We start from the raw sequence: 288,358 nt of genomic DNA on the forward strand, positions 1-288,358 counted from the left end.
TGCAGCGCTACCTGGTTGACACACTGGCAGAGACCGGGTTTCAGTTAACATGAGGAGAAGACTAGCAGCATCACAGTGTGATCTAAACGATGTCCTGCTATTATCACTCTACCTGTTTAAGGACAAATAGATTGTCCCACCCCTGACTTGGTGACAATTTAGCTAAGCTGGGACTACAGAACTACATTTTCCAGAATTCCTTTTCCTGCGTGGTTCTGGGTTAGCTTTGACCACCAGAAAAATTTTGCACAAGATTTGGAAGACAGGAGCAAAGCAGCAGACATAATTTTTATGCTCCGAAGGTCGGAGCAGGTCACTAGGAACAGCAGGTGCTTACGCACGTTGTTGCTGATCTGCTAGCTTGCCTTGTTCTGGGCCAAGTACTTATTTATGCAACTCCAAGGGGAAGGGCACCATCTCCCCCTGGAAGTCACCCATAGCATCAAGGTTGGGTTGAAGGTGGTGAGAGACAGATGTAGGTTCCAGTTTGTATTTTCTCTTGTTCACACCAAGCTTTCTTTTTCAACTACCAGTTCGGCTGCCCTATAGCTACTTCAGGCTCAACTTCAGATGCAGGGATAACAGCGTTGCCTTAAGGCCACCACTCATTCCACAACCATGGAAAGTTTAATCCTTACAACAAATATTTTCTATCACTTATGGTTCCTCTTCTCTGGATTGGACTCTGACACATATGGCTGAGTCCATTGTTGTCTTAACCTCTAAATTCAGGCAAATTCCCCAGACCATAATCATAGGGCATTTCTGATGGAGCAAGAAATATGTAAGATTAAATTATTGTTCATTGAGCCCTTACTATGTGCAAGCACTCTTCTGCTTTAATGTATTATCTCATTCAGTCTCATTAAATGGTCCAGTTCCCCATCCAGGCTGGTTCACTCTTGTCATCATTACCAACTGGTAGTTCAGAAATACCTGCTAGCTACAGTAATATTCTAAGTTCTTCCATTTGAGATTGTAGATTTGGACCCAATGTCCTCTGGGGTGACTCTGGGTGGCCTGTTCTGCCCTCACATAAAGGCAACCAATCAATGTGTCTCTCATATTGATGTTTCTTTCTCTTCCCCTCCCTCCCTCCCTTCTACTCTTTCTAAAAATCAATGGGGGAAAAAATATCCTCGGGTAAGGATTAACAACACCAACAAGAGCTTGAATCACAGATGGTGCCCATTAGGGACTTGTTCTCCCCTCTTCCCCAATCTTGGTATTAATCTTTGTCCAAAGGTACACCCATGACCCTACCCAAGAACTCAGTTCCCCTCTAAGACTGAAGTCTGGCCCTAAATCTTTGCCTAGTGACTGGGTCCTGCTGCCATGGTCAAGTCTCAGACAGGAACTGCTTGTCGGCCTCAGTCCCACGTGTTGACCCTCGCGGACTGAGCAGTGCCACCTAATGAGATGCTTAACCCCTTTCTAGACATTCACCCCTAATTGAGAGCCACTTCATATTAAGCCCCTTGCCCCATCCAATGCCCTTCACTTGCCATCTAGGACCAATGTAGCTGCCCTCTTTGGCTCTAACCCAATGGGCTCACCTGTGCCTCTGTACTCTGCACTGGTGGCCAGGTCGGTCAGTTTCCCAGCACTTGTCCTTGTCTCAGGAAGCGGGTGTTATAACAAGATTTGCCAGGTTGTACAAAGATTAAATTTGCTGGGGCTTCTAACCAAAATCCTCAGGTGGACTTGGAGGTTTTTCAATATCAAAAACTCTGATAGTTTTGTGCTGCATCAGCTTAGCTAAGATGGAACAGTGCTTCCTTACTGGTTCTGGGTTACAGTTGGCTAAAAAAGAGAGATTTATATAAAATTTGGAAGGCAGAAAGGAAGCGGCAGCTGTGACTCATTGAGGTTAGAGGTGGTGAGACAGATGTGGTGGTGCCAGTGGCTAACTTGCCCTCTCTCTTTCCTGCTGCAAGTCAGCTCTTCTTCCTGTCTGCCAGCTCTACTGACCAGCGGCAACCCCCAGCTTATCACCAAATGCTTGGCTGTGAACTCGGAGGTAACAGCAACACAGAGGCAATGACCTTCCCGGACTTCCCCAGCCCCTCCATGGTTTCCATTCCAGCAACTGGATGTGCCTAACTCAGCTTTCCCTGCCAGCTCAGACTTGTCCAACCAGCGCCAGGGCTGGGGGAAGATTGCTTAGTGACTTTTCTTCCCTAATTTTAGGGGTGACCAATTTTCTTTTGAAAAATGCTAACATGCTTTCCTAGAATTAGACCAATACTAATTCAGAATTCTACCAGGAATTGTGTGTTGTTTTTTCTGACTTCTAGGGCTCTTCTGCAAGTCTGTAGAGAAAGGTGGAGATTCCGCTGCATCTCTCTCCCCACCCCCCCCATTTTAAGCATTTTGTGAGTTGGGGATAGTATTTTTAACTGATTTCTTTTTCATATATCCTTTGTTTTAAACCCTAACAAAGGCACAGTTTGGGAAATGGTTTCCCAGTCAAATATATAATCATGAGCAATTTGTTTTATAGGAAGTAGGGAATGGCAGGCATCCTCAAATGGAGTTTAAGAAATCCTAATTACACCTGCGGAAGCTGCCACTTTTGGAAGGTGTGTAATTAGCAGCCAGTGTGCTGGGAAAGTGATTGCCTGGGGGTGCAGCCCAGAGGCTGTGCATATTGGGGCTCTCCCACTGTGTTCATTATCCCCGCCGGGGCTCTCCGGTCACTTTAAGGCCGACTGCATGACTGAACACGTGTGTGGCCAACTGAGCCCACAGTTCCCCATGCAAAGCAGGTGTGACCACTTAACAAAAATTGAGTCCTTTTTACTTTGTGATTATGAATTTTCTGCTTTTCTAGCCCAGTGGTTCTCAACTTTGGCTGCACATTAGAATCACCAGGGAGTTTCTTTTAAAATCCCGGTGCCCAAGCTGCACCCAGGCCAATTAGACTCTCTCTGGGGTACCTGCCAAGTTTGCACACCAGTTATAGACCAGTAGTTCTCAAACCATAGCTGCACCAGAATCACCTGGAGGGCTTAAACGCACCCCCAGAGATACTCAGTAAGGTGCGGGGGCTGTTCAATACTTCACACTTCTCACACTTACTTTAAGAATGCTGTCCATGCTCAAAACAATGTTGAGTTCCTTTTGAAATTAGAATCTTTTTCTGCATGTATGACAGGCACTGTGCTGTTTTTTGCAGTCCTTACCTCATTTAATTATTTTCACAAAGCTTTCAATCTCATCCTTCAGGTCTCAGAGAAAGTGCCAGCCTGAGACACCTTCTGTCTGCCCTTCACAAAGGCACCTGCCGCAGTTACCGTCGCGTCATCTGGTTTGTTCCCTACCGGGCCCTAACCGGTCTGCAATCTTGTTTATTTCCTCTCTTCTAGCTGCAGGTAAGCTCCGTTGAGGGCAGAAACTCTGCTTGTCTTCACCTCATGCCTAGCAGCCAAAAGGCACTCCACAAACACTTGCTGAATGAATGAATCTACAGAGCAACCCCAGGAAAGAGGTACCTAGTATTTCACAGACAAGGACATAGAAATACAGAAAGATTGAGTAACTTGTTGAAGATCTTAGTGGAGGAACTGAGGTTCAAACTGACCAGGCCTGAGCTTTCAAACCACTGCAAGAACTGATCATCAGCCTTAAGTGAAAGATAAGCCTTCTTCCCAGCAATAAACTGACTCACTAAGAATACCATCTTGCCCTTACTGCCACTTGATTCAAAACTATGTTGTAGTTTTTTTTCAAATTAACAGTAAAGTTCTTGAGCCCAAACCCACATAGCCAAACTGTAGAAAGTGTCAATTTCTTTCCTATTTAAAAATTTTGGTTCTAGCCGGTTTGTAGAATGGTTAGAGCATTGCCCTGCAGACTGAAGGGTCCTTGGTTCAATTCTGGCCAAGGGCACATACCTCTGCTGCAGACTCCATCCCCAGCCCTGGTAAGGGTGCAAGTGGGAGGCAACCAATTGATGTGTCTCTCTAACATCTATGTGTTTTTTTTTTTCTCCCTCCCTTCCATTCTCTCTGAAAAGCAATGGAAAAAGTGTCCTCAGGTGAGGATAACAAAAAACACCCAACTCTGCTGTTCATACCAGAAACCGACTTCAATGCCCCAAAGCAGGTTAAAAATTTCCACCATATAACATTACATCAAAACCTTTTAATAAAAATGTTGATATTAAGTGGAAGAAAACCACATGAAAACAAATGGATTTAAATTATCTGACTTTATTGAGCATGCCAATACAATTATTCTGGTAATAAATTACTATATAGTTACACAAATGTTGAGTGCTTTCTAAGAAAATGCTTTGGAATGTGTAAAGGATATGCAGAATCATTTACACAGTGACGTTATAATTTTCATTCAGAAGTGCGGTAACATCAAGTTACTGCATGAGAAGAGTCTCTCTCTCTTATAACTCATGATTTAAATAGTTTTCAGTTCATAAGGGTTTCAGTGACCATTTTAGCTCCTGCAAGAAGGCTGAACTGACTACTTTAAAAGCCACCTGATCCAGTCACCTAGTCTACAGATGAAGAATCCATTGGTCTGGCCAAAGATTACAAAGCTGGTAAAAGATGGAGACTGAATTACAAATCAGGTTTCGGAGGTGCTCCAGAAATGTCTGTTGAGTTAAATAAGGCACATACATCACACAGAACTCTAGTCATATCTGAAAGACCCTGGTTTTAGTTCCTGCTTAACAGAAATTTAAATTAAATCCTGATGTGTTTTTTTGTAGTTAACAAATTTAGTGATTCGGTTGCTTTGGAAACAAAACTGTTCCCATGATTGCAGCCTATCACTGATCACTGATTGCCATTTATGCTTCTTTTCTCCTGCAACGTTTGGACTTGGGCCACTTTTCTTCCGGCTCTTCAGTGCTCATAGACCTGTATCAAGGTTCTCTGTTCTTATTTGAAATTCATCATTAACGCAGGGAGCTAACATCATTATCTACAAAACCATCAATATTTGCATACGGGAGTTTCTCTTCGAAGCTCATTTCTAACCGAGTCAGCGCCTGCTCTGTTCATCTGAATCATCAATGATGCCACAGCAAGTGAGGATGACTTCTGGGGCATCAGTGTCCCAAATAGCAATGAGATTTCTCATCACATCAAGAATATGCCATATGATCCTTCATGTAATGTACCAAATACTTCTTCTAGCACACATTCTTGGTGATTTATTTTGTCTCTATGCTGCTGGCAGGCAAAAAAAAAAAAAGGCCACTCACTATTTTAATTTAAATCCCGATGATGTGTTGTGCAGGTTTATCAATAAGTAACAGAATGTTCACATTCTGGCAGGGATTTTCCTCTTAACTTGTAGGAGCCATTCCCAAAACAACCTGCCAGACATCAGTGTTACTTTTAAACTTTACACACACAGCAAAACTGTGCATATAAAGGGAATTTTTGAATTTGCACGTAAGTGATTCTAATTTCTTGCTACTCTCCGCACTGCAGCAAAGGAAGACTGATAGCCTATCTTTATGTATTTCTTCTTCTCCAGGGCAACATTTCTCTGTAAGAGTGAATATTTGGTTTGGTTGCAACTTATAGAGGCTTATGAGATGTGCTCTTGGGGGCATATTTATTTAGAACAGGCACCTCATTTTCAAGTTCTTCCTCAGCAAACACAAGAGTTATAAAGCCCTCCAGCTATGAACATCTGACATTAACCCCTATCTAGAATGCAGTTTCATTAGCCATGTCTAAAGTTATAGACAAACAAGAACCCTGATACAGAAATATTTGCTCTGACCTGGAAACAACATTCAAGCATTTAATTTACTGAGCTGGCATGGCTTTCTCCTGTCATTCTGTTGCCAATTTCACTTCCTTGGGCTGTTTTTCTTTTTGTCTTGTCCCAATTTTCAAGGAACATGGAGAATATTGATAAGGGAACTCCATACCCTCTGACCATTTCACTTTTTGACTTTTCTTTCTTTCTCACTTTTAGCTCTGGAAAAAAATGTGAGCACAGTATATTTTCTCTCTAATTCCATGACCAGAACTCAAAGCATGAAGTGTGATAGAAAAAGACATACTTAACAGAACAGGAACATTCTAATGGCCAGACTGAGAAGACTGGCTGGGAGTAGAAACTGACAGTGGAGTACTGGCAGGTAAATTAATTTTCTTAAGTTTAGAATAGCAAAGCTGACGGCTAATTTTAATAATTTTAATAGCCAATTAAAAAAATAAAATATTTTTTAAATTAAGGAATCCTAATGACTTTGAGGTAGATAATGCTATTAACAAATAATAAATTAGGTATAAGATATAAAAATAACAAAACTGAGGGAAAGCAAGCACTGACTTGAAATTATCTTCCTTTAAATTCATGTGGAAAATTAAGAACACTTTTTCCAATTCAAAGTTCTAAGCACAAAACGCAGGTATGTCATGTCATGGACTTGCTTCTTTAATTGGAGGTGAATTCTGAGCCAATGGAAAGAACTCAGAGCAGCAAACTACAAATTGTTGTCCCCACGAGGAAGCCAGTAACTTTGTCTTTGATTTTCCCAGCTTGGCTCATTCCCAAATGTTCAGGATTTGGATTCTGAAAATCGTTTTTAGCACTTAACTAATTCTTTGTTGGTGGAAGGAGCTGGGACAGTTTCTCCACACATAAACTGCTCCTAAGAAAAAAGAAAAAATTACATTTACCACTGAGTATGTCACAAATGCATCAACATTCAATTTTCATCTTGTTCCAGAATCAATTCAGCTCTGTGAGTTTTTCCATTGAAATCATCCCTGACTCCTCTCATATCCTATGTCCAATCAGTAAGGAATTCTTAGCCTTTAAAGTATATCCAGAATCCAACCATTTCTTACTGCCTCCATTGCTGCAGCTTGGCCCAAGCTACCCATCCCCTCCTTCGATTAGTCTAACAGCCTCTCACCTGGTTTTCCTGTCTCTATCCTTGCTCCTTCGTAGTCTATTCTGAACACAGAAGCTAGAATCCCTCTTCTAAAACTTGAGTTGGATCATGGCACCCCTTTGTTCTAGAATCCTCCATTGGTTCTCTATATCATTCACAGAAAAAGCCAAAGTACTTAGAGGAGCCCACAGACATCTCTGTGATCTGCCCCACTCCACTAATTTATCTTGGATGATTCTCACTGCCATTTACTCCGCTTTGGTCACACTGGCCTCCTTGCTGTTCCTCAATAAAACCGAGCCTTAGGACTTCTGCACTGAAGGTCCCCTTTTCCAGATTGCTCTTACCCATAATATGTACAGGCCTCACTCCCTCACCTCATTCAATCTTTGCTCAATAAGGCCTGCCATGATCACCCTATTTAAAATAGCAACCCCTTCTCATACCAGCACTCCTGATCTTCCTTACCCTGTTCTCTTTTTGTTCCAGAACACACTTTGATACAAGAATAATCAGCAAATTTCTAAATTATAGTCTAAATTATAGCCTGCTTCTCTCATGAGGTTAAGTGCCTTTTTCCCATCTTCCCTACAATCATGTTACAGATCATCCTTAAGAATGTCAAGCTCTTTTATGTCAATTATTCCTCAAAGAAAAGAGAATGTTAAGCTTCTTACTTAAGACTTTATTCAAAATACTGACCAAAAGTTGGGGTGGATAGTAATAACATTTATTTAGTTTTCTATTTTTAATATCCTTGAAGGAAAAATAACAGGACAACTAAAGTCTAAAATGAAATTGTAAAGTTGCACCTACGATTATATCTTAAATAAAATAATGCAGAGTTCTATGTATAAGCCAGGTAAAAAATGCTATACAAGCGTTCCCTTCAAAATACATCTAGGTGCTCCGTACAATTTTAATTACTTATTAAATAAAGGAGAAATAAAGACTGTCAACTAAATAGCCTTTATAATTATTTCTTTTATTTAATAAGTAATTAATAATTTTGATTAGTTCTCTTTATTGCCCTGTCTAAAGCTAAAATCATTTAATTTGAGCTTTTAAAATTTTAATTTACGATAACAGCTGTTCATTAATGGTTTTTAAAATTGTTTTTTTAAAACACAGCATTTACCTAACACACTGTTAGAAAACATTCTCCAGCACTTACATATATCATAGACAGACTGCTCTAGATTCTTGCACCAAGACCCTCCTCCCACCTTTAAAAGTTTGACCCCTTACTTTGTCATAAATCACTTTTATAATGAGAGAGCAGCTGGGACACGTTGCCACGTCTTCCCCATTCTCCAAGTCCTCCTATAACAAAACCAAACGCCGGATAATCAGCATTACCTTCCCTTTGCAAACTCCTCCTCCAAACCCTCCCACCCCTATGGGCAAGCTCCTCTATGGCTCGCCTCCCCACAGGGTGTGTGAGGGCCAAAGGGGCCTTCCGAGAGACATGCCAACCCCAATTTTCCCTGGAAGCGTCACTTGGGGGAAATACCCTGGAAGGTTAGTTAAGGTTCAGTCGCCTCTAAACCTCTGGAAAGACAAAAACGCGTCCCTTCCTCCAAAGAAATATCCCGGGAAGGTGGACCGGAAAGGGGAGGCTACGGGGGGAGGACGGCGAGACGTCTGCTGCTCCCCGCCATCCATTCCCTCCAAGCCCGCCCTCCCCGACAGGCCTGACTGGAGGCCAGAACGGAATGCCCACTGACACCTGAGAATATCAAATGTGGGGGGATTCACAAACAGGGCAAAAAGGGCGTGGATAACAGGAGCCGCGTGGGCTACGGAGCGGCAGAAGGAACACCGCAGAGCGAAAACGCGCCAGCTCAGGGGAGCAGCCGGGCGGGACCCCGAGGTTACCTTGGTGATGCAGAAGTTATCGCCACAAGGGCAGGGGTAGAAATACGTCTCCAGGTCCTCGTCGTATTGGAAGTCCTCGATTTCCACCTCGTCGTGAAACACCGCCATTGTACTGGGGCCCGATGAGGGCCCCGACACACCGAAGCCCACCCGCGTCGGTCTAACTTCGCGGATTCCGGCCCTAGCCGAGGGTTGGCTCCACGGACCGGCGCAGGAACTACCGCTTCCGGCGCCTAGCGATGACGCACAAAACGGCTTGGGGGCCAACTGGGTGACCCGACGGTGGTCACCATGGAGATAGCTGAGCTGGGGTCGGTCGAGACTAGGCAGAGCTTCCTCGCTGCTCAGTGGTGTCGGGTACCGCTCCGCCCATTGGGCAGAAGTGACCAATAGAATGTGAGGATCGGCAGCGCTGCTTTACGTCACGTCGGGGACACCGGAAGCTCTCAGGGACCGGCGGCGGAGTTCGGCTCAGTTCTGCGAAGTAGGTAGCCGCGGTGTCGGCGGCGCGGAGCCACCTTGCTGCCGGGCTGTGCGGGCCCGGCCTCAGGTCCGTGGCCCTTAGAGAGGCCCTAAGCGGACCCGCTGAAGGCCGCAGCAGGCCTGGGTGGCATATCTGGGCCCTCGGCGCCCCTGAGGGGAGGACCGCAGCCTTGCTTGCTCTTCGGCGTCAAGAGCCTTCCCGATCTCCGCCTTCCCGGCGGCCGACGAAAAGCTCCCCTGGAATTTCGATTCATCGGGTCACCTTGAGCTCAGGGCGCCGTCTAGCTTGTAGTTCCTGGCTGCACTCGGCTGTTCAGGTATAGCCCCCCCGCTTCGTCACCCCAGATTATCTTCAGATGCCCTAAATTGCGTTGCGGAAAGGAGCAAGACCTGGGAGGCAGATGGAGTTCTAGTCCTGTGTTTGCCAAGCGTATGACATTATTTACTAGGATGATCTGTAATAACAGTAGTAACCTTTTATATAGGGAGTTTGCTGTGGGCCCGGTATTGCGCCATGTACAGTTCTTCCATCAACCTTGGGAGTTTAGATGTTATCCCCATATTATTAATCTTCAACCTGAGATACAGAGAGTTGGGTATCTTGACCAAAATACCACACCTAGGAAATGAAGAGCCTGTGTGTCTCCAAAGCCCGGGAACACATGACTTATGTGAATCACAGTTTCTTCGTTGTAAAAGGAATGGCATCAGCGGGCATATCTAACATTCTTCTGTGTGGGAATTATGAGTTTTACTTGGACGTGTACCACCCTTAGTTTATATTCACAAACTACATAGACATAATACTCATGTATACATCCCTATGCTTATTTATGTACCCACATTCAAATGCTTGCGTGAAGTTACCAGTTTTGTGCCCACTGAAGTGAAGTGAAACTTTAGCTCTTTTAAGGCTTGAAAATCTAGAGGCAGAGGAGCCTTTGGGAGAAAATCCAGAAGTTACATTAAAGGAGTTTATAGAAGATTATTTAAAAGGCCTCACAAACAGTCCACTTTGCGTGAATGGAGATCTACCCAGAAGTTAAGAAACATTTTTAAACCTTTTGAGGATTAACTTAGATGATTCTGCTCTGTCTGAGCAAAGGAGAAATTCCAGCAAAGCCCACTTAGTCCAGTGGCTGCTCCCTGTATCTACTCTGTAGACACACATACTTCCCAGGTAGCCTCTTGGAGACAGGAGGCCAGGTGAGAATCTCCAGTGACTAGTCTCAGTGAGCACTTTGAGGTTGGGAACCATCATTAGTTCTTCAGTACTTCTGAGAATACCTAAAAATTAAAGATGAACCATTTTTGAATGTACAGAAATGGGTGCAGTCATACTTGTTTCATGGAAGTATAAATTAGTAGACCTTTTAGAAAACAATTTGTACCTATCAAGAACAATTCTGTGGGGAATCTTAAAATCTGAGGTTAGTAGTCCTAAAGGTTACAGTGGTTTGGGGTTATTAAAAAAAAATAATTTCTTTGTAATTTTCCAACTTTTCTTTGAGTATGTATTACCTAAAATGGAAGAAGAAAAACTAATAAGACACTTAGTACTATGTTCCAGGCACTGTACCAAATGGTTTACATGCATTATGTCATAACAGCCCAGTGAGGTATAGGTATCATTAATCCTGTCTTCAGCATTGGGAAACTTGAGGTTTAGGGGCTAAGGAGACTTGCCTAAGTAGACAAAGCTGGTAAGTGGCAGTAGCTATGGTGAGAACTCAGTCAGACCTGTCTGACCCCAGAACCTTTCCATAGCTTCAGTGTCATCTGTGATGTGATGGTGTTGAAGCAGAACTAGATTAAACAAATAGCCCTGGAGCTCTGCACACTGCTGAGATTTTCCCTGGAGCGGTGCTGGTTCCTTTGAGACCTAGATTTTGGTGTCTCCTTGGCCTTTAATCCCGCCATCTGTTGGCCAGACCCCTTGTCTGGCCGTAGGTGATTCCCTGTATCGTTCTGCCCAGTTTTGAGTACATACTGTGCTGAAGAAAATAAAATGATAGCCAAGCATGTGATGCAGTTTTTTTTAGACCCCCCCAGCTTTTTTACATAAAACATTACAATTACTATTAAATTTTATATTTATTCTTAAAAGGTAATGGAAACATTCTGTTATGAGACATTTTTAGACTCCAAAGGCGTGACAAAAGCAGACTTACTAGTTGCTATAGAATCACTTGGGATCACAAATTTGCGGTTGAAAAAAATTTTTTTTAAATCATAAAATGTTAACACTACTGATCTGGAAGATAACAGTGACCAAAATTCTTAACATAAGATCGAATTTAGAAATAAGTCACAGTTATATAATAGAAACTATTTTATGAGTGCCGTTGTATATCAGGCTAAAGGGAATTGTTTTTTAGTAATCTCAAACCACTACCTCTTGAGATTGTTTGGCAGGGAGCTGGGGGTTAATGCAGTTGGTTTGGTTTTTTTGTAACACGCTTGCTAGCCAGGTGCTTCCATAGACATTTATTTCTCTCAGTAATCCAGTGAAGTGGTGCTGGCATTCCCATTTAAAAATGATAAGAGGTGACTGGCCCAAGATCAAAAAGCAGGGAGGAGTCAGATCTGAGCCCAGTTCCATGGATTCCAAGTCAAGCACTCTTGAAATAACTTGTATGCCACTAGGGTTCACTTACCAAATGCCAAACACCAGGAATCCCTTTGCTTCTTCTTATTGGCACCTGGGAGTCTAAATCAACAGGGGCCATGATATTTCTGTGATTTTACTTTATTTCAGGGCATTAATGATCTTTGGGCCATTCTTGGTTTGTCTCTTTCTCTCACTGACCTCTCACACTTATTCCAATCTATCAACAAGTCTTAGGGCTTTGATTCCGAAGTATATTTTATGCTTATCTACTTCTGCCATCTCTGTAGCTTAATCCTACTCTAAACTTAGACTAGAGCCTTCTAACTGGACTTCCTGCTTCGACTCTTGCCCCTCTGCGATCAATTTTTTACCTAGCAGCCTTAGCGATCCTTTAATGTAAATTTGGTCATGTCCATCACCTGGTTTATTCAAACCATTCAGTTTCTTCCCATTGCTCTTAGAATAAAGTCCATACCCTTACTATGGCCTAATGTGATCTGGCACGTCTGCCTGCTTGACTTCATCTCACATCATGCTCACCTAGCTCACTGCTCTCCAGTCACACTGGCTGTGGTTTCTTAACACATCAGTGTGACTGTGATTGGGCCTCTGCCCACATGCTCTGCTCTTAACGTCTGCTTGGCTGCCTCTTCCTCGTAGCTCATGTCTCTTGAGAGAGACCTTTCCTGATATTCCTCACCCACCCCACTACTCTTATTATATTTTTATTATTGATTTGAGAGAGAGAGAGGAAGGGAGAAAGAGAAAGAAAACAAAGACATTGGTTTGTTGTTCCATTTATTGATGCTTTCATTGCTTGCTTCTTGTATGTGCCCTGACCAGAGATTGAACCTGCCACCTTGTCATATTGGGATAATGCTCTAACCTAACTGAGCTACCCAGCCAGGGCTCTACTCTTATTTCTTTTATCTCACTCATTGTAATCAGTAATTGTCTCGTCAATTATCTGTTTACTATTATCTGTCACACACATTATAATAAAAGATTCATAACGGCGAGGACCTTGTGTTTGGTTCTTTATTGTGTCTCCATGCCTAACATAGTGCCTGGCACCCCAGTAATTATTTAATAAATTGAGTGTACTTATTGAACAGAAACCAGTATAGGTCATTTTAAATCTTAAAGTTAATTTGTTGCTTGCAGTATTTTTTTACTGCTTAAATGGATGTAAGTATTATTTAGCATTTATGATAATTTTGTTTCAGAAATAGAGTTAATTAAGATTTTTTTTGGTGAGGTAAGACCTATGGGGATACAAACATTTATGGAATATTCTTGTTTGTATGGTTTTAGAAATTATTTAATATATATTAAAGTTATATCGTTAAAGTGAATATATGAAACCATTGGAAATATTTTTAAAAATAAGTAGTTTGTCTTTTTTAAATACCTATTGCTTTGGAAATGACTTTGAACACAATTTGATAAAAGTACCCTTTATTTACCAGTAGGTGGCACTCTTGGTCATGGTTATTACAAATCAAGATTTTAAAGAGAACAGCTTTTAAAAATTAACATTTCTTTGTTTTCCAGTTCAGTTGAGCAGTGGACCATTCAGACAGCATAATCACTAAAAGCTGTATCTCATGTGAGGACTATTTTAGCAATAGTGGTCTAAAACATTGAGCAGAACAATGTTTTTGTATTAAACTGTTTATCAGTTAAATTCTGTTAGGAAAGTTGACCTTAAATGACATTAACTGTCTCATTCCAGCCATTGGTCTGGTCTTTCATAGGGTGGAATCAGAAAAGTGAAAAAAAAAAAAAATCAGAAAAAAGAGAAGAGGGAGACTTGATGGAAGGGGGGGAAACTGAGAGTAGTTTTGCTGTGAGGCGATGTCTGCTGATTATAATGAGCCTTTTCTTATGCATCTAGGAGATAGTAGTTCTTTTTAACAATTTTCCAAAACATTGTTCTTCTTTTCTCTGCCATTGCAGGAACTTTGTGAGAATTTCACTACATGGAAACACTGTCCGGGTTCCAACCATTGTATATCTGAAGTCTCAGTATAATATCAGGACCAAAATACTGCAAATCAGTCAGCCAGCCATATACTTAATGACTCCTAAAAATCTCATGGACTTCTAAAGTAAGTTGCTTTCTTTCAATGATTAATGCACCATTTTTGGTTTAGCATATTTAAAGGAGAGAAACTACATTTAGTAATCTTGCATGAGGTAAAGAGCCATTATACTTTTTTCACTCAAGAGAAAAACAGTGAATAGCATTTATCCACAGTGATGCTACATCATACTATGGCAAGAAATAGATCTTTTACCTTGTCTAAAGGTTAGTTAGGAAGCAGTGGCTTTTGATATAATTTGATTAGAACTGAATAAATTACACATGACTTATATCACCCCCTGATTTATTTACTTTTATTTATTTTCTGTCTCTACCTTCCAAAATACAAGCTTCCTAAGAAGGTCTTTGTTTTGTTAATGTCTGTATTCCCAGTGCCTGCCACATATTGGGCTCTTAATAAATATTTGTCAAATGAAGGGCTGAATTAATGAGTATGGAGTAGGAACATAAGCACATCTCGCTTGAATATTTTTCTAACACTAAATTTATAACAATTAATTTATGTAGTACCTGTCAGTGAGCTTAGGAGAAAAGAGTGTTCACACGCATCTTTATTTATTCTCAAGCTGACTAAGATAGGCAGTATAACATGTTAAAAGTGGCCATCTTGGGCAAAGAAATATTTAAAAATTGGCTGAGGAAAACAGAATGGTAGGAACCAAAAAAATGTATCATCTGACTTCCAATCAGTACTTTTTCTGATAGGTCAGTAGTTTTTAGACATGGAAATGTTGGGAACCTTCCTGAGTTTTTGTTTTTTAAACTTTTTATTAAAGTATAGCTTACAAACAGAGAAGTACATAAATCCTAAGAGGACAGCTTGATTAATTTTTTTTTTATTAGGACAACTTTTTATAGCAGTTTTAGGTTCACAGCAAAATTGAGAGAAAAGTACAGAGATTTCCCATATACGCCCTGCCCTTAGACATGCATAGCTCCCCATTATCAACATCTCCCACTAGAGTGGTATAGGAGTTACAATTGATGAACCTACATTGACACATCCTTATCACTCAGAGTCCATAGTTTACATTATGGTTCACTCTTGGTGTTCTGTGGATTTGGACAAATGTGTAATGATACGCATTCATCATTATGGTATACAGAGTGCTTTTACTGCCCTAAAAGTCCTCTGTGGTTTGATGAATTTTTAATGAGAATACCCATGCCATCAGCATTTAGATTAAGAAACGACATTGTCACTACTACTTCCCTATGGCAACCTTGCTAACTTGCTTCCAGCTCTGTGGATTAATTTTGTCTGTTTCTGTCCTGTATGTTACTGGACCCATAGACTGTGTGCCCTTTTGAGCGGCTGCTTTCATTCTTTTCAGTCACTGTGATATTGTAATACTCACCTGTTACCCCATGTCATTGCAGTTCTCATTGCTGTGAACCTCAGTTTGTTTTTCCCTTGCACTGTATCTAACAAGAAATATTAAGGACTTATGTGGTGCTCTTTCGTTGGAGGACAATTACCAGGCAATTAGAAAATCTACTCTCCTGTTATAGTATAAGATTAGTCATGTGAACTTCGTCAGCAATTTTGGAAACTAATAGAGAACATGAATATTTGGTGACACCAATAATTACACCTGTATGTACTGTGGAGATCAGTTGAATCAACTCTAAATAGTGGCAGAAATTTTGTCAGGGTGAATTAGGCCCTTAATTGCTTTGCCGTTAGATCAGCTCATAACAGTACCAACAAAAATCTAAACGCTTTTTCGTTCGCCCCTGAAATAGTCTAATATTCCCCTACTTTTTTTTTAACATATTTGAATTTTTGTTTTTCTGTTTGCCCAGGAGGCACCATGGCCTGTGCTGCTGTCTTGATTCCTGGGTTGTTGCGGGGCTCTGTTGGAGCCATCTGCTCCCAGGCTGCTTTGTCGAAATCTACACCAGGCGCTTTGCGCCACCTTACTTTAACCAGGTGAGCATCGACCTTCAGTGTTCACTTGAGGTTGATTTTCAAAGAGACCTGACCTGCTGATGGGCATGGGAGGTGTATCAAACTCCTGAAGGCATAACATAACATACTGCTTAAATGTACATGGCATAAGTAAATCGTTAAACTTTAGTTAGATGTGCAAATTTCATTGACCATTTTCTGGGATATGTAATGTGTTGCATTTTGGATAGTCATTGTTATTAGAGGGGAAACTAATTTAACTCTTTCTTAATGAGGATAATACTTAGTAACCTAATTTTACTCTCTTTTACAGTATAATGAAATCCAAAAGGAAAACTGATCACTTGGAGAGGACTGCAAATGTTGTTCGACAGGAGGTTTGTATCTTTGGGCAATGGCAGGTTTTCTAGGAGGGACAGTTTGCACACAGTTATGACTGGCTTATGGGGAAGGCACTAGATGAGCTTTAGCCCTTTGAAGGACAGTCAGGGAAAGTTTGTTATTTTTCTGTTTAGAACGTTTCTAAACAGGACACGTGACAACTGATTTGAAAAGATGATAGTGAAATACTCAAATTTTTGTCTTTAAACTTGAAATGAATAGATTAACTTTTTGATGAAAGAAGTATAGCAGCAGTCGAGGGAAGTTCTCCCAGGTATGGTGTGTAGGGTTACATTTTAGCACTAGAACTTCTTTTAGAGCCCACATTTTATGAATAACTTTCCTTTTTCTTATTTATTTTTTTGACACCATTTCTCAAAGTCCTTGTTCTTATCCCTACTGTAGAACAACTTATTTCATCAAGGGAAAAAACACTAACATCTGGGAAAGGAAGGTGGATGAGCTCTTACTACCCTTCCCATGTGCTGACTTTCCCCACCATATTCAAACTAGAGAAAGCTAACCCACCACCTGGAGGGGTCAAGGGCTGGGAAATAAGGATCCTCACCCTTTACCTCAGTGAGTAACTACATTTTCTTTAAAAACTTAAGTTGGATATTTGTTTTGCTTTTTTACTGATTCTTTATGTACTTGGATATACTTAGCTTAGTGTCGTAAGTTAAAAATCTGTTTCATATAAGGAAGATTTATACACTTCTATGAGCATGGTCAGAAACTGTATTGTTACAGCATTTTAATTTTTAGTAGTAATAGTAGGATGCTCTTTAACGTAATAGAGTATTGTTTAGATCCCACTTTTCAAGCTAGTTCTATTTTTACAAAATTGCTTTGGGCCTGAGGGTAGTGTGCTTGTGGATTCAGCTTTAAGCCAACGTTTCTTTTGAGAAGTCTGTGTAAAATTAGTTCAGCGCAATAGATTTATGGATGTGTGGGAAAATACACTTTTCCCACTGATGATAAATCTGAAAATACGTTTTTTGGGCGTTTTTTTTTTTGGTTTGTTCAACACACAAAAATGCTGATTCTGTAAATGTGAGATTTGTTAGAATTTCTTTTTTAAAAAGCGAAACCTTGCCAGTTTTGAAGAAAAAGTGATTTAACAGTCTTGGACTATATATACTTTTTTTTCTGTTATATTTTGAGGCAGGTAGAACTAGAGCAGAATTTGGCAGATTTTCTGAAAGGGCCAGATAGTCTTAAGTATTTTTGGCTTCATGGGCCAGTCTTAGCCCCAACTATAAAACTCTGCCTTTACAGTGTGAAAACAGTCATAGACAACACGTAAACAAATTGGTGTATGGCTGGGTTCCAATAAAATGCTCTTTATCAGCACACCCAGGTATGGTCTGTGGGTCATAGTTTGCCAATCTCTGAATTAGAATAGTCATTTCAAAATTTTACAGGACAAAATTATTGAGACTTTTGGGGGGACATATTTTGAGCCAAGTTTAAGAAAGCTACACAGAAAGTTAATATAAACTCTAATAATGTGGTTGGAAAGTTGAGAATTTAATGCCCAGAAGTCAGAAAATTATAGGGCTAATTTCAACCGTGATATATTACTTTGGTGGAAGAATTTTCCAGTTGCAACTCTTCCCGTTCTGTCTCTAATTTCCACTTCTTTCCCAAACAGAATAAGATCTGGGAGCTGGGAGGAGCTGGATAAAGCTAGACGATGTCCTACCTCAGCAGTATGAGGTCATCAGGGGCTCACCCCAGCCTGACCTTAGACTTGTTGAAATGGACAGCACCTCATGGTGGGCCATAATAGAACTGGCCCACCATGTGGTCTTGTCTGCCACTCTTGTCTTTTATTTGTATTGCAAGTATACTTTACAGAAGTCCCCATGTGCCATTTGCTCTTCAGTTTAAGTCTGTGAGGTCGCCTAAAAGTAGGACGTCACCTGCATTTTACAAAAGAGGAAGCAGAGGCTAGGAAATAACTAGTAGCTTCTCCCAGGACCAGAGGGAAGCTCCAGCCCAAGTCTGTGATCCTTAAGCCAAAGGACCCTGCTGCCTCTCCAGGGTGGGTTAGAAATGGAGTACTCACCCACCCAGAAATATCCTTTCCTTTTTAGCTGTTGGGTTCCCTATAGAGAACTTACTGAACGAGCATATTATGGTGGTGATGCTTCTTACTTGAGGTGAAAAGTAACTAGTCTGGAGTCATGCTGATGCAGGAAACTGAGCTCTTGAGTTGAATGACATTTGACTGTTTGTGTTGAGTTCACAATTTTTTGTTAGGGGTCAAAAGAATAAGCAGTCTGGGTAACTTTAGAAATGTCAAGGAAATAAGAGTAGAAATACCATAATACATAAGGATTGTTCAAGCAAGACTAAATTTTCACTGAAGGGGTCACTTTGTGCTGGCCCACTGAGCAAGATACACTCTGTTCATCAATTTGATGGGAGAGTTTGGTAATGAAAGAATTTTTTAAATTACTGATTTTTATGCAAACATTTGGAAATATGCTAAACAGTAGGCGAGGTCCTGGGCTAGCATTGAAAATGATAGATCAGGTCCCTGACCTCAGATTCTAGTGGGATTCTGGTCAGAAGAAACTGATTTAGTGCACGTAATTGATTTTGGAAAAACCACTAATTTTTTGTTTTGTTTTAAATGTTTGTATTAATTTCAGAGAGAGGAAGGGAGAGGGAGAGAGAGATAGAAACATCTCTGTTCCAAAATCTGAGTAATACAATGGAAGATAAATTTCACATAGCCTCCTCTCTGTTCCATATCAAAATTTCACTTAAGTGTGATTGGGCATAAGAAAGGGGGCAGTTAGTAGTTAGTGTGGTAGTTAGCTAATAAAGTCAAATTGCTGGGCACCTGTGGCAGAGATGTTGGGTATTGTATGGGTCCCAGGGCTGATTACAGAGTGCTGATAATTTGCTTGATTTACGGTTTTGCTAAGGCCTGGGTTTGAGTAGGATGGGCTGCTTAGCTGAAAAGCTGGCCCCTGTCCCCAGTTTAACCGTTACCATTCTCTTAGTCATCACCTGCACATTTTGGCAAGATGGTATGCTGGACTGGCCTTCGTCAGCTTGGTGGGGAAGAGGGCATCTCTTTAATATTGAGTGTTTCCCAATAGTGGGACACCAAATTTGTTCTCTGTGGTCAGAGAGCCCTTTAGAGTTTTTCCAGCCTGGGGCGAGCAGTGCTAGGCATCCAGTCTCATGACACTGTCAGCTCTGTCAGAGCAGAGAGTGGGAAGAAAGCTCAGGCACCTACCACCTAGAGGTGGCTGTCAAGCTTGCAGAGGGCCTGGCCCAGTCTCTTGTAGAAACTCCTGAGGAGGTGTAGTCTGATGGTCCTGGAAGCTGGTCTCTGGCTCCTCAGGGTGCACAGCTCACCCTGCTATGAGTGGAAGCCTATGAAGAGGGAGCCTCCTTGGGAGAAGGCTCAGCTTATCAGTGCTGTAGCCCAGTATTCAGCACAGTGCTGACCTAGCATAGGCACTCAGGACGTGTTTCACTGAGTAGAATAAACAGTGTTAATCCCACCGCTGTGGCTGATTACCGGAACTGTCTTGGATGAGTCACTTTTTAGAGTAGCGGGGTGACAGTGAGGTGATGATACAAGTGTATTCTACCCTTCTAAACAGCTACAAGCTGTGGAAAGAGGACTTTCTTATACTGCTGCTTCTTAAGTATGCCTGGGACTTAACCTGTTTGTGCTTTTCACTGACACACTTCTGGTCAGTAATTTAAGTGATCTAGGAGGCAAGGTTGTTTTCCCCCATTCCCCCCAGGGGATCCATCAAAGGAAGTGTTTTATTTTAAATTCAGGGGATATGTGTCGAGTGCCTGCTGTGTGCCCAGCCCTGTTGTAAGTGCAGGGGATTCAGCAGTGCGTAAGGCAGGGGAAGCCCCTGTTGTATGTGGAGCTTCTTTCTGGTGCAGATAAACCGGAGAATGTCAGATGTTGTATACACTATGAAGGAAGTAAAACAGGGTAATGACTGGGGTGGGGGTGCTATTTTAAATGGGTGTGTAACATTTGAGCTGAGACTTGAATATGGAAAAGAGTCAGACAGGTTCACAGCATTCCTGGCAGAGGGACTGGCAAGAGCCAAGCGTTGACGCAGAGATGAGTTTGATGTGTTCAGAGGAAGGTGGTAGGATGAGAGGTGGGCAGGGCCCAGGTTGTATAAACAGCTGTGGCTCTGGATAAGGAGTTGGGATTTTATTCTAAGGGTGAGGGAAATGAGATGTGATTTACATTTTAATGGCTCACCTATTTGCTTGGTAGAGCACTGGATTTTTGTTGTGCTTTGACACCAGGTTGGAGGCAACTGACATAGGCCCTGGAGAGGTGATGGTGGCTTGGAGTAGGGTAGTAGTGGTGGGGATGGAGAGCAGTGGGTGGATCAGGGACAGAGGTAGGGCTGATGGGACTCACAGATTGAGGTGAGGGTACAGCTAGTGAGAGAAGGAGAGGAAACCAAGAGATTTCTGGCTTTGGGATTTGAACACTGGGTAGGTGATGATGGTGGCATATATTTGCTAACGTGGAGAAGACCAAATTTGAAGGAGGAGAAATAAAGAGTTCAGCTTTGGAATAATCTGGGGTGGAAGGGTGGGAATCGGATGGAGTTTCAGATGAACCAAAATTAGCTATGAGTTTTTTCAACTCATACCAACTGTTGAATCTGGGGCATGGGTTCATGGAAGTTCATTATACTATTTTTACTAGTTTTGTGTATGTTTGAAATTTTCCATAATAATAAAAAGGAAGAAACTTTGGAAGATAAAAGCATTCTGTGTTAGATGTGTTGTTTGAAATGGAAATTCAGATCAGCAGTTGGATGTATGAGTTTGAAGTTCATTGCTGGAAATAAAAAGTTTAAGCTGTGTAAAGAGTGAGGGAGAGGGCCCAGGCCTCAGCCGTGGGGTGTGTCTACATTTAGAGGTGAAGCAGAAGGGCCAGGAGAGGAGAGGGAGGGGGAGGGGGAGAGAGAGGAGCTGGAGTAGGAGTGGAGAATCAGCAGGGTGCTGGTAAAGCCAGGAGAAAAAGTGTTTCTAGGAGGTCAGAGCCACCTCTGCTGGATCCTGCTGAGAGGTCATCATTGGGTTTAGTGAAGTGAGTAGTGGGTGACCAGAATGACTGGCTTTAGTCCATTGCTGAGAGTGAGAGCCTGTGACTGTATTGTGTTGGAGAGAGGGTGGGAGATAAGAAAGTGGAGCCAGAAACATTTTTATGTGAATGTGAGCAGAGAAATGGGTCATAGCTGGGTTGAGAGAGAGGCTTGTGTTGTATGTTGTATTTTGAGAAGCACCAAAGCATGGTGGTCAAGTGCCTGGATTCCAGTTATCGGCTTTGCCACTTACTAGCTGTAAGACTTCGAGTGTTCTCATGTAAAATGGGGTAGTACTAACCTTTGCCTTCTACAGTTTTTGTGAAGATTGAATGAATTAATGTATGTGAAGTGCCTGGCACATGGAAAGCTCTGTATATAGGTGTTTGCTTCTGATGTTATTTGAGGTGGAAGGTCCGAGTGCTCACATGTGTTCTCGTAGAGAGGGGGAGAAAGGGATGGTGAGTGAGAGAGGGTGCTTGCTCAAGTGAAGGCTTGAGAAGGCAGCGAGATCAGCCCAGGTGGACAGGTTAGCCTTTGGTACGAGCAAGGAGAATTCATTTGCTAGGATGTAGTGTTGATGGGCATAAACCACTTGTACAGGTGACAGCATTTTATGCTCTTTCCTTGTCAGTAAATCACTTCAGTAAAACCAGTATCTTTTCATCAGGTTCCCATTCATCAGATTGGGATTCTGCCATAGTTGAACTAATGTCTCTGGGCCTTATGTGTAAATGACATACTATTTTTTGATGATAACTACATTTTTCTTTAACTCTGAAATTCTCTGTGCCCTCTTTTGTTTCAGGTCATCGCTAATCTTGGTTTTGTCTAAATGTTTAAGCCAACAAAAGAATGGATGGGAATGAACAGAGGAAGCCAGTTAGGTTCCCCAAAGAAAGACCCATTTCCTGTGCAGAGACTGTTGTAGCAGCAGTAACATCGAGATATCCTATATAAAACCAGCTTTTTAAGTCAGTGTGATGGAATTTCCTTTTAGATGCTGACTTAGTCAAAGCCTTAAAAGTGCGTGCTAGTAAAAGTTGGCAAATGTATTGTTATTTTATTGAACAGTAGAAGAGTCTAAATGTTATTTTATGGAAAACTTCATTTCCTGCCATGTGTTTTAACTTAGGGCATGGCTAGTTGAGGTTTCAGTTGCGAAATCTTTTGATCCGTTAAGTATGAGAACAAGTACAAATGTTAAAACATAAAGTTTCTCCATCATGTTTTACTTATTCAATCAAAGTAACGAAGAAAATGGCATCCAACAAGGGCCATGATTGCAGATCTTAATCATGTGAAACTAGCTTCAGAGTAAAAAAAGATATGTCCTTCAAATAGATTTTGCTAGTGTTTTTGGCTAGGAATCTTTATATAGTGTGCAATATTTGTATTAACTGAATAAAATAAAGTGTTAAAAATCATGAATTGTGCAAGATATTTTGTGTGACCAGTTCCAGCAGTTTTGCCCAGATTACGAGAACTAAAAGCAACAGGTATATTACTGTGTGAATTACTACCAATAGACATAAAGCAACAGATAACATTGTTGGTCATAGAGACTATCCAAATGAAAATACGACTTTTTTGATAGAAACTGTAGCTTCTTTCCCTTCTTCATTGAATTTTGTATTTGGACATTGGCAAATGATTGGTGATTCCATTTCACATAGACTAGCATCTGACTGTGAACCACTCTCACGTGCTTTAGTTGGAATTCTGTCTCCCTCTTCCTCCTCCCTGCCAGTGATTATGAATGTTGGTTTTTCTGCCACTGGGTGACCCTTTGGGATGTGTTCAAAGCTTAGACGTATCTAGTTTTGTTCACGAATCTGACACATGCCAGTTAAGCTGTTATAAATGAAGTAATCTAGCTCTTGGCTTTGTTTCTAAAGATTATTATATTGAAAGAAAATAATGGATGTTTACAAAATAAACATTTCCTTTTTGTAAACCTAAGAAAAATGAGAGTAATGTAAGGGAAAGCCCTTTGATGATTTTATTACTTGTCTTTGTAGTAAGATATTTAAAATCGACTGTGTGGCAAACAAAGAAGATCCCTGTTCTACTGAGGAGTTGCCTGCCCTCCGTGACCTCTCCCACAGTTCTGAACATGAATCTAGATTTTCTGTAGTGGTTTCTTCCCCCTGCGCAACTTTCTTTTTAAGCAACAAAAGGCTCCCAAACTTCTTCTAACTTTTGTTCTAGAAACCAATTTTAAGTGACTTTAAGTTAGAGTTTTCATTTATTCTGCAAATATTTACTGAATCTTACTGTGTGTTAGGCCTAGGAGTTGATAGAGATGTCAGTTCTATCCAATAATTGCTCTCAGGAGGCTTGTGGTCTGTGTGGTCAAAAAGACATGTGTATGAGTATTTATATTTACATTAATGTGTGCTAAGTATTATAGTAAAGGCAGAAGCATTGTGTGGGTAGAATTGAGAGGGTGGAGAGAAGTAGAAGACTCAGGGTGAGTGGTTAGTACCTGAGCAGGGCCTGGAAGGGTGGCCGGGAGGTTGCTAGACAGGACCAAGAGAATGTACCGCATACTGAATGACCTATGCAGGGTTTGGGGAGGTAGTCAAGTGTCAGGGGCCTTGAGGACCAGCAAGTTGTCCAGTTTGGCTGGTAAACCAGTAGCAGAGGGATCCAGGAGGAGCATAGCTGGTACAAGTTATAAAGGTGTTTTTGCATTTCTTTATATTTGTAGTTGATTATTAGAGAGCCCTTGAAGGTTTTTGAGCTGGAGAGTAACTCAGTGAGGTCAGAACATGAGGAGTAGTCATCTCTTGGCTTCTTTGAGTCACACAAGAAAGATAAGGTATGGGCGGTTCAGGTGTAAAGAAAGAAATCCTTGGCTTAGGATGGTGGTAGGTGCACAGAGAGAGGAAAAGACATGAGCTGAATTCATGGAACTTGGCCATATTATCAAAATAATGCTGGAAAGAGTGAAAGATTCTGAGTGTGTGTATGTGTGTGCAGGCGCGAGTTACAAGTGGGCCAGCAGCATTACAAGTGCTTTGCATATAATATCTCATTTAATCTTCCCAGCAACTCTGTGAGATATAGGTGTTGTTATTCTCATTTTACAGCTGAGGGGGGCTGGGTGACATGCTCAGAGTCACACAGCTGGTAAGTAAGTGGTGGAGCCAGGATTAAATAACAGGAAGTCTAGCTATAGAGCCCAGGCTGTTCACAGCCAAACTATGCTGCTTCCTTTGATTTTGTTGCTGAATTGTTTAGGATGAGCAAATGGCATTAGATACCATGTCTGATTAAACAAGGTCTAAAAGAGAAAAATTGAACAGGAAGGAACAGGCAGGAGCTGATGAAGCAGTGTTTCGGAGTAGGTGGGTGGGACAAGCACCAAAAGTGGAGGTAGAGGGTCACGAGTGGAAAGTCACCCCATCTGCCCTCAGGGAGGAGGAAGAGAGGACTGGTAAATATAGAGAAAGAGGGACAGAATTTTACAGGAGCAAGAGAAAGGTAGAACATTTTATTTTGAGGTGATGAGGGAAACCACCATCCAACCCCAGAATTTTCCAGGATGGTTAAGAATTGTCTCCCACTGATAGTTTGATTAGACCTAGCCCTGTTGGAGAAAAGGGGTTGAATGAGCTAGCATCAGGGTGGGAGGTTCACTCACCTTGAACAGATTCCCGGGGCATCTTTTGCTGGAGCTGTGAAGGTAACACCATCGAAAGAGAAGGGCTTTGTTTTGGTCGCCTGCTACTGATTTGATTTGCTGCTGGAAGTGGAGTTGGACAGCAACAGGATGTTGAAGAAAGAGTCATCCTGTCTTTTCCCCCTGTTGTGAGGGTGCCCCAGGTCTAGGGAGGAAGAGAAACCCAAAGGCCCAGACACAAAGAGTGAAGGGAGTAGAAGCAGTTTGAGAGATGGTTGACATGGATGGTGCTTAACTGAGGAGTGCCCAGCTCGGACTGTTTTAGGATTTGCTAGAAACCAGAGACGTCATTTAGAATAGTGCTTCCCAAACTATCTGTTGTGAAGGGCTTTTGTTTAAAGGTTGTATTTAAACACTTTATATTTTGTAAAATATAATAAAAATGAATTAAAAAACAAAGACAGGAGTACAAATCCAACCTGTTTACTGTTACTAGATTCAACAGATAATTTTCTCTGAAATTGCTAACATAAAATTTCTAAGTGCTTGCTTTTAGTTTCGGAAATTGGCTTGTCATGGACTTCTTGTAGGTTCAGAACAAACACAGGCTCACAGTGAACAGTGGATCTCACTTTGTGTAGGTCGTACTCACAGAGAATCTAGACGCCAGGCAGGTGGCTTACAGGGCTCCACTTTACTGCACAATTCTCAGGGTGCCCAGCCTGGTAGATCACACACACTTGCCACACAGCAAATAAATGGTTGTTAGTCCCTTCAAGAGATGATTTTTGTATGCAGAATAAAATTCAATTAGTATTTTAGCAAGTCTCTCAAAAAGAAGATAATTAAAATTTGTTCACCTGGTGGTAGGCAGCTCTACCTTGTTTTGCAATTTTTAAAAACCACATCTTTGTAGATTTTGAAAAAACCTGAGTTACCAGAAAGCCACAATTTGTTCCTCGAGTTGTGTACACACTAACCTCAGCCACAGTTCATCTTTTGACTCAAGGTCGTGTCGGCAGCTAAGGTGTGTGGAGCAGCCCATGAGTCACCCTCCGTGAAGAGGCTCCACCTGCTTGTTGCTGATCAAGACTTTTCCTTTAAAGCTGGCCAGTGGTAAGTGGCTTTTCTGTTTGTAAGTGTTGTGTGTGCTCAGGAAGCTGTCATCAAATAGAAGGGCTTGTTTTTCTTTCTGGAAAAGACTTCTGTGACTTTCTGTTTCTCCTGAGGGGTAGGAATCCTAGACCATCTCCATTCAGGGTGAGCCTTCTTTGGCATGGAGATTCAGATTTCTTTCCTAGCTTCAGAGCTTATCTCAGTTTTGAGCCCGTGACTCTCTGTCATACATGAAAATTTCTGCCTTGACTTTTATTTTTTAAGTATGTTTTTATTGATTTTATAGAGACAGGAAGAGAGAGGGAGAGAGAGAAACATCGGTGAGAGAGAATTATCAATTGGCTGCCTCCTGCACGCCCCCTACTGGGGATCGAGTCCACAACCTGGGCATGTGCCCTGACTGGGAATCAAACTGACAACCTCTTGGTGCATGGAATGATGCTAAATCAACTGAGACACACCGGCCTGGTGCTACCTTGACTTTTTCCAGTTGAAACAAAGCAGCTAGTTCTGGTCCATGGACCTGCAACTCTGATAATTCCATTCTGTAGGATGGGTGCTAATAAAATGCACTGCAGTAATCTAATCTTGAGTTACGCGCTGCCGGGGATTCATAACATTTTCAAACATTAGTGTTCCTTATGTCAAATACAGAGGAAACAGCAGTCTGAAAAGAAGAATATCCGGTATGTCACAGAGCTGACCACCCTCTCAACCGAATTCTTACATCAGTCATATCTCTTCTGGGTTGAGTTTATTATCAGTGCTGAATTTATTATCAGGAGCCCCAGTCAGGACTAGCACACACCACACTCATGAGTGGGCCTAGTCAGTATGCTGACAGGGTAACAGCCCAGCTGTCCCTTCCCACTCCCTGCAAATGGCTTCACAGAACTGCAATTCACGTTGAATTGTAAATAAAGCAACTTGTATTTCCTTAGGAAAGGTGTGTTTGGGTGTATGTTTCCTTTATTTAAATAAAGTATTCACTTCTAAATGGATTTCTGGCATGTCAGTCTTAGTCGTATTTCTTAGGAGTCACTTGACTAATTTTGGCAGTCCATCTGGAAATGCGGTTTTGTTAGAAGGAGGATGTGTGATAATAGCAAGTGTGATAATAGCAAGAGTTAGCAGTCTTGTGTTAATAGTTTGCCTTTGAATTTAGAACTAGAAAACAAGATGCTGATTGCAATAATTTGCGTTGGTGAAGCAATTTACTGCAATCTTTGCACATGTTCAGTGATACATATTAAATGCATTTGGGCTCTTTTAGGGGGGAGGTGGGCAACGTTTTTACCCTTCAAAAATAGTTTAGCAGTTATTACATTGGAAAATGGAAACTTTAATTGTAATGATCTTTCTTTTCATATTTCCCTTCTGGGGAAATGTTTGTCCTGTGCACAGCATTGTCTTTGTGCCTTCAGCTCTGAATTGTACCAAGACTGTCCCCAGTCCCTAGTCTCCCGATTAAAAAAGCCTGTGCGTTGGTTTATAGCGCTGCTACCATGGGGTGCCTGTACCTGTATTAGCACTTGCAAACTGTGGTTACCTGATGAAGAATATGTCAACATTCTCTAGTGATAAATATAGAAATAGGGTTCCATTGTGATCTCAAGATAAAATTATTCAGGGTTGGTGTTATATATCCCAAATCTGTGAATGGATTTAGTCATGTCACTGATGTTAAGACTGGTTTTAGTATGTGGCTGACAGATTTTGGCTTCAGAGAACAGATTTGAGGGTGGTGATCTCTGGCTGGTTAGTGATGACCCTTTCCCTGCCAGGTGTCCCTCAGCACTCATTCCTGGCACCTGGGTCCTCGTTTAAAAGAATATTCCCTTAGCACTGGCTGCATGGCTCTAGGGTCTGTGAATCCCTTCGTGTATTTGACTTCATGGTGACAGAATGGCCATTCGCTTCAGTTGGTGGTGTCCACTCCTTCAGTGCTGTCGCTCTCTTAGAGCATCAGCTCGGTGGTAACCTCCATGTGGTACTTTGGAGAAGGGGGCAGGGTTAGGGAATGGGGTTGTGAATGTTGCTGCCGTGCAGTTTGTGTAGTTAGGGTTATCAGAGTGGAGTGCCACTTAGACAGAAAGGAGAGGATTGTTTTTGGGCTTATCTTTAGGGTGGGAGATTGGGCCCATGATCTTACATCTCTGAATTCTTGACCTCCTCTGATACCTGTCCTATGGGGAGGCTCCCGACCTGCCCCAGTGCTCTGGAGCTTTGGGCGCAGATCCCAGATAGACACCTGCACCATAGACCAGAGGTTGGCCTCCAGGGCTCTTTCGTGCTGCACTGTGTTCTTAATCCAGTCCAGAGAGAAAGGCCCGAAGAGGAAACTGCCTCAAAACCATTTTTCACATGAGCAGGGCTAAACCTTTTAGGTTCTCTCACTAGTAGGTCCACCACTTAGCACCTAATCGCCCCCCCAAAACAGATATTTAAAAAACAGTGGCTTTATCATAAGTATTTTCCTGATAAAATCAGGATCACATATACTGTAGCTAGAAAGAAGTCTATACTAAGTACAGTACTTCCAGACAGATCTCACATGATGAGCATTTTCTCTCTCTCTGCCAAGCAGATTTTGTCATAGCCCATTTAATTGTATTTATTTGCTAATTTTCCTCTCATTAGGATGAGTTTATTGAGGGCATGAATCAAAACATACTTGCATCTTGATTTCCAGTGTGAACCAAGTGCCTATACAGAGTTGGCAGGTGCCATCTGTAGTGTTTGTACAAGGAATGGGTGAGGGGCGCTGAGGACTAGAGTTTTGGGACCTCATAGTAAAGCATCGTCATCTGGCCATGGTTTGTGTGCCTGCTGTGTGCTGGGCACAGGATTCATCTGGGCAGGACAGGGCTGCCTGGTGTGTCACAGTTGGATATGGATATGTGTGGTTTGCTAGACTTGGGCTCTTTCTCTCAGTTCTTCATGTACTCACGCATCTGGAGGTGCAGTAGGTGCTTCAACTCCTGGCTCCAGGAGTTCTAATCATGCAAAGGGATTAATATGTGTGTATGTGTGTTAAAAGTTCTTTGTTGGACAGATTTTTTTTGACTGTATTGTGCATATTTTTTTAAGTCCATTCAGATGAGGTTTTTATGTCATTTGGATTCTTCTGTAGTGTTTAATGGAGTCCTTTTCTTCTAAAGGTGTCTGTCTTTCCAAAGTTTCTGGAGAAGAGGGATTTCCTCTCACGTACCTGAGAATGGTCTTTAGCAACGTCAAACAGCAGAGGGCGCTATAATTCAGGAGATGAAGCCACAAAAGTAGCTCATTGATGTATTTATTTTAAACATGGAAGCTGTGGAGATGCTATATACCTCCTCTGTGAAAGCATATAGTGTATGTGTTAATAAATATTAACTGTAGTCTTTTAAAAGTTGTATCTTGTCTGAAATGAGAGGGAAATTAAGTATTCGTGGGAAATAGTCAATTAAATATAAGAGAAAGTAGCTAGTGACCTTTTCTGGAGTACTTCCAGTCCAGGACTGGTTTTTTAAGACTATAAAAAATGACCGGATATTTAAGGTCATAGAGCAGAAGAGAACATCTTTTAAGGTCAGAGATCAAATCAGTAGAGAACATTGTGTGCTTTTCATGTAAGTCTGCTGGTAGGAAAACAACTGGGGGAAAATGATACTATTGCTCTTTGATGGCTGAGAAACATCAAGATTGGATGTTTACATTTCTTAGACGTTGAGATGAGAATGTTTTGTGGTCCCAGGTTCCAATAAATTTTTCCTCCCTTGGTATGTGACTAGGTTTGTTGCATTTCCTAGGACCCTACCCAAAAAGGGTTTCTATGGCATAGAATTATTGAAGGCTTGAAACTTCCAGGAGATCTGGACTGTAGGAGTGTGGTCAGAAGAAAAGAAAGAAACACGAGACTTCCGTAACTTAGAAGGCACATCAGCCTATTGATTTGTCAAATGCCAGTGAAAGAGTTTTCATTGCTTTTTTTTCACCTTTTAAAACTGTTTTATTGAGATACACTTTATATACCATAAAATTTACCCATTAAAGTGTAAAATTTACCCACTTAAAATGGCTTTTAGTGTATTCACAGAACTGCACAACCATCAGCACAATCAAATTTAGAACATTCTCATCGTACCAAAGAAAACCTCTCTACCAGTTATCAACTCCCCGTCCTCACCCCTTTAGACAACCACTGTTCTACTTTCTGTGTTTATGGATTTGCCTATTCTGGACATTTATATCAGTGGAATTATACAATATGTGGTCTTTTCTATGACTGGCTTCTTACACTAAGCATAATTTCAGTGTTTATCTATCTCATAGCATGTGTCAGTACGTCATTCCATTGTATGGATACACCATATTTTGTTTATACATTCATCAGTTGATGGACACTTAGATTATTTTCACATTTAGGCTCTTATCAATATGCTATTATGAACATTCATGTACATGTTTTTAAGTGGATATATATTTTCATTTCTCTTAGGTATATACATAGGAGTGGAATTTTTGGTCATATGAAAACTCTGTTTAACATTTTCGGGCACTGCCAAACTGTATTTCCAAAGTGGTTGTGCCATTTTTCAGCCCGACCACAATGTATAAGGGTTCCAGTTTATCCAGATTCTCACTAACACTTGCTGTCTTTTTGATTAGCCATCTATCCTAGTGAGTGTGAAGTGATAGCTCACTGTGATTTTGATTTGCATTTCCCTAATAACTTATGATGTTGAGCATCTTTTCATGTGTTTATGTTACTGTTATATACCTTCTTTGGAGAAATGTTTATAAAAATCCTTTGCTCGTTTGTCTTTTTATTACTGCATTGTTAGAGTTCTTTACATAATCTGTATACAAGCCCCTTACCAGATATATGATTTGGTCAGTTGTCTGTCAGTTGTCTTTAATTTTCTTCCCCCCCAACACAAGAAGTTATAAGAAAGTCACAGAGGTGGAAGAAGTGAGCCAGTTGGGCTGCATGGACTCAGGAAACAAGTTACTGATGCAAAATAAGGGCCCTTGGAGCCTAGGAGAAAGAAAGCAAAATACATGCCTAAGGAAAGAAGTGGGGAAAGGTGTGGGCAGGCTCGAGAGAGAGAGGGAGAGAGAGAGTGTGCTCTTTTAATTTTCTTGATGGGATCATTTATAGCACAAAGTTTTATATTTTGATGGAGTTTAGTTTCCTTATTTTTTCTTTTAACTATGTGTTTTGGTGTCTAAGTAACATTACCATGAAGAGTTACTCCTATGTAAGTCTTCTAAGAGTTTATAATTTTAGCTCTTACATTTAAGTCTGTGAGCCATTTTGAGTTAATTTTTGTATATGGTGTGAGATAGGGGTCAAACTTTGTTCTTTTTATATGTGGATATTCAGTTGTCCCAGCACCATTTGTTGAAAAGTCTGTTCTTTTGCCACTGAATTGTCTTGGTACTCTTGTTGAAAATCAACTGACCATATAGTTAAATGTTTATTTCTGTACTCTCAATTCTTTTTCATTGATCTATATGCCTGTTCTTAAGCCAGTATCACAATGTCTTTCTTCATTACTATAGCTTTCTAGTAAGTTTTGATGATCCTGTGTTCCTTGAATTTCCATATTAATTTTATGATCAACTTGTCAATTTCTGCAAAGGAACCAGCTGGATTTTGATAGATATTGCATTGAATCTGGATGTCATTTTGGGGAGTATTGCTATCTTTACATATAAAGTCTCCCAATCCATGAACATGAGATGTCTTTCCATTTATGTAGATCTTTGATCTTTTTCAACAGTGTTTTGTGGTTTTTCACTATACAACTCATATGCTACTTTTGTTAAATTTATTCCTAATTATTTTATTCTTTTTTATGCTATTAGAAATATAATTTTTCTTAATTTCACATTTAGATTGTTTGTTGTATAGAAATTCAGTTGATCTTTATTATTGATCTTGTATCCTGCAAACTTATTTGACTTGTTAGTTTTATTATCTTCATAGTAAATTCCTTAGGATTTTCTATATACAACATCATGTCATCTGCAACTTCTTTCTCATTCTCTCCAATCTGGGTGCCTTTTATTTCATTTTCTTGCTTAATTGCCTTCGTTAGAACATCTAGTACAATGTTGAATAGAAGTGGTGGGAGCAGATATCCTGTCTTGTTTCTGTTCTCGGGGGAACTTTCAGTCTTTCACCATTAAACATGGTATTAGCTGTACATATTTTGTAGATGCCCTTTATTTGGTCACATAAGTTCCCATTTATTCCTAGTTTGTTGAGTATTTTTATTATGTAAGGATGTTGAATTTTTTCACATGCCTTTTCTGCATCTATTGAGATGATCATGTGGGCTTTGTTCTTTATTTCATTGATTGATTTTCAGATGTTAAACCAACATTGTATTCCTTGGATTTTTGCATCTATATTCACAAGGGATATTGATCTCTAGTTTCTTTCCTTGTGATATTTTTCTCTGGTTTTGGTATCAGGGTAATAGTAATACTGGCCTCAAAAAATGAGTTGGGAAGAGTTCTTTTCTAATTTTTTGGAAGAATTTGTGAAAGATAGTATTAATTATTCTTTAATTGTTTGGTGGAATTCACAAGCGATACCACCCAAACCTATCCCTATCTTTGTAGGAAGTTTTAAAATTAGTAATTCAATTAATTTGTTATGGGTCTGCTCAGATTTTCTCTTTCTTTTTTAGTCTAATTTGGTAGTTTTGTGTCTTTCTGGGAATGCGTCCATTTCTTCTAAGTTGTTTAACTCTAGGTCAAATAGTTGTTCATAGAATTCCTTTATAATCACTTGTTTTTGTAAGGTTGGCAATGATGTCCCATCTTTCATTCTTGATTTTAGTAATTTTATATATTTTTTTTCTTAGTCTAGCTCAAAGTTTGTCAGTTTTGTTTATCTTGCTGCCCACTTTTAAAATTGCTTCAAGAGTAATAATTTATTTGCCTTTCCTTTTAGGATTGATTTCTTTATCCCAGGAGTCTCTGTGGTTGGTGGGTTCTCAATATGCTCCAGCCCCCGACTGCTAGAGCAAGAGAGAATGATAGAATTGGCAGTGAAATATACGAACCACCCTCCTGCTCTCTGGATTCACAATCAGGTGAGCAAGTCTCTGTTTAAACCTGCAGGTTAGGGCATCTCTGCCTCCCACAAAATTTTTATTCAGCTCACTTAATTTAAGAAACCTAGGCTTGAGTGAGGAAGGTACGTGCTCACAAAGAGCCAACCTTGCATCCAGAATTCAGACTCCAAAAGGCTGAAGAAGCAGAATCTTTTTGGTGCATTAAAGGTGACTCCAAGATACTTTGGGATCTGGAAATACCTTCTGGGTTACCAAACAGTATTTAGTTGAATACTACTGTAGGAGTAAAACATTTTACTTTTTATGTAAGGTTTTGAATATTGGCTCTTTGTATGTCTCGTAAATGGTAAACCTACAAATCACGTTCTTTTGTCCTTATCATCCTAAATAAAGGGAATTAAACTGTCATTCTGTCGTTATTTGGAGGGACCACAGTCCCTGAGTACATCGCTCATACCCAGAGCTAAGCACCGCTAAATCTGTGGTGCCATTGCCTCTCCACTCAGGCCCTAGAGAGCTCATCTCACGGGATTCTGAGGGAATCCACGTTTGCTGCTACCCACTCGCGCTTCCTCATGGGACTCAACTACAGTCCTGCATAAGCTGCGTGTTCATTCCCTACTAGAACTCTGATAACAGAGAGGGAGCTCAGAGCACATCAGTTATTTGTCTTCTTAGTTTTTGACCCTCATGTGTTGTTTTTTTACTGCATTCCCTTCACTTCTCGAGTGTGCCTACTTTATTTACCAACAACCCATCCCATCCCAGGCATTTTCTTATCCCCTTTACCAAAAAGGAATGTACCTGTACAAATTTGTAGGTATAGATAAACTGATTTTAAGATTTATATCAAAGAGCAAAGGAACTTGAATAGCTAAAACAGTTTTGAAAAAGTAGACTAAAATGGGAGGAATCATATTACTCAAATTTAAGATTAAAATAAAGCTATAGTAATCAAAACAGTGTGGTACCGGTATAGGGATAGACTTACAGATCATGGAACAGAGAAGAGAGTTCAGAAATAGACTGACATACATATGGCCATCTGATTTTTGACAGAGGTGTTAAAGAAATTCAGTGGAGAAAGGATAACCTTTTCAACAAATAGTGTTGGAACAATTGTTTATTCATATACAGAAAAGAACCTCTCATACTTTGTATTCAAGGCTAGATCAGAATAGGTTGTAGATCCAAGTATAAAACATGTAACTATACAAGTTTTAATAGAAAGCGTAGGAAATATTCTGAACTTGAGGGTGGGCAAAGATTTCGTAGACATGACACCAAAAGCAAGATCCATAAGTTTGATAGACTTAATCAAAATTTTAAACTTTTTTAAAAAAATATCTTTATTGATTTCAGAGAGAGGAAAGAAGGGGAAGAGAGAGCGAGAGAAACACCAATGATGAGAGAGTCATTGATCGGCTGCCCAGCCCGCAACCTGAGCTTGTGCCCTGACTGGGAATCGAACCCCGATCGCCTGGATCCTAGGTTGATGCTCAACTGCTGAGCCACGCCCGGCTGGGCAAAATTTTAAACTTTTTAATGCAAAAGACACTATTAACAATTAAAAACAAACAAGCTGCAAACTAGGAGAAAGTATTTGCAATTTAGATATTCAGCAAAGGACTTGTATCCAGAATACGTAAAGAACTCTCAAAAAATCAGCAAAAACAACAAACATGATTTAAAAATGGTCGGAGGATTGAAGAGACACTTTACTAAAAAGGATATAAAGATGGCAAATAAGCAATGAAAAAATGCTTAACATCTTTTAACATTCATTATTAGGGAAATGCAGAGTAAAACCATATATAGTGGGGTAGCTGTACAGACTTATTAGAATGACTAAAATTGAAAATATTGATAATGCCAAGTGCTGAAAATATTGATAATGCCAGGGAACAAGTGTAACTGTAATATTGCTAATAGGGATGCAAAGTACTATAGCCATTCTGGAAAACATTTTGGCAGTTTCGTATGAAATTAAATACACACTTACCATAGGACCCAGCAGTACCAACCCTGGGTATTTATACAGATATGAAAGTTCGGTTCACATAAAAGCCTGTATATGAGTGTTTATAGCAGTTCTGTTCGTAATTGTCAAAACTGGAAACACCCCGAATTTCCCTCAATAGGTGAATGGATAAACAAACTGATACTTTCAAACACTGTACTGTTACTCAACAGTTAAACTGCTTATTGTTGGCACACAACAACTAGGGTGAATCTCAGAGGCATTATGGTGAGTGAAAGAAGCCAGTCTCAAAGGTTATATACTGTATAATCCCATTTATGTCACATTCTGGAAAACAGAAATATAACGACAGAAAACAGATCCATGGTTGACAGGGGTGAGGGGTAGGGAAGGGTGTGCGCATAAAGGGATAGCACAAGGGAGTTTTTTGGGGAGTGACAGAACTTTTATATCTTGATTCTGGTGGTAGTTACACACATCTGTGTATGTGTTAAAATTCATAGAACTGGGCACCAGCAGCAGTTTTGCTGTAAAATAATTTAAACAATAAGGGATTTTTGAATCTGTGGGGACATAAAATATATGCTCTCCCTGTGGTTTGTGTGTCCAGTTGTGGGTGCAGAGCAGCCCCTAACTGCCTGCCTCAGCGTGTCCCTTTTAAGCGTATCCTGCCGCGTTTTTATCCCCTGGCCTGAGTATGTCCTTCAGCATGACCTCAGCGGCATCATTGCTTTTTAGATTCTCTTTGGATTTTCATCCATTACAGTCTCTAGGCTGCATCCTGAGTCTCTAAACTATGCTGCAGGGCTGGGGCCAGCAGGGTGTCGCCATGCCCAGAGCTCACTGTTAAAATGAGCTTAGCTGCCCTAGCGGGTTTGGCTCAGTGGCAGAGCCTTGGCCTTTGGACTGGAGGGTCCCTGGTTTGATTCTGGCCAAGGGCACGTATTGCAGACTCCATCCCCGGCCCTGGCCAGGGTGTGTTCAGGAGGCAACCAGTCATGTGTCTGTCACATTGATGTCGTGTCCCGTCCCCCCCCCACACACACACACACCGTGCTCTCTCTGAAAAGCAACGGAAAAAATATCCTCAGATGAGGACTTAAAAAAAAAAATGAGCTTAGCCATCCTGGCTCCTAGTGCCACAAGCCCCTCCGGTTGTCAGCCTCCCACGTGACCTGACCTGGTCCTGGTCCATAGCTCCCCGCTTGGTTTCATGCCTCATTGGCATTTCAATGAAGAAACTTATTCTTAGAGGCTGTAGAAAATCTCTGAGTGGCGTTGCTTGAATGCACATCCTAATTGTAGTGCTTGCTCCACTCTGCCCAGTGGGAGTTGCAAACAGCCTTTATGAAGTCAGATTTTTCTTGGAACCATTCTCAGGTGGTTATATCCCTCCTGAGAATTTGTCTTATTAAGCTATTAGAGTGGACAATGGAGGCACGTGAGTGTCTGGGTGGCAGCAGGCTGTTCTCTTGGGACATGGGATAAAGTGCCATAAATATCTTCCTTTATTTTATCTGCTTTGGCTCAAACTCCTGGCAGGGTAAAGGGTTCTAGACAGCTATTGTGTGCCTGCTCCCGTTGCTGTAGAAGTTGTTTGTTTCACAAGTAGAAAATCTATACCCAAATTAGATACATTGCTGTGTAATTGAAGGTAATATCCTTTTACTCACTTCCATATTGTGCTGTACAGACTGTGAGCCTTGTGTTGATGCTACCCTGGCAGTTTTTATTGATCAGCAAAAGACAAAAATGCCTTTTGATTCTTTCCAGATGCTGGCAAATTAGAAGATAGATCTCCCAAAGATTATTTTGTCACTAAGGAGACAACAGGCTTCTTGAGTATTATCTTTCCCTTGGGCATGTTTTCTTGCCAACTTTAGGGTTGAAAATACTGTGGTTTCTAAAAACAATAACCTGAAGGCTTTGTTTATTATCATTACTAAGCATGCCGAAGATGACCATTGGAGAAAATTCTTTCTCTCTCATTTCTTAGTCTCTTTTAGAGTCGTAGAGATAAAAAGATAAGTGTACAGGCAAACAGGAGGGGGAGGCAGGGTATAGAGAGATTAAATCCATTGTCATTGTTAGGCAGAGACTGTTGTATCATAATTCTGTTTTCAAGACTTGAAAGGAAGGAGTATTTTAAAGCACTTTGGTAGCCAGTTTAGTGATTCCTACATTTGAGTTGTTATTAACAGAATGCTCCCAGTTGCTAATTCCTTTTGTCAAAAATGAAAACCACTTATAGTCCTCAGGTAAAAAGTCTCCTACATATTTAAAATAGTTAAGTTCAGATGTGGCTTTTTTCCTCTCAGAGAAAGGATTTCCATTCACTCAACAGTTCTTTACCAAAAAGGACCTGTTTTGTGAATTCAAATAATTTTTCATTTTTTTCTTAGGTTTTCTCTAAGATTAACTCTTCTTTAAGTTGTAGAGCCCTAAATGAAATTCATGTCAAAAGTACTGCCTGCCTGCCTGGCTGGTATGGCTCAGTGGTTGAGTCTTGACCCAGGAACTAAGAGATCAAGGTTCCATTTTCAGTCAGGGCACATGCCTGGGTTGTGGGCCCAATCCCCAGTAGGGGCAAGAGGCAGCCAATTGATGATGTTTCGCTCTCATTGATATTTGTCTATCCCTTACCCTTCCTTTCTCTAAAAATCAATAAAAACTTTTTTTTTTTTTTTAAAGTAATGCCTACCTGCCTGCCATGCACAGTGCCAAGGCGTGAATGCTAAAGGTTTGATCTTCAGAAAGCACGTGGTACATTATTTCTTCTTAGGAGGGATTTCATTTGGCTAATTTATGTCAGGGACATGTAATGGAACAAACCTATTCTCTTAATATAAATTTGTTTGTAGATTCTGTTTTTTAGTGACAGGGAAGAAGGAAGCAGGTACCCCAGTGCTTTTTCTCAGATAGCTACAATGACCCCAGGATCCTCTTCCATGTAGCTTAATTCCAGCGGGGAGATTCCCCCAGTGTGTCATGTAATGCCCACCATGGTCCTAATGGGGTGATCAGGACCGCTGCTGGGACCCATTTTTCAGATGCGGCTGCAGAGGCTCAGAGACATGAAGGGACCTGCCGGATTTCATAGGGGCTGTGATTAAAATTCAGTCTTCTGACTCCTAGATTACTGCATTTTCCTTCAGACTAGGTGTTCTCAACCCTGTCAGATATAATGGCCTTTTTCTAAAACTACCCTGAAATGAAATCCAAAGGTAATGTAATCAACACATAGATTTTTTAAAAAATAGCATAATTCTCCAAGTGTGATACAAAGGAGAAATTAAAGGGAAGTGATTCATAACCGAAGACTATGTATTTCAGTGTATAAATGTTTGGACATATCTAAGCTAGAAGATAGAATGAAGTAGTCACACAGCTGTTCCTCGGCGTAGACTCACCATGAGTACACTGTCTGCAAAGGCAGGTGGTGCAGGTTGTATGTTGACAGAAGGACCACACGTATGTTACCAACTGGGATGTGGTTTTCTAGAACAGCAAACATGCGTGGTAACATTTTGAGCACAACAAAGTGCAGTCCACATGGTGGTTACATTCTCGAAAATTCAGTTTGTGTTAGATCCATGCAAAAAACCCCCAAAAAACAAAACTCTGAGTTTTTTCTGTAAAATGAGTTAGAACCTAGTCTCAGATCACTACAAACCAGTTTTCACCTATACACATATGTCCCATGGGTCACTCAGAAGTCTGCTGGACAGCCCTGTGCGTTGTAGATAATGGTGTGCCACTAACCCAGCTCTCTGAGTGAAAAAAGCTCTGGTTTGTAGCATTTGCTGATTACTGTGGTGTAAACACTCCCACAATGGCTGATTTCAGACTACCAGTAGGTACTGACTCAGTATTCCTACACATTCAACCATCAGCTCAGGAGGAGCCAGCTCCAGGACACTGCTACCTGCATGGGACATCTGGCATCTCTCACCCTGCCCTCTACATGCCAATTGGTTTCTCCATATCATTGTGACAATATAAAAGTGTCACTACAAGTTTCCAAAACACCCCCCTCGGGCGGTCTTTTCCCTATGGAGAACTGGGACATTCAGCTCTGATCAAATTTCTGGTGTAAGTGACTTCAGGGAGCAGTAGGTGCTTTACGGGGGTGGGTGTATGTAATACCCCTCCCCCTTCCTCCTGCAGTGGGAAGCCTCAGGCTTCCTCTTCCCACTGCTTCTGGGAGAAAGGAACACTGAACAGTGCTGAGGTGCTGGCCACTGGCCTCAGTCTGTGCAGCAGGTCTGGCTGTGCCTGCTGGTCACTAGGAGGAAGCCCTGGTACCCACACTCCTCAGCTCTGATGAATCCAGGGTCAGTGACACTTGCCCTGTCTCGCCTTTCTCAGCTCCATGGCTGTGATCAGAACAGGAGCGCCACTCAGAAAAGGAAACTCATGCTTTAGAGCTGTCCCCTGTGCCTCTTTTCACGTCCCAGTTCCTCACCTCCATAGTTAACAAATGGCAAACTTATTCAAGCGAGTCTCCTTTTCTCAATAGTGGAGCTGACTGTGCAGTATAGATCCCAAAGGCAGAGTAGCAAATGGCCTATGTAATGGACAAGTGGCATCAATTCACAGGGCCCTGGGAAACTTGAGAGCAAGCTGTAAAAATAGTCCTAAATACTGATCAAAATGCTGGGGGTAGACGCAGTCAGTTTTACTAAAAAAGAACATTTGGTTTAAGACCCTATACTACAAAGGATTCAGGGATCTTTTCTTTCCTGCCTCAGTGCGCACTTGACTCTGAAGTGGCCGTGAGAGTGGGTGGAGAGTTCTTCTTTGACCCGCAGCCTGCAGACGCCTCTAGGAACCTCGTGTTGATTGCAGGAGGCGTCGGAATTAACCCTCTGCTTTCCATCCTGCGGCATGCGGCCGATCTCCACAGAGACCGGGCAAACAAAGGAAGTGGCTATGAGATAGGGACAGTGAAACTCTTCTACAGTGCAAAAAGTACCAGCGAACTCCTGTTTAAGGTAAGGGAGAAATGTATGTTTCACAGCTTGCTGGCAGCAAACGTGTCACAGTATCAACTTCCATGGGACTTTCATCTCAGTTCTGTCTCCTCTGCAACAGTTCAAACAAAAGGCCTGACAAGTCTTAATCTGATCATGCTCAAATGCGAATTAGCCTGGGTATCTTACCAGGACACTTAAAACAGCTGATGTGGAGGAGGCTCCCAGGGGTGACAGGATAGGGCAGGTCTTGAATTTAGAGGTGGATGGACAGAAAAGTCGCCATGGCCCTGAGACTCTGTAAAGAGTCAGGAGACACGCAAGTGCGTTCATCTGTTACAAGAGTAGGTGAGACTGTGGTGGGGACCCAGCTGGGTAAATGAAACCCCCGTCAGTTGCATCTGTTGAAACTAAGTACATTTGATGGAGAAAGCTTTCACTGGGCTGCTTTGCAGCTGCAAGGATGAACAAAAGATCAGAAACAGTTAAAAAGACAGAACTGTGGTCAGTGAAACTGCTGCTTAATTGCCAAGGCTTGAGAAAAAGGAAAAAGAAAAAACTCCCGGAGAGTTAGTAATATGCTTGTTAGCATATTCAGATTTCAATTAAAGTCAAATAGCCCTCTGTACTCTGAAAGCTCTGGCCTGCCGGGCTGCAAACAATATCTCGGTAAGTAGAGCGGGAGCGCAGACGTGTGCAGAATGGGAGGCGAGGTTCGGCGTCAGTGGTTGTGCACATCTGTTTTGATTTTTTTAAATTGTAGTGTGACCAAATATGTTTGACATTCCAGAAAAATATCCTCGATTTAGTAAATGAATTTCCCGAGAAGATTGCATGCAGTTTGCATGTTACAAAGCAGACTACACCAATCAGTGCCGAACTCAAACCATACATCACGGGTGAGTCCCCTAAAGATGTTTTGACTGTCTCCACGTAGTTTATTTGATGGGCATGCCAGTTGGTTGAGTGTAGATGGTTTATTGTGTGGAGTTGCTGGCTGGGAATGTCACTACCTGGGGAACTGAGAGGTGATTCATCATGGAAAAATAAGGAGAGATTACTTTGGATTTATTTATTATATACAATGTTCCTACTGCCCATATTAAAAATTTATTTTCCACATTTTTTAGGGGACCTTTGCATCATCACTGTAGTATGCATGCAAAGAATTTATATTCCAGCCCTGGTGGAATCGATGCCATTTGCCATTAATGGTAATTTAAATTACTTGTGGTTTCCCCTGCCTGGAAGGATTTTTCACAAAACAGCTTCGTTACTTTGCTGAAGGCAGTTTTTAATCTCTCCCAAAGTGCAGCAAGCTTGCTGCCCACCTGAGAGGGCATTGCGGTTGGCTCCCCTCTTACTCGCCATAAGTTAGGAAACCCAGGTGCCAGCTGGAGCCATTGTGGGAGTGGCTCAAGACTAGACTCACTAAGCCCGAGTTACTGAAGGTGAACACTGTCGCCGAGTCGTGGTTCGTCGTTCCTCGTTCCAGTACAAACATGTCTGGCCTAACTTGGTGTCTATTCTGTTTCTTGGTAGAAGGAAGAATAACAGAGGAGGACCTAAGAGAGCACCTTTCGAAAGAGACTTTGTTCTATCTCTGTGGCCCCCCTCCGATGACAGACTTTTTCTCCAAGCAGCTAGAAAGCAGCCATGTTCCCAGAGAAAACATCTGCTTTGAGAAGTGGTGGTAGGGAGCCAGCGACGGTAGAAAGGAGAAGGCTGTGGGATTTACTGGGGACAGTGAAGGCATTGTGTTACGTGATTTGTGGCAAGATGAAGTCACCTCTACTCGGCCTTCTCTGATGAAGTCTGTGGACAGAGTGACCTGCAGGAGGAGAAAAGAAAAATCACCGGACAAGTCTTACCTGATCAACTTTTTGCAAAGACTTCATTGATTGAACCATTTTTTACTGTATTGACTTTCTTTTATTAGTAAGTGTTTGACTATCTCATGATGTACCTTGAATTGGTCAATATAGATTTTCTTTCCCCTAAGGGAAGAAAAAGACATATACTTAACATTTAATCATAGGAAAATGGGGTTGTGTGTGTGAAATGTAGGCTATCGTTAAATTATTTGACAGCAGCCTAGATATCTTATATTCAATAAACTTATTATTTAAACACATTCTTAATAGTGTTACTGTGAAAATTCTTTATACTTAAAGTCTTAGTTGACCGCACCATGGCCTGCAGCCTGGCCTCTTCAGACCAGCAAAATTGGGTTTGGAAACTGAAAATTGTTAGGAAAACTGCTTTAGGGAATTGAATACCAGCATATTTGCTTAATGTTAATGGGTATCCTAAGTATATATCCTGACTGATTGTTAGTTTCTTCTCAAATGAAACCCTTCCTGTGTTCGGTGTCCTGGCTGCCTGCCTCGCGCTACGTGTAGGGGCGGCTTCTTGGGGACAAAGGCGTTGGGGACTGCTGTGTTTCATGTGGAATCTGCCTTCAATGGCCAGGCTGGCTGGCTGTAGAAATGTGCTTAGGATTGATTAGGGGGTACAGAGCAGTTTCCAAATCCTGCTTCTCTGCCTTTTACTTCATTCCTTTGCCAGGGTCATTTCTGGCAGCAGCAGCAGCTCCTCAACACACACTTGTTGAATGACTGAAAGAAAGCAACTAATGTCTAACTCCTTGCTGAGCCCGGGATGGGGAGGCAGTCCCCAGGACGGGGGAGAGCATGGTACAGCCTCGTTCCAAGGCCTCTCTGGTGAAACTGCTAGAAAGCAGACTGTAGATCTTAGTCTTGTTCAGATTTTTAAAAATCCAGAAGAAATCCATGGGCTGAGGCCAGACCATCCTTTCTGTGACTAGCAGCCTTGGGCTGAAGCTGCCTGCTCGTAGAACACAGAGGACACACGGAGTCTGGGAAGATTGACACATTAGTGCTGGAGACCCAGGAGCTCCAGTCCACAGATCCCGTTCTTGAGCTGATGAGAAGACAGGTGGCCCCTCTCATCTCTGGCTGCAGGCCTCACAGGAACTTAGGGCTGAAACAAAGTGTTGATTCACAGACCTGATGATGGCATCACCATTCTGGCCTCTACCCTGTTTTGAATTTTGTCAGGTTTTAAGCAGAGATCATTTGTCAACCATTTTCTTTTTTTCCAATTACAGTTGACATTCAATATTATTTTTTATGTTAGTTTCAGGAGTACAACACAGTGGTTAGACATTTATGTAATTTATGAAGTAATCCCTCCAGTAAGTCTAGTACACACCTGGCACCATACATGGTTATTACAATACTATTGACTGTATTCTCTACGCTGTGCTTTATATCCCATGACTCTTTTGTAACTGTCAATTTCCACTTAATCCCCCTCACCTTTCCCCCCAGACCCCCTCCCATTTGGCAACCATCAGTTTGTTCTCTGTATCTATGAGTGTGTTTCTGTTTTGTTTGTTTGTTTTTTAGATTCCACATATAAGTGAAACATATGGTATTTGTCTTTCTCTGTCTGACTTATTTCACTTAGCATAATACCCTCTAGGTTCAATGCCAGATAGGAATTCAGTGGGAGGAAAGGAGCTATTAGCCTGATGGGAATATGAACATCCATTCAAGGCAGTGATCATCAGCGTTTCGGGGGTGAGGGGAATGTGAGACGCTCTGGCCACTATAAGGAGCCAATTCATCGGCTGTCCCCCAAGTGTCCAGGCTGAGGGCTGGGCTTTAGGGCTGAGTACTCGAGAGCATAGCACAATGAGAATCAGGGATGTGGGGGCAGAAAGGGGTTCTGCCAGCTGGTTGGCAGGGTGGGAGACACAGGTGTGGAGGCAGTGGCTCCCCCAGGCCTTTCTGTGTTGGGAGTGGAGGTGCAGAGTGAGCGTCACCAGTGTAGCGTGGAAGGAGTGCCGCCCACTCTCTCCACCCACCCACCACCACAACTGTGCGCCTGCTGTTGTCACAGAGCGAGGGCCGCCTGACCTGGAGATCCCCGCTCTGCCTGTCACCATGCCGGTGACTCACTGCCACCCTCTGTAAACCACTGGGATGGGCCAGGTCGTGACCTCCGCATGGACTGTAGTTCCTTCCAGCTCTGTCGTTTCTGGAGCTGAGTGCTGAACATTGGAGTGGGTTTAATAACAACCTAGAGGAAATAAATGGTGATGAGTGACTATAGGTAATAGTTTCAAGTGATTTTACTATAAAGAGGAGGAGAAAAATGGGATGGTAGCTGGAAAGAGAAGTGGTAATAAGAGCATTCCATTTTTTCACTCCATTTAAAAAAAAATTGTTTTCAAAACTTTTTATTGTGAAGTAATTTTAGATCTATAGAAGACTTGCAAAGAGAGGACAGGGTTCCCCATATACTCTTTACCCAACTTCCTTAAATGTTAACATCTTACATATCCATGGCATATGAATGAAAACCAAGAAATTAACAGTACAGTTAAAATTGCTACAATACTATTAACTAAACCACCGTTGTTTTTAAAGATGGGAGAGATACTGGACTGACTGTATGAAAAACTATGAAAGAAGCATTCCGTGAGACTCCAGTGGGGGAGGAGATGACTTTTTCTAGAGGATGATAAACTTGTTAACTGTCATTTATTGAGCATCTGCGATGTGCAGCCACTGTGCTAGAAATTGAAGATAGGAAAGGATAAGACAAAGGTTATCTTGAGGAGCAAGTTAAATACTTCGGGGAACTATTTTTCATGAAGCTAAAAAGTGATAAAAGCTATCTTCTACAACGAAGTATATTGAATACCGAGAACATCTCAACATGATTGAAAGTAAAAACGCTCTGGGGAAAAGAACATTTTTTAGCAACTATCACTGGTTGAAAGGGAGGCTGTGGAAGATGGATGTCTGGGTGAGTCATTGGAGTGCTGGTGTCCTGAGAGTAGCAGGTGGGCAGGGCAGTGGGAAAGGTGGTTCCCATGCTCCGGAGACAGTGCTTGGGAGAATTATTATGGGATGCAGAGCTGCAGGTGCATGTACGTGCACGTGGGTGAGTATGAATATATGTGTGTGCATGCAGTGACTGTCGAACAGTACCAATTCATGGACCTCCGCCTGACATCATTTTTTTCTTTTTGAATGGAAAACAGCAATTTCCTTTATTCCCGGGTATTGCAGATGATCATATGCTGATAATTTAACCTGAGAGCTGTTATTTCATTTTCTTTTAAATGAAACTCAAAGAAGTATGCTGTTCTCATCTTCGAGGAATAGTGAGATGTTCCATCTTTAATATTATTACTCTTTCCTAATATGCGCATACACAGCAAGCGTGGTGATGACATATAAAGATACCTACTAACCCACCACATCAAGGCATGCATTTTAAAATGATTTGTGCTCAGGAGCGCAGACTTCCCTAGTTGTTGAGAGACATCCCGATCATTCTGTTCTGAGTTATTAAAAACCCCTGCTGGTGACCACTAGGCCTGACCTAGTCTCTCCCATCTGATCCCCAAGTCCCATTTTGCTACGCTTGAGCCTACCAAAATTTTATCTGCTCCTTTGTTCTTTTTTAATTACCTGATAAATAGGATTGTAAAAAGTCAAATCATAGAAAAATATGTACACTAAATTCTGAAGTCCTGAGTCGCCGCGCCCCACGCCCTCACCTAGGATGGAATTCTGTATAAAGAGCTCGCTAGGCATCCTAGACATTTTACAGTGTGTTAGTCCTGTACACATGGACAGGTATGTGTCCATACCTTTTCATTTTTATTCTTTTAACACTCCAAACAATGTACTTCACCGTATCTCTGTGATGGACATTTAGATTGTTCCCAGTTTGGGGCTATTACAAACAATATTGCAGCAGACACACTTGTTCATGTAATGTTTGTGTTGTAGTCCTGTAGACTTTCTAGAAGTATCATTTCTGGATCAAAAATTGACTATTATTTTCAAATTACCCTATAAAATGCCTATTCGATTTATATTCAGATAGAATATGAAAGTACTCATTTCCCTACCTTCTGGCAACTAGAAAGTCTAAGTTCATAAACTGTTTTTCCTAATCTGTTGGGTGAAAAGATGATTTAAAAAAATTAATTTCCTGATTTCTCCCTAGCATGTTTTTCCCCAAAGCGCTTTAGCCATTTCTCTTTTTTCTTTTGAGAATGGTGTGTTTGTGCATTTTTATGTCCACTTTGATGTCTGGCTGATTTGTAACTCTCTATAAAATAGAATGAATGCTAATCCTTTGTTATGCGTGTTGCAAATATTTTTTTCCCATTCTGTTACTTGTCACTGAGTTCTGTTTGTTCTAACTTATACCAGAGTTTAAATTTATATGTAATCAATTATGCCCATCTTTTCCCATAGCTTTTGGATATATTTTCTTTTGATATTTTTACAGGCCTTTTATCCCTCTGGGGATTTATTTTTGTGCTTGATGGGGAATAGGGATCTGGCTTTTTCCATATGGCTCTGCAGTTGCCCGACACCATTTATCAAATACTCTACACTTTCCCCAGTGGTTTGAAATGCCTCCCTTATCACATACTAAATTCCCACCTACTAGTGGATTTCCCCCCTTAGGCTCTCTACTCTGTTCCATAGTTCTCATTTGTTGCGGTTCTGATATCACATGGTTTTAATTACTCTAGCTTTTTAGTATATTCTATATCCCCCGCCCCAACCACACACACTTTTTTTTTTCATTTCCAGATTATTTAAACACAAACAGATCTTCCGCATAGTGATATAACCGCACTTTCACAGAGAAAGTTAGAAAGGAAAAGTGATAGAAAATAGTTACTCTGGGATAATCTGAATTCATTGGTGGTCTAGATTTTGGTTGGAATATTACCATCAATTGAAGATTACAGCATTACTTGGCACTTGACAAGAACTTTGTTTTATCGCATTAAATTATTCCCAACAGTTATGCGCAGTAGGCAGGGTGAGTGCTGCCCCATTTTACCAGTAAGGGAGCTGAGACAGAGTGGTTAGATGCCCGCCCGGCCTCACGGACCTCCCGACTGGTCTCCTTCCCTCCCGGACGATTTTCCTTTCCACAGACTCAGCCTCGGGCTTGTTCCCAAACCCTCCCCATCACTGAAGAGGTGGGCTTGCCTCCCTTCTTTTTTCAATCCTCACCCGAGGATATTTTTTTCCATTGCTTTTCGGAGAGAGTGGAAGGGAGGGAAAGAGAAACATCAATGTGAAAGAGACACATCAATTGGTTGCCTCCCTCATGTGCCCCGACCAGAGCTGGGGATCGAACCTGTAATCGAGGTATGTGCCTCCGGGACCCTTCGGTCCGCAGGCCGACACTCTGACCACTGAGCCAAACCGGCCAGGGCTTCTGTTGTCTTTTTAAAGAGAGATTCAGTTAACCGAACATCCCATCGCCAGAGCATTCCAGTTAGAAGGTTTTTAAAATCCAATGAGGCCTCTCTGTTCTCAGAGACTGCAGGAGCCTAGAGAGAAGAGACAAAGAATGAGACAGTCTGCGTGTGTGATGGGAAGAGCTCGGTGCCGGGGCTCAAGAGACCGAAGTCATCCCTGTTCTACAGCTTGCTTCCTGCATGACTCAGTCCACCTCTCCCTCTAACCGCCTTTCCTGGCCTGTCCAGTGGGTAGGACTGTGCAATTTAAAATCCCTTTTAGTTTCTCCAACAATTTCATGATGGAAAAACGGGCCTTAGAGATCAAGGGGAGCTGAGGTTGACCATTCTCACCATTCTCATGAGAGATGACTAAGAAGGGTCTCAACTGTCTTCAAACATTCGATTAATTGTTGTAGTGACTGTTGTTTGCATCTCCAACACTGACACAGTAAGAAGAAATGGCCTTGAACTGAAGCAAGGGAAAAGTTAGGTTTGATGTAAAGGACTTTTGGACTATGCTTCTGATTAAATCCTGGAGTTGGGGCCCAAGAGAAATGGTGGATACACCATTAATAAGAAAAAAACCTGACAACATTTGCCTCTGGGGCCTTCAGGTGGGCTGGACTGAAACAGGTCGGCTGAATTGATAGCTCCCAGCCTCATGAAAAGGAGGAGTTTTTAGACAGTTATTAGGGATTTTATGGGTCCAGAAACTGGAGAGTTTGTTGGTTGGCTGGTTGTCCTTCCTCCAGAGATGATTTTCTTGTTATTTTCATTAAAGAATCAACAAGATATGAGGTACCCAGGCCTGAAGGTTCACAAACACAGAGGTCTGTTATAGGAAGCATTTTAACGTTTACCCTGATAAATTTCTTATCAGCATTAAGCCTTTATATTATTTAGAGGCAGAAGAAAAATCCAGACCCATACTGAACTTAATGACTAGTGAGTAGCACATTTGAATATTAGTATAAATTTTACTGCATTAATTATAGGGTGAAAAACTTTTTTCTTCTATCACCAGTCAACCCCAATAGGATCTGTGTTTTTAAACCATCTTTGGAGTGAATGAATCCCTTTAGCTCGTTTTTGAGACAGGGTCCCCACAGTTGACAGCCATAGCTGCGATGGCCAGCATCACCATTAAAAATTGCTTTGAGGGCAGACCTGGGTTCTGTTCCTCAGACCCAAGACAGGTGGTTTCCTTTGTATAACCACAGGCCTTTCCCCTGGCATCTCCCCACCAGCTGCTTGTTTCCCAGCAACTCCCTCCAAAAATTAAAGACATAGTTCTTTGAGTCTTAAGGATGGTTTCAGTGATTTTGTAAAATAATGTTGAATTATCATTCAAGTCCTGAAAAATAATCCATGAGACTTGTTCTAGAAAAGTTCCAAACATTGGTGGTATCAGTGGAGCATATATTACTCTGAGGAAACGCCTTTGATAAGGACAGTACTCACTTGTTTCTGGTATGGCTGATGGATTCACTCACTCTCTAATCAACTGTAAAATTCAGTCAATATTTGCTCCTGAATGACTATCAAATCTGTCCCCTTCTCTCCCTCTCCGCCGAGGTGCAAACCACCAGCACTCCCACCTGGGCTGAAGCCCTGGCTGCCTAACTTGCACCTCTGCGCCCTCCGTGGGCCCCTACACACCAACTTTCTCCTTCAGCAACGGAGGTCTTCTACAAAATACTTATCTTAGGTCATTTCCCTTTTCAAAACTAATCAATGGCCTCCCATTACTTTTACCAGGAGGACTAGAATCCTTACCATGGTCCACAGGCCCTGCTGAATCTGGCCCCGTCCATCTCTACCTGCTCCCTGCTGCTTTGCCCCTCCCGACACACACGCTCTGCAAAGCGGCCCACATGGGCGTCTTCCAGGTCCTTGGACATTACACACTTCTTTCTTCTCACCACCAGCACTAACATAGCTTTTCCTGTATACTAGCCATTCTTTAAGCATCTTATATATATATAACTCATTTAATTCTCACAACTATTATCCCCATTTTACAGGTGAGGCAACTGAGGCACAGAAGGGATAAGCAACTTGCCCAGAGCCACCCGGTAAGCAGTGGAGCCTGGATTCTAGCTGGGAGGCCGGCTCTGCAGTCTGTGCGCCCAGCTGCTAGGCACACTGCCTCCCTGCGGCCCGCCCACCTGGTGCCCATCTCTCAGGGCTCAGCCTACCTCTGACTCCCTCCACAGCGCCTCCGGTAAGCAGCTTACACCTCCCTGTTCTGTGCCTTCACGCATCCTGCACTTCTCCACAGCTCTTATCACAGTGTAACTGCTGGGGCAACAAGTCAGTGTCTTTTTTTAAGCTCCAAAGGAGCCAGGATTGGGTCTGTCTCTTCATTGCTGTCTTCCCAGCACCCAGCACAGTGGTGCAGGCATTAAAAACTAATATCTGTTGCCTTTTTCTGCCACGTGAGGAGACAGCGAGGAAATGGCCATCTATGAAACAGGAAGCAGGTTCTCACCAGACACCCAGTCTGCCAGTGCCTTGATCTTGGGCTTCCTAGAGACATAAACATTTGTTGTTAAAAAAAAAAAAATTAAAACTATGTATCTATACAGTGGATGGTCCAGTCCCCATAGTGGCCTGGCTGCCTCTGCTAGAGGGAGATGCCCCCCACCCCACTGTCCTGCAGGGGCTGGGGAAGCAGGCACCTGCCAGGTCCAGAGCGCCAGCTGTCTGTGCCCAGAGTGAGCTTTCTTAGCCTGGCTACAGAAATGATCATTATCAGCAGGAACCTGTGATGAACATTGCTTTGCTTCCTTCTCTGGCGACAGCCACCTCAGAAATCCCAGCCAAAGGTTTGTCAGGTCTTGCACTTAGAGCTAAAGTTCACATGCTTCCTTGTTCCAAACTCCAGGAGCCAGGTACCGGAAACCCAGGCCCTCCTGGGAAGCTGCATCAGGCTTTTGGCAGGTCACCGAGCGGGCAGAGCGCTCAGGGCCAGGGGCACACCCTGCGCTGCTCACGCAGTCGGCTCCCAGCGCTCTCAGGAGGGCTGCTGGAAACGGGGCCTGCTGAAATAAGTGGGGAGCCGGCGCTGAGCTGCCTCCAGGCAAGGACTGTTACTTATAAACCACTAATAGATTTTATAAACATTACAGTATGTCTATTAATCAGGATGAGATATGCTATCCTGTCCCCTGTCCCCCTCGCACCAACCCTTCCAGAGCTTCATCTTTAGTCCCAGCTGCTACTCTCGGCCTGTACAGGGCTGGGAACCCCAGCAGCACAGAGCCAGGCTCTGCTGCTCCCTGCAGTCCCAAATGTGTTCCATGTCTGATGAATTTGGGGTCAACATATTCCTACTAATAAGCACTGCACATCATCTGAGAGCTATTCTTGAAAGAAGGTTTGTGGTTTAGAAAAGGCCATAATTAATCTGTTTAGAGTTCTGATAAAACGTGCTTCATAAGAAATGAATTAGAATGTCTCTTAACATTTTGTTTCCTTCTTCTTGAAGCTGGTCCCATCACACATAATTCCAGTGAAGTGTGATCAGTTGGGAGCTTTAAAAAAATTGAGGCAAGGATTGTTACTTATAAACCACTAATAGATTTTATGAACATTACAGAATGTCTGTTAATCAGGATGGGATATGCTCTGCTTCAGTAATAGGTAAACCTCAAAATTCCAGTGGCTTAGCACAGTGAAGGTTTACTTATCCCGCATGCCACTGTCCATCCTGAACTATGCCAAGGGTGCTGGAGATGAAGAGAGGGCTGGAGTTCCATGGGGTATCTTTTTTCAAATGTTTTTTTAAATTGATTTCTGAGAGAGAAAGGGAGAGGGAGAGTTAGAAACATCAATGATGAGAGAGTCATCTATTGCCTGCCTCCTGCATGCCCCCTACTGGGGATCCAGCTGACAACTCAGGCATGTTCTCTGACCGGGAAATGAACGGTGACCTCATGGTTCATGGGTTGACGCTAAACCACTGAGCTATACCAGCTGGGCTCATGGTATTTTTACAGGTCAGGCTCAGAACTGGCTTGCATCACCTATGCTCATGTCCCATGGGCCAGAACCCAGTCACATGGCCCTAAACTATAAGAGGGGCCCGGCAGGACAGGAGCCCATGGGTATTGGGTGAGCACTGACCTTCTTCTCTGACCCTATTTATTACCTATCGGCATTATGATTAACTGCTACCCAGAGAATGCTTTCCACGGACCAAGCTCTTTACCACACCTTATTAATTCTCACAAAAATCCGATGAGGTGGGTGTCATTAGCCCCATTTCACACATGAGGAGACCGGTGCTTGCAGGTGTGAAGAAATGAACTTGAGGTGACATGCGTAGGTTGTGTGTGGCGAGCATTAGAACCAGCTCTGTCTGACCCCAAAGCCTGGCTGGGCTTTTCCACTGAATGAGCCCGATATAGAACAGCCTTCCCGCTTCATTAACACAGGTGTCCGCAGGCTCTCCACACCTCACTACTTTGACCCTGTGGCCATGTGCACTGGAGAGCAATACAGCTGCATTTCTTGAAGCAGATGTGATAAGAATTCCTCCCACTCCCCCCGCTGCCCTGTGAGTGATGCTAACCTCCACCCACTGTCCTCTCCTAAACTTCTGAAGAGGAAGGTCCTGAAAACACTTCCTAGCAAAAGGCTTCAAATTCAGCTAGTTTCATAGGAACATCTCTTTTCCTGGTAGGTTTTATCTCCCATCCCCCTAGAAACCTCCTTCCACAGACAAACGACTGGGCCTAAGAGCTACCAAAACCCCGCCACAGCAGTCTCTGTTCCCTCCTTGAGGCTGGCCTTGGCCTCTCCGAATCTTGGGGCCTTGAACAACCTGGAATGCCCCGTCGGGCTGCCAAATGGTGGCAGCAAGGCTGATCAGAGTCACTTAGGCTCCCACTTCAGTCACCTGACCACCCCTGTAGAACTTCCTGTTCCTTCAAGACCCTCTGTGACACCTGCAGCCCCCAAAACTAACCGCCGCGTGCACAAGCCTCCTCTTTCAAACACTACATACAAGTCTTTGCAACTTTTACTAGTCCCTGGGGCCTTGTCAGCGCCACCGATGACCTGCACAACTGACACCGATCACAGGAAAGTACAATTTCCTTCAGGAGTTTGCAATGCACTTGCAATGCCCATACAGGGTGTTGGGACTGGGTGTTAGGGGCCTGGTTATTTACCTTGCATAGGAAGGGTTGCATTTCCCAAGGAACAAGCTCTGACTCGATTCATAGCAGCCCTGTGGCCAGTCTCACATTTGGCTGCACCTTAGAATCTGTGTGTCAGGGGAAGGTTTAGGAGTCGCGAGGCCCAGCCCAGAGCAGCTACTCCAAGTCTGGGGTGAGGCCCAGGGATTGGGTTTTTAAAGCTCCCCCAGTGGTCCTAAGGTGCTGCCAATTTGAGAACCACCTGCGGTAGATTGGTGTTTTGCCAGATATCAGCAGGGGTGGGTGTGAAGTGAGGGGAAAAACAAGACCTTTAGGAATGATTTGTTACTCTGGTTCTAGGGCCCAACTTCCTGAGGAATTCAAATTAGCTACAGTCATCTTTAATTTTTCCCCATGACACATTTAGCCGACATAAATGTCGTTTATTGAAAAACATACCCAACGCTGAGTGGAGTAAGGCCATCCGTCCGCCTGGGGGAAGCAGCCTGGGATCATGTGCTTTTCAAAGTTGTGAAAGACGAGTCGTTTTTGTCCCAGGCTGCTGCTCACTAGCATAGTTTTTAAAAAGCTGCGATCCTCTAAGATATGGGCAAAGAGATAATGTTTTTATTAAATCAAGATGCCGTGTAGATATTCCTGAGTATAATTATGGAAAACGTCTTTTGAACATATGGAAAACGTTCTCTTTGGACAGAGCCTTCAACCCTTCTAGGTGAGCTCTGGGGGTGGGGTGGGGGGAGTCAGCTTCCGCATCAATAGGAAAACGGCTCTGCAATGTGGCTGTACAAGGAGCTTCAATTCTGCTCTACACAAATGTATTACAAATGTGTTTTATTTTAGCAAATTTGCAAAGAAGGAAAAAACTAGCCTCATTAAATAATTCACTTAAAACATGCTTAGAAACTGGTGCAGGGCTATTTGTTTGTTTTCCAAAGGTATTTGTCTCCATCACCCTGGGCAGTGGGAGGTGGCTCTGCCCTAACTTACCTGGTGGCCCCTGAATCCCACTTCCTGCCTTCTTTCTACAAATGACCAGAAAGCAATGTGTTCAGCCACCTCCTTTGTTTCCCACAGGGGCTTCCTTTTCTCTAAGCTCATCACGCTACTGGGAGTTAGTCACAGGAAAGGTAGGTGAGGGGTGTGGGATTGAGTCCTTGGGACATCAGGCCAGGACTTTTTCGTTGTAACACAATAAATACTCAGTAGTCACAGTGCTCTAACTCATAGATGATTTATTGCTTTAAGTAACTAAACAAGAAAGAGATAGGCTGTTGTTTTGGTCAAGACACCAGTCGCATCTACTTAAAGCCATACTTTCTGGACAATATAAACACGTGAGAGCATACACAGGAAACAACTTGGCCAATGATACACAGATTAAAGTAGCACATGACGGGGGCAGCCAATCTGTCGGGCTGCCCTGAAATGACAGAAAGAACATGAGTTCACACGATGTGCTGAATACAAAACCTTTAAAAAATTTTTGGCATTAATACTAACACAGAATACTTTCTTGGACACTCTGCACAAGCAGGTGCACACACAGAATTACCTTTTCATTTCCAGATTACCAGCATCTACGGGAACATTTTGAGGAAAGCCAGGAGGTGGAGCACCTCCCCTCCCCTAATGTCCTTTTCTTTGCCAAAGCAGCAGGGGCCTGGGCTTTAGGTGAAGAGCAGCTGACAGGGTTCCAGGGGTTGTTACAGTCACCAGGGAGCTGCAGAGGACAGAAGAGGATGGACACCGCCCGGCAGGGTGTGGGAATGAACAACACACAGCCCTAAATGCTCCCTGGAGGCCCTGGGGGCGGACACAGGCACTGGACGGTCCAGACCCTCCCGCTAAGGAGTGGTAGAGCCAGGGCTGGGCCTTCGGCCCTGAGGTTTAGAAGAAATGACCTGACCTCTTGCATTCTAACACTGGGGCATTATGACATGTTTCAAACGGATGTGCATAAACCAACACTGTCAGGAAGCCAGCCCTTGGAGGGCCTGGGCGAGCTCACAAGGAGAGGTCAAGTCAAGCCAAAGGGTAACACAGGACACCAGGGCCAACCAGCCCTGACCCGGCTGCTGGCGCTGTGCCTGGGGTTGGCCGACTCGTCCCGCTGCAGCACCGACTGCTGAGACTCAGTTGTCTTCTGCCGTCTCTGCACCCACTTCCTCAGCACCTCCCTCCCTGGCATCCTCCCCAGGATCCGAGGGCCCCTCGCAGCCCCCGGCCGGGGCCCCACAGCGGCCCGCGGGCCCATTCTGCACGGCCCCGGCCTCCACGCGGAGCCGGCCGTCGGGACACAGCTGTTCCATGGCGAACTCTTGGACGGGGAGCTTGGCCTCCTCCGCGGCTCCTTCCTCCTGCTGCCGGCTCGGCACACAGTTTCCCACGTCTCCGGCCTTGGAAAACTGGTCCTCTAGGTTCTTGTCGTTTTCTTCTGCTTGTCGCTTGTCCCTGGAGCCGAGTTTACCTTTGGATTTCCTCGTCTGCCTGCTGTGCATGTCTTCTCGGGAGAATCGCCACTGAAACTGAACACGGGAGAGGATGTTAATAAATAAATGCCGTCTGAGAGGACCCCGGGCCACCTGAGCCCGCCTGCGTTCACACCCATGTCATTTCTCTGCAGCAGGAAGCAATTCCCAGCGTCCCCGGGGCAGGGCCAACTGCAGTCACAGCCCGAAACACATCACGCCCGCCACTAGAGCCTGCTCGATGCTGTCCACGGCGTGTACTTCAGAGGTGGATTTCTGGGTGTTGTGGGGGCTGAGGGGTACTTCTTTCAGCTGGCCCCAAACCAAAGGCCTGGAAAAGTAGGCCTCGAAATCCTACCATTTGAACCAGCAGGATGGGGAGGGGACGTGAGGCTTGCCCTTCCTAAGTGTCAGCGCTCTGAGTGGGCTGCGGATTACCAAGCACTGGGCTGGCAGCCCCTTACCTGAGCAGGAGGCACAGAACGTGGGGCGCCTGGGTCCCCCTTGCAGGACTGGCAGGCTTACTGCCCCAGCTGCCCAGCTGCGGGGACTGCTGTCTGCTAGCAACACCCACCGCCTCACTGAAGGTCACACTCCCTTCCTGGGGCGACCTACAACCAAGGACTGGTCCAGGCAGGGTATAATGGCCCATCCCTCCTTGTCACAACTAGGGGCCCCTCTAAAAGGCCATCCCAGCTCCAGAGCCACCTGGAGGGTTGGCTGGCCGAGGCCACTGCTGACGCAGCACCACAGCTCAATCTCCAGCCCACTCCGAGCCTGCTTTCCCCATGGGTGTTCCTGAGGGCACGCCCCTTGAAAACCTTTCTCTGTCCTCAGGTGGGTTTGTGGTGGCATCACTGAGTCCCCGTGCTGCCTGGGCCCGTGATCCCACCACAGCTGTCCCCAGCACTGCAGCCAGGTACCCAGGAGGCTCTGACTCGAGTCCTCCCTCTTCCTCTTCTTCTCCTTTGTGGGACATTCTCATGAAGCAGGGAAGTAGCAGTGGCCGAAACTCAGGGTCTGTGTAGTCTAAAAGCTAAATGTTCTGAGTTGCAAAGGCAGGTCGCCTGCAGAATACCTGCCTAGGAAAGAACAAACACATACCAAGGTGCCTACTATGTGTCTCACACAGTGACAGGGTTTCCCATTTCCCTGAATCCCCAAAGCAATACTCTCAATAGGCATTGTTAGAGTCATTTTATAGGTGAGCCCGTAGAGGTTCAGAGAGGTTAAGTAACTTGCCTAAAGTCACACAGCTAGAAAGTAGCAGAGCTAGAATTCAAACACAGCTGCTTCTGGCTCCACACTGCCCTCCCAGCCTCTCGTTCTGGGTGGGTGAAAGGCTTTAGGCTCTTGCCCTAGAGCGAAGGGAGGAGGCAACACACCTTTGTTGCCCTCCTAGGTTGGGATGGCTCAGCCCAATGTAGAAGAGTCTCAACTTTCAGACTTTACCATGTTCAGATGCATCTGCTCGATCAGGCACTTGACTCATTAAGCCAGGTGGTCAGCTAATGGAAGTCCAGATTTATGGCCATTAAAGATTCTTTGGTTCGGTTTATTAAAAACAGATATCTACACTGAAGGCTCCCTGACAGGTCCATTTTTAAAAAAATCAATAATGATAAAATTTGGATGGAGGTCCACGGGTAAGGCTGGAAAGGGGCCTAAATCATTCAATTAAGACGCTGGCTCTCAGACTGGAGTGGGCATCAGAATCACTGGAGGGCTCCTGCAACCAGATCACCCACCCCACGTGACTCCATGGGCCTGGGGAGGGGAGGGAGACTTTGCATTTCTAACAAGCTCCCAGCTGAGGCTGATACTGCTGGTCTAGGGTCCATAATCTAAGAACCAACAAGCTAAGCACCTGGGCAGAGTTTAGCTGTCGGAGAAACAGCTGTGAAAGAACCTCCCCCAGGCCTCCCCAGTCTCCAAGCCTCTGCCAGCCCCCAGGCCTCTGCCAGCCCCAGGTCTCCCCCAGCCCTCAGCCCCCAGCCCCCCAGGCCTCCCCCAGCTCCCAGCCCTGCTATCCATGGAAGGGCTTCCTCTGTCTCCCTCCCGTCCACCTGTTCACCTTCACACCTGGCTCCCTTCACCACCCGGGCTTCTCTTCCTCCTCTAAGCTGGGGACAGTCACAGTCTCTAACAAACAACAAAAACTGCTCCAGATTTCAAGGCTCAAAAAGATGGTATCTCAGAAAGCAAGAAGAGGAGAGGCAGGGGTGTGGCAGCCCCAGGGACAGTGACCACTTTTGGGGCTGCGGCCCTGAGGGCAGGTCGGTAACATCCACACTTAAAGGCAGGCAGTGCAGCCTGGGGGACGTTTCCATATCTTGAGCAGAACCAGGGAGTCTCTGAACTCGACACTCAGCTGCTAGTTGGACAGGCTGAGTATGTGGATGCCGGCCTTCCCAAACTGGGTGTCTGTGGCCCTTGGGTGTGTCGGTGGTGCCTAAACTAGGAAAGATTCCAAATAGCTGTCCATGTCAGAAATAACTGCAGGAAAGAAAAAAATCCACTTTACAGCAGCGTGTGTCCAGAGCTCCGTGTCAGCAGGGGCTAATGGATTTAATTCACACATTTTAACAACTGTCTGTTATCTGCCTCAGCTTCAGCTAGGCTAGCCAGAAAGAAGGCTTCTCCGGAGTCGTGGAGACCACCCATCACCTTCGAAGGAGCTTCATATCTGCCTTGAAAGCCACACTCGCACAAAGAGGTTTCTTTCAAATGCTGAAAAGTCTTGATTAGACCATTCTGTCCACTTTGCTGATTAAAACAGGGCTAAATACGCTTCGTCCTCGGTGTGTCAATCTTGGGATTTCTTTTCTTAAATTTCAATGCTGGACATGATAGGCATGTCCGGGGCTCAGAATTTTGATTACTGATTCACTAATTCAACAAATATTTGTTGAGTACCCAAAAGCCAGGTATCGGGCACACAATAGTCAGAGAAAAAGGTCTGTGCTCTCGTGGACCGAATCTGCCAGGAGAGGAAAAACAAATGAGCACAACTAGCGAGCTCTGGAAGAGAGGACCGTGGGTAGCACGTTCCCAGGGCAGCACACCATCCTGAGAAATCCAAAGGGGGAGAGAGCCCTAGGCAGAGGGAACAGCCGAAGCAACGGCCCTGAGGCGGGAGAGGCGCAAAGAACATGCAGGGCCACACAGCTGGAATGCAGAACAGGGACGCTGAGCACACAGGGCCCTGGGGACCCCATTACAGATTCTCATCCTATCTTACTTAACACAAAGCTTTAGAACCGTTTAAAGCAGTGGGGTGACATGGTTTAATTGGCTTTTTCGAAAGATCACTTTGGCCCTGAGTAGAGAACATTTGAAGGGAGGCCTGTCATCAGGAGACTGGAGTAGCGGAGGCAAGTGAGGGTGAAGGGAAGTGGAGGATTCTGGAGATTCTAGGACCTAAAAGAGACACGTCTTAAGGCCTGACCGGATGGGGGGAGGAGATGGGGAGGGCCAAGGATGACCCGCAGGCGGGCCGCTGCCTCTGGGTTGGTGGTGGTCCCTTCCTCTAGGTAAGGGGAGGTGGCACGGGGAGGGGAGGGGCAAAGTCCTGAGATGCTCTGGGATTGTTGAGCATCGAAGGGATAGGTGAGCCGGGCCTCAGGGGAGCAGCGAGGGCAGATGTGAGAGTCACGACACAGAGGTGGGGAGAGATTTTCTCACTCTGAGGATGAAAGAGACTTACCTCTAAGGGTGAGGTAAGAGAGTGAGAGAAGCAGGGCTGGTCTGACCCGAGGGACCTGGTGGGGAACCAGGAGCCAAGGGAAAAAGGTGCTTCGAGAGGTAGAGGGCAGCCGACAGCGTCGGTGCCGTGAGGACTCGGAGGGGTTACCAGAAGTCATGGGGGCCCACAGACCTCGTGGGAGCAGAATGCCCACCTGAGTCAGCTGAGGAGCGAATGACAGGGACAGGGAGATGGAGACAGAGGTGTGCTGGGAAGTCCCCTCTCTGGGACTCCACTAGCGAGGTGATCTCTCTAGGTTACACTGAGAACAAATGCTCAGCACCAGCCGATCTTTGGGATGAGTGGGGGATAAATAAATACTTAAAGGACAAAGAACTGACCTATATTTGTATAGCTGATTGGGGCTGGGAGTTTCTACTGACCAGAAAATAAAAGACTCCCACCCTCCTGGATTCCCCCTGGGAAAGTCACTCTACCTTCTTACACCCGCCTTAAAACTCGACCTCTAGAATCTCCCCACCCGCTCAGGTTTCCACTGGCCGCCCCCCGAGATGCACCAAAATCAAACCACTGTCTGCTTTGGGAGCCGCCAGCACCACAACCAGGAGAGCGGCTGGGAAAAGGCAGCCCCCCGCCCTCTCTGCAAGTTGGAAGCGGGTATCTTTTGGTGGCTAATGGAGACCTCGCCTGCGTCGTTGCTGAATGTCACTCTGTGAATGGGCACAGTCCCCCGGAGCCTATGGCTAAGCCGCCGCTGAAAGCGGCCACGGCTGATCCATCTTCTAGCTGGCGGCTGACTGCTCCTGGTGGTTAATGGTGGATTTGGCAGTTGCCTTCTGGTTCTCTGCTGCTATCACCTGTCACATTAGTGCTTCAGAGCTTGGAGAGACGGTCTCTGCACTCCACCCCATCTGGCTTCAAGGCGCCGTTTCCTTGGTATTTGTCCCACGAATGGGTTCCCCCTGGGTTTGTTGGCTGGTGAGGGGCTGCTCCAATCTGTTCACTTGCTTGGTGCTCCTGTCCAGGCTCCATGTCCAAACAACACAAGGAAGCAAGACTGGGGAGCACGCGATGGTGCCACATGTGAGGAGCAAGCAGGCCCAGCAGGCTCTACGAGGGAGCATGGCCTTGGCCATTGAAGGTGGAGGGAGCTGGCTCCAGGTGACTCCTGACTTAGGCTTGGGCAGGTTCCCTCCATTCACCTGCCTTTTCCTGAGCAACTGGTGAAACACCCACAGGAAAAGCACCCACCAGCTGCAAAGCATGGGGTGTGGAACATCAGAATCATCTGACACAAGGGGAGGACTTGGGCTGGACTCCATCAAACACAGGAGATATTCTGAGAATGGCCACAGTCTCACAGTGGGACTGTGTTTCCCGACGGTTCATGCAACGACCAGTGAGGGGAGACGGACTCTGGCGATCGCAGGGCATCCTGACCTGAGGACTCACTGCCACGGGCTATGGCTGACCTCTGTCTAGACCAGCTGCTGTCACTCAAGATGCTTTCAGATGGGGCCAGTCAAAAAGGGCCTCCAGTAGGGTCTGTCTGCCAAGATCACCAAACTGATGTCCCGAGGGATTCAGCGGGCAGGCCAGAGCTCCAGCCAGCTTGTAATGAGATGAAGATGCAGAGACACTGAGCTCAAGCCACCCCCCCACTGGCATCCCGTCAGACTGCAGCTGACTTCATGCCCCTATTTTTAGCCCAGTGGGAATATCTGGCAGGCTGGAGTGTCTGAAAGAACCTCTCTTCTCCACTCTGACCAGCAGGACACTGGCAGGCGAGGCCCTCCAGTGCCCTCGCCTGTCCCATTTTGGCAGCTTCAGGCCTGAATCAGTTTGCCAAGGGGCTCAGGTGTCCTTGGGCTCAGAGCCGCTGGAAGTTGGAGCAGGATGCCCACCCAACTGCTGTAGAAAAATCCCCTTGAAGATGAAGCCCCACTAAAGAAACCCGAGGAAGGCAATCAAGGCCACTCACCTTGGATTCCTTCTTCTTGATTTTCTGAGGTAGACACGGTCTCTGAAGAAAGACAATCTGCTTGGTGGACACGTTTCCCTCCCTGTAACACACAGGGAGCTGAGAATGAGCAGGTTATCCTTAGGGGAGCCCCAAACCTCACAGACGCTGCGGTCCCTGACTTCACCAAGGCTGACCACCCTCAGAAAGGAAAGCTGCCACCAAATAGGAAGAAGTCAGAATCAAGAAGCCCCCCACTCTCCCACCCCGGCCATCCACCCTTGCTTCTGGGGGGCTATCTCAGGGGCCCAACAAAAGCCTGTGGGCGTCCCTGCAAAGTCAGCTTCACAGCTAGAAGCTCCCTCCCGTTGATGTGAAATAACAGGTAGCATCTTGGCCAGATGATGATAAACTGGCTTCTTTACTGAATCTCAGAGTGGGTGCAGGCCTCTTCCAAGTCTGTCTTTGGTGGTAAGGCCATGGAGGGGTCGGGCTGGCCCAGCATGGGCAGGAAGATGAGACTTGGATGAAGAGCTCTGCCCATCAGCCGTCACAGGGACAGCTGGTGGAGGGCTGGCTACACACAGGTCCTGGCCGTGCCTGATTCGCCCTCACTGAGCAGCAGGGCCACAGAGCTCCTGAAGGCACACAGATGAAGGCACCAGCAAGGCAGGGAGTGACAGTAACAAAGCCAGCGGGGGGATGCTCAGGAGTGCGGCTCATTTTTATGGCCCAGTGCGTTCGTTTTTCCCCCAGGAAGGCAGGACCTCAGGCAGCTTCTTTTAAAGATGATAGAAATATTGTGAAGGGGATCCCTGTTTTCTCCCCTGCCTCCACCTTTCTGATCACTTTCTTAAACCTCTATTTTGCAAACATTTTCTCTGCTGAGGCAACGTGTCACTACACGAAGCATCAGAGTAAGGAGGGAGAAAACCCAAATTTCCTATTTTATTCTGGGGCTGGGCTGGGTGATCCCACATATAATGTCTCATTTAGGCATCCACAGTGTTTCCAAGGACTGGGACAGACACCTTTGTAGATGGGAAATGAAAGCTCATTAAAGGAGCAGGCTCGAGAGCACATGGCCAAGATTCAGGCTCGGGTCTGCCTGGTTCAGTGCGTTCTCTCACTCCACCATGAGGGGTCTAAGGCACAGGGAAGTAGAGGGTTGGGAAGAATTGTTCAGCAGGTGTGACTATCCTGAACAGAGACCTGTTTGCACCCTCTGGGCTCAGCTCAGAACCAGCTGGGGCTTCACATTCAAGGACATTCTCATTGTGACTCTTGTCCTCTGGCTTTTAGACCAATGGTGGGCAGGCATTCTTCCATCTCTGGGCTGGGAAACAAACTCAAAGAAGCGACGTGACTTGACCAAGGTGGCAGACTCAGGACTTGGGTTCAAGTCTGCAGGCCACAAACCCAGGGTCCTTTTCTCTCTGCTGCATCACCCTGTGCCCATCGAAGTCTTGGCTCCCAGTGGCCAAGAGGCCCAAAGGTGGCTGCAGACTGGCCCCTGCAGATACACAGGCCCACCGTATCCTAGTGTCGGGAGGGAGACATGTTGAGGGCCCAGATGGGCTTGCAGAGGGACCCAGGAAAGGCACTGATTGTCACCAGCATTCTCTACCCTCAGTCTGGGCCCTAGAGCTGCACACCCCTGCCACCTACCCAGATCACCAGCCTTACCCCACGCTGTTCATCACCCTGCAGTGGTGGGTGCGCGGCAGGACTCAGGGCAGGTAGAGCACTGAGGGCCACAGGCAGGGGCATCCCTAGAGGTGGGCAAAGAGGCAGCCTGGTGCAGAAGGAGTCCTTGATTCTCCAACTGAGGTTCTAGACCCAGGTTCTGCCCCTTAGTGGTTGTGTGGCCTCAGGTATGTGACTGAGCCTCTCTGAGCCTCAGTTTCATCATCTATAAAACAGGAATCATATCTATGCTTACAGGATAATTAGCAGGACTAGTTTAGATAGCAAACCCAGATGGAAGACCTCTTAGTGCTGGGATGACTCGGACAAGCTCATGGCTCAAAGGACAGTGGGCAGAGCTGAGGGTGGACAAACCACCATGAATGTGAGGTCAGAAGGAGGGCCACAAGCAAGAGCCCTGACTCCAGGTCCTCACATCTTCATACGGCTACTGACCAGCACCATGACATGATCATGGGTGGGCCTTTCCACCTTCCTGGGCACACTTTCCTTAGCTGAAAAATGAGTTCAACTTTAAAAAATCCTCCTCATGGGATCTTTGAGAACTAAATGAGATTTTATACACAAAGTGCTTACCTAGCCTGGCACAGGGCACATAGTAGGTGCTGAGTTTCTTTTGCATCTGAGAATCCTGAGCCTCTTCAGTCGCTGGCTCATCTTTGACATGCTGGGCAGTAGTGATTCCCTGACCAAGGCTCCCCATGTGGGACGAGGGGTGCAGGTGAGAGCTCTGAGCTCTGGAGGGTGGGGGGGTAGGAATCTGAAATCCTAGCTCTGCCACTTCCCAGCTGGAGAACTGATGTAGCCACACCAGCCTCACAGGCTTGATGCAGGATTAAACAAGTTATGTGCATGGAGTGCTTACTGGGAACAGTGCCTAGCACAGAGTGAGTGTTCAATACTAATAATGGCTGTTCTGTTACCTGTTAGTCTTGACAACGGGCGTTGGTAGCACACAGGTGAGCTGCCAGCCATAGGCTGCCAGCGAGTTCAGCAGGGGCACGTAATCTGTCTGCACCTCGACGCCCTAAAGGAGAAAGGCCGCTGTGAGGGATGCTGCTGCTTCAGGTCGACACCCGGGAGACCGAGAGGGGACTGTTCAGCCCGCCAGCTCAACAAAGCAGAAAGAGGTGGGGTGTCCCCCAGCTTGGAGGCCCTGGCTCTGATGATGCTTAAGGAGTTCAGAGTCAAACCGCCAATGTGGGACCTCTCCTGGCCCCACCTCAGTCTGCGGAGCTGGCAAGGAATTAGAGCCCAAGGGTTAATCCATTAATTTTGTTTTATTCTCGTTTCACGGACGCAGCAGAATCTCCTCGCCGCAAAGACAGGTTCAGGGCATATGACAACACAGGCTGCTTGGGGTGATTTCAGAGCGAGTCGTGGGGAGCGAAGTTACAGCTGACAAATGATCAAGTCCTTCGCATCCACACACACACACACACACACACACCTGTGTTATGCAGCCTGCCATAAGGGGGTAAATGAATGCTTGCCTATGTTTTATTTCAAATCAGCATGGGGGGCAGGAACACTTGCCCAACACTTGCCTTTGAATTTAAAAACTCAGTCCTGCTCCCACAGGGAGAGAACCCCAGCGTGAGGACACTGTACAGGTTCTGCATCTCGCTTTCTCCCTGCATCAGGCCTAATTTTTCTTTTTTAAAAAATATTTTTATTGATTTCAGAGGAAGGAAGGGAGAGAGAGATAGAAACATCAATGATGAGAGAATCACTGATTGGCTGCCTCCTGCACGACCCCTATTGGGGATTGAGCCCGCAATAGGGGCATGTGTCTCGACTGGGAATCGAACCATGACCTCCTGGTTCATAGGTCAGTGCTCAACCACTGAGCCATGCCGGCCGGGCCAGGCCTAATTTCTTATTCCAGGCTCCTCACTAACACTGAAGTGCAATCCTGTGTCTACACTGGACTCCTCATCTCTGTTAGGTTGGCTTTTGAGCATCTCAACATGCATCCAGATTCCTTTCAACTGGGGCAGCCACGCGGGTTCATCAGCTAGTATTTCGAAGCTGTGGATGAAGGCACGTCCTGGTGCTGCAATTCATAGTCCAGCAGAAGCAACAGCACATACATGCAAGAAACCAAAACACAAATGGCCCGTGGGCAGGGCGGCGAGGCTTCGGAGGCCAGCAGGAGAGGAAGGATGCAGCCGGTGCTCAAGGCAGGCTTCCTGCGCTCAGGGTTGGGCAGAGGGCGTTCCGGGGAGAACTCCAGCAGGTAAAATGAAAGATCACGCTGGGCTTAGACCGCCCAGGGTGGGTTTAACTGGGGGGGGGGGGCGCTGTGCAGAGGGGCCATTGTGGTGAGTGGCCGGCTGGTGCTGAAGGCCTTGTGGGAATAGGACAAGCTTGTCCAGCTGCCCTGGGCTAGAGGATTGGAGGAGAGACGAGGGAACAACCAACTCTGCCTCTCCAAATGGGTTCGAAGGCTCCTATCCCTGAGCACCCATCCCAGTGTGGCTACCCAGTCACCTGGTCAGCTGGCAACTAACCTTTGGGAGCAGTTTCTTCAACTGTATCAAATAAGTCTTGGCCCATGTCAGTGGTTCTCAAAGTATGCTCCCTGAGCCAGCAGCCTCAGCAACATCTGGGAACTCGTTAGAAATGCAGAGTCTTGGGACCCAACCCAGACCAACCAGATCAGACACTGGGAGTGGGGCCCGGGAACCTGTGTTAAACGGAGTCCCCCCAGGAGTCTGACTCAGCGAAGGCTGAGCGGCTCTGCCTAGGTAATCCATTAGGTTTCTGCTGGCGACAGAGGCCGTGGTGCGGAGGCCAGCATCCACTGGCTGTCGCTCAAACCTTCCCTTCCCCTCGCTATCCTTGTGAGAGAAAGAGAAGAGGGACTTCTAAAGGACCAGCACTGTTCAAAGGGAAAGGAGGGGAGAAGTATAGGGAGAAAAGAAGGGGGGCAGGGGAAGGAGAAAGGAAGCTAAAGGAGGGGGAGCAGCAAGGGGAAGGAGGGAGGAGGAAAGGAGGGAGTGGCACAGGTGTAACCTATTTATTTACAGGAGAGTGATAAGAGGCACCTTATTCTGGCCCTGTCCCCAATCAGGCCAGAGATGGCAGCAAATGACCCAGCACCGCCCCTCCTTCTGCCTGGTCCCCTGGACATTTTGGGACCTCCTTTCTACACCAGCACCGGCCAGCATCCCTCATGCTGGGCACCTGCTGTGGCTGCTTCATCCTGAGAACCCCTGCCCCCAGCCCTGCACTCCCGACTTCAGGAGAGGAGGGAAAATGTTCATTCCACTCTCCCTAGCTTTGCGAGGTTATGATTACTTGAATAACCTTCCCACTTTATCAAGCACTGTGACAAACCCGCCACAATCAGACAGTAGCCATGGCAACCAGGACAAGCTCTGGCGCCTCACAAAGCCGGGCATGGCAGAACCGCGTCCTTTTCCTGGTGACTGTGGCCCGGCTGGGTTTTCGCAGGCTGCAGCCCGGACAGCGAGACAGTGGCCATCCTCTGCTACGCCCCACCCGCCTGCTCAGACAGGCCTCGCAGGCGCCGCTTCTATTTTGCTCTATTTTATTGCATTTTGTCACTATGTTAAAGGGAAAGACAGTGGGATTTCTCCCAAACAGTTTTTCCCCTCCGGGTAGGGGATATCAGCCAGAGGCCACAGAATCATAAAGACTAAAAGAAAAAGGGAAAACACAACAAAGCCTAAGGTTGCTGTGAGAGCTGAGGATTCATTCTCAAGTGTTAATATCTGGCTGTCACAGGATGGGTTGAAAAGTAAAATACAAATGGCAGGGGGTGAGGTGTTACACTCCGCCAGACTCTCCCACTCCTCCTACTACCTGGGCTGGTCTTGATGTAATTAACGTTCCGTGTGGTTTTCCACGGCGTCCATCAAAGCTGGCTGGCACATCATCAACACAGTAAGATGGCATTTCTAAAATAGGACATGAGCCCCATGCCGTCCCTGGAAGACGCTTTCGAGTCCATTAGCAGAGAAAAGATGATAGAAGCCCTAGATGGAGGGAAGGTTCCCTTTGATCTGCTTTTTCTGTGACACTCCAGTGAGGACAGAAACGCACAAACAGCACTCCAAAGCCAGCCTGCTTATTGAATGAAGAGAGGTTGCTTTCCGGGAGTAGGAGTGAAAAATTTTAATTAACTCTCTACTCTCCTGTGTGGATACGTAATCTCCCATCACACCTGGAGTGTTAAAAAAATGGAGCGTGTCCCGTGGCTCTTCAACTTGTATAAAAGTAATTCATTTGTGTTTACGGCTCTTTTTTCCTTTGTTCCCTATAATTTCTCCAGTGTTTTGCAAATCAACGAAAAGAAGCAGGCATCCAATGACAACCTTCTCCTACCCCCCCCACATGATGATAGTGGAGGGTAGTTTATGAAGAAATGCTCTTGTCTTTTGATGATTTTTTTTAAAGATCCCCCATGCAGAGAAGTCATGAGGAGGTGACACATTGGTCTGGTGAGGAAGTTTGTATCCTGAATGTCAGTTGGCTCTTCCTTTTTCTCCTATTTCAACTTGTGGAAGCAATCTGGGAGAAAAGCAGCTTAAAAGGGAAGGCTTTGCTCCTTATATGTGGCTGTAAATGAAGAGAAGAATTCAGATTTCCATATCTGAAAAGTGTGTGGGACCAGCTCTGGGCTGGTCTCTACCTGAAAATAGTGATTAGGGACTGTTTGCCTCTGTTCCCGACAGCCACAGGCTGGGCCCCAGGTTTTCACAGAGAGGGCACCTGCAAAAAAAACACCTGTGTATTTTGTAAATTGCTACCAAAACACTAATGCCCAACACTATTGGCAGGGCACATTTATACAATGATTTCTTTACTTATAAATTCTAGATATCTTCTGATTTCCTACCATGGAAAATAAAGGCGTAACTCTTGCTCCCCTACACATTTCTCACTTCCTCTTTTTGAGTGCTCCAAATAGTTATAATGTACTTTTAATTAATTAATCAAAAGTAGGTATATATCTTACTACGAATTTGCAAATACTGCTCAACTCAAACTAGTTAAGTAATGTGCTGTGACTATATCTTCCTTTTTATAAATAATCTTTTCTTTTTCCTGGAGTTAGTCATGACCTCATTTTTTTTCCATCTGCCTGGTTGTACAAGAACCTATCACTAATTTATTCCACGTGTTCCAACACCTCTATTTGATACCCATCAGTAATTCCCATTTGCCTAAATATATTCCACTTTTTCCCCCCGACTGGAAACATCATTTCTGGAGCTTTCTGGAGCCTTGCTCCAATCTGGTCTGGTTGCTTTCCGTGCCTGGGTTCTCCCTCCATGGCTGTCGATGGCTGGTGTTTTTTACTTTCTTGGTTTCTTCCTCATTTTGCTGGAACACATTCTCTCATGGCTCCTTGGGAATAATGCCCTGGAAGTCATTTGAGTCCCTGCATTCCTAGAAAGGACTTTGTCTTCACCCTTAATTAACAGTTTGGGTACAGAAGTCTGGGCTTAAATCCATTAAAAATTTCAAAGTATTGTTCCACTAGCTTCTAGATTTGCAGAATTGTTCTTGTGATATCTATTTTGATTATTAATATGTTGAATGTAACTAGTGGTGTTGCTTTTAGGATATTTTCCCCTATGAAGTTCCAGGGTTTCACAACGTGCCTTGCTGTGGGTCTTTTTTATTCAAAGGGTTATATATACACTTGACGGCTTTGCAATCTGACGATTCTTGTCTTTCAGTTCTGAAACATGTTCTTTTTTTTCTTTGATAATTTTTATGTCTTTCATTTTCTGTTTTCTTTCTTTTTGGACCTCCTATTAGTCAAAATGCAGGATTGATATTTTAATTCTATAACTCCACCCCCCTTTTTTTTCTTACTTTTTATTTTACCTTCTGGAAAATTTCCTTCATTTTACAGCCTTTTTTTATTATGGTTTTAAATTCCCTGCTGCCCCAAAAAAGACCCAAAAGCTCTTTCTTGGCTTTTTTAATAGTATCTTGGTTTTGCTTCATGGCTACATATATTTTATCTCTTCATTTTAAGTGGTTTTTCTGATCCCTGCATTCTCTCTATAGTTACCAGGTTGCATAAGGCAGAAATGGGGGCCAGGGATCTTACCACATACTATGTACAGCCCTTACACAAAAGCCCTGTTTTCAGCAGCTCACTTCCCACCATCCCATGGTGATTTATGCTGCAAAGACCAGAGCTTTTTCTCAGGTGTTTTAGGGGAGAACGGCTCCCTTCTACATCCAGGTTGCAGCTTCCTTCCCTTTGCTAAACCAACTAGCATTCCTCCAGGCACCTTCCATCTTCTAAAAATGTGTTGAAATTTCTCAACTGTTACTTTTTCTTCTTTTGCTCTTTTCATTCCTGTGGTTATCTTATCTATCATCTATCTATCTACAGTCAATTCTCATTATTCATGGGACTTATGTTCTATAATGTTGCCACGAAAGCGGAAACATCTAATACTGAACCACTGCTCCTAGGGGAAATAGAGGGTTAGGTTCCTGTGCACCTCTGACCACAACTCCTTCATCCCCTGATCAATACAGAAGCTGCTTTTGTGTGTATTTCTGTTTAACGGCACCTCGTTTAACGTACATCGTTGATTCACTAACTTTGAACTCCTGGCCAACAGCACCATAACTTGCGGCTGAACAAAGCTTATCCAACACACATATTTGCCCTGTAAGGTACATACCTCGGAACACTCGACAGCACTTCGGCCCCGTGCTTGGGGATATTTTAAGCAGCAAAATCACCAAAACAAAAAAAGCACAAAAATGTGAAAAGCATGGCACTAAATATACCCTAAAGGGGACACTCATTTACAGTATGAGCTGAAACGAGGAGGCAGACTGACTCCTTAGCTGGGAACATGCACACTGGCGACTCCAATTTTTTGCTACTCTGCATATATCCACAGGGAACTGAAAGCCCCAAGGGTACTGCTTTGGGGATTACAAATAAGTTTTAGAAAGTAGGATCTGCAAATATGGAATCCGTGGATATTGAAAACAAACTATTATCTATCTACCTATCATTCCTTTAGTTTGTATCATTTCCCGGGGATTCTTCAGAAGAAAAAAGAACTATATGCCTGTGTCCAATCACCCACATTTGACACAACTTTATTATTTTTACTTTTTAAAATATGTTTTTATTGATTTCAGAGAGAGGAAGGGAGATGGAGAGATAGAAACATCAATGATGAGTCACTGATCCGCTGCCTCCTGCACCTCCTCCCCCCCCCCACCGGGGATGGAGCCCACAACCCGATCATGCGCCTGGACTGGGAACTGAACCGAGGCCTCCTGGTTCACAGGCCGATGCTCAACCACTGAACCACGCCGGCCGGGCATATTATTTTAATTTTTAAAGGGCCTATTAGAAGCCCCTTTCTAACTAAGTTAGAATCCAGAAGCCATAAAGTTAAAAAATATTACATTTGGTGACATTAAAAACCCTTCTGCATGACAAAAGATGAGCTATGTAAAGTCAAAAGAAAATGACAAAGTGGAGAAAATATTTGTAGCTCAAACAAAAAAAGAGCTCCTAAAAATTGATAAGAAAGAAAAACCCAATAATCAAAGTTTTTAAATGGACAAGGGTAGGAAGCGAGTCAGAAAAAAGCAATTTAAGTGGCCATCAAGCACATGACAAAAATGCCAAGTTCACAACAAGGAAAATGCAAATTCAAACCCACTGTATTGGTAAAAACCCCAAGGCTGCGAGGCAGCCAGCATTCTCCTACACGGCGGGCAGGAGGGCGGCTGCCTCAGCCTCATGGAGGACAACTTGACAGCATCTCTCCAATGTACAAATACTAAAGTCTCCCCCTTATCTGTGGTTTTGCTTCCCCCTGTTTCAGCTACCAACGGTCAACCTAGGTCTGAAAATACTAAACAGAAAATTCCAGAAGTAAACAATTCGTACGTTTCATACTGTGCTCCGTCTTGAGTAGCGAGATGACATGTTGCACTGTCCTGCTCTGTCCCTCCCAGTTCGTCAACCATCCCCTTGTCAACCACTTCCTAGCTGGGTGCCAGCTGCCCTGTGCATGCTAGCAGCCGCTCGGGCGTCAGAGACACCACGCTCACATCACTCTTATTCCAGTCTACTGTTATAACTGTTCTGTTTTCATGATTAGTTATTGTTGTTAATCTCCTACTGTACCTAATTTATAAATTAAACTTTATCATGAGTATGTATATACAGGGTGTGGTACTACTCATGGTTTCAGGATCTCGGAACGTATCCCCCACAGATAAGGGGGACTACTTACTGTACATTCACCCATTGACCCAACAATCTCACTTCTGGGAATTGATCCTATGTATAAAAAAATGGCAAATGCACCAAGTTAGTCACTGGAGAACTGTTGCAACAGCAAAACAATGACCACCCAAGTGTCCATCAAATGTTGAGTGTGTTAAATAAATATGTATTATCCATCCAATGGCCTGGGGGCCTGGATAATGGCTGCTCATGTGTTAAACCAAGGCACACAGGGCAAGGAGAACAGTGAGAGGGAATGAATCCCATTTTAGACATGTTGAGTTTGAGGAACTCTGGGAAGGTCCAGGAGGCAGCTGGGTGAGATGGGGCCTGTGATAGGAAGACTAATGCCCCTCATTCCCCAAAAGATGTCTGTGTTCTAATCCCTGGGGCTTGGGAATGTTACCTTCCATGGTAAAGGGGTTTGGTAGATGCGATTAAGTTAAGGATCTTGAGATGGGGAGATTTTCCAGGCGGGCTCAATGTGATAAGAAGGGTGTATACTTAGAAGAGAGAGGCAGGAGGAGAGTCAGACTCAGAGAGGGAGGTGAGAGGATGGAAGGAGAGGTCGGTGACTGCTCTGAGCAGGATGGCCTCTAGAAGTTGAAAAGTCAAGGAACAGATTCTCCCCTAAAGTCTCCAGAAAGAACACAGCTCTGCCAACACCTTGATTTTAATCTCTTAAAACCCATTTTGGACTTCTGGCCTCCAGAACTGTAAGAGAATACATTTGTGCTGTTTTAAGCCACTGAGTTTGTAGTAATTTGTTACAGCAGCAGTAGAAAACTAATACACAATCTAAAGCCAGGGAAAGGTTAGGAGGCGTTGGCCAACACAGGGTAGATGAAAACTCTAGGAGGTGTGAGGGGGCTAAGGACTGGGCCCCCTGGTGAGGGGAGAGAGCAGAAGCTGAATAAAAAACTGACTGAATGGGGGGAAGTCGGCTCTTGAGCAGCCCAGGGTGAGAAACAGGTTTAAGAAGATCCACACCATCAAATATCCCAGGAGAGCCAGCACAAGATGCCTGAAAAACTATCTCTGGAGTGGACAGTGAGGTCTCGGGAGACCACAGTCAGGACATTTCCAGAGTGAAGTGGCAGAGGGCAAGAGGTAAGCAGTGGCTGGTAGTGAGGACCAGACAGGGTGACCAGCAGGGTATGTAAACGTGGTCTCGGGACATCTGGGGTTTGTCTTGACTGTGCCCGGGCTCAGCAGAGACCCTGGTCGCAGTGGCACACGGGGATGCTAACAGCCATGCCCTCAGATGATGGAAACAGAGATCTGAAGGCGGGTGGGACGATAACGCCAAGCCGGAGAGAAGGAACATCTCAGGTTTATTTATCAAATGGAAAGTGGAGGCTGTAACACTGGGGCAGGCTTGCAGAAAACTCTGCGAGTCCTTCAGTATCCTAAAAAGCAAGACAGTGCTCGGTGCCACTCTTGATTTACGAATCTCCACAGTTAATCAACCTGGCTTTATGCTGGGCACCTGGGAGGCTAAGGTGAGCTGCCTCTTCTCCATCCCACCAAGATCCTGGCCCAGGGGACTGGGGGGGGAGTAAGCACATGCCCCCCCCACCACCACCACCAGATGGGAGCCACCCTGGTGTCATTCCCTTCTCTCGGGGAAAGGGCAAACCCCTCAGAGGCCATGGAGGCTGCAGGAGCCCTGCCTTCCAGGCCCTCATCCGACCCTCCCCCTCCCCCAGGCCCCCCTCCTGCAGGACCAATGCCTCTGCCAGCCTGAGGGAGGGGCAAGGACACTGGGCCCGCTGGAGATGTTGTTTTTTCTTTGTTTTACACACAATGCCCAGAAAAACATTTTGATGATATGTAATTAGGCCAACATAATAGAGTCTAAGAAAGCAGTCAGTCTCATTTTAGACAACTTTGGCTTTCATAATGTTCAAAGAGAGTGCATTAAAAAAAATAATAAAAGCTCAGTTCTCAGATGTGGAAAAGGGGGCAGATGACAATGCACGCAGTGCAGAGGAGCTTCTGTTGCAACACTCTTCACCCACCCCTGCAGTTAATTCACATTGTTGGCTAATTTTCTCTACTGAACAAGAAAGGCAACACACTCTGCAGCCCTTAGAGAGCCCAACAAAATAATAATAATGTTATTATTTGAGATCCACTGTCTGCAAAAATGGCCTCAGTGATTATCTCCCTGTATCCAGGCCTCTTCACAACAGAACACTGCAGGTCCACCCCTACAGAGGTAGAGTCCAGGCTGGTCTTGTGATTTGCTCTGACCAACAGAATATAACAGACGAGACATTAAGAGAGATCTGAACCTAGGTCTCCAGGAACCTAGCAGACATGAGAGGCACCATCTTGGACCAGGTAGCTGCCAGTCAACCCGGCGACCACAGAAGCCTGAGTGAGCCCAGCTGAGATCAGTCAAGCCTAGATCAGCAGAATCACCAAGCTGACCTGTCACAAGCAACAGTAAAGGTTGTTATTTTAATTCAAGAAGAAGCGAACTGACATATTATTATTCTAGGAAGAGACGAATGCCCAGGCAAATCCCTAGGAGGAAAATCATAGTGAAAGTCACCTTGTCTGATTTAAATGAAATAAAACGCAGTAGCTACTACTGAAGGGAACTCAGTGTTGCCCATTTTTCTTCACACTTAAAGCTGCCACACCGAGCCCTCATTTCCTCCTCGCCAGGCACACTGTGATCTTGTGTTACCTCTGTAGCCCTAAAGTCTAATTTATAATAACCTACAGTGAAGCCCAGCACTGCCACCAGCATACCCTGGGAGGGACAGATAAAAACCCCCACTGGGGAAGACCATCCTAGCTCGAGACGCTGCCCTGGCTTCTCCTTAAGTCCCACGCACACCAAGCTGGCAGGAAAAAGCAGACCTGCGCATGCAAGATAACACTCTCCCAGGTTCTAGGAAGAGGGTGATCTGGTCCTGGTCTGTGCAGTGCGTCTGAAGTCACACACTCGGAAAGCGGAAAGGGGTTGAAGTCACATACTCGGAAGGTGGAAAGGGGAAAGGGGTCGGTGGGCGGAGGGACAGGAGACAGGATGCCAGACATATTATCCGACCTGTGCACCTGCCTGGGCAGAATGAGGACCCCCGAGAGGTGCTGGGGCTCAGGCCACGCGGGAGGGGATGAGGCAGGAAGTTTGGAGGTTCAGGGAGTGACGGCTGGGGCGGGCGCTGACCACTAGGTGGGACAGATGCCCCTGCAGTCCTGAGCGCAAACAGTTAAGCGACGCAAAGCTGTCACCGCCTGTGGGCTGCTCAGCAGAAGCTGACATTTCACAAACACACTGACTGCATCGGGGGTGAGCGTGTCCTCCCCGGCAGGCTCGGGAACAGCTTTGTTTGATAACAATTAAACACGAGACATTTTCTCCATCCAGGGACCTGCCAAGTCCCTCCCACTCGCTTTTCCGAGCGAGCGAGGCAATTAGACTTCCTGGGAGTAAATGGGATTTGCCACTTTATGACTTTTTCCTTAGGTAATTGGTGGTGAACGAAGAAGCACATTTTTAACCTTTCTTTTCTTTCCTTTTTTTATTTTTTTCTTCCTTACCTACTACCTAGAAAGGAGAGGATTTAAAGAGAGCTTTCCCCCGGTATAGAATGAAAAGGTATTTACTTTGGAGTAGGGGCTGGAAGTTTGTCAGCAAAAACTCTAGAACTTAAAGCTGCATCAAAGTTATCAGCTTCATCTACAGTAGGTTCCTGACACCTGACTCATAATCAAAAAACTCGAACCCAGAACCCAGAAGATGTCTCTGAGTAAAGGTTGGTTCAAAATCTTAATAGAGGAGGAAATGGAAGTTAAAGGGTTATCCCACTGTCGCCGTTCGAGCCCCACAAAGCACGGTGCGTTGGGCTGTACCAGCCTTGGGCTGAATCTGAAAAGAAAGTGGGTAAGACTTGTGACTGTAGGACGCACAGCACTTCTGGTTTCTCACCCTGACTTTCTCCACCTGGTAAATTCAACGTGCCACAGTCCCGCACTGGCATCTGGTCAATACTGTCTCCAGTCAATATTCTCCTGGTTGCGACCCAACTGTCAGTGTCTGTTGCTATGGTTACCATGATTCTATCTCGACCCTCTCTCCTCCTGCTCCCTTCTCCCTCAAGCCAAATTATGTTGCACTAATCCCACAGCATGTTCTCTGAGGACCCTGCTCCTGCTAAGTGTACTTCCAATAGGGTTTCTGAGATGCTAGAAACTACCAACAGGAATATATAACCTTCAGGACATGTCAAATCCCTGTGTTCAGTGTACCCCATCACCATGAATATTTCCATTCTCTCTGGCTCCCTGGTTCACTGTAGCAACACTGTTCAACCTTTTTCATCTCATAGCACACATAAACTAATTACTAAAATTCTGCGGCACACCAAAAAATATTTTTTGCCTATTTGACAAAAAAAAAAAAAAAGGTATAATTTGGATTCATTCACACCGGACCGCTACTGTTGTGTCGGCTGTTGTCCTATTTTTATTTGACACTCTAAGGGAAGAGAGGTGAGTCCCCTGACTAAAGAGCCAGGTACTGCATGTTTTAAAAATTCTTATGGCACACTGGTTGAAAATCGCTGCTCTACAATCTAGGGATAAGCCCACCAGAGCCTGTAACAGATGCATCTGGGGTTTCCATCACCATCTGGACTGTGATTCACCACAGGATGAGCTGAGGAAGAAAAAACAAAGTCAAGAAAATTAAACTGGTCTCAGAGAAATTGGCCAACTCTATTTGGGGTCAAAATGAGTGCTCAAGAGTTGCCGAGTGAATGCATTTTTGGGGTAGGTTCTGCCACCACTGTCTTATAGTCTCAAAGCCTCATCAAAATTGCTGTAAACCACATCCAACGTTGATGAGACACAAGTTTACCATTAAAAGTGTGAGTTAATTTGCTAGGATAATGTGATACCATTCTCAGGGGCATTTCCTATGTGGAAGTTGAAAATATATCCATGTATGAGAATTAAACACACAGAGACATATGCTGGTCATCAACTACTAAGGCTGTTCTAGCAAAGATTACCTGGTAAAATTTCAAACTGGCCATACCCAAATTCATCCACTCCCTGCATCTGTGCCTCTGCAGCATGTTGCAGACTGTCCTATTGAAAAATAGTGTCTACTTCTCCACCTTTTGAATCTGAACTTGATTTTGTGACTTTTTTTGGCCCATGGGATACTGACAAATACGATGTACATTGAGGCTCCTGTGACTGCCATCCTGTGAAGAAGCCCAGCTGGCCTACTGGGTGTTAAGATACTCAAGGCTGTTGTCCCAGCCAATAGCCAGCCGTGTGAGTGAAGTCACCCTTGGTCATCCAGCCGTCAGCTAATGCATGAGAGAGCCCAGGAGAGATCAGCTAAGCCACTTCAGTGTAGAACTATTCAGCCAACCCAAAGAATCATGAGCTAAAGAAATGGTTACTTAAGGCTATAAAAATTGAAATGGTTTGCTTACGTAGCAAAAACTGATATAGACTGGAAGACAAAGTCTACTTGCTTCTTTCAAAGTGACTTTGTCCGTCTACGAAGGTGACGCTGAAGAATCTTGTGTCCAAATAAATACGGCCATGCCTTCATGATGATCCCCACTCCTCACCTTCTTGCCTAATGCCTCCTTCTGAATAGCATCAAGAATTGTCAAGGTGATATCCAAAGTAAAATTAGCTTTGATGGATAAAAATTAGCTAGCTTAAAAATGTATGAACCTTTATTGATTTTTTTTTTTTTTAGAGAGAAAAAGTGAGAGAGAGAGAGAGAGAAACATTGATCAGTTGCCTCTCATACATGCCCCAACTAGGGACCAAACACTGTTGACTCATATTAAATTCTTTTCCATTAGAATGGCTGTCAAATCACGTATTCTCCATCCTATACTATTCATATTTTTAACTTAAATGCAATTGATCTTTTTGATACTTAAATGTATCCCTATTGCATTTTATTGGGCTGGTTTTGACTCAACATTGATAAACTAATAGATAATGAGATTGGAAAGGGTTTAAGAAGTCAAGGAAGTCTAGTCAAAAAAGGAGCTGGATTAAGTAAGAAATTTTCAAGGTTTTATTTTCCTTTTTTTTTAAGTAGTGGGGTACTTTCCATAAACATCAACTGTAATCTAATTTAGAAACCCACCATGTGAAAAGAGATTATAAAACAGTAGCTCTTGTTGACACTGGCATGTGTGGGTTGTTCAGAATCTTCCCTGTTCCCCACTCTCAAACATGTCCTGACCCTCTTCTCCCCATGCTCAGCTAGAATGTTTCTGTGGAGCCCAAGAGCATCCTTGTTCTTTAGATCCTGATGGCCACCCAGTGCACTCCATGGCCTCCCAAGCTTTGGGTCTCCCACAGATCCACCACCTTCTAGATCTCTGCACAAGCCACTGAAGAAAATGTGAAACAGGAAAAGGCATGGGATAGCATCATAGGGACCATAAAAAAAGACCTCCCTTCAATTAAAGCATGTCCTTGCTGAGTGTAGCTCTTCAACCACGCATAGGCCCTTCCTTTAGTTTTACTAAAATTCCTGGCCAAGTGAATTTAAAAATGAATTAATTCCAAGGAATGACAATAAATGATCACTACAAGAACATCTGCCAATCCTCTATACTTATTGACTTAGTACACTAAGTTCTTCTTGGAGAACCATTTGCCCTGTCCTCATCTGTGGCTCCCAGACCATCTATGCATTTAAAAAGTTCTTATAGGGGGCCACATGAGAAGAAATGCAGGCAGTCCCCAAGAACAAAGACCCTGGCTCACAGGCAGCAAGGAAACAAAGACCATAGTCCTACAACCACAAGGAACTGAATTTGGCCAACAACCTGAATGAACTTGGGAGTAGACTGTTCCCCCAGAGCCTCCAATAAGGAACGCAGCCCTCTCAACACCTGGCTTTAGCCTTGTGAGACCCTAAGTAGAGGACCCAGTTGAGCCCAACCAGTCTTCTGACCTATAGAAACTGTAAGATAATAAATTTGTGTGCATCTGTTTAAAGCTCTTATAGAATCACTTCCCACTGTTCTAATCTCAAGCACATTGGGAAAACCCAAAGATCAAGCTCTTCTTATCATATTGAGGGTTGTCTCCTTCTTGTCATTCTGTGGCATGCACTGTAGGTTTCTAAAGCATATTATTTTTAAAAAATTTGTCACAAGATTCTGAAATGTCACAATTTCTTTCACCCTCCCTTCCTCTGCAGCAAAGCTCTAAATTTAACATGCCCCATGGTCTTCACTCGAACACACACTTGCCTCTTCCCTCTCATCAGCTTTAGAAGATTCCTGGTGATTTAGGGCCTTTCGCCACCCTCAGGAAGCTTGACAATGAAGAGAAATTATTTATGGGTGTGGAAAGGCCAGGGGGGTGAGCATTAATTTTTAATGACTGCACTCCTTCCCCCCAGTTAAAGGAATCAATCCTTCTTGCCTGAATTTCCTCCATTCATCATGTTTTCACAGTGGCTGACACATAGCAGGAACTTAATATTTATTTGTTGAATAATTTTTGAAAAGGTCCAACTCATTTATATACTAAATTTTGTACAGGAAGTGAAATATGGGTGTCTGAGAGAACAGGACCATTGAGATTATGGAAGAAAAAAGATAGAGATTAAAAGTCAAATCCTTCCTTTTGTCACCCTACTATCCAAGCTGTCACCAAGTTAAAGATGCATTCTTTAAAATACCTCGGGGAGCATCCCCTACCTTCCTACTTCCACTCAGTGGCAAACACTGTTGGGTGTCAAAAGCCACCAGGCACTTGCCAGCCCAGGTCCCCCCTTCCTAGCTGACACCCTTTCCAGCCCCAGCTAATCATGATCCTTGACAGAGACATGGGTCTGTCACCCAGGCCTGGTCAATGGGACTCAAGGAAAACTCTGCTTGGAAGTTTCTGGTAAAGGTTTTACTTGCTAATAAAAAAAGGGTACACAGCAGGAGAGGAACCCTGTTCTTATAATCTGTCATCATGTTCACATGAGACTGTTGCAGCCACTCTGGGCCTAGGATCATGAGGAGAGACCTGACTGATAAGCTGAGGACCAGAATGCAGGAAGGTGACAGCACTCGGGTCCCTAATGATGTCCTTTAAGCTGTTGAAAAAGCTGCCTCTGCAACCACTCCACCTTCCTCCAGACTTCCTCCTCGGTGAAATGAGATTAAAAGTCCTTATTGTTTAAGCCACTTCTAGTTGGATATTCAGCTATTGACCGTGGAGAGCATCCTAACCAGTACCCATGACCACCATCTCTATTCTCTCACCTTGGGACCTCATCCCTAGGCTTTTCCCTGCTTTCCCCCATTCCAGTCCAGCTCTCCAAACACACATCATCACTTCACTCTAGAATAAAGGTAGAAGGCAACTAAGGAAATCAGTTGTAGGGACTGCAGGGACTGATGTGTGTGGACGTACGACAGAAGGGAGGTTCCTGGCCCTCCAGGGATGCTGACACAAGGGAGGCAAAACCCAAAAAGGAGGAAGGAAGTCAAACCTAGAATGAGTTCAGGTGTACCCCAACTATACACACACACACCTTTTAAAATTATTTTCAAAGCAAGAAATTTTACAGAAGAGAACATATTGAAGAGAACAGAAAGCAGAATTATTCAACTCCTATTTTACTTTCTTTTCTACAGCAGAAAATAAGTATACAAGTGGACCCATGCAGTTCATACCCATATTGTTTAAGGTCAACTGTATTTTTGACCCATGGCTGGAAATCCACATATGCAGAGGGCCGACTTAAGTTATACTCAGATTTTCAACTGTGTGGATGGCTGGTGTCCCTAACCCCTACACTGTTCAAGGGTCAACTGTATATCTAAAGCCCAAGAAAAAGTATGGTGAGACATAACTAGATCTCTTTTAAAAATTAATTGTTAATTATCTAAGTAAAATGACTATTTCTTTATATAAAAATAATTCATATAAAGCTACCTCCCACCCTTCCATTCCAAGTCACACATAACCACCATTATCAGGTTGATGGGTGCCCCCCCAGGCCTTTTTCCCCTGCATTTACATATATCCACAGAAAATACATCATATTGTTTTGTGAAGCTTTCTCCCCATTAGTGGCATCATGCTATTTATATCTGTATTAGTTGGAGTTTTCCCGGGAAACAAAACCAATGAGATGGACAGAGATAGAGATGCAGGTACAGATATACCTATGCCTACATGCCTATATGTATGGTGTTTGACTAAATGAGCTACTGTAGCAGACTGACACATAAAATTAACTGTCACGGTATCATTATGCAACTTTTTTCCCCCCACTTACCATTTCCTGGAATTTCTTCATCAAAATATACAGAATGGCTGCATCCCTGATAAGAATGAGCATCCTTTGTGTGACCATCCATCCCCTACTGATGGACATGCACGTTGTTTCCTTTCTCTCTATTAGTAATAACACTGAAATGATGTCCTTGTATATGCCTTCTTGTGAACAAAGAGTGTTTCTCTATAAGAGATGGACATGAGGTGTGGACTTGCTGAATCATGGACAAGATGGGCATTTAAAATTTTTAATAGAGGTTGGCACCTGCTCTCCAAAGCACACCTTCAATTTCACATTCATCAAACCTAAATGAATTACATTGAAAGGGAAAGGTGCTCAGCCATACCATTGAGCACACTGGCGTGTCACTATCAAAGCTGAGGTGGGACACAAGGAACTGATGATCAAAGTGAAAGCACTGAGAGAGCTGCTGGAATGATCTAAGGATACCCTGGCCAGCTGGCGGACCGCGCCTGAGCTGTGATTTGCTCTGGGCTGGTAAAGGAGTGGAGGGGGCTGGGTGTCCAGCCCTGGTCCTTTCACACCAGTAGTCATTCATGGGGAAATCTCCTGTATCTCGGGAAGAAGGCAGAGAACTGCTATCTTTGGCACTAAAGGCTATGATCTCAGGACCAAAATAATTATCTTGGAGAAACTGTGGCCATGAAAAAAAATGCCAGATGGTTTAAAAAGAACAAATATTGGCTCCCTTGTTAGAGCAGGTGGTGGTGAATTCTAGATACCATAGAAATTGAAGTTACTCCCTGGCAGATCCAAGTGTTGCTTGTTACAGAGATGGTCAGAAGCCCTTGGAAATAAAGGATTGCTCCCCAGCAATCTGCAGAAGTTCATGAGGGTTAAGTAAGACCTAATGTGTAGTTGGACAGGTTATGGGACAGGTGGGTTATGCCCCAGAGTGAATTTCAATTACAGAACTGCATCTTACCAAGCCTCTCATGCGTCCTTTAGGGATAGGAGGGTGACATGTGAGATGGAATAGTAGGGCCATCTGCAACCTCTGCAGAGAGGTTTGGGTAGCATTTGAGACTGGAGGAGAGATTCCCACAGCGTGCCAAAGGACCATGTCCTCCATCCAGTCTGTATGACATTGGATAGGACAAGTGTCACCCTACACATGAAACCATTAGAGAGGCCAAAGCTGGGATGATCCCTCCAAATTCAGGATGATCCAAAATGTCTCAACAGGCTATAAAAATGGGCAGAAGCTAATAGGATGCAGTGAGCTGGGAGCCAATTCAACAAGAGATGGAACACACAGGTAGAAGACGGAGAGAGCTGCCTACACAGCACCTCACATAACGAAATCTGCAATGAACACCCCAAAGCCAACTCAGCCTCGAGCTGCACCAGCAGAAGCCCACATCCAGCTTTAGGGGACCAAGTACTCGCAGGGAGCAGGCTGCTCTCCAGGATGCTCGTGCCCTTCTGATCTCAGCAACTGAGCCCATCATGTGAGTCTTAAGTGTTCCCAGACCCATTTAGGTCTGTTAGATCCATTATGATAATTATGTGTCTTAATTTAAATTATTTACACTGATAGTAAGTGCAAAAGAAGTTGTTTCTAGGAAAACGAAGTAGAATGCTTTGAAGAGACTTGACAAAGGACATTTGCTTAAAAATAAGAACTGTGGCTGAATTAGACTTGGGGGTGGGGGGCGGTGGCAAGGAACTGGAAAAGACTTGGAAGAAAATCATAAAAATAGAAGGATTCTGCAGCCAGATCCCTTTCCTGACAGTGGGGATTGGTGACAGTGCACTCTGGGTGTGGTTTAGACAAGAAAGGTGAAGTGGAATTCCAATCGGCAGACCCCAGACTCGAAAAGACTGGCAATTGGATGTGTGTTTATATATTTTACATTAGGATAAAGTGCATAAGATATGAGTATGATTTTATTTGGCTCTTTTTAAATGACTTTTTCAATTAATCCATCAGCCACCATACCAATTGCATCAGCTAAAAGCTAAAAGTGCTTTTGCCGCTGTCTGCTGTCTTATGCTCAGTTCTGGAAGCACATTTTACAAGAAGCACTGAGGAACCTGAAGGCATTCCAGGGAATGGAGATGGGGCTCTATGGCTCAAGGGGCCCCGATGGTATCCACAGACTCTGCTGGGCTGTCAGGCCAGAGGATGTGTGCACTCAGAGAGAAGAAGGTCCCTGTCTGTCTCTCAGTCTCACTCTTGACCTATTCAGCCACATAGTATCTCCCTTTCCTTTCAAGGAATTATCCTTTCTGCTCACACTCTAGATTGCAAACTCAAAGAATCATTACAAATGCCCTATGGATGGACTTTTATCCTACCCACAATTGCCTTTAATTTTAGGCCGTAGGTTTCCAGCTGAGAAAAACACATGTTTTTGCACTTAACACCTTCCTTAGCCCTTCCCTAGCTTTTAGAACAAGATCAAAGCAACAGGGAGAGGATCCTTCTAATTGGTGATACCAAGTGACCAATACATGAAAGTAGTACTTACGATATGCCAAGTACTATGTTAACAACTTTTTAATGTATTATCTCTTTTAATTCTCATCAACTTTGAGAGGTCGTTACCAGTGTCCCCATGTACACAGTTGAAAAATGGAATCACAAAGAGGGGGTGGTTTACTTTTCATACACGTACTCAGCTGGGAGAAACAGCCACGATGCTCACACGCCAGACTCTAGAATCTACGTTCTTTCCAACACGTAGCACTGTTCGCAGAACTGTGAAGAGCAAGGTAGGTTTTCCTGTGAAAGAGTGTGTGTATCTCAAAACAGGGAAGCAAGGAAGATGTGGCTGAACTTGGATGGCACCTCTGCCATCTGCTAAGAATATTAATACTCACAGGAGTAAAGAGGCAGGGAAGGGATGAGTCAGTGCCAACTGTGAGAAAAGAGAGAAAGCTGGGCAGAGATGTTTTGTGGTCACAGTTGAAGAATTGTGTACATAGGGTGACCTGGAAGGACAGTGGTTGCCAGAAAAGCAGGGTCAACCACAAGCTAATAGGAACCTGCCCAGTGCTTGAGTAGGAAAAAGACCTTCCCCACAGGCCAAAAGGGTGGGAAGAGGGGAAGTAGCTGGGCCTCGAGGGTAGCAAGTGAAGGAGCTGGACCAACCCCCACATATCTGGAGGGGCATGGGGAAGAGGGGCTGTCCAGGGGTGGACAGAGCCTCTTCAAAGAGCTGAACCGTGGTCAAACCTGCCCTGGACTGGACACGTCCGGGCAGTGCTAGTAACCCAGCTGTGTACACGTGGTTCCTCTAAGGCTGGATTCTCAAAGTGGGCTGAAAAGGAAACTGGGGAGAGAGCCTGGGTATCTATTTGTGTTTAAAAAGCTCTCCAGGTGATTCTGGTACCAGCTCAATTTTGAGAACGTTGGTCTACCCTTGGGCTGAACCAAAAGGCCTGCAACCCGATTCAGGAAGTTATCACTGGATGCCTTGGAGAACAAAGATGACCATCCCCAGACCAAGAAGCTCAGAGTGAAGGGAGGAAAGTGGATAAATAAAAATGAGTATAATAGGAGCCCAATAGGCTCATGTGCAGAGAGTTATGGGAACACAGAGGAAGGGTCTTTAACCCTGAAGGAGTCTGAAAGGCTTCCTGGAGGAGGTGATCACTGAGCTGATTCCTGAAAGAGAAACCATTAGGGGTATAGTCTTCCCCAGAGAGATCTCCTCTCCTTTTCCCCTTGAGAGGCTGGTGCGGCTAAAAGGGACAGCTGTCTCCTTCCACTGCGGGAAATTTGGGGACGCTCCACAGACACCAGACGGAAGAGCAAGTCTGGAGACTTGAGCAGGGAACACTGGTGAAGAACATCAAAACCATCAATCCAGTTGTCATCACTATCCTGAAAATTGAGAAAATCTTTTTCTGCCTAGCTGGATGCCAGCCACACCTGTACATTATAATTTGAAATGTGATGAAATAAAGGCCCATCCAGTGGTATGCTGGTAAACCATTACAACTGGCTCTCCATGGAGGAAGAACTCTAATTTCTAGAGCTGCCAATCTGGCTGAATTTGTCACTGAATATGGGATTGGGAAGAGACATACAGAATTGGTTTTGTAAGCCGGAGCTCACCACTGGGCTTTCACAGGTCTTTAAAATCCTATTTCATTCCCAAAGACTCCTGAGGAAAAAGCCAAAGTGTGTGTGTGTGTGTGTGTGTGTGAGAGAGAGAGAGAGAGAGAGAGAGAGAGAGAGTGTGTGTGTGTGTGTGTGTGTGTGTGTTGGTGGGGTTGGGGACAGGGGACAACCACAACAAGACACAAAACTACTATCACCAAATAGATTAATGCACAAACATAAGAGGTCAAGATGGAAAAATTCTAACATTTGAGACAGAAAGAAAATTGACAAACCTAATGAAAACCAATCTGCAATTCCAAGAAAAGTTTCTGAATAAATGTTACTCTTTTCTGATCTAACTTTTTAACCCATCAGATTGACCCCTTCACATTAAAAAGACAAATGGCCTTATTTATATCTCCCTCCAACAAACATTTTGTGCAGTATGCATGCATTCCAGTCACCCATCAAGGGCACGGTTAGTTTCAAAGACTAAAGAAGACAAATCACTGGGGAATCCTTTCCGTCGCTCCTTTCACCACAGAAACCTGGTGAGGGTGGCATCTGTACTGTCTTTTAGACACTGGTTCTTAACACTGACTCTGTATCAGAATCCCCTGGAGTGCTGATGAAAACACAGACCCCTGGAGCCCAACCCCAGAGTTTCTGGTTCAGTAGATCCAGGTAGGGCCTAAGAATCTGCATTTGTAATGACTTCCCAGGTGGTGCTGATGCTGCTGGTAACTGGGACCGCCCTTTGAGAACCACTCTCTTACATGATTTTAGATCATTGCCATCAAGTCATCTTTCTTGAGGAAACCACAATTCTCTCCCTTACCAGCCATTTTTATGTATAGACAATGAGAGATCTGACACCCCCTCCATGGCCTGCCAGTCGCTTCTGCACATGCATCTGCTTTGGTGCAGGCGTGCCTGGCCTGCTGTTACAACCAAGCATTGAGAGCACACTGAGTGTCAAAGCTGTTTTAATGGGGTCCTCAAGAGCCTCAACTGCTCCCCGTTATTTCATCTTTCATCGCCACCTGGGACTTTACCACGTGCGGTGGGCTGGGTGAACCGCACTGCCCCCCTTATAGGTGAGGGAGTTTAGGGTCCCAAGAGGGGACTTGACCTGCCCTTGTTGGACTGTGCATTTTAGACTGAGCCTCACTTCCTTTGTACCCCATTTCCAGTTAGGAGCCCATTGGGACCAAAATCAGGTGGGAGGAGCAGGTGGCGTCTGATCGCAAACCAGGCCATCAACTGATTCCTTACTTTCCTCACTACATATGCTCTCCGGACTCCTTGCCTGACTCTAATGGGCCCTGGATGCTGTGTTTTTGGAATTCCTGTTTCTCACTAGTACAATTTTTCTTTGTTCTCTGTTGCTGTCGCACTTGCAAGCAGCTACTTCCTGTCACTGCTCAGGTTCAGGTAAGCCCCAACAGTGCTCCCCACTTCATTGCTGAGGGCTTAAAGGCTGGGTGACGGTGTCCTTGGGGCACCCCACCCCAGCAGCCAGGTGAGGGAGCCCCCTCCAGGGCGTACTTCCCAAGGACACAGGGGTGTGGTGAGCGTGTCCTCTCCACTGTCTGGTGGGAGAGCCCAGTTTGGCAGGGGCCCCTCAGAGCGGTATGACCCGCGTTGCTCTGAGGGCCTGCTGGAGGGCACCCGGGAATCAGTCCCCTATGTTCAAACAGCTTCCCCCTTTACATCCCATTTGCCGGGTGGACAAGAGTAGAGCCTAAAAAGTCCATGCTCCCATAGCTGGAGAAGTGCCTTTAAAGTACACACCAGAGGCTCTCAGAAATAAACCAGCTCTCCCAAAGTCCCAGAAAAATGTGGCTTGAGGCATTCCTCCGCCCACCGCGGTCTGGTGGCCTGATGGGTCAACATTTCTCAAAGACATCCTTCAGCACTCAACGAGCAACATTAGGCCAGGGACCGAACCCCTCTGTGCCTCATCTGTAAAACAGGAGCGGTGACAGTACCCACCTCGTGGGCTTATTGTGAAGATTAAGCGAGCACCTGCACGTAAGTTCCCTCCGAGGGTGCCTGGCGGAGGAAGCCACAGCGTCTAGCTCCAGTAACGATGCTGCTCTTATCATTACAGAGGCCACCAACTGTGTGTTTGCCTCATTTAGGTCACTTAGAGTTCTCAGTTACATGCAAATAAATGAAAGAAGGATCCCTTTCCACCAATGGGTCCGACACGCAGTGTGTTTTTCCTGCAGGAAGGGAGGGAACCGTGGGGCCCATCCCCCAACATGGTAAAAGAGGGGCATGGGAGGACCGGAGGGGTCTTTGAGGGGCCCACCAGGTCAAACTGCCTTTCAGAGGAAAGCCGCAGCTGAGCGGCAGCCAGGGGCAGATTCAGCAAGTGAATAAAACCGCCTTTGGAACAAAAGAAGCACCCCTGCCAATCCCACACTTACTTCCAGGACCGTCCATTGTTCGACAACAATAGCATCATAGCCCGGCATGGTTTTGCTATCTTCTGTGGAAACAGCTTCAAAGATGAATACTCCATCTGTCAGGCTGTGTAAGGAATCTGTTGAAAAAAAGAGAAAAAGGGGGGGAATCTGTAAACCGTCTGTGGCAGAAGCCTTACAAGCAGCAAAAATTTTCACTGCATTCATTAATAATCCCAATCAGAACATCTTTTCAGCATGTTAATTAAAGAAGGCACGCACAGCCATAGAGTCTAGCCCCATCAGAATGAATGAGGCTAATTTACCTCGCAGTTCTGAATAATATCCTTGATTTTATGAGCCCAAATTTCATTGTTAGCAATCACCATTTGATTTCACGCGTTTACCTTCCTTTCCACGCTCCAACGTCAGGATGCGCTGGGGAGAACTTATTCAGGGCAAAACACAGTCATTTAGAGACAGTTTTTAGAAGAAAACTATATTTAGGTGAGAGGGTTGTTTTTTTTTGTTTTTTTTTAAAGGGGGGATAGATGTAACACACCAGATCTGAGCTTGTCAGACGCATTCTAGGTGCGCTGATTCTTGGAAGCTCCCAGGATGTGGGCTGCTGTACAGACAACTCTTTAGGCAGCTCTTGTCAAGAAAAGGAATTTGGGGGAAGGGGGAGTTTTCCCAAATGATTTATCGCTGAAAACGTTACCTTGGGCATCGCTTTAATCAATGTACCAAGTTCTGAGTTCTGTACAATTCAACAAATGTACACTACACATACATCATGATTCAAGACTGTCTTGGGCAATAAACGTATAAAGAAAATTACAGCAGGGTCCCTAGCCCCGCAGAAGACATTAAGGGAGGAGTTTTCTGCCTCTTTTTTCGTTAATAGCTCCTAATGCCCTAGATTCATTTAGATCAGAGATTGTGGGAAAGAGGACTGGACTTAGCAAGTGGTTTGGGTCCATGCATTATCAAGAGCAGTGATGTGACTGCTTTCAGGGACTTGGTCTCTAATCTGTGAAATGTTGTGGTAGACAGACAATCCTTCCTGTTCCCTAGATTCTACTCTACAAATCACTGCTCAGTCAGACTGTTATGGACTGAATTGTGCCCCCCAACTCCCATCTCCACCACAAATTCTATGTTGAAGCTCTAACCTCCAAAGTGGCTGTATTTGGAAATAAGGCCTTTAGGGAAATAATTGAGGTCATAAGAGTGGACCCTAATCTGTTAGGTCTGATGTCCTTATAAGAAGTAGAACAGACACCAGATCCCTTCTCCAGTCCTTGCACAGAGGAAAGGCCATATGAGGACACAGGTAGCTAGCTGTCTGCAAATTAGGAAGAGAGGTCTCACCAGAAACTAAATTTGCCAGCACCTTGATCATAGACTCCATTTCAAGTAAGATCCCTGTAAGTTAATCAATACCATGCTCCAGTTTTTATTTGTTCCCTACCCTGACAGTCTGTTATCAAACAGCCTTAGCAAAAGTTCGAAGCTTGTCTCACTCATCTGCTCTGCTAAAAAACTCCCCCTACGTGTTTGTTCAATGCCCTCCTAAGAGACATTTTACAAAGGTGACCAGGGAAGAACAGAGCTGTTCTGCAGCTGAACTACAAGTATTCTGGGGTCCAGACAAGCATGGACCATAGTCCAGCTCACCTTGAAAGTTACGGCCCAGCTGGAGGCCCTGCTGCAGTAGCCATGGCCTGCAGAACGAAGCCCTTTCAATAAAGCTTTCCCAAGTCCTGGCCTGGGGATGCTTGGGACCAGAAGATACTCAATGATTCCTTTGGGATTATATCAACACAGCACAAATTCCCTTGGGGCTTCTACAAAAATGTGTTATATCCAATTTCCAAAGTCTTTACCTACAGATCTCCTCAAAGGCCTTTAAATGTGTCTACCATGTACTTCAAACATTTGGATGCCTGACCTGAAACAAATAACATGATGGTGTTTAGACTGCCAAAAGCACTGTACTGCAGAGCTGAGGTCCAGAAGGGGGAGAAGACACTGCAGCCCATCCAGACTTTCTTTCTCACCCCCCTGCCTGGCTGCCCCCATCCTCCTGAGTCACAGGCCCGGGAAGAGGGCTGTGTGGTGAGTGGGGAGAGGTAAAGCTGTGCTTGGGGGTGTGAAGTAGGAAAAACCAGGCCCTTATTTCCCAGCCTCATCCAGTGCCTGCCTTGCAGCCCCTCAGCCCGCTGCTCCGCTATCTGAATCCAGGTTCACCTACTTAACTCCAAAGTAAGTTCAGAATGGCTGTCAAAATTTGATCATCTGTAACAGCAAAAAAGTCAATGAACCACAGAGAGCAGACAGCTCGGCTTTTAAACTGCCCCGTTTTGATGACAGTGCCCACTCCCGTCTCCTCATTGCCCTCTGGCTCAGCCTCCCTGTAATGTGCACCAAGTTGGGTATAAATAGCTCTATCTTAGAGCGAAGGCTCCTGATGTAAAAGGTTAGATCGCCCTCCATCTCTGGAAAACACTCCATTATCACTGTGTTTTTTTATAAAAGTAAAGCAGCTTCCCTACTGTGCACAGAGAGCTATTTGCTCTGGTATTGTATAAATATTTGATGCCAGTCTTTTGGCAAAAGGCCACCTTAACACTCCAAGCTTATGATTTACAAGAAGGAAGTGGGAAAAGGAGATTTACCCTATTATCCCAAGAGGTAAGTTCTATGAGGCAACAGCTCGTCCCCTGTGGCCTCTGACACATTAACACTCCGTCTGGCAAGCTAACCTGCAGGCTCAGCCTAGGTGCTAGTCTTCCCCAAAGCCTGGCCGGAAACATGAACACCATGTCAAATGGTCAAGGTACGTGGTCTAGAAGGAAACGTTACTGTGCTCCTTGGAACCAGCTAGATTGGACTAAATTGCTCACACTGGGGTGGCTGGCACTACAGATTTCCTTGGCTGTCTGAAAGCCCCTTCTCCCCATCAGACACTGCATGGTGCTCGTGGCACCACCCTGGTTCCAGGAATGGCTGTGTGACAGTAATTACGTGTGTTGTCATGCTGACCTCTAACCCCACTGCAAATGTAAACACCGATCGGCCAATCCCAGCTGATGGTGCCACGTTGCTTCCCAATCACACTGCAGCTAATCTGCTGACATCAAAAAAGCAAGCAGGCTCGCTGCCTTCCCCTATTTGTCCGGCCCTCACTGCTGCTCCCGGCCTGCCTTCCTTCCTGCATTCAGTTTTAAGCAGTGAATAATTAGGGGAGATATTACTCCTCTTCAGTTACAGCAAGGGCAGCCTGCAAGCCCAGCACCACTGAATGGACTAGATGGGGAAGAAATGCTGATTCATTGCCTTCATGTGTGCAGCACCAGGCCAGGCACAGTTCATGGTTTCTTGCTGAGTCCTCCCCAAAGTTTGGCATTCCCTCTTAGTAGCTGAGAAAATGGAGGCTGCAGCAGTTAAACCATTTATTCATATTCAAACGGAATGTAAGGCTCAGCCTAGGTGCTAGTCTTCCCCAAAGCCTGGCCGGAAACATGCACACCATGTCAAATGTCAATGTACATGGTCTAGAAGAAAATGTTACTGTGCTCCTTTGAACCAGCTAGATTGGGATCAAACCACATTTAGATCTCAAATGTGGTTTGATCCCAAAGTTTATACTCTTTCAACAACTCACAGGTATTTATTGAACTACCAAGATGACGCACCAGGTGCTGCCACAGGAGCTGGGGTGGGAGATGAACAGCCTAGGTCCCTAGCCTTGGGAGCAGGTGCTCTCTAACCAAGACATGGCACTCCCTGCCTGGGTGGCATCTCAGTGGGGTCATAGTGAGATGCCTTAGGGCTTCTGTTTGGAGCTGAATCTGTATAGATGCCCATGCCTTCCTACGTAGAGCAAAAATAAAAAATATATATACTTGTAAATGAATTAAGTTATTATACATCCACACAAGGGATAGTATCAGCAATGAGAAAAAGTGATCTATAATTACATGTGAATATGTGGGTGAATCTCACAAACATAAAGAGCAAAAGAAGCCAGACAACAAGGGCATATTCCATGCATATCAAGTTCAAAACTTCAAATCGAAACCACAATGAGGTATTACCTCAAACCTGTTAGAATCGCATATCATAAAATAGACAAGAGATAAGTGCTGGGAGGTTGTGGAGAAAAGGGAACCCTTGTCCACTGCTGGTGGGAATGTAAATTGATGCATCCATGATGGAAAACAATATGGAGATTCCTCAAAAAATTTAAAAAATGGAACTACCCTCTGATCCAGCAATTCCACTTCTGGATATAGTATATTCAAAGGAAGTGAAATCACTATCCCAAAGAGTTTTCTGCACCCCTATGTTCACCAAAGCATTTTTCACAATAGTCAAGACATGGAAACAACCTAAGTGTTTGTTGATGGTCTAATGCATAAAGAAAATGTGATACACAAAATGGGATATTATTCAGCCATGAAAAAAGAAAGAAATGCTGCCCGGCTGGTGTGGCTGGGTGGTTGAGCATCAACCCATGCACCAGGAGGTCACTGGTTCAGGGCAGGTGCCTGGGTTGCAGGCTCCATCCCCGGTGGGGGGCATGCAGGAGGCAGCCAATCGACGTTGATGTTTCTTTCTCGTTGATGTTTCTATCTCTCCCTTTCCCTTTCTCTCTCTCTCTCGAATCAACAAAAACATATTTAAAAAAAAAAAAAGGAGGAAAACCTGCCATTTGAAACAACATGGATAGACCTTGAGGGCATTATGCTAAGTAAAATGTCAGAGAAAGAAAAATGTGTATATCACTTACATGTGGAATCTAAAAAAACCAACCTCCTAGAAACAGAGAAGTGGAGGGTGGGGAGAAATGGGTGAAGGTGGCCAAAGGTATAAACTTCTAGTTATAAGATGAATAAATTCTGGGGATGTAATGTACAGCATGGTGACTATACGTAATAATATCATACTGTGTATTTGAATGTTGCTAGGAGAGCATATTTTGAAAGTTCTCATGACAGGAAAGGACATTATGCTGCACAAGAGGCTAGGTTTATTTCAAGCAGTTATGGTCATAAAAATGACTCTTCTAAGTAAGTAAAAGAGAAGTGAAGACATGGTCCCCATCTGCAGAACGTGTCACTGGATTGCATCCTGGTTTGGGCAATTTGCTGCAAAGGACATTTTTGAAACAACTGAAGTCATCTGAATACGGGCTGGATAAAGATGCTGCTGCCAGAAGGGGAGAGGACTGGGGGGCTAGGAGAGGGTGAGGGCAGGGGCAGGGGCAGGGGCAGGGGCAGGGGCAGGGGCAGGGGCAGGGGCAGGGTCGGTGCGGGGAGGGCCAAGGGCAGAGCAAGGAGAGTAGAATGAGGGCAGAGTGAGATGGGGACAAGCAGAGAGCAAGGAGGGGACAAGGACAGGGTGAGGGTAGAATAAAAGAAATGCAGAGCAAGGACAGGGCCAGGGGGACAAAGGGAGGGCCAGGGGGGCAAAGGAAGGCCAGGGCAGGGCAAGGAGAGCTGGTGGCAGCAGCAGCAGCCTTGGGGGCCAGTGAGGGCAGTAGGGATTCTGTTAGTCTGGAAGCCCTTGGTGAGAAATCAGGTTCCTGGGTGGGTCTTCAGATGGCGGGCAGCCAGCTCCGCCTTGCCGTGACCCCTGCCAGCTCCTCAACAGCCAGCTCAGCAGAAGGCCTCTCCTCCCAGCCTCTTCCACCTTCTAGAAGCACGGATTCTGGCCTTTGTCCCACTGGCTGGAGTGTTTCTCTGTGCCTGTCCTCTCTGCTATCTGACCAGCCCCAGGGCTCATCCACACCGCTGTCTGGCCACCCAGGTCCTGCTGCTTCCTTGAGGGTGACCCTGGAGCTCCCCTCCCTCTGTGAGGGCCACCTCGACTTCTCACCAACCTGGCCTCCTCTTTTCTCTCCTCATGTCCCTTTCCCTGCCCACACTCTTCTTTCTCCCTGCCACCTTCTTGCCTTGGCAATGACTTAATCACCCTGTGCCTCAGTGTCCACAGCTGTAATACAGGGACAGCGAAAGTGCCTCCTTCACCGTGTTGTGGGATTAAGTGAGCAGCTCTGTTTGAGCTGCTTCGAGTAGCAACAGCACACAGTACCTGCTAGGTGGCCATGAGCATTAGCACACTGTGCTTTCACCTGGGCCTTAGGTGGCCAGGGCCCGAGGGCACAGCCTCCCCAGCCCAACACACCTGGCTACTCATTCTAAGGAGAGAAGCCCTGGACACCACGAACAGCAGCCCAACCCTGAGGACCACGCGAGTCGTTCCCTGTCCTGGGGAGCAGAGCCTTGAAAACAGAAGCTGGAGTCTTAACTGGATAATTCAGGCTGAAATATTGCCTTGATTATGGTGCAAAGTTCTCATGAGTTTCATGACCGTGTGGAAAATAATTTGGAGAACAAAGACCCAGGTAAGGGTAAGATGGGTGCTTTTCCAGGTGGCAAACAGCTTAATGGCGTGTTTCTAGCTCTGCCAGGTCTATTTGTAAGGGCACTTACTGTCTCCTTAGAAACAGGTTCCTTTTCTTATTATGAATACCTTGCTTTTTTTTTTCAATTTTGGGAAAAGAATATATGCATATTTCATCCCTGGCCAGCAGAAACCTCGGGCTTTTCAGGAGCAGAAACGCCCTACCCCACTAAGCATTATTCCCAAGTCACACTCTCCCTGCCATCAGAAACATACAGGGTGAAATCGGGTTTGAATTCTGAGCAGGTTTAAATTGATTTTGTTCTGAGAATTTTGCAGGCATCCCAAGACAGCTCCAGGGGAGCCCTTACCGTGGGCAGCCAGGAGTGGAGATGTCACAGGCTCAGTGCAGGATCACACAGCTGCACTTGCCAGGGGGAATTTCATGTTCTGTCTTCAAGGCAGGAAGACTGGATTTAATGCAGCTAAAGCCGAGGGCAGATATAATAGCATTTCAAACACCCGAGTCAAATCGGAAGAAAAATCTGTGTGGTTGGACTCCAGGTTGGAGAATGGGGTGAGGAGATGTGGAGCAGATGCAGCCTCGATTGCCAAAGCTACAATGGCTAGAGAAAAAATAAATGGCATTTCAGACTTTCAAGGTGACCTCTTATAGGGTTCAGTTTGCCCCTGACATGCTTGGGCAGTAAGGCCAAAGAGAAAAACTTCCCTTTTGACTCCCCAGTTCTCCTAAGGGGGAAAAAATTAACACTGGCTGTCTGCACATCTTTAAGACGTTAGCACAACCAACCATCAGTTTCCCAAGGAGAAATTTAAAACTATGCATGGCCACAGGGGCTCCAAGAGCAGATAAAAGGAGCCGATGCTACCACAGTCCACGATGGGAGACGGGGTGTCCCTGCAGAAGCAGGAACTAAAAGGTTCCTCTCCAGCTTCCCCAAATGCTGATGAATCACGGCTGTGAACATTTCCCCAAGCAGATGCCACTGATGTTTTATGGTGCATCTCAAAACAGATGGTGACATTCTCTAGCTTCAGGGAACTCTGCAAACACCCACGGGAGGCCTCCTTGTACAGAGGGAGGTTAAGGATCTTGATGCCAGAGAACCGAATTGGCTCTTCGTTAGTTATATTAATGAAACGGACACTCCAGCACAGTACGGTCCAATACACTAGCCACTAGCCACATACAGTCATGGAAATGGAAATGAATAAAAATTAAATTCTAAAATTCAATTCCTCAGTCCTCTTAGCCACATTTCAGCTGGCCATTAGCCATGTGTGGCTACCATATTGGATGGCATAAAAATAGGACATTCCCATCATCGCAAGACGAAGTTCTATTGGACAGCGCTGCTCGGATGTATTCATAATGAGCCAGTCACCTTTCTTATGTCATTCACCATTGCACAACCGGCAGTGACCCACTATACCACACAATACCTGCTGCAATTACACTCTCACATCAGCTTAGATATAGGTATTTACACAGTAAAAGGGATGGCATCCAAAGTTGAGACCTGTCTGTGCTGTACAGTGTTCTAAGGCTTTGGGTGACTTACAGAAGGGTCATACCAGAATTAAGACTGATGTCTCTTCTAAGCATGCTTGCTGCATTTCAAGGATTGCAAATAATGTAGAATCCAAACTCCATTCCTGACTTTGCTAGTTCTTAGAGAAAAAACTACTCAGCTACCAAGACTGTGCTGTTGATGCCCCCCACCATGTTTGGCTGGGACTAACAAATTCAGTGTAACATTTCACTTACCCAGGAATCCCGCTGACTGGCAGCCCTCAGGATCCACACATGCTAGCTTTGTTGGCCCCACTCCCCAGATTGTCTCCCAGCTTGGATGCACCCTAGTGACTCAACTTGCCTTCGTGTTAACCTGAGATCCCTTCTTTGCTTGACACATTTTCCCACTGTTGGCAGACTTTCTCTCTTGCCTTCGAAAAGCTGACAGCAATGTTGCCAGCCCGTGCAACAAACCCCAGAGATAACCCATTATTGGGGAGGAAGTATTGGGTGCTATGAGACCCAGGAACAATGCGTGTCCCCATGGAGCTTACAGGAACCAGGCTGTTCAGTTCACGTCTTGGCTGTTAATTCCAAAGTGTGGCTACTGCTACTTCAAACTGCAATAGTGTCTACAAACAATTCACACTTTCGAGAAGCATGATCCCAGGGGGTAATTAACAAAACCTGGGAACAATCTTTTTCAAAGCCTTGAAAAGCAACATATAAATCGAGACCACCACTACTGAAACAGAATCACTCCTCTTTCTCTGTAATTTTAGAAGATACCTGGCTGAGCCCTGGAGAGGTTGAGAGGGCATAGGTGGTGGGCTTTATGGAAAACTCCTCAAGATGTGTTCATTAGAAACCAAACGCAGCACGTTTATCAGCTGCAGAGCTTCCTGAATGGAACAGGCTCTGAAGAGGGGCTCAGATGACAAGGACGAGAAGCCGAAGGGCCCCCCAGGGGCTGTGACTCCATACCGTTGACCATGCCGAGGTAGAAGACTGCGTTCACCAGCACGCCTCCTTTCCTGAAGTGCTCGCTCATGTGCTCCAGCCAGTTGGCATCCAAACCGCTCACCGTCTGGCCGTTCGTGGAGACCCGGAGAGGGATGGTGACGGGGTAGTATTGCCGGCACTCCTGATGGCTCTTCGGTCTGTTGAAAAGGGCCAAGATCTCCATTTCTGTTGGGATTGGTAAAGGGGGTGGGGAGACAAGAGTTTATTTATTTATTTATTTTAAATATATCTTTATTGATTTCAGAGAGAGGAAAGGAGAGGGAGAGAGAGAGATAGAAACATCAATGATGAGAGAGTCATTGATCAAGTCTGCAACCGGGCATGTGCCCTGACCGGGAATCAAACCCTGATCGCCTGGATCCTAGGTTGACTCTCAACTGCTGAGCCACGCCCGGCTGGGCGAGACAAGAGTTTAAACAGCGATAAGAAGCTGCCTCATTGAGTCTAGTGGAATCTCTCAGGAGCCTGAAGAAATGATATCAAAGGTAGAAATCTCAGTGAGGGTGAGATGCTGCCAAATAATAAAACCTGACATGGACCTCAAAGGTTGGACTTCAAGTGGGGGACTTAAGTTTTGAATCTGGCATATAATGAATTGCTGTTATCTGGGATTCATTTGTACAGTTAGGTGTTTGAGAGGACAGCGTAGAGAGTCCTAGAAATTCATACAAAGGTGTTTTGAAAGAAGGAGCAGACATACTTGGGCAAGAACTGGTCTTAAAAAAAATAGTAAATGTACACAGGCACATAAAAGCAAAAATAATGCTGCAATTCCAGGAACCTTGTACACCCCTGAACTCGCTATTTATAAACTGCAGTGGTGTTTCCTGGGGCCGAACCCATAATACTTAATCAAGCACATCAAAAATACATCACTGATATGTAAAAATAAATATGTTCCTGTAAATGAGGGTTCCTGCCTGGAGTGGAAGGTCTGCTCAGCCAGAAGGGGCCTGGCAATGGGGGCGCTGAACTTTCTGTTCCTTCATTTATAGCTCAGTCCTTCAAAAAATCAATAGTCACTACCACCCGGCAACTGACCCCTGCCTGCTGCACGTGCTGCCGGCCATGAGTGAGCAGTATGGGCCTCTGGGAGCAAATACCTGGAATTTCCATCTAAGTCTGAAGGTCTATTTTTGTGTGATTCGTTTAGTCAAGCAATCAGGGTTCACCCAGCTTAAAAAGCTCTGCTTAAACAGGCTAGTCGGGGCTACGCTTTGGTTTCTAAAAATATCTGTTTCAATAAGAAAATCCCCGCCCTTCTTTCAAAGAAATATTTTAAAGGTCATAAACAATGGCTGACATTAGCAAAAAAGACAAATGTCACAATCATGCTCCCCGCAGGAGGTACCTGGCCTACACCCACACTCTGGGATGCTGGAGCCGGTATGTCAGTATTTCATAGCTTGTGCACTATCCAAATAAAGAGACTCACTTTCCTTTATTCAAATAAACACATTTTAAAAGGAAACTCTGCTTCCAGATCATAAGGGAAACAACTATCACTTGCTATAAACAGGAGGGAACGATGAGCCGCATTAACGCCAAATAAGTCCATCCGTGTAACATCTAAAATTATCTCACATAGGAATTGTATTCTGGACAAAGGAAGTCTTTTCACAGCCCCATCTGATCCAGCATCAGCAGAGGTCTCTGGGGAGCAATGCTGGGCCATGAACCTTTGTCATCAGCACGAGTTAAGCTCCGGGGGTCTGGGGGGGGGCATTTCCTGCTATCCACGGGCTAAAACCGATCAGGAAAGGAAGGTGCCCATCTTCACAAGTGGCCACCTGGATTTTAAACCACCACCTCTGGCCTCTTCATTATCCCCACCCCCTTTCTCAGTCCACTTGCCTGACTCAGGAAGCCATCTCCAGCCAGTAAATGCGTTCACACGAGAAATTAGGTCTTGGTGTACGGAGCTGGCAATTGCTAAATTATTTCGTGACTTTGAAACACACACTTGAGGGATGGAGTCATGCAGACTAAGGTTTGTAATGGAGGGGAACCAAGCAATGGATTGGAGCTGGGGGTGGGACAGGATGTGAACTAGATAATCAGGTATTTTCCAGCTCTAGGTGCCAGGGGTTCAAGTAAGAGCCATAACTACAAAGGCAAGAGGCTAAGCAATGTTTAAACGAATCCTTGATTTCATCTGGATTTCTTCAAAAGCAGACCCATTTGGGAAGTGATCCCAGGAAACAGAGTGAGGGGGTAGGGGTGGGAAATAGGGAAGAGATAAAAGCCAATGAAGGGTGTATTAATGAGAGGGTCACTCTGACCACTGGGGCTCAGTCCCCCTGAGATGCTGCAGAGAACACACCTCAGGCTGCCTTACCAAGGGATGGAGGCAAGGGAGCAGAGGCCTTTATCCGCAGGGACTGAGGGTCATCCTTGAGGCATTAATTCTGGCCCTGCTGGGTGTGTTCCCATTCCAGGGGACACCTGCGGGGAGAGGCTGAGAAAGCTGTTCTCAGGTGACTCCAAGGTAGACCACAGCACCAGTAACCACAGTGCGCTATAGTCAAGCACAAATGCGCACGAGTTAAAAAGAAAAAGAAAAAGAAACCACAGTCTTTACATGGGAAAAATGAGTGGGGAATCTCTAAGTGGCTGAAGTCCAAAAATATATGACAACACTTGATCACACAGGATTCCCCACACACAGCAAGACAAAAATACAACCTTCTCCAATGCAAAAGGGAACAGAAAAAGGGGAAGGCCAAGATGAGAAGTGAGAGCGCGGGGTGGCCTGAAGGGAACACAGGGGCAATCACACAAGGTGCGGAGCTGACAGGGCACCCGCCTTCCCGCCTGCACCCTCCCCAGAGTGGAGGACCGAAGCCAGAGACAGAAATACATTTGTCAGGAAGGACAGGAAACGCTGTTGGAATCAAGAGCCTCCAAAGCATTCGTAGTAATGAAATATTGGGAGAAACCTGATTTCAGATGCCTAACCCTTTAGTAAACTCCTCCGTCCCTCTGTCTCCTTGGCCACGATCCTCTCTACTCACATGGAAACCAGCCAAGAGAAACTGTCCCTGAATGACGTCCTTTGATGTTTTAATATTCTGATTCTCTGACACACATCCTCACATGAGTAGGCACCAGGGATTCCAGAAAGAAGCCCCAAGTTTGTTTAAATTTTCTCAGCTGCTCTGACGCAGTCATGACCCCAGCTGGGAGATTTTTCCAGACATTGGACAGAAAGTCCCAAAGGAGGGGGGAAGGCATTGTTTCTGAGAATGATCTGAGAATGGCTGAAGCCCAGGGCTGGCAGAGCACCAAAGCATCAAGACTGTCCTGTATTTCTATTTCTGTCTTGTCTTTCTCCCTGACACAGGGGCCTTGTCTTGTGCCATTCAGGTCATCTGTGACTAGATACATCCCTGTAAATGACAGGTGATGCACAGATGTTTGCTGATCGACCTAAACCAGACAACTGCAGGAAGCTGAGGGAGGAAGAGGGGGTGTGGGGCACCCTGGGTGCTGCCAGCCTGCCAGCCGGGTCTACTCTGGCCTTGCAGAGCTCCTTGGGAGCAGGCAGGAATGAGGCAGATGTCCAGTTCTGAGGCCTGGACCAGGCAGTGGCACCTTAGGCACGAGGTGGAAGTCTGCAGTCTGTCTGCAGGTCAGGTCCCAGAGAGTCTGTGACTTGCAGGCAGCAGGAGGTCAGCTGGTCCTTCCAGGTTGGAAGGGACAGAGGGCTCAGAGTCTGGCTTAAAACATGGGGCTCCAAGGGCTAGACTGGGAGGAGGAAGAGGTTGGTGAGTTAGCTGGAAGGGGAAGAAACTTGTGGGAGTCAGACTTGGCCTGGTAGCTGGACTGAGTGGGGGCTTAGGTCTGCTGAGGTCATGGGCAGAGAGAGCTAAGCAGAAAGGTTTGCGTTGGGAAGGCAGGGTTGAGGGTCCCATCGTGGGAAGAGAGGGTAGAGGGCCTTGGGCCCATCCAGATTCCTGAATCTGCGAGAAGGCTGCTTTAGGCTTCCATCAGGCTCAGGTACTAACAGCAGGCACCTCTGGGTTCAGCTGAGGCTTGTTTTCCAGGGCAAAGCATGGGCACCACTGCATGCACAGCATGCCATGGGAATCCACTGGTAAGGGTAACAACAGCCATAGGCATGCGCACTGTATTGACAAGAACCTTTCACCTTCACCATCTCATGTGGCTCTCCCACTCTCCATCGGTTCTGTGCCCAGAAGCCTCAAGTGGATCCCCCAGCTTACCTGTTCACAAGTTGGTAAGTGGCAAAGCCAAGAATCTTTCAAACCCCAAAGCCTGGGCTATTCCCAAATCTAACAAGAGGCTAATTTCATCAGTACACAGAAGGCAAGAGCTGATGACCACGGGTGGGAGTTCAATAGCTGTTTGTTAATGGACTGAGTCAAAGGCCAGAAAGATGGTGGCAGGTGGCAGGTTTGGGAGGGGGCAGAACCACGGGGTAGAACCATCCTGGGGGCATGGGGAGGGAAGGGGGCCATGCATCAGAAGAGCCGGACTCAGGAGGGTACCTCCTCTCTCTCTCCCCACAATGAGCTGCCTGCCAAGGAGGCCTATTGACTAAAATCCCCTCAGTCGAGAAGTACCATTGAGATCACTGGCTCAGTTCCTGGCTGGCACTTCTAAGCATTTTGAGTGGGTACAGGGCAAGAAGGGCAGTGCTTTGAAGACACTGTATTATTATTTCGGTGACAGTGAGAACAATTTCAATTTGCATGAACCTGTCTGGCCTCCTTGTTTCTGTGACTGAAGTTGCAGCAACAGAGACACTGAGGGAAGGACAAGATGGGGATGCTGAAGGCCAGGAGAGAAGTGACAGGCAGACATCCAGCGACACCTTCCTAACCTTTCCCTGCACTGGCCTTCTCACCTGGCCTGCTTACTACAAACAAAGAAACAAGCTCCCTATGGACAGAAATGCCTCACAAGGGGCCGGTCATGCTCTTCTGAGTGGAGCTTTATGGGGCGAGGGAGTGTGAGAAGGGAAAAGGGAAGCATCCTGGAGCAGCGAGACATGAGGCTGTCCCTGTGCCAGCTCAGGTGATCTCTGCACAGCGAGGCCATCAAACCAACAGGAAACTCCCCTGGACCAGGAAATAAAAGTCAATGAGCAGGAAGAAACCACATGATGGGCCTCTGAGGGACCTGAGTGGGCACACGGCATAACCTGTGGACCACAGCCATCGTCCCCTGGAGCCCGCGGGGATGGGGAGGGGGCCACCTGCCCTGTTTCTGATGGAGAATTCGCTGGCAAGCCCTATCTGAGCAGTCGCAGCCTAGACTGGCTCCCCTAGGCCTCCTATAAAGGAAATAAATTAACCGAGGAGAAAGAGGGGGAAGGAGGGAGACTCCCTCAGGACTTTTTTTAATTGTCTTGCTGTGATTGCCTATTTAAGCCCACCTGGCAGAAGGAGGCGTAAAAACACTTCACCCTCCTTAGGGGGCCCTGAGAGAAAGGCAAGCTGAAGGCTGAGCAAGCGGTGGAGAGGGGAAGCTTGTGGGGAGGGGTGCTTGGGGGGGGGGAGGTGGTACAAGGAAAAGACAAGAATTCCCAGGGGAAAGTTAGGAGAGAGGCTGCGGTGAGATGAGGGCCATGCCCAATGCGAACAGGGTACTGGGCACCTGGCCTTCAAGGAGGCTGAATGCTGAAGCTATGAGATAAAATTGAACTATATGAGGTCATGGAAGATGACTTGCCTTATCTGTGAAATGGGCTTAATAACAGCATCTTGTGCTATAAAGCTGACGTAAGATGCCATCAGGATGATACAGGAAGAACTTAGATCACTTAGAGGGTCACCACCATCATGACTGTTGTCTGCACACCCACCACAAGGCCCTGCATGGGCACTAGTAACCCCTGTGTGTTCATTCACTGATGAAAAACCCCAAAGGCTCGTCCAGCTGGCATGGCTCAGCCTTTGAGCATCGACCTATGATCCAGGAGATCTGGGCTCGATTCCCGGTCAGGGTACATGCCCTGGCTGTGGGCTCAATCCCCAGTAGGGAGCGTGCAGGAGGCAGCCGATCAGTGAGTCTCTCATCATTGATGTTTCTATCTGTCTCTCCCTCTCTTCCTTCCTCTCTCTGAAATCAATAAAGATATATTAAAAAATATAAAAATAAAAAAAAACCCCAAAGGCTCATTTATTCTACAAAAAGAGAAAAAAGATAACAGTGAGCTGCCTACATTTCAGAAACCTGTGGCTTCCTGAGTAGAGAGATAAGGGCCAGCCTTGTGTGTAGACAATAGACAGAAAGGTGCCCACGTACTGAGGTTAGGGAGGAGGTGCTATAACACCCTCCACAGCTAAAATTCCCATCCACTATTGGGCTGACCACCTCCATATACACACGAACCTGTATTCCCTGGCAGAAATTAGTTTTCTAGTAGAATATAGGGAACTGAAGAAACAAAACACAGGCCAGGACACACGGGTGTTCAGGGGTCTGTGTGTTCAGTGATGGGGGGTGTGTGTCTTTGGGTAAGGGAAGTGAACAGTCACAGGGCAGCAGGAGATACCTGGGAGAAAGGTGGGTCCTAGGACAAGTCTCCGCAATTAAGTCTCCCTGGGGTCACCCACAGAAGGCAGGAAGTCTGGAAAAAGCCTTGGGGAAAGGTGGATTCTGGAACAGGAAATATCTGGAAACTCCTGAGGGGAACCTCAGTATTAACTGCCTGCCTCCTTTCTCAAAGCCAGGGTTCCATGAAGAGCAACCTGTACCCCAATAACAGCAGCTCACACCTAGGGGTCAAGCAGCGCCAAGTGCTTCAAACGTACACCTCATTTAACCTTTCATCAAGAAACGATTGCTCTATCCCTATTTCACAGGGTAAGACACTGGCACAGAAGGGTGTCTTGGCGAAGACTGCCTAGTAGAAGCAGGCAGGCTAGCATGTAAACAGAATCCAGTTCCTAACCACTGTGCTACCCGCCTCTCCATGACTCCGGCCCCTTTCTCCTGGGGTGGGGAGTCTATGCCTGCCCTGAACCCTCACCCCTTCAAGCTCCTGGACTGTAGACAAGGGCTCCAAGGGGTCCATCTTCCTTCTCAGGATTCAGAGCACACACCCAGTTTTCTGGAATAAGGGTCTCAACATGTTCTCAGCTACTCTGGAGGGAGCAGAAGTCTTCCTTGAACAGTGAAAAACCACACATGAAGAGCTCTACTTCAGTACATATTTAAGAGGGACCTGGGCCTCAAATAAACAGAAATCTTAATATATCCCAAAACTGATGCAGCACCAATCTCTCCCTCTAAATCAACTTCGCAAAAAAGTCCCCAGAATGAGCCATTCCATAATTTTCTTTTCAGGAAAGACGATTTCACCTTCTTTTCTATTCTCAAAGCACGAAGTATTCATCATCATTTATTTAAGGCTAATTTCAAGAATTAGTAAATAAATAATAACATTAAGCAGGGAGATGATCCAGAAAGGAGAAAGAGAAAGGCCTCCTAAAGCCTGGGGGTCTCCTCCTGTCAGTCTTGTTGCTAATTAACCTTCCAAAGACTGGAAGAGGCCACACAGCTCATAAGTACCTGTCTCTCAGAAAATGGCTGGATGTTAGATTTCCTGGAAAAAGAAGAGAAAAGGAAATTATGGGGAAATGAAGAGAAATATCACTGTCTATAAACTGAGGGCCTCAGTAAATCTTGTTAGTCTATTAGAGAGGTGGCTAAGCCTGCCTGGGTTCACATGCCAGGCCTGCCAATTCCCAAATGGACAAAGATGTACTCTCTCAGCCTCAGTTTACTCGGCTGTAAAATGGGCAATGATACTAGAGCTCACCCATATCCTAGGGCCATAGGAAGAATTAAGAGATCAGTCATATAAAATGTTTACTGGCACAGGGCCTGGTACACAGGAAGTATTAGTAACTGTTGGCTCCTGTCACCCTTGTTGTGCTGTTATTTGAAATCCCCAACCTAAAGCGCATGCTCTAATGACTGTCCTTATGTTATTAAGAGGATTCACATATTGGTGGCCTGTCCTTGGCAGAGTGTTCTCTCGATGGTGCCGATCTGTCAACTAAACCCCCTGCAACCTGGTTGTTTCCAGCTTAGTGAGTTGAATCACCAGTTTCCTGCACAATTTGTTCTCAACTGGCTTTCTTGATTTCTTTCTTTAGGCAGATATTCAAACTAGGCGAACCAAAAGTGGAGCCTCCGCTCTGCACCGGTGCCGGCACGTTAGCACTTCCTGTGCTAGCGCGGGGTAATTCAAGGGCAGGCCAGAGCGCGGGGAGGAATAACTCGCGCTCTGGAATCCACTTCAAACGTGGCACATTGGAGCAACTGCAAGGCAATCTCATGTGGTTCTGCTCCCCCCGGAAATCACAACTTCAGTAAGTCAACAGTCAGGAGGCCCAGAAAAGCGCTTGATAAAGTCTCTCCTGTCTGATGGATGGCTGTCTCTACGCTCTCATGCCATTTCTTTTTCCTAAAATGCCATGGGGATTACTGAAAAGCTGTTAGCCTCTCTTCCTGTGGGTCAAAAGTCTCTGTGCTGACATACTTACTTCCCAAGGCTGGATCCCCATGCACTTCGTACAGGTCACCATCTGGTCCATCCGGAGCCTTGGAATATTCTGCACCGTCCCCCTCCTCCAAAGGCAAGCTGGGCTGCTCGGCGCTGGGGGTGTCCCCTCTTGGGCCCTGGTTTGGCTCTGGGCTTCCGTCCACCCGTCCTGGAGCAGGTGGGTTCTTCTTGTCCCCACCCCCGCCTGGCTCTGTTTTCACATCTCTGGTGTCCACAGGGGGACTGGTGCCTGCTGAGTTCACAGGGCAGTGGTACTGAGGTATGACACCCACGAATTTCAGGCCCTGACTCGCGTCCTCCTGGATCTGTGAGGCAAACAGAACGAAGGGAACCAAGTGAGTGGGATGCTCTACGAAAGGGGGGACACATGCAACACCCAAAATGCCTCACTGCAGGCCTCGAGGACATTTCAGGTTGAACATGAACTCTGTTAAGCTGGCAGAGGCTCTGTCAGCCTAGCAGTACCCGCACCCCACCCCTGCCCTGACGGGACAGATAGCATGGGCCTTGTTCTTTCTAACTATGGAAAAGCAAAGCATTTAGCATTGAAAGGGCTGGGATTACCTCTCTTTGAAACACTGCACTAGTCCCTTTTAGTTATTTTTTTTTTTTCCTAAGAGGCTAGAAAAGGTTCTAAAAGGATGAGCTGGAACAAAGAGTTTGAAAGAGGAAGTTCATTTGGTAAGAGTTTATTTTTTCATCATGTTTTTAATCTGATGAATCACCTACTTCCTGCCAATCAGGCTACTGTATAATCCAGTATGTCTACATAACCATACACTAACTATCTGATGACATTTTATGACCCAAAGAGCTTCCTCTTTTAAACAATTGTTTTGGCAGCAAAGGGCAGAGGTGGGGAAAGTCACCACTGTGCAAAAGCTAATGCACACGTTTGCCCAAGAGGGGACATCTGCTCCGTGGTGCTCAGGCCTGGGTGAAGCTGGAGGAGCCCAAAGACCATGCTTGGCCGGCAGGTGCAGCTCAGGCAGACTTGTAATTCTGCAGGCCATGGTACACACCATCCAGTCTAGGTAACGGGTGATTTCCTCCTCACTTCCTGAGCCCACAAAGTGGGGGACTATTGGCCACATGGAGTACTGTGGCATTTTAACTCTCCTCTCCTTAAAAAATTCCCCCAGGCAATTGAACGTAGTAGTTATAGTGTTGGGGGGGGGGGGGGAGTAATAGCCTAATAAAATCAAGTAAGAGCCAGCCAAAACTAGAAGATGAACTTCAGGGGACTTTTTGGGCAAGGATGCTCATATAAATTAGGAGGTAGAGACCTCAGAGCTGTTAAGTCTTAGTCACCAACCTCTAAGTGGATGACCTCAGAAAATCCTGAGGCCTCTGCAGTGATCATCTCCTGTCATTTGAGAATCAGTAAGAAATGCCAGCATGGAGCTACTCTCTCTAAGTGAGAAGGAAGCCCTGGCAGCCCTCCCTGAATGAACCACCCTAATGCTAAGCAGAAGGTCATTTTAGTTCAACGCTGCACATTCCAGAAAACAATATGGGGCAGTTGCCAATGTGTAGTCCAGTCTTTCTAGAAAGTCTAGCCTGTGCTGGACACAATAGCAATAGTAGTAACTACCACTTACTGCAGACCTACTATGTGCCAGGCACTGCATTAGGAACTTTATATAAATTGTTTTGTTTGAAGGATGAATAGGAGTTCACCAAATAGGTGAAAGAAAGGGAGAAGGGCAATGCAGATAGAGAGAAGGAAGGATCACTATGGGCAAAGGCTTGAGGGTGTACAACATCCTGATGTATTCAAGAAACTTCTCGAGATATTTCTGGAATATGACATGAGAAGCCAGGAACACCCTGAAATGAGGCTGAACTGGAAATCACAAGGGCCATATCATAGATGCCAACAAAGGCTCTCATCCCACCCTGCAGACCAGAATATCCTCAACTTTCCCACGAAGGTAACTCCAAGAGCAGAGGAGAGTAGGGGTATAAGGGCAAATGACAAGATTTCTTTGCTCACCTTCTACCTTAAACATTAATGAAAATGTGTCCTGCTCAGTATCAAAACTTTTAGAAATATGCCAAAGTTAAATGCCCCCTCCCAACCCAAGCCTTCCAGGGAATGTTAAGTCTCAGGAATATGAACCATCTTTCTGCATAAATCTTTGTCTGCAGCTCTGCTTACTTTCTTTGGGTGGATTCCTGTGAGTGGAATTAATGGGTCAAGGGATATTAATTTAACAAAGGCTTGATTCAGGCTGCCAAACTGTTTACCAGAAAGGGTGAGTAGTCCTTTTTAACCAGAAGAACTACATTTAGATTTTATAAAGTTCAATGTTTGGCTAGACCTTGGGGGTCTTGATACTTCTGGTTTTTCTGTTTTCTTTATTTTCCTACAGTCACTTGACTGTGTTTGTCAAACTGAGCCTGGTTTGTTTCCCATTCACTCATTTGTTCATTTGTTCATTCATAACCTTTACTGAGCAAGTAGCATGTGCATGGTAACGGTGGGGATTAGGTGGTATTTAACAGGCTTCCTCCTCGGCCACCAGCTCTCATCACTCTACATTCCCCATGGTGACCTCCTGTATCACCTGTGTGTAGCCACTAGGCATATGTTAATTATTCCCAAATTTGAATTTCACAGCCCTGATTTTTCTCTGGGGTTCAGACATATACAGCTGGTCATCACAGCTGATAGGGTCCCTAGTCTCTCAAACTGGCATATTCCTTAGCTCTCTCTTTCTTTTTGATCCCATGTATCCACTCACCACATCTTGCCAGATTTATCCCCCATGTTTCTGGAATCCCTTCCCCATTCTCCATACATCTAAGATCACTTTATTTTAGGTGCTCAACATCTGTTGTTCAACCCCACTGTTACTTCAAGCTACACAGGCCCTTCATGAGCATGGAGTCAAATAAACTGGAAGATCAAATCATGAATTTCCAGGTCACCTTGGTTATGAAATTCCAATTTCTCTAACAACTGTGACTACTTAAAACAACAACCGTTAATACTGCAAAACTCTTCTACTAAGAACTTTAACATGCATTATCTTAGGCCTCAAAATAGTACCTTACAGAACAGGAAACTGGTCAAACATCACAGGGCTAATCACAGGTAATGCCCGGGTATGACTCTGAGTATCCTAAATCCAGCCTGAGGCTCCTTCAACAAATACCACTCTTTCCACTTTATGTACTCCAACCTGTGCCAAGATGCCCAGCTGGACACTAGTTGAAACTGAAAATACCTTCACCCACCTACTTCTTGTTTCTGCTGCATTTAGTAAACACCCGACTCACAAAACTTAAGGGAGTAATAATTGCTGGTTTAGGCACCAACTATTAAATAAGACTATTTTTGATGGATCCAAGACTTCATTCAATTGTTCTATGAGTAAAAACAAATTTGATGGTAACTATACCTCCCCAACCTAAGATCAGGAATCTCATGATATGAAAAAAAAAAAAAAAGTCTTCTTTAAAAAATTTTTATTTCTATAAAAAGGCTCAATGCATTGAAAACAATATCACCTTTGGATATATATTTAAATAATTGTTTTTTATTAAAAATAACAACAGAATATTCAGATAGTCCCAGAAAATCTAGAATATACTGTCTGTTAATCTACTTTCAAAATGAATATCATGCTGCTAATGCTAAGAGCAAATACATATGAGTCTAGTACATGCACTTGTGTTTTAGAGTACAGATATCAGTCAGGGTGAAACTAGTTAAGGAGAAATGGGACATGGGCTGGGTTTAGTAAAAATAAAGCTATATGTAACAGGAAAAGGAGCAGAAAAGGCTCCTGCTGACAGGTCAATGGGAACTGGAATATCCACAGGTCATATTAGATGGTGTAGGTGAAGGATCAGAGACAGGGTAATATCATTTTGTCTGAATGCAATGAAGAGGGTGTCATGGTTAATTTTATGTGTCAACTTGGCTAAATTATAGTGACTAGTTGTTTGGTCAACACTAGTCTAGATGTTGCTGTAAGGATATTTTTTAGCTGTGATTAACATCTACTCTCCGCAGATTACTTCCCATAATGTGGGTGGGCCTCACCCAATCAATTGAAGGCATTAAGAGCAAAGACTGAGGTTTTCCAAAGACAAAGGAATTATGCCTCCAGACAACAGCACAGAAAAGCTTCCTGAGTTTTCAACCTTCAGACTCAAGATTGCACCATCATTTTTACCTGAATCTCTAGCCTGCAAGATGGCCCTACAGATTTTGGACTTGCCAGCTCACACAATTGCATGAGCCAATTCTTTAAAATACTTCAATTTTAATCTCAATATCTCTTGACAGATATAGATAGATAGATAGATAGATAGATAGATAGATAGATAGATAGATAGGTAGATAGATGATAGAGGATAGATAGATGATAGATAGATAGATAGATAGATAGATAGATAGATAGATAGATAGATAGATAGACAGATAGAGATAGATAGATAGATAGATAGATAGATAGATAGATAGATAGATAGATGATAGATAGATGATAGATAGATAGATAGATAGATAGATAGATAGATAGATAGATAGATAGATAGATGATAGATAGATGATAGATAGATGCAGTCATCCCTCAGTATCTGTGGGGACTTGATTTCAGGACCCTTGTGGATAACAAAATCTACAGATGCTCAAGTCCTTTATATAAAGTAACATAACATTTGTATATAACTTATGCATACCCTCCCGTATATTTTAAATCATCTTTTGATTACTTATAATACCTAGTACAATGTAAGTGCTATGTAAATAGTTGTTAACTGTATTGTTTAGAGAATAATGACCCCAAACAGTCTGCACATGTTCAGTACAGATGCGACCATCCTAGGCTTAAGTACATAGTACACTTCCGCATCAACATAACATTTTTTTTCTGAATATTTTCGATCCAGGGTTGGTTAAACCTGCAGATGTGGAACCTGCAGATATGGAAGGCCGACTGTAATCCTATTAGTTCTGTTTCTCTGGGGAGCTCTGACTATACAGGAGGAAAGCAGGTAAAGGGAGTGAGGGCAATGAGATAGCACAGGGCAGGCTGATGGAGGTCTCTAAATCTAAACCTGATTTGATGTGAAATGAAGCGATAGCTAAGAGCTCCTATAAGGCAGTAGAGAGCATGTGCGCCAAACAGAAACAAGACCACTAGGACTTAATCTGGTATTGATTCAAGGTCCCAGGGGAGAGGCTGAAGTGCAGCAAGAAGGCTGACAATCGTCACTGTTGCCCAGGTGAAGGAAATTTCCCCACCACGTTTCGAGGTGAGGGAAGTTAAACCTTTAATTGGTAGATTTCATACCTATAAGGTATAGGCCGCTTCTAATTTTATGATAAGCTTAATGGAATCCCTATAACTACTGAGCTAATTAATGCTGGGGATCAGAAACTTACTGACTTTTAAAAATAACAGCTGTGCTGTCCATTATAGTAGTCATTAGCAAAGTATGGCTGTTTAAATTCAAATAATATGAAAAACAAACTCCTCAGTCACACTCGCCACATTTTAGGTACTCAGTAGCCACTTGTGGTTAGTAATTATAGTACTGGACAGTACAGACAGAGAACACTTACATCATCACAGAAAGTTCTATTGAATAGTGTTGGTATAAAGTATAATAAAACATAAAACACTGAATAAATGAAAGAGTTTTAAACTGCGATTTCAAAGGCATATAATACAGGGTCAAGACCAAGATTCGCATGCACACACATCCCAAATATACCCTAGACCAGACCACTGCCCACTCTGACCCAACCTCATAACTCTTGGGCCACCGTTCTGTGACTGCCGACATTTAAAAGTGTTTGAGGATCCATGACATACACAGAAAACCTACAAACAGAAGCATGTACTGTACTGTATGTCAAGAACAGGCACAAAAAATGCTGTTCTGGGTTGCACAGTTACACGACTCTTTACGGTGAATATTTTATCATACGCACACAACCCTTCCCATCTTTTGTCACCTAAACTCTTGTACAGCTTTCTGATAAAGGAAGGTTCAAAAATAACATGGGTTTTAGCTCAAGTCTGAAGCTGCCTTTAGTTTTGACATGTTAACACTTAGCTTCAGGAATTAAAAGCTTTACTAAGCACTGCTGGGGGTTTAGCTCCACTATGGAGCCACAAGGAAAGAGCATGTAGACCATCTGGTGTTGTGGTTTTCTCTTTAATGATGAAGAAGTCTTAGAATTAGCCCTAGACAAGGAGTCTGAGACCTAAAGCTTTGGATTCAGCTCTGCAACTCACTAGCTAGGTTACTAGTCAACAATTGACCCAAGCCTCGGTTTCCTCATCTATAAAATGGGGATAATAACATCCATTAATTCATTCCATAACTACTTACTCAATACCTACTAAGGGAAAATAACAGTGAGCCAAACAGGCACTATTCCCTGCCCTCTTAGATTTAATATGTGCTGGTCTATCTCAAGGGGTAACTGAGAAACTCTGAAGAGTTAATGCGGTCCATCCTTTTCAAACTGTCTATGCTCAGTTTGAGGGACCACAGCTTGGCAGGGCCGGTGTTTTGGGGAAGAAGTATTCCTTTATTCTTCTCTGCTATTAGGGGTGATGTGGAGTTCAGAAAATGCTGAAAGAACTGAGAAAATTGTAAACTCCCTTAAAAAAAATGAGGAGTAGCAGCCCATTGTTCTGGTGGGAGGAGAGAGTAAACCTATCCTTTGGGTTTACAACAGAACTCAGGGCAGGCATTTATGACAAAAGATGTCTTATTTGCCCTCATAATTTGTGTTAACTGACTCAGTTCTTTCACTTAGATTGTGCCTATAATTTCACAATTCAGTGAAAATTCAGTGTATAGGAGTAACAAATAAGTAGGAATGCCCAAAGATCTTCAACTAGCCCTTAGTGCTCCCTGAAAACCAACTCACCAGAATACTCCAACCCGTGTCAAAAGTCTAAATAAAAAATGCAAACAAGGCGAACAAGGAAGGAAAGAACTATCTATGAGGAACAACCCAATGATACCTGAAAGAACAGCCAAGTTGCCAGCAGGGTAAGGCCAGAGCCGGACTTCAGGAAGACCTGGAACCAGCATCTCCGGCAATGCCAAAAAATTTCTCCAAGTTCTATCCCTGCTTTTCTTTATTTGTTAGCATCATTCTTCTTACCTAAAAACAATTTTCTCCATGTGGCAGAAAATATATGGCCATTTCCAACTTCTGAGTATTTTTGCTTATAGCTTAGCTACTGAAGATAGAATGGCCTAAACTTCTTGGTTACCCACTGCAAAAGATTCCAGGGAAGGCCTCTGATTGGCCCAACTTAGGTCAGGTGTCCACGTGTGGGCCAATCAGCTCTGACCAAGGACAGGGTGGCTCCACGGAAATCACACAGATGCACTGTGGGAACAAAGCAGCTCTCCAAAGAAGAGGAATTTCAGTACAAAACAAATATTTAAACATTTATCATGTAGATACATTATGTCATGCAAAATAAAATCTGAAATTTTTTCAGTACCCGCATGTACTCAAATGAAGAAAAGAATATAAGCCAAGTGTTATATAAGGCAACTGATATTTAAGCCAAATAAAGCCAAGCAAATAAATCCATATCACAACAGTGTTGATATACAGGGATGAGCAAAACTAGGTTTACAGTTGATTGTATGGAAAATAATACAATAATTAATAAATAATAAGATAACAATAAACTTTGTGTTTTGCCTACTCACAACTATAAACTCACTTTTGCCGACCTCTAAATTTTGGTTAAAGTGGTCCTGCCTCAGTGCTCTAGGTTATTTTGTCTGCAGCGACACAGCAGTCTACCACTTCACACAGGGTATCTTTCCATATCCCCATGAGGTCTGTTCAAAAAAATTTCCCTCCAAGATTACTGAAACATAACTGAAGAGTTTTTTAAGACAATTTCTGGAGAACTGATGTCCAACCCCAACCATTCCTCTACACAGAGTAGTTTGCCACAATAGATATATATACCCAGATCAGGAGGGACACGATGGAAGAGTCAACACACTGGCACAAGTATCACCTCTGGCATATTTTTGCGAACCCTGAAAATCCCTAATTTCTCTCAATAGATGCCCATCAGAAGAATTTAGCATGTACGTGGTTGCCTGTCCTCATATCAAGACCCTGAAGCAAAAGCAAAGATCTCAGCCCAAGAAAGCTGCCATCATCCAGGTAGGAGCACTAAAGGAAAAAACTTTACAGGAGACTCTGCCATTGCCCACAAGTCTGCAAGAACCCCAGGCTTGCACTAATGCCAGTGCACACCCACAAAGGAAATGGATAAATCAAATATCAAAGCATTATGTTAGCAAAGCATTTAAAGAGACTTGGGTCAGTCTCGTGGGAAAGTCACAGCATGTGCACTTAACCTCCCAGTTTGTTGTTTTGTGGCTGCCTAGATATCCATGGTGGGTAAAATAACCTTACCCACAGGTGAAATCTCTGCATACAAAAATGGTGTGAGGGAAGGACTCCCATAAGGCTAGCAAAGAGGAAGCGGTCAGAAAGTGTCAGAAGTTAAGCAAGGAAGGGCAAATTTCAATGCGCCTGCACCAAAAATCCACAATCATAATAACTTGAATTTACTGAGAGTTTACCATGTGACAAACACTGTTTTAAGGGTTTTACATGGGTTAGCTCAGTTAATCCTTATAATAACAGTATAAGTAGGTGGTTGTTTTTTAAAGCTCACTGAAGGATATATTTTTATTGATTTTTAGAGAGAGAGGAAGGGAGAGAGAGAGAGAAAGAAACATTGATGAGTTGCCTCCTGTACGTACCCAAACTGGGGATCAAACCCGCAACCTAGGTATGTGCCCTGACCAGAAATTGAACCAGCAACCTTTTTGGTGTTCAGGATGACACTCTAACTGGCTGAACCATCCAGCCAGGGCTAGGTATTCTTTTTTATCCCTATTTTACAGATTAGAAAACTGAGGCACAGGGAGGTTGCAAAGCTTGCCCGAGTTCACACAGCTAGCAGTAAATGGGAGGTAGGAGTCAAACCAAGCAGCCTGGTTCCAGAGGCCATATTCTTCCCTATTGCACTGTTCAGCATTATATTCACTATAGTATATCCTATACTCTATCCTATTCTGTGAAATACCTGGACTTGATCTTGAAGAGTGTTGAATCTTTAGAGTATGGACTTTTTAGTCTATAGGCAATGAGATGCCATCATGGTTTCTGAGCAGCAGTGACATGATCAGGCCTATCCCAAGGGAAATTAATCTGTCCACAGGATGTGGTATGAAACGAGGTGAGAGATGGTGATGGTAATAGACGTGAACAGACCAGAGGCAAAGAGAGTGTTGGAGGCCTGGGAATCACTGCAGAGCTCGTGGGAGAGGTCAGAAAGAGCCTCCCTTGCCATGGGAAAGGATGTGAGACAGAGACGGAGACTAAAAGTAGAGAGAGCAAGCAGTCTGTTGACTATAAGGCGATAAACCACAGGACTCCGATGTATTCAACTATTGGTAGGTAACCGATCGTCCAAACAAGGGCACTTCTGAAAGCAAAAGGTGAAACTGTTAATAATTATGCTGTGAAGACAGGCCTGAGCTAGAACTGTCCAAGCAAACAGAGACATCGGGTCCCCCAGCTGAAGATGACCAGCAGTGAAAGCTGCTTTAAAAAATAAGCAGATAACTGCTCTTTGTCATCCTTCCCTGCCCAGTGACCCACTTCTTCCATCCCTCTCCTGCTATTACCTCCTGGGCTTTCTCTGCCTGGCCCCTCCCACAAATGTCAAACCCATCCCGTCCACTCAGAGTCACAAGGAAGGCTCAAGGTGTTCCATCAGTGGACACTCTGCTGACCTTCCACCACCCCTAGGCAGCTACCTTGTCCCCCCCATGGGGGGCCGTGCCCCACACCTTGTTCACGCCCCTCCAGCTTCACAGCCTTCGTTTCCTTTACCATTCAGTTTTGTTCCCATCCGGGGGCCTGAGCCCTTGCAGCAAGCTCTGTTTGGGATGCTATTGCACGAAATGTCCCCCTGACTGGTTTCTCCGTGTTACCAGGGTGCCTTCTTCCCATTTAAGGCCTTCCCTGAAATCCCAGTCTAAAAATGGTCACCTGGTCATGCTTCAGTATCTCTGTTTGGTTTTCACCATATCACTTATTTGCACATTTCCCCCCACTAACTTACTGTCTGTCTTTCCCAGTTGGATGAGATCCCCCTGAGGCTAGGAGCATTGTCTATTTTCTCCCCTACTATGTCCTCAGCATCTGACACAGGTCCTGGTACCTAGTAAGTGCTCAATAAATGTTTAATAAAAGAATGAAGAGGTAGGAGATTAAATTTGCAGAATCTGAGGTTACTTCTAAGTGGAAACTTCTATGAGCCTATAACTATAACGAGTCTAAATATCCATCTGGGGCCAATAATGTTTTGCAAATACAATCCGTTTTAAAAATCTGCACATCATTTTCTACTTGTATCATTTTAACAGAGAAGAAAACTGAGGCCCAGAGAAATTAAGGAGTTGCAGGTCCAGGCGTACATCTCAAGAAAGCAACACTGTAAAAATAAAATTATTTTCAGCCCCTGGGTTTTCAGTCCATCTCGTAACAAACCAGGTCAATCTTCCCCTCAGGAAAAAGGAAACATGCAGCAACAAACAATTTGTTAATATCAGTATTTCTAATCAAGGTAAAAAATACCTCATAACTGGGCATTCCCCTGGGCCTTCTTTCATAAAGGCACTACCTAAAATAAGACAGTGCATTTCCAAAAAAAGAGAAAAGAAAAGAAAGAAAAAGAAGAGCAAAGAAAGGAAGAAAGGAAGAAAAAAACCCCAGGTAGAATCCAGAATCCTGGAGCTGCTGAGGTTAACAACCCCAATTTTATACTTTGGTAATACCAGTGACCCCGGAATTACAAGCTTGGAGCAAAGAACCTCAAGGGTTTATTAAGACGCCTGTGAACGTTCTGGAAAACCAGTTTTAGAGTCTTCATGGAACTCAAATCTCAGCACCACAGTTAAATGACTGAGGCAAAAGAACATAAGTTTGAAGAACTTTAACCAGGAACAGATGTTTCCCTTCACACCACGCCGCTTTAGCATCCAGTATTCGTGACATTTTTTTCCCACCATCCCCTGATTTACATAGGCTTCCAAAACAATAATGAAAGGCACTTTAACAAAATGTTGAGATGGTGCGGTTGGACCAGTGCTAGCCGAGTTTTAACCCTTGGTTTAAAAAAAACCTTTTCTATTCCCATGACTGCAGACCAACAAAAATATAACACGGTCCTAATGGCATTTGAAACCCCCATGGTAAACAGAGCAGTTCGCCTAAGTACTTGGGGATGGTTTTCATTACAATGTGCAAAGAAATGAATGTTTTATTGTTCTTTTGTAAATACCCTGGAGAACCCTGGGATGGTTTTTCTGGAAGATGAAAATGATTGGAGAGAGTTTCAGATCTCATGAAGATACGTGATCTCTTTGAGTAACAAATAGGGTGTTTCTTTTTGTTGGTGGGGGTCTTTGCATTTACAACTGTTGAGAATTACACTCAAAGATTACTTTCAATGCCCAGTAACCCTTACATTCAATATTCAACTTATTATTTCCACTTCTTGCCTTAGTTTTTTGTGTGTGTGTGTGTGTGTATTCTGCATTAGTCCTGCATGTTTCAAAGTCCTCTCCTAGTCAAATGAACTGTAAATGAACATAGCATGTTCTGAATTCATGTATGAGACAGACTGTATTTTCCAAAAATGGTCATAACAATATTTTTCACCCAACATGGTCTGCTAGAACCTTGCCACCATGTCACCCAGAGGTGGAGTCTGTGTCCCTCTATTTGAACCAGTATGGACCCCCCCCGATGAGTTAAGTAAAAGGATGCTATGCGACTTTTGAGGCCTGGTCATAAAAATTCCATAAACTTCCACCTTGTTCTCTTGGGATGCTTGCTCTTAGAAGCCAGCCATCATGTCCTGAGGGAGCCCAAGCAGTCTGTGGAGAGGCCTATAGGCAGCCACATGAATGCACCACCTTGAAAGTTGACCCTCCAGCCACTGACAAGCCAACCCAGTTGATACCATGTGGAGCAGAGATCAGCCAAGTCCTGCCAAAGTCCTGCCCAAGTTACAAATCTGTGAGCAAAATAAATGACCGTTGTTGCCGTAAACCACTATGTTTTGGGGTGGTTTGTTACAAAGCAATAGTGATCCTCTTAAAATAGAGTAATCCTCACTTATTTGTACCTATGGGAAGATACCAGACAGCAGTAACTTATTCAAGTAACATCCACAGCCCTTTATAAAGAATGCAGTTAGCAGCACTCTCAAATGCGCAAAAATGTAAACAAGGATAACACAAGTACTTCCAAGGAGTGGGCCTTCAGGGACATGCTTTAATAAAGAGGTAAGAGCTATTTGTAATTAGCCTCTGGTTTGTGATGACGCATCCAAACTTGGCTAGAACAAGGAGGTACCCTGAGGTGAGCCCTTCCCCTGCAGCATGCCCTACATTATTAACTGGTTCAGCAAACCTGTAGGCAAACAAAGGCACAGTTCTCGTTTGTGACAAGTTACAAACGTGCAGCACATGAATTGATGATGTTTTACTATTCAAAAGCCACACAGAATGATGCCCACATTCCCTGGCACCATCGGAGCCAGAAAGAGTCACGGGGACTCACTCTTGTACTTGAGGCTTAGGAAAAAAACCATCTGTGTTATTCTTAAGATGCCATAAAGAGAATCTTCCATTGTCCTCTGGGGAGTGTCTCAGAAGATAGAGTAGCAACTGCATCTCTCATTCAAAATGGGAAGTCACTGAAATAAAGTTTCTACACCAACTGAATACTGAAGAGTTCCATGAAAAACTAACTTTATTTCCACCAGGCAGGTACAGATTTATACATGTTCTTTAAAAGTTTTTCCACCTTTCAGGTATTTTTCTTCTGACTTTTACTCCCTGTTCGTTCCATATCCCAACCTTTTTCTCTCTGAAGGAGCTTTCTTTATAAAAGCTTTTTGGACTGCCTTCTGTTCAATAACACCCCATCATCCCACCAATAGTATCCCTATCACTGCTGCCAATAACATCCCTACTTAAAGAAGATGTGGTATATCTATACAATGGAACATTATTCAACCATTAAAAAAAGGGAAATCTTGCCATTTGTAAACAACATGAATGGACCTGGAGGGCATTGTGCTAAGTGAACTAAGTCAGACAGAGAAATAACTTATATGTGGACTCTAAACAAGTCAAACTCACAGAAAAAGAGAACAGGATGGTGGTTACTAGGGACTGGGGATTAGGGGAAATGGGGAGATGTTGGTCAAAGGGTACAAACTTCCAGTTATAAGATGGATATAGTCTGGGGACATAATATACACCATGGTGACCATAGTTAACAATACTGCATGATTATATAACTGAAATTTGCTAAGAGAGTAGATAATATTCTCCCCCCTCCACAAAGGTAACTATGGATATGTTAACTAATGTGATAGCTGTTTCACAATATATAGGTTTATCAAATAATCATGTTGTATACCTTAAACTAACACAATATTGTCAATTATATTTCAATAAATCTGGAAAAAAATCCCTACTCCCCCCACCAATATAACATCTCTGTCACCCCACCAATAATATCCCTACCGCCACAAACAACAGCATCCCACTACCCTCCTTGCCAGATACCTTTCAATACCTAGGCATGCTGCTATAGTGCTAACAGAATGAAGGTATAGATTGGGAAGTAATTAGTTACATGGGAAACTTTGGTTACATCTATTTTCTCATATTGCTTAGGCTAGATTTAGAATAATCAGTTATTGGAACACTTGGGCCATTTGTCTCAACATACATATCTTGGATTACTTGTATAGATTTCAGCACCACACACATAATGGTAATCTATCTTATTTTTCAGTCTTTTAAACACTTAAGAAGTCAGAAGCGATCCAACAAATTAATCATCTTAAGTTTAGATTTTGCTCACAACAGATTTTTTCCACTGGCGTATCAGAAGTCAACGTTTACTTTTAACCTTAAAAAAAACTTGTGAAAAATAAGAGCCCTTATCTTGAACCCAATTACAATGATTACTTTAGGGGAAAGACAAAAATAGTTATCAATCAACAAACACTGATTTACCGAATAAAGAGCACAGGAAATGCTAAGATGTGGCCAGAAAAATTCATAAGATGAAGGCATATGGCACTAAAATTCAGCATGCCACAATCATAAAATAAATTAATAAAGTAAGCCTCTGGATAATGAAGGAGAAATAAGTGAAAAGCTGGAGTCAATCATAGAAGCACAGAATATTGGAGATAATGTGCAAAAAGCCTCATTTTACAGGGAAGAAAACCAAGAATTCCAGAAGGCGATGTGCCCCAACGAAATGATTACCCAAGCTGTTAATTAAGTAGCAGGTTTCCTTTACTGGAATCAGGAGAAAATTCTGGAATTGGGCTTTTAAAGTTCCAGATTGTTCCTTGAGGAGACAAGTCAGTTTCAGTAATTGAGTACTTTGTGTCCAAGAGCCCCCCTCCTTCCCTCCCCCAAGCCATCTTCTGCACTGCTGCTGATCCTAATGGGATCCAGCTCTGGGGGTGGGAATTCTCCCAAAGACGGCAAAGGGAGAAACCCTACCCGGGTTGTAATCCTGACACACTGGCTCTCAGAACCCTCAGAAAGGACTGCACATAACCTCAAGCAGTAAAAGTGAAACCTTCCAGTTTGGGGGGAAGATACAGCAGGCAGCCTAACTGCCCGCCAGGGTAAATTCCACTTTTCAGATGAGACACCCCGCCCCACCTCTACATGTCGCCAGGTTAAGCCAAATTCCCACACTCCTTATCTGTGCTGGATGCCAGACAGATCCGGCCCGGCAGACAGGAGGTGTCACCGAGCGGGGACGTGCGGCACCTCGGAACAATGCAGATGGGAAAGTCCAGCCGGGGCTGTAAACCCTCGCCTACCACATGTGTTCACCGACAGTGCATGATTCAGCCCTCAGAGCATGTCCCATCTCATAAAAAAGGCACACACACATATACACATGCACATACAGGGTGTCCCCCCAAAATGTATACACACTTAATAGCCGATTGCTCAATTGATGTTTCATTCTTTTCAGATTTAACCCATTGGAATGAATAATTTATTCAAAGTGTGTATATTTTGGGACACCCTGTATGCCTGGGGATAACAGCAAATTGCGCATTTGTAAACGTGTCTGCTGGGAAGCAGGAAGTAGAAAAGGTGACGCACAATCCTCACAAGGGACTTCCAGGGAGGGTTTACTCATCAGCAAGTCTCAGCCACCCCCAAACACTGAAAAAAGCTTCTGCGAGTTACAGGAAAAAGAAGTCTCAGTGTCCCTCGAACCTGTCTTCACTGCATCTTCCCTGAAAGCGACTGTTTCCATACAACTGTGACACATTTCGAGCCCTGGAAATCCACAGGTTGCCACTCTCTCATCCCATAAATATTCACTGAGCATCTACTACATGACCTACACTCTTCTCCACATGGAAAAAAGAGACAGGAAATAATAAACATAATAATTAAGTAAAAATAGTAAAGTCTCCAGAGACAAATGAAAATAAGCTACTGGGACACAAGTGGATCTCACAGACAGTGTTGAGCAAAACATGCCATTTATAAAAATTTCACTTATATAAAGCTCAAAGCCAGGTTAGAAATTAGACAGAGGCCACCTTTGGGACGGAGGGAGAAAGCGATGGTAGAGGCTTTGGGCTGTTCTATTTCCTGCCCTGGGTGCTGGTTACCCAGGTGTGTGCATTTCGTGCTAACTCACTGAGCTGTACACTTATGATTCACATGCACTCTCCTGTTATTTATGTTATCTTCAATAAAATGAGATTGTTCTTTTTCTGAAGAGCAGTGCATCGCAAGTGGCTGCATTATGGAGATTTCTCATTCAGAGGAGCTGGATAACAACGTCCTAATGTTAAATGAATGAGCACTTATGACTTAGGATAGAGTTCTTAGTGATAGCATCATTTCATTAATTTTAAAAGCACTGAATTCCAAGCAATTTGGAGGAAAGTAAATATGATGAGCTTGAAACCTGGGTTACATGCCCCCAAAAGTCACTCTAGTGATGAAAAGGACACTGAAGGCCAAGATGCATGAGGAGTGTAGGAATAAAATTGTTTCAGGAAATGTAACATGGGGGACAAAAGCACTACTTCCAAATTTATACACACACACACATACCTATGATGTAAAATATGCATGTACAACTGGATTAATATTTTAAACAGAAATTTAGTTATATTCCTAAAAAGTTATATAGTCAAGTTTTGGCCTCAAAATGTCATTTGGATCTTTTCATGGGAAAATTTACTTCGGTTATCTAATGTAAACTATATTCTGCTCCTTGTTTCTTGTGGCCGACAAGACTAATAATCACAAATATTTTGTATCAACTTAGAAAACATGGAGAACAGAAAACTGTTTAAATACACGAATCCTACAGAACCATGGTGCTCCAGACCATAGCCACCATCCACATGTGCTACCAAGCACTTAGAATGTGGCTAGTCTGACTAAGGAGTGAAATTTTTAATTTTTTATTAAATTTTAATTAATTTAAAATCAACTTTAAATTTAAAAAGTTGAAGCAGTATAAAATAGTTTTTCTGTTAAATACTTTATTTTATAGGATATGTCACTGTAACTATTGAAAATTTAGTGCCTGAATTAAGATGTGATACAGGTGGAAATTATATACCAGATTTTGAAAATTTCGTTTGTAAAAGAAATGTAAAATATCTTGTTACATGTTGAAAAAATAATATTTGGCTATGTTGGGTTAATTAAAATACATTGCTAAAATTAATTTCACTTCTGTTTTTACTTTTTAACGTGGTTACTAGAAAATTTTAAATTACATAGGTGGCTCAAGTTATATTTCTATTGGACTGTGCTGTCAAGAAATAAAATGTCACTTTTGATCAGAGGCTATAGGGGAGAGATAAAAGAATGAGAAATCAAAGCTGGAAAAAGCAATATATTTGAAGATCTGATTAACAACTATGGTAGAAGACATTGGGGGAGGGGTAGTCCAAGAAGCCTGTCCTTTTAAGAGACCACGGTCAGCTAAGCTGGGACTGACCCAGACAGCAGAGCAAATGCTATCTGCGATTCCACAGCCGTCAACAAATCCAATGACTTCATTTTTGCTGACTGTGTTAGAGGATTGCTGTGTCTGTTATTAAAGAAGCAAGAAGAATGACAGAGGCACTGAGCACATGTCTTTCTGGGGCGACAACAGAGGAAGGGGTTTTAAATTGCCCTACTCCAAATCTCCTCACCATTAGAGATCTGGGTGATGATTAGAAAACACAGTTATACCACGTGTCTGGGTAGAAAGATCTGTTTTAATGGAACCAAGAAAATACAATAAAGTGCTTGATTCATGCAAGCTTATGGCAACATGGTACAGCTGGAGACAGCCACTATCAGGAAACCATTGTACAAGAAAGGAGACTGACCCTGGCCACATACCCATGACCTGTGACTGTTCATGGCTGGTAATTGGTCAATGGGCTCCTCGCAGATTTGGTGCACTTACCAAAGTGTGTCCTGTGATATAAACAGGTATTTGAAGAGAAGCAAGGGGAAAGTTCTTAAATCACATTTGAGAAATACTGAGTTAAACTAAGTAAGCAGGTTTCTTACTGAAGACCTTTTCAGAGCCTGACTCTACTAAGGAGCATTGTGACCCCCCCAAGAGGGCTTACCATGTGCATGCTTCCCAAACACACAGGACTACAGGCCCTCTTTTTCCGAGGAGCACTACAGGGAGCACGAACATTGGGGAGGCACAGGCTTAGAAGGAAGAAACTCTTGCTCTCCACCCCTTTTGGTTTCACCCTCAGCCAAAAAGGAACATCACTGTTGCTGTCAGCATGGCTCAGAGGCAACGGGAGTCAGAACCTAGTCGTTATCCCAGTGTGTCCATGGCCAGACTCCTTCTGGGGCAATTTCAATAACTGTGGGAGCAGGTACATCTCAGGTGCCCATGGCCACAGCTGTGTCCTGGAGAAGCAGACAATTGTCCCTCACCAGCAGGAACTCCCTACAGCCAACCCCAACACCTGGCCTCAGGCAAAGGTACATGACCTTGGCACCACAAATCTCCTACCAACAAGGAGGGGGTGGGGGAGATATTAGCCCTCCCAAGGTGCCAACACCACCCAGGAGGGTGGAAAGGTATCATCCTGAACAGAGAGAGTTGCGCCCAGGCCTCATTTCTCCCTAGAAAAAAGCATTCACGGGCGCAGGTCTGCCACCTCTGCCATTTACTTTCTCTTTTCCTTCCAGTCTTTTGCCTGCTCTACCAACTTCTAGAACAGTTTCTGATTTCTTGAATTTGGGGCAATTTTTCTGCAGAGACCACAAAAGAATGAAGGCCCGACGGTCACAGGTTGCCCAAAGAGCCAATGGCAGGCCACTCTCTGTTCTGTGAGCATCTAAACGCTATTTTGGGGAATTCCAAGTTCTTTTTTTTTCTTCTCATTTAACTGATAGTTCTTTTATTGTGATTATTTCAGGTGATATGTGCTCTGAATCCTAAAAAATTGTATAAAATTGCAATGCTTTACATGGGCAAGTTCTTATCCCCTAGTCAGACATTAAAATTTAGTCACTTAAAAAATTACACTAAAGAGGACAATGAAGACAATTCAGAAGGCACATGGAGAAAAAAAGCACATTTTAAATTTGAAAGTGAAACATAAAAGGAACAACTTGAGAACCATCCTACAAATGACACAGAAACACATATGAGTTCTAGGGGTAAAGGGCAGTGGTTTTCAACCCAATGACATTTTGGGGAAGGTCTTGCAAAAAAATACGTACTTAGGAGGGGAGAGGCAACCAAAGTAGCTTCCAGAGAAGTCACCAATGACCTCAGCTCATGGCCACACCACCAATGGCTATTTTCTGACTTTTAGCCACCAACAGGGTTGACAGCCCCTCCCATGTTGAAACACCTCCCTCGGCCTCCATCACCAGCACCCTCGGAGCCTCCCTTGGACCTCTCTAGACTTACTTTCTTCCTCTCTTCCCCGCACAACAGTCAATGTTAGAATTTTCCAGAGCTCAATTTGAACCCTCTTCCTTCTCACTGTCCCTTCTTTCCTCAGCAGTTTCACCTATGACCACGGTTTCAATGACCATTTGCCAGCAGTGTCTCTGCCCTGAGCTCCTGGGCCATAGAAACAAGGGCTTGCTTCTCAGCTCTCCTCATCTCAGCAGAGGCCCCCATTCATCAGCGGCAGGAGCCAAACCAGCCTGGTTCCCTCCCTCCCCACATGCCGTTATCCAAGCATAAACAACCCGATGATCTGCCTGGCTCCAGTTCTTGTATCTACCCACCTCCCCTCATCTCCACCATGATGCCACCACCTAAGCTTGACCGTCTACAAAGAGCTACTCCAACAGTGTCCTAACTATATCTCCACCCCTTCAAGGAGGACACCATTCTCTAGGTTCTCCTTAAAACCCTCCAATAGCTTTCCATTGAATTTGAGATAAACACCCAAATCCTCATCCTGGCCTGCCAGCTCTGCATTGTGAGCCCCGACCAACTATCCGGCTTCATCACACAGCATCCAACCCTCCACTCTCTGCGCTCAAATCACAATGGCCTCCTTCCTGGTCCTCAAGCCAAACATACTCCCTCCCAGTCACCCCATGGCCCTTCTCTACGCTATTCCAGTCCCCACTCCTTCTACTTTCCCTTAGCAGTCTACCTCTCCCAGTGGTAGACAGCTGTTTCTCCCAGAAACACCATTTCTTCCTGGACCACTGTCCCCTTCTCCTGCCAGGGACCCTCCCCCACTCTACTCCAGAGCACTTACCTCCGTGACGTGACCACCGGCTCTGGGTCTGTGTTTTCCACTGGACTATGAACCTCACATGATCAGGCGCATTACCTGTGCTGGCTCACTGAGGGAGCCACAGACATTACTGCCCCAAAGCCCTCAAAGATCTGTGCAAAGAAACACTAAGGAACCCGCCCCCGGTACAGGGTCTTGGATTCATGCAGGGAGAGAAAATGCCGTGCAAGAATTCGTCTCCTTTTGGGGGAGTGATCAAGACCCCCTCCCTCTTCTCAGGCTCAAATTCATTTCAACAAACCTCCCTGGACAGAACAGGAAGATTGCAGGCCAATGAAAATAGTAGGAGGACAGAAGATCAAGAGAGGCTGGGATGGGGGAGAAACTTTCTAAGAAAACAGACGCCCCCAGACAGCAGCTCCTACAATTTTCCTCCCACTGGGAAGGTCTAAGCCTGTAAACATCCTCCCCCATCCTCCTCCAGCCTCACGGGAAAGGGTGACAGACAGTTCCATGGGCACAGCTGGGGCCAGTTCTGTGGGCTCACCCTACCCCACACCTGCCTCCACTTTTTAACACCTCTGACTTTTATTAACTGTCCCCTCCGTACTGGTACCTTTCAGCTTTTAAAGATGCTCAGATCTCTTCTTAAAAACACACAAAGAAAACCCACTTCCTTTTACCTGTACTCTGTCTCAGCCACCACTCCCTTCTCTCTCCTGTGAAACTTATTTACTCTTAAACCCAGGGCAGGGAGGCCTCAGCCTGTTCCACCCCGTGCAAACTGCTCTTGCAAGATTTACCAGTGGCCAAATCAGTGGGCCACCTGCCCATTGGGTTCCCACATGATGTCTTTCCTGCTTTTATGCTGTTTTCTAGTCTCTTCCCTCAGATTCTGTAACACTCATGCTCTCCTCCTGCTTTGTAAAAGTTCTTGCTTGCTTTCCTTCTCTGGATCCTCTTAAGAGCCCCGGCCACAGTGCTCTCCTGTCACCCCCGGGCAAGCATGAGTGAGTTCTCACATCACGAGTTCATCCCGTCCTGTGGCTTCGCCAATTCAACCATCGGCTCCTCAATGTGCAGTCCTTGGCCCACTGCTGGTCCATAAACTTTTTGTTACCAGTCCAGAACAAGACAGAGGCAAAAGTTTAGAGTAAGCATTTAGGCACTTTCTTAGCTACTCAACATTGCTGTCATGTTTTTATTGTATTTTACAAAAGTATCACTCCTTAATGGAATGGAAAACACAACAAACAAACAAATAAAACCTTCACCACAGACAATTTGAGAAACGCTGGTCTAGATCTCAGTTTCCTAAATTGATCTATCTGTTTACAATGAAAAAGCAAGAGACTTCACAATAAGAAAATAAAAACATTATCAACTTCTCTAAAACAAAGGAAGCCAACTAGTCAACCAAACCACCATAGATCTTGTGATACTGGGTGCGTATTTCTAGCAGATAACAAGGAGCTGATGGTAAGCAGTGGCTGCTCCCCTGGAGATGGGCATGTGCCCCCCAGATGACCACCTGGACCATTTATTCACTTTTCATTACCTTCCTGGCACTGTGGGCCTCTCAGTCTGCACCTCAGACAACTATATCTCCATTCCTAGCCTCCTCCTGAGCTCCAGCCCAAAAACCACAACTGCCTTCTGGAATGTTCCCTTCAGTGTCCCACTGTCTCCTGAGTCCCAACATGTCCCTCACCAAAATCATTATCCCTCTGCCCCAAGTGGCTCCTCAAGCAGCGTTCCCCATCCTTACAAATGACCCTGCCTCACACATCAGTCACTTGAGCGTCACCTTGGTTTCTCTCTCCCCTTCTATGATAGAGTCTTAATGATTCTTCCTCTGCATTTGTCTTTTAATTTCTTCATTCACAAATATTCATTAAGTTCTGGAGACGTAGCAGCAAACAGGACACCCCATCCCCCAGCAATGCCTCACTTCTCACCCTCGGCCTGTCTCTGCCCAGGTCCCCACACACCTTCGTCCACACTGAGGGCACAGCACGCTCAGCTCAGTGCTGGAATGACACATCACTCTGCATCCCTCAACCCCCACCAGATCTGCCTTTTCAAAATGTCACGATTCTCTCCGTTGGGGAGAAGGTGGTGCAGTGAGGAAAGGGAAGACTTTTTAACATAATTTTCCTTTCACTCTGAATTTGCACTAATTAAATTAGATTCTCTGCACTGCACTTGTAGAAATGAGGCTCTGAATACTCAACAATCAGCCAGAAATTAATGATGAGTCATTTATATAACCACAAAGTTTCATAATCCTGGGGGCTGGGGATCTTTTGTTTCATGAAAAGGAGCCAATGAGATTTTTTAAGTCGGTCGGGTTCCTTTCTTTAGAGGTCAAGGTATAAGTAAAATCATTTGGTTCTCTGAAGGATAAGCCATACACTGACCATCTAGTTCTGGCCATACTGCGGTGCTCCCCCAGGACAAGGCAGGGCTCAGCCTCTCCTCTCCTCCATTGTCTTCATTCTAAAGGTTCCGTGTACTGTGTGAGATGAAATAAACCTAATTCTAAGTAGATCGCACAGGTCAGTGCTACCCCTCCATCATAAAAGAGCATGAATCTAAGGAACAGAGCCCAGAGCTGAGGACCTGAGGACAAAGGCCCCCACATCGGGCCTGGACAGTGGCAGGAGAGATCAATCTTTTTTTTTTTTTTTTTTTTTGGCTTTTCTGTCCTAAAATTCCTGACCCTGGAGTCTAGGGCTCCAAGCCACTTCCTGCCAGATTCACCTAAGCTGGTTTGAGCAGGGCCCTTGTTTCATGTAATCCAAAGAGCCCTGCCCAGAACAGGCTTCCTCCCCCCCGCCCCTTTGTCCATCTCACTCTCCAGCCAAGCAGGGCCTGACTCTCAGCCTTGAACCTTCATCTCATGCTCCTGCCCACACCAGGAACAGCACTGTCACCTCGCCCCTCCATCTCTGCAAGAGTCTAGCCCTCAGTTTTCGAGCCCTCATTCTGTGCCACACCTCTGCAAACCGTCCCCGGGCCACCCTGCCGGGGAACCTGCCTGTTCCACCCCAGCCCAGTTAACACCCACTGATGCCTCCCTATGGAAGGACCAGCCCAGGCTCCATCACTCAGCTGTCCCAGCTCCTGGGCAAAGCCCTTGACCCCTCGGAGCTTAATTTTCACCTGTTTAAAAGGGAGATACCACTGCCAGTGTGTCCTCCTGAACGAAATTATTGTGAAGCACAAACCAGAAAATGTGTGCAGTGACTGACAACTTTAAAGTGCTTTCCAAACATATAAGCTCTTTCCCAAGATGCTCTGAAGAATGCAAAGTAATTTGAAGATGGACCTGTAGGCTCTTTATTCCATACCACTCTGTCTCCTTTACTATCCTCTGGGAACTGTGCAGAACAGGAAATTCCAAGGGGTCCCACAAACCCACCAGCCACGCAAGACAGGCTCCGGGAGTACCTGGCGGCTGAGCCTTGTCTCAGGGGAACAGAGACAGCACTGCGCTCCCACAGCCTCGCAACTCTTTCTCCCTCGAGCATACGGTTCTAGGACTCGGAAAACACAGTCTCTCCAAGTCTGCCCATAAATCTGAATTTCAAATGCTCTGTGGTCCATAATAAATAATTTACATAAAGAGCCAGTTGGATGGAGCACAGCAGGATTCAAAAGGGAAAAACAGAATGCAGCAGCCCAGATTTAATTTGACCAGTCAAAGTGAGCAGAGAAATCCTTAGACCAATTGAAAGGAAACAGAGCATCTTTTTACATCTCCCTTCACCCTCGGTGAAAGACCATGATGGGGAGAGGCCGTAAATTATGGCATCTTCAGCCAATTTTACATGACACAGATACAAACGACTTCCTTTTTCCTAATTATGGAAAATAATAAAATCGCCTTACCCTCCCTTCTATCCATGTTCTCTATCCAAAGGTTCTCATTTAAAACATTTGGTGGAAAAATAATACTGAGGCATTGTTCTTAAGAAAAAAACATTCGAATCACTTTGAGTTTAATTCTAATGCGCAGAGAGGAACATAAGCTTATCCTGTGTGATGGTACAATGACAAAATGAGTTAATTACCAACTCATCGTAAGACAGATGTACTTGTCATAGGAACAGGAGCCATTATCTCACACAAAATAATGACCCAGATAGAAAGTAATGACTGCAAGCTGTAGCCGCCAGTGACACAGCTTCATCTTGGCCTAAGTGAAAGGCAATTAACAAGTGCCACCACTATATATATACATGGGGACCAAGCTATTCATTAAGTATTTACTGAAAAAATACAAACGGGTTTTTGTCTATTTCTTCCCAGGAAGCTCCGTGGTCTCCTACCTGCGTGATGACAGAAAAATTTACACGTGCTAAATTCTGCCATCAGCTGGAACAGCTGTTGACCTGACAGAGGGGTTTTCGGCTCCCCTCTGCTCTTTGCACACACAGGTGGTGTTTTCTCCAGAAACCCTGTCCAACAGCAGGAAAGAGGCACAGAGGAAAGGGGGCCCAGTTCCATCAATTGGTCCCTCTTCCCCTGGTTGCCATGGACACCGGCCTAGAAACGAAAGCTACAGCCAGCACAGCCAGCCAGAAATGCTGGATACTTCCAGGTCCAGCCCTGGGTTATGAGAGTGCAGGGGTGAATGGTGGGGCAGCCTCAGCACACCTGGGTCTTCCAAGGCAGGAAACTGTACTTCCATTCTGCTGATCATGACCATGAACCACCTCTCTATGGAGAGGAACAGAGATGAGAGACTCTGGCATACACATCTGGAGACAAACTGAGTCAGAAATCTCAGGGATCCCTAGTGTGCAAGTTTTCTAGTTTGTCTGGACCCAATAATTTTTATTGAAGAACCAGATGCACAGCAGGTGCAAGATGACACAGTGGGCTTCAAAGTGTATAATTTTTGGCTCTGGCTGGGTAGCTCAGTTGGTTAGAGCATGCTTCTGACACGCCAAGGTTGCGAGTTCGATTCCCAGTCAGGGCACATGCAAGAAGCAATGAACGCATCAATAAGTGGAACAACAAATTGATGTTTCTCTTTCTCTCAAATCATTAAAAAAATTAAAGTATAATTTAAAAAATGTTAAAAGGGAACAGAATGAGCACGTGTCAATGACTAACACACACACACAGTCAGTTTGGGGAAAAACAAATGGTGGGATAAGAGTAAAAGTTTTAAATAAAAACTGGCTTGTCCTTCAGGGCATACAAACAATAACCTTGGGGTTATCTGTCCTCTGCTGCACAGATGTCCATCTACACTCCATACGCTACAGATACACAGCGTCTGAGTGCCTGCTAATCAGACTGCTGTCTCCTTAAGACCCGATACGGCCACATGCAGTGGGTCAGCCATGATGATCAGGCTTGGTTAAGACAAAAGCCCTAAGTCATATGTTTTTAAAAGGGCATATTTGATAGTATGGCCAGAGCCTCATGCCCTCCTCTTACCCACTTACCCGCAAACATTCCAAACATCTCAGTCTTAATTACAAAACCATTACTAAAACTATTTTTCCCCCAATTCAGATCATGGGGTATGATCCTTTCGGATGGCCCTACTCAAGTTTACTAGAACATTTTATTTGCAGCAATCCAGAGAAGATGGCCCTATTTATACAGACATCTACATCAGTTATATAAACACTCATATTCTCAGGCTTAAGCATATGTGAACAAAAATTGTTTTCCCTCCATTTCTTAAGTACTAATCTGAATTTTATCAGAGTAGAAACAGTCTCCATCGTCCTGGTAAAATTACCGGAAATTTTGACCTGAGAGATCATCTGATTCCTAGTCTGAGGTCCTGGCCCACACCATGCATGAGTGATTATTCCCAGGGCTTTGAAATGCCTCAACACTCAATAAATGTTGAGGGGAGGCAGGAAGGGAACAAAAGGGAATCATTGGGTGTTTAAAGGGACAATCTAATTATTTCACTCTGCTGCAAAATTCTTCTCAACAGCCTCCCACTGCTTTTACAGCCGAGCCCTGGCTTCTTCCCCCACCCTCACACACATTCCCTTTCTTCCCCAAAGGTCCTCTGATCTTTCGATGCCCCTGCTCCCTCCTGCCTCAGGCCCTCACACATGCTGCTTCCTCTGTTCAGAGGGCTCCCCAACCTGCCCCATCACCAGATAACCTCTCCTCATCCTTCCGTCTCCGGTCTCAGCTCGAGGCACCTCCCTGATGCCCAGACCACACCATGCCCCTTGTTCCTCGCCCCCCCCCCCCCCACTTTCCCCCTCGTAAAGCTCATCCCACCCCTTCAGGGCTGACCTGCCTGTTGTGAGGACAGCAGGGCAGGGATTACGCCTATTTTGTTCTCTGCATTCAAGCACACAGGACTATTTCTGGCCCAAAGTTCCAAAGAGCCAACATAGTTACTAATGAATTCCCTAGCTGACTGATTGTATCTCAAACTAACCATAATCACCTGCACAGGATGCGGAATTGTCAATTCTATGGAAGACTGGGCTTGGGCCAGATAAGCATTAAGCAATGAACTGAGCCCCATGTAGGCGAGGGCATTCCTTCCACAGTGTCATACTGAAACTCAAGTGGACCCTGCGTTAGGTGACAAACCTCACATGGCATGAAGAGGGGTTCAAAACCAGACACACTTCTGGGCAGAGGAGGAATCCCCTGCAACTAGGCAACTTTCCCTGGCACAACTGCATGCCAGTGGCCACAGGACCCTGGTGTCTCCCACACCAGGAAGGGAAGGATGCTGGTGGCGACAAAGACCCACAGGATGAGTGGAAGGTGAGGTCTGGGAGGTTCACACCACCTTGAGGATTGGAGGGGAGTCATGGCAGTGGGGCAGCAGGCCTGTCAGCTGTTAACATCACTCCAGCCTTAAAGGACAAGGTCCAGGGTCCTGCCTGCCTGGGCAGGAGGGGGCTGCACCCCTGTGAGGCTGCTGAAAGGCCCAGACTTAAGACTATGGCTGGCCTGCCCCAGGCCTGCCCCTTGCTTGTCCTGTCAGGGGAGAGAACCTGTACAATCGTACCCTGACTGCAGGGCTCACCTTCTTAATGAACTCTGGGATGATTTTTTGGTCTGCCAGATGAACTAAGGAGGAACAGCAATCTAATTCCAAGATGTAGCCTTCATTGTGAAGATCGGTTTTCTGAGATCTGAAGAGAGAGGAAAAAACACATGTGCGAAGATTACAATTTTGCACAATATAAAAAATGTAGGTGTTTAATAAAACCCTAAATTATTTTCTGAAAGCAAATGCCAAAAAAGCAGTGCTAAAAATAATTTATGGTAAACAACCCAAATAATAGAGAGAGATCTACATCATGGAAAGACCCCCCAGACAAATCATCGAGTAAAAGACATCACTCCAGGCTGACAGGGTTAGCACAACATAACTTATACATCACACACTCACACGCGCACACACACACACACACCTCTGTAATGTATCTTTAACACATTAGCTGTATCTCTTTAGCTATATCTCCAATTTTTTTCACTTTTTCTGAAAATATATTCATCGCTTAGAAAATTTAAAACTATGGAAGACTTTTAAAGGACTCAGTCCCAGCAAAGGGCAATCTGGCAAAGTCTATCAAAATGAGAGATGCATTAAGAAAAGGCTATAAGGCAACTAAAGTAGAAATTCTGGGAAAAAAGTGGAGGCTGAGGTAAACACCTGCAGCCTTCGGTCAGTGCACAGGTGGGCAGCGTATCCCTGCCCCACACAAGTGGGGGGGCTGCCTCCCCCCTTTCCCACCATATAGGCCCACGTGATACAATGCTATGCACATGCAGGAGAACCAGAGGCAAGTGGTCACCAGAAGGACATTCTGCCACTCTATCCATTCCTTCCACGGGCTCCTGTATGACACTGACTTGGGTCTGAGGAACTTCTGGAAGCCACATGGCTGCCAGAAATTGAAGGTGATTCTTTGGCCCAGGCAGGTGTAAGGCAACAGGAAGTGGGACTGCAGTTAAGGGTCCACAGAGCATGTTCTGTCTTCATGGGGAGCGGGACTTAGAGACTGGGGCCCTGGGCTCTGTCTGCACTCAAAACACACGGATAGCCACTCTCCACCAGCTATGGGGCTGACAAGCCCACTCACCAGGAGCTCCACCAAAGAGGGACCCATGCCAGCCGCTGTGAGATGAGGTGTGGCCATAAAGGTCTTAAAAAGTGGGCACTTTCATACTGAACTGAGACATATATATCCCACCAAAAAAGTTTCTGCATGAATATTTGCTATAATATTTAAAAAATAAATTTCTAATATTCTTATATATCAATCAAAGCTATTTATGCTACTACTAACTATCTGGGTATGATTTACATGAAACTCAAAAGTGAAAATATTAAAGAGGATTTGGTTTTCCCCAGGTGTGTAACTGTGACCAGGTAAGCAAACATCAACAGCATATTTTTATTTTATTTTTCCTTCTAACATATCCTGTCAGGAGTAGGGAATGAGGCACATACTTTTGAAATATAAAACATAAACTAATTCTAAACTGCTCAAGCTGGCATGAACTAGCTACAAAAGAAGAAGCCAATTCTGCACCCCACCCTTCTTGCCTTAAAAACTTCATCAAAGACTAGACTCATGTTCTCATTCTCCCCTATGTTTTTATTCCCCTCCCCACTTCCACAGACAAAAGACATACTAAGAGGAACTAAGGCAGAAGATTCCACACTTTTGAAAGAGAAGACTTGCTCGTGACAGACTCTTACGTGTTTTGTGTGGGGTCTCAGACAACAAAGATAGGTGTGGGAGGAGGAGAGTTCTCAGAAGTGAAATCCAAGCTGCTCTGTCACGTGGAGACTCATGTCTGACTGGACGAGGTTATTTATAAATACTGGATGAGGTTATTTATAAATACCCACTGGGATCTGAAATGATTAGGCTGAAAAACAGTAATCCTTTTAAATAAGTCAACATTGTATTTACTTGGTTAAACACCCAGACAATGAATGGAGGGAAGAAGAGTCTGCCTTTAAGCAACTCACACCTGGATTCATGAGATCATCTTTAGTGCAGGATCTAATAACTACCATCTTTGCTTCTGGAACAAGTTCTACACAAAGAAAGACCACTCTGGTTCATTCTGTTGGAAAATTAACTCAGCTGCAACTGAACGGAAAGAAGTTCAAACGATCAACAAAAATCAGCATTAGGTTTTCTAGATAAAACAGGAAAAATCACATCTCAGTCTACAGTCTCTTGGAAAAGCAATCCCAAAGCATTTCGGAGGAATAGATGAGCAACTAATAAGTCTCCCCTTGCGTTTAGGAATCATCTCCACAATTTGAAATGAAACGATAGTCACTGGAGAGTGTCTGGGCGGGGAGGAAGAAGCAAAGACCCCTGACTCCTCTGAGGACAGGGGCTGGCTGCTTGAGCCTTCAAACTCAGCACTCTGTGAGGGCACGGTCACACAGAAACTGTCCCCCTGCCATGAACCCTATGAAAAACAGCATCAAATACATAAGCAAAGGATTGCCTGTAGGGCTATTAGAGGAAGTTTCTAGGCAGCTCATCACTGGGGGCGTGGTTACTGTGGTGAACACACCCTAAGTTGACCACCCCCAAGTATACTCTCCACCTCCTGGAATTCAATCAAGCCTTTGTACAATTCTTCCCACTGAGTGGGGGCAGGACCAGTGACTTCTTCCAATCAACAGAACATGGTAAAGGGACGGGATGCTACTGCCATGGTTATATTATGCTGTAAGACTGGAGCTAGAGACTCCCCTTGCTGGCTTTGAAGAAGTAAGCTGCCATGTTGTCAGAGGGCATGTGGCAAGGAACTGTGGGCAGTCCCTGGACAACAGACAGCAAGAAATAGAAATCTTAGTCCTACAACTTCAGGGAGATGAATTCTGCCAACAACCTGAGGGAGGAAGGAAGCAGGTCCTTCCCCAGTCGAACCTCTGATGAGACCACAGGCCCAGCAAACACCTATAATGCACCCTATGAGAACTGAAGCAGAGAACCCAGATAAGCAACAGAAACTGTGAGATAATAAATGTATGGTTTTTTTGAGCTACTAAGTTCGTGGTTATTTATTACAGAGCATAGAAAATTAGTAACTGTTGCTGGGGAGGAAAATATTGCAGCTTCAAGCTCAGAACCGGCCTCCCACTAGTGGTCAAGTGTAGGTCCAGTACCTCAAGATCTAATCAGACACCTGAGAGCAGCTGCTGACCGGCCATGAGTGTTCTGTGTCCTGAGGGCAAGGACTACCCTGGCACAGAGAAGGGGACATCCCTCAGGAAGTGGCTCCAAGGGCCATGGCCTTGCCCACTGACACATCACAATAGGAGGGAATAGATATTCTGCAGTCAATCAAGTTCTTAAAACAAGAACATTAAGTTGAAATGCTCCGCTGAGCAAGCATTTGCCACCCTCCTTTGTTTCCTCAAAGGCCATGTCCTTGAGTAGTCCAGGAAAAGGATATGGGAAACCACCAAAGTTCCCCTGGAATTAAGCCCAGATAAGTTTACACCAGAATGATAAAGAAGGACTCAGAATGCCTTTCTGGAGATGCAGGGTTAACTACCAGCCAAAGTGTCCATTATCTGGAAACTAACTCCAAACACTCTGAGATCAAATGTAGGCACTCCTGAGAACAGCACTGCTAACAGTGAAATATGCTTCCCAACTCCCTCCATCCCCTACTCCATAATTTCCTCTAGAGTTATTAGCTAGAGGCTACAGGTTCCAAAGCTGACTAGCAGTGGGTCATTTACCAGCTGTGTGCCTTTGGACAGTTTATTTAAAAGTTCTGTGCCTCAGTTTCTTTCACTTTCAAATGGGAATATTATGAGTAGCTGTCTCTTAGCATCGTTGTAAAGATAAGTAAGACAAAGAATGTAAAGCCCTTGCTTGGCATAGTGTGTGGCATGAGATCCAGGCTCAACAAATAGTTTCTGCTGCTGATCTATTACTATCATCTGTAACTGAATTCTTTATTTTGCCCTCCTAGCACTCTTCACAGTTCATAGTTATTCATTCAATAAATACTGACCACACTGTTACATGCGTCAGACATTATACTTTGCCATACATCAATAGACCAGACAAAATCCCTTCCCTTATGGAACTTACAGTCTAGTGGAGGCACATACATGAACATGTAACAGAGCGTTTGCAATGGTGGTTTAAGCGTAAAAAGAAAAGAAATGGAGCAAGGTAAGGGGAAATCGGGAGGAGGGGAAGCTACAGTTTTAATGAGAATGGTTAGGATGGCCTCATTAAGAAGGTGACATTTGGAATAAAGATCTACAGAAGGTGAGGGTGTTGGCCATGCTGATACCCAAGAAAGAGCTTCCAGGCAGAAAGAAGAGTTAATGCAAAATCCCTAAGTTGAGGTCATGCAAAGAGAGGCCTTGTCGTTGGAGTTCAGTGACAAAGGACAGAGGAGGAAGAGGAGACAAGTCAGAGGGCCACGGGTAAGCTGGATACTGCGGACCCTGCAGGCCATGATGACCACAGTGGTTTTCACGAAGAATGACAGCAGAACCCCTTGGAGGGTGTTGAACAGAGAAGTGATACAACCTGATTTATTTTCAAAGGATCCTTCTGGCTCCTTTGGGGAGGAGAGGGTGCAGTTAAGAGACTAACTTAGGGGTCCAGGCAAGAGATGATGGCAGCTCAAAGTGAGTTGTTGGCAGTGTAGCAGTGGTGAGAAGTGCTGGATTCTGGGTGTATTTTTATGGTAGAACTTTCAAGACTTCCTTATGGACAGGTTGTGGGAAGTGAAGGAATAAATCAGATGAGGATGACTCTAAGGATTTCTTCTTTGGCAACTGGGAGAATAGATGAAGCTGCCACCGCTATGACCGGGAAGGCTGTGGGTGGCACAAGCTTGGGGGGAAGATCATTCCGTTTCAAATGTGTTGAATTTGACATATCAAGCAGACATCCAAGAAGATACGTCAGTAGACATTTTAATACATATTTGAGTCTGTGCTTCAGGAGATGGGGCTGGAGATGTAAATTTGGGAGTCATCAGCTTCCAGACGATTTTTAAAGCATGAGGCTAGATGAGATCTCAATTACTGTAAAGAGAGAATATTCAAGGATTGAGCTTTGGGACCATGAAGAGGTTGGAGACAAAAGGGGAGAAGGCGGCAAAGGAGATGAGGAAGGACTAACCAGGAAGGAAGGAAGGAAACAAAGAGACCTCGCTGTCCTGGAAGTCACATCAAGGGAGCATGTCAAGGAGGAGGGTATGAGCCACCCTATCAATTGCTTCAATTAACACATTTATAGTCTTCTCTTCAATTTACTTATCTTTTAGGAATCCCAGGAAGGAAATTTGATTTAATTCACCCTATGGAAACAGGTATGAAGAAATCTGCTCACGTTTAGTATGTGATTAGCCTGTTAATTGGGCCAATTACCAAATTATTCTGTGGATCTGGTTCAGAACAGTTTGGCTCCTTGAAAAAAAGTCACCTTCATGCTGCTGGGTCATTTTCTCAGAAACAGCCTGGGGGAAAATGAACTAAAAAGAGCTCTGACCCATCCCACACCTTGTGGCCCTTACGTGTATACAGTTTTGGAGAGTTGAGAGGGGCTTACTTCCAGCCATTCAAAAGAGGTTTTCTGAAAGGAAAAGGGAATAAAACGATATTTCTGAGCAGAGATGCGATGTCCTGAGAGCCAAGAATGAGTTAGACAAAATGAATTCAAATGCTTAGAGTGTAGCAACGTAGTGTTGACAAGGCATAAAAACTTAGTGGTCCTGACTGCTTAAGACACTGGAAAAGCAGCTGAGACATCAGAGCCCATCACATTTTAAAAAGCCATCATAATATGACAGTTAATGCAGTGTGGTACCCTGCTTTGCATCCAGGAACTGAAAAAGAACATTAATAGAAAAACTGATGAAATGCAAATAAAATCCACAATTTTGTTAATAGTAATATACCAATGTCAATTTCTAAATTTGGACAAATGTACCATAGTGATGTAAAATATTAATAATGAGGAAACTCAGTGAAGGGTATATGGAAATTCTCTATAATTTCTTTGTAACTTTTCTGTTAATTCTAAATTTATCCCCACATAGAATTTATTTTGAAAAACCAAAGAAGGCAAGCCATCATACACTGAGGGGATTTGTGTGTTTGTTTTGATTCTGTAATATTTCTTCTCCGAATCAGTGTCTCTAGTCCTAAACTACACCTACACCCCTGCCTGACTATAATTCTCATACGAGACCCCTCAAATCACATGAGGTTAATGACTGAAATAACTGCGTCTGGGGGAGAAAAGAATAATCTCCTTTGATGTGCCCCAACTTTAGGCACTGAAACAATCCAATAAGCAAACCCTGGGCTCTGTGAATCAGACTGGGCTTCCCACAGGGCAGGCATTCTGGCTGCACCAACCTGGGGATCACCTGGGGAGTTCTCACAAACTCTGCTTTAATTGGTGCAAGGTACGGCTGGGGCAAAGGGGCTTTGGAAACTCCCCCACGGTTCTAATGTGCAATTAGAGTGAGGGACCACTGCATATTGTAACTGCCACTGTCACTGCCACTCTGATACTCCTTGGCAGATAACCGAACAAGTCATGAAAAAGAGAAAACACAGAAAGAATGACTTGTAGCGATGGGTATGCAGACTCTTAGAGCCTCAGGAGAAGACAAGCCACCAAGGAAAAAAAGAAGAGATGAAGGAAATGTAAGATAGAGACTTACCTCTATCCATGTCTCTTTTGGTCGGAAAAATTCAAAAATACTTCCAATTTATTTCTACTTTTTATTGTGGTAAAATAGACAAAACATTTACTGTTTTAACCATTTCCAAGTATACAATTCAGTGTCATCAAGTAGATCCACAATATTGTACAACCATCACCACTCTCCATTTCCAGAACTTTTTCATCGCCCCAAACAGTCCTCGTTTGTTTGACACCTTATAAATAGGGCCTGGGCCAAAACTGAATGTAAACAAGTAGAAATTTTAAACAAAAACTTGTCAAACAAACACATAAAAGCAGGTTTAGACACTGCACATCTGTGCACACACCTTTCCAAGGGCAGGGTGGAAGGGCAAAGAGTCCACATGCTACAGTACCTCAGAGGTCAACACACCTGGCCACAGATGTCCGAGTCGTTTAAGACCATACTAAAGACCACCTGCGCTGTGTCACACTGACCTGATGGCTCACACACAAACATCAACGGTCATAAAAATTGCACGCCGACTCAGAGCTGTACCCAGAGGTCCTCGCTCATTATAACTCTCACGTCTGCCAAGTGTTGTGTGGTCACTCCCCAGGCAGCCGGTCAGAAGGTCAACCGGGGGAGGCAAACTTGAAGGTCCATAAACAATGAGTAAAAGAGGATTTTTTTTTTTACGAGGACACATAATCTAGACACTTTGTTCTCAATAAAAGATACAGAAATGGTCTTCTCTTCCAACACAGTCATGCTAGGTGCCCTTTCACATTCCCGTTTCTGAGAGCAATGTGACTGCAGACACACTGGTCTCCACCAGGAGGAGAGTCACAGTGCAGGAGTGATGCTAAATGGCAAGTGTCACATCACTATAGTATTGGGGAGACAGTGGGAACGGCGGACACCATTGTAAACTGGGCAGTTCAGATCTCAGCCATGTCTAGGAATTCCTGGCTAGGGTTGCCAAATCTTCTAATTTCTTAAAAAAGACGTCATTAAAATGTGTTTTAATGTCGCCCATAACTGTCCAATTTGGGCTCCAAACAGTGTTATATAGGTCAACATGTCTGAGGATGAATTTGACCTCTGAGCCACCAGTCTCTGGCTTCTGGGTTGCATACAGGAAGCTACAAAATATGAGTCACAGGAGGCTGCACGTCAGGGGAGAGATAAGAGGGAACAGATTATCTAACTGTATCATAATCAGAATAACTAACCCTTAAACCCAACCCAGATATTTCATTCCTTGGAACGACTCAGCAGGTTCTTTTTCCTGGTGCCCCTGCCATCCAACCAGACCATGGCCAATACATTTACACAGCCCCTGTCTGCAGGCACAGTGGCTGGGTCATAACCATTTATTAAGCCTAGAACATGTCTGCAGGCAAAGATTATAATGCTTATGAGTGCTTTAATATTTAAAATTATTGCAAGCGAAAGGGTTAACCTTCAAATTGTTCTGATGAAATGCCAAGCTGTAAGTTGAATACCCATTTTGGTCTCATGGCAGATCTGAGATCAGGCAACTAAAAAACAAATGACTGTGGAAAAATTATTATAAACTATACTTTTAAATAATAAGCATGCGAATAAAAACTTCATAACACTACTTTTAAATAATAAACATGTAATAGATCTCACTGCAACTCATAAAGTCCTTCGATAGCTTCAAAGACCATGAGTTTAAACATCTTCTTTTTCCCAGGACACTGAGCATAGTCTGAACTTAAGTTACGAAAAAAAAGGAGAGAGACTGTGCAGTTCATCAATAAAACTATTTTTGTTTCATTTAGGAATAATCAGAAAAAAATGGTAACAAACACAAATTTAGATTACTAGGCACTTCTCCAGCGAGAATAAAAATATTACTAAATTACAGAAACAAATTCTCTATCTCTGGGAAACAGGAAGACAGTTTAAGATAGTCCCCCAAGGCCACAGCAGGCTCAAGGGGAACGGTCAGAATGGCTTTTATTTTTTCTTAAGGAGTTGGAGTGGGGGAAATTAGCTACAGATCTGAAAAAGATTTGTCAAATTAAAAAAAAACAGGCTTTTTCTAGTTTCATTAGCTTATGTAAAATCAATAACAATAAAAACATCTATTTATTTATTCATCTATTCATCACTTTCTTGGCCTCTGACCATATGTAAGGCACTAACTGAGATTCTGCCCTTAAGAAACGGGTAGTCTAAGGAAAGATAAAGGCAACATAAACAAAAGTGCTATGAAAGTCCAGTTATTTCCATTGTCAGGGATCAGAGACATTTTTAAAAAAACAAGGAGCACAGAAGCTGAGACTTCGAAGCTGTGTGGAAATCAGTCATGGCACAGTGGATACAAGGACATTGCAGGCACCAAGAACAGAAATTAGTGAGGATCTAGATGTAGGATGAGTTATATGATGGAAATAATAAGTGGGTCAATTTGGTAAAAGACATGTGAAGGTGCAGGTTGCTTATTATAGTTCAGCTGCAACCGTAAACATCAGCCTAGTGACTATGAACAATTCGCTGTTAGGATGAATCTGAGATGGAGGCTCTGCAGTAGCTCGAGCAGAAAAGTCAGAAATGAGGTTGGAAAGAAAGGATGGGCCGGTGTTGCTACAGGATGGGACTGCACTTCATTTTGAGGTCAGGGAGAGTCATGGATGGTCCGAGATGAAAGAAGATACTAAAATACAGATTTTAGGAAGATTAAAGCGGCATTGTGTGTGATGTAGGAAGAGGGGAAGAGTATTTTAGGAGAGCAGAAAAAGAGCTGAGCTAAGGTTTTTGTAGGGGGAATGGATGAATGAGAGACTTCAGGTATTTCTTGTCTCTGCAAGTGGTGCTGGTTGGGATGTGGAGGGAGGGGAACAAACAGCTGCTTCCCAAAGATGCTCTCAGAACAAAGGGGGAAAGGTTTCAGGTAATTTTTATAACCTCCTCTTTGCAAAATGAACCAAATTTACCCAAAAAATGTAAATAAATAAAAATAATAAGGCTGCTGGAATCCAAAGTTTCCCCTAACAGTGAAACTTAGGAAATGCTTGAAGAAAATATAGCCAAGTATATAATTCCTAGTAAATCTTTAAATAAAGCACCTTACTATAGAGTTCACCAGGGGAGTTCTAAAGTAGGAAGTAGGAAGGAGAATTAACCCATCGAGGGGTCACTGCCTTTTCTTCTAATTTTCCCTTCCTCATTCACCAATAGACATTCATCACTTTTGTTGATAAGGGTCTGGTTTCACCCAGAACATTCTGGAAATGATGGAGGAAGACATGCAAATGATACCCTAACCACACAGTCTCAGGGATGAGCACTGCCAAGTGGGTGCAAGTCAGCATGGGCGCCTAACGTTCCCGTACTGATTGCTATTTATTCTAGAGAGATCTTGCCACATCCTGTCTCACTTACAGGGACTGGCTCCCTGGCAGATAAGACATCAGTGACTGCGCAGCACAGTGAGTTCACCATTAACCTTAAAAGGCAAGAGGAAAACAAACCAGCTTCACCCCAGTGGTCCCTGAAGGATGTACCTGTGGGTGAATTTCAACCCCCAACCAGCCTGAACTACAGAAAAGACAACAACCACAAGGCATGAGATTTGGGGCACGATCTTGCATTCTCTGGAATCCCATAAGGCTCCTCACTTACTTGGAAAGATATGAAAAGGGCTAGTATTAGTATTTGTGCATATATACTATTTTATCACACACATAACACTGAATAAAGGCAGGTCTGCCTGATATTTTTTGATTCAGAGAAGTCACATAATCTGCTCCACATATGAATGCTCTTCCTAAGACTCTCTCCTGGGCATGTCCAGTTGAGTGATAGGAAGTCTCTTCTCTGTCTACATTTAATGACCGGGTTCTAATTCAAGTTTGCTTATCCTTTCCTTCTTTTCCAGCTCTTCCTACCTACACACCCTCTAATTGAGTCAGATGATGGAAATGTTCTACATCTTCACTGCCCAATACTGTAGCTGCCACCTGTGTGTTACTACTGAGCACCCCAAATGTGGCTAGTGTAACTCAGGAACTGAATTTTAAATTTATTAATTTTAATTAATTTAAACTTAAATAGCTACATGTGGCTAGTAGCTACATAATAGAAAGGCACAGATTAACTCTGGTTTTAAACTTTAATGTGCACACAGGCATCACCTGAGCTCTTGTTAAAATGAAGATTCGGATTCAGCAGGTCTGGGTGGGCCTGGGAATCTGCATTTCCAAGGAGCTCCCCGGTGATGCCTGCTGGTGCACAAACTGTGCCTTGAGTAGCAAGACGACCTGCTTCAGGAACCATCAGTGTTACCCAGAGCTTCACAGGTCAGTGATCTCCAAATTTTTTTATTCCACACCCCATCAGTAAAAACTCCTGAATACTACTAACTACTGTACCAACATTTTACATATGTTATAAAACAATACATATAAAACAGAAGTTTTAAAAGATAAGAAACAGATGAAATAAGCAATATTTTAAAATTATAATCGGAATAAGTTCATATTATTAATAACTAGTATCTCAAGGGATAATATACACTTGAAATGAGATCCGCTGTTAACAATAGTGGAAGTAAATCCTCATTTCAAAATGTCTTCTTGATGAGTCCAAATTTCTTTGGCCATCTTCTGTCTGATATGAATAGGTAGGCATTGATTTTTTTGAAAGATCTCACTATCAAAGCCCTTATGAACAGCTAGAGATGGGTCAGTGTGGCTATTTCATTGTGTGTGTGTGTGTGAGAGAGAGAGAGAGAAAGAGAGAGACAGAGAGAGAGGAGGGAGAGGGAGAGAAGGATTTTACATTTATATTACTGGTATTCTCTTCAATATGCAATCACTTTACAGAAAAATTTTAAGCCATTTGTATAATGCACGAGGCTTAATTTAGTTAAAACTTTAAAAATAATCCAACAAATACACTTCACTGACTTCTAGATTGAAAGTATTCCTCTGAACCCAGCCTCCCCCAGGACCCCTCCTGCTCCCTATAGACAGGTGACCTCTGACATCTGCAGCCAGTCAGGGCACCGCCTATAAACTGAATGTTAAGTCCTGGCCAGTGTGGCTCAGTTGGTTGGAGCGTCATCCCGTACATCAAAAGGTGGCGGGTTCAAGTCCCAGTCAGGACAGGGGTTTGATCCCTGGTTGGGGCACATGCGGGAGGCAACCCAATGATGTTTCTCCCTCTCTCTCTCTCTCTCTCAGATCAATTTTTAAAAAAACCTGCATGTTATATATTAGTAATATATACTTTCTCTCTTAATTTTTTAATATACATACATATACATAGAAACCTGAGTTCTCCTTCAACAAGGGTATGTCTGCCCCACTTTGGTAACAACCGGTGTAGACATTTTCAGAATGATCACAAAGCTCTAAAATAAAAATTTACTTCCAATAGTAATATTGAATTCCATACTCTTGAAAACACAAGGGAGGAATTCTTCTTAAATTAGTATGCAGATATAATTTCAATAGGGTTTATTGGGAACTGAAGAAAATCACTTTGGACATTATATGGAAAAATCTATTTGCAAAAGTAGCCAAGATCCTGAAAAAGAAGAATAGTGCCCACTAGATAATATACACTACAAATTTATTGCAGCCAAAATAGCATGGCATTAGCACAGAAATCAATAAACAAATCAAGGAACAATAAAGAATCAGGAGTAGATTAGGGTACATATAGAAATCCAGCCTATAATAAAGATGGCATTTCATCCAGTGGCAGTTATGTTAACGTAATAAATGCTGTTGGCAAAGGTAGTTATCTGGAAGAAAATAAAGTTAGACCGCCTACCTCACGTCCAAACTCTAACCCAGTGGTTCTCAAGTGGGGGCAGTTTTGCCTGTCAGGGGACATCTGGAGACATTTTTGACTGTCATAAATGCAGAGGCAGGAGGGGGGATGTTTGCTTGGCATCTAGCGGGTAGATGCCAAGATGCTGCTAAATATCCCACAACGCACAGACGATCCCCCACAAAAAGACTTGTCCAGCCCAAAATGCCAATAGTTGAGATACTACGTAAGTTGAGAAATCTTACCCTAACTCTCACCCTCATGGTTAGACAATTAAAGAGGAACAGTGTTAGAAGTAGACAGATCCCCATGTGAATCCCGGCTCCTCCACACATCAGAAGTGAGACTCTGGACAAGTCACTGTGAGGCTCGTTTTCTTGGCGGCGGCTTTCAGGGGTAAAGGTAACTATGAGCAAGGGCTCTCGCCAGCCACAGCAACAAATGGGAGCTGCTCGGACTAGGACCACAGGAGAGAAATCCTATTAGGAAGTGTCTGCAAACATGTAAATGTTCTTCACAAGAAAAGTGGGCTTTTGTTCCTAGTAAGGTCCAGGCTGCTTCACAGAGTTTGGGGGACTTACACTATAGAAGTTTGAGAATGAAAATTTCAACAGAGGCCCGGCAGGGCATGGCTCAGCGGCTGAGCGTCGACCTAGGATCCAGGCAATTGGGGTTCGATTCCCAGTCAGGGCACATGCCCGGGCTGCGGGCTCGATCAATGACTCTCTCATCATTGATGTTTCTATCTCTCTCTCTCCCTCTCCCTTCCTCTCTCTGAAATCAATAAAGATATATTAAAAAAAAAAGAAAAGAAAATTTCAACAGATCAGGTATGTGATAAATCTCCCTAGAGCAGGGACCATGCTCATCTCATTATCTCTAACAAAGGCTACTACCTTAGACGACACAAGACGAAAGCACCTACCTAATAAGTACATTTCTATTTCGTCTTTAGGGAAGAGAGGAAAAAGGAGGCGCTAAAGGCCTTAGACCATCATTTGCATAGAACCGTTTTAATGCAGCAACTGACACGACCCAGTCGGCCTGCTGAATGGAGCCACCCGGGCACCCTCCAAATGATCTGCAGTGGCCGCCTGATGTCCTGAAACCAGCTCAGCAATAACCAGGCCTGTGGTCCCACAGGCTACCACGGGGACGGGGGATGCTGCAAAGCCCACAGGATTCTGGAAAGTCTCTGTGGACCCTTCAGTAAGCTCCAGAGCCCCTGAGCTGAAAGATGGTGTATTTCTGAGCCATGAGCCTCAAGATGGAACTTAAGCCCCACACCCACCCACCCACCCACCCACCACACAACCAGTACTGAGAAGTCATTAATAACTTCTTCAGCCTAATTTTCCTAGGATACAAAACAGGATGTGGAAATAAGGGGAGACGACGGTACCTTTTAGCTACAAAACAGAGTAAGTCTAAACCTCTACTGAAAGCATAATGTTTTCAGCAAATGTTAACAACAAAAACAACCATCATGAGGACATAGTGAGAATAAATTGTAACACTTAACACATAAGGGATGAAGCAAGAGTGCTCTCAGACCCTCAGAAAACAGGTGTTGTATGAATACGAGTTACTATTTTGGTTTTTAAAGTCTTTGTAGCCATTTTAAGTTCCAACTCACAGCAGCAAATGAAATGATGTATTCCCCTAAATCACATTTATAGCATTTACCTTTTTGTAACATGGTTCTATCATTCAACCATGTAAAAATTATAGAAAACAGCTAGATAGATTATAGAGATAATCGTTATATCAAAATCTCAAGACACTGAACTCGCTAATAATGTACTGAGCTGGATCCAAAAGTTATTTCTCACCCGCTGCTGCATCCACAGCTAAAAATGTCGCATGCTATTAGTACCGGTGTTTTCTAGGACCCATCACTTGGTCATACTTACTACATCTTTCTCAGCTTGAAAAACACACACAATCTAAGTTGCCTCTGATTGATAAAGAAAAGACAAAAAAGACTTTACCAGGAATATTTAAAGTGAGACAATCTAAGTTCCTAATTTTAATAAGGGATAACCATGTAAATACAAAAATCTAACACTTTAGTAATAAATTATCCACATTTCGTGCATATAGACTTCAAAATAGTAAGTTTCCCTACAGTCCACCTGCAATACCACAGAAATAAACCTTCCTAGAGACTCCAATTTTATTTAAAGATAGTATGTATGTGTGGAAAGAGGGAGCTTTTATTTATTTTACTTTAAAACAAATACAGACATTTCACAGTATTGTAGTATTTGCATAACTTTTACGATCAATGGGAAATTTCAAAGAAACTTTGTGCTCTTGCTTCTGTGTTTTGGGTCCCTGCTCACTGTTCTTGGCCATTCCAAACTACTTCTGAGGAAAGGCGGAAATCATGAGTTTGCTAATTCTCTCTCTGAGGAAACAATGTAAATAAATAAAAAATCAAAAGTGGGAGAGACCCAGACAATGAAGGACAGGTTGGGGTGGGGGAGGAAAGAGCTTTCAGACAAACAATACACTCCTCTCTCTCCTTCTTGCCACTGGGATAAAGGCAGACACCTTGGGGGGGGGGGGGGAAGCGAGAGAGAGAATAACTAGGCAAGCCATTTAGGGGTATGGATTGAAAAAAACTCTCCCTTTCCCCAAGAGAATGTGGCTTTATGCTGGCATATTAGGTTGGAAAGTGCAAACACAATAATTAACAGTGAATCCTGAAGCTTCAACACACCAGGAAAGGGTGTCACTCCACGTGAGATGGGAAAATAGGAGGAATACATTAGGGTAGTCTTCAGCGATGCTGGACAGCTCTGTGGGGGGCAGGATGACAGCCCAGAGAGCTAATCAAGTTCTCCAAACACCTCAGGAAGCTTGCGAAAACTGATGAAGGATGATACCATGCCAGCAACCAGGGGCAGCTGCCAGCAAAGAGTGGGGTCCTTCCTGTATCTGATTCCAAAATAACAACCTCCCTGCTAAACAACACCTTCGCATTCCCTGCTCTGATTTAAGAAAAGAACTTTGAATCTACCTTCCTCTATTTTTGCTTCCTGGGAATAAACCAGCTGCTGCGGTTTCTCCACCACAGTACCACATGTCAATCACTGCTAAGCCCACCGTTACTTTTCTTCCCCATGTGTGATTCCCACAGTCAGCACGCTCCAGGGCTGAACCCCAGCCTCACGTATAAGCATTTTCTAGGGCACACCCCGGTAGGCACTACCACCCCCGTGTATTTTGTTTAATTATGAAACCTCGTTCTAGAAGCCCTTTAATTCTCCCAAGAGTCGAGGTAATTGGTAGAAATTAGACACGAAGAGACACGAGGCCACTTAAAGAGGACACTTTCAACTATAATTTTTAAAAGAATTTTCATTTTGGTTCCAATATAATTTTGTACTTTCCCAGTTTCGCCCTTTTCAAAGGCCAAAGAAAATGTTCGTGTTATCTTGTGGGCTGTCACATAGGCAAGGTAATGCATTTGTACTCCACTTAAAGTCCAAAGGTTTGCTTTTCCTTTGAAGGCCATCCTTTGGTGTTTTTGTTGTTGTTGTTGTCTTATTTTGTTTTTAAAGGTAAAAAACCTGAAAAATAACATACCTTGCAGAGGCAAATTACTGTTATTTGGACAATGAAAGGATCTTGTGTGTGTGTGTGTGTGTGTGTGTGTGTGTGTGTGTGTGTGTTCCACTACTTGGGTCCATGCTGTGTGGAGGCATTATCAAGGTGCATTTCAGGTACTGGTAAATATGTAAACCAAAGACAGATCCATCTTACCATGAATGAATAGTCCTTTAATAAATGATGGTAGCAAACTTCCGGGGCATGGTTTTAGTCCACTCAAGTCAGGAAAATTCTATGGAGCAACACCTACTCAGCACCTGGCACTCTAAGTAAGCAATGGGAATCCAAAGATGAAAGAAGATTTAGCAAGGGGGAGGGGAGGTGGGCAGACACATAAAAAAACAGTAACAAGAGCATCTGAGAAGTCGGATGAGTGCTGTGTGTGAAAGGGAGACTGGGCAGCTCAGAGTGGGTGACAACTCCACTGAAGTGAGCTTCAGAAATCTTCAAGGTTGCAAGATGGCAGCCAGGGGGGTGGGGTTGGAGATACAAAATGTTATTTTGAAGAAGTGAGGCAACAATTGACCAGCTTTCATAAAAATCCAGATTTCTGGCTTTTCTTGAAAAAAGTATAAGATCTGGCAACACTTGGCAACAATGGGGCAGAGTTAGTTTGGGCTCTCCAATACCCAAGAGTCTCCACTAAGAAGCTTGGCCCCTCTGGGCATCTGAGTTTGCAAGCCCTGTCTTAGAATACAGACAGAGTCCTCAGGATTCCCGATTCTCAAGAGGGGAAACCAACGGTAAAGCTGAGCACTCTCTGAGATTTGCTTTCCTGGAAATAAAACAGCAAAAAGCCAAAAGAATTGTCTCTCTCTGCATCACTTGACACTGGGTGACCAGAGCTGACTCATTCAACTTGCTGATTGGGTCTGAGAAGAAAAACTTCTCAGATTCCAAGCATATGGTCAATCTAACCCACTTAATTAGCACAACTCTGAGTGAGCCACTGCATCTCTGAGAATCACCGGAGGCATCTGGGATAGAAAAAAGGACCACGGCACCCGGCTCAGTGAACACCACCAAAGTGGGCTGGTCCTCAAGGGCTCACCGTGGCCTCACACAGCTCAGACTTCTCTCCTGGCTCCTGACTGTCCTACAGACACCTCCCAGTGGACACCCTGCCACAAACATGATACAACCAAACTAATGTTGTTTACGCTTCGCCTGTGGTAGATGCTATCCGTGTTCCACCTACATCCCCACCGAGCCCCCTCCCGGTTCTGTGTGTCCCCTCAGCTTTTGCATGACTTGAAGTCTTCCTTGGCTATTGGAACTGCTTCAGCTGGATGTGCCCTAGACCTGGAGGTATCTGGAGCAGCTCATGGCAAATGGCTCCCAGGTACAGGAAGGTGGAAGCCAGTTGCCCAGTCTCAAGGTGGACTCACCACTTCCCCCAGCATCAGGCTGATGCTGACATTGCACCCGATGGCTTCCTCCCCTCCCCTGTCCCATCCCCACTCCTAACTGATTCCTCCTGGGAGCAGTTCCCTAAGGTTCCTATCGGCGTCTGCTTCTGGGAAAACCCGTCAGATGCATCCTCTTCGCCATCCTCCCACCTTCCAGTTAATTCTCCCAGCCATTGGAGTCATGTTTTGACTCGTCCCCTTCCTCCATTCTGCCTCTTTCCAGCTGAACATTCAGTCCAGCATTCCTCCTATGAGACACAGCTCACATCTACCTTCCTTAGCTTCTCACTACAGCCTACTCTAGTTACTGATCATCTCCCACCATGACTATTGCCATGTTTTCTCCACTTCCATTTTCTTCCCCTCTTAAGCTTTTGAAAACGCATCAGCTCTAAAGGTTGTTTCTCCAAAACAAAGCAAAGCAAAGCAAAACAAGAATACTGCATTGGTTCCCCACTGCCTTCAGGAAAAAGTTCAAACTCTTCAGGCTGCTACCAGAGGCCTCCTGGTCCAGGCCCCATGCTTCTCCCCATTTCTCTCTGACCTCATGCTCCAGTCGCCCCACATTATCCGTGGTCTACTTTTCCAGGCTCCCGGCTCCCCTAAGCCAGTCTCCCTGCCCGGGAGACCCTTCTCACCACTTGTGCCCTGTTCAAATCTACCCATCATTCCAGACCCAGAGCAAATGGGACCTTGCAGCCTCCTTCTCCAGAGAGTCCCTGTTAACAAATTCCAGGTGAGAGGTGAAAACTGAGACCCACAGACTTGGCTGGGCATTCACATAATTTGCATATATACTTTACATCCCCGGAGTAGATAAGTTTCTTGAGAGCTGGGAGCTCTTTAGAATCATCTTTGCACAGTGAAGCTACATCACACATGTTTATCTTAGAAAAATCTAACTGAAAGGGAGGAATGTTTACCACTTAAAACGGTGCCAGTTATTCTACTCAGCAGGCAGATGTGCCCCAGAATGGATGTGAGACAGGAGGCGTGGAGATCCTGTTTCCTCAATCGCAGTTCTCACACACACCTCTCTAGGTGCAAGCATCTCAGCAGCCTAGGTGTGACTCTAATGAACACTCTCTATAAACCCGAACCAACCGACTTCCCCACGGGGCTCATTGGTGGAAACACCAATCTGCTCTGGTGGTGAAGGAAAACATGCATCGGTCAGGTAGAGATGCTACAATATTACATTTCCTGGGCAATTAAAGAGATTTTCAAGGGCAGTTTTTGATTATATGCATTTTCCACCTCCCAACAGGGCTTCAGAATCCCACTCCCTCCATTAGCTGTTTTGTGCTGTGTATCTCACCCCTTAACCCCAAGGCAAAATGTCAACAGGAGTTCGCATATGTCCCAGTCCTCTGTACCATATAAGATATTATTGCAGGGGACCTGGACTCAAATGACTTCAATCCATTAGTGATGAAAAACACATCACTGACACCTTGAACTAGCTCTGTGTATGAACAATGACAATTCAACAGCTGAAAAATTAATTGGCACAAAGCATTTTTGTACTTACGTCTACCACCATAGGCGACCTAGAATTAAACCCACACTCATGAAACATCAGAAGTGACATTTTAATAACTGACTTTTCTTAGCCATCACGTTTTGAGATCTTTGGCAACTTATTCTAAGGAAAACTGCCCGAAGAAAATGAAGGGCAACTTAACTGTATTTAGAATTCAGAGTGAATGCAACAATATTGTCTGTTAAAAATCGCTAAGTGGTCCAAAGAAAGAACAGAGAGATGGAAGCACAAACTCTCTACTTATTCTAAGTATCTCATTCTTGGCTATTCATTCTTGAGTGAGTTTTTAAAGTAACTGACTTTAAATTCAACACATTTAGGATTAAGAACAATTTATAGCTAGATGTGTGATTTGGCCTGCCATCCTAAAATGAAATGGCAGTTATAAGAATTTTCAAAAGAAAAGATCAGGCAATCTTTCATGGATTTAGGAGAAATTTGTCAAAATGATAGAGGGCTCAGAGGAATGTTACTGCACTGAGCTTTGGGAATGACTCATTAATAATCCAGTTAGACTGTCAATGATGCTCTCAAATTACCCCAACTCCACTAGAAAACATTTCATTGTGAGACATATATAATCCTCCCACCTCATGTGCATTAGTCCTATGTTTGTTCAAAAGAAACTAGGTCCAAATTAAAAGCTACTTCTTCCAGAAACATTTCCTTAGTTTCCTTTCCAGCAGGAGGTGACTTCTCCTTTTCCCAGACTCCCATGGAATGAAGGGCACGTCTTATTTTCTCAGTTAAACTGTAGGTACCTGGAAGGCAGGTTCCATGCCCAGGTGAACCTTGCACCTGCACCCTCTACCTTCCCATGAAGTACAGCTCCTAGCATGTCCCTTACAAAGAATACAAGCTCAGTAAGTGTTTGTGAGTAAGTAAATGAATGAATGAATGAATGAATGAATGAATGTACGCTTGTATGGCTCTGTTCTTTTCCCTGGTCTTGCTGTAGACCCTAAAGCCTAGTTATTTGCAAAAAGCTTTATGTTCACCTTTCAAACACATTAAAGTTGATATCTGAGTTTCAAGTAGTCATCCCATGGTGATTCTCACTAATGAACTTGATCTGGACTGACAGTAATCTAGAAAGTTTATCTGCACCTCCTTTAATGCAGTCTACTTACAAAATATTAACCAGGCATTTACTTCCTCTTGGAAAGTGAACTCACTTCATTTAACAGCATCTACAGCTGTCAGAACTTTGGCAGTCTTTGTGAAAAATATCATCTTAACTGTCTGTATTAAAAATTAATCACATAAGGTTTATTTTGTTTTGTTTCTACTAAACTCCCTGCAGAAAAGGTTCTGTTGTGGGACTTTTTTGATTGTTTCATTTTAATAGTGTGGGGTATTTTCCTCATGATGCAAAAATATGGTTATTGCATTTGCTCAGAGAGAAAGTGCCTGTCCTTTAAAATTACACTGTGCAATGAGTGCTTGCTTTCCCTCTCCTCCCACACAGTACCCACAGGGAATGGAAGGGGGGCAAGCTCTCTTGGTCATTTTTGCCATTCGCATTATCATAGTTGGTAAATTACCAAGCTTTGGCAACTTCTTTAAAAAAACAACAACAGCAACAAGGTGGGGGGCAGTTTCAAAGACAACCCAGTACAAAGTTATCCAAGGAATTTCTTTCAAGTATCTGCTTCTCCGGGAGCTGGAATGTTCATTAAAGTCATCGAGGCAGGTAGTCTAGGCACTCTGGACTAGAGTGAAGTCAACCCCAAGGAGAATGCCACCTTCTCTTTCCTGAAAACCCTCCTGCACACCAGTGTCTCATTCTTTTTAATAGCCTGACCTACTTCCCTCTTCTAGAAAGGGAGCTCATTAGTGACCTTGACAAATACCTCAACATCTGGGTCTTAACTTCCTCACCTTTAAAATGGAAATAAAAATAGTATCTATTTCATAGGCTGCTTATGAGGATGAAACGACACTCATAAAGCCTGGCACACAGCGAATGCTCAATAAACGTGACCTACAGTCATCATGCTTGTGTCCTACGTGTCAGTGGAATCTGAAGCCACTAGGGCTCCCCGAACAATTTCCTCTTGTGATTGACCCAGATATTGACCCATAGCCAATCAACATAAAGAAACGAATTTGCCAAAAGGGCAGATGATTAAAAAAAAAAAAGTTTCACTCTACAAATACCATGGTGATTCTGGACATCAGCAAAGATGCATGCCATCTTTCACTTCAAATTCTAATGCATGTGACTCGAACCAAGAGCCCAGACCTTGATCAGCCATGAAGGACTAAGAACTCTGCCTGCCAGCAAAGAGGAGCCCATCCTAGTCTCACAGCCTCCCGCCTCCAGCTGTCCCTCCTGAGCTCACCAGCCCAACGTTTGTCCACCTGGCAAAGCATCTTGTAAAAAGAGAATTTTAAAAATATGGCCCATGTTGCCATTCCTCCCATGATAGATTGCCAAAGGACAGATCTGTTTTCCTCTGCCAGGCTTTATTTCAATTTTTATTTTTGCAAAGTTTTCTATCCCACCTTCATTGTTTAAAAATTACTTAAAATTAATATTTATTGCTCCTTTTGAGAAACCAACCTCCATCTCTCTTTTCCTAATTAGATCCAATAAAAATATAGTGAGAGGAAGCATTCAATGGGGCAAGCCATTCTGAAAAACATCCTCAAAGCCTCGAAAATCTAAATCAAGACCAAATCAATTATAGCACTAGATTCAGGTGGGTTTTATTTATTCTACCAATAAAGAGACAGAACTTATGGTGGGCTCCAAACGGTCAAGTGTGTCTAGACTTCAAGGAAAGACATTAAGTTTGTATGTAGCCTTTAAAAAATTAGTGTGTTTTCCAGCCATGCGTTTCAGACTATAGTATTATACTTTAACTAGCTGCATCATTCTGGGAATACACCTCGTCAGAGGGGACATTTTCGTAGCTGAGTTTAATCCAATTAATTAAAGGAGGGAAAGGGTGTAAAATGGAACTCTACTTATGCAGTCAGGCATGGACAGTCACAGGACACTAGGAAACTTTTCTCTGGTTGTCCAATGTTTTGCCTTACCTGTCAGAGGGCAGAGGCCCTATCAACACACATCAAGCACTTCATGATGGCAACTATTCAACCTCGGAGGCCTTACCTGTCAGTTTTCTTGATCAGGATGGCCCTGAAGATGTGCTCAAGGGGTGTCTTCTCCTGCTTGTGGGTTGGTTGCACAAAAGGGTGCAGGGCCACCAACAAAAATCCCTGTTGGTACAGCTCCAGGAGCTGGGCGGGCAGGTCTCGCAGGGAGGCCAGCCTCACTGCTGAGGACCGCGGGAGCTCGGCTGGGAATGGAGAGAAGAGAGGCTCATCAGAGACCACCAAAACCGCCTGCCCTACCCCACCCAAGTCCCTCTCCCCTTGCCCTTTCCGAGGACCTCTAGGTCACCTCTTGTTAAAAAATGAGTTGGTTCCTGTTTTAACTACTGTCTTCAGAGGACCTATAAGCAGCTGGCTATTTTCCAACTCATCCAGAGACACGCATAACTGGATGTTTTAAAACCTAGAGTCAATTTTCTCAAAAATTACACTGAAAGAGTGATTTCCACCTCCTCAAAAAAAAAAAAAAAAAAAAAAAAGAAAAAAAGGGGAAGGAAGAGGAGGAGAGGGAGGAGACACCAACTACCTGCAAACGTAAAATTGACAGGTAGCAAAAAACAGCATAAACAAACTCAAAAGATAAACTGGAAGCAAATTTCTGTGATATTTAAGACAAAGGTGATTTTCTTGATTTGCAAAGAAACCACTGCCCACCCCCAAATAAAATAAAAGAAAAATGGGCAAAGTATATGAATAAGCAATTGCCTAAAAAAATGAAAAGCCAGTCACTATTTAAAAAGACATCCAAATGAACTAAACATTAAAATTATGCATGTCAAAACAAATAGATATTTTCACTTACTGAATTATTTTAAAATTTGGATTGAAAATTTTTAAGGACAGACAAGATTCAAAATTCAAAAGGTATAAGCATATATATAGTGAAAACTACATCCCAGCCCTGTCCGCTTTTTCCCTCCAGGCAATTAATATTACCCAGCCCTGCCAGGTTTGGCTCAACGGTTGAGCATCGGCCTAGGATCCAGGCAATCGGGGTTCGATTCCTGGTCAGGGCACAGGCCAGGGTTGTGGGCTCGATCCCCAGTCGGGGGCGTGCAGGAGGCAGCCAATCAATGACTCTCCCATCATTGATGTTTCTCTCTCTCTCCCCCTTTCCTTTCCTCTCTCTGAAATCAATAAAGATATATTTTTTTTTAAAACTAATATTACCCATTATGTATATAAACACGTTAACGATCGTGAAATTAATACAGTAAAAAAGCCTATATATCTCCCTCCCTTTTTACACAAATGGTAGTATAACATTAATGCACCTGGCTTCTAATCATTTTTTTATCAGTTATCAGTACACTTTTGTTAGAACCATTCTACTGGAGTCAAGTGAGCTCTTCCTCATTCATTTTACAGGTTCACAGTGTACCGTAATGTACCAGAGATTATTCAAACTGTTGTTTTTATAAGTATTGCTGCAATGAAAAATATAGTGCCTGTAGTACATATAAAAAATAAATACCTAGGTGTTGAATTGCTGGGCTAAAGATAAGTGCATTATAGTATTTCCAGATATTGCCAGATTTCCTCCATAGAGTAGCACAGGTTTAGGTCCCATCAGTGATATACAACCACTGGCTAATCTCATAGTGAGGTGTTAATTTAAATTTCTCTTACTATGTAATTTGTATTTTTTAATTAAACATGTCATGTTTAAGTGCTATCTGTGTTGCCTTTTCTGTTAACCATTCATAATCTGTGCCTAGTTTCTGTTGGGTTATAGGCCTTTTTCTTCTATTGGTTTGTAGAAGCTCTTTATATATTAGGAGATCAGTCCTTATTTGTGATACCAGTTGCAAATATCTTTCCCTGATTTTTTGTCTTTTAACTTTGGAAAACTCTTTGCCATGAAGAATTTTTTTATCAAATTAAATTTATCAATCTTATCTTCAATCGCTTCTGAGTTTTATGTCATAGCAGAAGAGCTCTGGAACTAGAAAATAATTCTCCTGTGATATCTTGAAGTATACATTTCAATTTTTTGGCATGTAGATTTTTGATCCATTTGGAATGTATGCAATATGAATTAAACATTTCTCCCCCAAGGTTTATACATTTTTCCTCATTGATTTGAGATGCCACCTTTATCATATATTATAGTCCTGAACGTATTTAAATTTATGACTGTGATCCATTAACCCATTTTAGTTTCATACTAGTTGTAATATGAAACTCAGGCTATTTTCTGAATCTTCCTATCTTCTTGTTTATTTTCTGAATATTCCTGTCTATTCTTATTTTTTTCAAATGGTCTTTAAAATCAACTCAACAAATTCTCCTTCCCAAAAAAATCTTGTTATTTTTATTGGATCATGTTAACTGAAGGAGAATGAGTATTTTCATCAGGCTATAAGTACCCATCCAAGAACATGGCATAATTTTCATTTATTCAAGACTTTTTTGGGGTCCCTCAGGTACATACTAAAGTTTTCTTTACATAGACATTGAACACTTATCAAAGTTTATTCCTAGTTATTTTATATCTTATTGCTATTAGAATAATAGATTTTTTTTCTTTTTACTTGTATGATATCCATTGTGGGCAAGAATATTGGGGAAACAGGCATGCTCATCACAGTTGACAGGGGTGAACCTTTCTGGAGGGCAAAACCTTCAAACCTAAAGGTGTACACACCCTTTGTCCAACAGCTCCACTACTAGGTGTTACACCTACGGCTGGACTCAAAATCTTTTTGAAGATATATCAACAAAGATATTCATTACAGGGCTTTTCACATAGCAAAAGCCTGGGACCAAAGAGTTCTTTACTGGAGGGCTAGGTAAACACTGGGACATTCCAAAGATGAACCCTATGAACCATCTAAGAAAATTAAGGTCAATCTGTTATTTGCTAATGGAAACATGTCCAAGATACACTACTAACTTAGGAGGCAAAGTGTCTAACAGTATTATCATATGATACTCCTGTATGTAAGTATTAGAAGAACAGACATGAATAAAAAAAATTTTCTGGAAAAAATAATAAAAACATCAATATTGGAGAGGGATTCAAGTAGAGACAGGAAGATGGAAAAGTAGCTTTTACTTTGTTTTGTACTTTCAATACTATTATCATCCACAGGGATCATTTGGGTGTGGAGGGCTTATGAGACATTTTCATTTTCTCCTTTATATGAAAAAACAGTATGATTTAAAAGTTTTTTTAATGTACTTTTAAAATAATGTTATTTTAAAACAAAACTTAAAACATGATCTAAAGGTACTTAAGAATACTACTTGACATCAGATACTGTAGCTCTCATTTCCATACATCATGCAAGAAATTTACGGGAAAACAAAATCTATAGCAATGATTCATCCTAACGCAAGTGTCCGGCCTCCCGGAGAGACCTCCATCAATAACAGTGACAAAGATAAGACTGGCCAGGAAAGCAGGAAAGTCTGCACTCTCCCTTGAGATACATTCTGCATATGCTGCTAGATCAAAAGCTAAAAGTAAGTCTGGTAAAGAATGCTGAGGCCCTCCCTACTTCCCACGCACAGAAACCCACCAGGAAGAAGGGGCCTCTGCACCCTACAAATGGAGACTCTTGGGCCCCACCCCAGACCTACTGCATCAGACTCTGAGCGAGCTACATCTTTACAAGCCTCCAAGACCTCTGAGGCTGAGAACTACTCTCCAGAGGGTTCTTCTTTGGCCCTCCTCCAACCACTCTCCTCTTCATGAACAAGGACTCTGGCGACCTAAGGGTATGCCTCCACCTGTGACCCACACCCCCACTTCACAAAGTCACAAGCCTGGAATTCCCTGCCCTTTCAGCCCTGGGCCCACTTGGGGAGCCTGTGCAAGCTTCTGCCTCAGCCTGCGGCAAAAGTGGCCGCTGTCCCTTATGTGCGCACCCCTAGGATCAAGGTGGGACAGACAAGTAAGTGAGGAGACGCTTGCCATAGGTGCGAAATTTAGGGGCACCAAAAACTCAGTAACCATGATAAATAAATATTTAATGTAATATGTTACAAAGTAAAAGCGAATGCAAAAAGCCCATAATGAACAAAATACCAAAATGTTATGAAGATGGGATGAGTATTACTGATTTTCCCCTTTTGTTCAAGCTCCATTATGGCCCCGAACAGCAGTTACTGATCTCGTCTATTAAAAAATCATTGGCTCACTCGCCTCACCCTAGTGCTAGCCCAGGCCCAACATCTCTTGCAGCCTTGTCCCAGGCCCTGCAAATGACAGCAGTGGGTCTGTATATAGGTTGTGGGAAAGGAACCAGGGCCAGCTTTCCTCTGCTGTCAGGAGATTACAAAGCAACTCAACCAAAAGGACATAATTGAGTGTGGCACAGATGTTTCGTTTGAAAAACTGAATGAACTTTTGGTAGGGGTGTAAATCTTCCTGGAGGGAAATTTCATGATATCGAACAAACCTAAAAAGACTATGCAGCACTAAGATCCCCTCTTCTTTGATAAAACTGTACAGAAAGGGCAACTGTGAGTCATCAAATATGAGACCTCAAACTCAGCCAGTCTCTCCAGCTCAATATTTTTGTAAATGTTTCACATATTTATTTTTTATAACACTTTATTAAATTTATTGGGGTGGCAATGGTTAATATGAACTTATAGGTTTCAGGTGTGGGTTTCTAAGTTACAAGATCTGTATATTGCTCTGTGTAAGATATTTTGAATTCTTACTGCTATCGTGAAACAAAGCGTTAGTAAGATTTTTATAATTTATATATTGGTTTCCTCTTAATAAAAAAAATAAAAGCAGTTGGTGTGTTGAGAAAATTTGGAGTTTTAGTATCAGCTACGTTCCTCACTAGCATTAGCCTTGGGCATGTGAACACTTAGTTTCCTCGTGTAAAATGGAAATCATAAGATCAGCCTGTCTTCTATCACAGAGTGGTTGTGAAAATCAAATGGGATGATGGGTGTGTAATCGATAAAACTCAGAACTATCACAGGCAGTGGGGCTGGCAGTGGTGGACGGGGAGCCAGCCAGGGGGACTGGTCAGCTGTGGATGGAGATGACAATATGGTGCTAAGGCCAACAGAACTTCCCTTCAGATCCACATCCCTGACCCGCCAGGCTCCAAATCATGGCGCTAAAAACAATAGCCAATCATTTTATACTTAGATGCTTCCTAAACAAAACAATACCTTTTCAATTTTAATCTTAAAATCTAAAGATATATCTCCTGTCAAAACTAAGTAATTTAATGGCTTTAATTTTTGGTACGCATGCTGTTAAAGGAAGCTTAGCTTCATGGTTAAAAAACAAAAATGAATTTCAACAATCTTATTGCAATAAAAAAATCAGGTGACTAGTATAAATATTTTTAAAGGCCTTAATTTCATGTTTCTACTTGAACATTAACCTTAAAAAAATACCCCAGTTCTTAAGTGATCAAACCCCCAATATTATTACTAAAAAAATAAATGAAGGAATGACTTATCTGTTTGGATGGACATACCAATTATAGCCTTTTGGTCTATTTCTCACCCCACCCATCAGAGTAACTTCTCCACTATGTTTGTCTTGTAATATTTGCCTAATTTCACTTATAAATTATGTAATCTTGGGCAAGTCATATAATTCCCACCTGAAAGCTTCCAACTTTAAAATGCAATGATTTTATTATTTCACTTTGGACGCTAAGATACCAGTTTCTAAGTAAAAAGTGACATTGGATAATACAATAAGTGTCTTCAATGTGACATGAATGTTTCCCCAAATCAGAGCCACAGGGGAATAAGGAACAGACTAGGCGCAGAAATGGCACGAGAACCGGGGAAGTAATCTGCGGCCAGTACGGCAGGATAAAAATCACTGCTGTCCGGGGGTCCCCGGCCTTCTGCCTGTCCCAGGCACTTCAAGAGACCCTGCCTGCTCTGACTGATCCTCAGAAGTTTGGGGAGCTGTCCAGGGGAGTTCCAGGGAAGAGATGCCTGTGGGGCGGGGCGAGAGAAGTGTCTCTGGGTTCCCATCTTCCTAACCAAGATCTACAAGGAAAATGCTGTGAAATACCTGAAGTTACCTTGGCTTCCTGGGTTTTTACTAGTACCCCACTCCAGTACGGAACCACATAAGCCCCTTCATCATAAGTTAAAAGTTCTAATTACAATTCTTCATATTCTGAAGAGGAGGGACGCTGATGAGGTCGTCTTGGCCAGCCTTACTCCTCAGTCTGAGGAGATGCCGCTGTTAGGGCCCAGCGTCTGCTTGAAGATCCTAGTGTCCTCTCCACTTTCCAATCTGTCATGTTCCACAGTCTTTATTCCCAGTGATCGTCTGCAAGTCCAGGGTCCGGGCTGGACAGCCCTGGGCTCCCACGCAGGGAGCCCCGTCTTCATCCCAGATGGCACTTTGCCCTACAGCTGTGCGCAGGCCAGTTCTCCAGCTGGCTTCTCCCACCAGCCTGGGCAGGGGCTCATTTCATCTCATGACCCGGAGAGAGCCTGGTCAGAGCTCAAAGCCAGGAACCTGGGTCCCCCGAGACCAGATGGATAAAGAGGAACAATGAACACCAAAGCCCCATCTCACAAAGGGGGGGCATCTTGTCCTTCTAGCCTGGTTACTGCCAATGGGCACATGGGCTCAGCGGTGCTAGAACTTCTCATTCTTACCTTTAAGAAGTCAGAAATCTTGATCCTCACAGAAACTCTTCTAATCTTTAAATTTGGCAAGTAATTTCCATTTTCAACCCCACGTGGCCCAAAGCCAAGACCTGGTAGGTTGTAAAGTCTGGATGGGGCATTTGATAAACATGGAGCGATGAAGGACTCACACCCTTCCTTTCCCTGATCTTACTATAGTTGAGACTCAGTATATCAGTCATGTACTGGAGAGCTTGTGATCCATTCATTCCCACATCATCACAATTTACATTAAAGTCTTCAAGGACACATCCGTAGGTGTTTGACACTGGCCTCTATTTCCTGAGTCCTTCTATACTGATATAGAGATGAACAAAGAGTTTAGAACCACATAATTCTATTTTGAATCCCTTGGAAATCTTTTCTCTTCCATCACTCAACAGGCTTTTTAAAAATCAAAATGTATGAGGTGTGCTGGAAAAGTGTTTTGGGTGGCATGAGAGTACAAAGATTTTTTTGAAATAAGTGTTTTGTTTTTCTTTCAGAAAATAACTTCATATAAGTAAATCATCATTCCAGGAGGAACAAAAGAAAAGAAAAAGAAAAAGGGAATGAAAACAGGAGAAAAAACCAAACCCACACATTTCTTAACACTCCTGGGACAAAAAGATTTTACTTTTGCTATGACAATGTTTTGTTTAGCAAAAACATTCTGCAGCCCCATTTATTCCCTGGAAACGAAGCCCTTCAGACATCTGCAGAAGAGCCAAAGCGATGTCTGTGCTCCTTCAAACTTTATTAGTGGGAAAGTACCAGCTTCCGACACAAGAAAGAAATGTCGTGTACAGTAACAGCACGTGTCACCCCACTCGCTGCAGCCGCCACGGGCCGCTGAGCCTCAGCGCTTCTATTACTGTGCCCAGCAATAACTTGTGACTTTAGCCTAATTATTCAAAGTCCGACTTTGCTTTTCTAATTACAGCCGCTAATGGACCTGTCAATACCGAGGAGGCTCGGAGCGAGCAGACGGCATTTCCCTCGGGTAATTTCCCTCACAGGTGAAGCTGATAATGACATTGTCCAACCAAAAAAAAGACATTTCAGTGTCTCGACAGTCGCTATTTCTGTACCATCAACCTGCCTGGGCTTTGCAGTAGATCCAATTTAGCAAAAACGGTAAAATCACTCATTTTCAACATGAGGTTTTTCACTGTATCAGAAAGGAACAGGAATTCGGTTTTTGAAAGAACGCCGGTAGCCCTTGTCTTCCGTGTCATTTCTGAATTATGGACTAAAACTTTCATTTCGGGGCTCTTCACATTCAGGTGTATGTCATCTTTTTATTAAATAAATTCATGTTTCTGAAACTTAAAAAGGATACACATCTCCAGGCTCAGGAGGCCGCTCCATTAAAATACTATTTATTCATTTTTATTTTTTTTAATTGGAGTAAAACCCACATAACATAAAATTAATCATTTTAAAGTGAGTGATTCAGTGGCATTCAGTACATTCATAATGTTGTGCAACCATCACATCACCTCTACTAGTTTTAAAATATTTTCATCACCCCAAAAGGAAACCCCATACCCATACCTATTAAGCAGTTATTCCCATTCCCTCTCCCCCTGACAACCAGCAGTCCGCTTTCATAAAACACAATCTTAACACTTCACTAAATCATGGATAAAGGCACGGGGAAAACTATAGTAAGACTAAAAGTACTTTTAGCTTAGTAAACCTAGGATTCTATCGGTCAGTGAGGGAGAACCTGACAATACAACAGAGGCCTCATCAAGTGAGTTTTTAAGAAGCAACCACCAGTCCACAAATGATGTTAAGCATCAGACTATCAGGCTGCTACGAAACGTGTGTGTGTGTGTGTGTGTGTGTGTGTGTGTGTGTGTGTGTGTGTGTGTGTGTGAGAGAAGGGGAGGGAGGAGCCAAGTTGTTACTGGCTTGCTTGTCATTTCAAAGGGTCACACATTAGTCACTGAGTGACACACACACAATATTGTATTGTCAAAAATTCACTGTCTAGGTGTTTGTAAGGAGAAGGCCTGAATAATTCCTACTGACTGTACCCATTGATCAAACCCAAACGACAGCATTATTGCTCATCTCACCAGTCCATTTTATCAAAGAAGACACAGGCTAAGATTCATCAAGAAAACTTTTCAAAAGGAAGAAATTCTCCACCAGGCACCATGCGGCTTAGATTTCACAGTGGGGTCCTCAAATATTAAAAGCAACCAGCTAGAGACTGAACCCAGAGTATTAATAAAATATTTCACACACTTAAAAGTACTTTTTATAGAAAAGACACACAAAAAAATCACCAAGTATTCAGAATTTCTAACCAAACTGGTCCACACCAAATCCCAGAAGAGCTCAGCATGAACCAGAAGGGAAGCTAGTTGTCGATATTTTGTGCCATTTTCCTAATAGAGCAGGACAGCAGGACAGCTAACACTCCTGGCACTTCTCTTTTGATTTTAAAAGTAGTACAATAAACTGATTGTTTCAAAGACCAGACACTAATGAGTATGTACAAACAATATGGAAATGAAACTATTTAGAATGTAAATGGGACCCTATATGGATTTAAATGATAAAGTCACAAGGCTGTATAAAAGTAGTCGGCACTAAAAGTATTCAGCACTTGAAGTGTGGCTAGCCTGAACTGAATGTGCTATACATGTAAAACATACACCGGATTTCAATGACTTAGCATGAAAAAAGGGGGTGTAAAATATCTAAATAAGAAGTTTATTTTTACATTGATAACACACTCAAATGACAGTATTTTGGATATATTATTAAAGTTCATTTCACCTGTTTTAAATGTGCTACTACTAGAAAATCTGAAATTAAGTATGTGGCTCGTGATATATTTCCACTGGACAGCACTGCTCTATACCATTACTTACCAATCATTTGCTTCATAGCAATTTTTTATTATATGATTACATTTTTAAAATTATACAGATATACAATTTAATTGTTTTACAATTTTTAATTATACAAATTATTGACTTACTTTTTCTTTTTCTGTCTTTCCCAATAAATAAATTCCCCCAGGCGAGAGCCCATGCCAGGTTTATTCACCAACAAGCTGGCCCACCCAGAGTGCCTGGAGAAAGCTCATAATAATCACTGTTAAAGGAAGAAATTCTCCACCGATATGGCCAAGGCCCAGATCATGATGGCACCAGCACATCAAAGAAAATCCAGTGCAAACTGCCACTTGCAGTTCTTCTGGGGAATAGGTGACTTCAAGGTCCCCACCTGTCCTCTGGGTCCCAAAGTAGATCAGCCAGGAGAGCAAGAGGAAAGAACCGTAACTGGTCTAGAAAACCATCAGCCAGAGTAAAACTCAGAGGGAACTTGGAAACCTTTCTTTTTTAATGGCAGTAAAATGTACATGACATAAAATGGACCATTTTAACCACTTTTAAGTGTACAATTCAATGGCATTAAGTACATTTTCACTATTGTGCAACGACCGCTACCATCCAGCTCCAGGAAACATTTTAACTTGCAGTGTTAGCTGCACTTCCCACTCAAGCTTCCACTTCTGCTACCCAAGAAGAAAGGACACCTCACCTGCATTTCACCATCTTTCCTTTCTCTACCCCTCTGGTGTGAGCAGGAGATACAAGAGCCGCAAGAAGAAAAGAGACTCTGCGGAGACTCATCGTAATTCACAAATGTGAAAAAGCACCACTGGTTGATAAAATCAAAGGTTGATAAGACAACAAAAGTACAGGAAGGTGTAAAAATTCCACTTTGCAGAGATGGCCAAAGGACAGGACAAAGACCCAGTGGTGATATACTAGAAGTGACTGGGAATCTCAACCCCAAACTGCATAAAATGGAAACAAAGCTATTTGCCATGCCCCAAAGGCATGAGCACACTTCAGTTTGGCATTTACATAGGACACAAGAGAATGGTGCTATTTCTATTTATTCTGAGTTATAATCATCAGGGTCTCAACTCTGTGACAGAGTTTCACATTGGTACAATCAATAAAGTCTTTACTTAGGAGAATGCTTTAAAATTTTAGAATATAATAATATAAAATAATGGACCATGGAGATTGTTGGAAAATGTAACAGCTCACCATGTGCAAGACTAGTTTCAAGAGCATATAACAGAATAAACTTCACTCTCTTGGGACTTAGCACAACTTCTACTCACAAAGGAAGCTCACTGGTTGGCTCAAAGGCACTACCCCAGACACACCAGTATGTCCATAGCAGTGGCTTCTCTTCCTTGCTGGAGCAGAGACACACCATGAATTCAGTGGCACAGCCACATAAACCATTCATGAGGCTTACAAAAAGCTCCACATACTGTAAACGCATTTTAATAAATAATATTCTCATGTGTATGACATCACCAAAGATTCAACAGAACTCAGAGAGCAGGGCCAGACAGTTCCCGTGCTCTAAAAAAGGCTTCCGCACCTGCATCTCCAGCTTTGCATGAACGATTACTGCGTTCATGCGCAAACTCCCAAATTGGTGCATGGAAATAGAAAATCATACGTACAAGTTGAGCAGCTCCGGGCTCCGCTAACCAATTTGCATGCAAAATTGTCATCAGCACTCTCCGGTTTATTTTTTGCCTAAGAGATTGGGGGGGTGTCTATGATGCCTTGGGAGGCTGACTTTAAGAGGCATTCCTAAGGGTTTTTAGGGTGTATGCATGTATGTATATCCCTCCCAGCTGCCTTCTTGGTCAGGTATTCTAGTGGAAGAGAAGAGCCTGAGAATGGGACCAAGTAGAAAAATTAAGTGAGAGCAAATGGCCAATGGATATTCTTTAGAAGAATAAGACAGAGAAGAAATGTGGTTAAAAAATAACTTGTATTTACGGTCAGAAAAATGTCATCTATCAATGACAGTTGGCACAAGGAGGGAAAGATGGATTTTAACCAGGCACGAGAAAGGACTTTCTGGATTTAACCAGCGAGGATTTACAGAAATGAGCCACCAGGAAGTTTGACCTTGAGATTGCCCCTGAGGATCTGATAGGCATCTAGGTGCTTATAAGGCACCTTTAGGTTTTCTCTAACATCTCCTTCCTCCTTCCCTCCGTCCCTTGTTTCTTTCCTCTTTTTCATCTGAAATGTGGCTAGTGTGAATTGAGATATGCTAAAAGTGTGAAATACACACAAGATTTCAAAGACTTTGTATGGAGAAAAAGAACGTAAAGTATCTCAATAAGAAATTTTTATTGATTATATGTTGAAATAATATTCTGAATATACTGTGTTAGAGTAAATATATAATAAACATTTATTTACTTATTTAAATTTTTTAAAGTGGCTAATTAGAAAATTTTAAATTATATCTATGGCTCACATTATATTTCCATTGGCTAGTTTGGTTTTAGAACCTTTTGTTTTCAATTTATTTACTTACTTAAACTTATTTATTTTAAATTTGTTTCAGTCCAAAAGAACATGACCCCTTCTCTCCCTTTATTAAGGTGCCAATTTAATTCCTTACTTAGCATCCTTTAGTTACAGCTGAGTAAGGTCACTTCTTTTCCCAAAATAAACCTGTAACGCTGAGGACTGGGGAGAAGCTGCCAAAATATTTATAGTGGGATCAAATGAGCAACATTCCTTAAGCATATTAAATCTTTTCTTTTTACTCATCACTGTTCCAAATTGGAGGGGAAAAGCAAAACTTCTAATTGCCTTCATGTTGGATGTTTGGATCCTGGAGACCCTGAAAAGCCAGATCTTGGAGAATTTCTAGTAACACCATCACGTTGGCTTCTAAAGTGTTTGCCTCTCTGGAGGCAAAGGTGGGTTCACAACCTTTTTCTGCCCCTACTCTGTTGGCAGGTCCAAACCCCGTCCTGAATCGCACCTCCCACCCCACTCGGGGAATCTCGGCTGCGACTCACTGCTCAGGGCAAATCTGGAAACAGCTGCCAGAGGCAACCAGTCAGCCAGAATCCTGGCTGAGTACTCAGATCAGAAATATCAACAGACAGTGGACCCCTCAGCCTGTTTTGTTGAGTCCCTGAAAGTGCTTTGTACCGATTTTTCCGGATGATTTATGTTACATTCCAGAAATGCAAATTCTCCCTCTTGCACTTAATAAATGCATCCGTGCAGTCTTAATGTTTCCACTTAACAGAGCTGTCTCCCTTCCTGTGCTTCCTTGCCTGGTGTCTGGGGGTGGGATGGAGGCTCTGTGACATTCCACATTTCCACATAGCAATAAGACGTAAGTATCATTATTGTTTCGTTGTAATTGCAGTGTAGTTGTCTGAATTTAAATGATGCAGATCCTCCTAAGCAAATAGACAACAGAAATCTGGAACTGAATTATGAGGTTGAAAACTGGTGGTGTATTAAAACTGGCTCAGGCAAGGATGGGGGTGTACTGGCCAAGGTTCTGGCCCTGAAGCAAGATTACCTGGGTTCAAATCTCAGTGCGACCCTTCACTAACTGTACAACTTTGAGTGAGTTATGAGCCCTACGGGCCTCAGTTTTGTCTACGTCAGATAAAAGTCATGTCTATCTCATTGGGCTGTCATGAAGATTAAGTGAGATAATGCATATAAAGCACTAGAATTGGGCCCAGAACCCATACTCTTCTGTATATGGGAGCTGATAAAATCATTATTGTCGATGTTATTATTATTAATAACCCTAATCACCTAACTTGTTACCAAGCATGGCAGATCCTCATGTCTGTAAATTGATCCTTATGTCTTAATCCACTCCAGCTCTCTATCAATATTTAGTTTTCACATATGACTTTAATTTCTCAGCCTAAACCACAGGCCAGCATTTTTTTCTCCCATGACCCTCTTTTAAATGCTGGTGTAACCTCTATTTCATTTCTGAATGTGAATCAAAACTGAAAAAATAAGCCCTAAAAGTTTGTCCTCCGCTACGGCAAAGAAAGGGTAGCTGAACAGATAGTGTCTGGCCACGCATCCAGAAACATAGGGAGGGTAGCCTCAAGAAGGAAGGCAGGCAGGTTGGGGACCTGAGGCCTCTACTCTCCCAGGGCTCCCGATGCCCCTCCCAGGCCTCTCCCACTGCACCCTGATGCTGCAGGACCTGAAGTCCGCCAGCAGCCTGTTCAGGTTCATGGCTGCCCTATCTGTGCTGCCTCAGGAGACTTCCACAGGCAATTGGTTCCATCAAACACCATCAGATAGGCATCCCAACCTGTCTCTAACTGCTCCTGAGACAGGACATGTCCTCTTAACCCAGGATTAGAACAAAAAGTTGAATGAATGCTAAAACGCCCTAACCTAGTATCTGTTCTACATTAACGAGAGAAGGTGTTATTTTGCCTTCTATTACCTTCTTAGGAGACTCTATATTGAAGTGCCTTCCTTCCTTTCTTTTTTTTGTCCCCTGAAAAACAAATTCAAAGAAATGGCTGGGAGATGAGGGAGAGAGAACTGGCAACAAAAACGGGTCCTAGGTGTCAAGTTTGCAGGGATCTAAATGGATGTTAGTGATATTTACTGCTTGGCTTGGCCACGGTGATTGCAAGGGGCTTCTGGGACACCTTAGGGAAGCCTTTGGATGTAAGGTCTGCAGCTCAGAAGAACTGTGGGCTGGAGAAACAAACCTGAGAATCATCTACCTGATGATCTTTTGTTCAGGTTCCACCACTAGTCAAATGCTTGGATCAGTGTTTTCCTTGGAAGGCCAAGCACAACAAACCCTTTTTTAAAAAAATGGAATGTTTATTTTTTCAATGAATTTGGTAGTGTAATCACGTTTGGGGGAAAAATACAGCATGAATGTGCACAACGTGTTTACTGCCACGGAAGTCTATAATGGGAAAACCACAAAAATAAGAATAGCTGCATAGTGATTATAAATAACCATCATTAAATCAGACTTGCTTAATTTCAGGATATGACACATGAAAACAAAGCAACTGTTTAAAAGTAAATCCATTTTTCAAATTTAAACTTTAATGGTGATATTCAAAGACATATAATGTGGGGCTGATGTAATTCAGGTGAGCAAATGCAAATAACATGTTACTAACCTTCTCCATGTCCCTGGACCTCCTGCACACAGTGTAGAGGGAGGAGGCAGAGGGCAGAAGCCAAAGCCAGGAGGTTAACAGGGTGTCACACAGGCCTCTACCGAGAGTATGATCAACGTCCGGTGTGAGCGTCCCCTGGCAGGAGAGGAGGTGCCCCGGAACAAGGTTTCCTCACTCACCTCTGCTCCCCTAATAATAATCATTTCTAATGCTTTTCTAAAACCCATGTTCCTATATCTTTACAGGTTTGAGATCTGATAGTAACTGTCAGATTGCCCTACATGTTGGTCTCACCAATTCACAGTCCAATCATGCCTATTTCCCCACACGATTAATCCAATATGTGAAAAAATGATCCCACTGCTTTATTCTGAATTTCTGTAATTAGCAATGAGATGAGAAAACTTTCATATAAAATATGTAAGTATACAATCGTCTGTTTCTTACTCTCCAGCTAAGATTCCTGCTGCCCGTTTTTCCATAACCTGGCTTATCTTTTTCTTACTGATTTGCAGTAAGATTTTCTGTAAGATGGGTATTAGTCCTTGATCTGTTATACATATTGCAATTTGTTTGTCTTTTCACTACCTAAAAGTTTTTAACTTGTCTGAAATCAAAACTTCCAAAATGAAAGGACTAGGCTACTATCTTTACATATTAAATTCCCTCTATGGTTCAAGATGATGCCACTTATCCCTAAGATAAAGGCTGTGAACTGGGTTTCCATCTACGGCTATAGGTTGTGTGACTGGCCTCCAGAACAGTCCCTCTAAAGCTACTGAGATATCTTACTCCCCCACCCCCGGCCCCCACCCTGCACATTCTATTCAAATTTAGAACATAGATTCCTTGTGTATCTTTTTCTTGGCAATTCAAAAACATGCTGTTGGAACTTTAGAGCTGAAAGGGACCCTCATTTTACAAAAAGGGGAAACTGAGGCTTCTCCCTCCTGGACTCACAGGATTTGGACACTGCTGGACAGAATAAATACAGTTATGGTCTCCAAAGTCAGCAGGGCCATGGCTGCCCATGTCCCACGACTCCCTCTCCTAACTGGCCTAGGAGGAATTACAAATCCAAACTGCATTTCATCCATTCCACTCCTCCACCACCATTTCCTTCCTCACGATTCCATCTGTCCCACACTCCTAAGTATCTCCTGAGCAATGGACCCTCATCAGCAGTTGGTTCAGAAATGTCTTCATCCGCAATTCCCACAGGCGATCAAAACTCAAGATGTTCAGAACAAGACACTGCCATCGTTCCAACAGTTGCTCTGCCTCCTACTTCCTCATGGTCACAGCAGCATCATAACCGAAAGCAGCACAAGCCCGAACCCTGGAAAACGACAGACACCTCCCTCCCCCGCTCAGTCTTCTCCACAGCCAATTGGCAGCCACATCCTGTTGACTCTCTCTCTCTCTCTCTCTCTCTCTCCTTTCTTAGTCTCATTCCTCTCCTCTCAGCCTTAGGCAGCCTCCCGCTGCTTCCTGGTAACCGTGCCCAAGTCCAAGCTGCCCTCTGTGCACTGTCTACATCAACAGCAGGTCTATCTGGCGAAAACACAAGCTGGAACCCCTTTCCCCTGCCAAAAACCCAAGCTTCCCATCACCTGGCCCAGTGGTTCTCACAGGGAATGGTACTGCCTCCTAAAGAACATTCTGGAAATCTGAGGGTGGCACTATTAACTACAATGATTGGGAGGTCACAACTATGGGTGAAGGCCAGGCAAACTCAACCCCTACAATGCACAGGGCAGCCCTGCAAAGAATTGTCCTGATTCCCATGCAATTGTTGAAAATCCACTGGATGTTGTTGCAGATGGAAAGCCTGTCTATAATTATCTGAGCCTAGAATTTCACTTTGCTTTACATTTAAACAAAAATAATTCTGTACAGTTTAATATACACTGAGTTTTCCAGGAATGTACCACTGTGTAAATCACGGGACATCAACTGCCAGAAAATGATTTCTCAGCATGATTGCTGAGCACACCTGCATCAGGATCACCTGGGGCCGAGAGGGTATGTTCACTTAAAAATGGAGACTCCCAGGCTATATCCCAGATCTACCAAATCAGTCTGCATTTCAACAACCAGGGCCATTCACTTCTTTTGCTCACTCAGGTATGACAACGACTGAGTGAGACACTGCGGGAGCCATGTTCTGAAAAAGACTGTTAGGCCAAGGGTGAGCTCACCAGGAAATCGTTCTCAATTGATTAGTAATGCCTGCACGGTGGCAGGAATGGGGCAATAGATGCAGAAACACTTATGCAAGATCCCAGCCTCTCCTTTCACCTTTCCCCCGTCTTTCCCTGTCTGCTTATAGAATCCCTACCCATCCTTCAGAACTCTTTCTAAGAGAGACTTCAACCTCCCTCCCTCCTGATTCAAGGCACTATCTAGCACGCTTCTGTTAACATTACAGTTTTCTAGTGTTTCTCTCTTCGGGGGGGGCAGGGACTTTGTCTTGTTCATTCAGTTCTCCTCTCAACTAGCCTCCTCTTTGCTTAGCTAATAACCAGAATTCAATACTTAGCAAATAAATAAATGATTTAAATAAGGATAGAGTAGATACAGAGTCAGTTATTGGGAAGGACAAGATGGCATAATCATCTCTTCCCCTATACCACTATTGCCACCCATTAAGATCCCTGAGTCTTCCGAAGGCAAGGAAAGCCAAGCTGACAAATGAAGACTGGCAGCCAGCAAAGCCTCCCACTCCAGCCCCAGGCTTTGTCTGGGTGTCTGTCACGGAGCTCCCGGAGGCCATGAAGGCCTCCTTGCTCACAGGAGCTGGGCGCTGCTGGGATCAGTGCACAGCTGCAGAAACAGCCCCAAGGAAGCTTCCCAATCTGTTTTGGTGTGTGTGGGGGTGTGGGGAGAAACAAACAAACAAAAAACAAACTTGCACTGTGCTGATTTTTTTTTTATCACTTGGAGGAATGATGTTCTTTTTAAGGGGTGGGAGACACCAAAGAGGTTTATTCGGCAAATGAACACAATTTGTCTGCCTGAGCTTTGCGTGTGTATGTGAAAATCCTCACACTTGAGCCCAGGGTTTTCAAATCCACCAGGGAGGGACCCCTGTAAACAGGAAAATAACTCCCCAGGATGAGGAGCTTTCGTGAAAACTAACCCTGGAAGCAGGCAGAGAACCAGTGCTCACAGCCAGAAAACAATGAAGCCGGCCATATGTAGGGATTAAGAAAATTCCTAATAAGGAAGTGATCTGCCCAAAAGTTTTATTAGGAGAGGACATTAACACCAGTCATTTATGGATCCCTAAAGCCCAATATATTAGCACTGGGGGAGGAGGAGTCTACTGTGTTCAAAGGACTGGTGACCCTGAAAATTCAGGAACCAGAGAGATACACTCTCCTCTGAGTTCCACTCCTCCAGTTCTCGGATAATCAGCTAATAAGAGTCAAAATAATCTAATCAGGAAGTAATACATGCACATGGCAAAAACACAATGGCTACCCCATTTGACAGAATTCTACATCAGCTGTTCTGTCAAGATGATAATGAAACATCAGACAATCTGTGAGAGTACCATGCCAAAGAGGAGAAACACAAATTGGGCTCCTCCATCCCTCATGGAAATGAGAAGATTCTACACTAATCAATTAGCTCAGCATCCCCCACTATCTCCACCCCCTCTCTGCATGATCAGTCCTCTCTTTGAAATTTCCTGGGACTCCACTTACTGTTCTGTGATCGCAGATAGCAAATGAAAATCAAGTTCTCTGCTGAACACGAGAGAAACTTTACATTGTAATGTAAGATGAGTTGATTAAGGGCACTTCATCTATGAACAGCTAATTCTTCAAACCTTGATGCAGAGTCGGATGAGATGTCAGGAAGGAGGGATGCAGCTTAGTTTTGATCACACAGAAAAATGGATTCTGGCACTCAGCAGGCTGCCTCATTAACAATTACAGTAACTAGGGCTGTTCTTTCCAAAATAAGGCTCTGCAAGTTAGAATGGCGACCTAATCTCAGGAGATCCATGGTAGGAAGAATACCCTTTCTTTTAGGAAACAAGCTGCTCAGGGCTTGGAGAGTCCCTAAAAGATGCCAGGGAGCACAGAGAGAGGAGAATGATTTATCTTTCTAAGCCAGAGTTCATCTTACCCAAATTCTTACACCTTGGAAAGGAACTGCAAACTCAGATATATTTAAAATAAATTTATTATTTAAAAAATGGTAGCCCTGGCCAGTGTTGCTCAGTGGTTAGGGTGATGGGTTCAATCCCCGGCCCAGGTCAGGGTGGGTTCAGGAGGCAACCAATCGATTTCTCTCTCTCACATGGATGTTTATTTCTCTCTCTCTCCCCTTGCCTCTTCCCTTCCACTCTCTCTAAAAATCAATGGAAAAAATATCCTCGGGTTAGGAGTAACAAAAAAATAATTTAAAAAAATGGTAAAACACTCTTCAGTGACCAAACAGAATTAAAGGTCTAGAACCGCCTTTCACTCTTAAATAAAATTCTTGAAGACACCCTGATTGCTTTGCTTATGTGGGTTATATCTATCTATAATTATTCTACTAGAAAATGTTAAACTAAGATCTTTTTCAAACAAGAATATCCAAGCACACACTAACTTGCCATGAGGCCATCATATATCATGTAGCCTCTGGAAAACTCCACTGTGCGCCTGTGAGAGGATACGAGTGAAAAGGGCAAATAAAGATCTCAGTATTATTTTGAAAATAGTTTTGCCTTTAGGAACTCCCAGAGGTCCCCAGACTGCACTCTGAGAACTGCTGGCCTAGAGTCATGTCTGGCTGACACAGAGAGAGATGTCTTAGACATGTCAGCTGTTTTACAAACCACTTTTATGGTAAAAATGAAACACTCTACGTATTATGTGTCAATAAAAAGTTTACGAAATGATTTCTCACTATTTTTTGTGGACTCCATAACTTGGCTTCTGTATCTATAAAACAGGAAAATCACAATGATTTCCCTCACCATTATGGGAAGAAATTAATAAATGCCTACATTTTGCAGAGATTCCTAGATGAGAAAGGTGAGGAAGATACAAATGATGATTTGTGTTGATGCTCTCATTAGCTTAGCCTAAGGAGGATCTCTCTTAGAAAACCTGGAAAGCTTAGCTAACCATTGCTTTGTGACTTCTGCCAACTTTCCGGGGAATTTTGGCTTTTCCTGGAAAACAAACTACTACCTTTGGGGAAATCTCTGAAGAAAGTCTGTTGCAAGCATTTAGGGAGGTCACGCCTGGTACCAAGTAAAAGTTTACAAAATGACAGATGCCAGTTTTACAAGAACTTCAACAAATATATGTGAAACTTTCTGGTATCTGGCAGGACAGCTGGCTCTGTAATCTTTTACAGTTCACCACATTTGTTTTATGGCCTCTACTGGCACAGATGACTTACTCTTCCCACACAGGATTATGCAATGTCTCCACCAAGAGACCAGCCTATCTGGGTAAGTTCATTCCCTTCCACAAACACTGCATGAAGGCAGGAGATCCCAGGAGGCAGTTGACTTAGTGGTTAGGGGAGGGACTTCCTGGGTTCAAATCCTGGCTTGGCCACTGGCCAGGTGACATTGGGTGAGTTATTTAATTTCTCAGTGCCTTTGTTTCCTCAAGTATAAAAAGGGACAATAACAGCATTTACCTGATAAGATCTTCGTAGAACCAAAAGGTTTAAGTGCCTAAGACATAGTAAGTGCTCAACAAATGTCAGTTATCATTATTCCTTCTTTTACGATATAAAAAGTATTCCAATACTCTCGAAGTCATTTTAAGCTCAAAATTCTGAAGTACAAGAACTACAAACTTACCCCCCCCCAAAACCCATTTATTTAGTTCTGTGACTTTTAAATAATAAAAATTTAATATTTTGTTTCAAGCCCTCTGATTGCAAATGGTAAATGCTGCCTGAAACAAAAATTAAACTCGTGGACTGATCTCATAGTGAGTATACAAATAATTTGTACAAAAAGAATAATTCTTCCCATTAAGATCTAATTCAATAGACATTTATTAAGCACCTACCACGCACCTGGGTTGTACTAGGTGTCAGGGAGACAAGAAGAAACCAGACAAAGGGTCCGACCAGTAAGGGCTCATACAGTCCAGTGGGGGCGACATGGAATTAAGTCCACACAGCACGTGTCCTCCTGTTACTCCAGCTCAGTTATGCTCAGCCCAGGCTAGCGCCCAGGGAAGGGGGAAAGGACTTGTCTTTGCTGACACTGGGAAAACATTTCTTTTCTACCGGCAAAGTGAATTTTTCCTTTCACTTGTCATTAATTCTGTTCGTCTGCAAGAAGCCCATCTATCTACAGCTCTCCTATGTCGCTAGCCCTTCAATAAGGATCTTTATTGAGCTTTTCCATCTTTGTGAATCATCAATTGTCCTTCCCGCATCCCTAATGACAAGAATTTCAACTTAAATGTTCTATTTACATATCGTAGTAACAGCCTCTGATTTAGATGTCAAATTCCAGGAAGTAAAATTCAGATGCGTACAAAACAAAAAAAAGCACAAAGAAGCCAAAATAATTCTCAAAGCCATGGCTACTTTCCATAAACTTCAGTGTCTTTTGGAGAGTTTCTCAGGCCATAGTTACTCTTATTTCACACACACATATATGAGTTTATCTTTTTTTTTTTCTACCAGATTAGAAGTACAAAAATCTGAAAAGTAAATTGAAAATATAATGCTCAGCTTCATGAATTCTCTCAAGTTTACAAGCCAGTACTTGGTTTCTACTGAATGAAATTAGTCTTAATAGATACGAAAGGACTAGGTAATATCCACAAAGTATTTCAGATTAAGTCTTACATGAAGACTCCTTTGCCCTAGTGAAAGGCTATTTTTCATTTTCCTATATATCAAAAGGCTGAAAATTAAAACTGAACTCGTCTACACACAAGATTTTCTTAAAATTTTTCTTAAAAATCCTAGTCCGTGCTCTGAATTCGCTTGCCTGAATAGCTATCACATATATCTTTAATGACCTAGTCAATGCCATCGTGACATAGAAAAAAGATGAAAAATGAATATAGTATTATACAAATGTTAGCTGTTATTTGTTTAAATGCTAAAAAAAAGTAAACTAAGATTTATATACAACAGGTTTTGAAGAGGATTATCATTTTTTTGGTTTCTATAACTTTTAGCTATTTAAAATTTGCAGACTAAAATGAAAAATTAGGAAAATTAAATGTGATTTATTTTCTTCTCAGGTAACTAAAGCTAAGTTTTTTTCTTAAGAGCATGAATTTTCCAAATGGTTGGTTCATTTCAACATTATGTGTGAGCATAGCCTTGGTCTGAATTTTTATGAGTTTTACAGGTGATCCAGAAATCACATGTAAATATTATATAAAATAAGATAATATAGTATATAAAATATACACTGCAGAAGGAGTAAACCACATGGATTATTCTGGCCCTGAAAAACAGTAGAATTATCTCAATTTCTCCTTTTCATATATAATTTTTATCTACCACATCTTCTTTTGATATCTGTACATTTATTGGCGGCCCCCACTTATTGGAAGCCCCCACTCTAGAATGAACAGGTTTCTTAAAGAAAATGACAGACAAAGCAGGCTTGGCCCCATTGTAAATGGCGAGGTCTCAGTTTCCAAAAGTCAGTCATTTGGGGCCATGAGATAGAAAGGCCCTTGGAGGCCCTCGAGGCAGCCCAGGTACAGTGACAACTCGGGCCAGTGCTAGGAATAAGAAGGATGAAGTAAAAGGGATGCGATCCAAGAGCAAAACCAAGGCACGGGCCCCATGAGGCGAGGTTTAGGTAGAACCTAATGAACTGAACCCAACTGTTCTTTGACCATCTTTGATGAGGAATAAGCTCTGCTATAATGAGTTTCCTAGGCAATTCAAATATAGACGTCAGGGTAGAGTTCGAGAAATAAAAAAACTCTTACAAAAGGGAGCCAATCTCCTCAAATAGACTCTAAGGTGATTTACCTTGGAGGTAATTATTTCTTTAAAAACTCTTACATGAATTATCCACAATAACCGAACTTCAAAATACTCCCTATATTCCAATTTTTATTTTAAAATATATACATATATACATAAATACATACACATATATGTATGTATCTTTCACTAGGAAACCCAAGCTAAGCACCTGGGGTTTGTCTTTAATAATCTAACACACAATAACCCAATGGCCCGGCTACAAACAATAGCAGATGCTCCAAGAGAAAGAATGGAGCCCTCTCAGCCAATTATACACAATATGACCATGTTTACATTATCAAAGGGAGGCAGACCCAATTACCTAGCTACTTCAAATTAATAACCCTATTTAGCTCAATTATCTGGCAGGCAGGGTCTAAATAATCTGAGTAATTACCTCAACTCATTCAGATGGTATAGATTTGGCCTGTGAGTCCAGAGGTAATTTTTCCTACCAGAAGGCCTCCACTATCAGCAAATATCAAAATGCACAACAGCGAACTCACATCAGCTTCATCTGTAAGCAGTGTAAGCAAATTCTCTCCACTATCTAGCAGATTAAAATTCGTTATACTCTTAATAATCCAGATTTAAAGTTTTTGTTTCTAACAAAAACTTATGGGACCATAGAATTCTAGAGCTAGAAAGGACCATCCATGGCTCAAGGTGTAAAGGCCAGCTGCTGGAAGAAGTCCAACCAGAAATCCAGCTTACAGACTCATACCAATTAACAGAAGGAGCTCCAGAGCCCAAGTGATTGGGTTCAAATCCTGGCTCTACCACTTGGTAGCTCAAGGTGACCTTGGCAAGTACCTATCTCTGTGAGTCTGAGAGTTTTCATCTGTACAATGGTGGTAATGATGGCACCTATCTATAGAGTTGGTTGGAATTCTAAATGAGATAATGCATGTAATGCACTTAGCACCGTTCTTGGCACATACTACCCTTTTAAAGCACTTAACTATCTGTGTTAACTCACCACCACCTTTAATAGGCTCAGTGATGTCCCCCAACAAGATATGTCCACATCCCCATCCCCAGAACCTCTGAATATTACCTTGTATGGCAACAAAGGTGATTGAGTTAAGGATCCTGAAAGAAGGAATTTTCCTAGACAGTCCAGGTAGCCCCCAAATGCAATCACATATATCCTCAAAAGAGAGAGGCAGAGGGAGTTTTGAGCCAGACACACAGGAGAGAACAGAGACACACAGAGCAGAAGGCAATGTGAAGACAGAGCACAGAGAGATGCAGCTATAAGCCAAGCAATGCCAGCAGTTGAAAGAGGTAAGGAATCAATTCTCTCCCTAGAAACTCTAGGGAGTGTGGCCCTGCTGACACTTTGATTTCAGACATCTGGCCTCTGGAACTGTGAGAGAACTTTCTGTTGCTCCAAGCTGCTGTGTTCAGGGTAGTCTGTTATACAAGCCTCAGAAAACTCATATACCACCTTAATGGACACAGCCGTTGTTTGACCTTTAAACTGTGTCTTGATGCTCTTAACAATGGCAATGATACGGCAAAAGGGAAGGGTGCCAGAAGGTGGGAAATGCCAAGGGCTGGTGTTATGGGTTGAGCTTGACAAAAGTAGAGAAGCGGGAAAGTGCAAGATACAATAAGTAAATCAGGTTTGGTTTGAGCAATGGGCTCGGATAAGTACATACATGAAGGCTGAGACTGGAGGCACACTTTATAATAGGTCTTATCCACCAGTAATAGTGATCTGTAATGCCAGTATATTGTTTGTTTGTTTGTTTGTTAAATATGCCTTTATTGATTTCAGAGAGAGGAATGGAGAGAGATGGAAACATCAATGATGAGAGAAAGTCATTGATTGGCTGCCTCCTGCACGCCCCCCACTGGGGACCAAGCCCGAAACCCAGGCATATGCCCTGGCCAGAAACTGAACCTCGATTGCCTAGATCATACGTTGACACTCAACCATTGAGCTGGCCAGGCTATTGTTTGTTTTAAAATAACATCTTTATCCACTTAGCACCCTGTTTTTTCTTTGTATTTGTTATGCTTGGAAATGGAATTCTTAGCCATTATCTCTTCAAATACTGCTTTTGTCCCATTCTCCTTCCAATAATCCAATTATACATATCTTAGATTTGTTCAGGGTGTCCCATTTGTCCCTATGTTCTTTTCTGTATGTTCCATAGTTAACTCTCTGCAATTCAGTGTGAAAAATTTCCATTAAGCTTTCCCCAATTCACTATTCTTTGTTTTCTGCTATATATGATCTTCTGCTAAACATCATTTTATTGAGTTCTTAATTTCAGATTTTTCCCCACTAACAGAATGTCCATTTGATTTTTAATAGATTCCAACTCTCTGTTGAAATTTTCCATCCTTTCATCTTTCTCCACTTAAAATTTTTTTCCTGAACATATTAATCATAGTTATTTTTAAATATTTTTTGATGAATCTAATTATATTAATTCTGGATCACCTGTGAGCCTATTTCTATAACCTGTTTTTTCTCTTTTTTTGTCACATTGGCATGCGTGATAATTTTTTATTAATACCAAATGTCATATATAAAAAAATTAAAGAAACTCTAGTCAAGTCACCTTCCTCAAAAGATGACTCTCCCTTTTTTCTGCTAGGCAGATGGAGTTGGGGGTGGGGGGAGATGGGGTTGATCACCTGAACCAATTAAGCACTGGTACAAGACTCAAACCACTCCTGGTTTACACTTTTTCTTAGCACTTAGCCCACCAAGACTTTCAACTGAGAGTCTGGTGTGTTCAGCATGGCCCCACCCCTCCAAACTCCTAAAGCAGGTCCTGAACTCTAATCTTGATCTCCTCAGCACCAAGACTGCTGAACATTCCTTCTGCTTTTCAGAAGCTTTCTGATTAGCCTTTGAGCCTCCCGGCCTATGCAGCTTCAGAATTTAGCAACTGTCTTTAGGAGAAAACTGCCTTGTATTTGAGTCTCCTTGAGTCTCCAATTTTGTCTCTCCAGTCCAATCTCATGAGACCACCAAAAGCTCTGCTAGTTTCTCTTTCCCAGAGCAGCAACACTCCATGTGGGCAGGGCCTGGATTTCTTGTCCCTTACCAGCACTCAGAACCAGTAATACCCTCAGGGATAAAGTAGCTACTGATCATCAGCTTACCTCCTCATCATTCTCTCCTTCCTGACATCTCAGCCTCCAGTCCTCAATGTTTCAACACTTCTTAGATGCTTTTAAACAGAATGATTCGTGTGTGTGTGTGTGTGTGTGTTTTATATGGCTTTTCTTGTTGTTCTTGGGATCATTAGTTTACCTCAAGCTACTCAATCTTATCCAGAAGCAGAGCTCCCTTCTTTATAGTTTTCAAAGTGCTTTCACTACAATATTTCATTTTCCCCTTATAAACCTATGAGGGAAAAATAGGGCAGTATTTATTACTCTGATCTTTTAGACTCTAGGTGGGCAAACTAAGACCTGCAGGCCAAGTCCAAGAACAGGGTCACACCCATTCATTCACATATTGTCTATAGCTGCTCTTGCACCACAAGGGCAAAGCTGAGTAGTTGGGAGAGAGTCTACACTGCCCATAAAGCCCTAAATATTTACTATCTTCCCCTTTACACAGTAAGTTTGCCAGTCCCTACTTTTCATGGGAGAAACTGAGGTTCAGACATATTTGGCAACCTGCAAGTTAACGTTAGAGGGAAGATTACACCTAAGGTCCCCTGATTCTTATTCTAGCCACCCTTCCGTTCTTCTATGTTGCTTCCTCTCACAATGATTTATTATAATCATTTTTAAGGATTAACACAACGAGAGAGGGATGGTTTTGAACCAGAGAGTCAAAATACGGAAAAAGAAGAAGTCCCAACAAACACAATTAGTATATTTGGAATATCCCGGGAATTCCAGCAGTCACCTTGGAAATGTGCTGAAACAAATAATAGAAGGCAAGTATTCAAGGATGTCACTTCGAGGTATGAAAGTCTTACTATTTCATAGTGTTCTTTCATTGTTGCTGTTGAGAAAATGAACATGTAAGGCAGAACAATGAAAAGAATCCTGAAGAATGCATTCAATTTTATCCATTTGATTGCTAAAAGCTTTCATCAAGGCAGTTCCTTGAGCCACAGGAAAAATGTCCCTAACAGAGGATGGCAGCTCAGAAGGACACACACACACACACACAACCCATGATTAAACAAAACAATAAAAAAAATCTGATACAGTTCCAAACTTAACAATGACTTAAAGAAAGCTGTCTTCCTTTTCCTCTCTTCTGCTTAATACAAGTACATGGTAATTTGCTTCTTTTAAATAAAATTGTACAATGTGATGAGTGGCGTAATTTAGCACCCCATGTCAATTATGGATGCTAAAAATTTCAGAATCATAAGATCACCAAAATTAAATCACACACACACACACACACACACACACACATACATACACAGTGTATGTGTTGGGGGAGAGAGGGAGTGAGAGGGAGAGAGAGCATGTGAGCAACTGCAGACGTGTTAGGGACAGCTAGTCTTTTTCGTTTCCCTCCATCTAATGCAGAAGGCTGAGTGGGCATGTCTGCATTTAGCAACTGTGGAGCCCTATTTTCCCAGGGAAAATGGGTGTATGGCTAGGGAGGGCAAAAGAAGATGTAAGAGAGAAGAAAAAGACTGATTTATAAAAGGAAGAGAGTCATGCTCTTAGAAAAGTAACATGAACACTCCAAGAGGTAAAGAAAGCAAACAAGGGAGGAAGGAAAGGCTTTCAAGCACCCCCAGCACATTCCGAAGTTAGTTCTCCCAGTGCTTAGATTTTTTTCTGAAACAGAAAGCCAAAAGCAAAACTTAGCTCACATTCCCATGAGTGAGCCATTTAAATGCCCATCATTCCATACCATTCATGCTCTGAATTCTTCGATGGCTCCCCGACATCCAGTTTTGGAGTCCAAGCCCCTGAACACAGCATATACAGTGCTCCACAATCCTGTGTCTCCCCTCAAACTCATTTCAGCCACTCTCTACCTCGTCTATTCTGCTCTTGCAATAGCCTTTAAGCAAGCTCCCAGCTGATCCAGCCACATGAGTGACTTCAGCTGACACCACAGGGAGAAGAACTGCCCTGCTGAGCCCAGCCAACCCACAGACTCAAGAAAAATAAGGCACTGTTTGAAGCCACCAACTGCTGGGTAGTGTGTGACACAGCAAAAGATAAATGGAACGATATGTATTTAGTTCTTTCTGGGCAGCGAGTGCCTAACACAGGGCAAGGTGCAGTAGCTATGCTACAGAGAAAGGGAGGAAGGGTGAAAGGGAGACCACTGATACTAAAGGAGGGGTGGCCAGTGAGGAGGGAAACCAAAATGACAGCACTCAAGGCCAATTCTTAGCTTGTCGGTGTGGAAAAAATGTATTAAGAGCAGAATTTAGTCACGAAGTGAGATGCACAAATCAAGGAGGAGGGGCGAGAGTTTCAGGTAGAAGTCACTACTGCAGTCCACTCCTGAGCTAAAGGCCTGGGCAAGGGAGCTGTGGAAGGAACATGACTGAGGGATGAATGGGAAGATGCTGGAAAGAAGAATCTATTGGATATGACGACATTGAAAATGGCAGGAAGGGGGACAAGAAATGACAGCATCATGATCTTCCAATTTGTGAGGATAAAGAACCAAAAGGTCAGCAATGCCTTACTTATCCAGAGGCCACATGGCTCCCAAACCAAGCCATCCAGAACAGTTACAGCCCCGCTCAGATGGCTACAGTGAATGACACATCACTCAGAGGAAAAGCACGCTCCTCACAGGTAGGACTGGCCCTGCTACCTCTGACCTCGCTGCCCATCTTTCCTTCTCTACTTGAACCCAGACACATTTCCTGTGTCCTGTCCCTCAACACGCCAGGCACATGTGCCCCCATGATGAGCTTCTGTAAGAGGAAGAGGGCAAGGCCTGAACCCCAGGAATGCCTGAACTAAGAGAGGGGCAGAGCAAGGCACACAGATGAGTCACAGAAAGAGATGCAGAGCGTGGTGTCGGGGAAGGGAAGCCAGAGATTCAAAAGGCTCACAGCAGTCATGAACCTGAAAGCTTAGGGAAGTAAAAGCGAATAGAATCAAAGTTCTGTTGAAGAAAGAGAGGGAGAGAGGGAGAGATGGAGGAAGGGAGGGAGGGAGGGAGGGAGGGAGGGAGGGAGGGAGGGAGGGAGGGAGGGAGGGAGGGAGCTGTTCACAGCAAACAGCCGTGGCAACTAGAGCAGGGAGCGAACCCACAGTGGAAGGCCCCTCAGGCTCCACCAAGCCCGCAGGTCAGCAACACCCGAGGGGCTGGGAGAAGCAGGCTCACTCTTACTAAGCCCAGATTAATTCCTCAGCGAACCTTTCCCATTCATTATGGTCATCTTTTCTCCATAAATCAAGCCCACCAGACTCAAAGACTGGAGCGCTCAGGAAGTGCTTACTCAAAACACCGAAACATCAATATGGAGACTTCAGGCCCCAGAACGATTACGGAGCGAGATCTATTTATATTCCGCGGTTGGCGATGCCTCAGCACACTTTTTGCTTTCTAGAAATCCTGTCGGCTTAATTTATGTGGCTCATACCTCATTCCCTTTCAGGCGACGGGCTTTTCATCTTTTTCTTTTGGAAACTTATCTTCGGGGTTTTCCGAATCCTCGCTGTCCCTGACGCCTGATGGACTGTGCTCTGCGCAGCTTCTGGTAGGTCAGCAGGCTCCTGTAGGTGCCTGTCTGCATCCCTGCCCTCGGCTCTGCCCCCACCATGCGATCCAGCCTCACGTCCCAACGGCACTGGCAGAATGCGAGAGGGAGGCATGTCTCTCCCCTTTCCTGGCACTTTCACTACCAAGCCACTAAAAGCCTCTCAGATATGTTTTCATATCTTTACTATCATTAGATTAGATGGTTAATGCGTTAAGTCGGCCCGTGTGGAATGGTGAGGCAGAGAAAAACGTTGAAGCACTGCCTCATGTACGACTCAGCATTTGGAGTTAAAAAAAACCCAAAAAACTACTTAGGAAAAAAAATAAGGCTAAAATCAGATCTCAGATTAAAAGTGATAAAGAAATTGTGACTAGCTGAAGCCAATTCAAGCTGAGCCAATTATCACCAATCGTAAAAGATGACCTATAAGATGCCCCGATGCCCCAGGACAATAGAGCAATTAAATCTTTATAACAGAGACAGAAAATGCCACATAATTAGACACAGTCAGAAAAGGGTAGGGACGCTTCCCCTTCCTGTGGCCGACCCATGAAGGCAGGCGTGCAGCCATTGCTACGCTGGCAAAAGGCCGGCCCGATCTCCCATCACTCAGCCTGCCCGAACCACATCCGACAGCAGGCCTTGAAGGTGGAGTTTCCTCTGGCAACGGGCCACTAACAATCCTTGAGTTCCTTGCCTACTCCAGGTCCAAATAAGTACAAGAATAACAGCATCTCTATGCCCACCGGCACCTGCCTGGTTACACGTGAAGAAAAAAACATCTTGCTGTGTTTAGTGAAGTGGTCAAGGATACAGCTTCTGGAGCTAGACGCCTAGCAGTTTTCTCATCTGTAAAATGGGTATCAGACTACAAAGCTCATTGAATGTTATAGGATTAAAAGAGTATGTCAAGGATTTTGAACAGTGCCTGGCCTGCAGTAAATGCTATATGAGTTGGCTCTTGTCATTCTGCTATTGTCGTTGTTATTAAATACTCCACAATAGTATCATTATTTCACACTAGCAAGAGTTGCCATCAGCAACCAATTGCAAGGCTGTTACACTTAGCCAGGCAGGACAAACCTGGGGCACTGGTCAGAAAACAAGCCAATGCTAAGAGGCATGCAAGGGCTGATCCTTCAACAGATGCCTGGTGGAGGAGGCAAGGGAACTAGAGATGTGAAGTGTGACTCCAAGCTTTCGTTTCAGGGACCGTGGGAAAACAGGCTCCACTGAGAGAAAGGAGGGAAAGACCAGAGTTCAGGGCAGACAACCGAGTCTGAGGCCCCTCCAAGACTTCCAGAGACGATGCCCTTGGGCTTGGAAGATGCTTGTTCACCTTGAACATGAAGCTTTTTCTTTTCTCTTCCTCCCACATCAACACTGACTGGACACAGAGCCAAGGCTGATCCCACGGGAAGATGGGACAATGAATCACAGAAAATAACCCCCAAGGACTCTTTCTGTTGACACAGAGACATTTCCTGAAGGTTTACGCTGTACCAGGCACTCCCGATATACTATCTCATCTCACCCTGACAATGACCCCATGTTGCTGTAGGCTCAGGAAGGTTATGAACTTGCTCAAGATCAGTGGGTTAGCAAGAAACAGAGTGAAATTTGAACCTGATCTATCAGACACTAGCAATGCCCTCTCTCCACTGCACACCACAGTGCCTGCCCTCCGGTAATAATCGGTTTAATACAATCAGCAGAGGGCTTCAGGTATGTTTTTAGTGGCATTTAAGAGGAAAAGAAATCTCCCTTAGACAAGCACTAAGCCAATCTACATAGGTAGATGGGAAATACAGAAAATAAGAAAGAGGACCAGGCTACAGGCCAGAAACTTGTATTCGGTCATTATGAACCAGCTCAGAGATATGATCCCTCAATGCCTTCATTTGTCCACCTTTAAAATAGGGTGTTAATATTTGTCCTTCCAGCTCCATTTCAGTATGGTAGAGGAAGTTCCTATCAGATTGACTCTCTTACAGATGACAATTATAAGCTCTGGACAAAAAATAAAAAATAAAAAACAACAGAAAAACTATCTGAGGGCACTAGAGAGTGAGCCTAGGCAGGTAGATACTGGAGGAGACTCAACACTTCGAAGAAATGTACTACACTAAGTTTTTGTTATTTATGGTCAAGTCCTGGTCTATACCATAGGGGCAGCTAAAACTCAGAAACCCACAGTCTTACTGGCTTGGAGAAACAGAAGACAGAATCCAGGGCTATCTCAGCTGCTGGAATATACAGGGGGAATCCCATAAAGGAGAGAGCCAGAGACAAGAAACCTCAAAATTTGCGTATAAACTCTGAGTCTCTTGTTGACCACTAAACTGCGCACGCATAAGATACTCTCCAACCAGCCCAGTTAAGGCTAAAAGAACACACAGATTTGAGCCACCACCCAAGAGACAGAATTTGCAGCTGAAGTGCAACTGAGTAAATTGTCTGCTAAAACAAACAAACAAACAAACAAACAAATCAACACTCCTCAGAGGAATATAACAGAATCCAGAGAGTCTCCACAATGTAAGTTACAATGTCCAAGATACAGTCCAAAATTATTCCAAAATGTGATTAAAAATGTGAATCATTCTTAAGAACAGGAAATCACTGATTACTGATCCCAAGTGACTTAGAAGTTAGAACAAACAGACAAGGATTTTAAAGCAACTATTATAACTACACTCAGTATCTGTCCAACCTACCTCACAGAGTTGTTCAAAGCTAAAGTGTGGTAAGGCAAGCAAAAAGTGTTTTGATAAGTTTCATAGATGCTACACACACCTACAACATAAAAATGCAGGTGGATCCCTAATTTTCATGTCTGTCCCTAGAAACTATACAATAAAACAAACCATTTTAATATGCATGATCTCTCTTCCAGGAACAAGTTATACTCAAGGACTGAATTACTGATCAAAACCCTGTTTTTAAATAAATCACAAAGACAAATAATGTGTTATTATAAATCAAGGCCTATAATGCCTACATACCATCATAAGTTATTTTAAAAAGCAAAACTGGGCCACGCATCATAGCCTATTCTATGCAGAGGGAGAGGACAGTATGCGTAGTGGTTACCACTGTGGGTTTAGAAGTCAGACAGCCTGGGCACAGATCCTGGCCATGCACATAAAAGCTGTATCTCCCTCCATGAGTTACTTAGCCTCTTTGCACCTCAGTTTCCTACTGGAAGATGTCAATGATAGCACCTGCCTTGCAGGATTGGTATGATAATTCACACTCAGAGCCTTATGTAGTGACTAGCCAAGTGCTGAATAACCAAGAGGTGAGAGAGGGGAGGTAACCTGGCCAGCTCTGCCCAGCTAGCCAAAACTGGGAGTAGAACCTAGATCCACTGTAAATCGGTTATTCCAAGTTCCTTCAGAATTATGAATTGCGCAAAGCACATAAAAAGCACCACTCTGCCACATCACAAATTTGATCAAAAAATTATATCTAAAAATTAGAATATTTATTTTTAAATATTTGTTTATTTTTCTGAATTTGAAAGGTCTTAAGATGTGGCTTAGAAGAAAACCATCCTTTTTAAAAGGTAATCCTGGGAAATTTACAGGTGTGCCCTTCTCTCCTCAATCGCTTTCATCAGTGCCTACACAGAGCCTCAGAATTCACCTCACACATAATCACCAACAGCATCTGTATATGAGGCTATCACTGCAGGCTTTGGGGTGGGGAGACTGAGCACCTCCTGCTTATGCCTCTTGTATTCACTATTTTTCTTTTCTCTTTCTTCCCATTGTCCTGACAGCTGACACAGCATTAAGAAGTTTAAACTGTAAAAAACAAACAAACAAAACCCCAACTGCCCAAGAGTTTAGGAGGCAGGAAGATATGTTTCTTTGCCTGAAGAGCTTTATAACTGTTTATAAAATTTGGGATTTTGTCTTTAAAAAGACAATATGTGTTGGAATAGGGAGCCACTGAGCAAGGCAACTGTCCTTCCCCCAAATCCCTCTTCCTTCCTGTAACTGAGTCCAGGGCTTGAGAAATGAAAAACAAGAATTCATTAAATACCAAATATATGGAAGCCACAGAGGTCATCTACCCAGGTATACACGGAGCCAGGAGCCTCTGTATCAGTCCTCATTTTGTAAGAAGAAATTAGAATTTAAAAAGTTCTCAGAACAAGATTCCAATCTAACAACTAAGTCCAAAAAGAGGACGGAGAACTTGGAGACGCCCGAAGGGTTACAGGAACTTCTGGCATGTGTATGGCGGGAGGACCGGAACCCGGGAGCATTGATGAGAACTCAGCTGGCATGTTCTGGAATGACAAGGAATGCCTACCTGACTAAGGAGGTTTGGAACCTCAGCAAGGCAGAGACAATTCTGTTGTTTCCAACTCCAGGGAGATGTGATTTCCTGTTTGAAAGAGACAGGCTTTGTCCCAACACATGATGACCTTTACAGGCCCACAGACAGGCCTGCTAATCACACAGGAGGGGACATCTGAAGCTGAAGTGATGACTACAATGTTAAATGATCAAAAGTTGAGAAATGGGGCCAATGCAGGGCCATGGTGAGACCAGGAGTTGCCAAGAAATCTGGATTCTTCCAAAGGCTGGTGCCACCAGCTTGACTGGCCTTGAAGGAGCTCTTTCTCCACCAATGTCCTGCTTCTTTATCTGCATACTTGGGTGGGGTGACCTCAGAGGCTACTCTCCCTTCTTAATGTTTCTGGGAAATCACTCGGCCATAAATGTCCTCATTGATAACATCCATTTCCCAATGTGCCTGTGTGTGTGTGTGCATGCACATGCACACGCACACACAAATAATGATTTTAGACACAATTAGCTTATCTACTCCTTCAGCATAGTGAGTTCAACACTGTTGACCAGAGTAAACCACATCAGCTCCCAAAACTGGGCAAGATGACCCCAGGTCACTGGAGGTGCTGTGAGATGCCAGATTTCCACAACTGGTCATCTTCTTACCATACCTATTGATAAACCCTGAGTTCTCTAGTAAGACTTAGAGTTCCTTATTATCGAATGATTAAATAAGAGATGGTCCACAAGAGCACTTGGCATTCTTATAACTACTCTAATTCATATAAAGCATTCCGATTTTCCCTAAGCCAGCCAGCCTGCACCTCAGAGGGGAGAATCTCCTCAGTCTCCCACTTCTCTCTACCCTGCCCTATCCTTGGGGGTGTCAAGCCCTACACCTACCTCTGGGCTGACCTCACTCTGTGAACACTGACCTCTCCTAGGCCAAAAGATTCCTGTGGTCCTTGTGGCCTGGGTTGTGCCACATTTCACACTGTTCTATCCCGCAGTTGCCTACCCAAAGTGGCGAACTACTGTCTGCCAGCACCCTACAGGTGGATGGGGCCTTGGACAGGGATTAGGACGAACAACCTCAATTTGCACATGAGGAAAGAATCATTTAAATCATTCCTGTCTTGGCTCTGGCCGGGTAGCTCAGTTGGTTAGAGCGTCATCCCTATATGCCAAGGTCAGGTTTGATCCCATCAGAGCACATACGAGAATCAACCAATGGATGCATAAACAAGTGGAACAACAAATTTCTCTCTCCCTCTTTCTCTCTCCCTCCCTCTCTCTCTCAAATCAATAAATAAAAAGTATAAAAATAATTCCTTGTCTGTGTTCATGGGTTATGCATATATGCATATAAAGTCTTTGGTTAATCTCTCCGCACCCATCCACCCCCACCTTCCCTCTGAGATCGGTCAGTCTGTTCCATGCTTCTATGTCACTGGATCTATTTTGTTCATCAGTTTATTTTGTTCTTTAAATTCCACATATAAGTGAGATCATGTGATATTTGTCTTTCTCTGCCTGGCTTATTTCACTTAGCATAATACTCTCCAGGTCCATCCATGCTGTCCCAAAGGGTATGAGATCCTTCTTCTTTATTGTTTCATAGTATTCCATGGACACAAACAATAATGTGGTGAAGGCCTGGGGTGGGGGGTGGGTTCGAAGTAGAAGAGGTCAATGGGGAAAAAAGGGTGACATCTGTAATAATTTCAACAATAAAAACAAATTTTAAAAAAATAACTGCTGTCTTATGTAGTAAATCCTGTCAGGCCCTTGTGTTCACGATTCTTATTTGACTCTCCTTTGTATTTGGTGAAATAAAAATAGCTTCAATTTACTGAGCATTATCTATGAGCCTACCCAATGCTTTATCTGATTACCTCATTTAGTTCTAACCGCCCCAGGAAATATATAGACTTTTTACAGATAAGAAACTAAGACTCAGAGGGGCTAAGTAACTCACTCGAGGTCACAGAGCAAATGAGACAGGTCTCCCACCAGGTCTGCAGGCCTCATACCCAGATCTGTGCTCCACCAGAGCCCATGCTTTTAATCACTCTACCAGTGCTACTCCCAGACATACAGGCTGATGGACTGATAAATAGCCACTGATTAATTAGCAGTGCTTGCTGCTGTTATTGGCCCTCCTCCCTTCAAGATAAGCACAAGCTGATCCTGGGGCCATGAGAAAGATGCCAGCACACCCCCAGGAAGCCGGCCAGCCCTGTGGTGATGAGTGATGCTGGGAACAATGAACTGGACATCTATGGGTGTCTGATGGCCATTTTAAAGCACTCAAAGAGAGGTGAAGACAAAAAATAGGCTTCCATCCAATGCAATTTTTAAACCACTGATTCACCATGCAATGCAGTGCTAAAGTCAAAAGAGCCTTAACCACCACTGTGCTTGCAAAATTCTGTACTTTGTCGGGGGAGGGAAAAGCACCGTTTGTTGCTCCAATATTCCCTATGGAACAAGCTGGGAGACAACATCCTGATAAGTTAGAGAGAACTAAGGATTTAGTTTCCTGGATCATTTGACCAGGAATGAACCCCAGCAGGGTGAGGTGTTTTCTGAGGGCAAAAGCCAAGTCCCAAGAGTCACAGTATCCATATCTGAACAATGCAGATTCCTCTTCTGCTTTTTCTACCAGCCCCATCTGACTATTCTGTATCCTACAGACTGGACTAGAAATGCAATTTATGTCACCCAGAGAAGGACACTGTGCCAGAAGGACATCATGACTACAAGTCTCCTCTTTTTGATGAAAGAGCTCTTAAGAGCACTGTGTGAAAAACAGCTGCATCTTGTTAAGCAGAAACAATGCTGTTTTGCTATGTCAAGAATGTGCACAAAGATATATGGATGCTGAGAATTTGAAAGTGTGGACTGTGCTGGTCATTTAGTTGTTGTCTCTGAGGTCCACATTCATCCTTCCAGACCCTGATCTGCATTGTGAGCTAGGACACTGCATTCTTCTTTTGCTAGCTGACTTCCTACTAGGCTCTGCCAGTGAGGGTTCTAGGTGGAGATTAGATGGCAGGGGAGGGGTAAAGGACCTCCTTCTCCTGAAGGGCAGCACTTCATCCTAGTGGGAGTAGCTGGTTCCAACTTCCAGCATCTTTCCATACTCCCAGAAGCAGCTGCATGTAGCTCAGTGGTATATGCAGAGAACAGAGCAGTTAATGAGATAGAAATGGTCTCCATCTTCACGGTGCTTAAAATCCAGCAGGGGAGAAGACACTGAAATAATAAGGAACTGTGATCACTGCTGTAAAGATGCACAGGCTCCTCTGAGAGCACATCGCAGAAGGTCTGGGAATGATGTCAATGGAATGGTTACATACTGGGACTTCCAGCTATTGGTACCAACGTATAAAGATAAAGGCACCAAACCACAGTCAGAGGACCCACTGAGACTGCGTTATCTGCCTGAAGTTAATATACCTTTAAAGAAGGCTGGCGTGAGCGTGCAAGAATTTTTAAATTATCCTGTTTTATGGAGTTTTTACATTAATCATTCAGTTGTTCAACAAGGGCCCTCAGCACTAAGGCTCCGAGGGCTTAGCAGCGAACAAGGCAAAGTGGAGCTCACGTTATGGTTGGGGGACACCATAAATAATAACAACAAAAATAACATAGCATGATGTCAGGTGATGACAAGTTCCATGAAGAAAGGAAAGCAGGGAGTGGAGGTTGAAGGTGGGTGGGGCAAGGGGAGGGGCGCTTTTAGGCAGGAAGGTAAGAGAAGGCCTCTCTGAGAAGGCAGGACTGGGGCGAGGGGGAAGGAATGAGCCGTGAGAAGATCTGGGAGCAGAGAGAGAAATGCGCTGCTCATGTGACATCAGAGGAACCTGGAGCACTGCCAACGTGAAAGGCATCTCCCCCTTCTTGGGGGAAAGCTGTCCGCTCGTTTCCAGCAAATCCTCCAACTCAGACATAGCTCAGTGGTTGAGTTCACGTCCCCACTCTGGCGTGGGGTTATTTTTCTTTACTTTCAATTTACATTGCAAGCTGGGGAGAAATGCATTCCATCCCCCTGGGTTTCTCTGTTCCGTACAATTAAGAAAAGCTATTTCTTAGTCATAAGGCGGATGACGACACCAAGATTTCCTATTTTCTCTCTGCAGGGAGGCTGTCATCACTCAATATTAATTGATCCCACTTTTCATCCATAAAGCAGGGGTTGAAACAAATTTTTGGTAACTATTATACTATTACGGTAAATTATTAATGGTGTCTCTGTTAAAGTACACTCGTGTTCACAGGGCATCAGCTGCCTCAACCCTTACGCTGCTTCTTTAATGGGGAAAAATGAGTAAATTATTATATTTCTTCCTGGTCCTGGATAAATTGCCAGCGCCTATCTCGTTTAAGGTTGCCGGAGATTTCCCACCATTTCATCACAACGAGGAACACACAGAAAGGGTGTAATATATCTTGGGTTCCCAGCAGGAGAGCACGTCAATCGAATGCAATTTTATTGTCCTGCTACAGAGAAGATAAAGTGAAAACAGCAAGAAGGCACAAGAAACTCAAAAACCGGGGAGAGCTAATATCATTTATATATTTTTTCTTTCCCTAGGCAAAACCTTGATGCTTATTTTGATAAATTTAAAAATATATATATGTAAAATAAAATAAAGTAGGGGACTAAATTAGAGGAATCTAGTTTGAGAAAGAAAGGAAGGGGGGAGAGGAAGTAAAAGAAAGAAGAAGAAGAAAAAAATATAGTTGAATCTACAAGTAAATAGCCCACAATGACCTGGGGACACATGGGAAGAGCTGAAGCCCTTACTCCTGACAGGGTGACTTGATGCTGTCATCCAGTGACGAACACTGGTCAAGTTTAAGAGAGGGCTTTGGATGCCCATATCTTCCAACTTCTCTTCAGTTCTTTATTTTGCTAGGGCTTTGTGGAAGGGTAACCACGGGGCATTTGCATTCCATCAATATGTTTAAATGTCACCAGTCTTGACTTTTGCAGCTAGAAGCCAGGCTTGGCAATTTACATCCAGGGTGATGAATAACTGTGGTCGAAGCAGAAGGCTTTTCTTAAACATATAATTTAGTCTTGAGAAGGGAGGCACTCAGCTCAGCAAGGCCTATGCATGAAAGTAGAAATGCTACAGGCGTGGCTTGTGTCATCAAAGAAAAGACAGGGATTTTGTAAAAATGAACAGTGAATATTTGCTTCCACACTAGCAGGTCACTCCAGGGATCACTCTTGTGGATGGCCTGGAAGGGGACCCATGCCCCTGTCCCCAGGTGCTGTGTGCTGGCTGCCCCTTCCTCTGGAAAACTGCCCTCAGCCAAATGGGAGCCACACGGTCTGGGAATTTAAGAGGCTTGAGAGAGTCACAAAAGGTACTAATATGGCCACTTCTTTATACTCACTGTGGTAGAAACTGTGAATTGTGTCCAATAAAACCCATTTCCACCCCCTTCAAGCTAGTCTTCCTGAAATACAGAGGCTGGAAGTCAAAAGCTACATTTCCTGTTTACAGATGAGGAAACTGAGGCACAGAGAGGTTAAATGACTTTCCCCAGGTCACACAGCTAATGAATTTGAAGTCTGGCTTGAGTGTGTGCTCTCAACCACTCCACAATGCTGTCTCTCAGAGAGAAGAAAAACTTTTTTCATAAACCACCATTATCAGTTATCTAGTGATGTTTAACAAATTAGCCCCAAACTCAGCAGCTTTAAACAACAAACATTTATTACCTCACAGTTTCTGTGACTCAGGAATCCGGGTACAACTTAGCTGGGAGTCTCTGGCTCAAGGCCTCTCATGAGGTGGCATCAGGGCATCGGCCAGGGCCATAAGGGACCTCAAGGCTCTTACTTCCAAGCTCGTGCACACAGCTGTTGGCAGAACTCGGGTCCTCCAGGACTGCTGGAAGGGGCCCAGTTCCTCACAGGCTGTTAGCAAAAGGCCTCCCTAAGTTCCTTGCCATGTGGGTCTCTCCATCGGGCCGCTGACAACTGGAAGCTGGCTTCCCTCAGGAGTGAGCAACCGAGAGTCCAAGATGGAAGCCACCGTCTTTAGTAACTTTATCTTGGAAGCGACATCCTATCACTTTTGCTGTATCCCACTCACTAGAAGCAAGTCACTGAGAGCTTGTCTCACATTCAGGGGTGTGCACACCAGGAGGCAGGGATCACTGGGGGCCGTCTTGGAGGGTGCCTCCCGTGCTACTCAGTAACACACAACTAATGAGCAGAAAAGTTGAGTTTAAAGTTACTGCCCTGGCAAGTGTGGCTCACTTGGTTGGGTATAGTCCTGTGCACTCGGGTTGCGGGTTCAATTTCCTGGTCAAGACACACGCCTGGGTTTTGGGCTCAATCTCCAGTAGGGGGCGTGCAGGAGGCAGCGATCAATGCTCTGCTCTCACATTGATGTTTCTCTCTCCCTCTCCCTTCCTCTCTTTCTAAAAATCAATTTTAAAAATCTTAAAAAAAAAAAAGCTTTTACCTCGGTTAACTTAGCTCCCAACTGCGGGCTCTGTCCAGAATCCCACCAACATTCCTCCCAGTTGGAGAACAAAACCTTTGTTGGTTCACCTCTCTGGTGCCCTGGAGCCTGCCTTAAGCCGCCTCTGATTTCTCATTTCATAGCAAAGAAAGTAAAGGGTATTATGGAGAAAATGTAAGTTTTCTTAAATTTTAGTTACTTTGGTCTAATCTATTTGTATGATGTCCATAATAGGGACCCACTGAGTAAAGATAAGGTTTTTGTTTTAATTTACAGTTTCCAGATTGGCAAGAAATGGTGGTGAGAAAAGGAGCAGTTGGGCCACCAGTTTGGGGGATAAAGCAAGGAAATCAAGAAAACCCTGAACACCCTTCTCCCCATGCCTAGCCATGTTTCTGGCATTATCTTGGACCAGGCTGTTAGAAACAGCAGCAGTAACTTTTCTTTCACAAGCTTCATCTCACCCTAGCCAAACAGCCCGTTTCTCACCAAGAATGCCATCATGGACCAAAAGCCTAAAAGCACATGCCCAGGGCATCCTGGATGTACCTATTAAGTCCCCAAGAGCTCAGCCTGTGGGCTTGAGCAGCCCAGATGAGTCCCTCACCCTCAGGAAACCGGTGTGATTGAGTCACTAACCCAGGGGTTTTCCTAGCTGTGGTGTGGTGGGCCCAGAGGTCAGATTGCGTCTAGGATTTCCAGGGCCTTCCTCTGCCCACCAGATAGCATACATATCTCCAGCCATGCAAGGCCTGCAGTCAAAGATAAATCACACTAAGTAGAGACAGATGCTTTTCCAAGATAAAACGCAGACTCTATTAAGGCTGTGTCCACACTGGACTGGCTTCCAGATACATGAAAAGAGACATGGAGCTAAAATGTTAATAACATAGAACTGGGTGGGATGATTTAGACACCGGCTGCTACACTGAGAGACCTCGCCTTCTTGTCTACCTTTGCATGCTCAGCCTAAAGCCTGAAAAGCAGTAGGTATTCAATAAATAGCCAATGAATTAATTTTGCTGAATATCCTGTCAGACAAGACTGCTTTCTCCATTAAGGAAATCCACCCCACCAAGTATGCCAGCTCCCGTAGGAATATATTACCAGTCTTGCATCAAAAGCAACATTCATTCCATATGGTGCCATATTGTGCTCATGCTTACCAAGCAACTCTGAAATTACACCTGGGATGCCCAGCTGAAATCATCCCCTTCCACTTTTCAGAGGGCCCCATAAGGCTGTCAAACTAATGTACCCTCCTCCTAGTAAGTCTCATGTATGCACCTGAAAAGCATGTTTATGCAAGAGAATGGGGGAAAAAAATCCCACCTGCAGATAAGTGTAGCAAGTACTCATCAGCTACATAATTTTCATTTATCAGGAGATCTGACCTGTAAACAAAGAATAGCTGAAGGTATGTCTGAAACACAGAACCGAGGAACTGGCCTGCTAGGCTTAATGACAGTGACATGCAACTTGAAGCAACCACCTTTTCACACCAGAATGACTTTGGAAAATATTTCATAGGGAAAATTCAACAGGCTTCCTTTCTGCTGAAGCATCGGTGGAATTTGGCCGAAATATTGGATAAAGTGTCTTCATAAAGATTCTTTGATGTAGTGTCACTAATAATAATTAGTAGAGTGCATAGAACATTAACTTGTTTTCTGTTCTGTTTTAACCAAGTTAAAGAAAAATTATGACCACTTCACCACAGCACTGCTCTTATGAGTCCCTGCAGAAAAATAACTTGGTTTTGCTTTGACAGATAACAGTCATCACCAAGGAATTTCATTTTACTGAAGGCAGCCTTAAGTCTCTGAAATTTACTGCTTTTACACACACACACATCCCAGGGCCCATTGTCATACAAGACTGAATGTTGTTTCTTAGTCTGGATAGGGGGTAGTTGAAAAAGGAGCAAGATGAGTTTTTATATTAAGAAAGGAATGCAAAGAATGCCTGCCTTCCTCTTAAATCGAATCTTATTACCTCCATTAGTGAATATTTAACAATAACATTAATACCAACAGCAGACTTGGTTGCATTATCAAAAGCAACAACAATATACAAGAGGTATAGAGGAGCTTTGCTCAGAAAAGCTTAAAGCCATTTCACACATATTATCTCATTTATCTTTAAAAATCCCCGCCAACTCTGCAAAAGTGTATTTATCTACAGTAAGACATGTTTTATGGGAACCGATTTCCTTACCACTCTGCATCTTCTGTTTAAAAACAGGGTCTGTTTTTAGCACATCTCCCTACCAGAACCCCAACTCGTAACTCATGCCATGGACTTCCTTTCATGAGTCTTTAAAACAACAACAGAAAAAGCAACCAACTCTTAGCAGTTACAGAAACTGAAAACAAAAGTGAAACACGAGTAGGAAATTAAATAAATTCACAGTGCCCAACAATCACTGTTGCCCAAACTGAAATTAAATAAATACACACACACATTCTATATGAAAACTCTACAATACAATTTATTAATGAACAGTGAAAGGAAACAGAAGCTGAAAGTGGTTCAGGAGAAACTATTTAATCTAATAGTCTGGAAATTATATTGGAAGAACAGATGGTTTCACAGAAGTCGATGCTACCTAGAGGAGCAAGGAATGATTTTCTAGGAAAGAAAAATGTTTTCATACCCTACAGCACACACTATTTTCAGCAAAGGAGGAGCCTATATTCAGCACAGGATAAAATCTGAGCTTGGCGCAGAGACAAAACTGGGACTAAGTGGCAGCCATCCACACGTACCCAAGTTCAGGCTGGGTCTTCCAAATCTGAGCTAGAGGTCAAACAGCCCTATTTAAAAAACAGCAACAAAGGGAAGCCAACACTGTACTCTACTGGGTCTTTAGCCAACATTCATGACCTTGGCAAGTAAGGAAAGTGGCTCCCAACAGGTGATAGGCAGCCTGATCTTAATGTAGCTTCCAACCTGCAGACCCTGAGGGGCCCGGGCAGGAGCGGGATGCGCAGGCTGCGTGGAGATGGGAGATCCAAGCTCAAGCTGTGGCGCTGCAAGTCGGGCTCACCCTGTGGCTGCTCCCCATCTATACAACAAGACTGAAAAATCACCTGTGGAGTTGTAAGGATCACTTGAGCTAAAGTACATGAAGCTGCTTGGCAACCCCACAGCATAACACTCAGTTGCTACTTTCATGTCCACCACCTATGATTCACCAAACATACGGGTAAGTGTTCCCAAGAGCAGGCCTCTATCAAAAGGAAGGCAATCCAAGTTGGGGTCTTTGAATGACAACTCAGAGCCTACCAAACCTCAAGGCTGCACCTGAGAGACCTGTGCCTTAGCCCCCACTGTGTAAGAGCAAAGGATTTGAAGGCAAGTCTCGGTTCTGATTCTAACCCCATTACATATTTGCTGCGTGACAGTGGGCACGCTGGGTAACCTCTCTGAGCCTCGTTTCCTCACCTGTAAAGGGTTAACTTCCACTAAGCAGGGTATGTGGCTCATTAGCTGTAATTACTGTTGTTACTGTTACAATATTAAGATTATCATTATCATTCAAGTCATTCTCTCATCACACCTCGTCTTCTGCAGGGATTCTCAGCAAAGCCAAGAGAGAGCCAAGGAGCAGAAGAACCTTTCTGCCACTGAGATTATGGGCTGCAGCTGGAGGACTCTCCCTCGGGGATGAGCTTAAAGTCACCCCCCTAACTCAGACCTGGGGGGACCTCCTGCCTTTTGCTACATGATGGGTTGCTTTGGGTCTTCTTTTTATCCATCCATCTCCCCTCCTCCAGGGTTCCTCACATTTTGCTTTAAGATTGGTTGGTTGGTTTGTTTGTTTGTTTGTCCTGAAAAGAAATGCCATCAACATCAGTGACTTTATGTTCAATTCTGATAAAGAGCTGCAAATATTATACATGAATTTGTTATGTTCTGAAGCTGCAGGTATGATATTTAGAGAGAGATAATAAACACCTCATTAAAGATGGCAAAACAAACACTTCAGGGCACTCGAGGCTCTATCTCAAGGAATCCCATGGTGAAACCCACTTTAAACCAAGAATCCTCCTGTAATGCAAATAACCACCCCATCCCCCGGTTCTTTTCCATAGCTTCCTATGTGGGGCTTCCCTGTAAAGGGGAACCCACACCCAAGGCACCTGGGGCCAGGTGTCACTCCTAGGCAACTCCCTGATACATCACTGACTCAAGCTCAGCCCACTAACGCTTGTTCTAGGTTGCCAACTTATGTCATTTCTATGCAGCAGCAAGGCAAAGAAGTAGAAAAGGGGTGCAAATAACAGAGGGCGTGGAGACCTAATTAAGGCAAAGTCTTCCAAAAAGGAGCCAAGGAGGAGGCAGGATCACGTGACTGCCAGGGCCAACCACAACCAGCAGACCTGCTTCTAAGGTGGAGTGGTTAGAGATCAGTGTGATGAGCCAAGTAACTGAAAATGAAGGTCCAGGCCCTGGCTGGGTAGGTCGGTTGGTCAGAACATCATCTCAGTACACCAAGGTTGCAGGTTTGATGCCTGGTCAGGGCATATACTTGAATCAACCAATAAATACATGAATAAGTGGGACAACAAATCAATGTATTCTCTCTCTCCCTCAATCTCTCTCTCTAAAAAGAAAAAAGAAAGAAAATGAAGGTCTATGTAGATGTTGGGGGTGTATGCCCTGCCAAGTATGTGCTGGCCAGAGGCATAGTTCTGACTGCTCCCAGAGCTCAGCTATGCCCTCCTACCCTGGCTAAGTGGGACGGGCACAGATATTCACTAACAGAGGCCCTAGCCAAGAAGAGTAACCAGTTGGTGTACCCTGGCCCTTCACAAATGCATGCTCACTTGTTCTTAGCCCCGCTGAACACTGGCATCACCTGTAGTTTCAAAAATATTGATGTCTGGGTCCTTTCCTCAAGACTGACTTAACTGGTCTGGGGCGCAGCCTGGGCATGGAAATTGTCAAAGCAAAGTTGGAGAATCATTGCGTCAACCGCATTTTTTTTTTAGGAGTATGGCCTGTCTTTCCAAATACATCGCAAGCTACTTCAAGGCAGTAAGTTATGAGTTGGTCATAATACACAATTAGGTGTGAAAGTATTTTTTGAATTTATTTTATACTTAAAAAGTCACACCAGTATCATTTTATTTTTCTCCTATCTCCACTCAGATGCAAGAAGCTTGCACTCTACCTGGTCCTTGAAGGTTCTCAAAATGTGATTCCCCAGATCAGCAGTATCAGCATCACCTGGGAACTTGTTACAAATACAGATTCTCAGGCCTCACCCTGGACCTAATGAATCTGCAATTCTGGGGCTGGGGCTGGGATTCTGGGGTTTAAAGAGCCCTCCAGGTGATTCTGAATTACCCTCAAGTTGGAGAACCACTCCTTTAAAGAAATGATTAATTCTAAAGGTTTGTAGTGTTTTTCTGGAGGCTACCATTATTTTGGATGCTGTCTTGAAACTTGCTCAGCCCCTCCCTTCAAAACCCATGAAATCACACAGTGCCAGGATTTTTAACTGGCCATTAGGCACCCACAGTCTTAACCCCAAAACACTTTAGTCTGCTAATTTCTAGACCTTAATGTAAGTTGTGATCCTTCTTTTTAGATTTAGTCTTTTTCCCAATTATAAGGAGAGATTAAAAGGACAACATACATAGACAATGACTATCACCTGCTTCAGCAGTTGTGTTTAGGACTACAGTTACCCAAACTGGAAGTTCAATAATAACTGGACCCTTAAATGATTCGTTGCAGAATGTGCATGTTTTTCATAATGAATGTCATCCTCTGTTATCATCATGACCACCCCAAGCTGATACACAGACCTTAAGGTTAAAATACTGGCAGCCAAAATCTAAGTATGAGTCTGGTCAGCGCAATGCCAAAGAAAAAATCCCAAAGGTCGGTTCTTAAAGACCTCTTAGACAGGAAAACCACAAAGATGGGAATTTTAAAAATGTGGCAAGGAGAACTGATCTTAGAAATTGTAATGTGTGTCATGGGAATGTTTTACAAGCAAGAATTTAAGAGGAGGAACAAAAGATCTGCTTGAAGAGTCGTGCAATAAAGCATGAGTTCCTTTTCAGCCTTTTCATGGTGAACTCACCACAGTGTGCAGGAGATTCAGGGACCAAGAGAGGCAAAAGTGAAGGCTCCACTGTTCACCAAGATGATAGGATGTGCTACCAACATCCAACCTCTTGGTGGCCCACGACAAGTTACTTTTATAACCTCTCCAAACTCAAAAATCTCAATTTATATATCCATGGAGGTGACTCCACTCACCTCATATGATTGTTGTTAGCTGGTTTAAAACTGATTAATACAACACTGGGTACTGAATAAATAGCCCTAATGATTACATGTAATAAATGAACTACTACCTCTCATGTATTGTTGGAAATGGAGAATGGTGCAACTACTTCGGAAAACAGCTGCGCCATTTCTTACAAAGGTAAACATACATTTACCAAGCAACCCGGCAATTCCACTCCTGCATATTTACCCAATAGAAATGAAAACCTACGTCCACATGAGACTGTCTCACAAACGTTCATAGCAGTTTGTTTGATTATAGCCCCAAACTGGAAACAGCCTAAACGTTCAACAAGAGAATGATTGAACAAACTGTGGCATATCCAAACAAGGGAATATTCCTCAGAAACAAAAAGGAACGGGCTCTAGAGACACGCAACAGCATGGATGAATCACAAAAACATCATGCTGAGTTAAGTGTGACACGAAAGAACCTATGCTGTGTGTTCCATTCCTGTGTTATTGCAAAAGCAGCAAAAGGAGTCGACAATGACTGGAAGCAGATCAGCGGCTGTCTGGGGCAAGGGCTGGAGGAGGCAGGAGGGAATATATGGGGGTGATGGAAAAGTTCTGTATCTTGAGTGTGGTGGCAGAGAGATTTATCAAAACTCATAAAACCATACATTTAACATGGGTGTATTTTATTGTATATAAAGTATACCTCAATACAATTCTTTAACTAAATACACTGAGGCGCCAGCCAGTAGGCCTGACAGGTTGGCGCTGAGCTTTCTTTCGTGTGCAGTACAAAAAATCCTGGGTGAAGAGAGTTCAAATACTGATCCACTTACTACTTAGTACCTGTCCAGGTAATTTCTTCATCCAAAAAAAGAGAGAAATGTGATACCTTCCCTCCGGTTCTCAAGGCTACCTGGATGATGGAGTGACAGTGTTATTTGAAAATGCTCTAAAGCACAATCAGAGTATCCAGTTGTGTGGCCCTCGAGCCAGCCAACCAGGCGCCCAGCAAGCCCACATCCTCTCTAGGAGCAGCTCTCCCTCACCTGCCAATCAGGCCCTGGGCCCACCTCCTAATCTGTCTTGACCCCGCCCACTTCTCTGGTCCCAGCGCAGCTCCCTCAGCTGAGCCTACCTTCACCTCTTGCCTGATTGCAACGGCTTCCAGATGGTCTCCTTTCCCCCAGTTTTACCCCTTCCATCTTCTTCATTCTAAACCCAGAGCTGGCTTTCCAGAATAAGATTTTGATCATGTCACCTCTCCCCTCCTTAAAATCCTCCGTGCTCTTAAGAGAACCTAGACTCCTCAGTCCAAGACCTACGACCTTCAGTCATCTGGTCCCCACTTACTTCTCCCAAAGGCCACACCCCAACCAACCAGCTTCCCATATACACAGTGTTGTCTCTGGGTTCTGGTCGCACCCCTAGGTCATCCCTTTCACCTGCAAACATCATCACCTTCCGCCCTCATCCTTCTGCCAGTCTAATTCTAAATCCACCTGCAGATTTCAAGCTTTCCACCATCACTTTAGCAGTGAGTGCTAAAATTGTCTGGTTCTTCATTTGTAAGAGATTTTGAACCAACTGAAACAAGGGGACTAGACCACTGAATTGTGTCCCTTCAAAATTCAAATGCGAAAGCCTTAATCCCCAATGTAACTGTATTTGTAATAAGGAAGCAATTTAAGTTAAAGCAGGTAATAAGGGGGAGGGACTCCAATGCAGTAGGTTAATGTTCTTATAAGAAGAGACATTAGAGGGCTCGTGCTCAGTCTCTCTCAGCCACGTGAGGACACAGCAAGAAGGTGGCCTTCTGTAAGCCAGGAGGAGATCTCTTACCAGAACCCAGCCATGCTGGCCCCTGATCTCAGACTTACAGCCTCCAGAACTGTGAGAAAATAAATGTCTGTGGTTTAAACTATCCAGTCTGGAGTATTTTGTTATGGCAGCTGAGCTAAGACAACGAGATAAATCTCTTGGCTGGTTCACCCATATGTCCTTAGGACACATCCTGGCCCCAGATTGGCATTCAATAAATATTTGTAGAACCAAAGGACTGTCATCTATGGTCCTTAGAGAACCCAAAGGTAAACGTTCATAATAAAAATTGTGCATTTATCTGAATTAGAGATGCAGAGTCAGACCTGGAACTGAGTTACCCTCCCTTGAAAACAGGTCAGGGCAGCCCAACAGAACTTACTGTGCTGATGGAGGTGTTCTCTGTCTGCACTGGCCAATCAGCAGCCCCAGCCACGCGTGCTGCTGAGACCTGAAGTGGAGCTAGTGGGACAGAGGAACTGAATTTTCAAATTTTATTTCATTTTAATTAATTACTACATTTAAACAACCATATGGCTGGTGGCTGCTATACTGGACAGTGCAGGACTAGAACGTTCAAGCAAGGATCAAGCTCTGGGAACTAGCTTCATTATACAGATCACTCACTGTGCCAACTGTCCCCGGCACCAAACACATAAAACATAGTCGGTTCTCATGGAGCTGACACAGGTAGCTTTCAAGTGGCATGAGAGTAGCCTGGCACAGAGAAGCTGGCAAAATGCACACATAAAAGAGATAACAAGGCACCGTTTTGCAGAAACCGTAATGCTTTATGGGCCTCCATCTGGGAAGAAACCTATCAAAGGGCAGGTTCATCCCTCGGTGACCAGAGTTAATTGAAAATGTAAGACCCGAGCAATCCACCCAGAATTGAGATTTTTGGCAGCTTATGTGCTTCACTGTGAGATTCCTGCTGCTTTTCGCCTCTGCCAGCCCTACAAGTGAAGTTGCAGGTGGCAATGTCATCCACACAGCACCGAGCTCTAAGCGAAACAGTGTCAACTCTGATCTTGATTTTTTAAAAAGTGCACCTGGTCCCCTTCTGTCTAAGCCACCAGATGGAACTGGGCCAAAACGTTTTCCTCAACTTATCATTTATTAAATGTTGGATGAGCATCTTCTCTATGAAAAATAAGCATTTCAAGCACTACTAAAAATCTTCTATGGCCAAAACCATATGGAAGAGGAATATTCTTATGTCCCTCTCCATGATAACACAAGTTTCCTAACAAGAATGTCCTGATTGGTGTTAATGTCTATTTGTCTAGCACCTTGCAGTTTGTAAGGCCCAAGAGCTTTGATGCTGGAGAGATCTAGGTTCGAATTCTGCCCCAGTCACTTCCTAGCGCTGCATCTTTAGAAAAGTTACTTAACTTCCCTGAGTGTTTCCTCATCGGCAAAAAAGGCATGAGTGTACCCATATACCTCACTGCGTCACTGCAAGGATAAGATGACATAAGAAGCCACACAAAGACAAATCTTCACAGCAATTTAATTTGTAATTACCCAAAACTGGAAAAGACCCCAAATGTCCATCAATAGGTGAATAGAAAAACCAAACTGTGGTACATCCATACACGAGAATACTACTCAGTGATAAAACAGGAGTGAACTGCTGACACTCCAAACACCACCAATGAATCTCAAAATAAGCCAGCTGAATGGAAGAAGCCAGACCAGGCTATTTAGAGAAAGTTGTATAAAATACAATCAGTGACAGAAGGAGCAAAGGAGAGCAGATGATTGGCTGTCTAGGGAAAGGGGTTGGAAAAGGGAGGGATTACAGAGGAGCATGAGGAAGCCTTTGGGGTGATGGAAAGGTTCTGCTTCTTGACAAGATGATGGTTCTGTAGGCTTAAGACTACATGCAGTGTCATGGGCTTAAATTATACTTCAACAAAGTTGAAAAGTTAGGGGGAAAAATCAGATCAGGAATATAATGCCCCATCACAGGCCTCGGCACATAGTAGGCTCTCGACATATGTTGGCTCCATTCTGGAGCAATTACAAATAATCCCATTAGAGCTTCTGAAAATAACTTGAGAGGCTGCCAGAGAAACAAGTCAGCACATGTAGCATTTACTCTGAAGGTTTATTAGAATTTAACTACTCAAGACACGCTATGCTCAGCTAGGAGGCGTGAACAAGAATGTCATCAAAAGATGAGCCAGGCTTGGTCTTTGCTCTCAAGGAAACACAAATGAGTGTAATCTGTGATGTAATAAAGTGTCATAGGATGACACTGACAAATGCATACAGAAAAAAGGAATTCTGACGGGATTGATGTCAAGAAGAAACAATTCCAGGTGGGTGGGACTCTGGTAAGCAGGGAGGGGTGCGGCAGGCCCTGTGCTCCTCGGGAAGCTGGGACGTGAGGGTCCTGGGCAAGGGCAGGGTGAGGGGAGCAGGCAAGGCCAAGGGCCACAGCACATGTCCTCCCGGAGACAAGTTGGGGGAGGGTCCACAAAAGGCCAGACCAAGCTGAGAAAAGCCCTGAGCACCAGCAGGGAGCTCCATTTCATTCATCCAGGGGAACCAGCCACAGGGTTCAGCATGATCAGATTTGTGTTTTACACAAACAGGTCCTATCTGAAGGGCAATTTGGTAATTTGTCAAGAGTTCTGACATTCGTATCTTTCAATTCAGTAATTCCTGAGGAAATAATCAGAAATGTGCACAAAGATTTATGTCCAGCACGGCTTATCACGACATTATTTATAATAGCACAAAGCCCCAAAATAACTTAAATGTCCAATAAAAGGGGACTGCTAAATAAATTATGGTATGCTGAGCAATTAAATCATGTACAGCCATTAAATCATATTTGTGGAAGATATGGAACAACAGGGGGCATGCCTCACTATACACCGTTAAGTTGCAAAAAAGCAGGATACAAAAATATACATTGAGTATTCAACGAATATTTATTAATGTCTACTATGTGCCAGGCACTGTTTTAAGTACTAAGATCCTGCCAAGGATAAAACAGACACAATCAGTGTTCCACCTACTAATGAAGGAAAGTAGACAACAAATGAGCAAAACATACAGCACGTAAGAGGGTAAGAAGTGCTACGGGGAAAATCAAGAGGGGAAAGGGATGGGGGGTTGGAGGTAGGTAGAAATTTAAACAGGTGGTCAGGGAAAGTTCCACAGAGAAGGGGGTTAAGAGTTTGAGCGAAGGGTATATCTGGGAGGACCCCTAGGCAGAGGAAACGGGCACTGTGCAAGCCCTGAGGAGGCCTGCAGGCTTCGAGAAACAGCAAGGCTGCAGTGGCAGAACGTGCAGGACAAACGGCAGGACAGTGAGCACAGAGGGAAGTCGGCGTCACTCGGGGTGAGGGGACCCATGGCAGGACTTTGAGCAGAAGGGTGATGTAAACTGTAGGGGGACAAGGGCAGAAGCAGGGAGACCAGTTGGGATTTTTTGAATGTTTTCCTAACATCTTATAATGGGTATATGTTCATTTTATAATCAGAAGAAAAGGTAATTCAAAGAAAACACAACGCAGAAAACAGTGTGGGTGCTATGACTGGAGCACGAGGAGCAGAGAGACAGAAAGGAGGTTAGGGAAGCAAATTAGATGGTGGTGGTGAAGCAGTGGGGAGACGCAGGGGTCAGCAAAAATGACTCTTCTTAATAACAGAAGAAACACATGGCAATGCAAAAAATACAGGCAAAAGAAAAAAAGAATTGGGCCATAATAGCAGCACCCTGACAATCAATTTTTAACATTTGGTATATTTCCTTCCAATCTTTCTTCCTACACATGCTTTTGTTTTTTCCTTAATCACTCTACAATGCCTAGAATGTTGTGGGCACTCAAATACTCGCTGAACAAATAATGGTTGACCGGACGCTCCAAATAATTTTGTTTTAGATTTGTTCGTGTTACATTAGCTCTATTATAGGCGTTTTCAGAAGTAGTTTTAATAGGGTTGGGTGACGGAATGGCAATTGTAGGTGAGGAGAAGGCATGGTGAAAGAGCACTAAGGTGTCAAGTCTGGCTATTTAAGAGGGTGGTGGTGACATTACTCATCAAGGGAACCAGCAGAAAGCAACCTAATGAGGAAGCTGCTGGGTTCAGTTGGGGGGGGCTTGGAGGAGTACACAGAAGAACCCCCCAGGGACGCCCAGCTGTCTATCTCTCTTAGGGCTCAGGAAGCAGGGGGAGCCTCAGCATGGAGGTGGTCAAAACAGAAGTAGCCCAGGAGGGGGAAGAGTAGGACTAGTAGCCCTACTGTGCACCAGACATTGTGCTAAGAGCTTCATGTATCTTCCCTCTTCTAATTGCAGCTGCCCTGAGGTGGATTTGCATGTGCTCATTTGATAGCTGAGGACCCTGCAGGCCTAGCGATCTGCCCAGCAACTCCACAGCATAGTCAGGACCGACATCCACCGCCATGAGGCCTTGTCCCACTAGTTAGTTCTCTTTTCTGTTACTAGAAGCTTAAAATATACTCAGAACCCAGGGAGGAAGTGTCATAAGATGCTCTAGTTTTGTAGCACCTGGTTTCTGCACATGACTTCCAGGGACCGCTGGCGCCCCACCCCAAAAGGAAGAATGCTCCCTTCTTCTCCCAAAAACATACTGTACACGATTTCCAAATTGCAATTTTAACGTGTTGAGTTTGTTTGTTTTTTCATGTGTACGAGCCGTCTCCGCCTCCAGGTAAGAAACTCCAGGATACCCTTTCCCTGGAGCACCAGCCCGACACTCTGCAAAGTCTGTGCTCAGCAAATGCTCTGAGAGGAAACCACTGACCATCGCTTCCTGTCACACCAGTGCCCTGGGACTCTGGTGGGGGTAGGTCGCCCAGATACCCTCGAGCACAGGAGAGGCAAAGCCAAGCCCAGGTCAACAAGCACTCTTGGAAGGTGGCAGAACAGTGAGCAGGTGAATTTGGTGGGATGGGCAGATCAGTAGGAGGAGATAAGGCAAGTTTTCCTTTCCCCACAGCCTGGCATCAAACAGGGTCTGCAAACAGGCTGGCCCCTGAGCCAAACTCAGCCCACTCACGGGTACTAGTTGGCTCACTTATGGTTTTAATTTGTTATCATTTTAATTTGTTGCCATATTTTAAAATGTGAAAGGGTTTCACATAAATATGGATTTCTGTAAGCAGTCCCGTGGACAGAGGCACCCTTTTGAGTCCCACAGCCCTCCACCCTGCCCACCTCCCCAGTATGTGCTTGTCACCCCCTCCCACCCGCCCCACACCGACGGGGCGGCCTCAGCTGAAGACCCTGCCCAGGCGGGGCCTCGGTGCGAGGCCAGGTCTGCGCTCATGCGTCCCCAGGACCCGGGCGCCTGCACTCACCTGCGCTCAGGGTAGTGAACTCCAGGAAGCGGTATTCATAGGACACGTCTATCTTGGTTTCCACCTGAGGCCTCTTCAAAGTGGAATAGATATTTCCAGGCCGTTTGTCATCGCGTTTCTCTAACTTGTTTAATCCACAGCCCATCTCAGCAGCTGCCAGCAAAATGGAAGAAAAGGAGTGGGGGTGATTTTGGGGGAGATTTTGTTTTTAAACACTGTAGTAAAAGACCCCATAATTTCCTGAAGAATACAGAAAGGACCTCAGCCTTTATGAAATCTAGAGTATAATTTAATACATGACCCGAACTCCAGAGGACCTGCGCTCAGTACCCAGGCTGGTTCCTCTTTCTGTTAAGACATCGTTACCAGCTATCCTGTGATTTCTGAAATGACACCAAGGCACACCTGCTCCGTATCTTTCCCCCATCCGAGGAAAAGAATACTTCAGAGTGCCTCAGTTCCACTATGATCTGTATCTGTGATTAAAAAACCGGATCTAAAAAGCAATAGGGCGCATTATGGTGTCAGCCCATCTAAAAACAAACAAAAACACACAAGAAAGATGTGTCACCTTTGCTGCGGTTGCTAAGAGAAAATAATAAGTTGTTACAATTTCCAAACTCCAAAGTCCTTTCTACCCTCAGCAGTAACTATTTAGACAGGAATTTATATTCATAAAACATCTCTAAAAGGAGACGGTGGTATTTTTATGGGCCTCGTCTAAAGGCCCCCAATTTTTCTTTTTTAGACCAAACCACAGGAATAATACTATGCTTCCACACTCTTAGAGAGTCATTTTAGACCAAAAGAAAAACTGGCCGAGCAGTAATAGCAGGGCTAGAGAAATTGGAAGCAGAAATCCGCGTGTATTAGAGAGAAGATGTGTAGCTAAAGTTTGAAAAGAAAATGGGAGAATGTTAAAATAATGTGCATAGTAGGGTGGCTGAGCTTTCGGTCTTCAGTGAAAAACAACGAAGGCTCTCCGTTTACTGGGGCAGAATGACATTCATGAAATGACTTTTTATCCCCACCCCCACCAGACTTCCCTGGAAGGTATTTTCCTTTTGTGCGCCGAGCACAACCAATACTTCCCCCCTCCCTGGGGTGCTGGTGCTGCCATCGGACTGTATTTCACAGAAATTTTAACTGGCCAAGAATATCACAGACAGAAACGTGGTAACCGCTTCCTTTTAGAGATAAGAATTTCCTTTTGCTCAATCCATTCACGAGGTACCAGCTTCCTAAGGCAGTTTGGCAAGCTCCAGAAAAACAAAATGAACCTCAGAAAAGGTAGGGGGGGTGGGTAGTGGAAGAGGGTGGTGTAGTGACAACCAGGCTATACTTTTCAGTAATTAAAAAAAGTCTGGAAGGATGGATGAGAACAGGAAGGCTTACTTATGCCTTAATAAGGGAGCATTAGCGTCCAAAGGGCCAGAGCAGACATGATTTATGTGCAATCTGCATGAACTGATTACTTGTAAAATACTCTAGTTGTGCAGATTTAATAGCTGATTTGTACAGAGGCTGCATATTTAACTGCTAAAAAGCCAGCCAGCTGGCATCTGCTTTGACAAAGCAGAAGAAAAGTGGACATGGGAAGCTCCTAAGTACTGGGGACCAGGTAACCCAGGTGGAATGAGCAATGTTACCACAGGAACAGAACTGGAAATAACCCAGAGGCTCGCCAAGTCACTCACTTCCTAAGCAGGACTGAGTGTTTGAGGATCTCCAAGAAAAAACATCTTCCTCAAAAACCCTCTCATTCTTGCTACCCTGTTAGGTAAGTTCTAGCATTAGAGATTCATTCCTTTGAAATCAGAATCGCTCTACCTCAGCATCTCCTTGGAAACCACAAATATCTCCATGAGAAGGGCAACAAACTAAGCTCCAGGTAGGCACTAACACTTTAGTGTGATTTAATTTCTCCTCTATAGGATGGGTTCCCTGACAGCAGATAAAAAGGAGAAGGTTAGGCTCAGGCGGTGGTGGTGGAGGAGGTGTGCTGAGGAGCATTAGAGAAACTCTCCCGATTTAAAACTTTGAGTTTCAATCAGACTGTCCCAGACTTGAAGTCTCTGCCCAAGTTCACCCCAAAGGGCACTGTGCCTGTCTCACAGGATGTGATGCAGCTCTAGGCAAATCACCTATGTGATCAGACAAAGAAAAGAGAAACAGCACCAAACAGTATTAAAACTGTAATATCAGTGAATCCTTGGGGTCTCAAACTTTAGAGATTCATTTCTTTGGAGTGTGTGCAACCCTGCTGAAGCAACTGTTCCTAAAGCACAGCTCCCTCTGGAAAGGGAGGCATGTGAAGAAGTTGCTGGCCACCAAAACCTTAGTGTGAATTTGTACCTCTTACTCTTTTGTGTCCAGGACCCTACTACGGGGACACCTGCATTCCTTTCAGTTCATTCCTTCATTCTTCCATGAATCCCTACCCCTGTCAAAATACAGGGTTGTCCTCCCAAAATGTATACTTTAACAGTTGATAGCTCAATTTTGAAAATGAAATGTGTTTTAATAAACACTGCCTTTATAATTATTCAAAGTGTGTATACATTCTTGGGGACACCCTATAGAAAAGACTTTTATATCATTCCAAAAATACCTATATTCAGTCACTACTAAGCTAAAATAAGTCACAAAAATGTAGTTTACAAAAGGAGGGTAAATAAGATATAATAGTGCCTTACATTACTGTAGAGTTTTATAAACGTGACTGTTCCCAAACTATGCTCACATTCCAGTCCCACAAGACGCTTGGGGCAAAGGTTGGGTAAGGGCCTTTGAGAGGTGGGAAGGGTGAAGCGAACAGCCTTGCCTGCTGCAGGCAAGATGGTTTCTGGCATGGCTATATGTTCCCTCATGTACACATTCAGGCTCATCTTCCTCAGGGGTAAAAGTCTCTAGTAGAGCAGCTGGTATATGATAAATAAGATGGTTTTTAAATGTGGTCTTCCAACCCTTTGGCACTCCTGACATTCAGATGTGGTCTAAATCACCCCCTCTGAATCTGGGCTCCATGACTGCTTGACCAATAGAACATGGCAGAATGACCCAAACTGGAGCATTCACTGCCTGACTGTTGGGATGCCTACTCTTAGAACTCAGCCACCATGCCATGAAGAAGCCCAAGGAGAGGCCCATGTGGAGAGGAAGCAAAAGCCAGAACCAACGTGCCAGCCACCTTATGGGCGAGCCGTCTTGGAAGCTGAGCCTCTGCCTCAGTTAAGCCATGGACAGACACCATGTGGAGCAGAGACAAGCTGTTTCCAACAAGACCTGCCAAAAACAAAGATTCCCGAGCAAAATACACCATTATTGCTGTTCTAAGCCTCTAAGTTTTAGGATGGCTCATCATGCAATCTGTAATTTATACCCCAAGTTTGCTCAAAATGACCACGGCCTGCCACCTGCTTGGTCAAGTACTGGTGGAGGTTGGCCTGTATCTAGGGGGCCCTGTTTTAGCCATTTCACCCTTGTGAGGGTTTCTGGGTTGTTTCCAGGTTGGGTTGATGAATAGAGTGGCTATAAACATTCATGAGAAGTTTTTATGAGGCATAACTTTTCTCTTCTCTAGGGTAATACCTAGGAGTAGGGTCAGTTCAGGGTCCTGTTAATGAAGAATGATTCCCTTTACACACTCCGGGTGGCCAGATGCTGACGCCACCAGAGGCATGGTGGAAGATGAGACTCTCTTAGAGACCACTGGATTGGCCCCTCCGTCCCTCTTCACTCTGGGGCATCAGCTCACCGAGTGAAATCATGAGCAGCAGTGCTATTCATGCCTAATTCTCCTTTTGTTGTAGTTGTCTGTTTTTGTAAAGGACACTTGCTAAAAACCACCTGTGTGTGATGAAATTCCCCCAGTGCTTTTCCAACCCCTATAGCTCTGCTCCTCCAAATTCCTACAGCCACTTCACACTGACACCTAATGTAAATCAGGTCACATATTTTTATATGGGAGTTGATCGTCGGATCAGCTTTAATTATTTGGCAATCATTCAGGAGGCTTTTTCTTCTTTTTATATCTTTGTCTTCCTAGAAGACATCCCTGCAGCCATGTGTATGGATCTCTCTAGCATTAAGGTACCAAGAAAAACCATCTAAGAGGCCTTGAAAGGCAGAGGAAAGAGAAGAGGTCTTTTCCCATTTCTATGGTGAGACAGCAGGAAAAGAGTGAAAATATACTTATATTCCTCTAGCAGAAACTGACCCAAAGTCATTAGGAGCCAGATGCTGACTAGGGAGGAAAATAAAGCCATTACCGGGAGGTTCTTGGACCCAACTGCAAGGAGGGGACGTTCGACATTGCAAATGACCAGGTAGCAAAGAGCCCTCAAGCAGTGACATTCTGGAAAACCAACTCTTTCTGAATCAAACCTACAGTGGGGTGTGTCTTTGGTATTTGGTGGACCAGCTTCATGCAAAGACTGTGGGCTCCGTAAGGGAGGGAATTTATGTCCCAAATTCATGCATTCATTCATTCAACGTGCATTTGTTAAGCTCTGCTTTGAGTCTGGTGCTCGATTAGGAAATATAAAAATGGAAAGACCAGGTCTGCCCTCAAGGAGGCGGCAAGTGACAGGAAGAGGAAGACAATGAACAGATGCTCAAAGGTGCAGAAGGGCTGCTGTTCCAGGAGTCTGGGTGGAGTGCGGGGCATTCAGAGAAAATTGCTGCGATATAAACAGAGAGCACATCACCACAGACTTGGTTTCAGAGAAAGCTGATTAGCAATGGGGCATGATGCCCTGTGTCATTTTAAGTGTTGAAATTAAAAAAATTTTATTTTAAGAGGATTTCTAATTTGTTTCTGAAATGCTTCCCAAGATGCCCATAAAACACTGGAAAAACCACTTCAAAAAGGATCGCCTCCTTAAAAGATGATTTTTCAGCTAGTGTTTATAAAAACTGGAGTTGAAAGGTTCATTTTTTTCCTATCAACTAGCATGTACATATTTAAATAATGGGGGCAATAAATGTAGTTATATTTTCAAATACAAATTAGTTTCATTAAGAGCGAGCCCTCATTTACCACACTTGCTGCTAATCTGAGGCAAACTGTAAAGCTAATTTTAACAATTGCCAACAGCTCATGACAAGCAACCAGAGACAGGGCAATTATGTGCAATGACGCTGGATACGCTGGCAAACTCATTTTTTATTTCTACACTCAAGTCCCGTGTTTGAAGACTGGAGTGTGTTTATAACATCATTCAGTCACCCAAAGTAAGAACTGATGATCCAAATTTAAAATGTTTTACATAATAGGGATGTCTCTCAACCCAGAAATGTAAATAAAAACTTCAAAATCCTGTGAACTATTCAGATGGTGTCTAATCTTGATATCTTACAAACATAATTGAAGACAGAAACCCAACGGTGACTAAAATTTACCTGTTGAAAGTGATCCTGATTCAATGCCAAGTAAAAGAACCATCTATAGGAAACAGTATTATTGTATGGTGCCACTTCTTTTTAAAATCCTTACCCTAGGATATGTTTTCTTACTGATTTTAGAGAGAGAGGGGGATGGGGGAGGGAGAAACATCAATCAGTTGCCTCCCATACGCACCTTAACCAGGCACTGAACCTGCAACCTAGGTATATGCCCTGAACTGGAGATGGAACCTGCAACCTTTGGTGTACGGCACTACATTCCAACCAACTGAGCCACCCAGCTTGGGCTGTATGTTGCGACTTTTAAATGTCTAGGTGTATAACTGTATATAAAAATCCACATTCTTTTTGAAACTGGCAGGACACAGGCCACGATGTTCACGGAACTTTCCTCTGGTTCATGAGATTGTGCATGACATTCTCTATATGGTTGTCTCTATTTTTCAAGTTTTCTATGTGCATTCATTATTTGCCTAGCTGAAAACAAGACGGTGTATCGTAGCTCCCTCCAAGATGAGCCTCAGTAATCCTCCTGGTATTCGTGAGAGGCTCCCTCCCACGCTGAATGCAGCTGAAATGAATAGAGTTGGCCTTTGTAGCTGGTAGGATATTGCAGAAATGAGTGTGACTGCCAGGCTAGGTTATAGGAGGCATTTGGGTTCTACCTTCCTTTCTCTTGGATCACTCACTCTGGGGAGCAGCCAGCTGCCCTATTATGAGGATGCTCCATTAACCTTATGGAGAAGTCCCCTGGGGAGGGAACTGAGGCCTCCACCCACAGCCAGTACTAACTCAGCACCCCTCTGGAAGCAGACCTGTCAGCTCCAGAATAGCTTTCAACTTGGCTGAGGTCTTAACCACAACTTCAGGAGAGATCCTGAGCTGCTCTGGATTCCTTACTCCCAGAAACCCTGGGAGATAACAAATGTTTACAGTTGTTTTCAGCTGCCAAGTTTGGGAGTAAGCCGTTACACAGCAAAAGATAAGGAATACAAAGGGTATTTACATTATCACAATAAAACACTTGCTAACTACCCCACCCCCACCCCCACCCCCACCCCGCAGTGGATTTCTTACGCAGACTACCTTTCTGCTGTCATCCTCAGCGAAAACCAACCTTCTCTCAGGAGAATTCTCAGCCCAGCAGCACTGGCCCCCTTGGGAGTCGGTGAGAAATGCAGAACTCAGGCTCCGCCCAGGCCTGTGAATCAGAATCTGCTTTTTAACAAGTAAATCCTTCAAGTCTGAAGCACAGTCAAGTTTGAGAAACCCTGGGCTATGGTTCTCAATCTTGGCTGTTTTTGAGGCCTGATGCCCAAGCATTTCAGGGCAGGGAGCAAGCATTAGTATTTTTTAAAGCCTCCAAAGTGATTCTAACTGGCAGCCAGAATGGAGAATCGCCTCTCTAGGAGCAAGCCCAGTCTCTTCGTCACTCCTAACATCTCTGGTCTCCTAGCACCCAGGCCTCGGTGGGGCCCAGGATCTTCCTTAAGCCTCTTCACCAGGGCTAAGATCACAATCTAGAACATAGCCCTGCTGACCCCCTTCGTTCCACATCCCCCAACTCCTGAGTCTCCCTTCCCAGATTCTCTGCTGCCTCCCAAACACAGGTGGGCCCCTAAATTTCTATCCCTAGCCCTCCTGTCGCTCTCCTAAAATTATTTTCATTATAAACCACTGACAACACATGGATAAGGACAGAAAATGAGCCATCCATGTACCCACTGCCTGGATTTAACAAAGGCTTACATTTTACCCTATTTGCCTCACAAGTTTATTTTTTAAGACATCCAACTTTTTGGATCCGGTCCTCACGATCTTTCCTTTCTCCCCTATCCTTCTGTCCCCACTCTTACCCTTTTTTCAGTTTACATATAACACCCAGAACAAGTGGCAAGCAAAGGTTCCGACTCTCCGGGTACCTGATATGTAAGTGGCACCCTTAGTGTCTCGGCATGTTTTTCACAGCACTCTCTACACGGAAAACAATACCTACAGTTCTATTTCTTTTTTTTTTTTTTTTAAACATATCTTTACTGATTTCAGAGAGAGGAAAGGAGGGGGGGAGAGAGAGATAGAAACATCAATGATGAGAGAGTCACTGATCAGCTGCAGCCCACAACCTGAGCATGTGCCCTGACCGGGAATCGAACCCTGATCTCCTGGATCCTAGGTCGATGCTCAACTGCTGAGCCACGCCCGGCCGGGCTACAGTTCTATTTCTTAAGTAGTCACGTCCAAACAACTTAATAACTATGTCAAACAACTTAGTAGTCTTTTGAAAAAACAGAACACATAAATTGAAAGAAAAAATCTTTTCCTTCATTCTTAAATTACCATATTTATGTACTAATGGGATGTGTGCATCTGTTGGGCACTGAACAACTTCTTAAACCTTGGAATCATCATTTCCTGCTCCATAACTATATTCTTTGCAACCACCCAAAATCCAGCTTTGCAAAGACATGACGTCGTCCAAAGCAACGTGGTGCTAATTTTAACTACGTCAAGCTAGTAGTGAGTGTGGTGGCATCTAACATGTCAAGTACCAAGGTCTTTCCCTCAAAAATACAAAATATCCCTTGCCCACCCCTCCTCCGTGAGTTTCCTGTAGTGCCTTGGGGTGCCTTAGTACACAGAATTTGACTGATCGTGGGGAAGGGGAGACGAGATGATAATGAGGTGTGAGTAGCAAATTTTGGCTATGTTTTGAAGGTAAAAATGGGATTTATTGGTGGACTGGAAATAAAGCATAAAAAAGAGGAGCATTTGACATACCTCTAGGGTTTGAGAACTGAGCAACTGGAAGGCTGGAGGGGCCACCTTCTGAGATGGGCATGGCTATGGGAGAAACAGCTGGGCCACAGAAGACAGAAGTTTGTTTTAAATTTGTTAACGCATCCAGGCGGAGGTGGGGTGGGCGGCTGGATGGTTCAGTCCGGAGTTCCAGGGAGAGCTCTCGGGCTTTCAGTAATGTTTCATGTCCCCACGTGACAGCAAACTTCTCAAAGGCAGCAATGACATCTCCTTCATCCCCATCAGCAGCTACCCCAATACCCTGCCCCAACAGATACACGAGGAGTAAAGACACTTATTGTCTGATAAAGGATGGAAAAGGAACTTTGGACTATTTGCCTGTCAGTCTCAAGTTCGCCTTAACAGCAGAGCACAGAGGTTGGGTGCAAATCCTCCAGAGCCACCTGGCCTGGGTTCAAATCCCAGTGTCTTTACCTTGAAGAAACAACCTAACCTCAGTTTTCTCAACTATAAAATGGGGATAATTGCAGAATCTACTTGGAGGGTAGGGATTGAATAAGTTAATATTTAACAGGGCTTAGACGAGCTCAGGCACTCAGAAAAAGCAGTATAAGTGTTAACTACTATAAGTACTATTACCAGCAGGACTTGTGACCCATTTTAGCCTGCCTGTACCTACAATTACACCACACTGAAAACAGTGCTTATAAGGTGTCCCCAAACACCAGAAAAATCCCCAAAATGACTTCTCTAAGTTAATGAAGTGTTTAAATGAACAGTCTGACTGCTTGTATGTGTTATTTCCGAAATTTGGTGATACACGATACAGTCAAGTTCCACTAACCAGAGGCTGTGAATAGCCTAATCTCTTTCCATCCAACTTTTACGGATAATGTCTATTACAACAATTTCTCCAAATCTGGAGAATTTGGGAGATATTGCATAAAACCTGAATGGTTTCTCAAAAAGTATTTCCTCAGAGTGAAATACAAAGCAGGGAGTTTCAAAACACACGCACACGCACACGCACACGCACACACACCAGCGGAAGCTGATAATCCTCTCCAAAGAATTCGTGCCGGCAATCAAGGGGTCTGCTTACGCAACAACAAAATGGGACATTTTAGTTGTAAATGCCAAAGAAAGCTGCCAGTGAAGTGCAGCGGGCTTCCAGGTTGGAAAAGTGTGGAAACATCTAATACCATTGTACAAAGTAGCTTCAAAGTTGGTCAGTACCAAACAGGCTGAGCAAAACAGAGTTGATGTTGATTTTCCACCTCCGGGTGGTCTCGGTTCCCTGCCCCTCAGGGCTGGTGTCCCCTTCCCTTGGGACTTGATTCTGGAATCGGGCACAGCACAGAGGAGAAAGCCACGGCCCCATCCCCCACTGTCTTGCCCAGCCAGGACACAGAAGCCGCCAGCCCTGTCCAGCACTCCCTACACCGCAGGGGCAGGCCAGCCTAGCAACACCCCAGAATGAAGCCTTTAAGTACCCCAAATGGTGTCTCCTCCACCTCAGTCTTGGCAGGTAGCCATCACGCATAGAATGCGACCTGATTTTCTAGCTCTTTGGTTCTGGCCCTGCTGAGAGCGATTTTTCTTCCTGAATTCAGCCCAGGTAGGGAGTAAGCCACACAAATGCATATTTAAAAGCTAGACCGAGTTCTTATTTGGAGAGCAAAGAATTAACAGGGCTCAAGCAGTGGCCATGGCTTGCCTGCTGTACCGATCTTTTCAGAGAAAGCATCTTGGTAAAATATGCAATGATAATAACGAAAGCCCCTGTGGGACCCAGGAGGAAAAAAAACACAACCCTCCAATTTATGTAAAAAACTGAATGTGAGTGAGAGGAAAGATCACACACACAACCTTTAAAAGGTAAACATAAAAGAAAATCTGGCTAAATTTATCTCTGTCAGTAAAAAAATTAGCCTAAGCCTCAGCCACGTGTGTTGCCAATTCTTAAACTGAAATTAAAAAGAGAATGCTTACTATAGAGTAGCACTACCAAACAAACTTCTAGCGATAACGAAGTCTGCACCATCCCAATTCAGCAGCCAATAACCACATGCAGAGTGCTTGGAAGGTGGCTAGCGAGGCTGCGGAACTGGATTTTTTCTTTTATTTCACTTGAATTCACTTCCATTTAAATGTAAACAGCTACAGGTAGCTAGTGGCTACTGTATTGGACAGCTCAGCTACAGACACTCAAACCAAACAGCTGGCAATGTCATTTCCTACAATAAAATTACAATCATAATCAACCAATAGTATCTTAAATTGTCACCAAAATTAGTAACCTCTATACAGGCCCCAGCTGCCCCACACTCAGCAAGCTTAAAACAAAAAGAAAAAAAGCTAAAGATAGTGATTCCAGTGTGTCATTGCTTGTGACTTTGTTCCGCCTACCCAGTTTACATCTTTGTCATACTATGGCTCTGCGTATTTGGAAATCGGTGCTTGTAGAAGGAATATGCATTTGCGAAACCAGAATGTCACGGTCTCTCCCCTTAAAGTCTGGGAAATATCAAAATGTGAACTTAGGGCAACTTACTTAACCCCGCTAAGCTTCAGTTTCCTCGAGGCTAAAGAGCAGATAATAATAGTGCTGGCCTCTCAAGAGGATTAAATTCAGAGAATACAGCAGGTAGAGTGCCTAAAAGTGCTGGCAAAGAGTAAGCACTTGGCAAATGGTCACTATAATGATTATTTTGTGAATAACAATAGTAAAATCTGTAATAAAATAAGAACTGTGCTACTACCATGAAAGTTTATAGTCAGCAAAGTTTTCCTAGGCCCAGTCACCTTGAACCTGTTTCCCAGGCCATGGCAAAGTGGCATCCAGTAAAATATGTCTGGGGCCCTGACATCTTGACACTCACCGTCAACCTCTAGAGAGACACTCACCAAGATGGGTACCGTGAGTCACAACATCATTTAGCCAACATCTGTTGTGCCCCTACTTGTGTGGCAGGCACGTGCTTGGCTATGGATGAAAACAGTCCCCAGAGTGCAATGTCTCAAGACTCTACATCATCTGCAAAGCTTGATCTCCACTGGGGAGATCACCTTGGGGAGATGTAAAAATTTCATCCTGGGGTCCCTAGCAGGCAGGGAGGCTCAATTCCTGTTTCCTGGACCAGTCAAGCCAGGATCAGCTGCTGGTCCACAGAGAAGGACCGAGGTATAAGGGGACCTGAGGGGAACCAGCCCATTTTTCTCAGGCGGGACAATAAGGGGGGTGTTGACAGGCCATGTTTTCACTGACAGGCCAAATCACTTTAACAGGAAAGCTGTTCTCTGAGCCTTCAAAAAGCCAAATCTGATCTTCCTCACAAAGCAAACACAACCCCTTTCAGCAAGCTGCCCAAGCCGGTGAAATCCAACGGACTCCCCCCACAAGTTCACATCAACCAGACCAACATGGCAGAAATCCCCCAGGAGTTTCCAAGCACAAGTTTAGTGGAATTCTGTGGGGTTAGGGGTTATTTTTCTTTATATAGAAAGCACTCAGTCAATCTTCTTTCACAACCAAGTGTACATTCCCCTATGGAATTCCCTTCTCTTGAAGATTTCTAAAAACAAAACATTCATCTGATTGTCTGCAATCATTTAAGTTAAACCCACTTACTGGAAGAGTTGGGGAGTTCTCACAGCTCTTCCACCTATGAAAACAACACGTTCCAGACTGCCTCAGGTGGTCCCAAGTTCTGGGTCCCTCTGGCCCCAGAAGGGCACTAAGTCAAACCATGCTCTTGACCCGGGGATAGGAAAACCAGGTTGCAGTATCTGGATCTCATAGTTGTATTCTTGGCTGATGGGAATGTAAAATGGTATAAGCATGTTGGGAAAAGGTCTGGCAATTTCTTAGAAGGTTCTATGACCCTTCCGCTCCTAGGCATTTACCCACAGGAAATGAGAACTGATGTCCCTAGGAAGACTTGTATGCAAATATTCATAGAAGCTTTATCCACAATACCCCTCAAAACTGGGAATAAGTCATGTGTCCATCAACAAGGAGTATATAAACAAACCGTGGCGTAGACATAACCTGAATATAACTCAGCAATAAAAAAAGACCAAATGACTGAATATTCAACATGGATAAATCTCAAACACATGCTGAGTGAAAGAAGCTTTACACAGTCCTGTAGAATTCCACTTACATGAAGTTCAAGAACAGGTTAAAGGAACCTAGAGTGAGAAAAAATCAGGGCAGTGGTTGGCACGGAAAGGGTGGAGACAGGGACTGACTGGGAATTGAGATGAAGGAACTCTCTGGGGTGATAGTAATAGTCTCTATCTTGATAGAGACTAGGGTTATACATACAGGTGTGATAAGCTGTCAAAACATTAAGCATATGTTACTCTCAAGATTTCTGCATTTCACTATATGTATATAAATTTTACCTTAAGAAAATCATGAACATATATTGAACTCTAACTAATAAAACGTGTGCTGAAATATTCAGGAGTGACCTGTATCAAAGTCTGTAATTTACTATAAAATGAATAAAACAGTAAGTCAAACCAGTGATGGATAAAGGGTTGAAGAGATGAGGAGATGTGTAATTAAACCCATATAGCAACATTACAGGCCCTAGGTGTGGTTGTTTGGATGGTCACTGCTTTTGCAACTTTTCTACATTTTCTAAAATGAGATGCGCAGTGGAAAGAGTCACAGTGCCCTCTCCTTCGCCCGTCAAGTCAGAAATCTGGCAAGGCACCCATGCCCACCGAGCCATGGCCCCACATCATTTCAGTGCTGCTGAAAAGTGAAGACTGCAAGAGCACGAGTAGCTTTACAGGAACTCACATCACTCATGCCAAAGATTTTCTGCCTGTGTCCCTACAGACAAAGCATTTATTTGAATGTAAGCCAAAAATTCCTTCTCGAGAGGGAGAAATAGGACACACTGACTTGTATTCCCAATTTGTTCTCCTTCAATTCCTGCACTAAATCCATTAGCTAACTGCACAGTACTCTACTTCCATTTGCCCCATGTCCATGCAGCCAAAAAACAAACAAAGAAAAACCAACCCCACGACCTGTTATACAAATGCAGCCAGAGGGTGATGGCCCAGCACTCAGGCCAGAGACCCCACTGAAGGCCAAAGAGGATGCAGAGCTCCTCTGAGGTTAAAGTGATTTCACTGAGGTTAGCACGCACATGCACCAAGAGCCCCAAACAGCTTGTTGCTTAATCCCTCTGTGGGGTTTGGTGACATCTGGGGTCACCTGAACTTAGTAGGGAATTCAGCTGTTCAAAAGTACAAATTAGGACTCCCGGTGGCTAGGGACACGTGGGGTGCATAGCCGCCCTGCACACAGACCCAGAGGTCGCTCACATTATGCCGGTCTTCCTTCCTGGCAGGGCCTCACTTATCCTGAGATGACACACAATGGCAGGGGCTGGAAGACGCCTAGCCTGACTGCCAGCCCAGCATCTGAAAACAGCTGTACCAATTACAAGAAGAGACTGTTGCTGGAAACCAGGGCAACCACTCAAATATAAGGATTTGTGCCAGACTTAAAAAAAAAAAAAATACTTTTTGTTTGTCTTTAAGCCCCCTAACAAACTCACTGACACCACCCAGCGTCCCTGGGAACTATCCACAAGCACACAGGGCAGCCCAGCGTGTGCAACAGGGAGGCAAGCGGGAGCGCGCCTGGGTTTAGCACCTTGGCCCCCACGCTGTTCTCCTGCCAAAGACGGCGATACCCTAGGTGAAGGGCAAGAGCCCCGGCCGGGAGAGAGGGTGCGCGCCTGACAAGTGGTTCCTGAAATACACGCCGCCGCCACCCCACCCTGACCCAGACCCACCCTGACGTCCCTTGAGCCTAGGAAAGTGGTTGGAACGGGGAAGAAACCCCCCTACAAAGGGGAAATGCCCGTTTTCAGCGGTGGGGACTCCCCGAGTCCCGAGACTCCGAGCCCCCAGCGGCTGCGGCGCTTCCTCCCAACGTGCAGCACGTCTGCTCCCACCCACCCATCGTTCATTCCTGCCCCGGGAGCAAACCCACGGCCTAGGGCGCAAGCAGAAGGGCAGCGGAGCCGCCTCCACGCCACCCCACCCCGCCCCGCCCCGCTCCCTCCTGACCCTGGACTCCGCGGCCAGCTCCCGCCCGGTCTTTGCAGAGGACTCCCTGCAGCCCGGTCCTAACCCACCTGTAGCCTGGCAGCTTCCCCTCTGCTTCCTTCCCAGGCGTCCCGGAGCCTGCAACGCCCACGACCTCCAACAGACTGCTCTGGGTGCCGCTCCGCACAGCCCGCTGGGGTGATTTTTTTTTTTTTTTTCCCTAAAAAGTTGGCCAAAGACTGCTGTGTCTCATGGATCGGGCTCGACCCCATCCAAACCCCGGCCGGAGGCGCGGGGAGGCTGAAGGGGTTGCGTTTGGGGAGGTGAGAGCAGGAACCCTCTGGCAGCCCGGGGGCCTGGGAAGCACGCCCCAGCTCCGGCAACCTGCAGGGAGGCGCCACGCGGGGCTGCCCCGGTCCACCCGGGTCCTGTCGGGGGGCCAAATGGAGGGGTTCGTGCCCGCCTACACCCCCAGCCCTGCCGCGCGCCCACCTACCGTTCGGAACTAGCAGACGAGAAGGCGCGGGTACGGGCTCCCCGAGACAGTGTTCCGTCCCGGGAGAAAGTTTGTGCCATGCAGAGGAGGCGGCTCGGAGAAGGCGTGGGCACCCGTGGGTGGGGCGGGGGCGGCGCCGCGGTGTGCTCTCGCGTCCGTCCCTCAGGCGATCGGTGCGTCCGTCGGAGCCCGCGGCCGCCGCGCTCCCGCTCTCTGCGCCCTGCGCCCGGCGCGCTCCGGCTCCAGTCCCGACGCGCCCCCGTCGCCGCCGCTGCGCGTCCGCCGGCTACACTTCCTCTTCCTCTGAACTCATGTGCAAAATATGCTGCGCTGCATCTTCGGGAAAAGCCTCGCTGCCCCTTGCAGCCGCCGGGGGAGTGGCGGGCCCGCCCCGCGAGCCTCCGCGCTCCGCGCCGCTGCCTCCTCCACGCGGCGGGCAACCTGGGCGCGTCACGCGCTGCGGTCCGGCCAGCGACCCTTGGTGCCCTCAGCGCCGAGGTTCGAAGCTCACGCGCCCACCCTCTCGCCGCCTCCTAACCAAGGCTGTATGCGTCGAGAGCGCACGCGGGGTGCTGGGATCCCTCAAATTTTGGTATGGGATGCTGGAGGGCAACTGCCACCAAGGTACTGATGGCTAGGAGGTGGGAGGATCGTGAAGAGTGGGCGATTCCGCCTCCCCATTCCACAGGTGGGCCCATCCCCTGGTGGCCCCGGTGCTGCCTAAGTTATTTTTGGGGGGTTAGTGCTTAGGGAGAGGGATCATGCCACGGTCTCCTTGCCACGCCCTATTCCACCTACTTTGGGTGTCCAGAAGGTTTGAGAAGATCTGGGGAACCATTTGCTCTCCACTTTAGGCTGCCCAAGAAGGAAATTATATAAATATAGAGCTAGGCCAGGGCTACTTAAGTAAAGTGAAGATGAGGGGCAGTGAGCGCATTATTTTAAAATGTCTTCTTGGAACTATTTAAACAAAGCAAAACTATAGTGTAGTGGTTAAGAGCAGGAACCCTAGAGCCACACAGACAGATTGGCCTCCTCGCCTCCCAATGTACTGTGTGACTTGGATAAGTGACTTAACTGCTCTGGGCTTGTTTCCTCATTTGTCAAACAGCACTTCCTCCTGGGTTTTGTACGTAAAGTGTTTAAGAAGCATTCAATAATTTAGCTATTACCATTGTTGTAATTATTATAAATGTTAATATAAGAGTACTGTAAGAGACAGCAGATATAATCAAATTAACTACCTACATTTTCTGGTTTCGCAAAGAGGGGGCCTTAGGCATTGGAGTACACAGGGTAGAGGGCTGGATTCAGCTCCAACAGTGTTATAATGAGCTCCCTCTGGTACTAATAACACCTCCCCAGGGGCTAAGGAAGTGCTATTTTGTTAAAAGGAATTCTTGTTACCAGAGCTTCTCAGAGATTTTCTTCTATGTTTTTCTTTTTCCGTACCCATCCCAGTTCCCTTTTCCTTTCCTCTCCTCCCACCAGGGTTTTTGTTTTTTGCCCCTTTCCCTTTCTACCCCACCACTTGCCGGCATCGGTCTCCACCACCTCCAATCTCCCCAACTGTCTGCCCTCCCTTGACTTGCCATCTTGTAGAAAGTCCAGGTCCAAGTAGTAGTTTGTGGGGGTGATGGTTTGGAACACCCACCTATGAGGCCAGAGAGAGAGGAAGGGAGAGGGAGAGAAACATTGATGAAAGAAAGACATTGATCAGCTGCCTCCTGCATGCCCCCTACTGGTGATTGAGCCCCATAACCTGAGCATGTGCCCTGACAGAAATCGAACCAAGGACCTCTTGATGCATGGGACAATACTCAACCAACTGAGCCACACCAGCTGGGCAAAGGGAGGGATCTTTATGACATTTTCTTGAAGGCTCCAGGTGTTACAAGGCAGGGCTCATCTGAAATCTTTCTGATCCTTTCATGATCTGTACAATGAAGAAAAAAAACAAAAACATTTATAGCTGTTAACCAGTTTAAAAAAAACAAAAACAAGATAAAGAGGAAAAGGGGAAATGCAGCATAAGTTGGTTGTGGTTGGAGGAAGAGGCTGCAGAAAACCATTTCAACTCTATAAAAATTTTTGCACCTAATTTGTTTTTAACACCAGGTCGTTGGGGTTAATAAGTTATTCTGATTGTTTTCATTTCCTCCACTCAGTATTTTCCTGAGTACTAACAGTCTGCAAATGTTTTAAATGTCTTTTTGCCCTGCTTGGATCTGCATTTTTTTAGGGCTCCTAGAACTCTCAACCATTCCCCTTAGATATTCTGACACTTCCTACCTGGTACATGGCAGGTGTTCAATAAACATATATAGAATGAATGGATGAGTCAATAGCATCCAGATCTTTTAAGGCTCTGTGTAACCTACACTGAACAGTTATCTGGAGTATTCTAGTATTCTGATTCTCTTTCACCTGGCATATCCAATGAGAAGCCACCATTGGGTTCATTCGTGTTGCGTAAAGGTCAACCTGGATTTTCTACTTGGCTGTCATGGACTGGCCAGCCAGGGGATAGACCCTGGCCAGTCAGGGGATAGACTCTGGGCAGCTAGGCCTCACCTCTGACTGACCTCCCCTACCCAGCGTCAACCCCAAAGATGCTGGAACCGTATCCTGGTGGGTTACCTTGGCAACCTCACAATGTCATCTGTTAGAATGTCCTAGGGCGGCAGCTTTTAATTCTATCACAGCGGTCTCATCGGGGGTCATGTAATAGTGCTGTTTTTCCTGTGCTCACACTTCCTCCCCCTATGATTTAACACTAAGTACTTGGGGAGGGAGCTGAACACGGGGAAAACCAAGTTATTATAGCACGACAGGTCACAGATGGCCCCAGAACTGGGATCCCCAGTGTTCGCAGTCGATAAAACACAGGCCCCGAGTTAATGGGGAAGCTGGTTCTCCTCACACACCCTGTGGAAAGGAGGGGAGTGAAGCCAGCCTGGGCAAGCGTAAGAAGCAGCTGTGGCCAGATTGTACAATTCTTGTAAAAGCTGGGTTACAGGAGCCCCCCCTTCCCCCCACTGGAACAATTCTCTCTCTAGGCTTCAGCAGCATCACCCACTCTGGAGATGATTATGGCCATAGCTACCAGCCGCCAGAACAGTTTTGCTGCATCCTAGCTATGCAGAAGCTTGGAGGAAGGGGAGTCCCAGCTAACCTATTCTGCCCACCTTCTTCTAACCTCCCAAACCCCCACCCCACAGTTTCACCACACTCAGCCCTCCCCTCCAATTTAGATTAAAATAACTCAGTCCCCTGTTATTCTGTAGACAGTGTTATGCAGCAAACGGGCCCATCAAAAGCTTCAGAACCTGAAGAGCGATTGTCCTCATTGTTTATTAACGATGCCATGAAACCCACATCTTGTACAGGGCAGCTGAATAGCAACATTTCAGGGCTGCTGAAAGAGATAAGTAAACTCATATATGTCCCAGAGGTACAAAAATTATTCATCTTTATCATCACGGTTAATATTTTAAGTGGGTTTACAGCCTCAGTGAGATCACAGTTTGGCCATCTGCTCCATACTAAATGGCTGCAGGAAGCTGGCCCCAATAGGGCGACACTCATTCCTATAGGGAGACTGGTGGCAGAGACCCGAGTTCTGTGACCCAGAGTCAATCGTCTGGAAGGAACCCTTTACCCTTTGTTCGCTGTGACTGGCAGAGCCCTCACAGAGACACCCTGGCCAGACCATGGTGCCCCTGGTCCCAATGGGGCAGGTGTCCCAACATGCCCTGTACCTCCCTCAGCAGTGTGGAAGTGTGAGTTGGGATGGGAGCAGGGAGTTGGTAGGGTACTTTGTATGTGCTGTGCTCATTGATCGGCCAAGGCCAGGGACTTTTGTCTGAAGTGTAGTCAAACTAATACACCGCAAATGCTACCCACGGCCATCACTAATTTGAGATGTTCATTATTGCCCAATGTTCCATTAATCTATTACCCCTACCCCCAAAAAATACATTGTTATTTTGCTCTTGAATCTGCTCTCATTTTATCTCTGAATTCCCAGTCTGTCAAACAGGCAGTTCAGGGGAGCGGGGCCCTCCTGTGGCTGAGATAGAATGTGCTCTCTGGAGCAAAGCCATGAGAGACCGAATTTCAGGATCTAGTGTGAAGCCCTCCTGTTGGCAGCCTTGTTTCCCTCACGCAACCCCAGGAACCCTCTGGCTTTGCCAGAAGCCATCCACATCCACACCCCTTCACTGTTTATTCCATTCATGGAACATATCTATTTACTTGCATTTGTGAACAAAGTTTATTTCCAGAGCTAGGAAATATATATACATGGATATATAGGAACCTTACATATTCCACAAATGTCAAAAAGGAGATTGTAGAAATATATTATCAAATAAATGGTAGGATAATATTTTGATACATTAATGGATGTGATTACCCTTCCATCACCGCTACTTCTCTTTCCCCACTGTACTTCTTTGTTTTTGAAAGGGGGGAGAGGGAGAGAGAGGAAAAAAAAAACATCGATGTGAGAGAGAAACATTGACTGGTTGCCTCCCACACGTGTCCTGGCCGAGGAGCAGACCTGCAACCTGGGTTTGTGCCCTGACCAGGAATGGAACCCACCACCTTCTGGTGTAGGGGACTGTGTTCCAGCCAACTGAGCCACACTGGCCAGAGCCCGCTGCATTTCTTGTTACACTGTACCAACCCTCTTCCCATCCATTTAGACACCCAGAGAAGACAGTTTGCCACATGGGAGAGTTAGCATGATAATACCAGAAAAAAAGAGTCAAATTCTTGGCTTTGGAGCTTTCAAAAGTCAAGGTCCAAATATAAAATGAAAAAGATAAGGAAAACATGAAATCAAGTAGAACCATTGTCCCCTATCATATCGCCTTTCCTTCCCCTACCCACCCACTATCCCGCACACACACCTTCCAAGAATAGAGCCAAGCTGTCAGGCCGGTGCCAGGGCAGCAGGGAGAAAGGGGACACGGCAGGAGGGAGCAGCTGGGAGGACTGATCGGAGTCAGAACTGAGAAACCCACCTCTCTCCACTCAGGAGAATCATCCATCCGTAACACGGGGGGACCCTGTGGACGACTGGCAGCAGCTCTTGGAACTTGTCCCGGAGGAGCACTGTAAGTCTCCAGCAGCGGAAGGGCAAACGCTGTTCGTCCCTCCCTCTGACATTTGGCAGTGAACTCCCCTCAACAGCAGCCAGAGCATAACCTGTGGACCATTCAGAAAAACTAACTCCCATTCCTTGAGTTGAACTCGCATTTAATAGTTAAGGGTGCTGGCAAAACCTTGAGATAGAGAGTAGGGCCCTGGTACCCTGAGGAACAGTGAAAAGATCCAAGGGTATGAAAGATGTTTCCAACTCTTTTGGCCTCCGGCCTGAGCTTAGAGGGGCCTGAATGGACCAGCTCAGGATTTCCCTTACAAGGCAGGGCTGCAGTGATCATCAGTGCTGTTCCCTAAATATTTCTGATCCTCCTCTTGTGATTCAGAGGGAGAATTGCTCTCCTTAGCTCCTCATGGTTAGCAGAGGCTATATGACTAGTTCTAGCCAATGACTTGTGAGCAGAAGTGCTGTGTATCGATTCCACAATAATTACTTAATTGTTAGGTTGAGACTGTCCAGAGCCCTCTTGTCCCTCTAGCAAGGCCCTGGCAACATTACATATGGTGTTACTCATCAGTCCAGGTCCATGAGTGATGGTGAGAAGCTGAGCCCTCCATCTGACCTGTAAAGATTGTGTAACGTGAACAAGAAATTACTTGTTTTTAAGCCACTGTGACTATAAGTTGTTTCTGCAGCATAACCTAGCCTATCCTGATTGATATTACCTATTAAAATCCATTAAACCTTCTACAAGGCATCATGAGCATATCTGGGTGCTGGAAGAACAAAGGAGGCAGCCAATTAGAGGAATGTTTCCCACATTAACCTGGAATCCTAATAATTCTCAAGATGTCCAGTAAGGAAAAAAAAGATTAAAAAAAGCAATAAAAGCTATTATTTACTCATTTAATGTTAAAATATTTATTGCAAACCTGCTATGTCCCAACACTATGCTAGGATTAGGGATACAGCAGCGAAGGAACAGACATTTTTTCCTATCCTCAGAAAGCTTTCATTCTAGCAACATTCAACAGTTATCTACTGATTGAAAATGAAACTAAGGCCTAGGTAAATTAAGAGTTTTTCTCAAGGTGATGCAGTTAATAAATGGTGAAGTCGGACTTAAACTTCAGCTTTTTTACTCCAAATTTTGTGCTTTCTTCACTATCTCAAGCCACTTAAAAATTATAAAATCTGTATCACTTTACATTGGCTCAAAAAAGTAGCTAGAATTTAAGTCTAGGATGTCTTATGCCTTCCACCTTAATGTTTGCTGATACCTGAAATTTCTTTAATAAGCACAGCTTTTCATTCCATAATTAGTACCTTGCACAAGGCCTGACAAATAATAGGCACTCTCTAAATGTTTTTTTAATGAGTAAAGCATGCTTGAATGAATAAGTGAATGAAACAAGAAGGCTTAAATACTTGCAACTATTGATTTAAATATCAGATATACTCAATGACTCTCATACTAAACCACAACTAAATAATCATTCAACATAGACATTGTCTGATATGGAGGTATGCTTTTTTGAAATATTAATGATGCTCTTTCCAATCCCAATATTTCCTGTTATTTCTTCCCCTTTTTTTTGTTTAAGGACCCAGCTAAACTATTTGGCATCTATAGCTCAGGGAATGGTTGTTTCAGCAAAAAGACAAAGAAAAGTCTTGGAGATCTCAAAAGCTTAGACTTTGAGTTTCAAATGTCTAAGGGGACTCTACATTTAGAAAAAAAATAAAGAGGCAAAAAAATCTCCCAACTTCTCAAGATGCATAACATAACCCCAGACTACAGGGAGGGAGAAAGTGTGAGGAGAGGCAGGAGTGAGTGGACACTGTAAGTCCCTGAGAAAGAGAGACCCAGTATCCTGCCCCTACAGTTTATTCACAAGGAAGGGTGGAAAATTCCACTCCAGCATGGTAAAGTAACTTGTATTGAACCAATTCTCCTACAGATAAACTCTAGGCAAAATATAAAAAAGCAACTCTCTGAAGTCCGTGGAAAGCATGAAACTGGGAGTGGAAAACAGAAACTGGGAGTGGACACTTGAAAAGTGGAAACATTCATGGATGGGTTTCCCATTTTTTATGGCTTTCACCTGAAGGAAGGCCCCAGTTAGTGCCCCACAAGGCAGCCAAATCTTGGAGAGACCTCCACAATCATACAGCTAAGGAATCAGAGGAAAGAGTTCATTCAGTGACCACAGCAGCTGGACAGTAAGGAGCAGAATCCCAGAAACAAAAAAGCCACAGATGAGGAGCACTAAACTGTGCATTAACTCTTCTCTAAACTCTGGTTGACCCCTGACATAGACTCCAACCAGCAACACCCACTGCAAAGAAGACCAAGTTTAGAATTTTGGTTCAGCAAAGTTAACTGCCTGCTAACATTTTTAAAAAAATCAATATTCTTGAAAGTAACATAGCAGAATCCAGAGTCTTTACAATATATCATTCAAAGAGGTCCACAACCCAAAATTATTTTTTAAAAAGAAAAATGTAACCCCATATCCAAGAGAAAAAGTAATAAATGGAAACCAATCTCAAGATAAACCAGGTGTTGAAATAAGATTAGGATGTTAAAACAGCTATTATAACTTTACTCAATAAGATGAAGGAAAATGTTTTTAATGATGAAACAGATAGGAAATCTCAGCAGAAACAGAAAATATAAAAAAAGAACCAAATGGAAATTCTAAAACTGAATATATGAAATCAATATAAATAGTAATGCTGGGTGGTATAGTAGGAAATGTGAAATGTGTTTGAGAACCCCAATACAAAAGGGACTCTTGGCTCCTTCCCCAAACAGAGCTTAAGGTGGTACCCAACATGGTATGTCTGAGGAAGCCTCCAGTTTCCTGGGCCATACCGTACTAGGGAAGAAATAGAATGACTCCTGAGCACCTAGGGGAAGCACTGTAGTGGTAAAGGACTATAAGTTGTCCCACAAATATCCCTGTAGTTAGTGAAGGCACAAAAGCAACAAAAGTGCTCCCATGTACTGAAGGAGGCAGGAGAGTTAGCTGAGAGACCTGGACCAACAGGAACCTTGTGACAGATCTTAGGGACAATACAGCAGAGAGCAGTATGAAACAACAGGCAACCAGACAATGCGATGATGTCCCCATGGATGCCATCCTGGGCATTGATGGCACAGATCAGGGGTGTGCTAAATCTTGCTCACACTTTGGCACAATGTGAGCCCCCAGAAATTATGCACAACTCTAAGAGAGCTGACATCAATCCTGAAATTGACTGGGAATAAATTTATATCACTCTCTTCCCCTCTGAAATGTTTTAGAAACATAAGTTTTATTCTTGGCACATCTGAGTACCTACTATGCTAATATGATGAATGTGTGTCCTATGAGGAGGAGTATTAGTCAGTTGAAGGTTGACATTGATGATTAGCAAACAAACATAAGGACCTTCTCCCACTCCTCCCCATGATGTATAGAAGAAAACTCTTAACAGTTAAGAGTTATTTCCCCTTTAACTGTTACCATATGGTTCAGCTCTACGGTATGAGCAGTTTCTCAACATATCTGCTTTTTAAAATATCTTTCCAAATATGATTTAGTATAAAGGACCTTCCTTCCAAGAGGTTTTGTTAACTGAGATTTAATCGCATTGCCTGATATGTAGCCATTTAATCCTCTCTTATTTTCCTAACTACATGAAGGTTCTGATTTAGTCTTTTCTCCATTTCTCAGAATGCCCTGGCTTCTAAAATAATATGATGAATGAATGAATAAAACAAAGGAACGAATAAATAGGAGAATACCATTTGTCTTAGTCCATTCAGGCTGCTATAATTAAATACCATAGGTTGGGTAGCTTATAAACAGCAAACATTTATGTCTTACAGTTCTGAAGCCAGAGAAGTCCAAGATATGCCCACCCACCCCCTGCTCCGCCACCAGATTGAGTGTCTTATGAGGGCCACTTTCTAGATGACCATCTTTTTTATATAACCTCATGTGGTACAAAGGTCAAAGGATGTCTCTGGAACCTTTTTTTAAAGGGCACTAGTCCCATTTATGAGGGCTCTACCTGCAAGTCTTAATCTCTTTCCAGAGGCCCCACCTCCTAATACCATCATCTTGGGGGTTAGGATTTCAATATATGAATTTGGAGAGGACACAACATTCAGATCATAGTACCATTCATACCAGGAGCTAATACTTATAATTGGATTAATTATGTTTCTTGCAAAGCTTGTTCTTTCTTTGTGCCTGGCTCATTTTATTCTCCCCATCCCTTTTTGAAATGCATTTAGAGGGTTTAAATGTCGGTGGCTGCAGGCCCACTTTCCTCCTTCCCATTGTCAGCCATCTCTTTACTCAGCTGAAATGGAGATTTTGGAATAGAGCTCTCTGTCAATCCCCACTGAGACAATTTCTCTCAGCCCTAGAGTTTCTAGGCCCCAGTCTCAAGACACACACTGACAGCCTGGACAGTCTGGGGAAAGCATGAGAGGCTTTTTAAAAGGCCTAAATTCTGGTTTTGGCACCCATCCACAGCTAAGCAACAGCTGGGATGGCAATAGGCCAGACTCAAACATCTGCCTTCTTCTCTGGGCATTAGTATCAAGCATATTTGCTAATGCTATTATTAAGTAATTATCAATATTTTACAAGTGTTATCACTTCTTGAAAAGACAACTAGTTAAGTCATGCAGGACAGGACCTTGGTGGTCAAGAGATAACAAAGCAAGGTCTTACTCTCACCTCCCCTTCCCTCTCAAGGTCATTATACTGATCTCATTATCTTAAGGAGGGAAACTGATTCCAGAGCTACTTCTCCTTCTGTCCTTTCTCTAACCTCAATTTCTAAGTAAACTTCATTTTAAAAAATTAAGAGTGTGCCACCCAGGGTTCTTACTGCACACTGGAGGGATGAGCTCTGGTTACCTTAAGGTGTAAAAATATTATTAAAAGGCTGTTGAGTAGTTCACAGAATCATGGGAACACTGAAGAACCAGGCTTGAGCAGGGTGGTTAAGTGTATTTTCCAAAGATGACCTGCAACACGATCTTCTGCCCTTTGTGCTTTTCCAGAACCTTGCCATTCTCCCATCAAAAGGTGAAGTCTAATTTCCCTCTCCTTCATCTGAGCAGTTTATGACACATTTATAATTAATAGAATGTGGCACAAGTAAAGCCATGTGACTTCTGTAGCTAGAAGGAGTGTAGCTTCTACTTAGATAGCTGGAGTTCACTCGTGAAGCACTTAGCTACCATGCAAGCAATCCAACCACTTTGAGGCTGCCGTGTTTTGAGGAAGCCCAAAGTAGCCCACACAGAGAGGACGTGATACCACAGGAAGAGAGAGAGGTGCTCAGCCAGCCCCAGGCCACTCCAGCCCCTCATTGACTTAAAATACCTGAAGGAAGCAAGCCAGAGCCACCCAGCCTAGCCTTCCCAAAAATCCTGACCCACAAAAATCATGAGGAAAAATACAATGGCTGCTGTTTTAAGCCACTACGTTTTGGGGTTCCTTGTTGTTCAGCAATAGCTAACCAGAATAGTAAGGAAGAAAGGTATGTAACAAAGAGATCAAAAACAGCTTGTTCAAGCAGGACCCTTTCACCAGCTTGATTTCCCCACCTCTCCCAGATTTCATGCTGCTGAGTTCCTGGTTCTACAGAGAGATACAGGCAAATGAGTGGGAGATGTAAACCTTGACATTTCAGTGGCATACAGATTGGTTTAAGTGTAAAGTTAATAACCTGAAGCAAAAATCCCCCCAAACAGCCCCCTTGTCTTCTTCCTGCTTTTCCTACTTGTCCCTATTACAAAGCAAAACTAAGTCAAAGATATAAGGTAGTTTGCCTGGGTACACACCCATTTTGTGACTCTTCTTATTTATTTATTTTTAATGGGGCAATATTTTAAGATGCTTATTTTCGTGTTTTAAACATATCAGTTGAAATATACAAGAAAAATACCTCTAAGCCCTTTAAAGCACACACACACACTTTGCAAGACTTGCACATTAACACTCATCAATCCTCAGATCATTCAGAGAGAGAGCCCTCTGGCCCACAGAGAACAATGACAAATCATATCCTTGCCACTTTTTGGGAACCACTAGCTCACCTCACCTTCAAGTTCCTATTTTTGGTTCTCATTATGACACTCAGAAAAAACTTTCATTAGCATTTTTACTTAAACAAAACCAAGACACAATTAACAGCTGCTTCAGGATTTTCAAAGCCCGACATCTGGGAATTTCCCAGAAAGCATGATTAATATTACAAGTAAAATGTGTTCAGGAGGGAAAATACAGTCCTTGGCTCATCTGCCTGACCACACAGCAAGTAGAGTGTCATCTATTCCTGATACACAAAACCTCCTGGGTGTTGGTGGAATGACAGTGATAACCCACAAATGCTAGTGTTGCCCCATTTCCAGATGGTGGAAACCTGGAAAGCCACAGCTTTTCCAAGTGTGTTTGCCAGCAGGAGTACCACGCTTGTTTGTTTGGGCTGCCAAACAGGATGAGGGAAGATGGGGCCACCATAAACATTTGAGTAAAGGCTAAAAATTAATATCTTAGGTCACATTCCAGATTTGATCACTGAGCAACAAATTACTCCAAAATGTATTGGCTGAAAACTATCATCACAACCATTTTTTTAAAAATTTCTTATGGCTTCTGTGTATCAGGAATTTGGGAAGGACTTGGCTGGTGGTTCTGGCTCAGGGTTTCTCATAGGACTGTAGTCAGATGGTGGCTAAAGCTGGGACCCGGAGGCTGGAGGAGCTAGGAGGCTCTTCATGGGCTCATCAGAGTTCTCACACTCACACAAAAGCTGAAGGTTTCTGGAGCAAATTTTAATGAGGAAGGCAGAAACTCTGTTGCCTTTTATGATCTTGCCACAGAGCCACATAGCATGATTTTCACCTTATTCTTACTCAAAACATTCGCACAACCACCCAGATTCAATGGGCGAGGGGCAGTTAAACCGTAAGAAGAGCATGTGGGTTGACATTGTGGCTGCCATCTTTGGAAATTACAATTTGCCATAGGTCAGTTTCCCTAGAAGCAAAGCTTGAAATAAGCATTTCTTGTTAAAGTTGTTTATTAAAGAATAGGTCAGGAGGCGAATTTTAGCAAGGATGTGGTTTCAAATGAAGTCTAGCCTCAGTCCCAGGTGAAGGGTTGTCACTCCCAGCTACCTCATGGAGAGGCCGCTCCAGTCTCCCAAGCGCATTTCTCAGGAAGGATTGCCACATGCTCCTTTAGCAGTGAAAGAACCACTAGGGATCTGGGTGGAGCACAAAGGCCCCTGCTAATCTCTACAGGGACAAGCAGGTTAAGATCTGAGTTTCAGGAAGGTCTAGTAGGTCAGCTCTTAGGATGGGAGATGTTGAAAGGTTGAGTGGGAGGTACATTCATGGCACATACAAGGTGTGTAATCCAAACAGGATTTGGGAACTCAGGCAGAAGACACTAGGGGTTAGAGCAAGAAATCCACTTAATACCCCTACAAGAGAAATTAAAAAACACATGGGGAATCTAGTCACTGGTGAACTAGGACCACAAGGCTTGAGTGATCATGGCAGGAGACTATTCAGTGTCAGGTATCCCTGAGCCTAGGTTGTGCCTGATTCCTCTGCTCAGAGACAATCTTGACTCCAGAACTTGAATCCAGAGTTACACACATGAAGACTTAATCACCCAGGAGAGGTTATGTGGCTCCAGCTTTGGGGCTGGAGGGATTTGGAATGAGGGGGCCAAAAATTGTTACGATTTTATTCTCCAGCTAGATGAGAGAGCTTTAGTGACCACACAAGTTTTTAAAATCTCTAACTGTAGATTTTGTTTGATCAAACTTCACATAAAGATTAGAGGTTTGAAAACAAATAATATTTATGAATAAATTAATCAGCAAAAACAAACTCTCTCTCTCACACACACACACACACACCACAGAAATGGAAGAGTATTTTAATTAAGTCATCTTTCCTATTTAAAAAGATGGTAACTAGCCATTCTTGAGCTCTACTGAGAATGAAATCAAAAGCAAATGGGCTTAATTACAGCATTGGGGAATTAACATGAGAAGGAATTCTTTGTTAAACATTGGCCTAAATTTTAAGCTCTATTTAATTGTAAGCTTCCTCTGGGTAAAAAAGTGCATCATCTTCATCTTTCCCAAAGTTTAAAAGGATGGATAACTGAAATCTCTAAGACTAAAACAAAGAGACATAGACCTATACCAGATTCCATAACTTTTAAGATTTTATTTATGGCTACATATGAATCTGATTTATCTATTGTGTCAAGAATATTTTGGCTGAAGCATCAGACAATCTGACTTTAGTAATTTAAACAAATAGAGGGACTGTTTTTCTTACACAGCAAAAAGTCTCAAGGCAATAGCTGCTAGCCTGGTTTGCAGTTCACGATTCTTTTGGGCTGTCCCTCATGGTTGCAAGATGGCTGCTACAACTCCAGCTATCACATCTATCTTCTACTTGAAGTAGGAAGAGGGAAGAAACAATATATCTGGAACGTATATGCTTTCCCAAGAACCAGAGAGTAACACACACTTATGTCTTATTGGTCAGAATAATATAACTTGGCCACTTCCTGCTAAAAGAAAGCTGTAGGCACAAGGTTGAGAACAGGAGTTAGATCAGCCAGATCCATGGTGTTGCATTATTTTTGCAAATACGTATCTGTGAACATGGTGTGAACAAGTAAATATGTGTCCCAGACAATAATGTCATTCCCAGAGTTTAGGCAGAGTATTTGTCTCTTATGCATAATCTCAGTCAACTAACCATTCACGTTTGGCTTTGCATCTTGATTTGGCGAGTGCTTCTCCCCAGACTTAATCATCAGATTCTATTGGGAATGTTAATCCCAGGAGACGGAGGTCCTGGCCATAGATGTAGGCACATGACTTAGACCCTGTCATTCACAGTAACCTAATTACCTGGCCATAGTGATTAGTCTACAAGTGGCCAAGTGGCCCTAGCAGGACCAATCAGAGTGATTCCCTGGGATTTTAAATTTAGAGTTAGAGAAAAAGAAGTCGTATTTTTGGTGATAGAGCTGGAAATGAGCTGTTGGAAAACATCTTCTGAACCATCTGGAGAAAGTGTATCTTTAGAAGGAGAAATGAGGCCACAACTACACAGAGAGGTGCAGAGTTTGGAGATTATGTGAGAGCTAGCGAGAAAGACCAAACTACAATCTGACGTCTGTGAATCCAATGATGGGGAATGGACTTCCACTTATATGAGTCATAAATTCCCCCTTTTTGTTCAAACTGGTTCAGTTGGATTTCTAACCACTATATCTAAGAGTCTTGATAAATTAAAAGGCTGAACAAACACCCAATAATGCAAATGCCATTTATTTGGAATTAAGGGAAAGTTTGCCAAGGGGAAATGGGAGAAATGCTTCATGTACTTATATTGCACTAATACGATTTTTGAAGCACTTAGAAATACCAGAGTATGCAAATGCTGCTGTTGAACAATTACAGTTTTTGTAATTGTTTCCTGCCTTTTTTTTAGAGGCCATTTAAAGATCTCTAAGATGAGCTGTGTATGCTGTTTGCCTCTCCACTATAATTACTTTATATGCTGGAAAACACCACTATATGAGGAACCTCAAGATAACAGCCTTGTCAAATGAGAATGGGCTGAATGAATTAGGAGCCGACATGTGAGTTCCCACCTGTTCTGTGCTACTTATGTGCTGTGTGGACTAGTGAAAGTTACTTGGGCTCTCTGGGTTAGGGTTAGGGTTAGGGTTAGGGCCAGGGTTAAGACTAGGGTTAGGGTTAGGGTTAGAGCCCGGGTTAGGACTAGGGTTAGGATTAGAGTCCAGTTTCTTTATCTGTTCAACCAAAGGCATGAACTAAAGTCGTCTGAGGCCCCTTTTACCTCTACTGTTTTGTGTTGATTTGATCACTTATACTAACATCTGATTTTACCCATAAGGCCTGGGGACTTGCCGAAGTTCCACAGCCAGGACACAGTCTAGAACCAAGACTTCCACTCCCATATTGTTCTCTAAGTCAGAGTAATCTCCTTGCTAATTATAGGAGAGGAGCAGGTCTCTATTGAGCTGGTAAGGCTGACTTTTTATTTGTTGCAGAGCATTCTGACTATTTAACTTCATATCGCCAATCATGAAGAACGAAGCCCAGGTCATATGTTCAGTCCCCGTGTGGGCCACTTAACTTCCCTCTCCTCGTGGCCTGGGAGTTACTCCGATGACTATCAGCTGTCTTGCAAATGCATGCATTTGATACAGAAGAGCCAGGGGCAAGGGTGCAAATGCATCCTGCAGGCCTTTAAGGGTAACAAGAAAAAGCTATTTGGCATCCATGTTTCATGGCACAGGTCTCGGAGTGTATGAAAAGGTGCATACAAAGTCATTGTCTGAGTGGGAGCTCAGACACCAAGTGGGGAGGAGAAGGTCACCCCAACAAGGACATGCAGTGAGGAATTGGCTGGGTGGGTGGGGGCAGGGCGGGGATGCGTGAGCTGGGTCAGTGTCTATCGGCTGCTATGTCTCGGGAGAGTCATAGATGCTGTGGGGTGATTAGAAATAAAAGAGGGAAGAGGCACTCAGTGCTCAAATCTGTTTGAAAAATTGTACATTTAATAGATTTGATGATGCAGACAAAGCCTTTAACATACTTCACTCCTCTGTACCTCCAAGCAGGCTGAGACCTATTGAGATTTTCTCTCTGCGAGAGTCAGTCACTTGCTCAGAGTTGCTTTACCAACTTGACTTTGACAACTGGAAATAGGAGGGTTGGGACCTAATCAGGGAGCTCAGGGAAGGTGTCCCCGAGCCATTGATGCTGATCTGAGATCTGAAAGAGGAATGGACATGAATTGGCTAAAGAGGGAAGGGAAGAGTGTTTGGGGCAGAGGGAACAGCATGTGCCATGGCTCATGCGCAGGTTTGTCTTGAGTCTTGGACTCCCACTCCATGCCCTGGCCTGGTCCTTCTTGACTTGGTCAAGATCTGTGAGTAGATCTTGAGAAGGAAGACAGAGCTCCTCAGGTGGGAGCAAGCTCAGAGGGCTGCTCGGAGGCAGCAGAAAAAGAAGAGACTTGAAAGATGGGCTGGGCCGGTAGAGACAAAGGGGGGGAAAGGCAATGGGTCAACACTGTGTTTGGGTGCCACTGATCAGACAGTCTCAGGTAGGAGGGCAAAGGGTGGCATGTCTGGCATATAGTAGGAATGCAGTAAAAGTTGTTTCTTTGAGTGAATGAGTGAATGAAAGCATTACGCAGGGCCTGAAGTTATTTGCTCTACTTAAATACTAATGTTTTCTAACATTTCATTATGAAAATTTTCAACCCAGCAAGAAGTTGAAAGTTTTGTACAGTGACTTCCCATATACCCTCCACCTAAATGCTACATTTAACAGCTTACTGTAGTTGCTTTATCATATATCTAGCCATAAATCCATCCATCCTTCTTATTTTTTGATGCATTGCTAAATTGCGGACACAAGTATACTTCACTCCTAAACATTTCAGCATATGAATTATTAACCAGACTCCCCTATTTATTTGCATCTGTCTGTTTTCCTTTTGAGGTAACATTTGCATTCAATGAAATGAACACATCTGAAGTGTGCCATGAGATGAATTCTGACAAATGTATCCCAAACCTCTAACAAAATGCAGAACATTTCCATTACTACCGAAAGCTCCCATCAAATCCCTTCTCAGTCACTCCCTCCCTCCCCTCTCCAGAGGCAACCACTATTCTGGGGTTTTTTTCTACCATAGATTAAGTTTACCACAACTATATGGAATCATAAATTATGGACTCTTTTGTGTCTGACTTCCTTTCACTCAGCATAGTGGTTCTGAGTCTGCCTTGTTGCTACATAGATTGGTTGCTCTTTCCTTTTGCTTGCTGAGCAGTATGCCTTTCCACAGGCAAGTGTGTTTGTCCGCTCTTTTGTTGACGGACTGAGCTGTTTGGAGTCTGGAAATTTATTCATTTATTTATGAACAAAGCTACTATGAATAATCTTGTTAAGTACTTATTTTTTTATTATAGCAAAAGCTAAAAATGTCATGAGCTTGAAGCCTCAATAAAAATCTCCAACTAAGTCTGACAATCTTCTGGATGGAAAAAATCATCAAGGAGTTACCCTTTGTAGTGGACTTACCGTGTGCCAGGCCATCTGCTGGGAGTCTTCCTTCCATCATTCATTCCATTTCATCCCCACAGCCCCATTTTTCAGATTGGCAAGCCAAGGCTGAGGGCAAGGAACCGAATTGCCCAAGCTCTAATAGCTTGTACGTGTCCACTCTATCCTGCTTTTTGGAAAGTCAAGGCCAAGAAATGATGAGTATGGTGTGGCTTATCAGTTATCACACTTTATTATGATACCGACTTCATTTTTATTTACCTTCAGTGAGGGGCCTTAATAATAATAAGAGAAAGTGGAGAGCCGAGGATTACAGCTTTAGGAAGAAAGGCCATTCCTTCACTGAGAAACCTTCAGGGATAGCAAAGAACTTAAAAATAAAATTATGGGGCATTTAAAAAAACTTTCCTATTACAAAATACTAGAAAAGAATAAGGGCTCCAAAAGTAAGTGCTTGATCAGCTTTTCGTCCATATATAAAAGCAGATATGGCCAAATTAGAGTGTTTTGGCCAAGAAACTTGTAAAGGAAGAAAGGAAAGATTTGCAGGTAGTGTTTACCTCGTATACACTGAGTGGTTCTAAAATCACGACTTGTACTTAATGTATTTCTACCGCTCATTCTCAAAGAGTTGGCTCAAAAACAAAACCAAAAAGACAATAAACAATCATAAAGCAGCAAAATTTACATCCACCCCTCAAGTCAATCACCTCTCAAAGGGGCCCGCATCCAGATCCCCCATGATCCCCCCTCTGTGGGTCTCTGTTAGCAAGGAGATTCCAGCCCAACTTCTCTGTCTGGGTGCTATGACCTGTGGCCCGTGATCTCTGACAAATGAATACTTCTGATGTCATAACAAATACTGCTCTGATGAATGCAGTGGTTCCCCACCTGTAGGCTATGAGGTGTTTTGTTTTTTTTGGTAGGGGGTGCAGAGTTTTTGCAAAGAGGTCTTCAAATCCATCTCCCTGTCTTACCATCCCTGGACTCAGTCTCTTTTCATGTATCCCACAGGGTTATACCATTCATTTTCAAATGTGTGTATATTATTATGATGAATAACATTTCATTTAAAAGAATTTAAGCATAGATAATCAACAGATACTAAATAGACCCCTACTGTCATGTAAGAGTTAAACCCCTAGCTTCATGCTTTCAGAAACAGTCACACATCTAGTGATTCTCCTGGTGCAGTTTCAGACACAGACACAGTCCAGAGAATGGATACTTGGATACTTTGTTCACCTTCAAATAACATTGAGATAGGAGCTCAGCTTTGCAGCTTTGCAGCTTTGCAGCTCTGCAGCTCTGCAGCTTTGCAGCAGTGCAGCTTTACTGGGAAACACAAACCCAGAGCCTTAGCTGGGGCTGCTGTGCCCAGGGAGCACCTCATGCACCACCTCCTTCCCTCTCCTTGTGTGGAAAAGAGAGTCGGGCCCCACATGCCTCAAGCACCGAGTGCTTAACAATCACAACCACGGGCAGCAGGAGAGGAAGCAGAGAGAGAGGGAACTAGCAGTGGGAACAAGTGCTTGCTACTGACTCTCCCGTTTCAGCCATGGCCTTCTCGTTGCAAGCCGAGAGAGAAACTTGGGCCAGAAAGGAAGTACTAGAAGAAAAGCTGAGGAATCAGTTCTTAGAGAAGGACAGAAGGGGAATCATGGTAACACACACTCTAGGGGAGCTCCAACCATTTTCCATCCATGTGGTCCTTTACCAAGGTTAGGATTTGGGGGGAAGAGCATAGGACCGGCTAGAAGAGAGCAAGATTCCATGAATGGTAGCCTCCTCCCACCTCTTCAAGATCAGGGGAGGCATGCCCTTCAAAGAACACCAGGGTGCTGGCACCAGAAAAAGGGGGAAGGAAGCTGAGCGTGGAGGAAATAGCAGATTTCTAGTCTCTTTCTAGGACTCCATTTCTCCGTTTGTAAAATGGGAGTAACCATAGCTACATTGTGAAAATTTAACAAGATAATGCAGAGCACTTTGCATGGCACATGCAAATTGCCTAATATGTCAAAGTCTCCAATCCTTTCCTCCAGAGAGTGAAGATATTGTCCTTCACTTTGTAAAGAATGCATCCCATCAAAACAAGTCCATTGTTCAGGTCTCCTAAACCTTAACCTCAAGCAAGCAGTGGATATCTGCACGTTTGACCCACAACTTATCGCTGGGGGAATAAAAAATAAACTGAGTTTTGCGTAAGTCCTTTCTTGTTGGCAGGCTGGGGCTGTGGAGGAAATCAACCCAAAGGCCAATCTATCTGAAGTCAGAGGCTAATAGAGCTGCTTTTCGTTCCGAATATTAAAGATATCCCTCTGGCGCCCCGCATTCTTTATGATGCACAGCCAATTGCCTATTGAGAAAGCTATTGCAGCCTGAACGGTTTTAGTCTAAAATCATATAATTTGTTTTTATTTCCCACTGAAACATATATGTATCTCTTTCCCTTAAAAAAAAACCAAAAAACGGTGACTATAGGTCAAAGTTACATTTTGCCTACAAATTTTTTAACTTTTGGGACATCCTGTTCCAGTCTGATGTGGGCACCGTCTTGGGCCCTGCTTAATGGATGGACTTTACTGTTTTCTTCCTTTTTTCTTGGCTCTAATTTTTGCCAACTTAAACAATTTTGCTTAGTTTCAACATCTTCTTTCCATCAAAACATACATTTCTGTTGCTTCACCATTTCAGGGTTTTTCCCCTTTTGTAAAAAGTATGAAATTTGACAAATTATTTACTGATAAAGGGCTATTGAAGGATGACGACAGTGCAGATTATGAGTTTCAGAATCTAGCTGAATTTGTTTGAAATAATAAACTATAACACTCTTTAATCTTTCAGGCATGTTGCTTAATGTTAAAAATAAGTGATAATGCTGGCCTTCTCAGCCTGTTAAAAATTTTGGTTTCCATCCTAAGAACAATGAGAAGTCATTGAATGATATTTGACAGAGGAGAAAGTCACCAGATTTGCATTTTTCTCTAGCTGTTGAAAATGGGTTAGAGAATGGGGTTAGGAGTGAGAATGGAGCAGATAAAAGGTTGTGTTAATATGTACAGGAGATGCTGGCAACCTGGGCCAGGATGGTGGCAGCAGAATTGGAGAGAAATCGATAACTTGAGGGAACTGATTGAACTAGGTGATCAGCACAGACAAAGCTGAGTCAAAAATTAAGAAGGTAAGCTAAATAATTCCATACACAAAAAGAGAATCACATTCCTAATTATAGTTTCTTCTTCCAAGCAAATATTATCAGCAAAATGTAGCCATTGGTGGTGCATCCATTTCCTTTGGGTTTACCTCCAAGGCTGAGAAAGTAAACATCCAAAGACCTTAAATTCTTAATGGTTTTAGATGATAAAGTTTATTTAAAACAGACAGTGTTGAATAACTAGCCTCTCAAAGGTTTCAAGAAAAAATCATTCTTTCCCATTCTCCATCACAGACACACTTTAAATGGAACAGTAAGTATATTTAGGAAAGAAACATTCTCTTTATGCTTTTTCTCCCAAGATGGATGGTGTTCTTACTCAGAGTTATAAGTGTCAGAATAAAAAATGCCCATGAGGTTGGACTGTATGATATTTTAGTAAAGTGAGATAAACATTCTCAGAAGCATGATTGTGGCAAAAAGAAAAGAAAAGAAAAAAGAAAAGAAAAATAATTTTCCAAAGAGTTCTCCTTTGGGAACAGAAACTTTTTTTTTATAATTTTTGCAGCCACACACAGCTGAAGAATATGACAAAGGCATAATACATCAATTATAAAAACATAGTTACATTTTAAGAGAACATAGCCTTTCCCCAGATACATCTTAAACCTCCAACTCAGGAATTCTAGATTGAGACAGAATGAGTGCTGTTTCTAAAACCACTCTGATTTCTTTCTTGTTTAATACTTTGCACCAGTAACACTATAAATTAACTCAAAAAAGTGTGGATGAAAAAAAAATTTGTTCAGAAAAGGGCATCATATTAATTAGGGCTATAGCTTAATAAAATAAAGTAAAAAATAATACAAATTTGAAAATTGATTTTGGCTCTCTTGGACAAAAAGGGGAGTAATTGGAAGGATATCTGGGCTCAACCTGATGGCAGGCTGGGGTCCCAGAACCAAGGGGGTTCTGCAAAGGGCCATGTCACAGCACTGCTGGGGGCATATCCCTCCTCAGCCCTCAGTGCTCTGTGACCACCACACACCCAGCGGAGTTCAGGTTACAGAGCCTGGCGAGGAAGCTGAGGTCAACTGGCAGAGCCTCATTCCCTGGCTGTGTCCCTACCTCCCAAGGCCTCACATGAAAAATCCCTCAAGAAGGGGCAGTCACAGAGGGCAGTGGATGCCAGACAGCCTTTGAATGACCAATGTCCACTCCAGGCGCTTCTCTCCACTCCAGGGCCACCTCTCATATTGTTGTTTACTGGGTTCCTTGGATTTGATTGATTGATCCAAAATAATTATTAATTCAAATCCTACTAATTTAATAAAATAAGAACTTATACAGGGGACAGATTGGAGTTTAACAGTGATACTGACGGAGTAAAAAGGTTTCTAATTAATGAAAAGTATCAATACAATGGATGATTGTTTAACAACTTAAGAGAATTAAATGTTTTGAGATTTGGATGAATTTATTGGTAGTCAAGTCACATAAGCTTCTCAGGCTGGAATTTCATGTTCAAGGAGTAAGTGATTAGTTATTTGTTAGAATTTAGCCTTTAAATGGCAGTGCTTAAATGTGTTTTTGAATAAAGTTTAATTTTTTAGAAAAAGAAGAAACTTGATTATTCATACTTTGCACTAATTCAGATTTTCTTTCCTTCCAACAAGCCCTTTGTAAGATGGTCCCTTGAGTCATTATTTTCATTAATGTTACAATAATGAAGACTACTTTTATTTGCATAATACTTCTCAAAATATTGTTATGGTTATTACCTTATCCAATTTCCACCACCATAGGTATACGAGGTGGATAAACTACTCCCATTTTACAGATGAGGAACCTTATATTCAAGTAACTTACCCCAGGTCAAACTAACCAGTAAGTATCCAACGCTTTTTCCCATGTATTTCCCATAACCCCTTGTTGCTATTTTAATTTTTTTTTATAATCCACCTCTTATTTTACTGCTATTCCAGAAGCAGATCCAAAATCTGAAATAATGGAGGAAATCAATGCCAAGTCTAATCACCAACAAATGTTTACTGAGCCCTACTGTATCAGCAAGGAAACAGGCTAAGCTGCTGTAACAAAGAGACCCCAAGTACAGTGGCTTGAACAAAACAGAAGTTTGTTTCTCTCTCGCATAACTGTGCAGGGTAGTGGGCAATTCAGGGTGAGTCATCCAGGAACCCAAGTTCATTTTAGTTTGCCCATCTTCTAGGGCAGAAATTCCCAAATTTTCTTGGTTCACAGTTCCCTTAGCATCTCAGTCATTTTTCGTGGCAATTATAGGTCAAAGGAAATACCCAGAAGATTTGTATAAATAAGTCAGGTCTAAATAATTTAATAATTATGTCTTAACAACCCAATAGCTATTTGAAAAAAAATACATTAGATAGATAGATAGATAGATAGATAGATAGATAGATAGATAGATAGATAGATATAGATTGAATAAGATAGTATTTTTATTTCATTTTTAAATAACCACATTTTCTTAATAATGGGATGTGTATGCCTGTTGGACATTGCACAACTTCTCAACCTTGGACTTAAATTGGATACCATCACTGTCATTTCCCATTCCACATTGGTTTTGCATAGAGCTTGCTTTTTTATCATAGCAACCATCTGAAACCCAGGTTCACAAAGACTTGATGTCATGATCTAATGTTAAAACTGTAAATTATCTTGAGCTAGTGGTTTTATTCAGTATCTGACAGGGGTTAATGAGTTTCCCTCAACAATCTAAACTATCCTATAAAAAACAAGAAAAATTTTTAGTAAAGTATCTAAGCCTACAACTTAAAGAATTAGAAAGCTCCTCTGTGATGCCATATGGACCAGGGCTTTTGTTTGCTGGGAGTTTTTTTATTAATTACCGCTTTGATTTCATCAGTTGTTATTAGCCTATTCAGGTTTTCTGATTCAGTTTGACATGATCTCAGCTATATGTGGAATCTAATAAACAAAATAGACTGAGGAACAACATAGATCCAGAGACATAGAAGCATGGAACACACTGATGAATCTCAGTGGGAAGGCGGGGGTGGGGGAGTGGGTGGGGAGAGATTAACCAAAGAACTTATAATATGCATATATAGATAACCCATGGACACAGACAATAGTATGGTGAAGGCCTGGGAGGGGAGGGGATGTGAGGTGGAGGGGATCAATGGGAAAAATAAGGGGGGATATCTGTAATTCTTTCAACAATAAAGATAAATTTAAAAATAAAATACAAAAATAAAAATAAAGCCATTATGGAAAAGTGTGAAGGTTCCTCAAAAAATTAAAAATGGAACTGCCTTTTGACTCAGTGGTCCCACTTCTAGGAATATATCCTAAGAAACCTGAAACACCAATTAGGAAGAACATATGTACCCCTATGTTCATAGAAGCACAATTTACAATAGCTAAGATGTGGAAACAGCCCAAGTGCCCATCAGTAGATGAGTGGATAAAAAAGCCGTGGGCCATTCACACCGTGGAATACTATGCAGCTGTAAAGAAAAAGGATCTCATACCCTTTAGGACAGTATGGAAGGACCTGGAGAATACTATGCTAAGAGAAATAAGCCAGGCAGAGAAAGACAAACATCACATGATCTCACTTATATGTGAAATCTAAAGAATATAATAAACTGATGAACAAAACAGATTCAGTGACATAGAAGCATGGAACAGACTGATGAATCTTAGATGGAAGGTGAGGTGGGTGGGTGGGGAGAGATTAATCAAAGAATTTATATGCATATATACATAACCCACAGACAATAATGTGGTGAAGGCCTGGGGCGGGGAGTGGGTGAGGGATGGAAGGGGTTAATGGGGGGAAAAGGGGACGTCTGTAATATTTTCAACAATAAAGATAAATTAAAAAATAAACTATCCTATAGTACTCATATATTTGCTGAGGCACCTCAGGGTTCCTTGGCACACAATTTGAGAACCACTATCCTATAGTATTGTCCTTGTCTCCCTGGCTGTACAAGTCACTGTGCTATGCCTAGATACAGCTTCTTCTGGAGGGGAAATGCCTTCTGACCTCTCTGATGTTCACTTTCTTACCAATTCCCAGACTCTTGTCATTACGTATCACCCCAGGGGTTATGCCAAAAAGAGTGAGTGCTAATGAGTTTACCAGCAATTTCCTTGCTACCATTCCTGTCAGTGGGGACCAAGTTTTTCCACCTCCACTTGCCTAAAACTAAACTCAACCCACTTATAAAGGTGATGATTTGTAAACTCCTGCATTCTTCTAATCCAGCAATTTTCAACAGGTGTGCCACAAGACTTTTTTAAACATTCAATACTTGACTATTTAGTCGGGGGCACTGACCCCTTAGATTGTCAAATAAAAAAATGACAACAGCCAAACACAACAACAGCTGTCTGGTGTGAATGAATCAAAATTATACCTATTTTTTGGGTCAGACCTGCAAAAAATATATTTTTTGATGTGCCATAGAATTTAATAATTAGCTTGTGTGTGCCATGAGATGAAAAACGTTGACAATTGCTGCTCTAGTCCTGTGACATAAACAAGACTTTAAACTGGATTGGATTATAAGGAATGAATTTTCCCTGCTTCCACCCGAATACTGGAAACTATGAAAGTCCGAAATGGCAGGTGTGGAGGAGAGTCCATCCTGACTAGAGCAGAATGTCTTGGAGACGGCCCACGCTCTCATCTCAACCACTGGGCGTCTCAGAAACTGCTTGGCGTAGAGGCAATTAAGTGTAGTGAACACAGCATGCAGCCTCCAAGCAGGGGCGCAGGATGTCCTAGTGTCTTTGCTGGACTGTGACCGAATTTGATTTCCATTTCAAACCCCTGTTCTGCTGGGTGATAGAGACTAAACTGCAGGCAGTTCTGGGTTTTCTATGATTTTACACTGAACAATATGAAATGGTTGCTGTTTGATCATTTCTAAACAACGTGGCAATTGTACATTTCAAAGTGTAATTTGGCTCCGTAACCTCTCAGGTTGTATCTGCATTCCAGGGGGCTTACGTGGTGGAGCACTAAAGGAAGGGCAGTCATGTGCAGGGGCCACCCAGTCCCTAAGCACTGCCCACTCTGCATGCCCCTGAGATGTCCTCACTGTCCTACACTTTCCATCACTGGTCCATGAAGATCGCGTCTCTATTTTTGCCCCATCTCCAAGGTCCTCTGAGGTTTTCTCCCCTCCAGTGATTCCCGCATCCCCTTTGGGAGAGTGAGAAGTGTGTGTGTTGGGAGCAAGACACAGTCCCCTTTCTCAGTGAGATATACTGACATCCAAGCTCTCTGATTCCCTAAGCCTCTCTTCTCTGCTCTACTCTTTGGAGCAGAGAAGAACCAGCTCTTGCAACCACATTTATTCTTTCAAATCTACTGTTTCTGGTCCCTAATTCATTTAGACCTCAGATGTTTAAGCTCCTTCATCTCTAAAGGCTTGGTGAGGGAGACAGAAAACATTTGCTTCTACTTTAATGCCTTAGCATCCCTCCTCCAGGACAGCAGATGCCTCCAGTGTAGTTTGAATGGGAGAAAGCCCTTGGGGTAAAAATAATTACAAAAATAAGCACCACCATAGTACCCTGCTGTGTCGTAGGTGCCTGGCCCCTCCCCATGCCTGGGTCTTATCCAGGTGTGCAAAAAGAGACCAGACAGGGAGTCAGGAGACTGGGTCAGAGTTCTGAGTTCAGATTTCCAAGTCGTGTAGCCCTGGGCAAGTCATTTAACCTCTCCCTGAACATCCATTTCCTCTGGCCCTCAGAGTCAGAAAATGTTTTTCCAACAGGCCCAAAGCTCATACTCTGTGGTCAAAGATATTTAGGCAGAGAGAGAAAAATCTTCCAGATTCAATGAAAATGTAACTACCTCCCAATGCATTAGGAGTAACAAGACTGAACGGTTTGTTAAAAGCCTAGAGATATATTTGAAGCAATCCGTGTATACTTCATTACCCCTCATTTACCACCATTGGCCAACCCAAATGAAAAGGACATGGAGCACACTCCTGGTCTGAGCGTTGCCTTTTAGATACAAGGAATGGTGAAACGCCCGTTTTCCCACTCGGCTGCATTCCTGTTTATTCCTGTGCACACACGGTCTCTAAAATTGGCAATGACTTTCTCTTTGTTATGTTTACCTTCCTTTCGGGGTCCAGCCCAGACTCTGGGGTGGACTCATTTCCCATTGAATTACCAGAATAGGGCAGAATCTGATAGGAAGAACCTCGTGGAAGAAAGCTGTTCCCAGGCCCTTACACAAGGGCATTTGTCTTCCCTCCCACGCCAGAGCCTGGGGGCTGTGGGGAAGCTGAAACGGGACATCCTTTCCCCTCCACCGGCATTCTTTCCCCCAGCAAGCTGGGTATTGTCCTTTGTGCTCTCACACAATTAGGACTAGGTGGAGTAGCCTGTGGCATGGCTGGGAAGACCCCACTGAACAGAAATACCCCTTCTCCCATGCCCATGCCGAGGGCCCAGGAACCCACCTGACAGCCCCCTTCTTGGGGTGCCTCTGCCTGTGGTCTTTTAAAAGGGATACTCCAGGAATGGGCTGAAACACCAAGCAAGTTTAAACCACAGGCTTTGCAAACTTCACTCTTGAGGAGACAGGACAGCTCTGATCTGTCGTCATTGAGAAAGAGTGCATAAGTGGCCCTGAAGACACAGCTTTGCTGTGGACCAGCATTGGGCTGCATAGAGAAAGGGCAGTCCAGAGAAGCCACTTTTCTGCGCCTAGCAGTGTGCTTAGCCACACTGACGCTTCGGTGGCAACAGTGACAAGCCCTGCCTCACGTCTACGCCTTGTCTTGACTGCGGAGCTAACTCCGGTCCAAAGTTCCTGAGACCTCCCACTTCCTAAATGTGTGACCTTGAAAAGACCCTGGAAAGATCACTTAACCTCGATCTCAACCTCAACTTTTTTTTCTTTTTTTGTTAATCCACACCTAAGGATATTTTTTCCATTGATTTATTTAGGAGTGTGGAAGTTGAGGGAGAGGAGGAGAGAGACAGAAACATCAATGTGAGAGAGACACATGGATTGGTTGCCTCCCCACAAGCTCCAACTAGGGCAGGGGATCAAACCTGCAACCCAGGCATGTGCCCTTAACTGGGAATCAAAACAGCGACCCTTCGGTGCACAGGCTGATGCTCTAACCACTTAGCCACACCAGCCAGGGAGGACCTCAATTTCATCTATAAAATTGACAGTAATAAAAGCACTTCACTGACAGGGTTGTTTAGAGCTTAAATGAGAAAAAGTGTTTTATAAGGGTTTTGACTTGTAAAGCACCATATGAACATAAATACAGTTTTTCCTGACTCACCTGAGAATCTTTTGGAAGAGACCTTCAATAAATACTAAGTTCAATTTCTACTGATTCAGGAATCCTGAACAAAAGGTCATCTACCCTCTGCTTGAATCTTTTGATGAGACATACCTTTTCTGATGAGAAATTCACTCCCACAGGGCTTTATGACTTGAGCTTGCTCTTGTTGAATCTCAGCCACCTCACTTAAGCTCCAGAGCAAATGGGACAGTGAGAGTTACTCACCCAGTAATTCAGAAGAATCACCATGTAGATTCAGTTGACCACTCTTTACACGTATTTGTTTTAAATTCTGAAGTGACTAGCATTCATCTTCCTTTTTGAAGCTAAATGTATTTGTTTTTGTTTCCATTATCAGAAATACATTAAAATGGGCTTACAAGCAGTGTTCAAAACAATGAAAGGAAAAGTGAAATTCACAGATGTTGAAGGCAGTGTATCCATTGTATGAACCTAGAATAAAATGATTTGTCCCAGGATTACTTTTACCATTTAGACAGGTTGCCTGTGACCAATAAGAGTGGAAGGCAAAACTCTGTTCATTTTTTTTTTTTAGTCATGATAGTTTAATGACACTTAAAAAAAATCAGGGAAACTCCTAACTTAAATCTCTATGAGGTGCTACGGAGGACACCAATATGCACCCCCAGAGCCAAGAACTTTGTTTAGCTTTAATTTCAGCAAAGGTAAATTGGCTTTTGCTTTTGGATGTAAGATTTGGCAAGCATACGAAATTAAGTATGACTCTGGGGAATTTTTACTGAGGGGAGTTAGGATTTTTTGAGGGTTGGGGCTTACAGTTGAAATCTGCAATTAGTATAAACATGCAAAGGTCAGCCTGAAGAAACACATGCCAATGTAATCTGCAGAGGGAAATGTAAGAAGGAGAGAAGTTGGCAAATAGGGTTTTGCAAATAGTTGCACAACAGAAATTCAAATTCTCACGTATGCATCATATCAGTGGCCTAAAAGGAATCGGAGCAAGGGCTTAGGAGAATCAAGGGTAAAGAATCACCAGCCCACAGAGAAGATGTCATTGACCTGGAGCCTCACAGAGGTAAATGGCAATTGTGGCAGAAGTCGTTGGTCACCAGCCCAATAGCCATTACCTCCTTTTTCTGTTTTCTGAAAAATAATTCTGTTCAGGAATTGAGTAGCAGGTAGTTCTGGGAGGCTGGACCCCACTGAAGCGTCAGGATGCAAATCTTGACTAGTCTATGTCCAAATCTGTAATTCTGTTTCTCTCATCAGTGATTGGTTTAGGATGGGGCATGTGATACAATTCTGGCCAATGAGAAGTATGTCAGAAGGACTTCTAGGAAAAAATTTCCTTACTTTTAAAAAAGAAGAAACCAAAGAGACATTCTGTTTCTGGCATTTGGATGTTGCTGGGAAAGAATGTGATGCTTAGAGCTATTGCAGCCATTTTGTGACCACGAGGGGGCTTGCATGAAGCAAAGGCAACGTGGTCTTTTCATATTAGGATGAAAAAGGCATAGGATGGCCTTTTTCATATTAGGAAGATGGAAAAATCCGAGTCCTGTATTATGTTTTGCTGTTAAATCAATCAATGCTGACACTGCCTCCTTTCAATTTATCATTATGTGAGAAAATATATCTTTCTTATATACTGAGTCATTCAGAGATGAAACTAGTCATACTTCCCAAGTTCAAATTTTAACTTGATTATTTATCAGTTGTGTGAATTTGGACTTGTGTGTGCCTCATATTCATGATTTTTTAAATGAATGTCCTAATAATACTCTGTAGTGTTTTTAGAATTAAATGAATTGATATGTGGAAAATGTTCAAACAATACCTAACATATACTAACCACTCAAACACTTAACAATTTTTATCATTTAGGTCATTTGGTGTTGAATCTTCTAGTTTTTGCTTTTGGCAGCAGTCTATATAAAACAGAAACTTTCAATGAACTCTTTTTCCTGTCAGAAAGTTAGCAAGTCAACAACAAAAAGATAAACAATTCCTTAAAAAATGGACAAAGGACTTTAACAGACATTCTCCTCAGAAGATATACAAAAGCCCATAAACACATGAAAAGAAGCTCAGCATCATTTGTCATTAAGGAAATACAAATTAAAACCACAATGAGATACCACTTCATGTCCACTAAGATGACAATAATAAAAAAGTTACAATTACAATTGTTGGTGATGTCATGAAGAAATTGGAACTCGTACATTGCTGGTGGGGATACAAAATAGTTCAGCTGCTGTAGAAAACAGTTGAAGTCCCTCAGAAAGTTAAACATAGAATTACCCCATGACCATATAATTTTACTCCTAGGTATATGTACCTAAAAGAAACGAAGACAGTGACGCAAACAAGGACATGTTCGCATATGCTCATGGCAGCACTATTCACAATAGTCCAAAGGTGGAAACAGTCCAATTGTCCACTAAAAATGGACAAATAATTGGTGGTATATACATGCAATGGAATAACATAAAAAGTTAGAAAATATAACGAAGATAATATCCCATTCACAGAAGCAACAAAAAAATCATACAATACTTGGGGCCAAATACAGCAAAAATACAAAACTTGACCTACGGACAGAAAGAAGACTTGATTAATACAAGGAAACATTGTGTATCTGAATGAGAAGGCTCAGGGCTGTCAAGATACCAGTTATTTCCAAAGCAACCTGTAAATTTAATAGAACTTAATTTTCTTAACTTGACAAAATGATTTTTAAATTTTACTAGAAGAATGTATTTGTGAAGAGTAACTAAGATAATTTAAAAAAATTATCTAGGTCCTTCTAGATACTAAAACATATTTTCAAAATACTATAATTCAGGATGTTTGTTAACAATGTAGGAATAAAAAATAGATTATTGGACCAGAAATCAGAATTTCCCATATACTAAGATTGGCAATTACAATAGGTGAGAAAAAGATAGATCAACTAAATAGTCTGGGAACAATTGCTTAAAAACCAATATACCAAAATAAATCCCAAAGTGAATTAAACATTTAAATGAAAAGATGAAACCATAATACAACTAGAAAAAATATAAATAAATATTTATGTCATATTAGAGTGCAGAAGGCCTGGCTAAACATGGCTCCAGGGGTAGAAATTACAAAAAAAAGATTGCCAGATATATTTGACTGTATACAATTTTAAAAGAAATGTCTTTATATAAGAAATTAAGAGGTAAATAAAAAGTTGAGGGAAATATTTGCTATATATATCAACATATATATATCAAGGAATTAATCTCTAAAATACGTAAAGAGCCCTTATAAATCAATAATAAAAACAGTAATACCTCAATAGAAAAATATAATGAGCATATAAATAGAAAATTATTAGAACAAACATGAAAAAAAGCTTTACTAATAACCTTATTAGTAATTAAAACATATAAATTATAACAACAATGAATTTTAGCAAACTGGAAATATTTTAAAAGTAATAATACTCAGCAAGAATGCAGGGAAATGGGCACCTGCATTATAATTTGGTAGAAGATTTCTGGAAGGCAATTTGGAATTACGTGTCAATAGTCTTTAAGATGTACCTGTGCACTGACCCAGAAATTCCATGTTTGGAGATTTATTTATAAATAAACAAAGGACACAATATGGGCAACGACCTGGTAGTGGTAGCTGTTTTTGGTGTTTAAATAATATAGAAATTAAAAATATGTATCAAATAACCAGAGAATGGAAAATTATGCAGCCACTAAAATACTATTACAGAGATATGTTTACTGACATGGAGTTTTAGCTATATTCAATGAAAAAAACCCTGGTTTTAAAATGATGTGCATAATGATGCCATTTTGTAAAAATCGTACTATCTTGCCCTGGCTGGGTTGCTCACAGTTGGTTAGCATCGTCCTGATATGCCGAGGTTGTAGATTCCATCCCTGGTCAGGACACATACAAGTGTCAACCAATGAATGCATAAATAAGCAGAACAACAAATCGACGTTTCTCTCTTTCTCTCTCTCTCCTCCTTCCTCTTTAAAATTAATAAATTTTAAAAATCATACTATCTTTACAGCCACACAATAAAATATGAACCATGATTTTCTCTGGGCACTGGAGATCATGGGTATTTTCCCCTTTTTTTGGCCCATATGTATTTTCTAATTTTTCTTTAATAAATTCATCATGCTTTTAAAATAAGAAAGTAATTATTAAATTTAAAAACATTTTACTGAAAAGAAACAAAAAATACTTTTATGAACCTCATTTGAACATTTTCGCCAAGTATGTCATAACACAAAAGAAGAGGAATAATCTATCAGGAAAACAGAACAAAACCAAAACAAAAGATGACTCCAGAACAGGAGAGAGTCAGAGAGAGAGAATGTTAACATTTCTTGGCTGCCTTATGTTACACAGATGTCTTAGTTGAAAATGGCAAGCCCAAGCCCTAACTCAAACTAGCTGACCAGAGTTTATTCAAAGATACTGAAATATTTCAAATAATCAAAGGAAAATGGTCAAAACAAGTCATGTGTTCAACAAACATGTGTGTCCTTACCATGGGCCAGGCGCAGTATATGCGCAATGCTCGGGCTCCAATGACATATGCACAATCCGGCCTTCTTGGATAGGATAGGCTCTGCTGCTACAACACGTTAAGCCCAGATCTCAGTGACTTAACAAAAGAGTGTTTCTCTTGTTACGTGTCCAATGCAGGTCGGTAAAGAGGCCTTTGCTTCCCAACGCCTCTATGCCATCTTTAAGGGACACCATTTAGGGCATGTAGCCTCCAGGATTTCAAGGTAGAGAAGAGAAAATGGAGGATACATGCTGGTCCTAAAGTGCCTCAGACTGTGGCCCATCAACTCCACTCACATTCCCATTTGCCAGAACTCATCCACACAGCTCATTTGGGGGGTGGGGAGTGTGTGTGTGGCCGTTTGGAAACCACTACTTGTTATAGGGATGAGGGAAAGAATGAATAAAGGGTTGAAACTAAAGGACTTTTTGCTTATCCCAATGTTTATTAAAAAATTCCAGTATCCCAAATATCCCATTCCACAATTATAATATTTGATTTTTATAGGCAAGGCTTAGCTTTCTCACTTGATGATAGCATATCTTTAAGGGGAGCAATTGTTAACTGACATTTAAGCTGCATATAGGAATTACATCTACTCCCATTATTTTTTTTTAATAATAAAGTTTAAATAATAGACAGCAAGGGCTAAGTTTGGAGGGGTCGTTTCCAAATTCCTTTTTGTGTGAAATACAAAAGAACAAATATATTTTGATTTGAGAACAGATACACCATAATTATATGTTGATGGAAAAAAATGATCTTCCCCTCTGGATGAAGCTCCTCACACTTTCTTACATTTTGCAAAAACAGTAGCAGGTAAGGGGTGGGTAGGGGGGAGGTGTGGGCTCCCTTTCAGCCTTCTGGGCAGAAGCAGGTACAATGGAGCTGTCAGCACAGCCATCCCTGCTGTGCCCAGCCAATTTGCCTGAACTTGAAACAGAAGTGTTAACCTCATGGAGCGCAAGTCCATCCATCCTCTGCCTTTTTCCTCACTGGGGCTTTCAGCAGCGCTTGTTGGGAAAGAAAAGGTGCTTGTTTTATTCCTAATTGTACAGAGCAGCTGATCAGTGTCTGCACGACTTCTTGAACAAAGAATATATTTCAGACCTTCTTATTGCTTGCTTACTTCATTTAAAATTTAACAGATGTCAATTGTGACACATAAACACTTTCTCCCTAGGTGATGGATTAAGGCAACTTTCATTTTATCCCTGGCACGGAAGCCACGCTAAATTGTGTGTTGAAAGACCGTTTTTAAAAAAGAGAGAAAAAGAGAAAAAGCCATTCTGACTTAAAATCCTGTAATAATAGAAGAAACCAATTTCCACCAAGGCATTGTCCAGGAAGGCTTTGTTGGGTTACGGTGCCACCTAATGGGCATGTGGCAGATTACACAACGGCTGTTTCCTTAAGTCCCACAGTCATAGGGGTGCACACAAAGGCAGTGTGTGGCAGCAAATGCAATTTCTGCAGATTTCTGTGCTGGGTGAGACATTGTCAAGTTTTCTGTCTGCTTCCAATTAGTTATGAAACCTTGGGCAAGCCTCTCAACCTCTGTGAACTCCAGGATCCTCACATAAATGGAAGTTCTCAAAGCTGCCTTTGTGGAATTGCTGGGAGGACTAGGGGAGGGTATATCTGATGTTAACCAAGGCTCTCGGACTCAGGTGACTACCAGTTGCCCCTACATATTTTGCTTTCGTGGGTTCAGAGGTATATCTCTCAACAATAAAAACAGCAGGAGCATGAAAACTGATTCAGAGTGTGGTCACCATCAGTCCAGCTTATAACAGCTAATTTCCTGTTTCCCCTTTGGGATCTCCTGCTTTGTAAATTGGCCCAATTTTTTAAGCACTATAAATAAGTCGTACGGGGACTGGATTCAGCTTATAGGTCTGTAGCTTGTAATCTCTGCTGTACATTTCTATAGAAGTTTAAGAAGACGGGATGATAGGGGTCAGCCTGCTCTTTGTGGGGTGCTAGGTCTGGGGGAGAGGCAGTGTGAGTCCAGCGACAGGAATGGGTCTGAAATCACCATTGTACTTGCCCTGAGGAGAGAGGCACAGCCTGCCTGGTAGAGGCCTCCCTCAGTGAGCCTCTACCCCTCTCCATTCTCCCTCCCTTTTTCCTGTTCCTTGCGGCAACTATCCCTAAAGCCACCAGGCTTCCCTGCTGAGATCCTCCCAAGAGTCACTGATGACCATGGGGGAAAATGCCAGACTGGGAGTCAGGGCCCACAGACGCTGCAGTATTGTGACCTGGCACTTCCACCCGCTCAGTCTTTGGCCATTTGTAAAGTGGGGAGACAACCCCCTTCCCAGCTTCTTCTCATGGTGGTGCCTGGGTCATATGAGATGATGTGTGAGGCAGTGATTTGTGAACTAGAAAGGGCTGGACATTGCTTGGTTATTTTACTAAAACTATGCTGTCTGCTCTGGACAACTCTTAAGTGCTGGAAGGACAGCATTAAGAATGGATCATCCATTCAATTAATCAGTAATTCATTCAATAAGTATTTATTATCTATTATGTGCCTGACACTTGTAAGCAACGACCAAGACAAACATGGATTTTTCCTGTCATGGAATGTAAATTCTAGAGGAGGCAGAGACTAAGAAAAGAGAGGAAGCAAAGAATGAAGGAAGGAGGGGAGCGGATAAAAGGGGATGAGGGAGGGAGAGCGGGTGAGAAAGGGAGGCAGGGGAAGAAAGAGGGGAAGAGGAAAGAAGCTTGAAACTGGCAGTGATGAGAGTGTTTATACCACTACAAATCAAGGCCCTTCTGATGGGCTGATTGTTAAACATTTACCAATAACCACTGGCATCACAGGTTAGATCCCAAGAACAAGGACCTGCTGATGGATTCTGAGCATAGTAGAAACACAGTTTGTTATTTTATCTATTTTTGAAAAGTCACTCTTCTACCATGTGGAGATTAGACTATAACTGGGCACTGTGGCAGCAGGAACAGCCTAGGCCATGGCAGTCCTCCAGGCTTGAGACGGAAGCGCCCCAGATCAGGCTAGTTTCAGTGGCAAAATGTGGATGGGCTGGGCTGGGCATTGGAGCAGGGCTGACGGCGTTTGTCAATGCACTGGCTGGGGGGAGGATGAAGACAGATCCCACCCATGAGCAGCTCACAGTCTAGTGGGAGAAACAAAACTGGCACCAACCTAAGAATCACACAAGTAAGTATTTCGTTACACTGGCTATTTATGACAGACTACAAAAGCCTTCGGGGGACCTAACCTAGTCTGGAAGTGGCATTTAAGCTCTATCAAGGTAAAATATGGTACAATCACAAAGCCATGGAAACATGTACAGTATTTCTTCCACAACTCTGATATGGATAGGCGAATGCCTGAGTCCCCAAACATGTTAGTAGCTAATAATGGACTGTGGCAGGGAGGAATCAGCAATGTGTGAGCACTCACCAGCTGCCTCCCTACCCTCCTTGTGTTTTGCTTGTTCAGTCTGGGTCCTTTGGGAACTGCTGGAATAATGGGGAAGGAGCATAGATGTAAATAAAAGTGGAAAATCTGAGAGAACAAGTCAGGACAGTGGCAAGAGGGTGCCAAAGAAAACAACATAGCTAGTGTGAATGAACTATGTGATAGAAAAGTAAGGAAAGAGAAAAGATTGGGAGGACAGCGGGTGACCTAATGAGGGGAGCCTTGAAGACAATGATGGGTGATGAGTTTCTTTAGGGCTGATGAGATATCGTTTCTTTCAACCCTTCCTGTATTGACTATCTTTGCCAAATGACTTTTTAGACACTCCTAATAAAAGGGCAGGCTATATTTCAACACGCCTGAATTTGGGAATTGGCAATCTGACTTGCTTTGGCCAAAAGACTGAGATGAAAGAAATGAGCCAGTTCTGAGACTTAGGCTTCAAAGGCTTTCCATCTTTGCCACTGTCTAGCCCACAGGTTCCAGAAGGAGATGAGTGACACATGAGGGAGAGCCCATTCAACCAAGTCTTTCCTAAGTCAGCCAAAAAGCAGATGACCCTCAGGTATGTGAGCAATAAATTGTTTTACCCCACTGCATTTTGGGGAGGATTGTTACACAGCAATAGCTGACAGGAAGATTTTACTTCGTGTCATGCAATGTTATTCCTCAAATAGCCCTTCTTCATAAGACTTAAGTAGAGACTAGAACTACTTCTCAATGTTTTCCAGATGGCGAATACTTTTTCTTTTGAAGGTATCACCACAGAGAGGCTGGGCAGGAGGTGGGCCATGTACAATCCAATTCAGAAATGTCTTATGAGAACAGACACCTAAAGTCACTCCCTGTTATCTATCTAAAGCTTATCTATGGAGTTTTCAGGAAAATTGACAGTAACTACAGCTCTTTTATGCAATCTTTTGCTTTACTGCCATCTAGGACATTCTATTTAATCTCATATAACCTAGATTTCTTACTCTGGTAAAAATTTTAAAGGAAATAATGAGCTATTTTTCACTTACGTGTCAATGCACATTCTAAATTACATTCTCAAATTACAGTATTTTCAACATCAAAGGATTTGGGTTCCACTGCTCTCATTTGGTGTTTTTCAAAGCAAGGTTTATAATCAACTGTAACAAAATCTTAAGTCATCTGGGGAACTTGCTAAAAATACAAATGTTGTCTCCTCTTCCCCTCCCCTCCCCTCAACAAACAATTCTGCTAAAACAATGAACTGGAACAGAGCAAGGCAGACATCTGCATCAGCAGCTGAGAATGAAAGGGAGAGTCAAGGTGGCATAGTGACCCAGAGCAGGTACCAGGGCCCAAGCAAAACAAGGGGAGTGTCCACACAGGAGTGCTGCCTGGCATGGTATCAGCACCTGAGCAAGGTGAGCAGGATGTCCATGCATGGGGGTGGCCTGCAACAAGGTGACAGGCCCTGAGCCAGATGATGGTTCTAGTGTTCTCTGACTTCCCTTTGAGACTGGTGTAACTGAGGAAACTTGCCCCCAAAAGAATCAGGGCTGACCTGATCACGGATATAACCCTGGGTGGTGAGTGCGATTTTATTTTGTCAAAGACAGGCACACAACCAACAAGAATGATGTTCAGAAAAAAAGTGCAGAATTAAATGTTTCTCATTTAGCAGGTATACTATTTAAATACTGTTCAGATTTAACTCAGTGAAGCAGTTGAAACACTAGGTAGGGGATCAGCTTAAGTTAAAACAGAGAAAATGCTCTATATTTTTCATTATCCCTCTCTGTTCTCGCTAGTCCAGCCAGATTTATTCTGGGGATTGGGGGTGGGTTGAAAATATTAAAAATTTTATCAAGTGTCCAAGGGCACAGGACCAGCTCACTGGAAATAGCTGATTTATCTGTAAGGATCAGGAGTGTCAACCCTGTGTTTCTTCTATAGTAAATAGTTTCACCCAAGATTGAGTCAGTATAGTGTCTCTATCCATTTTATTTTGGGGAAAGACAATAGATGTGATTATAGCCTTAATGTACTTTTGCTAGATTTGTTTTCTGTAAAAAAGAACTGATTAAGGATTATAAAATCTCCAACTTTCTGAACTGCCTGAAATGGTATCTTTGCTGCAAATATATAAAGTGCTTTCATAACCACAATATCCCAGGCATGCAAGCATTTGTTCTGTTGTTAAAGACCTAGTGAAACTGGTATCTGGGAATGATAAGCGGGAAAAGGCATATTCCTGGCTCACAGTCTTAATGGAGGTGCACGTAAGATAGAAAGCCTCAATGTGCCTTGGGAAAATGAACCACACTCAAGTGGAAAACTTTGTTTCAGACCAGTTAAAACCATAAAATATAGCTAACATAGAGCTTAACTGTACAGTGGTATTTTCAACTTCTGTATCAAGAGATAATTTTTTGCACTTGCTTGGGGTTGGCCCACAGCTTCAGCCATGTTAGACAGATGTTTTTACTCTAAATGCAATGCAGAATTACCTATCATTTCTTTGCTATGCAGATTGAATATTTTGCATGAGCATTCAAAAACGCATGTTTATAGTTTGAACTTCTTATGTTCATTGTTTTCTAGTACCAAATGTATGTCTACAGATGGAAAACTCAGAGTCTTTGAAGATGGGTGGTTAGGAATTACTCAAAAAGATTCAGTTACACACAAACATATTATACATAATGTTGAAAGGGCTAGATTACACAGTTATCAAAACATATACGGGAGCAATCCTCATCTAGAAGACATGTTTTAGGAATTCCAAATGATCATACTCGACAGCTGGGCCTATTTGCAAGACTTGGTCAATGGAAAACACTATCGATTTTCTCCCCCTTATGGTTTCCCACCCTCTCTATTGCCATTATTTGCAAAAACAGAGTAGCACGCTGTCTTATCGCTACTGCTCATTACCCTCAAATGACGGCAATGAAAGCTGGCAAAACAATTAAGCAACATAGCAGACCGTTTTTATGAGTTTACCTTTAAAGATAACCAAGAGAATTTTAGAGAAGTGGGTAGAGGGCTTTACAATGTTATGGAGTATTTATTTTTGAAAGTCAGTGAGTTCCTTGCAGTTTAAGGGAGCTAATCAATATTGAATTATTTCAAACAATTACAAAGGTAACATTCTTAGGCAAAGAAAAAAGTATGCAGAATACTCCTACAAGGGCGACCAACCTTTTTGGAGTCACTTGATTTTGCCATAACTGACAACTTAAAAAAAAAGTTATGAAAAATCTTTTTTCAATCCCAAAGACTTGGTTTTTTGTTGAGAATTTTGTGATAAACCTTAACTGCAAATATGCTTAAAATATCAAGAAGATTTAAAGAAACTGTTTTAAGATATATGTAGCTTTAGGGCCTCGAAATGTTTTTATAAACTGTTTAGCTAGGTCAGGGCTAATCAAATGTTCTCGATAATGGTTAGTATGTATGCATATCTGTATATATGCACATGCACATTTAAGGATTACAACTCTGCAAACTATTATACTTTAAACATCAAAATTTTATCTTTGGTGATTTGGAAGTCACTCTTTTTTATCTTGTAGAATCTTATCAAAATCAATTTTCTGGTAATAAGTCAGTTATAAAACATAGCATAGGGGTATTCAATGGGGAAAATTTCCTCTTCTATGGCTTCAGCTTATAGAACTGGGAGTACTAAGTTAGAACTACTAGAGATCTATTGGATGCATCCTCATATGAAGTAAATGCAATATGAAAAATCTAAGCTCTATTATTGACAACTACAATATGCCCAAATTAAAGGGTCAGAGAGATTAGGCCCAAAGTGTGTAGTAGACAGAATGAATGCTCATGGTTCAAAATGAGGGACCCTGGCCATGAGACTGCAGAGTCATAATTGACGCTTCAGCATTCCTACTAGAAACTGCACTCCCGCTGCACTACAATGAAATTCACTGTTAACCATTTCAACTCAAATTAGGAGGGATCATTTTCTTATGAATAATCCCTACTTCTTAAATTCATAATAAAAACACAATATAGCAACATTTGCTTTTATAAACTAATTCTGCCAGATTAACAAATGGAACAATATATAGTTTTGAATTTCAAGGATCTAAGCCTTGTCATATACTACCTACTCCCCACCATTTCTTTAGATAATAAGACATGAATAAGTAGGTCAAAATGCTTCTTGGAAAAGTTTCTTTATTTCTATTTATTCACTTATGCAAAAACAATATCAAGCGATATGTAATAGGAACATACTTTTAAGTTTAAAATTAATTTTCCATTTTGAAAGGTTCAGGACTTTGTCTTTTTCTACCTTACCATTTTTAAAATACTTCAGTCCAAAAAAAACAGCACACAAAAGAAAAGTTTATTCCCTTACTTAGTCATTCATGTTAAGTGGCTCTTTAGAATTTAGGTATCATTTACAGTAAACTGGAGATTTAATCACAGAATGATACATGTAAGAATGTCATAGCATACACAAAAAACAGTACAGAGAATTTTTAAAAAGACAAATTTCAGGGTACTTTCAAATTATGAGGCATAGTAAAGCCCTTTTGGGGATCCTTAAGTTAAAAGACTCTTCCCTTCAGATTCAAAATAAAAGTTATGAGGAATTATAAGACAACAATGGGCACTGATGATATGGCCCATGGTAGCTGTACTAGGTAAGGGATAGAAGGAGTCTTCATATGTTTTAGTGAGGGGGACAATGAAAGAAAGGCCAGGAAGCCATTTTAAACTCATGTTCATGGCAGGTCAAATGATGCTGAGACAAGAGTGTCCCTTAGAAAGGTATTATCCCTTGCTATATTTCCAAGGCTTAGCCTTCAAACTGCTCATACTGCTACTTCTCATCTTTACATCACCTATTCTAGGAGCAAACCTCCTGGAAAAATGGTGTTACAAACTGGAAAAGCAAGACTGTGGGTACAGCAAAAGGGCTTTGGTGCTCTAACTGTCACGATATACAATGTCTAATGAGGAGACTAGTTAATCTAGAAATGGATTGTTAACTGACTCTAGTGTATTCTTGGGATATGCTTACTAAACGACTTTTGTGATTCAGAAACGCCAAAACTACTTTGACTCTCTTGGACATGTTTTACTTTAAAAAAGGAAATAGGCTAACAAAAATAAAAATCGATTTGCTTTTTAACAAATAACTAATCTCTTAAATGTTTTTATAAAAACAATTCCTTTCAGATACTCTGATTAACCTTTAAGTGACATAAAAAAGCTTCAGCATTCTTTATTACCAATATTTTGCACAATTTAAAATACGTTTAGCATTTCGAGGGAAAAAAATTTAAAGAAAAAAAGGAGAATGGTAACTCACCAAGAAGCTTATGTACCTAGTAAAGTTTAGTTTGTCTTGGATTCCTTAAAAAAGTTAGGTCCAGAATTTTAGTTATCTAATTACCATCCCAATCAAATAAGATATCTATGTGTGGATTCTACATAAAAGATAAAATATTTCCAACTAATAAGACCCACTGATTGGACTGTTTAGAATTGGTTTTACTGGGTTTAGATAAGGAAGACTTCAATAAAGCTAACTACATATTGAGTTCCACTGATTAAAAATGCAGTTTTAAAAACTATGCTTTTGCGGTTAATTTCTAGACAAATCATAAATGTAAAGCACAAAACTGTAAATATTGTACTATTCACAGGTACTTGCTGGAGAAGTGAAACGCTTGTATTCAAACTATCAAAATTCTGACCTTTCAAAATAGGTTTTCTAGAACAATTTTTTGAAAATCAGCATTTACTTTTAAACTGTCAATTTCAATTTTTAAAAAATCCTTACTGATAAATCTTAAAGCTGTTCCTTTCAGTCTCAATTATTTTTTACTTTCAACTACATATTTAACACAGAACTGGTTTCTAAATAAACATCTAATGAAAAACAGTTTCAATGTAAAATAAAACTAGGAAATCTAATACAGCTTGTATAGTCTTAATGTGATCAATACTCAGAATTAAATTTCTATAATGAAAAACTTTCAGTCTCTTCTTAATATTCAAAACCAGCAACTTCCCATGAGACTAGAAAGTTAGAAGAGAGGATCAAACAGATTTTAGCACTGCTCGACTTCTTCTAAAATGATGTACTCTTTTATCCTAGAAAAAGACAGAAACAGTCCTTTTTACTTCATTGAAAATGTCCTATTATCGCTATGACCTAAGAGAGTTGCGAAATACTTAAGGTACTTACTTTGGGTTTAAAAACTATAAATGAGAGAAAAGTGATCCTTTTTGGAAAGTATTCCTGAATTTTGATAACAAATGTACCAATGACTAGTTTTATTCAACAATTAAAAAAGAAATCTTGGTAAACTCAGAAGCAGAGGACTTAGAATCAGTTCCCTTTTATGCAGATTCTTAATTAATGATTTGGCAATGCTGACCCAAAGATACTTGGTGAAAAATGTATGTAATTTTAAAAAGCACTGTTTTTACTAACAAAAATACATTTGATAGAAAACATAGCTTGAGAACAGCACTGCACTTCAATCTAAAACCCTATGCTTTTTAGATTAAAAATAAAAGTTTTGACAAAAAAATAAAAGTTCTGTCATATTTAAAGGCCTATCTTTAACCTGTATTGAAGATACATCATTCTTTGGGAAATGAAGTAAAAAATAAAAAATATATGCAAAATTTTCCTTTCATTTTATGTTGTGCAGAGAAGAGGAAGTGAAGCCTTGCAAAGAGGAATGAAGGTGAGTAAACCAGTAATGACATAATAGTATTTTCTTTTCTACATATTTAGCTTAACCCTGCCCTTTTCTTAGGAATTAAATTCAGTTGTCATATAAAGAAGGGTAACTACTGGAAATTACCTCAGCTGTCAACAGGGTAAAATCTTACTTAGGTTAAAGCCCAGAAAAGTGGTTACAAACTCAAATATCTTCAAAGGTCAGGTAGGATGAGAAAAATTACGAAGGAACTGAAATTTAGAAAATAGAATGGAATTTACCATGAAGTAGTATATAACCTGCCTCAGTGCATTTAAGTTCAATTAAAACAACAATAACATTTAGCCAATCAAAACAGGTCTAAAGGCCAGACAGCTGTAGGCTACCAATTTCTGATTTCTAGCTCAGAGGAGCATGTACCTCCAGAAGGTTCAAAAGGAAGCTTTTGTCTAATACCAAGTGAAAGCTCAAGTTTAAAGACCATTTTCTGTTTTGCAAACAAATCGTTTAAGTACTACCTATTTAACCTTCAGAACTTTGGGAAAGGAAAGCTGTGATACAACCCCAGTTCTTTCCTTTAAAGTGTACTATGTAGAATGAAACAACAAAAGAACAAATGTCAACTTTAAATGAATATTTACTGTCAACTTTAAATGAATATTTACTCCCTGTTGAGAAGATGGTAAGAAGTTAATCCTGCTATGACTCTACTCTTTTGCATTATAGGAAGTCCTCAGTATATCCTTCAAAAAAGGCTTTGTCCATTCATAGATGGGAAAAAAACTATTCTCTTTCCCCCATTTTAGAACACAAAGCAATGATTAAAAACTTCCCTTTGAATGTAAAATGATGCAGTCATTTTGGGAAAATTCTGGAAGTTCCTTGAAAGGTTAAACATATTACCATTTGACTCAGCAATTCCAATCCTAGGTATATACCCAAGAGAAATAAAAACATATGTCTACAAAATAACTTGTACATGAATGCTCCGAGCATTACGGAGCATTACTTATTAGAGCCAAAAAGTGGAAACGATGCAAAAGCCTATCATGTGATGGATAAAATGGTATATACATAAATAAAAAGAAATAAAGTACTGATCCATGCTGTAACACTGATAAACCTTGAAAACATTATACTAAGTGAAAGAAGCCAGCAGCAAAAAGCCAAACGTTGTATTATTCTATATACATACAAGAAATGTCTAGAATACGCAAATCCTTAATACAAGTAGGTTAGTGGTTGTCTAGGGCTAGAAGAGCTGGGGGGAGATGAAGTGACTGCTAATAGGTAGGGGGTTTATTTTTGGTGTGACTAAAATATTCTAAAATTGACTGTGGTCATGGTCTGCAAATATACTAAAGAACTGTAACTTTAAAGTAGTGAACTGTATTATGTTCAAACTGTATCTCAATAAACATGTTATAAAAAAACAACAAAAACATCCCTTTACGAAGCACCCACAATATTCCTCCCTCATTGGAGTGACCAGTTAGTTCCTTTCCACATTCACAGGCTCAGAACTAAAGAGATCTTAGAGACTTTTAGTCTTGTGTCTCCTCATTTTAGACTTGTAAAAACTGGAGCCTTAACAAAATTTACATGACTTGTCCAAGGTGATAGAACCAGAATCAGAAACCAGACTTTCTTAAATTCAAATACCCACATTTCTCTTCTACTCTACCAACTCGGAATCAACTTCCATTTCTTTCTACTCTGCTCTTTTCATTGCTTCACTTTACCTCTTCTCTGCCTACATTATTCAAGTATGTCATCTGAGTGATCAATTAACTTCCTCTTCAGTCCAATACCCATGTACTCTTAAGTTTTGCTTTCTGTATTTAAACTTTTCTATTTCATCAAGCTAATACTCTCTTTCAACTATCTTTTTTCGTGAACTCTTTCAGCTATAAGCTTCTGCTAAAGGTTTGTTCCCTAAGAACAAACTACACTATATCAAGGTTTGAGCAGCATAAAATACATTGCCACGTAAAACTCACAGTGGTTTACTGATTTACAGTCAAATGCCAAGAGTTCAATTAAATGTTCTATGTAATCTCAAAATGTATATACCACAGGAAAAAAAGATGCTTTGTGGCTGACAAATGTGCTTTTTATCCTGTGTACTATTCCTTTCATACCTTGAAGTAGTCATCTTGAGTAACAACAGAGTTTCTCAGTCTGTTCTCTGGATTAAACAGACAAGATACCACCGTCTGTATGCTTCGATCCACAGATTTCTGAAACACAGACGTTTTCTGTAATCTAAAGACTATTCTTTTTATTGCTAACAAGTTTTTTTATATAAAGTTCAATGAATACACACACTTATTTCTAAAGAATTCTTACGGAATTCATAATTCTTACCACATGTCACTTAGAATGTAACTTTTCTACTGAATTCAAGACATATTTTAGAACCTTAATGATAGAGTACTGGTTTAAAAAGCTCAATTTAGTAAAACCCTAAGATACTTGCTTAAGGCTCTTTAATTTTTCCTGTTAGGTAGGAAACAGTGAACTTCAACATTTCAAGAAAAAATATCCAGGATAAAAACCTGGTATTATACTTTGAGCTATTTTAATACTGTTTCCAAATTTCAAATCATGTATCAAATCAGGGAATTTTTTCACCCTATAGTTCAGTAGTTCTCGACCTTTTTTCCCCACTGAAAAACACTTGGACAAAGTTCACACACTACAATGAAAATTCTCACTGTTACCCATATTCTCACCCATTCAATTAAACATAAGGTAATTAAAAAGTGAGAACACCGTTATTATAGGAATCTGCTGATAAAAAATGAAACAACACTGTCTACTTCAATATTTCAATTATTACTACCATATATAATGTTATAGAAAGAATACCATAAATAATTGTATGTTGCTATTTAGCTAAATACATTTTTAAATTGGGAAAAACAAAACCAGGTAAGTATAATTCGTACTAATCTATCTTTTGCAGAATAGGAGGCTTGAGGTAACTTGCCATTTGCATTCTGCTAAATCATGTTAATACAATATTTATTGAAGTATGGTTTTTAAAAAAAGAATAAAAACAATGAAAATGGAACAGAGAAAAGAACTACTGAATCAGGAATTATATGTATACACTAAAAGTTTGGAGGTGCTGGAAATTTCATCAACATAAACTGATAAATTATCAGTCAATTAATTACTCAAGCTCTTTCATTTATGGCTTCCATATTTAAATTTGGGTGAAGATGCTTACTTCTCAAAGGGCCATTATTAAAACTTGAAAAAATAAATATGAAAATACTAATAAACAAAATTATATGTTTGCCTTTTGTGGGCCATTTCCAGAAGATGGAGTAGCTTCATGAACCGAGCATTCACTTGTCAAAACTTCAGCTCCTGAATCAACTTCATTACAGTGGTAGTTAACAGCTGTATAAACCTACATTTAAAATGATAAAAGTGTAATTAAAGAGATGTATATTAGACACATTTCTAAACAATCTATTCTTCAAAATGGAGAGATGATATTGAAAGGTTAAATGTGGGTCGTGCTGAAGTTCAATTATATTACCCACAAACTTTATTTTAAACTGAATAGGTGAAATGCAATAAGGCAGTCTTTGTTTTGAAATGTCTTTTAAGACTCAACAAATCAGAATTAGAAGGGCTCTAAAAAAAAAGAAACTTCAAAATATAGTTAGGGGATAGGAATTTCCCAGTGCCTGAGAGTTTTAACTCATATTATATCCCTCAAATATCCAGTCCTGATGAAAGATGGAAGTCAATGAAGACTCAAGTATTTTAGAAGTAGCACTCTTTTGTTTTATTCCTTTTCTTACATAACAAGTAACAGAAAAATATTACTTTGCTTCTCTTCAACAAATGTATGCAGAGCAGCCATTGCTTAAGCACACAAAAACAAGCTGAGAAACAAAAAGCAGTTTCTCCCATGGGAGTATACATTTGAGTTGACAAGAAATTAATAAACTATAACACATAATGTAAAAGGGCAATTAAAAATGTTTCTAGGCATACATTATACAGCAAAAGGTCAAGAAATATATTAATAGTTAAGCACAAAAATACTTTAAAATAAAAAACAGGAAGCGTATTTTTGGATAATTCACCTTACCGGAGGTATAACGTAACTCCTTTGTTCCCCACTAGGCCATTGTGGTGGCATCTTAAAAAAAAAAAAAAAAGAGGAAATAATTATTTAAATATTCTTACACTTTTCACAAAGCTATGAGATAGACAATGTTAAGGTATTTGTCATGCTGGCTCCTTGAACTTGTTATAATAAACTGAAAGAAAGTAGTACTTTATGTTTCTAATATCTGAGTATTTTATTACTACTTTCATATATAAACCCCACCTTTTCCTCAAATTTCTGAAGTTGGCATTCAGGAAAACTCAAAGACAGTAGAGTTATTTGAATTTATTACTATAGGTATGGTAATAAATGATCATATGTATATGATCATGGATCAAAGATATAGTCATATCATATCATTTTATTTAAATCTATTCCTCTAGTACAATTTATAGAAGTCAGCCTGGGTGTTTCAGCTACTTGACAGCAAAGATGAGGAATACATGAAGGGACACCAAATCTTGTAAGACAGTACAAGAGAAAAATTCTTGCTAAGTACATTCCTATCAAAATAACATTCCCTATTTCTAATACAGAAGGTTTAATTCAAAGTGTTTTCTTAAATTTTAGGCATACTCAACTAGTTTAAATGCTAAACTATTGGGGAAATTTATATAAATAAAGGTCTCAATAACATTCCAAAGTAAATAATTTGTTCCCTCTTAAATTACCTGATAATTATACACCGGCAGCTGATATCCGGTGATGACCTGAACTGGTGAAGTTGGATAAGGAGGATATGCCTAAAAATGGAGTTTCAGGAAGAATGTATTAAGGTAAATTTTTAAAAATTAGGAGGAATATTTTTCCCCAAAGAACAAAAATATGACAATGAAGAAATGTTAATTATTTTTCTATATACAATGCAGGATCCTATTTGAGGACTGGCTTCATGAAGAAAAAAAGTATTCTCTAGGAGAAAGGAATAAATAAGGGAAGTTCTGCCAGCTTATTTTATATTATTTGTATATTTATTCCCACCCAGAAAGTTCTTTCTTACACTGGTAACAAGGCTCTATTAGGATAGATTTCCATGTCAAAGTTGTATTAATACATCTGCTATTTCTTTGTAAAAATGCTTTTAAGCAGTTTTGTAGTTCTCTGACAATCTCACAGGGTAATGTGTAGTCAATGTATAGTCTTCCTACAGACTTACAGCTCTTTTTGAATTTTACTTCTGAACTTAAGGGCAATATATAACCCAAAATTGGAAAAGAAGCAGTAAAATATACTACATCTTTCAATAAGTATTAGTGGTTAAAAACTTATAGATAGTAGCATACATGAATACACCCAGGATAGGTAATAACTCACAATAAATATAAACAAGTGGTTTTTTTCTTCTAGCCATGTTTAAAACAAGAAAAATAAGAAAAAATATACCCTACACTTCGGGTAGATGGAAAATGTAAACAAAGGAGAGACGCTGTGGCACTATTTCATTATTATTTTGGGATTTTTTCTTGCAAATAAAATGTCTTTTAAACTGAAGAAAATAAAATGAAGAAAATAAACACTATTTATGATCAATAGGAGAGAGTAAATATTACACATACCACTTCAAATATTGAAGTAACCAGGACCAAATTGTATGCCAGGACCAAATTGTACTTGTAGTTTACAAGTACAGTTAAGTCATGAGAAACCTATCCATTCTAGAACCAGAATACATCCAGAAATCAGCAATCTGCATGGGGAGGCATCTGAAAATTATTGCAAATAAAGAATAACTAGGCAAATGGCTAACCTTAGAGAGGAATAAAATAAGCAGACACATGAGAAAAGCTGCCTTCATGTATTTTATGAGTTTTTATGTAAGGGAAAAAAGGGAAAAGATATGTTCCAAGTGGCTACAGAGATCAGTTTTAAGATAAACTGATCTCTTACAAACTATATAGAAGCAGATTTCAGCTTAGAATAAGGAACACTAAAAATGACATATTTTTTAATAAAAAAAGATTTCCCATCATGGAAAGTATTCAAACAGAAACAATAATATCACTTATTATGGAAATTGTGGATATAATTCCACACAGGGTAAGAAATGACAGTGGTTTACTTTTAAGGTACCCCATCTATAAGATCTCCAATATTAATAAATGGAAAAAAAACGAGGAATGTAGGTAATTCTTACCTGAACATATTGAGTTATAGGATTCATCATGGTTGGAGGCTGCACGTAAGCTTCAGCATTTGGATTGCTCCAGACACTCTGAAACTGCGGTGGAGGAGGAGGATTAAAAACCAAAGGACGTGGCTGCACATGATAAGCACCTTTGTAAAGAATAAAAAGAAAACAAAGCCTATTTTTAGTTCTCTGAAAAGGTACACATGTGTCAACAAGAAAAATTCCTTTCTTTTACTCACATAAATTTTGCTTCCTGATTGCAGGGCCCAATTTCAGCTTTTTACCATGGAAATTTATCTGTGACTGAAAATAAAATAGTAACAAAAGTAGAATGAATTTCAAAGTCTTTACTTCTAAGACTTTGATAAACACCCAAACCTTCTAAAATTTCTACTATCAGAGATCAGTAATAAGAACATAATAAATCAAAATTTATCAGCACCTTACTTACCATCACTACTCTAGTCAAGTGTTGAGAGGTGTTGTGGAATCTGATCAAAACCTTTACACTGTCTCTAGTTCATGAAGCTAGATCCCCAATCAAAAATAAATAGGTTCTCACAAGTTATGTAAGATTACTCAAGTTTGAATTTCAAAAGGGAAACATATCTATCTCTATATTTTATACAAGACTGAATATATATTCAGGACTCAAACAATATTAAACATTGCATCCATTATCTAATTAAGAGATTTTTCCATAAGAAGACTACTTACTTCTACTATCTTCTGCACATCCACGTCATTATAAAATGAAACAAATCCATAGCTAGAAAGGCAGATAAAGTATAAAATCATCATAACTGTATATGTTTAAAAACTTCTAGCATTCTATGAATTAACAAAAGTGATAATGATAAAGGATGAAGAATATGCTGAGATAAATATTTTTAAGATGTACATGATAGATAATCTATAAGTATTACTGCTTTTTTCCCTTACACTTAAACTAGTGTGGGAACCTTATTCAAAATTCCCACCTAAGAAACTAAATTTAATTTATTATCATCTATGGCAGGATGGTTAAAATTTAAGATACTCTGAAATATGCAAAGAAAACAATTCTTTGATAAAATTGATTAATCCATGAAGATGGGAAATATTTAAATACAAATACTAGGAAAATTATTAAATGAAAGAGCTGACAGCAAACTTTTATCCTCTACATGAAAGAAATTAACAAAGCAACAAATTTCATTTATACAAGTATAAGAACACCAGTTTTGAATTCTGCCTCTCTGATACTCTACAGACTAGTTCATATGTATTTTGTAATTCATACTCAACATGTTTTACTTACCCTTTGGACACACCAGTTCGATCCGTGATTATCTTCACTTCTTTTACTGAACCATATCTAGCAAAGAAACTTCTAATTTCGGTTTCATCCATCTATGGAGAAAATTTGACATTAAGAAAAAATATTCAGCTTCAAAAATTTCAATTATGCTATAAAAGAAGATTTGGTAATGTAGAACTATTTCCCCCAAGTATCCCCAAACTACCTATAGCTTTGTCAAAGAAACTTTTAGTCCCTCATAGGTTAAATACAAAACTAATTCCAAATCTGCATGAAGTACAAATAGCCTTATACTTGCAACAAGCACCAAAATCCCATTATTCACACAATATATTTTTAAATAAATGAAATATTAATACAATACCCTAACATCAATTCCACCAACAAAAACGGTGTTTGGCATGATTTTGCCTTCAGGTAAAACATAGCCTTGGCTGGTCATAGATGATGAGGACTGGGTGCTCGCCTCTCTGGAGATGGTTGGCTTTGGAGTCTCAGGATTTGCAGCAGACTGTAATGTGGTTAACAGACAGACAGAAATCTTCAGTAGATATACAGGCAAAACCCATACATGATGTTTGCTCTTAATTTTTGCTTTTAAAATATAAAACATTTTCATATAAATTATTTTCATTGTAAATGAATCATCAATACAGCTTATTTCAGGCTTAGATGTAAAGTAATCAGAGCAGATCACCATGACATTTTAACAAAAGGGTATAGTACTTTATTAAACCCGGTGTTGCTCATTGCCAGCTCTTATGGCAGAATACTGATTTTATATTGAGTTTGTGAACATACTATATGAACTCGTAAAAAATAATTAGCAAATTCAGGTTTGTAAAAGATAAAAAGTTATTAAAGTCATCCTATTCTACGCCAATAAGCAAATTTTCATAATACAACTTATTAAAAAGCATGGTAAATTTTTTAAAAGGATAAAATTTAAAAAGCTGCATCAAAGAAAAAAGCATCTAAGTTTTAAACCATTTTTTGGTCTCATTTTTCTATTCACCAAAATTAACATTGTTTTTATGATGACAATACTCATGTTAGTATGCCTACTTTACTTTGGAAACGGATCACGAAAACATTACTTGCTCACATGTAGTTCCTAATAAAAAAAGGCTTTACCACCCTTATCCCTAATGCTAGGGTGTTCAAAACATCTTTTGGAAGAACATTTTCTTCTTGAATTATACCAAATCAGCCTTACTGATAATTCTAATTTTCACAGTGGGCTGAGAGATAAATGCCATCTTTATTTTCAGAAAAAGAGACCCACACATGAAACACACTATTTTTCTGGATTCTGGTCAGAACTCTGTCTTTAGTCTTTCCACACTAAGGTTAATGTAAATTTCTCTGAACCAGAATTTACTGGTAATGTATGCTGGAAAGGCAGTATAGCATAATGAAACAAAAACTGATTTAGTTAGGAGATGTAGGTTCATGTCCCTTACTAGGTTATAAGCCACTTATTTCGCAGCAGTTTATTTCTGGGAAAATTGCTTTGAGAATGAGGTGAGAGACCATCTGTGAATTTATTTTTAAAAGAGTATGCCAATGTTAAGTTAGTCCTGTTATCTGAATTTTCAATAGTTAAAGAAGTTTCTTTCCAGGTTTTGCTATTGATTTACTTATTTTGTAGATGTTTTATTAACTAATTTGAGATGGAACTTCAAGAAATTATTTTATGGCACATCAGCAGCAAAAGAGATAAAGCTATTACACCTGTTTATGGAGTAAAACAAGGACAAAAAACCCCACTGGTACATATTTTTACAAAGGTAAGCACAGTAATTTTTACAGAAATTAGTAGCAATGGGAAAGTAGGTAGAGTTCCTATTTTGTTGGATGCTACAAGTTACTGATAAATTTAAGATTTTACAAAGTGTATACTAACTAGAGATGAAATAAAAATTGTCAAATCATACAATTTGAGCATTTTGGCTTTTCTGTATTCACTTGTGCTTACAATTGTTATTTTGTGTTTCTATTTGAATACTTCCTAATTCATTAACAGTGGTACAGTGACATTTCATGACAATTAGATGGGAGAGAGTAATCTATTTCTAAACTTTTTCCATTATAAAACATAAACATTGTTAATTTTTAATAGTTTTAGTTTTTTTCTAAATGGGACAATATTACACAAGCCATGTATCTTGAACTATGAAGAACTTGACTAGACTTCCCTTGCTATAGATAATTTATGAATCCCTTTCAATTAGCTCATTCAAAATTTAAAACACAAGTAATACAGTGGTTCTGAAATTCCTGTAAACTTTCTTTTCTCCTCAATTTCCCCTTCATTTGTGGATGAACTTTGGATACCTTTTAATTTAATAACTATTTACAGTATTATCTGTCTGTGAATCCTACAAGATGTTTTTTAAATTTACAGGTGTAACATCAGGCCATAAAACTGTGCCAGATTATAAGGGGTTATATTAATATACTAATTCTCAGCCAGGGGAGATTTTGTAGACCAGGGTCATTTTTGGTTGTCACAACTGAGGAGTGCTCCTGGATAGAGGCCAGGGACACAATAAACATCTATAATGCAAAGGACAGCCCACCACAACAAAGAATTATCTGGCCCAAAATTTTAATAGGGTCATGGTTGAGAAACACCACCGTTAGTGTCACCAGAATTGAAGAAAAAAGTTCTAATTCTCATATTCTATTTACAAAAGTAAAATAGATACTTGAGACAACAGTGATTTTGGAAAAAGAGGAAAAAAGCCATTAGATATCACAGGAAGTTTGGCTTGGAGTTGGGTTGTACAGACTGGCTGCCTGCTTAATCAAATTATTTTACCAGGGTCATAATGCCTTAAATTAAGGCACCATCCTGTCCTAGTTCTTAGCCAGCTGGTGGCGCTCAAAGCTAACAAAGTAAGCAAAGTACTCCATTTTAACAAGACTGAACAGCAAGGATTTTAAAACTCCTACAGTGTGTATTTATAATATATAATTATAATTTATATATAGAACATCCATAACCAATAATAGAAAACCTTTAGTTACTTTTAAACTATTGCCAAAAATGCTACACAATAAAGCAAAAAGATTGGTGTTAAAGTATTAATCCTAACCATTAATAGCATACAGAAAATAAATTACATGTGAATTAAATGTAAGAATTATTATTATTATTTTAATCCTCACCCAGGATGTTTTTTCCATTGCTTTTCACAGAGAGTGGAAAAGAGGGGGAGAGACAGACAGGCAGACAATGACGTGACACATCCATTGGCTGCCTCCCGCAGAAGACCTGACTGCATGGCACAGGCACCTACGTGTTCTTGGCCAGAATCAAACCTGGGACTCTTCAGTCCAAGGGCCAATGCTCTAACCACTGAGCAAAATCGGCTAGGGTATAATTATACCTTCAAGTAGTTGGTGGGTTTTAAAATGAGTAATGCTGAGATATTAAATGGGGGTGAACTTGGAGGCTATCATATATACACAATTCTCATCATTGCTATTTACAGTATTACATTTCCCGTTATAACTGGATAACCAAATGACTATGATAACTAAAAGCTGAAAAAAACATTGCTACTAAAGCTCTTGGGATGGCAGGTCTTTGATAATATTATTTCATTCAACATGCAAGCAAATTGAGCTCTGTGTACATTGACCTCAAAGTAGTCTACAATTTGTATTCATCAGTTATATCCATATAAGCAGCTTAAAAAGAGAAAAGCAAAAACGAAGGAAATAGTAAAGGAAAATCAGAATAAAACCTTTTAAGTAAATCCAAGCCTAAACTCTTGGGGGGCAGGAATCCAAATAAACAATAAACAATCCTGGTAAAACTAAGCAAGAAAAAGGGCAAGAAAGCAAAAAGACACAATAGTTGGAAAAAGGAGCATATGACCATAGTTTATAAGAGAATGCTATTTATATCCTCTATGGGAGTAAATTTGGAAATCTTGATGAAATCTCTTTAGAGAAGTGTAAAATTTTAAAAACAATCTTAAGAAAGAACACTTGATTCCTAGGTCAATTTCACTGAGAGTTTGTTTTTTTCAAACTGTAGAGATAATTTGTGTGTGTAGGTGGGGAAAGGGAAGGCACCAAGACAGAAACAGTGGTAAGTAGAAGTGGAAAAGAAAATTCAAACTGTTTTCTTAAGAAAATTTTTCAAAGAAAAAAAAAAAAAGTTTTTCTCAATTCATTTTACAAAACTAACACTATCTGAATAGCAAAACCTGATTAAGATGGTCCACTCCTGTCTCCAACAAAAATGCAAAATTCCAACTGTATAAAAAAATATACAATTAAGTACAGTTTATATTGGAAATACAAGGATGGTTCATTCTTAGGAAAGCTATTATTGTAATTCACCACTGAAAAAACATTTGGTAAAATACAGCATTCAAATTTTTTTTTTTTTAATCCTCACCAGGGGGTATTTTCTCATTGCTTTTCACAGAGAGTGGAGAAGGGGAGGGATGCATCAATCGGTTACCTCCCACACGAGCCCTGACTGGCACGAGGGATAGAGCCTGCAACCCAGGTATGTGCCCTTGGCCAGAATCGAGCCCCGGACCATTCAGTCTGAGGGCCGACGCTCTAACCACTGGCCAAACTGACTAGGGCTACAGCATTTATTTTTAAATTTAAAAGAAAAACCGCCTAGCTACACGTGGCTTGGCTGTTGAGCATAGACCTAGGATCCAGGAGATCGCCGGTAGATTCCCCGTCAGGGCACATGCGGCCTCGATCCCTAGTTCGGGGCGTGCAGGAGGCAGCCGATCAAAGACAACTCTCTCATCATTGATGTTTCAACTCTCTCTCTCCCTTCCTTTCTTTCAAATCAATAAAGATATATTAAAAAACAAAACCCCAAGTACAATAGAAATAGAAACATCTTATTTGCTATGAATCTAACTGAATTCTAAGTCATCATCAGATTTAAAGTGAAACATTAATAGTCATTTCCATTGAAATTAGGAATAAGGGCACTTCTTTATGGCCACTAAATTTTTTCTACTATATATGACAAAGGTTTAATATTAATAAAGAGTTCTTACAAATCATTAAGAAAAAAGATAAATATGCAAGTAGAAAGGTAGCTTAAGAATTTACATTTTAAAAGCTAATAATAAATTTCAACTTAACTAATAATAAAAGAGCACATCAATATGGTGAAATATTTTCCAGCTACTAGACTGGCAGCTTAAATGGAGGCTAGATCTCTCTACACACCATCAGTAGGGATATATCCTGGCACATGCTTTATTAAGAGTAACTTGGATTGATGTAGAACTTAAAATTGTTATAAAATTGGCATAACACACCCTGTGATTCCACTCCTGGCAACTTATTTCAACAAATTAATAGAATAAGCATGTCAAAACATTTGCACAATACTCATTATAGTATTGCTTTAATATAGAAAAATTATTTATTACAAGGGAATTTGCTAAACCAAGTAATGGTACAATCTTATACTCTAACATATATTCAAAATTATTTTAAACTTACCTTTGGATAATGTCCACTATATTAAGTGAAAGATGGAAGTTGTAAAATAGGATTACATAGTATGGTACAAATTTTGTGAAATAAAATTTACCTATTTATATTCAATACATGCACAAAACAGTCTGGGAGGGCATACACGTCAAAATTTTAACTGGTTTTGGGATTAAGATAGAACTCTATTTTCTTATATTGATTACTTTTAACTAGTGAGTTAATGTTACATTTATAATAAGAAAAAAATCAATAAGCTATTAGCATTGTCCCCCTTTTCCTCTAAAAATGGAGCAAAGGTGACTGTAAATAATTACTTATAACAACTTAGTGATTATTAAATAATTAACATGAACTACGTGACAATTATTACAAATTGCTTATATATAATTATACATTTTTACTTCAATATTTGTACTAATAAAAATTGTATATAAATTTTCTCCCTTTACCTCTAAAAGTAGAAATAATTATTATACTACCATTAATACACATGATATATAATGCATCTGTGGTTTAATGGTTGGTCAAAAAGTGTTCACAGAGTTCTATCTTGCGGTGGTGGGGAATCAACTCCATCCACTTACTAAGTCTCACATACATGTACACCCCCAAAACACTACTGTACATACACTTGGTTTAAGGCTCCTAGTTTATCTAGAGTCGAAAACAGTTCCCCCAAGTAAAAATTTTTCAACTTCCCAAATCTGCGCTCCCTCAGAAGCAAAGACAACTCACTCCACCCTCACAAGGAAATCCTGTCGAGTTTTGTGCCTGAAACTGCTCGTGGAGGGCGCCACCCCCCATCCCCACCCGGGAGCCCAGGGCGTGCAGGAGGAGCCACCACAAAAGCACTTCAGGCGCAGCCCCTCGCTCCGCTCACAGGCCACGCCTTCCAGGCGACTAGACGCCCGTTTGCAGCCATTCCCGCCCCCCACCACCTCAACCCTCCCAAAGGCCAGGAAGGAGCCACTTTCTGAGCAAACTGCGGCTCTCAAAGTCAATGAGCGGCCCCTCAGAAAGCCGGCGCTAAGCAGCGTTCGGTGGCGGCCCGACGCCATCTCGCAGAGGCCCGAGGCCTCCTCTCCACAAGGTAAGCGCGGGAAGAGGGGCTGGTGGGGGAGGGGCGGAGCAGGGCGCCGGGCACCTCCTGTCCTGCGGGGCTGAGAACCCGGCCGGTTCTCCACAGCCTAGTTCGCGCCGTGGCGGGCGGTGGTGACAGCGTGAAGGCCCAAGGGCCTTGCACGCGGTCAGCCTGCGGCCACCCCCTTCCACCACACCTCGGCAGCGCGCTCCTCCTCGCCTGCCCGCGCCTTGTAGGCCTCGCCTGGCCTCGGAACGGCTGCCTCTCCCCCTCCTCTTACGCCGCGGCCTGAGGTGCACCCCGCAGGCGCCTCAGACAAGAAGTGTGGGTGACCCCACTTCCAGCCCCCTCCGGGCCTCACCTTCCCCCCCGCAAACTGAGTTCCGGCCGCCCTGTTTTGCTTCTCAGGCCTTCTCCTCAACTCACCATGATGGCGGCAGCTAGCAGTTCCTGCTGTTCTGGCACCACTCGTGGGTGGCTCTGCTGTTAGGCCTGCTCGTGCCCACTGCCCGGCCTCGACTGGACAATGGAGAAAAGTCAGAGAAAAAAGAAAAGACAAAGGTGGCAGCGGGCTCAGGAGGCCTGAGAGCCGCCGCGCGGGGCTGAGGGGCGCAGGCGGACTGAGGAGCGGCCAGGGGGGCTCTGGGAAGCGCTCCTGTGCCTGCTGGGTACTGGGGCTCGTCAGAGCCGCCTCAGCCAATGGGTGACAGCTCCCTGCCCCCTGGGGGGGACGCTTGGGGGGATGTCGACGCCCCTGCGTGGGGGGGTGTCCAGGGGGTTCGCGGGGGGTGTGCGCCGGCCGGCAATGGGCAGGCGGGGAGGCGCCGCCCTGAAACAGACGGACAGACCCACAGACATACACGTCACCCCGAAAGTGCCTTCGGAACACACTCGAATTTAGTGTGCATACTTAAATATCTGCTAAAATTAAAAAAATGTTTAATGTGTCTAGGCTCTAGTTTCAAAATGGCGTCCCGAATGCAGACGATTTGTCCGATCACGATGATCCCTGTCGCCTTTCTGTGGGCACGTCAATCGATGATCCAAATCGATTGAAATGCCCACAGAAATAGAAAATACAAACAAACCTAAACAGAATACAGAACAAAACATCAAAAGAAAAGAAACACGGATGCCTTTCTGTTAAATCGGAGGTAGATGAGGTTGGATTGGAAGAAATGCCCCGCTAGATCAGGCCAGCTGGCCGGTCGGGACGTTCCTTCTCTAAAGAGGCATTAGGGCCGTGCCTGTGACGATCAGGAATGGCAGATGCAGGAGCGAGCAGAACAGGCAATTATTCCCGCCCCTTGGGAAGTTTAAATTGTGAGGGAGGGTGTCTCCCCAGGCTCACAGGAGGCACCAGGCCCGCCCAGAGGGTTCTAGAACCTTCTCGAGGTCGGAGAAGCTGGGCTGGAGCCAGGCGAGCTGGGGGCAGTTGGTGGAACGGATCGCAACTTTGGGAACCACCCCCGATACCCTGTCCCCACAGGGGTAACTTACTGTGACTATTACCCTCAAGCTTCGCTCTTGTACAAATGAAAAGCATGAAAAAGCTCCTGTGAGATGGCAAAATGGTGGACTTCTGTAGCCTGAAAACCTGGGTGGCCACCAACACCTAGCATTCCTGGAGAAAGTAACCACTGACCTTAGTTTTCCTATGCACCTAAACCTGTAAAAAATGAAGGGAAACCCTAAGGTGCAAGAAGTTACAATGAGAACCGCAGCGGCGGCTGTGTGAGCCGGGCTGCCCTGGGCCCGCGCGGGGGCTGCGGCGGGTGCCCCGCGGCGCCCGGGCTGCGCGCCGGCAGCGCGGAACCGCCCCCAGCCCGAAAAGCGTCCCGGGCAAACCGGGGCGGTTGGTCGCCGTAGCTGCGGCCAGCTGTCCTCAGTCTCTAACCAGGGGCAGGTGGGAGGGTTTGGAGTGGCCCGGGGGGGCTGGCTCTGCCTATGCCAAAAAAGCCGTCGTCCCCGAAAGGCACCGTCGTCTTTTCCTGAAGGTGGGCAGGAAAAATAATACAACTCACCCAGTGGACCAGGAGATGAGGAAGCGTGTCCCGTTTCCGCGTGGAAAGAGTTACTCTGATGAAAGTTTGAAACCCTAGACCTGCATTTCTTAGAGCACTTATGTTTTGTTGGAATCTCAAAACCTGGAAACTGATTCCCCAACCCCCATTTCCTCCCCCAAAGGATCCCAGACAAGGTATACCTGGCATCGCCGGCAGAAACAAACATAAAACCAGCCTGGAGAGACTTTTCCGTAAGAGGCTGAAAGGGATTCTCGTAAGAAAATCACCCTTTAAAGATAAGCTCACAATGAAAATTACAAAACAGTATTTACCATAAGTGAGAATGGCAGACAACAAAAAAGATTAAAATGTCAAAAACTTAGAGAAGAAGCTTCTTTGGGGGGATGTGTGTGTGTGTGTGTGTGTGGTATATGTTTTTTCTCAACTTCTTTGGAGTAATACACTTTATATTTTAAGGTAGTAATTCTATTTAAAAGGACAGCCCTGGCTGGTTTGGTTCAGGGGGTAGAGCGTCAGCCTGTGGACTGAAGGGTCCCGGGTTCGATTCCCAGTCAAGGGCACTCACCTCGGTTGCAAGTTCCATCCTGGCCCCAGTCGGGGCACATGAGGGAGGCAACCAGATGTGTCTCTCTCATGCCGATGTTTCTCTCGCCCCCTCCTCTCTCCCTTCCACTCTCTCTCTAAAAATACATGGAAAAAAAATACTCCCTGGGGGGACGAAAAATAAAGTCTAAAATAAGAAATATCTTTACTCTCCTCTTGGATAATTCAAAGGCCTTAGAATGTACACCCTCCCTCCCAATTTCTAAGCTATTATTATTATTCACTACTTTAGTTCTATCCTGTTTTCCTCCAATAAATTAGACATCATGTTTTTTTGTGTGTGTTTTTAAATTGATTTCAGAGAGAGGAAAGGAAATGGAGAGAGAGAGACAGAAACATCAGTGATGAGAGACAGTTATTGATTGGCTGCCTCCTGCACACCCCCGATAGGGATGGAGCCCACAGCCCAGCAGGTGCCCTGACTGGTTAATCAAACTTGGATCTCCTGGATCATGGGTCGATGCTCAACCACTGAGCAGTGCCAGCTGGGCTAGACATCATGTTCTTTTAGACTCACCCACATGTATAAAAATATTTTGCTTACCATTTTTTTGCATATCTCAGATCTTCCTTCTGGATTATTTCCTTGTTCCTGAAGTAAATTCTATGGAATTTCCTTTAATGAGAGGGGTAAACTGTCAGATTTTTTTTCACCTGAAATTCTTTTATTTTGCCCTTGTTTGTTGAAGATGATTATACTGGATATAGTATAATTCTAGATTCACAGTTGTCTTTTTTTTCTCAGGATATTGAACATATTCTATTATCTTCTGGTTTCTGTTGATACTAGAAAATCTGTCAGTCTAATTGCTGGTTATGATCTGTTTTTCTTTGGTGTTTTGAAATGTCACAGTAATATGAATGGGTGTGGAGTTTTGAAATTTTCTCTGGCTTAGGAGTTTGGGGGCTCTCGATTCGTGGATTAGCTTTCAACAATTTAAAATATTTCACCCCCTTTTTTTTGGTCAAAGATTAATTTGGTAAGGAATTTAACCTAGTTTTTCTATTTCATATTCCATAAGCAATTCTTATAATCATTTTTGTTTAAATCATGACTTTTTCAAAGGTCGGTGGTATTTTCTTTAAACTTGAGAAATCTTCACTTAATATAGAAAAAAAGAATTCTTATTTAAGATCACAATTGACTGTAACAATTTTAATGCGTTAAGATTGGTAGCATAATGTGTTAAGATTGGTAGTATAATTTATATAAATTCAAAAATATATCTCTACATTGCTTCCTTATCCTTTAGAGCAGCGATTTTCTTCTTTTTTTTTTTTTTTTAAATATATCTTTATTGATTTCAGAGAGAGGAAAGGAGAGGGAGAGAGAGAGAGAGAAACATCAATGATGAGAGAGTCATTGATCAAGCCCGCAACCCGGGCATGTGCCCTGACCGGGAATCGAACCCCGATCACCTGGATCCTAGGTCAACGTTCAACCACTGGGCCACGCCCAGCCGGGCAGCAGCGATTTTCAAGATTTTCAGCCAGTGTGCTGCAAGAATTTTTAAAACATGTCAGGGACACTGACCTCTTTCCCTTAGATTGTCAAATTTAAAAAATGACAACAGCCAATACAACAATAGCTGTCTGGTGTGAATGAGTCAAAATTATACTTTGTCAGATCAACAAAAAATACATTTTTTGGCGTGCTGCAACATTTTAGTAATTAGTTCATGTGTGCCATGATAGGAAAAAAGGTTGAAAATCACTGCTTTAGAGACTGATAGGACAGGGAGAAGAAAAATGGCTATTTTTTTTTTTTTTTAATCTTTTCTGCTAGTTCTATTGTGCTCCTAAAACCTGGGACTTTGGATAAAAGGCTTACAATCAGTATAAACACTCTCAAACTTCATTTATTTTCATGATATTTGTTGTATCTGCTCTGAAATCTCTACATTACTATTTACCTAATTTTTTAAAAACTGCCTCAATATTTTCATGCTCATTAATATGAAATCACATTTATTGTGTTTGTTACATTTTTTAGCAATGCACCTTAAAATAAGTATGTAACTTAAAATTTAAAATAATATTTTGTCAGTGGATCTCTCCAGATCATATTCTCGGGGCAACAGATAGCATGCTTTTGGAGAATACTGGATTGGGAGAACTCTATCTGGTGTTTGGAAACGCAAAGTTAGGTCCAAGGCTCAAGGCGGGTGGAGTGTCAGGTTTTCTGCATAATAAACAAGAGTAATTGAAATTGAATTTGAAGGGAGGAAACCAAGCAAGGCTCAAAAAATGGAAATCTGGAAATCTGGAGAAAGAATTTTGCAAAATAACAAGAAGTTGCAGCCTGCTTTGAAAGATGCTATGTGATTACACTGGAATCATCTGGAGGCTTTTGAAAGTTTGTATTCCCAGACAAATTAAATCAGCCGAAACCCAGATATTGGTGTGTTTTTTAAAATGTTTCTCAAGTGACTCCAATATACACCTAAACTTGAAACTCTTTACTATAGAACTTTGCTACCCTGTGTGGTCCAGACCAGCAGTTTTGCATCACCTGGGTACTGTGGAATCTCAGGCTTAATGAATCAGAATCTACATTAGACCTCCAGAAGGCTTACAAGCACATTAAAGTTCAGGAAGCACTGACATAAACAACTTGCCATAAACAACTTGCATCTTTGGATTTGAGAATGCGTGCCTTACAGAGAGAACCTGCTTTTCCAGCCTCTCTTGCAGCTAGAGCTGGGCCTATGACCTACACAACACCATTGAGATATACTTACCCATATGACTGCAGAGAATACATTCTGGAGAAGGATGGCAATAGCAGCCGCCACCATGGCATCAATTATAGTAGCAAGCTGTGATGCAATTCAGTGCACAGTGGTAGCAGCTGAAGTTTCTTCACTGGACCGTATCTGCAGCATGATTCCATGTGTCATTCCTGGAAAAACAGACTCCCAGCCTGATTATTAAGTTCGTTCTGAAATTCCTTTCCTGCTTAAGTCAGCTAAAACTTAGGTGCCTGTTGCTTGCAACAAAGAATCTTGACTGAAATAGGTGATGAGTGAGGTCAACCAAAACACTTTTAAGATGAGGGTTAACAGCTAAAAGATTTATGCCACAACATCATGCCCCCTGTATTGCACAAAAGCTTTGTGGCAGTGGTGTTTTCTGAGGGATGTCAAGGAAAAGGTCTTTTTCCCTCCTCTGTAGCAACATGTTATAGACAGGACTGCATTCAGGGCAGTAAGATGATTCACAGATGAAATAATCCAGCAGGAACAGAAACTCAGAGAATGAAGTGAACTGGAAAAGCATAAATCATACTCTCAAAATTCCCAGAGAGATAGGAAGAGGCCTATGCTATTCCTACTATATGTGGGCTAGAGTTTGAGCCAATTCCGCTTAAATCTCAAGGTATGGTGCCTCAGCTTCTACTGGGCCTGTATTCACGTGGCCCAACATAGCAACACGCATCTTGATGGCACTTGTGCATACTTGCAGATTTGTCCACTGAGCAATGTTGCTTAAGCCTCCTTGTGCACCTTTAACCCTAGGACCTGCATAGTAGTTTATTCAGTCAACACTTGATCTCCTGAGCAAGTTGCCTGAATTTTGGGGTTGGTCTGAACCAAGCTCACCTAATCTTCACAATGGCTTCATAAAGCCTGCCTAAATAGATTACTGAAAAGTGATTGACTTCTTAAAAGTAGCAATAATGACAATAAGCACTGATACTGATAATGGCATTTACTATGTACCAGGTGTTAGATGGGCCAGGTACAGAAACCCAGGTAAGGAGACTCACCAGGGCAGAAAGCCCCAGATGCCTAGCAAGGGGCAAAACTGGGAAAACAAGAACCTTTTCCCCAGGATGATCTCTCCTCCCCCAGCATATCGCTGCTTATGTGATTTAGACCCCTTGAGCGTTGCTCCCTAAAGATAACATCTAGGCCTCAGTTTTATTTCATCATCATAACCTAAAAGTTTCAAGTTTTCTACATAGGACATGAATTACTTTCAGAATCTGAAAAGAAAAAGCTAACTTGAAAAGAGGTAATCAGGAAAAAATATATATTTGGCCATTTAGTACATGTTTCTTAATTTCCTCCTTTTGTCTAAGAATATGCTTACAAGTCAACTTTAACATTAGAGACATCAACTTTGGCTTTAATTGTATAGTATAAAATTTGGATTTTGACTCCCTTTTAACATAGAATAATATTAATTTCATAAGAAAGTTAAACACAATTTTAAATATACATGATATCAAATTATAAGTTTTCCCTTAAAGAACTTTAAAATATTTGCGTTTGATTTAAAAATCAATAAAAGACTGCTTAGCTATGTTTTAAAATCATTTGGGTTTTCTTCGACATCTCTGCTCATTGTTTAAAAGAAATGCTATTTTGTTAACAAATCATTCAGATGTTTATTGGGTGTTTGTGCAAAGCCTGACAAGTAAAAACAAAATTCCTCCAGAACCCAGTATCACAAAAGCTTTTGTTTCAAGCCACAAATTAGACAAATCTGTTTTTTCCCTAACACTCTGAACATTTTACATCAAACAGCCCCAGTTTAAGTAAATATCCATCCCTCTAAAAAACAAAATTAATATTAAAATTCTTTTTGTTTGTAGAAAGAGCTAGATTCAACAGGTTCCAGATGTTGCAACTGGACCACAGATGTATCCAAAATAACAATAAGAGGAGTGCATTTTTTGTTTTGATTCCAAGCAGAAACAATTGCCACTTAAGAATTCACATTAGGGCAACAAAAAATTGTACTCTTGTACCAAGTAAATAAACACTATTGTTTTAGCAAAGTGCTTCAAGACATAGTGTTATATAAGTACCACTCCTTCCTATCATAGGGTCGGCAGAAGATACAGATTTCTCATCTTTATAAATCCATCGCTGTTGATATTATAAGGCTACCAGGCTCCAATATTCATCCATGCTACATTCAGATGTGCAAAGAAAAGGTAGTTTCTTTAAATTTAACTTTTCAACAGGCTCCCATGAGGTGACAAACTGTGAGAAATAGAGTAGGGTGTGAATGAGAGGGAGGCAAGCTTCAGTCTGTCCTGTTGATAATATTTCAGTCTCTTCTGATGTCAGTAGTCGCCTTTGGGGTGAACTCATACAATTTGTGTCCCAGGATCAAAGTTTTCCTCCCATTTTCTCTCAAAAATAGCGAGCAGTAGATGGAGATTTTATAAGACCTTGTGTTGGAGGGAGAAGAAGGGCCTCTGATCCATGCTAGGCCCTCACTGGTTATAGCTGGCCAGGCTGGCTCTTCCACACAAAGGAGGGATCCTGAAAGATGCTGTAGGCTGGCTGACCTACACTCAGCCTCAAACCCCCTTCTTTGTTAACTGTCTCACATAGGCTGTTACTGCTAGGGGACCAAATGACACACTTCAGGTCAATAGATACACGCAGAAGCCCTTTTAGGGGGGAGCCCCTAGTGTGTCACTTCCTGAATGAAAAGGCAAAGCCTCCTGAAGAGAAAGCCCATTGTTTATTGCTCTTTTCCTTCTTGGACATGGTTGTGAGGCTTGGAAGGGCAGCAACCATTGGTGGACCATGAGTTGACAAACACAAACACGAAAATCATTACATTAAAGATGGAGGAGTAGAAAAAGAGAAGGGGGAAAAAAAAAAAAAGCCTGATAGTATCACTGAGCTTCAGTATGAGCTCTACTTAACTTGGAACATCATGTTACATAAAAAACACACATATGCCCTTACAGACCTAGTTACTTAAGTCACCATTTTGGGAGGGTTTCTGCTCTTGCAGATGAATGCAGTCTTAATGTATACAGTGATCAAAGAAAGGAAGGGCCTTAGGTTTAGAATAAATACATAAGCACAAGCATGTATGTTTGAGAGAACTTTTTGAGTTCTGTCAACTTATTACTTCTGCTAAGACTAGTTAATTTATCATACCCAAGATGTGGCACATGTTCTATAATTAGTCAACATCACTGCATGGAGGAAATCATGAACAGGAAAAAAGTGGTGGCTCAAACTTCTCGAGCCCTCCATGACTTGGCTTGGGATTGGAGCTAACCACATAGCCCATTGCTGGGAGAGCTCTCCTGCCCTTGACATTGCTTCTGAATGGGGAATAGACTGAATGCTGTACCCATTACAGAGGAGGAACGAAGCCAGTTTGCTTAAGGAGCCAAGGATCTTTCCAGAAGAAACAGTCTGAGACCCCAATCCCTACTTTCTAAGATTCAAAGTTAAGAGAAAGATGGTGGGGTATAATGAAATAGCTTTGACCAGGAGATGTGGTCCCAGTAAGAATGGAACCAAATGATCTCAAAGAACTCATTAAGGGGAAAGAGAAAGTATGGTTTGGTGACTTAGGTCACTCACCAGGGTCAACAGATATGTAAGGCTTGCCGGTACTGGTCCTATAGTTGACTGACTTATTCACCCAAATTCAGGGTCCCTCTCTGTAATGCCCCTCCCTGTGAGAGGATTAGACATCGACACCCTATGAACTTGGGCATGGCCATGTGATTTGCTTTGGCCAATGAAATGGAGGAGGCAGTAATGTGTGTCACTTCTGGGCAAGGTAGAGAGCCAGTGTGTGGTTCACCAGTGTGTGCTTTCTCTTTCCTCTAGCTTGCGATGTTCTAGCTAGTGGTTGCTCTTCATTGGGGATCTTGGAGTGAAGATGACACAGAACAGCCATGGCAGGCACACATGGGCATACAGCTGTGTAAGAAATAATACTTTGTTATTAGAAGCTAATTCAAGCTTGGGGTCATTTGTTTATGCAATGTAGCCTAGCTGTCCTAACTCCTCAATTGAGACTAACTGAGGGCATTTAATGATACTAAGCTCAAAACAGATACTTTGTGACTGTATGCTCTGGGGTGCCTCGTTTCCAAAACTGGGTCCCACAGAAGGCTAAGGTTGTGCCAGGCATCAATAGAATTCAGTGGGAGAAATATTGATACTGGTGAATTTCTTATAAAATATCTAAAACATATCAAACCTATAGTTATTCTTAGTTTCATGGAATAATTTATCATTTAGAAATAAATAGTATGGCATTACTGAGAACACTGCCATTGTAGGATAATATTGAGAATGATCAATTGGTGCTCTTCTTCCCTCCTTCCTTCCACTCCAAAGTGGTGTATTAAAACCAAATTATTTTTCTTGGGCCTTTCACCTCTTCCTTTCCCCCAACCCAGGGAGCCAGACATGAGTCACTCTCTTCTCTGGGTGGACAGAGGCACCAAAGACAAGAAAAGAAAGGTGGTATATTTGAGTCTTGAATTCCAACTACATTGGTGAAAGGTTGACAATTGCAGGGGTAGTTAAAGGCAGAATAGATAAAAAAACCATGGGATCGGGAGAAACTTATTGGGAAGGATTGGGAGGAAACATTTGAAAGGGGTACAGCATACAAGTTAGAGACCATAACCTCCCATCAGAATCAGCACAGTGTGTTTCCAGCCCAAGGAGGCCCTCTAAAAGTCAATTAAAGGCCCTTCTGTGCCTCCTGTTGTGGTCCAGAGAGAACCGCTGATAGATAGTTGCCATTGCAATGCTCATCAGTCATCCAGCATGAATGATGGCCATCTGTGCTCTGAGATTTTGTTCAGGCCCCTCCTCTGACAAGTGGAGAACATCCAGGATGCTCAGGAGTCCCCTGGAATACAGAGTAGGGGTGGACACCTTGTAGAGGGTGGTGGTGGTGATGGGGGCTTGAGGAAAAAGCTCCTGCCTGAACCAAACTGGGACCAAAAAAGGCCAGCTGAAACTCCCGGCATGCCACTGTTCCTCAGAAAGTCACCTCGTGCCTGATGTACAGATTTAGGATATTTAATATGCACTTCGCTGCAAGGGCAGAATTTACC

General features: G+C 43.1%; 4 protein-coding genes across 5 annotated transcripts; 1 reads left to right on the forward strand and 3 right to left on the reverse strand.

The window, feature by feature from the left end:
• Positions 1 to 4,194: 4,194 nt before the first annotated feature.
• DPH3 (diphthamide biosynthesis 3) lies at positions 4,195 to 9,136 on the reverse strand. Its single transcript, XM_081159110.1, has 3 exons — positions 8,765 to 9,136; positions 8,135 to 8,209; positions 4,195 to 6,640 (listed from the first exon to the last, which is right to left on the reverse strand). The coding sequence occupies exons 1-3, from the start codon at positions 8,870 to 8,872 to the stop codon at positions 6,575 to 6,577; spliced, it is 249 nt and encodes an 82-aa protein (XP_081015236.1). The 5' UTR covers positions 8,873 to 9,136; the 3' UTR covers positions 4,195 to 6,574.
• Positions 9,034 to 43,588, forward strand: OXNAD1 (oxidoreductase NAD binding domain containing 1). Its single transcript, XM_081159109.1, has 9 exons — positions 9,034 to 9,564; positions 13,818 to 13,969; positions 15,772 to 15,898; positions 16,191 to 16,254; positions 25,998 to 26,104; positions 33,054 to 33,195; positions 39,910 to 40,152; positions 40,922 to 41,030; positions 41,674 to 43,588. Exons 3-9 carry the CDS (start codon positions 15,780 to 15,782, stop codon positions 41,826 to 41,828), a joined length of 939 nt encoding a protein of 312 aa, XP_081015235.1. The 5' UTR covers positions 9,034 to 9,564; positions 13,818 to 13,969; positions 15,772 to 15,779; the 3' UTR covers positions 41,829 to 43,588.
• A 10,241-nt stretch (positions 43,589 to 53,829) lies between these two features.
• RFTN1 (raftlin, lipid raft linker 1) lies at positions 53,830 to 221,722 on the reverse strand. Of its 2 annotated transcripts, none has more exons than XM_081160205.1 (10): positions 221,294 to 221,722; positions 206,554 to 206,706; positions 153,039 to 153,225; positions 130,905 to 131,013; positions 103,990 to 104,314; positions 95,429 to 95,632; positions 86,518 to 86,633; positions 63,379 to 63,482; positions 60,770 to 60,851; positions 53,830 to 55,139 (listed from the first exon to the last, which is right to left on the reverse strand). In XM_081160205.1, exons 2-10 carry the CDS (start codon positions 206,696 to 206,698, stop codon positions 54,747 to 54,749), a joined length of 1,665 nt encoding a protein of 554 aa, XP_081016331.1. In that variant the 5' UTR covers positions 206,699 to 206,706; positions 221,294 to 221,722; the 3' UTR covers positions 53,830 to 54,746. The 2 variants fall into 2 exon arrangements, with proteins under 2 accessions (XP_081016331.1, XP_081016332.1); XM_081160206.1 differs by lacking the exon at positions 221,294 to 221,722 and adding an exon at positions 220,887 to 220,933.
• A 41,388-nt stretch (positions 221,723 to 263,110) lies between these two features.
• Positions 263,111 to 283,310, reverse strand: DAZL (deleted in azoospermia like; the record flags this gene model as incomplete). Its single annotated transcript, XM_081159147.1, has 11 exons — positions 263,111 to 263,164; positions 265,884 to 265,982; positions 267,050 to 267,163; positions 267,857 to 267,907; positions 268,549 to 268,620; positions 270,012 to 270,151; positions 270,245 to 270,308; positions 270,723 to 270,774; positions 271,306 to 271,397; positions 271,670 to 271,816; positions 283,254 to 283,310. 11 exons carry the CDS (start codon positions 283,308 to 283,310, stop codon positions 263,111 to 263,113), a joined length of 942 nt encoding a protein of 313 aa, XP_081015273.1.
• Between the last annotated feature and the right edge of the window lie 5,048 nt (positions 283,311 to 288,358).

The sequence above is a fragment of the Miniopterus schreibersii genome (genome assembly GCF_964146895.1).
Source record: "Miniopterus schreibersii genome assembly, chromosome: 15".
NCBI lineage: Eukaryota > Metazoa > Chordata > Mammalia > Chiroptera > Miniopteridae > Miniopterus > Miniopterus schreibersii.

Excerpts from the sequence above, each read along its gene's own strand:
- DPH3 (XM_081159110.1), bottom strand. The coding sequence starts at position 8,872 with ATGGCGGTGTTTCACGACGAGGTGGAAATCGAGGACTTCCAATACGAC. Across the intron at positions 8,210-8,764 it reads ATAACTTCTGCATCACCAAG|GAGGACTTGGAGAATGGGGA; the intron begins GTAACCTCGGGG and ends GTTTTGTTATAG. Across the intron at positions 6,641-8,134 it reads TAAAAGTGATTTATGACAAA|GAGCAGTTTATGTGTGGAGA; the intron begins GTAAGGGGTCAA and ends CTTTTTTCTTAG.
- RFTN1 (XM_081160205.1), bottom strand. The coding sequence starts at position 206,698 with ATGGGCTGTGGATTAAACAAGTTAGAGAAACGCGATGACAAACGGCCT. Across the intron at positions 86,634-95,428 it reads CTACCTCGGCATGGTCAACG|ATTCCTTACACAGCCTGACA; the intron begins GTATGGAGTCAC and ends TTTTTTCAACAG. Across the intron at positions 63,483-86,517 it reads AACAATGGACGGTCCTGGAA|GGCGTCGAGGTGCAGACAGA; the intron begins GTAAGTGTGGGA and ends TTTCTCCTTTAG.
- OXNAD1 (XM_081159109.1), top strand. The coding sequence starts at position 15,780 with ATGGCCTGTGCTGCTGTCTTGATTCCTGGGTTGTTGCGGGGCTCTGTT. Across the intron at positions 33,196-39,909 it reads CTCTCTGGATTCACAATCAG|TGCGCACTTGACTCTGAAGT; the intron begins GTGAGCAAGTCT and ends TTCCTGCCTCAG. Across the intron at positions 41,031-41,673 it reads ACTCAAACCATACATCACGG|AAGGAAGAATAACAGAGGAG; the intron begins GTGAGTCCCCTA and ends GTTTCTTGGTAG.